The sequence below is a fragment of the Eutrigla gurnardus genome (genome assembly GCF_963514095.1).
Source record: "Eutrigla gurnardus genome assembly, chromosome: 5".
NCBI classification, from domain to species: domain Eukaryota; kingdom Metazoa; phylum Chordata; class Actinopteri; order Perciformes; family Triglidae; genus Eutrigla; species Eutrigla gurnardus.
Window position 1 is genome coordinate 11,670,889 of NC_139919.1, and position 239,142 is coordinate 11,910,030.

The window sequence follows — 239,142 nt, forward strand, 5'->3', positions numbered from 1 at the left end:
TTCATGGGATGACAGCATTCAGCTGGATTGTACAAAAGTTCATAATATTGTGTCCACCCCACGTATGCACACATTTGGGGCACGCTGGTAAGATTGGTCAGGCGTTTCAGATGCTGTTCAACAATCTGACAAACACTTCATTTAAAGCACACTGGCACTTTATTAAGTCGACGTACCTCCTGTTGCGAAACAAATCAGACTAATTTTGGCTGAATGTTGGCGCGCTCAGCTGTATTCTGGCACCTGAGGACCAGAATCGGCTCTGGTCCATCTGTGGCTGCCAGATTTGGGAAGCTGCCGCGGGATCGGACTCAGCCTCGGGTTAGCAGCACTCGGGCCAGATTGGGCTGGAGTGGGAATCAGCCCATGATGTAAATGGAATTGTACAATGTTCATGGTATAAAACCGTCGTCACTCTTTCAGTTGTGTCCTGACTACCAAAGTGATTTTAGTTCCCTGGCAAAAAAAAACGAAATCTCACCCAAAAGTCAGGAGGTGTTTTTACCTCTTTGACGACAAAAACAAATGCTTGTATGATATATTAAAGTATGGATTTCTACCTTATTATTGTTTTTATCTTTATTTCAAGTACAATAACCTTGAGTGTGAGTAAGGGGGGTGACACACACACACACACACACACACAAACACACACACACACACACACACACACACACACACACACACACACACACACACACACACACACACACACACACGCACACACGCACACAGCCCCTGGAGAAATTCCTCAGATTTTTCTTGGGATTTTTGAGAGTGATAACTAGAGAGCATAGCTGAAGAGTGTGGTGTGGTGAAGAATGCTAAACTCTGCAGCTCAAGTACTAACAGAATTACAGCACCTGAGATTTGAGACACTTTTTTTATGGTGCATATAAAACACAAGTTGTCTCAGCTATGTCTGCTATGCTGACGATGAAAAACAACACATTCAGAGCCGGATGGGAACTGGAAGGCTTCATTCGGTGACACTCCACTGCCTTTTTGGGGAAATCGTCTCCATGAAATTCATCAGTCAAACATGACGAGCAGCTATTGTAAGCTTTTTAAGAAGACTCATAACTTTAATACTCCTCTGCAGTCTGCTAGACTTGAACACCAGACAGCATTTGTAAGTGAAGGGATTGAGCTTAACATTTAAACCCCTAAATGGACATTTACATCATCTCACAAATTCCACATCATGAATTTTAACTGCATTATGTAAAACATTTCATTTCCCGTCTTTGACCTCAACTTCAACACTTTGAGGCGAAAAATCTCCAAATCTCTTCTAAGCTGTCTGAACACAGTTAAGTTAATTTTATATATCTTTCATTTCAAACATTGTACTGATTGCTGCAGCAGTTATTCTAATTCATTGATTATTGAAGTCAGATAGTTAAAGCATCACTGGACACGTCTTTGCATGACTGGATCGATTGTTAGGAGGCCTGACGCCAAACTTTTATGCCTCCAAGTGCCCATTAATTACAGAGCCCATTATTTTGTTTTTGATTGCTACTAACTATTTTAGCAACAACAAACAATAAGAAAAGACAATCCCGATGGAGCAAATGGCACCAACATGAATTTAATGTGAAATTAAAGTATATTCCTGATGGAGGGCATTCAAAGTGAGACTTGGCTTCACATAATGAGTCCGAATGTTGGTTTTCATTCAATAAATCAAAGCTTTAGTTAGAAATATGCACCATGTGGGCAAAATCTAAACTAAAAGATTAAAGATAGTGAAACTAGATTAAAGTGATGGTTCGGAGTGAAATGCACCCTAGGTCATTTCCACCATGACATCCAGCCAAATACCCCCTCGGAAGCATTTTTAGTGATGGTCAGCATTGGTCAAGATAGGGCGATCAGCCGAATGGCTTAGTACTAGCGCTATGGTGCATAGTGTACATCTCGTAAATTACCCCACTAATAATGCATGGAATGTTACCAACCTTCTGCAGTAGTACACATAGGGTCTGTACTCACAAAACGAGGCATTTTAAAGTTTGTAAGTACATCAGGAGTTTATTTAAAAGAACACTTGCCTGATAGCTTCTATCCTCTGCTGCTAAATGCTGCCGCAGCGTAGACGCCATTTCCTATTCATAAACCAGGGCCACAAAATGCATCATCTATTATATTATCTATGATATTGCGTTGTAGTGATCCAAATCCCCTATCAAATTAGTAATTAATTGAACAAAAGTTGATAGACTTTGTGTCTGGACTTTTGGACGCTTAAGCACTAAACTTGGTTTGTTTTGTTGACATGGAGTTAATGAATCTGTTACATCTCTACGCATTGAAGCGCTTAACGAGTGCGCTAATATTTAATATATAAGTCTTGCTAAGGAAGTATTCCATAGTTTTACTGCTTTAAATAAGCTGCTTTCAAGGATTTCCCAAGAAGAAATAGAAACTACAGAATCTAAGATTTTTCTCATCATCATTATGGTCAGAAAAAGTTAAAAATGAATGACAGAGTATATCAGCTACCGTCATCTTTAATCCAAACCTTTGTAATAACATTTTTCATATGTGTCCCCAAAGAAGAGGTGGATCTGGTTTGCAGGACTTTTCTCAGCTGCACATGCGATGTCAGCGAGCTCCAGCAGAGGCCAGTATGGTGACAGTAAATGAAAAAGGCAGGGAGACCTCACATGTGCTCATTGATACACGTGATCAACATTTGTACAACACATTTCTGTTTAGAACAGTGAGAGTCAACAATCCACCGAGTGAGTTATGTAGAAAACAAAGGTGCTTTGTGTTTAGGATTGAATAGCTTTACCAGCTCAATTAAATGAATCCGATACAGTAATGGAGTTAGTTACTTTCATAAGTTGTTACATAAGTTCTCATTTGTTTGGGGATCAATACACAGGAAATGTATTATGTCAGTTATGGAATGTAAACACATGGTTGGAAATCATATTTGCTTTTAGGAAATATAATGTAAACACAAAGATTTACACCTTGTCTCATTTGGCGTAAATGAAATAAATGTGCATCATCAGCCTCTGACCACCTCTTAGCAAACGTTTCGCCATTCTGTCGGACACACGAGAATAAAGGGCGCGTAATGAGAGACGGCCCCCGTACCTTGGAGCATTGTTCTTTTTCAACCTTGACATCAAAGCGCCCGAGCTTCGACAGGAGATGCGTTTTCCTTCCTTCAGCTGTGTTATCGTTTATGATCGATATCAAACAGACACGCTGCATAAATCAAACACAAGCAGGCCCAAATCTCTTTCAAGTACCAACAATCTCCGCCGTTCTAAAACAATACACAAACTGTGGCTGTCTGTCTGTTTGCCAAGAGCAAGGAAGTCAGGAAGTATTGGCCAAACATACCCGTTCTGTAAATAGATAGGACTTAATGCCCGACACACACACACACACACACACACACACACACACAATACAGACACAAAACACAACCAGCTGCACACACACACACACACACACACACACACAGATGGAGTCACTTGTGTCCACATGCACCGACAGGCAGCACATTTTCCCCCCAAGAAAGATTCACACAAACACAAATGAGTTCGTTCCTGCACGCAAATGTGCGGCTACTCACTCACATTCACACACAAACAGGGCAAAGAAAGAAAACATTCGGCAAACAAACAGGCTGACACTATCCCACCGATTAACATCATTACTGTAGGTCAGCTCACACAGGAAGCACGTCTGAGGCGCCCCCTCATGGTGTTTTTACGAAACTACAAGCAGGAGGGGAAAAGCTGAGAGAGAAGAAGTCTGGAAGGTTTCACCGGCAACACTTTGAACTTTTATGGACTGATACTTTTGTCTAAGTTATTTATTTGAATGCAAGTTGTTTTTGTTATTGGACGTAATCGCTCCCTGCAAGGCTTTTGTCTTATTATAGTTATTATAGTAAGAGTTGTTGCATGGCAGTTAAGCTCTTCATTTTGTCTGAAAAACGAGTTGTATAACAATATCCACAAGGCATTATGAATGTTCTTGTTTGAAATTTCAGATAGAAACATTTTTCAGCACAGTATGTTGAAAGAGACTTATTCTTAGAACGACAGATTTTTTGACAACTGTATTTTACAACTGTCGGGTGTTTTCCCCTTTTGAAAGATATTGCATTTGAAATGATGGGATATTTCCAGATGTGATGTTTTTATCTCCTCTGTGCTAGATTATAAAGGGGAGAGGAGTGTATGTAGAAAATAGAATGTAGAATAAGGAGTATGAAAGAAGTGGTTATGAAGAAATAATCAGTTTAAAACAGAATTAACTTTCAAATGCTTCAAAAGACACTCACCTGACTGCTGAAATGGAAACAATTAAGTTAGTGACAATTTTCTATCTGAAAAATAGGTTATTTATTTTAATCAGTAGTGAAAGGTTGTTTTACGTAAAAGCCCTAAATTGCAGTTAACAGACTTGCATGCAAAATGACTAAAAGTACACACACAAGTAGCCTATTATAACATTGATATGGGGGTAACTTAAGGTCCAGTGTGGGGCTTTTTATTATTCTACATCCCCCCCCCCCCTAGTTCCTGTCATTCCTCTACAGGGTATTTCTAATATACTTTATAAAAGATTCTGCGGACCGCTTTGTGCGTCCCGTCATGTAGCAACGACGCCATTACTGTGGTGGCAAGTCGCAGTCAATGACTGCTGACTTTCAACCAAATTCATGCCTGGTCACCCGTTGTTACTTACCAAAGTGGTTGGTGGAGATAATAAATACTGATAGGTATATAAATCCGATCAAACTGAATTGCTATCGTGAGCAACCCTGACGCATTCAGGCCACCAGTTAAACAAAAAACACCAATGGTTTTCTGTGCGTGATGCTGAGTGAATGATGTTACTATGTGGTCATGAGCTATAATAACATTATATTTCACCATAGTTAATTAAATGTATTTACTCTTTTCTTGGATCACCATAGCCCTCCACACTTTCTTAGCCCACTGACGTTAGCTTGCTAAGCTAGCAAGTTGAGGTTAACTCTTGGAGCAGCTGAGAACTCTGAGACATCGTTGTCAAAATTAACTTTACATCGAAAGTAGGTTAACGTAGAGAATTATACACTACTTAGGAGAGATTGTATTCAAACATGCATGCCTTGTAGGGCGACAATACCGCAGCAATAGCAACGAAGTTATCGACCTTGGAAACAGTCATTTAGCAAAAACCCCACTTCAACTGGAGGTCAATTTAGTAGCTTTTCCATAACTTCGTTAGCGTATGACGTTTGTTACAATGGAGACTATCCACTGAGGTGCACAATCAGAAGCAGTTTAAGTTAACACAGTACAATGGTTCCCTCTAAAATAGAATGGAGCTAAAGTACTTTATATTGAAGCATAAAGGAAATAGTTCTTCAGTGCAGTACTTGAGCTGCTTTTAATCCAGTGGAAGGAGTTATTTCAAGGCAATGGCTTTCACTCCAAATAGATGTACTGCAGACTTTAAAGAGTCTCATCCACCCCGTCTGTGAAGGGATGCAAGGCCACACAGTGTGTCCTCCTCTGTATTTCCAGCAGCGTGTGTTCTTTCCTTGTATTGTAAACTCCGGCTCGGGCGGCCCACTGATGGAACGCTGCCGGAGCTGTTCCCAGCGAAAAGGAAATGGCATTTCCTCAGGACATCTCTCCGGATCTTTTCAAGGACACGCCGGTGGAGAGGATTGTTTTGTTTCACGGAGTTCTCTCAGATAACCCAAAATTGTCTGTTTTGTTTATCTCCACTTCCCAGCAGTGTTTGGTCACAACGCTCCTCCACACACACCAACCGCCATCCCGTGCCGCAAGGACTGTTTTTTTTTTTAAGCGCTTTTGTTGGTTGTGGATTTTCTTTTGCAGACAATGCTTAGCAGGGAAATTTCTTCGGTTTGTAGCTACTAAAGTATGTTTGAGAGAGTCGGCTCTTATCTCTTGTTCTCCTGAGGGCAGGAAGTGAGTGGCTGGGAGGAAAAGCTACGACTAATGTGATCTAATAGACATCAAAAAAAAAAAAAAAAAAAAAGTGCAGGAGCTTGTGAAGTTCAGAAGAGTTGGGATCAAGAGGAAGTGAAGTTTAACCCAGGATGTGTCGGGAACACAGACAAAATTAGCAACAGGTCAAAACCAGCATCTTGCAGGATATTTATATGCAGTAGCCTATAATTATAACAATTATTTAACAAAGACGCTACAATATCGTGTTCATATTAGACTTTCGGGCATGTCCATGTTGCTTGTCTAGGCTCGTACTGGATCTTGGCCTCTGGATCCAGATCCACATATCTTGGGCTTTAGAGAAGAAGAAAAAAAGAAATGTTGATGAAATGATTTCTTTAATTCATTAATGATGAATTCATCATTTTCTGAGCAAAAATATGAATTTGCTGCAATTCTCAGCCAAAACTATTTTTTAATGGAATATTTATCTTTTGCACAAAAGATACATGAGATCATCTTGCAAGGGCTTGAAGATGGTTGACATTTCCACTACTTTCTAACATTTTATTGATCAAGATTATAATCACCATTTTACTGTATGCCGTTCTTATTAGTAGTGCCTTATGCACACTGTTTCATGTTGAGAACTCCAAAGCATGACCTTCTGTACATGGCAACAGTTGCTAAGCTATGAATGGGCAATTGTTCAGGGTAGCGGTTTAGTGAGCGGTCAGTTGGTGAAATCTAGGACATGGCAACATTGCTATGACTACAGAGTCTAACAGGGCAATGGACACAATCAGTCAGACAACCACACAGGTTGTAAACTAATGTAATGGGAACACAACTAATTAAATGATCATGGTCAGTCAAAGTTGAAACAGGAAATCGATACAAAATAAGGACACTCACAGAGAACAGCTTGCATACTAGTTCGTTTTTGCCTTCATTTTCTCCTCCTTATAATAAGACCTTGAGAAAATGAATGACACAACAGGAGTGAGAAACAAGCACAAAACTCTCTGAAAGGAATAGTTTGCCTACTGAGCTTGTTGATCAATACCACTCTCCTGTACAGTCAATCTGTGGCTCGGGCCAGCAGTCAGCTTGCTTAGCTTAGCATAAAGACTTGAAACAGGGGGGGAACCTAGTCTGGCTTTAAACTCTAAAGCTCACAAATTATGTCTTACTCAGTATGAAAACAATAAGTATGTACAAAAACCAAAGTGTAAAACTGACAATGATGTGATTTATGAGCCAGGATGAATAACTGTATGGATTCTCCGGCTGTATTCAAAACTGCATAGCCTAACAACACGTACTGATTTGGCCAAAATGTAGCATGAAGCATACAGTAGGCTACGGACAACAAAATCAATATCTACAGCATGCCAAGTCTTACTGATTTGGAAAAGAAAACTGCAAAATTATGCATTGGACTCCAATATCCCACAATGCAAAAATTACACATTTTAACAATTGACACTGCATTCACTTCTGAGAGTTTTTTTTTAGAGACGGGAAATCAACTGTTCAGGTTTTGAATAATGGCAGTGTTACGAAAATGCATGTATAATTAAAATTTTCTCCAACTAACAATTTCTCAGTTGAGTTGCTGGGGCGGCTAGCTAGCTAGTCACGCTCACAGACCCCGCCGTGAGCTGGCTGGAGCTCTCCCAAGCAGCCGGTCTGGTAGAAAAGAGGCTTCTACATCCCTGCTGATGGATGGCTTGTTTAATATAACACATCATAAATTCAGAACCTTTGGTTATCTGGTGTATTTTTAAACAACAGAGCCATGAGAGTTCCCCCCTATTTCCAGTATTTATGCTAAGCCAAGCTAACCAGCTGCTGCCACTAGCCAGATACTTACTCTACAAACATGAGAGAGGTTTCAATCTGCTCATCCGACTCCCAGCAAGAATAAATAACAACCACGGCCATAAAAGCTGGTAGTGGAATTATTCACCTGCTCCACAGCCCTCAGTGTGCTGCTGGCTGCTTCTGCTACACAGAGGTGTGTTTGTGCCACCTGAAAAGCCGCCCCTCGGCGGCCTTTGATTGATAGTGACAGCTCTAATCCAGTGTCAATCCCCACCAGTCCGCTGCTAACCCCACCATCAACCCATCAACATCACCACCACCATCAGCATCCTGCTCGGATTATGCTACTGCTCCCCTCCATTTCTCAGTTCTCAACCACTCCATTTTTCTCTCTCAGCAACCTTCATTTTCTGGGCCTCTCGTCTCTCGGATCACCCTCCATCTCTTGCAACAGAGTTGAGTTAGTTGGTTTGTTTGTGTACGTGTTTGTATTTAAAAACAGGCAGGAAACGTCTCTGTGTGAAGCTGGAAGTCATTTGTTGAGGTCCCTGTTGGCTGGGCTGCAGGAGCACATTCCTATGCTTTTCGAACAATGAAATCAGGAAATCACACCAGTGTCTCTCAGATTTTAGTATGTGTTGGTTGTTTTTGCTTATGCAGGTTTTTTCACATTGTCATTTCCATTTAGAGCAATCGAGGATCTGTTATATAAAAGTGGTGACTTACTACATCACTGATTTTGCAATCTCAAATTTAGAGACAAAAATGTCTCGATGGTTAACATTCCTTCATTTTTGCCCTGGAGGTCTGCACCGTCTGACAATTTATACTCTCTTTTTTTTTTTTTTTTTTTTGCAAAAGGCAACTCACCACAGAGACAAGTGTTTGTTTGAAAAGTTGTATAAGAGCATGGCACTGGCGCACACACACAAAAAAAACTTTGTTTGCCTAACCACAATTTCTATTCAACCACAATGGCAATTACGGCAATTTGTTACATGACTAGAAGCAGCGATGCAGGGGATTTTCTCCCTCTCTGCTTGCAAATAATTACACTGAGTCACTACAATACAGTATATTCAAACGACATAGAGTGGACTGAAGTGAGTATTTTGGGCTGCTGGTGTGCTGTCTGTTAGTGGACAGTTAATCATTGAATTCCCATTAAATATAGAATAGATAAAACTTTTGGAAAACCAGTCATAAACAGAGAGGCTATGCCCCGCCCATTCCAGTGGACCACTGGGACCTTTTTTGGATTTTTTTTTGCTTTGTGCCATTAATTACATGTCATGTTTGTCCATGTAGAATGTAGACAATTTTGCATGTCGTCTAACCATTGAAGTGTAAGATTACGGAAATACTTAATTAGGAAGACAACACATCACGTAACTGACACTTGTTTCATGTTATGTGACATGTTTCACAACAGCATGTCACACTATTTGAGCTAAACGAGCGCTGTCGTGTCTCGTAAGGACCCAACCTGTGTTGCATAGGTCTTGGAATTATTTTCTGAGGCCCAGAATAGCAGATAAAACTTGCCCCTATGGGTTAGCATTGGAGCGAGTCTGGAAGGCTGCCAGGCAGGTACAGATCTCGGGCTAGGTCAAGTCAATTTTTGTCAAGTTTTTTGCTTCTGAAAAGTCGGGATGACCCTGGGGACAATGAAAATGGGGTCAAAAATTACTGGATTTCTCCTTTAAGATTTGTATAGCTAATGCTTTACTGCTCTTTGCAACCATGTCAAAAGTGTTATGAATAAAATGGTTTATCATACTGATTATAATTATTAAAATAGTAATCTTTTATATAATACATAATCTTTCAATTTCCAACAATAATACAAGTACTACAGATAAATAATTAAACTGAGAGGGTGTAGGCTAAGCACTGTCGCCTCACAGCGAGAGGTTCCCGTGTTCGATTACCGGGTCGGGTCCGGGTTCCTTCTGTGTGGAGTTTGCATGTTCTCCCCGTGTAAGCGTGGGTTCTCTCCGGGTTCTCCGGCTTCCTCCCACAGTCCAAAGACATGCAGGATGGGGATAGGTTCATTGATGACTCTAAATTGCCCGTAGGTGTGAATGTGAGTGTGAATGGTTGTTTGTCTCTATATGTTGGCCCTGCGATAGACTGGCGTCCTATCCAGGGTGTACTCCGCCTTTGCCCGGCTCAAGCCCCCCCGCGACCCTGAATACAGGATAAGCAGTAGACAGTGGATGGATGGATGGGTGTAGGCTGAATGCTTGTATCTACAAATGTTTAATAACAATGAAAACATCAGCAATATAGACAACACAACGCATCCATTCTAGCCTCGTGAGACTGTTGCACGGTTGCATCTCATCAGAGATTTTCTCACTTGTCAAGGCAAATATGTTAAAGCTGTTTTGTTTTGAAACATTGTTTTGGCAGCTTTCTGCTAACGTATTTGGCCGTCAGAAAGGAGCATCTGGGAAATTACAAACCTGTATGAGATCACTGTGCTCTCTGTCAGACATCCAGCATTCAACATATGGGTTTTCTAAGCACATTTAAAGAACATTTTGCCAAGGTAAAATAGAATTGTGCAGACATTCCCATGTGTAGGAATGCACATGTCGTAAGTCTGTTTAATTCAAAGGTCCCATATTGTGAAAAGTGAGATTTACATGTCTTTTTTTAATTATAAAGCAGGTCAATGTGTTATACGAACACTATGAAAGTATCAAAACGCTTAATCAATGGAGAAATACATACGGTCCCTGTTCAAAAACGGTGTCTTGAAAAGAACAGCTAGGATTTCCGTAAGGTTGTGATGTAACTATAATATATAGAATGTGTAGTGGTGCATGGATGATGTATATATTTACCCTGGAAGGCACTATCGTGTTGTGTGGTGTTCAAGTGTGAATGCAATCGAATAACATAACAACAACATAGGTGTGAAGGCGGTATAGTTGGTGTGATGTGTGAAAAAACCTTAACTTTCATCCCCACCCTGCTACAGGACAAGCTCTCCCAACTGCACGTGTCCAACTCAACCTGCCGGTGGATCACCGACTTCCCGTCAGATAGGAAGCAGCATGTGAAGCTGCTCCATCTGCCTGACCATCACCAACGGTTCCCCTCAAGGCTGCATACTTTCCCACTTCTCTTCTCCCTGTACAGCAACTGCTGCACCTCCAATCACCAGCCCATCAAGCTCCGGAAGTTTGCAGATGACACCATCTTCGTGGGGATGATCTCTGGTGGAGATGAGACTGCCTACTGGTGGGAGATTGACCACCAGGTGACTTGATAAGGTCAAAACAACTTAGAGCTCAATGCTCTAAGGGCAGTGGATGTTTGTGGATTTCAGATGGAACCGACGCCACCCACCACCATCACCCTGTGTCACTCCCCAGTCGACACTGTGGAGTCCTTCCACTTGGCCACAAGTGGAAGCAGAACATCAGCTGCATCACCAAGAAGGCACAGCAGAGTATGTACTTCATGCAGCAGCTGACAAAGTTCAACCTGCCAAAGGCAATGATGACGCACTTCTACACCTCCATCATTGAGTCCATCCTCACCTCCTCCATCACCATTGGGTACTGCCGAAAAAAGCTACCGGACCTGTATGCCTCTAGAACATGGAGGCGAGCATGGAAGATCTTGGACGACCCCTCGCACCCTGGACATAAACTGCCCTCTGTCAAGAGTTTGAGGTCTGTCAAGAACTCGTGCCACAAAAACAGTTTCTTCCCATCTGCAACTGGCCTCATCAACAATAAGGCCGCAGGCCCTCCACTGACAAGCACTATGATTCTGATTCTGATTCTGATTCTAAACAACGTCATTTCACATCATCACAGACAGCTGTAGAGACAAAAACAGTGAGCTTTGCATCAATAAAATGTGGAGCACGGTGCGATCCAGATGCCAGACAAAATGCTGGCATTGTACGTTTCCACAGACCATGGGATCTGTTTAATGTGGATGCTTCTGAAAGGCTGATTTATGTGCCACTCTGTAAAGGACAGAAACCCCAGGAAAACCCATTGTTTTTCATGAACTTGTTGGGCTATTTTGCTTCTATAGTCTTATTTTAGACTAGTGTAAAGAAAACAATCAAAACAAAGCCTACACTTAACATAAGCCATGTCTTCTTGGATGTTCTACCATGATAAACCGCAAAGTCTGCATTTGCTAATTTGCTTTAATTGCATAAATGATAACTAATAAGAACTTTGCTATGGCTGATCATAAAAGTAGGTGTGAGGTCTTGTGTGTGTGTTTCAATGTAGCGGCTGGCTAATCAAGGAGATCTTTATTGTCCCATGGTCAGAAGGACAAGACTTTGTGCAGCCAAAAGCCTCTTGGCCCTGCGTACCGCGGTCCAATGGATGAAGAATCCTGGGAGTTCCGCTGCGATCGGGAATCATTGTTGCGGTTCAAAGCGGGTGCCGAAGCCAAACCTTAAACAAGGACTTAAAAGGACAGCGGGGGGTGAGTCTGTTGGGCGGCTGTCATGGTCATTATCCTGGTGGCTCTGACCCCCCCCCCCCCCCCCCCCCCCCCGCCCCAACACACACATGAACCAACCCTTCAAACACATACACACATCTGCAGCTAGCCCACCCAGTCCTCCCCGTGCACACGGCTTTTTGAAGCTGAATTTGGAAATCTCCCCAATACACACAAGTGGGTGTATCATGCCAACTTTGTAGCACGGGGGGGATCTATTTGTGGAGGGAGAAATGACACAAAAAAGTGGCGAGGGATGGCGAGAGCGAGGTGGTGGATTAAAAGGTGAGAGAGAAAAGCGTAGAGGCTCTTTAATTCAAGAAATCCTTGATCCCCCCCCCTCCCCCTCCCTCTGCCCAGAGTGATACTTCATGAAACACACAGACAATGGCTCAGTGGAAGAAGTCACCCTTAATTCTCCTTTTGATCACCCAGAAGCCTTTGTGTCCCTGGGCTCTTTACACATTCTTTCCTTTTTGTGCCGATGCTCTAAGTTGGGAATGATTAGTGTCTGTGGATAAATCCCCTTATTTCATTCTCCCTCTTCAGGGATGCTGCTTCTCGGGCAGTCAGCTTACCATAATACTCCCTTACAATAAATCCAAGTTACTTTTGATGGTGCATGCCCACAGCTTTTGCCCTTTTATCAATCACTGATCATTTGTCAGCATGCTTAATCTAATTACTTGAACTTGAGGAGATTTTGAGAAATAAAGAATATATTTTTTTTAAATACATTTCTATGGTGGTGGTGGTGGTGGGGGGCATTAATTGTGTAATTGGTCATGTGTGATTGCTTAGTAGATTTTCCAAGGACAAAGGGGGAGAAACACCCTTTTAATGAGAGAGAAACTTTGCAAACAGGCGATAAAAGTTTGAATGCATCACTGTGAAATATGAGGCTATATAGACTCTATCCTTTTACATTTGTAAATACACCAAATTTTATCTGCAAATCACTTGCAAACTCAGACAAAGTCTTGTCCTTTAAGATAACAAAATGCAATCTTTGTTTTCATGTACACTAATTGTCCCTTTTTTGTGTCGTTGAGCATAAATACCAATGGAAAGTCATTTAGGATTTTTTTTCTTGGTGGACACACAAATTAAACACATCCATGTGACTATGCAACATCCAGAGTGACGTATTGTTAAATTTTGAGAAAGACTATTGGAAGATGGAAAGGAGGACGGGTCAAGCAAACACAGAGGCCGGCGTTTTTGTTTTGTTTTAGAAACCTAACTACATACTTCTTTAAAGCCCAACTATGATGTTTTCCTAAACCTAAATAAGCAGTGTTCTTGTCTAAACCTAACGTTCATTTTGTTTGAGTTACAGTTTTCATTTAGGACCATAAAGGCAGAGTAGGTCATTTGGAACAACCACAGAGACTTTGACTTTGAACACATCGCCGAACCAGAAAAGTCCCGCCACCTTCATTCAGACCTCTGTTCAAAGGGGACCTCTGTCCCTTAAGGCTCGGTTATGCTTCCGCGTCGTGATCACGCAATGGCCACGCAGTTGCTGGGAGACCGTGATGGTTCTGCGTTGGGTTTACGTGTCGAAATGCAATTCAATGCCACACCGGGAAAGGGCGCTATGTTTTTTGTAAAGACTGACCGACCGACCGAGACTCTTGACGTATATCGTCGTTAGCCTTGTTATAGTCTATTTGTTTACTTTCCGGCTTTAAACATCCACAATTTTTCAGAACTTGGTGTTTTATTACTTTCTGCAAAAGCGACAAGGTGCAAACAATAAAACGAGGTGAAAACAATAAAAGTAGCCTATTCAAAGTTTAAATGGCGGTGTTTATGAGTGGAAACCGGAAAGCGGTCTCCAGCGGATGTAGTTAGCGGACCAATCACAGCCAATGCCGCTGCGTTGGTGTTGCGTTGGTGTTGCGTCGCCTCGACGCGCGTCTAGGATTTTTGGGAGGTGCACGTCAGGCCCTTGCGTTGGACGTAAGGGGGGTCCGCAAGGACGTAAGGGGTCCGCAAGCCCCCTTGCGTTGTGTCGACGCGGAAGCATAACTTGGGCTTTAGAATGCCAAACGGGTGCTCCAGATCAGCAGAGTGCACGCAATCAGGAAGTAAGCACTGACTGACAGGCAGGCCGTCCAATTATGTTCTCAGGCCCAACTTTTTTGATTGGACAGGGTTTTTACAGTCCTGCCACAGGCACAGATGGCATTTAGAGTGTTTAATTAATTGATGGCTATCGGTATGTTACGAGGATTTCAAGTAATGTAACAGAAAGTGTTTCTGAATAGAATCACCTACTCAACCTTTAAGTAGTTTTTATGTTGGGGATACAAACTAAGATGATCACAGGTTTCTATGGAAGCCGAAGTTCACCAAGACAAGAAAAACATGAAATATTAATGGACAATTTGCCTTTTTTTTTTTACATTTGCCATTATTTAATAAAGTTGAGCATTTTTATTTTTAATCATGAACAACTTTTCATTTATATTGAAAGAATATCCTGGTAGTAATGGCCTCCATACATTTCCAATCAAGACTTGCTGAATCACAAAATCTATAGCTATAGTTTTGCATTAAAACATCTTAAAAACATTACTTTAGACTTTTTTGATAAAGCAGGTTTAGGTCTGCCAACATCATATTCTGTACATTCTGCTTAATTTAATTGTGCTCTGATCTTTACATTTATTTGGTTTTGTGTTTTTCGTTTAAATACTTTTTAAAATGTGCTTTATTATTAAAATGATCATTATTCTTACTTTTTCCTCTCCAAATTTCCCCTTAACCTTTCAAAATCTTGCAAGTATTGTTATTGTCTGTGATGGAAGATGATACACATCCACCACATCCACCTCCAGCAGATCATGCGGGCGGAAGCAGGTGGCCTTTGTCAGCGAGAAGAAATCAGGCTGCAGATCTTTGCATTCGCAAGAAACCGAGCAGCAAATCAGCGTATTGTTCACTATCAGTGTGTCGACCCCCATGTTCTAAAGATAGACCATCAGAAAGAGCAGGAGAGGTGAGCGTGCATGCTTGTCTTTACACGCACATACCAGCCTATGCGTGCACCTGTGCCCTGAACTGTGTGTGGTGGATTTCGAAGAAGGAACTCAGTCGTCTTGGACCACTTTAACCACTTCCTCCCTTATCTACGACAGCTCCTCGCTGAGGTCGAGATAACAGCCTGGCTCTGATGCTTTGATGCATTTCCCTTTCTGACAGCACTAAACACGGGGGGAAACCCACATGTAGTGCCCCCGAGCCTTCCGTCTCCAAACTTATCTTCAGCCGTGTGATGTGGGACCATCACTGAGATCAAATCATTAATTAACATGCTTTTGTTCACAGAGTACGCCTGGAGAATTTACACTCTGTGGTTCGGCGAGAAAAGGCGCCTCCGCGGCGTTGATAAGAACTGAGGAATTATGCACTGGGAACACTCAGACGACACACATTTGGGTTTCATCAAAAGCTGTGGAAGGAAGTCAATATCCTTCACTTTGTTTGGAACTCTTGCATAATGCACATAGAAAGTTCATGGGACACATACATGCCAAAGCATGTCCAGGCCTGTGGGGTGTTACTCGGAGTGCTATCGAGTTCATGTCCAAAAAGCCACTGACAGGAAAAAACTCGGCGAGGGGCTCGCTACAAGGCCCCCAGTTTAAAAGATGAAGTAATGCTTTATTGTAATTAAAGGATAAGAAGACATCAAAGCAAAGGTGTTCCAGTCAAAAAGAAGGATATCCATTAACTGTAGGACTTAATCCCCCCTAAAAAGGAATAATCTCAAGTATCATGAATGACATGACTGAGAAAATGATCATCCTTTTCCATGAATGGTGAACTTCAGGCGTTTTCTTTCTTGGAATTGATATGTGATTATGTTTAGGAAACTAACTGTTAAATTGTGTGCAGTGTATCCATTGTTGCGAGCGTCAGAGAGAAAATGGAAGAAATCGGGACAGCACGAGGACCTTGCTCACTACCACCTCCTCCTCTCTGACTTCACCTCAACTGTTTCGGCAGCTAAATCTGCCTTCTACCTGGCAAAGATCAACTCTTCTGCCTCCAACCCCAGGAAACTCTTCTCCATGTTCTCTTCCCTCCTCACCCCTCCTACCCCTCCGCCCCCTTCCTTCCTTACTGCCGATGACTTTGCAACTTACTTTACCAAGAAAGTAAATGACATCAGCTCATCATTCACGCCTATTCCCTCCCAGAAGACATCTCCCCCAACTCTCAACTCGGATGGTCTTACCAGCTTTAGCCCCCTCACCTCTGAAGACGTTCACGCACTTGTTACATCTAACCGTGCCACCACCTGCTCCCTTGACCCGATTCCCTCCTCTCTTCTCCAGGACATCTCACACGACATCTTGCCATTCCTCACCACCCTGATCAACTCCTCCCTCACCTCAGGTGTCATTCCAGCAGATTTTAAGACCGCTATCGTGAAGCCTCTCCTGAAAAAACCCACCCTTGACGCTACTGACATCCAAAGCTACAGACCTGTATCTCTTCTTTCATTCCTCTCTAAAACCTTGGAACGTGCTGCCTACAACCAACTGTCATCCTATCTCTTGCGGAAGAACCTCCTAGACCCTAACCAATCAGGATTCAGGACTGCCCACTCCACTGAGACGGCCCTCCTCACTGTGACCGAGTCCCTGCGAGACGCCAAAACATCATCCAACTCCTCCGTTCTCATTCTCCTTGACCTATCTGCTGCATTCGACACAGTCAACCACCAAATTCTCCTCTCCACTCTGGCTGAACTTGGCATAACCGACTCTGCTCTCACCTGGTTTACATCATACCTGACAAACCGCACCTTTCAGGTCACATGGAATGGCTCTATGTCCAAACCCTGCTCTCTGGACACGGGTGTCCCTCAAGGCTCAGTATTAGGGACCGCTTCTGTTCTCACTATACACCAGATCACTAGGTTCTGTTATCACATCGCATGGATTCTCCTACCATTGCTACGCTGATGACACCCAGCTGTTCCTCTCTTTTCCCCCGTCCTCTGACGCTCACATTGCAACTCGCATCTCGGACTGTCTGGCTGACATCTCTGTCTGGACAACTGCACATCACCTCAAGCTTAACCTGAATAAAACCGAACTCCTCTTCATCCCAGGGAAAGACTGCCCTCACATGGACCTGTCGGTCACTGTTGAGGGCATCACAGTATTTCCTTCCTCAACTGCGAGGAACCTGGGTGTAATCCTCGATGACCAACTATCCTGCACCCCCAACATCACTGCTGTGGCCCGATCCTGCAGATTTGCCCTCTACAATATCCGCAGGATTCGGACCTTCCTCACAAAGGATGCAACGCAGCTCTTGGTCCAAGCACTGGTCATCTCCCGCCTTGACTACTGCAACTCTCTCCTGGCCGGACTCCCGGCCTATGCGATTAAACCATTGCAGCGTATCCAGAACGCTGCAGCACGCCTTATCTTCAATCTACCCAAATTCTCCCACGTGACCCCCCTCCTCCGTGACCTCCACTGGCTCCCTGTTGCAGCACGCATCCAATTCAAGACGATGACACTGGCCTTCAGGGCCATCAATGGAACGGCACCTGCCTACCTTCAAACACTGGTCAAACCTCATGCCCCGAAGCGAGCACTCCGCTCCTCTACTTCAGCTGGCCGGCTGGTACCACCATCGCTGAAATCAAACAAATGTCGCTCAGCAAAGTCCAGACTCTTCTCTGTTCTGGCGCCTCAGTGGTGGAACGAACTCCCGACCAATGTCAGGACAGCAGAGTCATTTGCCATCTTCCGAAAAAGGCTCAAGACTCACCTGTTCAGACTTCACCTCGACTCTACATAGCATGACCCACTAACACCCTCCCTCGACCCCCCCCCCCCCCCCCCCCCCGCAAAAAAAAAAAAAAAAAAAACTCGGATCGTAGCACTGTTACTCTTGAAGTACTACTTTACTCAGATGAGGACCTAGCACTTGTTCTATTTTTAGCTCTTACTGCATCGGCAATGATACGTCGTGGTTTCTTTGTTTCCTTCTTTTGACAAATGTACTTATTGTAAGTCGCTTTGGACAAAAGCGTCTGCTAAATGACCTAAATGTAAATGTAAATGTAAATCCCTGAGGGTAGTAGTCATTATGTTTCCTCTGTTTCTATTAGCTGTGATATATATATCTATATATATATATAGATATATATATATTCATACGACGGAGAGAAAAACAGAAGAATTACAGAGCAGTGTGAAAAAATATATGTATTACATATTTATACATGTTCATAAATGCAAACAGGAATCATGTGAAAAAATGGATTCATTATTCATTTCAGTACCTTTGCCATGATCAGAGCCCATCCATCAGAGAGAATCATTGAGAGAAACAACAATTTAATGATCTGATAATAAATGTACAACAGGTCAAACAAGATGATAGTGCATAAGTACAATGCATACCAATGTCAGCATCATGTTCAGAAAATAACAGAGAAAAACATAAAAGAAAACACGTATCTATCTTTCAGGAAATTTGCTTCGCTCAGAGGCCATTTCCCCCATAAGAACACTACTTTAAAGCTCTAGTCTACGATTTTCACTTGAGCCAAACTTTAGCCAATATTAGCCATCCGATCCGCATGGCTACTATTGGCTAACTGTTCCGATCCAATCCTCGCTCACTCTCCTGCTCGCGTCTCGTCCCGAATCACTTCCGCGTTTGAAACTACGAGCGGACAAGACGCTTGTTGCCCTGAGCAGTTCAGGTACGGAGCAGGGCTCTCACGTGATTTTGGCTGAGGCTGCGGTGTCGGGGGGGGGGGGCTGCATTCACACCCATAATGTTTCATCATTCATGGCCGTAATAAACACTATTACTGCTTTGTACATGTTGTGGAAGTCCCGGACACACCGGGAAACTAAACGGCGTCCTGCCTGAGTTCATAGTGGAGGGAACGTTCCCATTCATTGTCTATGTAAGAAGCCATGCATGTCGTCGCAGAGCGGCGAGTTTCAAGAGACGGCGCCGCCGCCAGCAAACTCTTCAAACTGAACGTTGTCGATCTAAATTAAAGACAGATTCAGCAACTGCATAGCTTATTGCTCGCCTAAAATGTTTTCAGAAACACATTTCGCTGAACTATTTTCGTAAAATAAGAGGGAGGTGGGAGGCTGCAAGGGGAGAACAATACGAGTTCGGAGGAGCACAGAGGGGAGGGGTGTGTGGGGGGGGGGGGGGTGGGATGCTTTTTTGAAACCTTTCAAATCGTAGAATAGAGCTTTAAGTACTAAAACTATAAAACTTTTTCTTGCAAATGTATAACTTCTATTCTCTTTGCTCAAAGTATTGTGGGTCAAAAAAATATGATATCAGAGAATATTGTGTTTTTTGTCTCAAAACATTTTTTGAAGAGTTTTTGTAAATTTTACACTTTAATCTGACAAAATATCAGATTTTTTAGTAAATTTAAATTCTGTTTTTTAAATGTATTCCTCTAAATATTTCCCTTTTACCCAGCTACATATTTTTTGTTTGTTTGTTTGTTTACCTATCGTCCTAACAAGCCATTTTATGTTGACTACAAAATAAACAATAACATGTATGTATTTTCTAGGTGCTTCAGAAATATTCATAAATATATGTATATATCAGTGTTTGAGTGTCAGTAGAGGGCTGCAGGAATGGCCCGGAAATTATTTAGCATTTTTACCCTTTCTGTTCCCTTGCCACAAAGTCAATGTTTTATTATACTTAAGATGATTACGTGTTGTGCTATGTAATAAAATAAATCAGTAAATACCACAGAATTTTGAAGCTTTTATGTGTTCTATAAAAGCCGGTTGCTAACAAGTAACTGACAATTTAGCAATAATCCCAAAAAATCCAGTGGAAAAATTCCATTGTCTTTTTGTCAGACGGTCGTACAAAAAATCTGTCATCACTGCAGCACTCCATTATTATTTCAATGAGTCTCATTTTTCTTTCTTTTATCTTTTGTCATTTTAAATGTAGACGGCTGTAAGTTACAGTGTTGCTGTGGGTCTTCATAAAGCAATCAGTCATGTCCTGAGGAGAGACAGTCGGTTGGTGAATGAACAGAATGACAGACAGAAGCAGCGCGAGTCAAATAAACATTTCAAGTCAGAGAGAGAGAGAAAGACTGACAGTCAAGAGACAGACGGAGGGAGAGCAGCTGGGAGGCTGGGTGGGACAGCTGTGTTCTTCTGGAATGTTCTGTTATTTCCAGATCAGGAGTTCCCTTTTGACCTAAACCAAACTCTGTACATTCATGGAGAGCTGCCTGCAGGCCTTCCTACCTCCAAAGCAGGCTTTTGTGTGTGCCTGCCGTCCCTTGACCCTATTATAGTCTTGCAATATTGGTTTAGGAACAAAAGCGGCTGGTTAATTCACTAGAGCACCTTTCCCAATAAACTGGCTGGGCGCTTGCTGTGTGTGGCAGGCTGCACTGCATGAAGTCGTTTTCATCGTGTCACCACCGCTGATGATAAATTAGAAGTTGAATATATAAGTGTAGTGAATACAGGAAAATATTACATTTCACAGGCTGGAATTGCCGTACTAATGGTGAATGACATCACAACTAGAATAGTGTCCAATTTGATTTGAGATGCAAATGAAAATGGAAACATACAGTTGATATAAACTTGCATTTCAGGTCATTTTTTTGATATGTTGTTTCATACTTAAATGTCACAAAATTTGGAACACAGTTACATCTATTCTTCGTCTTCCTCTCTTTTATTGGACAAACAAAGACATGAATGACGCCAAACAAGACCAAACAAAATCATGTGTATAAACCAGAGACATGGTAGAGTCTATGGTATAGACGAACATGTTATTTGAAGTGTTTATGGAGCAGCTACAGTGTTAGCATAGCCTACCTCCGATCGATCCGAACTCCATTCAGAAAACAAGCATTTTAAAAGTGATTTGCTTATTGCCTTGCGGACAGACCTAACAAACCATGTCTTCAGACTTTTTTACAAATTGTCGTCATTATGTAGTTATTTCGACATCCTTATTATCCGTTTATTGAAATTAAATCACAAGAAAATGTTTATTCTGAGTTCATACCACTCTAGTAAACCAGCTGACATGTGGCTTGCTATTCATAGAAGCTCAGGGAAATTCACAGAGCACCTCTGGATGAGGTTATGAAATCAGACAGCAATAATGGGTATTTCAGCCAGGCTGGAGGAACCTTCTCAGTGTCTACATTGAATTAATGAAACTAAGGTTTCAGACTTAATAGATGTCACCGAGTGTTGTGTTGACTAAAAATCATTTTGGTGAGGAGTTCAGGCGCAGCCAGTGGCTGAGTGTTAGCTAATGCTATTAAAAATGCTAAGCCAACCAAGACAGTTATCAAAGGCCCAATTATCTCCAACAACAATGTATCCAACAAGCCAATTCATCACCTTAACATGTTGATGAAGTTTGTGATGCTTCAATTAGAGTTATGCTGTCTATTAGGGATGAAGTTAGATTGTTTAGGCGCTGGCCGCAGGTATGCTAACATTAGCCTTTCAGGGTCTGATAACTTTTGACAACTAGTACATAACTAAGACTTTTGTCAGTGAGTTTGTGCCCGTGTGTGTGTGTGTGTGTGTGTGTGTGTGTGTGTGTGTGTGTGTGTGTGTGTGTATTACTTGGTGTCACTGAGGTCATCAGCAGTGTGACAGTATTGGGACGACAGGCTGGTGAAAGCTGTGTCTCACTGAACTGTCAACAGCAGTTAGTTACCGGAGCTGTTGACTCGCTCTTTTCAGTCGGCATCGCAAACGATATGTACAGATGTTGAGGGATAATTTTTCTGCACCACACCATTTGCTTTGCGATTTTTAATGAGCACTTTTGCTTGATGCATTTTGCAAATTGAAATGAGGGAATTCCCTTTAATCAAAGCTCTGATGCTTGTGGAAGCACAAAACTGACAAACTGGGAAACACTGTTGAAATGATCAATGAATGTACAATCTAATAGGGACATCCAGCCTGATCATTAAATTGCAGAATGCTTTAACAAGCGAGGATTATGTTTGCCCAATTAATTCAACGCGACTATGCTCTCCAGGCGTGTGCAAAATTGATACAGCATAGTATCGCCATTTTTTGTGCAACATTTGTATTGTCGATACAATATTATTCAGTATCTATCTTTTATTTTATATGAGCTATCAATATTGAAAATACAAATGAAACCTTGTGGTTACAATTTCTTTTTTCAGGGGCAAGAATAACAAAGAGCTACACCACGGGGCCCCTGGGCTAATCAAGTTGCTCTTGGACTGACCAGAAAGGTACCTTAGCAGTGCAATTGCAGTGGTGCTATTAAATCAGGGAGAAAGAAAGTGACGACAAAATATAACAAAAATACTATGGAGGCTTCCTATGAGGACATGTCTTTGTAGAGCAAAGATGTAACCCTTAAATGCATACCTTGGTTTGAGGCTATTGATGATGAGGAATTTGTTGTTGTACCATGTCTGTATCAGATGATTTAAAAGCAGATCTGGACCGTGTGAATGACAAAGCTAGCTCAGACGTCATCTGCTCTGAATGGGTCAAGATGCCAAGACATTTCGGACTGATGAGGGAAACCTCAACTGCCTCAACCTCACTTCTACAACCAGGCAAGACCAAATGTCAAACTTTGGAAGCCAGAAGATCTCACAACAGCAGCACGCTTTGCTGAAAAAACAGAGCTCTTCAGCTGTTGTGGCCAAGATGTATTTTTGTAACAATTTGTATTGTTTGTTAGTGTTAACATTAGAGGCACACTTGACCACGTTTTCATTTTTTTTTTTTGTCTTTCTCTTGGTGTGGAGACAAATTGGATATAAAATACCGTTTGTACCCAATTTCTTTTTCAGTCGAGTAGTTGTTTTATTATTAAAGCTGTTGTATTGAAACCTAACTGCACACTTAATACTTGTATATGTGTATTTGATGCACATTAAGTATAAGTGTGTGTTGGGGACACAGGCATCTCTCCTCGGGCCTCCACCTTCCTTCCTCTGCTAAACTTGTTACATAGCTCCGAGGTAACACATGTCATCGATGGGAGCCAGTTTGACGGGCCCTGACACTTGCAGTGCTTTGAGGATCAAGATGACAGTTTCCCAACGAGCTTTTTACTGGCATGGGGAGCCAAAACATGAAAAAGAAAAAAAGAAAAAAGAGCTGCTGGCTGTCAGAGGCTGTAAATGCTGATTTTGTTTCACTTCCCCAAGTTTTTTCCTCCAGAATCAAAGCCTTATTGAACCTCGTCCAAAACCAGCATGTTTGGCCCTGCCATGAGGAAAGACAGCCATGTTATTTATTTCTTAGCTAGAGGTTGTACTTAGGGAGGTGTTGATAGTGCTTCAAATGCCACATTGTGGCTTTTCTGCAGCGACTGGCTCCACTGTTGTGCATGGCTCTCAGCCTCTGTTGCAACGGTAATTAATGCAGTTGGAATGTAACGAGTGTTGCTTGTCAGCCAAGCGCATGCCCGCTGGTGCTTTATCAGCTTGTCACATTAATGAAATACGGTGCATGTCGAGATTGCTCAATTTCCATTTCAACTTTTAAACTTTGTCTGGCTCCATTTAATGATGTAAGAGTTAAATCGAGCGTTAAAGTCATCGAGAGGATGCAACAGAAACCACCAACAGACTCCACTCGGATCCTGTTTTGATGTTTGTGTCTGCACTTATAAGGTTACGAGATATTGATTGCAAGGCAGGGATTATCGCAAACAATTGTCTTATAAAAGCTGTTTTGAAGGAAGTATTGTGTTTTCTGTGTGATAACAAATGAGGTCATAGAGTGATGAAAGCCTGATTTATGTTTTCTTCTCAAACCCATCATTTAATCAGTCAAACACTAAGACAAAACTTTCTTTGTGTCACCAAAACACTCTATTTAGTTCCAATGAAGTGGTCAGCAGTCTATAGATATTCATTTTCAAGGGTTCAGGTTTAGGCTAAGGTTATGGGCATAGTTACATATAATTAGTTTGTTGTTTTTTTGACAAAATGCTGTGGTTCCAGTAACTTAGAAGCCCCATGATGTAGTCATATGGATCACATCATGACATAAAAATCTATTTTGCATATTTCTGTTGGCTTTTTCTTCACTTTTAAAAGAACTGCAATGCTTAGGTTGTTTGAGTTGCAAATTTTGCATGTCATGTTTGAATATCGAAAGAAAATGGAAATGGAGATGGAAAACACCAGATGAATGCCCGTCGACAGGCTACTGGCAATCTGCTTTTATGTTATTTCTATGCTTGAGTACATTGAAACATTTAGCAAATAAATAGATTTTACTTTATCTTTCCTTCTGCCAGTTTCACACTTTTTTATACACATAACTTAATTTGAACATCAATAACGTGCTTATATAATATTGATACTAGTGATATGTTACGAATGCTGTACACAAGTGTTAACTGGTATGAGGGTTTGTTCTTGAGAATTAAGTGAAATACAGTCCTGCAGACTCCACCCTGGTTGGCTCAGGGACCAAAAACTGGAACCGGGTTTATCTGGTTCAGATTGCATGTAAAGTCCCAGAGTTCCTAAAAAATGTCCCGGGTGCCTCCAACATTACAAAAGAGCAGAGCATTATAAACGCACAAAACTCAACAAAGGACATGTGTCAGTCATGAATGCGAGTGCATTTATTTGTTCCCAAGGAAGTGTAGGCGACAACACTCGACACAAGCGATAACTGTAATAATGATTATTCATATGCAGCACTTTTCACAACAGAATTACAAAATGGAACAGAGCACAAGCTGCTTCTTTCTTCTCTGACCTGTGATGTTTGGATCTAAATTAAAGCTTGTTCTCTCTCTCTCGCTCTCGCTCTCTCTCTCTCTCTCTCTCTCTCTCTCTCTCTCTCTCTCTCTCTCTCTCTCTCTCTCACATGGACAAGTCACGTCATGCCACTCGTCCCATTATTACTCCTAAATAAAGAAGCCTATCGTGGGTCGCCTCTGTGGAGCTGCTCGGTATTCCGTTTCTTCCTCCAGGCTCTGCAGTCGTCAGAAGCATTTCCTACTGTGGAGAGACAAACTCATTTTGCAGAGAAGACACACGAGGACTGCACTCCTCTCCATAACAACAACAACAAAAAGATTCCCTCCAACATGCCTCATCAGATTTATCTGCTGTCATCGCCATTGGGAATCCGAAGATGAATACACCCCTAAGCACACACAACACACTGGAAGAATTAAAAAGGACAGGCATGCTAATGTGTACTGTATGCTTAGACTTTCTCAAGATAATCGTGTATACCCACTCTCACACATGGGTGTATGAATGACACGACATGAGGTGAGTCATTTTGTGTGGATATAAGAACGCCGTTCTTGTCATTTGAACACCATGAAGTCCGTACTGACTGCAATGTAAATGCATCTGCATGAATATGTCACTCTGAACAAGTGATGGAGTATAAAATATGAGAGAGACCGCTTGGTTGGACGGGACAGGAGGTGGGTCAACAAACACAGGACTTGCAACCAGGCGCGGCGCTACTATTGGGCCTGGTGGGCCTGGGCCCACCCATTTTAGGCCTGGGCCCGCCCATTTTGACTCATGCCTACTGATTAGTGAGTGATTTTCTTTCTAGCTGTTCATCCAATAAGCAGCCTGAGGAAAGCTTTGAGTGAAAGCTTCTCAGCCAATCAGCGGCTTCTACCCCGTGTGGACTACTAAGCCCGCCCACAGGCTGCATCGTCACCAGCAAGTGATCCAATAAAATGAATGACTTTGGCACGCAAGCTTTGAGATGAGAAATCAGACAGAACAGACAGACCATGATCCATGAGATAGACACAGACGGTAGCTATTAGCTTATATGAAACTTAGCATGGCGAAGCAAAGCAGCTTGTTTTCATTTCAATTTTCCAAGAAACGCTCCGAGGAGCAGGAGAAGAAAACTACCATTTTAAGTAACGTTAGTGATCAATTACCATCCAGCTCAGCCGGCCTCTCCACGTCAAGTCCTCCCCTAGCCACTCCCTCAAACCAGCAAGGCAAGTAACGGTTAGGCTAACGTTAACGTTATAGTTTAACGTTAACGTTATACCCCGTTTTTTTTTTTTTTTTTTTTGGCTTATTTTAATTGGCCCATCCACTTTTCTTGTGGCCCACCCACAATCAAAATCCTGGCGCCGCTAGTGCTTGCAACTAGGAGACTGGTGTTCAAGTGTTTTTGGTGGGTTTGTGTTGTGACACTAGCTGCATGTTTTCTGTATGTGTTTTATTAAGTTTGCATGCTTATTTTAAGCTCAATCATGATGTATTTCCTAAACCTAAAGATGGCTATTACCATAGTTTGTTGCCTAAATATAACCACAACTGTTTCATGGTAACAATGTTGCGTTAAATTACAAATGAAAAGCCAATGCGTAATGATGACATTGATATGTCGGAAATTTTGTGATATTTATAAACCTTCTACTGAGATCAGGTTGATATTCCTTGACCACATACACACAGACCCATTTCAACACATTCTCACTCTAAAGTGTTAAAAGCTTAAAACTATGATGCTCCATCTGCCTCTAGTGCAGATATCTCCAACTCCAAGTTACTGCTGGTGGTCCCCGAAATTATTTGACTTTTTTCAATAAATATTGAAATAATAATCTATATGTATAATATGATGTTGTAAAATTGTGTAGAAATGCCAAAATAGAATAAAAATCAACAATTATTATTTGAATGGCTTAGCATTGTATACACATCATTATGCACTACACATTATTATCGGCCTGTTTAATAAGGAACACAGTTTTTATGATATGTAATATGGGGTCCCTCCACCGGGTCACTATAGGCCTTGGGACGTTGAAGACTTCTGCTCTAGTGTCATTGCACGTGTCAGTGACAGCATGTTAATACGCTCATTACATGCACAGTGTCTTTCCAAAATAAACTTCCGTCTTCACAGGAATTTTAGACAACAAAACCACTTAGTTAGCTTGACTGACTGAGGACTTGGGTGACTCGCCAGTGACAAACAACCCACGCTTCACGTGAGTCACATGCACTATTGACACTAACAACTCACATCAACAGTGGTCTCCTGGACAAAAGTCTTGTGTTTGTTTGACCCATCCACCTACTCTTTCACCCACTCTGTGTGGACGATCTTGCTCTTGTCCCTACCTCGGTCTCTTATGTAGCAGGTGGGTGAATCACATACAAACATTCACACACTAGTGAGCGTCGGTGTCAGACGCCAAAGAGCACTGACCAAGCTGCCTTATGTGCCGCCTTGTAGGACTACCCATTTACACTGTATTGTGACTTATTTTCAAACAATCTAAAAGAAACTACAAAAAAAAAAAAAAAAAAAAACGGAGATAGTTTCTGACTTTTTGGAATAATTCCTACATTCCTATGACATAAAACCTCTTTGTCTGTTATTTGTTGCTGATAGTTTTGTTTCCAGTTTCAGGGAGACTCCCTCATAGTTCAACAAGGTTCAGTGACAAGCACAGCTCGGAAAAAAACAGTTCTGGTTACAAAAACAAGTAGCGAGAAAAACAAGGGGAGTGTCTTTATCGCAAGATTTTGGAAAGCAGAAGGTGTTAAAGTGACGAATGGATCTGAGCCAGCTGTACAATGTGCACAAGCTCAAACAATGAAGAACATGACAGCTTCTTTCTGATTCAGCGGGGCACAAATGTAATTCATCACTGTGGATTGTTTGGATGCCACGGAGGAACACCTGAATGAAAAGACACCCGTGGTAAAATGTTTCTGCAAACGGCCTCATATGGCCGAAAGCGGTTGCTATGTAAAGCATGTTCAGCGTGTTTCCAAAGCGAGAGGCCATTTTTCAGTCTGCCATCAGTCGAGTTTTAAACAGAAAACAAAATAAATGTTTAGTTGCAAATATAGAAAAAAAAAAACTGTTCCAGTGCACTCCGGCCTTTATTTTGCGTCTTATATGCTCTGCATTCCTTTTACAAAGGAAAATGTTTACATTTTTTTTCAGCTGTCAGATGCATGAACTTGTCCAGTGACTTGATGGTTGAGAGAATCTAATTTGCAGCAGACATCGAATTTGACTATAACTTACTAGAAATGACTAGACCAATGCAGGATGATGATCGTGCATGCCAAGTCCAATAATCACACATTCCTTGTCAGGGAGCAGATATGGTATTTATTATAATATCATGATATAGTAGGGATAGTTTGGATTATTTGAAGTGGGCTTGTATGAGGTAGGCTACTTATTTATAGTCAGTATTACCTACAGTAGACAGCACCGCCAGTTTCAAGAGACAGACAGCGAGGGGCCAAGCCACAAAATGTTGAATATTTTCCAATGGGGGACTAAACTAAAAAGGAAACTCAGCCGTCTTTTTATGGAAAACTGTCCGACCTGTGCCTGTAACACCTCCTGCTGACCCGACGGAAACCTTTGGTTCTAAAGTGTGAAGCCATAGCTGAAGTGCCTTAAACTGCGTTCTCCCTACTGGCCATTAGGGGGCGACTCCTCTGGTTGCAAAAAGAAGTCAAATTGAGGTTATGAGAAAATGACCCTAGTTCTCACTTGATTTTTCTCTATTATCTCAGTAAACATTGTCCCCTTTAGAGTTAAATAGCTGATGAAGTAGGCTATGCTTCAGGGCGTGGCTAAGGTTGTGATTGACAGGTCAATACCATGGCAGCTGGACCATATTGGATTATTTAGCTTTGAAGAGAGCATAGATAAGTTTCACTTTCAGTTCACTTCCCCATCAGAGAGGGCTTTCTGACGGAAGGTAAAATGGTAAAAACATTCCAAATACAATTTTTTTTAAGGTATCTAAAATATGTTTTGCATTGTTCCTATCAGCACAGTGCCTCGTACATACCCCACTTCAAATAATACAAACTATCGCTTAAAGAAGAAAAAAACTAACTAATATGCCTGGTAAGACCACTGACCTTACACATAAAGGCACATAAAAATATTACCAGAGCAAATTGCCTTTAAGATAAGCATATCCCCCAAAAATCCTAAATATTGTTTTTGACTCCAGAATCTTACTGTAAAAAGGTCATTTAATATAGAATCAATTATTCATACAGACTCAGAAGAATCCATGTCCTCCTGTTGTTAACACTGAAGGCCAAAGTAGGATCTTTCTGACTTTGTTGGGGATTTTTTCCCCTTCGGCCATTGAAAGTATTTTCAAAATAAAGTATTATTTTCTTCTTTCCTTAAAAGCTGACTTTTATCCACAGTTCATTCTTCAATGGTGATTTATTCTCTTTGCCAGAGTTTTGTCAATCACAACCAGTGCCACAAGTGCACTTGCAGCTCCCATGATGCCTCTGGCTTTTCTCTGGCCCGTCAACAGCTGAGAGTCAATGGCTGGGCGAAGGCGAGGAGGCTGAGGGCTGAAGACACAATGGGGCTCTGACAGGCTCCTTTTCTGATGGCCTCATGTGCCTTGTCGGTTGTGATAAGTTGCATGAATAAAGAAAAACAGAGGCACAGCTGAGCATGCTAATAGAGTAATTGTGGCGGGATTTCAGTCGGGGGGCCGGAAGCCCGCCAGCTCTTTCGGAAAAGTCTTTGCAGCCCCTGCCACCTCACAGCATACCCACCTCTCCATCCAGCCTTCCCCTCCACTGACCAGCCTTCCCCATTAGCTTTGCCAAGGACTTGCAGAGTTATTTCAGCCGGTTGATTTCCCAACAGAACGACCAACACACCCCCTCCAGCTCCCCTTTGCTTAATAACCCCTCACCAATATGAAGAAAAGAGAAGGGAAAAACGCCTTTGTGTTAACAAGTCCAAAAGTGCAGACAAAACACGTCTGTGAACGCAGCGCAGCTTTCACACATTAAGAAATCTGTCCTCGGTCGGGAGGCATTTGATAGTTTCATTTCGGCATGGATCCCAGAGGGGCCCGGGTGCAGCTGCGTCCATTCTGCTCGTCTATTTTGGAGAGAGAAAGGCAGGCAGGCCTGTCATGGCAGCCATATGAAGTCTGTTGCTTAAAAACAAGAAGGGGTTTAAAGGTTACGTCTCCAGCACTGACCATGACCACTTTCTGCTAACCTCCACATTTCACCCCGAATCTAACACGAAGACAAAGCGATTTAATCCCATAGTTCATCCATAGTGTATCATGTACACATTTATATACATTTGTACAAAATATACACTGTTACATGCTGCAGTTGTGTACATGTTTTTACCACCACTCTTTTGGCCTGCATTCGGTCGCAATGTATGTAAATATCAGTGTAATTTTCTCAATAAAACATGATCATCCACTCAACCCCACTGATTCTGTGTGGATTTCTTTATTTTGTTTGTTTAATTTGTTGTCAAGGTAACTTCAGATGGAGTTTCAAATTAATTTTAGACAATAAACACTTTTCATGCTGTAGTTATGATGACATATTTTTCTGGGTCCCAGCGTGTCACATGACCTGCAGGTCCAACTGTCCAACCCAGTTCCTATCTCTGGGGATTGGATGTGTAGGCTCAAAACAATGAAACCTGATCAGGGAAGGTGATTTAAATATCCTTCGACTCCAAAGACAAAGTTATTACATTTTCACACTCCAGCCTATCACACTAAGAGGTCTGGATCAAGAGTATATGAGATCAAACATATTCTGTCAATTAAATCATTATTTTGAAAATTTTTTGTCATTTCTGATCAATTTTCTGATATTGTCTGATTTGGGATGAGACATCTTGAAAATAAAATTTTCCGTGGACTGTACTTAATTAAAATGTTGACAGAATTGTTGCATGGAGAAGTGACAGGTGTTACCTTTTTCTCTTTGATGCTGATCAGCAAATCAAACAAGTAGGAGTTCAGTGGCAGGAATCTATTATAGGTCGAACCTCTGACTTTGTGATCCTGGGTCTGCTGAATTGTAGGCCTCCCTGGCATCCGCAGTCTGCTGGTTTCATTTACCCGTTTGGCTTTAAACTTGATTAATGTAATAACAGTTGGCGGGGCCTTTTAGGAAATGCTTGCTTTTCAGTTTAACTTGAGGCTTAAAACAGTTGGCAGCCCTGATTGGCTGGATTAAACAGGTTTACAATGTGCTCGCATGGTGCATGTCTATATGGATCTGTGTAGTTTAAAGTTATAGTATAAATACATGATGCACAGAGAGAGAGAGGTGATGGGAGGTGCCAGTAGGGGCCCACAGCTTGCTTTTGCCTAAGGGCCATCCTTAATTGCCAGAATATTAGGATGCATAGACATACGACACAAATATGATTTAGTGTCATCCATCCCTGAGGCAATACATGTGGATAGACAGAACCAAGCCTCTCACTATGCTATTCCTATTTCCTTTTCAAGTTGTTCTAGCAGACTTGACGTGCTGCTTAAATGCATGAATGTATGTGTTGAGTTTGCTGTTTTCAGCACATGCTTCCCCGTGTTGTAAGAGTAACCCGAGCCTGACATTTTTCTTTACGTGAGCAAACAAGCATCTCTAAAATGCCGATGGTGGAGGGGGACAGGAAGTCACATGTGCAGCCTCAGTCCCAAACTGTTGACACAATCTGCGCTCTGTGCCACCTAATTCCCGGATGTCGGATCATCCTGTCCTCCAAATCTCCCCAAATCCCACGGACAGTGGTCCCTGAGAGGCCCTGTTTACCCTGAGCCCGCCGGCCACGGCAGCCTCTGACCCCCTCCCCGTTCTCTCCCGCACGACACAGTCACGCACTCATCAGTTAATGCTGAACATCTGGAGGGATTAGCAATGTCAGGCCAATCAGAGTTGAGCTGACAGATCCGAATGAAATGCCATTCTGCAGCTGCGCTCGGCATTCAAGTGCTTTCGGATTCCCATTTCTCCTCCTCGCTTTCCTCTTCTACCTCCCTTCTTCTCCTCTACTATTCCTTCTTCTGTTCTTCTGATGATCAAATTATTGTGCATGAAGTAGAAACTCAGCTTTCATCATAACAGAAAGCAGAGTATAAAAGAAAATCAGGATATTGATGAACGACTCATCTCTCTGAGAGTTACATCATCTCACTATAATGACACAGAAAAGTTATCAAAAGAACGATAAAATAGACACAGATTTGAGAATGTAACTTCAAGCTGTGTGTGTCACTTCCTATCAGATATTCTATACTGCCATTTGTGTATCTGGCCTGATTACGGTTGAATACGTTGGAAGTTACAGAAAGTTGTGAGGACAACAAGTGAGAACGGGAGACATGCAGAAAAACAGAGGCGTGGGGAAGTGGGGCCGAGGCACCACCTGCTCCAAATGTTTGCAGCTATAAATCTTCTGCGCTCTAGTTGCACCATGCATGCTGCTACGCAGATGGATTAGACACCAAGTCAAAAGTGCAAAAGGAACTTGCTTGCAGTACCTCAGTGAGGCATACGAGTATGAATCGTTGAACGTTTGGATTGTTAAGTATATGATTTCATTCTTGACCTTGCAAAAGCTTGACATAATGATGTTACCTCAAGGTAAACTCATGGTTACCTCATGGTTTTCATGAAGATACTAAGCAAAATCATCTGAGGATTGTGAGATATATTAGCTGATGTTTAACTCTGGACATCGCTTTGATATTATTTAACCAATAACATGTTTTCTTCTTTCAACAAATCTGGTTTGGTTTGTTTTTTTTAAGTTGGGCTGTATTCTTTCTCCCAATAACACAAACTAAACGAGCGAGGGGGCAGTAGACCAGCAACTCCCGTGTTCTGCCAGGTAAAATGACTGTTTTTGTCAAAGGAGTCCGGTGACTTTGAGAGTGATATAACAGCTTTAGCTAGTCATCGTAAACGGCTGTCTGGCATGAAGGTAAAGCAGCTGTGGAACAGCAGCAAAACGCATTTTAGCCACCTAATAAAATCAATATCAGTGTAACTTTATGCTATATTTAGATTATTTTCACTGCTTGTTGTTGCTGTCAAACAGCACTTTCCATCAGGAAATTGAAGCAGTTATATCACTCCCTTCAAAACCACAAGAGTCCTTTAGTTATATTAAGCAGCAGAACACTGGAGTTGCTGGTCTATGGCTGCCTTGATTGGTTAGTGAGCATTTTGATATTAATACATATGTAGTTATATTCATATTCAAGGAAAAACTCAGTTCAGAAATATATTAAAACCTCCCTTTAAAAAAGGACTCGAGTTACCTTCTTATTTCATAGAAGTGATCTAATTCATTGTAAATGAATGCTTAAAGCTTAGTTTAGTCTTTGTTTACGTCTTCCGTCAGTTATTACATTACCTAATGCAGAACAATAAGTCCTACTCGAGGGCCTTTTCCGGTCGGTCCATTACATCTGCAGTTGGGAAGTTCACTTCCCAATTTTAAGGCAAATGCTAAGGCGGATAAACAATTATATTTTTCCAGATGAGAACCCTCTGACGTCCGTCTACCCCCGCTGGTGATGAAATCGCATGAGATCAAGTTGCTGGAATGCACCAGCGGTCTCGGTTCTACTGGGACTAATCGCTGGGGTTTGCTGAGCCTCGCATGGACACACGGGGCTCGCATCTGATCCCAAACAGCTGCTTAGCAGACAGGGCCTGCAACTGAGAATGCCCAATCCGAGCCCGCTTGCACCGGTCCAGGCAGGCACATTTGAAAAACATTGCTCTGACCCTCGGAGGGTCACGACCCCGCAGTAAATGTATTTTGGCATATTTGGTTGGGAAAAGCACCTGTCTGCTCGTTGAGTGCTTTCGGAGTGAGTTATTCTCAGCAAACGGGCATTCGTGTGTGTTTGCGGCAGACAAAATGCTGCAGCTTCTGATGAATGTCTGAGGAACATTTTAATATTTTCTGTCTTATCCATCGTAACTCACCTTAAAAAAAGGTGCAGGTGCTCAGTGCATTTGCCGCATTGTGAGCTAATGCATCGAATACACTAAAATCCCACTAAAGAAAGTCAGGATCAGAATCCCAGACCTGATGTATCATGCTATGCTAAAGTTCTGATCTCAGCCGCTTGCTATCCAAGTTGTGAAACTCTATACGTTGAAGTGATAATACTGTCGTAAGAGTGTTGATTTCCTGTTGTTGTCATCTGGCAGCCATTTCACGTGAAGATAATTAGAGAAATTAGCCACCATGTGGAATGTTTTCTCTCGACAGAGTGAGAGGAAAGCCTTCCAGGAGTGCTCTCAGTTCCTGATTCATAGTCCCTGACCGGGCCCTCGACACACGCACACACACACACACACACACACACACACTTAATCCCTCAGTTTTACAACCACTATCTTTCCCTCTTTGCTTCTCTTTTTTTCCCTCTTCCAGATCACACACCATGTATGCACATGCACGCTAAAAGACACAAAAGCCAGAGCTCCCTCCAAACTGAACCAGATGTTTTGCATTTAAAAAGTAGGAAGGCTCTTTTCTGAGAGCCTCCACTGAAGTGTACAATCAATCTCATTACTTGACCGTATTTTACTTCTATCTAGCTCTTTTTTCTTCACACTGCCTCTGCATTGTAATGGAAGTCACTTGCTTCTGTATCTGACAGAGCAACTTTGAATATCGATGTTCCTTTCATGGATGGCAGCTTTAAGCGCGTTATTAGCCCTGCCCTCCTAGTTTTCAGCCATGACACCTGTCACTCGTGAATTTCAAACAGTATGCAGCCTCAGGCTGACATCAATGTAAACCTCATCAGTCCCTGAATAGATGAGAACAAACACGGTTCATCTGCAGATAAAAAAGTGTGATATGTGTCCATATATCTTCTGTAAATTAAGATGTTCCTGTATTTACCCATTTCCACTGTATTTTTACATTAGCGGGTGCTAATAATAAAGTGGTGCTTTAATATGTTATAATGGGATGATTTGCAACGGAGGTGTTTCGATGTTATGATGAATTAGCAACAGGCAATCACCAACCACAATAACGACATATGGGTCATGTACATGGCATATTCCCTTCACTTTAAGGCCTTATTCTGAGTATTTTACGATTAAGACATGTGGGATGTGCCAATATTAGTTGGCTTTTAGTAGCATTTTGTATACAGCACAGTGGGAATAGGCTTCTTGCCTATTTACGGACAGCTCCGTGAGTTGTACACAAACCAACTAGCCAACTGTTTGCAAGGCAGGAGTAGAGATTAATGCCCAAGAGAAAAGCCCATATTTCTGTCTGGAAGGAAAAACACACCTACAGCAGGTTTTTGCTAGTGAAGGCAGTGTTAATCTGACTATGCACAGCTGCATGTAAACACCAATATTCAATTTCATTAGCCATGTAAATAGATTGGAATATTTATAATAATAATAATATTCAGTGATGGGAGTCCTAAACATTGATTTGATGTGAAAAGTAAGTTGGTGCCGTCCGTCCTAAGCACTGCGAGGTGAAGCTGATACAGGAAGCGTTCCTAAATTAGTGCCGTCTCTTCTCGAAACCCTCCTGCACCTCCCTCCTGACTGCTGCTGCTCTCCCCACAACCCTTCACTCCCACTTCCTGAAGATGACAGCCAGGTTCCCCTCTTGACATTCCAACTCTGCCTCCTGCTCACCACCACCACCACTTCCCGTATCCCATCCCTCTCCTCCCAGCATACCTTTCATTTCTGTGTTTTGACAGAGCTTTATTTCAAATGCTAATAGGATTCCTCCTCACAGGAATCCTGCCGGTTGATGTTCACTGGCGGGCCTGGAGAAGCGTGTACCAAGGGGTTCCAAGATGAAGCACAGTGGTGAGATCCACATGTCTTTTCTTTTCTCCAGAGTCTTTTACTCTTACAGTTTGAAAGTTGAAAGAATAATAGTTTCATGGTTTGGCTTTTGAGGAAGTCAACATTTTTGTAATAGAATCTATTAATAAAGAATGTGGCACAGTCTGACACCAGTGTGTGTCCCAAAAGCATTTTCTGTGAAATAAAAATGATAGAAATGTATGTAGAAGGGTAACGTGTTGTGAATATTTCGAGCAGTCTGCATTTTGTGTGTCATTTAACGCCTCATCGTTACTGTGAAATGGTCACGGTTAGGTTTAGGCAACAAAACCACTTAGTTACTAGGTCTAGCAAATAACATCATGGTTAAACTTAAAACAAGTAAGTAAACTAAGTAAAGTATTGAAACAACAAGAGGAATACATTTCACAAATGTAGCTAACATTACAAACAATTACACTTTGGGACACCAACAGTGATCCTGTCATTCATACACCAATTGGCTTATTGCTGTGTTTGGACTGACTGCTGTAGTGTTGCAGGTTTTTGCTTAAAGGGGAAGCCACCCAAATGAATAATTCTAATATGATTGCGGAGGTGGGCGTAGTGCAGCATCTGGCTGAGGGAGAGAGAGTGGTGTGTGTGAATAAGACTTTAAATTTTGAATAAGTCCATGATCTATAATGTGCACAAGGATGAGAATAACTGGAATAGGTGGCTCTATCCTCTGTTGTTTGACAGACACAAATAACTGTCTTAGACCATAAGAATACCACGTATGTAGGCCTGAACCCATACCAATATTGGAAATCGTTCCAATGCTGTGCTCATGTACACCTGCTCATATAACTACTAAGATAAAAGATAAAACCGCACCGACACCACTGCAGCAACGTGACAACCTCTCACCATTGAGCCTAATAAGCCACCCAGCCACAACAATAAGAGAGAGAGATAAAAGATAAAACCGCACCGACACCACTGCAGCAACGTGACAACCTCTCACCATTGAGCCTAATAAGCCACCCAGCCACAACAATAAGAGAGAGAGAGAGAGGGAGAGAGAGAGAGAGCAGTAACATTACAGTGTTTATGTAGCAGTGCAGTGTTGGTACGGTTTATCTTACAAGTACAAGCTAAGTTGTCTTGCTTGTCGAAAGTACAGGGTGTTAGCCTAAAGTTAGCAACTCTGCTCCGCCTCAGAAACACTTAAGGTGGACTGACCTTTAAGGTGGACTAGCACTATTTCCCTTTAAGTGACAAGCTGCTCCTCTACGGAAGCGCATTGCATTCACTGGATAAAAAAAAAATTAGACGCCTTATCTCGTAATTACGAGAAAAGATCTCGTAATTATGAGATCAGGATCTCATAATTATGAGAAAAGATCTCGTAATTATGAGATCAGGAATCCCAACGTCTTGAGATGCCTGCGCAGTGTTGACATACTGATATTGATACCATCCTCATTTTCCAGAAACCTCAAAATTTCCCACTGTCTCAAGCCGAGAAGGTGGTAATAGCAGATTAACTGCGATAGCGCCATCATTGCCACTAGAGGACTTCTCTGACAGACGTTTCTTTTTCCTTAACTTTTCTCATAATTACGAGATCCTGATCTCGTAATTACGAGATCTTTTCTCATAATTTCGAGATCCTGATCTCATAATTACGAGATCTTTTCTCGTAATTACGAGATAAGGCATCTATTTATTTTTTTTATCCAGTGAATGCAATGCGCTTCCGTACTCCTCTGAGTCTTGCTTAGCTTTCTTTCTTTTTATGTTTTTAACCGTTTAACTGATAGCACGTTTAAGCGGTTAATTATTAACATCAATGCAAACTCTGCTATGTTTTTATCAGATGTTTGTTAAACTACATGTACTGTTACTGTGCAGGGACATTAACCATACCACAAGCATATAATAATGCTATTAATTACATGTACTGGTTTGGTGATCAGGGAATGAATCCCCCTCCTATTGTTGCACATACTGCAAGTCCTTGTGGATAGAAGTGTTCCCTAAATCGCTGAAAAGTAAATGATTGTGATCACAATTCCAACAGAAGGCTTGGTCTTTGGTGATTGGACACAGAGGTGGAGGTTAATAGGAGTCAGGACATGGTTATGGTTAGAAATAGAAGGAGAGCGCTTTATGAGGCTTTCAGCCTCTGTACGTTACGGCAATGTCACTTTTGCTCTAAAGACAAATTGCACTGGAAATATATGGCCCATAAAGTCTGTCAGACCTCGGTGCATGTGTGGCAAAGCATGAAAACGTGCCATAAAAGGAAACTCAAAAGAAGAAAGAACAGAAAATTTGGTTGATGTCTGGTTGTGTGCGAGAAGGAGACAGAGAGGGTTGAGGCGGCACCGTTTGTGCATTTATAATGCTTATTTGTGGTTTAACAGGTATCACAATGTGGCAGCAGTTCACCACCAGCTCGTAGCCATTTAAACAGCTTGCTGCTGTTGTAGAAAAACTTTAAAGCATTTCTTCAAACATTAATTTAGCCTTTTTTTTTTCTTTTTTGTGATGTTTTATGACCCGTGGTCCTGCACTGAAACTTCTAACAAAGCTAATTCATTCAAGCATAATGTGTCTGCTACCAAGCAAATAAGCCTAACTTTCTTCATCATGAAAAATTTAATTTTGTGGACACACTCAGTAACGGAGATATGCTCCGTAGCGTTTTAATAACATTGGCATAGGGAAGCTATTCCCATGTAATATCGCAGGTGTTCTCTTTCCCTCAGTCTCTGCAAAGTACAAATGTGAAGCCAACCGTGATGCTGCGCCCTATGACCTCTCTACATTGTCCCATTGAGACACCTGCAGACGTAACTGTGGCTCCATGCTTAAGTCTCAACATCCATCTAAGATCATATTCTGTATTTATTGTGATGAATTCTAAAACATAACATTTGTACGTATGGTAATGAAGTCTTTCATTTCATTAGTGGCTGCACCATCCTAAAAGCATACATTCATTTTAAATTACCACGACCACATTCAGAAAGATAACCAGCACCTATCCCAGTTGACATGCTTGTTATACGTATTAATATAATGAAGGTACTTTTACTGCTGTTTCTGGACCACGCTGACATACTTGACATTGTTTTGTCCTGACTTTCTCTTTGTTTATGTAGCTTCTTAAGGAAGTGACCTGGAAGAATTGACTTAAAAGCAACAAGACTTAAGACAGATACTTGGAAGGGCTTTGCAAAGAGGCCTGGAGAGAAAATGCTTTGAGGAATTATTTCTGCCCGTTAGCTGATTTCACCTGAATTTGTTAGAGACAGAATGTTCAATAATAGAACAATCTCATAAAAACAGAGTGTTCATATAGCTAAAGATTATAAAAAAGGCAGTGTAGTGGCTGCAAAATCATAAAATATTGTATGTAATATTCAATCCAATTCATCAGTCTTAAATATATTTCTTATCATCCAAAATAAATATATGGAGGTTACACTGGACTCTGAAAGTCTTAATGATATGTGTTTTTTATGGGATCAGTGGATTAGTGAGCACCAAGGGAGGGGAGGAAGGTTATAGAAAGGACATGAATGCAAAGTGTGAAAATTGTATCGAAAGGATGCCGGTGTTGGGTTTCCCATCAGCCCAGCTAGCTAGCGTAAGCCTCTCACTTTCCCGAACAGGGTTCAGAGTTCATGCAGCAGGCCCCGGGGCCCCTGAAATGAGCTGGCTGGAGACAGAGGTGAGGGGGACAACCTCGGCAAAAAGTGCACGAAAAGGTCACAGAGGAAGTATATTGTAATAATGTGTTATTTAAAAATTATAACTTATTTTCTAGTGGTTGATCTGGATGGTGACTAAAACCATCACATCTTATCGTCACACTTAGAAAAATGACTTTAGGGTAATTCTAACCTCTAAATGGCGATCACATGCGTACAGCTGTTTGTATGTCCGTCATACAGGAGAGAGCGTAGGGAGTAGAGACTAGATAAGACGCCGCTGCCTTCCCGCTACACCACCATGTGGATGACTCAAGGCTGGCGTCAGAGGGGTATGTAACCTCTGGTGAAGGGGTTAACAAGGCATTATGGTCATTACTGGTGGGGAAGGAGCGGCAGTCCCCTTCCTCGAAAACTACCTTTAAATTATAGAGCTGATGCATATCAATTTTCAGGGCTAGGCTAAGTACCACCTAAAGGCAGGCTAATCTGTGGCGCTGGGAGGCTGAACACGGGCTCCGGGTTCTGGGCGTTATCGCACTGAGATAAGGAGAGACACGTTCTGTCCATGATCATGTGACAAGAGCAGGGGTCAATAGTTTCCACAACATACAATGGAAGTGACTGCACAGGTTTGTTAGACTTTCAGATAAAGTATAAGTATACAGTGTGGGTAGTTACGCCTGCCTGGAGAAAAAAAGAAAGAAATTACGTAAATTGAAGTTTTTGCTTTTGGGTTCGTTTTAGGCAAAATATACTATGAGCAACCCTGTCTCTTCTAAAATTACTTTCCCATAAACTCATTTGAAACTAATTTGTGATATGTCAAATGCAAATCCATGGCAAAATAGGTTTCCCTTGAAACGTAAATCACAATGCAGTTCCGTTGTTTGGGAACGTAGTCGGAGAGGCTGTTCTGAGATGTTGCTACTACTTGTACTTCGTACACTCCAACCAACCAACCAACCAACCACACACAATCTATTTGATGTTCCCTGACTGACCCAAACTTCCACAGCCACTGACACAGGCAGCTCCTCTTCTCTCTTCCACGCAAATGTACATCTCAACAAGTCCTTTGATCTTTAATTCACTCTTAAAATTATTTTTTCGTCTTAATCTTGTTAAGGTCTTTCAAAAACCGGCATTTGGGATGAATTACTTTGATTTGTTTTAAATGAGTCACATCTTTCCACTTATCTCAGAATAATGACGTCAATGCTTACAGTATTTGCTGCAGTCACGCCAAATGGACTGGTGGGGGTGGGGTGGGGGGGGGGTCCTTTGAAGCAGATAACCACAGCATGTAGTAAGATTCCAACAATCTAAATCAGTATATATTCAATTAGACTGAACACCATCAATGGCTTCAAGCCCATATTACACCTTGAAACATACACATCAAGATTTCACTTCTTACTTTTTATTTTAACCAAAGTGCATCTCAAACAAGTTTGTTGCTCTTCCTCCGTCCACCCCATTTCATTCACGACACCCCCCATCAACAAACCCCCTGAGCAATTGGGAATGGGTCATATAAAGGAAGCTGAGACTCTTTTTATATCCGTTTACTGTTAGTGTTAGCAGCAATTTATGACTCCACTGGCTCCAGTGACGTGGGATACGGGGCAAAGGGAGAGCAGCCCGTCTCCTCCAAAGCCATTCAGCGTCTCGTAACCTTGAAGCCTTTTCCTTTTTCTGCCATTAAACTGCGTCTGGGAGTCACCCCTACACCCCCCCGTGTGGGCCTCGGCGGTAATGAGGCTCCTTCTCCACAACTTCAAATGATCCTGGGTGTCAGGGTGCGCTTTTTTTGGAGAAAAAAAAAGTTCTAACGCACTTCCTGGCTGGTTCATTTAACTGATGCTGACGCTCTGTGCTGACTGTATCAGTAATTATGCCACTTGAAAGAGAATTGTTTATACTGTATTGCAGTGCAAATTAACTGTCTGATAGTCCGTCAAATTATCCACGAGCCACATAAGAGTATTCACCGAAAAAAGCACATTTTGGTGTAGACAGCATGATGTTGCCTCAAGTGGGCAGTGTGGGTAAAATATACAGTTTTTGTAATATATATATTATATAGCAATATACAGTACATTCTAGTCCATTTTCGGGCAGTTTACGGGAAAGACGGGAATTAGCACTTACTGATAGTGATAAACTCAAATATTGTATGACTATAAAATATATACCTCACAAGTTCATGCAGGGATCAATTTCGGAGCATTAACGAACATTCTCAGAATAATTTTGACGAAACGAGCAGAGTGATTCTCTGTTGTTTTAAAGCCAAAACACCAGATAACTATAAAAATGTATAACATTTAATATATGTATCTCAACATTACAGTATATCCCAGACAATATTATATATACAATATTAATTATTATTATTATTAAACTCCATGAATGATCTCATTTTCTGCATACATGATGTATAGTTTATATATCCTTCAACAAAAAAAGACCCCTGCACCAATCTAACACAAACTATAAGGCAAAATCCTATCATATGAAAAATGTTGCTGAAAAGTGGTTCAACGTGGGCTAATCATCAACAAACAGCCTCCACACCTCATCTTCTCTTACACTGTAAAACATGAATTTACGACGTTCCACATGTTCCAGGATGCAGTGCGGTAATTCACTTTTCTGGTGTGTCAACCTTTCTACGCGCTGCCCCACCTACTTCTGCATCAATCAGTTATGTCCTAGACGCCGTGTCAACAGCTCCAAGAGAAAATGAATGTACCGTTTTAAATCAAAGATAGGTGTATGGGCATGTATGATGTTATATGTATGATGTGATATGTGAACATCACACCTCCCCTCTTACTCCAAGATCAACATATCTTGATGGAACTGGATTATACTGGAATTGCTTTCTTTCGGGATCAAGTTAAGTTCTTGATTGAATGTGGGGTGGTTTGCCAAGTAGTCATTTTAACCCAAACCACTGTGTTTGCCTGACATTAACAAGTACTTATTTCAACCAAAACCCAGGCGGCAACCTCCGCTTCTGCAAAGTGAAGCAACCTAAAGCATCTTCAACTTGCATTCTCTCTGCTGGCCACCATGGGGCGACTCCTCTGGTTACTAGGAAATGACAGGACGCTACCATGCGACGCTACCGCAGCCTTGCTATTGTCGGTACCACGCAAACAATGCTAACATTGTTGGCTACTAAGATATGTTTTGTTGACCTTGAGTTATTAAGCTAACTTTTTTAACAGCTTCATACCAGAAGCAAGATAGATCCAGATCCAGTAAGGGTGCTGTTGGCGTGCCCTTCTGACAAAACAAAAACAACAAAAGGCTTAGGTTTTGTAAAAAAAAACCCCATCATGGTTAGGCTGAAAATAAGTACGTAAACTGAGTAAAACGTAAAGAATGGAACATAGGTACGTGACAAACACCAATGTAACTTCAAAACCCAAATCAACAACACTTTGGGACACAGACACTTTTTTCTTTCAGTCATTATTCTATGTCATAACACTGCCGGGGCATTTTCTCCAATAATGATACAGATGGGTTTACATTGTAGCTACTTGACCAGTTTACCGCATACGGACGCTAAACGGTGCCTTGTAGGGCTGTGAATCACCAGAGACCCCACCATATGATATCATCACAATCGTTAAGTCACGATATGATCTTATCAAGATTTTTAACTTTTGGGATATGCTAATATTGAGATTATATTGGGCTCCACTGCGATTAATTTGCTTTTTTTCAACTGCAGATTGTCAGCATCTGTTTTATCTAATGGTTTATGCTCTACGTTATGTGTTTGCTTCACACTCTGTGTCCGTTATGAAACCATCTGGCCATGACAACATAATCTCCTGTATGTGTCGTCAGTCACTCACACCATACCAAGAACAAGAAAACATCGTGTGAAAAGGGAGCACGCTATCTAACTGGGGCACAACAACAGCCATAACTTCTAAGTGTCTTTTTTTAGCCTCTAGGCCCTCACATAACCCCAATCCTCGTTTCCCTGTCAGTCTGACCCTCTGTGAATTTGTGACCCCTCACCGTGCCCTCTAAACATCAGCATGACACTAACCCCCCTGCCATGACAGGCAGGATTCCCAGCTAAATCAGGTTTATACCCGGACACTCTCCCCCTTTTTACCTCGAGGAAGCTTTAGACGGCCACCGCTGAGTCACAGGGGAACCCCCCTGGGAGAAGGGGGACCTTCACTAAATAGATCAGTGGTGGTGTTTCCACAATGACAACACAACACACAGGGCTGGTGAAATCCATGAAAGGAATATACGTTTTCCACATTTCCCCTCAGGTGTCAATAGACATATAGTAGAAGGCAGCAGTTCCAAGAAAAATGCCTGACAAAAACTGAGATTAGAAACCAGAACTAACAATTCACTCCGACCTAATACTGTGTACTTTGGAGAACTTGTACATTCAAAATCTGTCTCAGAAAGTGAGGTTAAATTAAAGAGTCAGACAGCTTGAGTGCACTCTTAATGCATAAGCAAGCAATAAAGTACAATACCCAACTCTAGGTTTGACACACACTAAATCACTCTTGCACAAACTTTTCCGTAATGCATCTTTGAAATGCTCTCTAACTCAGTTGTTGTCTCATTCAGGCCTCGTCAATCTGACTGGAGAGCGTGAAATGTGTTTCTGTTAAACAAACACTCCCCTGAACAAAAAAGATGAAAAGATTATGACCCAAATGACCCAAAGTGCAATAAGCATTTATTTAAAGTACCTCTAGCAAATGGCCGTTAAATTGATTGAACTCAGCATCTTCCCGTTTGCTTTTACTTCATCTCGGCTGAACTCGCTGTCTTCAACCTGATTTCACAGCACAAACAATACGAGCCACCTGTACAGACTTCCTGTGTGCTGACTCGCCCGGCTGCTCATGACTACCTTAAAACTGTACTATCACAGGAGTAATGTTTAACCAGCGTGTGGCAATTTTGAACTGACAAAGAGGCCAGATAGGGAGTTGTTCATTAAAAGCACCAAATTGATTATTTCCTTCCTGTTGTTTGCTTGTCACACAGGGCTTTCAGGTTTACTTCCGAACCTTAGCTGACACAATGACCATATCTAGCGAAGGGAGCTGATTGTGTAACCATTGCCCGGCAGTTATCGCTGTAGCATGGCCAAAGTTAATAGCCGCTTCATCCTTTTATTTTTTTCCTGGAACAAGCTGCGGGGCATTTGTCAGAGAGCATTGGAACCGGCGGCGTGTTTGTGAAATGAGATATTGATTCAAAGGAGCAGGTATACCTCCGAGAAAGTTATGGCAGAAGTAACTCCGAATGACTTGTTTGGACACGAATGTAAGCCGAACATGCTAGATGCTAAAACTAATTTAACATTTGGAGGAAGGAAAAGGGAGAAAAACTCCGGGGAATTTGGTGGCAAAGACTGAACAAACTGAACATTGCGGTAAAATGGACTTAAGCTGACTTTTCTATTTGCTTTTCTTTTCTACTTCCTATGAAGGAAACCTTTGTAGCAGTGGAGACAGGTGTATTGTATAGCTCCCCATACATTGCTGCTGGGAGTATCAAAGCAAACAACCACACCTTTTGTGCAGGTCATTTAGCTGCGTTAATCATACATAGAACACACTCAGGAGTAACCGTTCACCTGTCTTGCAGCTGTGGTGGTGTGTGTGTGTGTGTGTGTGTGTGTGTGTGTGTGTTACCCCGATCCTTTCCTCCGTCTGTAAAAAGCAGCAGATTAAAGGCTAGTGTGTCGTATCTGGCAGGTCCTCAGAGTACTGTGCAGGTAACGTGCTGAAGCATTCAGAAGAGGTGAAATCACCCGTGGTAGGCATTCCGTAGTGTTTCATATGCCAAAGGGTGATTAATATCTGTCACATTCTTAGGTTTCACAGGTAGCTTTTGTGAGTATGTGTGTGTGTGTGTTGGTGGGATTCAATGCTGTTAAAACTAACAATATCTAAATTTGTAAGGATAGGAAGAAAAAAGAGAATTATCTGGAGAAGAAAGTAAGCCCTGGAAGGTAAAGGTGCGGTATGAAAAATGTTTCTGTACTAAAACATTTTAGCACACTACAGCAACGTCTGAAGATGTCATATCAAAAAGATCAGGTAAAGTTTTTGACAGATCACCAGAAACATCACTAACTGCTCTGATTTCTGTAGTATGGAACAATAAAGTGGATGCTTTTGGCAGCATACAAGGTCACTTGACTTTTGTGAATCAGTAACATGAACAATATTCACATTGTATTTTATTTGGCAAACTTCAGCTTCATGTGTGAGATCTGCCCCATTTAAACGTAAGGAGCTGTCGGGTCGAGGGTTTGTGTTACTCACACATCCACAGTGTTCTGCGGCAGTTACTTCATGACTCATCTGAATTCGGTTCGACCATGGGTGAGAAAAAATAATTTAAAGTCTCTGCAAAAAAAAAAAAGAAGCATTGAGGTGCAAACTTTCAGCACTTATTTCCAAGTGTCCTAGTGAGTAACGCCAGTGCCAAGCAACACTGAGTCAACTTCCTTTGGCAACTTGAGCAGGTCCCAAAACGAGTGAGTGTGAAAGTGTTTAATTGTTTACATGCTCTTTTAGTCATGAGAAATCCTGACCTCATTCTTAAATGTTTTGTGCGTGACTCAAGCTGGAAATACGCTGACTCGTTTCATTTGACCATCAAAATTACTTAAACCCGGTATTTCGACTACTTATTTTCTTTTGTTTTAGATGTTTTCCACTTTTTTCCAACCATACATGATTATTTTAAAGCTACAGAAATATATGTTATGTATTGTGGAGGCTCTTGTTTCTTACAGTTGATTACTTGTATTGCTTGTAATACAGCAGCTGTAGTTTATCTCTTGTTCTAGCTGCCTGTGATGAATATGAATAGAATTTATATGCACATGTTCACCATTTGAAGTATGTACAAAGTAATCATGGACACCTTGTCAGGGTTATTTTGTTTGTGTGCCAAAGGATGACTAATTTCGGGCGTCAGGCAAACGAGTGCCTCATTAATGTCGGTCACATGTGTCTCAAAGAAATTGTGTCAGCACATCTTGAGTGCAAATGCATGGGTGCTTGTAAATCTCATGCCTTTAGAGACTAATAATAACAAATTTATCTCTGGGGAATGCGTTTCATGGGTCTGTGTGATGTAACCACACCAAAAGCTGTCATTAATGTTGATTTTTCGTGGCAGATACAAAGTGGAGGGCATGAAAGCGGCTCATTATTCAATATTTACACATGGCGCTTTGTAGTGCACTCCACAGAAGCTTTCCATTTAAACTTGAAATTCATCAGAACGTTCCCCCGCGTCTCTCGTCTTGTGGGAACTGCCGTAGTAATGAATCTCGCACCATTGGTAATGGCTCAGTGATTGGTAGTTTCTTTTGAAACGCTGGGCGGGATGGAAGCATTCTTGGTCATTAACGCATTGCAAGGTCTACATACCAAATCTCCAAACATGTTTTCACTTCGGTTGATGTCGGAAAATGATGCTGAATTTGCGCAATTTACTGCAGATTAGGACCTCTGGTGGCTTTGACAATGTGGAATTACTCATGAGATTAAATCAATATGTGACCTTTCTGGCCACACAATGTGGTGGAGCTCGATGTCGGTCTTTGGTCCAGACTGAAATATTTCACTTTGGTGACCATCTTACTTCAACTAGTGACATCACGTGGTTGATATTATTGTTTTTTAGTGTTTTTTATTAAATACTTTGACAGGTTTCAAATGGAATGCCATGAAATGACACTTCTTGTTCCCCTCAGTATGTATTGTAACAACTGCCAATCTTGGAGGCCATTGCCGATCGGTTTAACAATGATGTAGCTTCTGGGGGCAACGGCGAATATTTGGGTGGTTCTGTTGTTGCCAGCGGATAGACAGATAACTTTGTTTAGGACTAATTCGCAAATAACAGTAGGATGCTAACACACAATAGCCTCACGCTAGCATGGCTGCAGTCTACTTAGGATTCTGTTGGCGATTTTGCCTCGGTGCAAACATACCTCTCTACGTTTGAACGCAAGAGGAAAAGTCAAAGGCCATGGGTGAGCTAACATGTACAGAAGATTAAAACAAACACCCCGACACTGACAACACCTAATAGTTGTTTTCCTGTCCATAAAACCGCTTTTCAGCCCGGTCTGTCGCAAACGTTAAAAATAATGAGCGCTTTCAATCCTATAAATGCGCTCAAAATATTTTGCATGCTGAGTGCACGTCCTGTGAAAAAGAATATTATGTCTGGTGCTAAATTTTCATTAGCACAATAGTAACTGGCAGCACAGCACCAATATAATAACACAGTAAGGGGGCAACATAAACCTGTCACACCAGCTGAAATGGATGGGCACTGGCCAGAGGGGGCTAAACGGGACCTAAATCAATTTGAGTGAGGAGGCGAGAGGAGCGGAGGAGGGCTCGCAGGGGGATGTACTTGTGTGTACCCTCGGACTTGAGGAGGGAGGGGAGGAAGGAGTGTTTGTGTCTGTCTGTTGAGGTTCAGTGTGTGGTTCAGGGTGTCAGTGAGGCCCGGGGAAGGCTCCAGGCTCAGCCTCCCTCCCTCTCCCTCCCGCCTTCCACGGATCCTCTTCTGGCTCCAGTCGGGCTCTGGCTCTGATTAATAGCCACCGGAGGTGTCCAACGATGGCTGATAAGGGACCCCTCCCCCCCACCCTCCTGTGGAACAGAAGGGCTCGTAACAAGCTAGCTCTCTCCCTTTCCCCTCCTCAGGCACTCAGGGAAGCCAATTAAGCACGTCTTAAAACTCAGGAGCGGTGACAACTGGTCTGGGCCTCTGGCTGAGGGCCACGATGTGACAGTAGTGTTCCCTCAGAGGACACTGCAGCACATTTAACCTTGAATCTAAAGCCTCGGGCCAAAGGTCACAACCGCTTATGTGTCGCTCTCTGAGACACGGCGCTGCATTTCTAAGCTAATTAGTTAATCAATTTGTTTACCGTGAGGGCTCCTCATTAATGCAGCCAAAGCATAATCATTTCCCAAACAATTCAACAACCGCAACGGCCCCCCCGCCTTGCTGAGATTTAGTTCCCAGGCTCATCGAGAGAGCAGAGACAAGAAAAAAGGAATTGCTGAAAAGAAGAAGGGGGGTTCCTCTGTTCCAGACAAGAACACAAGCTTATCCCAGCAGCCCATTTCTCTATTTTTTAACTTGATGGCCAACGTTACAGGTGATCAAAGGACTGAGCCCTAGGAAGGGGCTTAGGGCACAGCAGTGCGGCCAAAGGGATTGCTTCCCGGTGATTTGTAAGCAGGAAAAGACTTTTGACATGAAAGACAGCTTAAACAGCAGAGGAATAACAATAAACCAGCTGTAAAATGCTTCTTGTTGCAGCTGAATTGATGCAGAGGGTGGCTCCCACAACTATTTTTCTCCTGCTTTTTTTTGTGGGTGTCTGGCATTTCCTACCGAGCCATTTCTACAGTCACATGCACACAACAAAAGGCTACATCTGAGGGGGTGGGGTGCCTGGGGTCTTAGGGGTAAAGAGATGCTTTGTGCTGGGGATATTGTGAAATCAGACGACTCCCATTTCTTTTCACCCAAGCTATGTTCGAAATTTGGTCGTATTCTTTGCCGTTACAAAAGTGCATTTTTCCTATTGAAGGATTAGTCCCAAAATGCATTTTTAATGAATCAGTTGATTATAAGTGAAAAAAAGAGATGCCTTAAATGTAACAGATGTGGTCCATGTGGGCCTTGTCTTTTATCAAAGAGCGTAGCTATTTCTGGTAAGATAAAACAGCATAAACATGAAAGCACAGTAAGACGAAGTAAAGCACTCGTTTTCCTTCATAAGCTGTATTTACTGCATGCAGGCAGCATATTATATTATGACTTTATATACTATATTATATTAAATATTAACTGTTTAGGTTTATTTGTTGTTTATTTTGTCTGCACTAATGTAGTACAGTATGAAACAACATCTGACAAGTGGTTTTTGGTGTAGGTACAAAATAGATTAAAAAGTTCAGATTCAGCTCTTCATCTTCTGTTCAACCATATCATTGTTCATCTATACCTGTAGGGAGAATCACCAGGGGGCGCTATGATGTGTGCAGGCTTCCTCTCGTTAGTCTGCTAGTTTGGCTACTTGTTTTGTAAAAGGATAATACTTGGAGAAGAAGCAACCCAGTCAAAATGCAGTTTATAGTTTTACCGGGACAAGAATTATAATTTTTTTGTGTGTTCCTCAGATCATAAACAATGCCAATGGAAAGTCAGTTGGGATCCTTTTTTTAGTTGGATACACAAACTAAATGCATCCACATTTAACCAATGGCCAGAGCTAGTGACGTAGTATTAAATACTGAACGTCTACTTTCTGCAGCACTGTCCAGAGTTATTTTAAAATACATTTTCACGCTTTTGCTTTCGTGGCCCCAATTCCCTTTTCCCCATTGTAGAGACACAAATAGCTGTTTTTAGGCACCTTCCTCTGCTAATTTGAGTAAACAATTCATAAATTCAAAATATACTTAATGTTCTGGTAGTGCTACATTTTTATTCTATTGCTCTGATTAATAAATGGATTCTTTGATTTTTAAACTTTAGGGCCTGTGTCCCTATAGCAAGAAAATAAAGGAGAAGCTTGGCTGATAGTGTCACACTATCATAACAGCCAAGCTTCTCAGAATGTTGCTGGTGAGTGTATACTTTTATCAGCACACACATGCTCTCCGATGGATCGTCCTGCTTGCTCTAATGTTTCGACTTTCAACTTGAGGTGACAAGCTCAATGCAAAGTATAGAGCAAGTATCCTCGGTTGGTGGGAAAAAGAAGAAACTCCTCTCCTCGGATTGGCCAGCAAATTTGGATAGTCCAACTTCGTCTACATAGTGGTTTGTTCACACACACTATGGAGAATCATTGAAAGTGATTAAAATCAGATATGGAATGATCCGTTGTTTTATAACCACATTTCTTCTGCCACTGCCACAATTCAACTGTAAGATTGGCAGTCAAACCAGGCCCCTTAGATTGAACAGTCAACTATTTGGGGTCATCCCGATTAAAGCCTGTTCAAAATGTCTTTGCATTTTTCTCTTGTGGTGACAAAGCTTTCATCAAATCTGTTAAGTCATAGTAGATAGTATCCTCCAGTACTCTAATTAAAAACCCAAATACATAGGGTAATCTGTCAAATTCCTCCCATCATCATAACTAACCAGTTACTATTTTGTTTCTTTTCATTGCTGCAAACACATAGTGCACCACTTCCTGTACGCTAAATGATTTTAAATGAACTGTCTGAAGCAAAGGATGGAAATGTTGTATATCATTAATCAAAAGAAAATAATCAGATGGGAATGATATGTGGAGGACAGATCTGGAAAGATTTGACTTTGTGTACGACAGCTGTTGAAAGTAAATCGTTAGCCCTGGAAAGCCTCTCGCCCGGCTGCGGTGACACATGTGACATGTTAGTGTATTTCATGATAGAGATTTAGGCTGATGCCTAAACCACTGGCCGTGTTCAAAAGCACTGCCAGGACAGAGAGGAGGCGGAAAAAAGAAAAAGAGTAAGGATAAACTTCCTGTGGGAGGAATGTGGCTGCTACCCATCACAGCTGGAATCTGCGGGGTCACATACCAGGGGATGGTAAATATTTAACATTTAATTTCCTTGCTGTAAGGTAGACCAGACACAGAGAGCAGCCAGAGACTCCATATTATAGAGGGCCCGAAACACGTAGGTGCAGACTCGTGGGGGGAAAGAGGTATAAATTGAAGAGAGGTTGTTAAAATATTTAGGAAAAAGCCCCAGCCTCTCTGGACTATAAGCCTACAGTGTCAATATTGATGGTATTTTTAATAATGCGTGGTGAGAAACGGTTGTGGAAAGCATGTTTTTTTTCCCCCCTTTTCTACAGCCTGTTAATACAGAAACTGTGGTTTGAATTCATATTGAAGTTGTCATTAACCTGCCTTCCCAGCTTACTTTGCTGGGATTTAATTGATTCAACTTGAAATGGATCTTACTAAGGGGATTTTTAAATCACAGAGCAGAGAGCAAAACAAACTGAGCCCTCATCCAATGTTTCCTCAGACTTGAATTCCAAGATGGCCGCCGTGCATGTGTTCTCTCCTGCTTTACTACCTGGCCCGGCCTTACTTTATGAAGAGCCTATTGTGCTCTAACCTAGTTTCCTAACAGATGATTCATAGTCTGTCAGGCCTAGATCTGAAGTGTACACAGCAGAGGGAGACGGTCAAATGACAGACTTGTCCATATCTTCGTTCAGACAAAAGGAAAACTAAGAACCCTGCCCTGAAGGCACAGCAGAGCAAGAGCAACTTGACAAGTTTCTTTTTTTTTTCTTCTTTTCAGTCATCTGGCAGGGATCCTTTTAATATCAGGTACTGCAGTGATGGGATATCGATATCAGCGAAGGCTGGCTTCAAAGATTTGGCTTTGTGCGTATTTACATTAACCCATTCCAATGAGGAATGTCTGTGTTTAGTCTTTGCAGGAGGAATACAAATGTGGACAGGATCTTTTTCGCTTCATGTATCAGATTTAATGTTTAAATGTGAGTCACATTTAGCATTGGGATCTAAATGGGACTTTCCCTCGACACCATTAAAAATAATAATTTGTCTTTTAGGAAAGTGTTTTATAAATTCTCTATATCAGATTGCAAATTGCTTCTCAGTTCTTCCAGCTACCACGGAAGCTTTTTTTCAGACATTTCTGGAAGGGTACTTTCTGTTTTGTCCACCTCACTGGAACACGAGTGCACAGGAAGTGATGCGTTTTCATGTTGTGGCTGCTGAAAAATACCATGAATGAAACCTAATTATTGAAGACAGAAAAATGAGAAGGCTAAAAGCAGTGTCTTATCAGTACCTTGGGTGGCAGAAACATGTTTTATTCACCACTTGTTTAATTTCAGGTCAGTGAGAGTCTTTACTGCGTTTCTCCCAACATTTAGCGTGCTACTAGTTTCTCTCCTTTGATCTCTGTGTAGCACCGATGGGTGGACTGCAGGCAGTGAGACGGCGTTCTAACACTCTCGCTAACCGATATTAGCTGCTCTGCTTCAACGATGTAAGGCTGCAAAAATGCGCATGCAGATGGAAATTCAACCGTGGTGTTCTGTAGGGGAATTAAATGAAGAGTAGAAGAGCTAATAAAGTCTGCTAGCCGCTAGGCTAATTTATGCGTCCCAATGAGGAGAGAGCATATGTGGCCGCTCCGCTAAAAAACGCTGCACCCAATGTCGTTTGTGCGGCTGCTCCAAGTGATTGGAAAAAATGGAGGAGGAGTTTGTTTTGGCCGAGACAGACACAATCACTACTAAGACCGAAAAGCCCATTTCAGGGAGCAGATCAGCTGATTGAGCGGTGACAAGCTGATGCATAAAAGAAAAAGTTAAACAAATAGATCATCAAAAGCAAAGGAACAATGTCTATAATACAACACTGTTGTCATAGAAAAGTGGTTGTCATAAAAAAAAAAATGATCGGAGCACATTTCCGATGAAGCGCTTCCTAGTTGTTTCTGCTGGACAAAGGCACTACATGGACATAAAACGCCACAGCTTTGTGCTGCATTCACATGGTGCCAGAATATAAAAATAAGGAGTTAAATAAATAATGTTGATGCCCCTCAAACTCAAATCTGCACCAAATTTGATGGCAGTCCATCCAATAGTTGTTATAATAGACGTTTCACTCAAAATGCCAACCTCACGATGACGCTCGTCACCAAAATCATGAGGCTTCATCTTCTGGAGAACATGAACGAATCAACAAAATTTCACAACACAGCTTTCGAGAATTTTCAGTGAGGACCAAACTGGTGGACCCAATGACAGACATGTTACTATCTAACAAGAACTTAATATTTTAATCACTTCTGTCAAGTGTATCACTTTTTAAACCAATTTCCTCTAAACAAAAAGACCCACTATCTCAACGACAACTATCACGATCAGTTTAAACCATGTCTTCTCAAAAAGAAAGTAAAAGCGGGTTTTGATCTGACTGACTGCACAAATATTAAGTGAATCAGTGATATTCCGCTATAGTGCTCCAGACCGTGGGAGTACTCTGTTTATGTGACAAATCCAGTAACATGGTGAGAAAGAGCTTTAATATGGAGTGTAAATGCTTCTGGACCGAGTGTACTGCAAGTGAGCAAATTGAACAGTCATGAAAAGAAAGAGAAAGGAGGAATGACTGTGTCTGGACTCTCTCACAGATATCCCTCCAGACTGTTTAGTTGACTCACTGGATGACGCAGGCTCCGGCATACTTTTGCTTCTACTTCCTGAAAGTGGAGCGCCGGGGTTGCCTTGAAATTACTAAGACGACCATCATCGTGCTCCCAGTCATGGAAATGGTGAAAACAGGCGCTGACTCCTCAAAGCTGTTGACATCGTGCACCAAAAAAAAAAAAACGTGAAACATCTGGACCTTATATTCAAAGACAGGCTTGTTTAGAATGTGGTGGGTTACTTTTGGCAGCGTGACTTTTTTATAAATATTTAGCTGTTCTGAGCATTCAGAGAAAGACGTTTCAAGAAGGACGGGTTTTTGAGCGTTCCAACGTTGCAGGTGCTTTGAAACTGGATCCAAATAGTAAAACTAACTGATGGCAGATTAGGAGGTGGATATTGCCAGAACTACTCAAAAAGCTGCAGAAAATTACGCTGCGTCTGTTGTGAAAATCATACTTCGATAAATATCTTAATTGCTAAAAGAAAAGAAAATGCCCTTGAGATATTTGGAAACGGTGCTGGATTCACTTTCTAGTCTTCATCACATGCAAAAAGATGTAGCATGTGAGCTCCCCTCCTAGAATGCCTGTAAAATTGCACAAGTGAGTTTTTGTTATCGTGTTTCCCCTTCACTTAGCACATAATGACACGCAGCTTGCTTTGCATCTGGTCCGTCCGACTGCTCATCCCAAACTGTGTCAACAAGTTTGTCAGAAGCGCAGAGAAGTCAAGTGAATGCCACATGCACGCGAAACCCACTGCATGACTTGATTTCCTTGTTTTTCTCCACAGCGCAGGACTCTGGGATGACAGCGTGGGGCCTGCCAGGACGTTTCGTAGACTCGCGGTTCTCAATGACGATGAAGCCTACTTACTCTGAATGTTCCTCTAGTGGCACCATGAGGTTGACCCCCTACATGCTAAACTAATGGTTAACGTTGCACCTGCTAACTATTAGCATGTTAGTTTTATTCTCTTTTATATTTTACTACATTTGATTCTATTCTGTTGGTGTTTGTATTTAATTGGATCTCATATTGTTGAACTAAACTTTATCAACTTGTCACTCATCTGTACTGCAACATGTATGAAAGATGCTTCATGAGCCACCTTCATGGTGACCGCAGGTGCCAACTTTATTATTATGTTTTATTATTAAGATGATTTTGCTGATTATTGTTAGTATTATTATCATTATCATTTTTATTTTCATAATTATTAGCTCAGACTTCTCTCTCTAATGTGTCTATCCTATAACAGTAACAGAAAACACGTGTGCCCTACATAACCACCCTTAGAAACAACAACTGGTCTGAAAAATTATAATAATAGTGTGTGTGTGTATATATATGGTATAGTATGCAGTATACACATATAAATACAGTTCACACACACACACACATTTTTAAAATAATAAAGTTTGATTGATTTATTGTGAGCATGCATACATTAGCATTCAGCTGAAAGCACCACCTAATTAAAATGAATAATTCTATGTTTGAAAGCCAATCTTTTTCTAATAGTTATGTATGCATAAATGATAAATGATGATAAAATGCATTTTGGGTCAGTGTATGTTTGGTGAAGCTGCACTACTGAGTGCACTCAGCGGTACACATGCTCAGGGAAAGCTTGGTTGTGGCTTTCGTTGCCGAGGGAAAATAAATGAAGAAAGTATTTTAACATCTAGCGCTCTTAAAGGAGAAATCCGGTCATTTTTTACCCCATTTTCATTGTTCCCAGGGTCATCCCGACTTATTCGAAGCAAAAAACCCGACAAAAATTGACGTTTCCTAGCCCGAGATCTGTACCTGCCTGGCAGCCTTCCAGACTCGCTCCAATGCTAACCCATTGGGGCAACTTTTATCTGCTTTCCTGGGCCTCAGAAAACAATTCCAAGACCTATGCAACACAGGTTGGGTCCATACGAGACACCACGGCGCTCGTTTAGCTCAAATAGTGTGGCAAAAGGACATAAATATGTGTGTTTTTGCATGGAGTTACTCACCTCAAATCACCCTGTAGACATTAGCAGTAGATAGCCGAGCGCCTGTCGTCCCTCCCAGTCACCGCAGAAACGAAAACGTTTTCCTCGTAGTTTTGATTTTGTATCCATAAAGAAACAACCGAGCTGTGCAGTCGTCATGTCCGTAATAAATCCATGAAGCTGTTATGTCCATATGTATGAATATGTTACAACATAGCAACGATAGCTTCAGCTAGTAACGTGCCGGGCACTCATCCTTCCCAATCACCGCAGAAACGAAAACGTTTTCCTCGTAGATTTTGTATCCATAAAGAAACGATCGAGCAGTGCAGTCGTCATGTCCGTAATAAATCCATGAAGCTGTTACGTCCATATGTATGACTATGTTACAACATAGCAACGATAGCTTCAGCTAGTAACGTGCCGGGCACTCGTCCGTCCCAGTCACCGCAGAAATGAAAACGTTTTCCTTGTCGATTTTGTATCCATAAAGAAACGACGAGCAGTGCAGTCGTCATGTCCGTAATAAAACCATGAAGCCGTTATGTCCATATGTATGACTATGTTACAACATAGCAACGACTGCTTACAGCTAAACAGTAGCCGGGAGCCAAAACAATGCAAGTCTCGCGCAAGTTCCCGTCTGCCATCCCAACTCTGGAGCTGTTTTCAAGCCAGCACAGTGAAAAATCTTGGACAGTCGCGCGAGGGTCACTTTGATCTCACTCTGTTGATGAGAGACTGCAGTCTGCACACGCGACACGCGACTCCCACTCGTGCTGTCAACACAACTAGCCTACTGAGACTGCGCGAGATTTGTTGTCGCTGTAGCAGGTTCAACTGTCACACAGGCTAAGCAATCTTACTATGTAGGCTAGCGCTAGTTACACTGTCATATGGACATGACGGCACTGCTCGATGGAAAGAAGTTTGTCACTGTATTGGCTTGAAAACAGCTCCAGAGTGAGGACGTCAGGAGACGGGAACTTGCGCGAGACTTTTGGCTCCCGGCTACTGTTTAGCTGTAAGCAGTCGTTGCTATGTTGTAACATAGTCATACATATGGACATAACAGCTTCATGGATTTATTACGGACAGGACAACTGCACAGCTCAGTCGTTTCTTTATGGATACAAAATCAAAACTACGAGGAAAACGTTTTTGTTTCTGCGGTGACTGGGAGGGACGACAGGCGCTCGGCTATCTACTGCTAATGTCTACGGAGTGATTTGAGGTGAGTAACTTCATGCTAAAACACACATTTATGTCGTTTTGCAACACTATTTGAGCTAAACGAGCGCCGTGGTGTCTCGTACGGACCCAACCTGTGTTGCATAGGTCTTGGAATTGTTTTCTGAGGCCCAGGAAAGCAGATAAAAGTTGCCCCAATGGGTTAGCATTGGAGCAAGTCTGGAAGGCTGCCAGGCAGGTACAGATCTCGGGCTAGGCAACGTCAATTTTTGTCAGGTTTTTTGCTTCGAATAAGTCGGGATGACCCTGGGGACAATGAAAATGGGGTAAAAAATGACTGGATTTCTCCTTTAACTGCACACATGACATCGAACCTTCCTCTTGTTTCAGAAAATAAACAGATGAACACTGAACAGGGATTTGTCTCCCACACATGCAATTGTGCATCGGAGGCATCCTGTTTATGTGGCCGTAGTCGCTCCGGGGGGGATTGGTTCAGGCCGCATCACGATGCTGCAGCCCAACAGCTGGGAATGGCCTCTCAGTCTGACAAGACATGCCGTTCCTATGACAAATACCCATATAGCAACAGTAACATGTGTCTCCCACTCCTGCGAGTCAACCCCCCCAGCCCTCCCCTCCATCCCATGTCTCCCCCCCACACAAAGCTGCACAGTGTACTTAATGAATAGCACACTTGGGGCTGCAGGGGCTTTTGCCGGAACAGTGAGGGGGGGGAAACGGCCCCCTGTGACCTTTGAGGGCCATCTGAGATAATAAATCCATGACCCTGAGTTCCGGAGTGCTTTGGGCAAGGTCAGGGTGGCAAATTTCCCACTTCCACAATATCAGATGTTAACGGTAATTCCTTTTAGCCGATGTGTAATGGTGCAGGAATGTCTTCTCCCCAGCCTCATCTAGGGCTGGTGGAATCTGTTGAAAATGTGTGACAGCTGTGAAAGTTGGCCAGCCCCAGCCTGTGAATGTATAAGATTTGGACGCGATTCAGGACCGAAGGGTGAGGTGAAGTGGGGGAAGTGAGGTGAGGGCGGTTGGGGGTGTTGTTGTGGTGAAGTTTGCTTGCATGCTCCTCTTCTCTCAGTGGTCTGCTCCTCCTCTGCTTCTGCCGCCCTCTGCTCCGGTGTGACCCTGCTCTCGACGTTCTCTCCTCGTCTTTTTCCTAAGCAGGAGGAGGAGGGGCCAAACCGACTCTCCCATTCAGTAAAGAGGAGGAGGAGGAATTGAAAGAAGTCACTTTGGGAATATTTAATCTAGCGGAACTACATAATGTTAGTATATCCTAAATCGTTTTTTCTAACGTATTAAATGTTCCATTCCGACTTAATTGATGACTTCTGTAACTGAGGAAGAAGAATCTGTATTTGTCAGAATACATTCATTTGTGGGTTTATATTTTAAGACGGCCTATTGGAAACTCAAAAACCCAATCATTCACAGGTTGCAGAGGCCCCACAGGAGGGAGCTGCATGGCTCTTTTTAGTCTAATTGTACACACGTCAACCTGTCAAAGCTGAGAGACGATTTTGGCCTAGTGGCCACACTCAGTAGTGCAGTTTTGCAAAACATTCACTGGCACAAAATGCATTTTTCCCCATAAATAATTATTAGAAAAAAAGTGGCTTTCAAACGTAGAATTATTTTGTTTTTTCTGAGCAAGAAAAATGTCCCAAAATGACTATATGTATTATCAGAATTTGACCAGGCAGAGAAAATGTTTAGGGCTCGAGCTCTCAACTCAACTTTGCCAGACGAGTACTCGAGTGCACATGCTCTGGCACCGAAGACGTGAGGAACCGCGAGGAAGCCTGCAGAGGCTTTTAAACCGTATGAAGTCATGGTGCGGTGATGCTGTGGGCAGAGATCATCATGCTGAATGGAAGTTTGAAATATGCCGATGCGCTCAAAGGCTTAATTTGAACCCAATATCAAAACAACTATAATAATATAGGTCTAGAATTGATTTGGAGGTTCGCGTGTCTTTTATCCCGTAGATTGACTTTACTGAGAGGCCCTGGACAACACATCAGACGTCACCTAACATAGCAGAAATTAAAATGCTTTTCCAGTTGCTGCAATATCTCAAGCTCCTCAACAGACAGCTGTTACCATCTGCACATTTGGAAAAAAGGAAAAGCTCTCTGAGGAAAAAGGGGGAGGAGATGTTTTGCTGGATCTTCGCAGATTCCACGGCGATTAGGAGCACCTTCTCTTCTCTTCAGGCCTTTGAAAGCAAGGTTGAGTATTACTAATTGGATTAAATGGAGCCAGTGACAGATATTGCAATTCTCACCAGTACAGAGCGTGTAATCTGGTCATTTACGGAGCTATTTTCTTTCTAAAATGTCCCAAAAGAACTTCAGAGTCGACACCGATAAGTTGAACACCTCAGACTGCTCTTCCTATGGATCAGCTGCAGACACCAACACCGATATGACCTCAAATCTTAAACATATAATTGAATTAAGAGTGTAAACAAAACATTATGACATCATGCATCATAAACTTGATCGTAGCACAGTTGTATTGTATACTGCATTAGCTTGTGCAGGTGTACAAAGTGGCCACCCAGTGTATTTACCTTATTTTATACAATATATGTTTTACTCTTTGTATTCGACACAGTCTCATGGCAGTTGGTGATATGTGTATATGAACACGAAACCATTTGTTTATGTCATTCACCATGACATTCAAACTACTATATGTCAACTGGAAGTATCGTTCATGCCTGTGCCACATTTCTTTGTTTTATTCTGTTAGCCAGAACATCCATCCATCCATCCATTTTCTACCGCTTATCCTGTATTTAGGGTCACGGGGGGGCTGGAGCCGATCCCAGCTGTCATTGGGCGAAGGCAGGGTACACCTGGACAGGACGCCAGTCTATCACAGGGAGACATGTAGAGACAAACAACCATTCGCACTCACATTCACACCTACGGGCAATTTAGAGTCACCAATCAACCTATCCCCATCCTGCATGTCTTTGGACTGTGGGAGGAAGCCGGAGAACCCGGAGAGAACCCACGCTTACACGGGGAGAACATGCAAACTCCACACAGAAGGAACCCGGGCCGACCCGGGAATCGAACCCAGGACCCTCTTGCTGTGAGGCGAGAGTGCTACCCACTACACCACCGTGCAGCCCTAGCCAGAACATTACGCAACAAAATGAAAGTCAGGTTTAGGCAACAAAACCACTTGTATGGTTTAGGAAAATCATCATTGTGCTTTAAAAAACTATATACAGTTATGTTTAGGAAACAAAATGTAGTTAGTGTGAAGAAAACATGAACGAACGAATGAATTATTTTACATCACTTTGGGACACGTGGAGTCGAACACCAGTCTCGTGGTTTAAAGTGGATAGTTGGACCAATCTCTCTCCCCACCCACCAACCATAAATAGTGTTTTTTTATATCTAATACTACGCCTCCTCAATATGCCATGTGTTTTAATATGCGTCCACCAAGAAAATGGATACTAAATGACATTCCATTGGCATTGAATTCGTGCTGACAGGAAAAGATTTGTGTCCCAGTACATTAAACTAATAAAATGTGTTTTGTGATGCCATTGGGTTGGTTTATTGTTTCTTTCTTTCTGTACTTATGACCCAAGTCAAAGACAAATTTTCATCACCTTATTCTTAACTAAGTTTTTTTTTTTTATTCTAGAAATGCTGCAGAATATAATGAGCACTGGCTAAGATGTATTGGACAGTGTTGGTTCATGGTTCACGAATGGACACAAAGTTTTGAATAACAGCTAGGTTTGTTCCTTCCCTCATCCGCCGCATGCAAATGGAAGAAGCCAACCGCAACAATTGTCAATGGGGCTGTGGGACGTGGCACTGGCGCGGCACTCTGCCCACCCTGCCCCGTTGTCGTAATCAGCCCGAGAGGCAGGATGGGGGGGCGACGTGGCAGCAGATAGTATTTCTCCTTGGCCAAAAGGCGCTGCCCAGACAGAGAGCTCTTTGTTGCCCCCCTCTAAGAACAGCTTTCACTTTGCAATTGTGGAGGTAATTCCAGAGCTGTGCCCCATGAGGTTTCTCTCTGCCCCCCCACCAAAATCGTGACCTGCAATCGGAAAGACCTTTCAGCCATGGTCGCCTGGTCGCCAGCTCTCAGTGAGCGCACAGGGCAATGATAGCATTGCATACCAAACAAAGGGAATGACATTTCAATGTACAGGGAAGGGGGTGGAAAGACTTGTTAAAATGCAGGTCCAGTTGCCAGATTAATCACCAGACACCTGTTTGATTACTCAATGGGAGATTAGATTCATTTATTTAACTGTAAACTGGGTTAAAGTCTCAGAAAATTATCACAAACATGCAGGAAGACGTCAAAACGTCAATTATCCAGCACAAAATTAAATAATAAACACGTCATTATTTCCTGTGATTTGGGTACAACAAGGGATGTCTCCTCTCCACTGCATGAGGAGTCATACATTCTGTTTACATATGTGAGGATTTATAGACTGATAATCTCCTTGTAGAATAAGAAGCAGCAACCCATCAGGAGAAGATTAAACTCAGTAACTATGGTTGAAGCCCTACACCACATCAACCTGCAACATAGAACAAGACAGAATTTATGCCTGAAGGGTTCTGAAAAAAAGAAAAGGCTCACAAATGTACAGGGAAATAAGTGGGGTTCTATTCCTGCCTTCCTTCCGTCCTTATCTGTGGTGGGGGGGTTAGGAGCGGCAGCGTATTCCAGATGTCCCTCTCACAGCAAAGTTCAACACAAGATGTACTGGATGTGGAAGCGTACAAAATATAGTAAGTGGAAGTTGATATATTTAATGTTCTTAGATACTGTATATGTGTTTATACAACCCAGTCTGACCACACATCGTGAAATAGTGACACAATTCTAGTCTATCTAGTGATTTGTGTAGATGGACACGAATTTTCCTTTTTTTGTGTGTCAATTAGGATGCTTTTTCCCAGTTGACACAAATTAAACTCACCCATGCGATTATACAATGGTCAGAGCTAATGACGTAGGATAAAATATTGAAGAAGGTGGTGGTATGGGGGGTCAAACAACCACGGGACAAACAATATCACAGGCAGACTGCTTGTCCCAAAGTGTTGCTGTTAAGTGATGCTTTCGTGATGTTTTTCCTAAATCTAACAAAGTGGGTTTGTTGCCTAATGTCGCCCCGAATGGCTGCCTCAAAAGAAATGTGGTGCACAGCCAACACTTCCAATTAAACTACATTTGTTTTAAAGTCCTGCTGAATGAAACAAAAACAATAATGTCCATGCAACAAATCAATAGATACAAATGTTGTGACTATTTGATGAACTGCCATGAGGCTGTGTTGGATTACACTGCCAAACTATGCAAAACCGTTACACACTGTCGACATACAAACGTGAGGGTGCAATGAGGAACTCATCAAGCAAACTTCCCTTCCTAACAGTCAATGGAGTTAGACACAACTGTACATTCAAATAGGAATGAAATCACGGAGAAAGGGAGATGAGACAAGGGATTGGACTAGGAAGAAATGCGACACACCAAGCCCGCCACTCCCTCACACTTCACCCCGGTATATTCCTCTCCTTCCCATTGAGGATGCATTCCTGGCACACCACACCCAAGATCATTGTAACGAAAATTCCTGTGCCTTTGCCAAAAGGATCCAGTTGCCGCTAATCCTTTTTGCGGAGCATCACCTGATCCCGAGGCCGGCGGAGGTTAGGGACTGCGGCCTTGCCAATAGTTGGAGGTTGAAACATGGACACGGTGTGTTGGTGGGGGGTTAGTCAATAGTGGATCACAACGCATCTGTTGAGCAAATACTTCATGATACTCTTATCCCCTTGATTCACATCCACCTTCTGCTTCCTCCAATATGCTTTTCTCTCCACGCTCCTGTTACTTTTCGCTGGCATGGTGTGGGATCTATAAGCCTAACGCTCCGTAGCCTACCATCAGACTGTGTCTGACTGTAATGTCAGAATTTAAGTGTACTCCGCTGTCAGACTCGTGGTTAGTCACACTGATTAACATTCGGAAAATATAACATCTCAGAATGTCACCAACTCGGCGGACACTAAGACACCCTGAGACTTTGAGAAATGCATCTCATTGTTTTCCACAAGACTCAAATGGCCAAATCTAAAACAAACACACCACAAAATAGAGTTTAATCACTTCCTCTGGCGAAGCCTGCATTGTCTTGGAGCATTATCATCAAACCGCAAGGGAAAGATATGTTCCATATGATTTCAGGTCCAACCCGCAAAGAGAGCAGAAGAACGTTGTGTATGTTTGTATCTGCAACACTAAGCGGCTCCTATTACAAGACGCCTTTTGAGTGGCAACTTGGAGAGGGAACCGGATCCGGTTATGCAGACCCAACATTGAACAGAGTCGACTGATATAAGGATCCGTGTGGGAGTGGAAAGAAAAAATAAAGATGACACTGCTTTTATATATATATTTACAGTTTTTCCAACTAATATTTGCTTAATTTCATCCATGGGGAATTCCCAAAGCCATGCCATGGTTTTACTTCGGGCCATTAGAACAGGGAGTTAATGCCTTGCTCAAGGGCATCTGAGTGTTCGTAGTTAACAGAATGAAGAGTCTTACTCATCCAGGGTATATGCTTCAGTTTTCCCATCTATTATAGAGGCTGGAACAGGCTAACATTTACTGGCTGCTTGCTGGGAAGTATCAAAATCAGGTTTAAATGAGAGTTATGTAGTTGACATTTTTAAAAGAGTCTAAAAGAGGAGAATGAGAGTGATTGAAGAAAAAATAATGAACTCAACTTTATTTGGTAATTGTCTCAATGAGGTAATGTACTAAAGCAGAAAACTAAACAGAAAGTTTACTAGATTGTTGCTACTTTCTGGCATTATCAGGGGACTTTCTTCCAACATGCAATATTGGAAACCAAATATAAATATGCTGAAGAAAACCTTTTGTCCCTGAGTTGGCTCCCAAGTTTTGGACACCTGGGGTGGGGGGGTCCTGTTGTTTCACACAAGTACCAGTGTGAAGGTGAATTACAATTTAGGAATGCCCAGTTAAGTTTAAATGATACAAGGAATATCAGATGCCAGAACACTGCACAGCATCCTATAAAATTATGAGGCAGGTTTCTACAACTCTGGGAAGATATTATGGTGACGATCATGAAGTAAACAATAGATTTATTGTTTGGCATTCCTGCTGTGTAAAGCAGTTTATTTATTGAAATGAATTAGGGGAATGCGTTTTGTCATGCCGTGCTGTTGTTGGACTTTAATTTGCTACAGATTTCAGTAAAAAGATTGAATGCAATCCAGGAGTGTATTTTGAGGACTTACGAAATACCAAAATACTGCACAGCATTTTAGAGTACTGTGAGACAGGACTGTACAACTCTGGAAACAATATTCTTATTATCGGCCTCAACAATAAAAATGGCATAGTTCACATTACAAAGAATTCTACCAAGATCTTTGCCAAAACAGTGCATTAGTGAATGATGTTGCATTGCATTGCAACAAAGGTTGAACATGTTGATGTTTTTTTGCATTTTTCTTGGCGACCCGGCATTTTAATGTTCTCTTGGTTCCACGCGTTCTCACTGCCAACTCGTCATTTACCACCACCTGGTCAGTGACCCTACTATGATGATGATGATGCTCTAGCTAACCCTTTAGCACCAGTCTTCGACGTGTCTTTTCAAAATAATCTTCCGTGTTCAAAGGTAAGCCCTAAGGTTACCCCTAGTTACAATCATGAAGTTTCTTTTCAAGATAAACTCGTAAGTTTACTTAGTTTTTAGGTTTACTTACGCAACAACACTACTTGGTTAGGTTTTGGCAACAAACGTACTTGGTCTGGCTGAGGAAGAGATTGTGGTTTGGATTAAATTAAGGTTGTTGGTTCTGTTATGAAACTGGCGTTTAGTGCTTAATGTTACAAAACTACAGGATGTAGTTATGAAGATAAACTACAATAAAATAAATAAATTGACTTGGTTTCACACGGGACACAAACAGTGGTCTCCTGGGTGAGAGTCCTGTGTGTGTTGGTCCAACTGTGTGGTTATGACGCAGAAGGGTTTACATTACAGTTCGTTGAAAGGCTGGTGCATCACATACAGGCACTAAAGGGTGCCTCAGTGCCAAGATGTACCAACGAAGTGGCTTTTTTTGAGGCATTGGGAGTGAGAACGGGTTGCTTGCTTGTGCCTCACAGGCTGCAATCACCAACTGTTCATGGTTGCCATGAATACTTCAACAGATGCTTCTTTGTGGTATACCATCAGTCAATAAACACCTAATTATTTGCTTTTCTGTGGATAATCGGTCAAACATGACGGCATCACCTCACATCAACAGAGTTTTAATTGCAAAGAAATCTATTATAAAAATCAGCTTTGACAGTGAATAACAATCAGACTACAGAGATAACAATTCCTCCATCCACAGTAGCCTCAACAGACCAGAATGCACTGCAGCCACAACACAGGTTGCGGTTAAGCTGTGAGTAACTCACAGCTGGATACAACAAGTTCAGGCCTGTTCTCTGGGAGATGTCAAAGCCATTCTGGAAAATGTAGGAGCAGATGATATCAGTATATACAGTATACGGTGAGACTGAGGGGGTGGCCTTTAACCGCCACAGATATTTGTTAGATAAACACACAACTTTAACGTTTCTCTTTCCCCGTAATGCACCAACACACATTTCCTCATCGTCTTTCTTCCCCTTGTCGGAGAGGGTTAAAGAAAGGATGCTTTCATCTCCTTCAGCGGAGTACGGCATTGAATATTCCTGCTTGGAAATACAGCATATCCGATTTCTGCTTACAGATCCTGATGAGCCAAAACGCATGTTCCAAATCTTGATTCAAACCAAGCGTGCTGCTAAAAGCATGGTGGAAATCACTAATGAAAACTTGGCAGAAGCCAACCACCTATATATCACCCTCGCATGGATGTTACACGAGCTTTTAATTTACAGCATTAAACATGCTACGGCTGCATTACTATTTACCTTTCCATATCCGATAGCCCCGGCCGGTTGCCATGGGGTTTCAGTCATATCCAATCCCGGCCCCTTTGGCACACACTCTTATCTCTGTTTAAATATCCGGTTACTTCCCCCTCTGGTCCAGGCACACAGAGACATGTCATTAAGAGCAGTATCTCTCCCCAGCCCAGGCTTCCTTCCTGTGCGCGTGGTGACGGATTGATTTTCTCCGGTAGGTATCCACTGCAAGAAATATTCATCTAAACAGGTTATTTAATCTAGTGTTGAGTCTTAAAATGGCCCTTTTTTCTTCTTCTTAGAGGAAGAAAAACAGGAAAGAGAGATGATTTCACTTTTCTGCAATTGTTTCCAGAAAATCCTTCAGCCAACATGACATCACCTTGAAATAAGTGGAATGATCGAAACTTGTTATCACTCTTTCCAATAATTTAGTATTTCTTTAATAAGTGAAGTTGCACTGGAAAGAAATTAAATCACGGCACGCTCCCAAACTTCTTCATTCAATGAAAATGATTTAAAAGTGGAATTAAGTCATCTATAACTTTTATTGTCCTGAAATGATGACCACGAAATTGCAAAACTAATTTAAAGTTGGAATCAGCGTTGTACCGTTGTTGTTTTTCTCCTTAAATATATATTATCATAACCATGTGGAGTGTGGTGAAACACTAATAAAGGTCACATTCACTCTCTTTATTCCATATATTGACATATATAATCATCTTCACTAGTTTAATCACGTTAAAGTTTTAAAGCTTTAAAACCGAACCAAAGCTTCAGAGGAGCTGCTAAATACAATTGCTACAAGTCTGGCTTCTAAGGTCAAGAGTTAACTTTCATGCCTTAGAGACATTTTTTAGGTGGGAAGTCATTAACGACACATTATGTGGTGATGGCACATGTTGCAATGATATCGGCACCATGAACAGTGATGTAAACACTTTGATGATGCAATCATTATAAAAAAAAAACTGCATAGTTAGTGTATACGAATCCTTTCACGTTAGATAACTATATAATATGAATTATATTATTTTAATATTTACAATAATCAGTTTCAGTGACAATCTCTTTTTCGGTCTTTGCACTTTTCGGGAGAAAAAGCAAAATTAAGCGATTGTTAAAATGGACATTTTTTACAGTGTATGGGTCTGTGGCTTGGCGTCTGCTCTCCGGAGCAGCCCTTGGTACCCACAGGGGTCAAATCTCCCTCCTCTGTTTTCTGGAAGAACAGAGGCTGTTAAGAGAGGCCTACACTCCAGTATCATTACAAATCAATGGAAGCACTTCCTCTCCCCCTTGTCCTCCACATTCACCAAGGATGTATCGATTACATCAATATACAGTACGCAGTACATTCCCGCCTTTCTCGGCTGCTTGTAAATACCCAGCCTGACCAGAGATTTCGGGTCTAGCGTTAAGAGGCGAGATCTTGCCTGCGGGGGTCGAAAGCTCATTTTAAACAGTTAATTTTCTTGCTTTACCGAAACCCTTGGTCATGGCTATGGAGCGATTTAAGCTGTGTCGGGATAAATGCACAAGGGTTGCCCTTAAAGCCATCCACTGTATAGCTGTGTGGAGTCTTGTCTTGAGGTATAAAATTTGCTTTCAGCACCCCTGCTCTCCCACAGGTTTCATCACGATCGTGTTACACGTCCGAGGCGTAAGAGCTCAGGGAGGGGGTGCCTTTTTTTTTTTTTTTGCACGTCTTTATCGTAAAAAATGTTTGTCCATTGTACAGATGCCCTGGAGTTGAACTCTTTGGGAGAGTAAACAGAGGGGGGGTTGGAACGGCTACGCAGGCCTTTCCGTCTCTTTCAGCTGCACTAATGATGTTGTGCCGGACCACAGCTGTTTCTCCGTGGCAGGTGTGCAAGTGGGAGCCACAGCAGACTGCACTTGGCCCCGGATCGGAGGAATGCCAAAAACAAGACGGAAGGAAAGGAGACGGGGCGCATAGCGAGGCGGAGAAACGAATATCCACACAAGATACAGCTCCCCAAGCTCCCAGAAAGCTGGATACAATATTCAATTGAGAATTTCCCCTCAACACCTGGCCACCGGCATGAGTAGGATATTGATGTGGGTCCCGCGCCAGAACCCCACAGCTTGACTCATTTCATGCGGTATTTAGCCCAAATGCTTGGACAAGAACTTGTCTGGAGTTCTTTCCTGAGACGGGGGACATAGCCAGTATGTCTTGAATATGCACTCCGCTGGTCTGGGCCGTGAGGATAGAAATGGCCCCGGGATCATTTCCTGTTTGGAACTCGGAGCAGGAGAGGGGGAAATATGCACAGAACATTTGGATTGAAAATCACTGTGGAGATTACGACAAGGCTAATGTAAAGCCGTATGTATGAGGGTTTTTTTGATCGTTTGTTTAAACCACCAATTAAAGCTCAAACTGATATATTAGAATTAGATTACATTATTTGTGATGATTATTGAAATTCAATTCAACATCCTTGGTGTCCACGCAGACAGCTTTGATGCTGCTACTGCACTATAATGTTTAGAATGGTTCATGTCATCGTAAATGTCATTTATATTAAGTTACCAAATTTTCCACAACACTGTCCGGCAAATATTTCAAAATAAAAGTCATGTCATCCGATTAAGGGATTCAGAGAAAAAAGGCTTCCAAAGGCAGAGACAAGGCTAGACAATGGAAGTGAATTAAAACAATGAAATACTTTTTTCATGTCAGTCACATATTGTACAGATAGACATTGAAACGGTAGTAATGTGGTATGATTTCAGATACTGTCTGAAAGATCATTATCACTGCCTTTTCTTTTGTTGTGGCCAATAGACCTCAAGCCTCTGGAAGATTTCTCAGACATGCAGCCTAGCCTCACATTCACGCCGGCTGTGTGGCCGTTCTGGCCTGTTAACATGGGCTGCGAAATAAAAGCAAGAAGTTGCTTGTGCAGGTAATGTGGCCTAGACATCAGCGTTGCCAACAACTAGCAATTTTGTCTCTAGATTCAGTGACTTTTGGCAACACTGGTTTCTTAGTTGGATTTTTTTTAATTTTGCAAATCAAGATTACCAACCCTAGCTTTCAGAGATTTATAGCAATGGCTCCCACCTACTGTTTAATTTAAACTGAGCAAGTTGACATTAAATTGACAAATATAATAGTATAAAAAGCGTGGTACAGGAACCTCAATGCAAGGAAGCAGAAGTTCCTGGTTGCAGCAGACTACAGTGCACATAATGCTGCGGGTCTGATTCCAACTCATGACATTTGTTACTCGTCACCATTTCATCCCAACATGCTGCTGTCCACTCTATCGTGTCTAATGAAGCAATAAAGGCTTAATGAACACATTTTGGGATATTACCTGCAGGCAGGAAGTGAGACCAGAGTGAGACCTCTGTTCTTCCTCGACTAGCGCATCTGGCTAATATTAAAGCCGAGGCCATACGTGGTAAATATTAGCTTTTCTCTCCCGTGTTGACAGTGTGTGCTTTTCCACACACACGCGGAACAAAGGTCTGCCATATTGTACACCCACCTGGGAACTGAGATGGGACAGAGTGGAGGTAGGTGTTCAGTGCTCAACAGTGGTGGCTTTTCATTGTGTGACTTCTGATTATGCAGTTGAAAGGGCCCCTTCAGACCGGATGTGTAATGTTGATAATGGGAACAGGAGGCCTATTCTGTAGCTGCTGGTGGATGCAACAGCCAGATAGATGCCTTAAAGGGCAAATCAGCAAGACTCTCATTTTCGAATACAGTCTGCATCTTTGATGTACAGCTCAGCAGTGTGGTCTTTGAGTTTCACAAGAACAGTGAGTCACTTCTGTGATGTGCCTGTGCTTTCATTCTCAGCTTATCAGTTGTAAGTGGTAGCCTACTAGTAAGAGGTTGGAAACACTATTATGTTTGTTTTTACAAACATTTATTTTTTCCTAATTGATAATAATCTTTAGGAAGCAACACCAAAAGTCACTTAAACCCAAAATGCCAGAGATATTGATTCATGATGGGAAACTGCAATATGTAATATTTTAAGTCAAGTGTGTAAATTTAAGCAAAAGTTAAGCAAAACGCACCCCGAATGTGCAGGGCAAGTATTCGTCGCTCAGGTGTTAGCAAACAAACTCTCCCAGCATGCTTCTTGGCTCGGAGCACACGGAAGGTCACAAGTCAGTTCCTAAAAAGAGCCAAATACCAGCAGCAGAGGCCCATCACACTGGCAGCGCTTCCCCTCTCCTCCACCTCCCCCTAACCCCCTCACTTCCTCCCCATCTCCTTCTCTTCCCTCCTTGGCCTGCCAGTGTGGTTTGCCTTGGCTGACTGATAATAAGAGACACAAAAATCCTCTTATCCCCCCCTCCCTCCCTTTCTCTCCTCTGAAATGAGTCACTTCCTTGCCAGGGCCTTGGTTGCCGGACCGCCGCCAGAAGATACCCTGCTATTTATTGCCCGTTTCCACCCCAGAAGAGGGGAGTCTGGGAAGGCGTTTTTTAGAGGAGTACACACACACACACACACGCACAAATCCACAAAACACATCCACACAAAGACACACACACAGAGGGAGAAAAGCCAAGCACACACACACTTCCTGGCCTGGTCTTGAGCATCCGACAGGACCCAGAACACGTTCTCCTTGGATTCCACGATTGATGTTTGCGTTCCTCCCCCAAACTGCTAGCCTGCCTGCCTTTAAGGTCTCCGTTTTCCGTGACGTCCCACCGGGAGCCGGGGAGATTTATGTCCCTTTCCCAGCATTTTTCAGGAGGAAACGGCCCCGCTTTTTTTCTGACCACACATGCAACGCACAAACACAAGCTTGTGAGGAGGCACACACACAGTCTCTCATGATAAAAACAGATATGGCTAGAACTATAGTAGGCTGAAAGTATGCCTTATTATTTATTTATTTTAAACTTATCTTTCACGACTATCAGCTACGCATAAAGTGGATGACACCACGGTGGATGCGATCTGCAGCTGTGCATGCTCGATTTTAGTTTTGTTGACTTTTGCAAAGTGTTGAATTCCTGCATCTACATGGAACATGTTAACCTGGGGTCAATTCATCTATTCATGCAGAGCTTTACAGCACACGCACTCACGCACTCAGACACACATGCACTTAAACCTCATAGTCACATACAACCTAACACACACACACACACACACACACACACACACACACACACACACACACACACACACACACACACACAGGATCCTTGTGAATCCAAAACATTCCTTTCAGCTCAAGTTCAGGCACATCCCCCTAATAGAGGGGTTTGCACTTTTATTCATGGGCCCTCCTTTGGAATATGGCTGCTTTATAACTATCAGCCTAGTACTTGTTGGGCCTTTTTTTTCTCCACTACACTACATTGTCCTTCCAGCATTTCTGTGGAACGCAGAGGATTGTGATTTAAATGGCTTTTGAGTACTCCTAATCCACCGGAGGCACATAAGTCACACAAAGGTAGCTCCGAAAGGCCGGGCGAATTCCACCGAGCAAAGAGGAAGTCTTAAATCCCAAGCTTCACTTAAATACCATGGAGGTGACTTATTAATGGAATCATTTTGACTTGTGTGTATAGACGGCCCTTGATGGAGTGTGATGGGCTCAGGTGGCTGGAAATAACACTAATACAGCGTGACAAAGGAAGTGGACAAATAGAAATTCTTTGGTTCTACTTGCTATTGTCCAGGGTGAAAGAGGAGGAAAGGTGTTTCCAGTCTACAGGCAGAAAAGGCCACTGGGAAGGACAAAGACAGACAGACATGTGTGCACACATCCCGGCCTGATGTGTGGATACGCATGTAAAAATTAATCAAATGCTGTGTTTTCATTTTGCTAACTGAAATGTTGTAGTTTTAAACAACCCGGTTGTCAGAGACATTGTGCATGTCTTCAAACCAAGGATATGTTAACTGGAACCAAAAAAAGTTTCATAAATAAGTTTCATATCAGCCCTGTATCACACTTGCAGAAATGCACAGTGCCATGTGATTAACGTTGGGCCACAAAACTACTTTAAGAAAAAAGATCATGATTTGGCTCAAAATAATCACGTAAAAACCATAACAACGTAAACAAAAAAAAGTGAATTTATAACAACAGCCCATATCGGTCTGTAATGTTACATTACGTAACAAGTATCACAATGTGTTGTAAGAAGCATTAAGTCAATGGTGACTTGGTTTTGGGACATTGACAGTGGTGTCTTGGGTGAAAGTCGTGTGTTTGTTGATCTTAACATTACAAATCTCTGTATTGGTCAACTGCTGCATAATATACAATCCTTTCATTCTGTAGGCTTTGATGTAACTTTTGTGAGATTGGGCAACACTTTGTGATACTTTTCCTTGTATTGAAACACCTTCATAGGCCCAACATGCTCACCGAGAATACTAGCATGCATACAAACACTTCCAGCTTCAGACAGTTGGTAACTGTATATTAAGGTCCTAGTAATAAGCATAAGTTAAATAAAACTATATGTGTCATGAACATGGTTATTGTTACATTATAAGACAAGCACTTATAAGCAGTTTAAAGGTGTAATGTTAGTACTGTTAATAAAAGCATTATGAGTTTCTAATCTTTCTTAATTTAGCTTTCATGTAATTGTTACAACTTTGCTAATGTGTTGATTTATCAAGATAAATGCATATTTTGTTATGCATCTATTAGCAGTTAGCTATGCACATATTAACAGCTTACAATGCTTTTTGCAGGTCCTGGATCTAAGCATTATGAAGGATTATAAATCCTTTATTACACACTTATTAGAAGGTGTCTTTCTAGCATGATGTTGCTTCCAACTACTTGTCATTGAGATCTTTGTGCTGCACTGCACAGACCTGTTTCAGATAGAAACCTTTTATTACATGTGGCTTGTTTTAGCCAAATGGGAGGGGTTTGCCTCAAACAGCAGGACAATGTACCGACTGTCTTTCGCAATGAGGCAAAAGCATGTGACACTTAACGACTGATTTATGAGACTGACATTTTATCTGAACAGTCCTCCAGTATAAACCACATCCAGAGAAGACATGGTTTGATGCTGTACTGTAAACAAGCAGCTCCAACACGTTGGGTTGTATCATTCCATACTACTGCTCTGTTGATGTTTCCTCTCGTTTACGGGGAAGTTGGTCCAGGGTTTAGCTATTTAGCTAGCGGTCATCGTGTAGCTAGCATTGTGTATGTGCACACTGTCGGAAATGATCTATTTTTATTGTTCAGGGGGACTACTCTGCAAAGTTTCCGGAAATTCAGCTGTTTTGGTTGTCTCGATGCAGTCTGAACACAAATCAAACCAAGGTCCTTGTGCAAAATATATAAATATTTCTCCCTGAATCGTGAAAGTGATTAACTACAGGTCTGAATATGCCTGGAACATTTTGAACCCTAAAAAGCAGGCTTAGCTTTTGTGTCCTCCCATGTGAGAGACTTTTTTAGGTATTATTGTTTTTCAAATGTTTTTTTTCACAAATCAAACAAACCAGTCAAATCAATAATATAGTTAAACATCCAACCCCAAAATCCCTCAGCTCTATTACTTGACCAATTACAGGCTCAAATAATATATTTTTTTCAAATTATACATATTTGTTTTAATAATCTGCCTAAATTTATGAATGAGACCTGTTGCCATGTTGTCATCATACATGAATTTGTTCTGTACAATGTTACGGCTGAGAGCAAGCAGGAGGAGGAGGAGGGACGGGTCAGCAGGGATGGTGGAGGTGGAGGTTGGGGCTTAAAGAGAAAGAACATGGAATTTATTCTTCACTTTCTTTCACTTATGGAAGTCATCAAAGCCTATTTCCTTTTCTGGTTAGATAAGATCAGTCAAATGAAAGCGTCTCAGGGGGGAGGAGGGGGTTAATATAGTAGAGAGTAACTCAGGCACTAACAGCAGCAGGCTTTTTTTTTTCTTTACCTTGTCCTGAGGCCCAGGGTGATCCACTGCTGAAAAGAGCAGAGAGCAGCTCCATGGTAACCGAGGGAGGCCTGAGACCTCTAAGGACGAGCTCAGAAATGCATGAATACATTACATGAGGATCACCTGTATATTTCCTTGCACTCAAAACAACAACAAAAATAAAGCTTATAAGTTGAATGTATACATCTTTTTTACAATATTTCGGACTACTTTGTGCTTTTATTTAGCGGAACACATCCGGCTGCTGTCACATATAAAGTGCAACATCAGCTGGTGCAGGACAAGTCGGTCCCCCTGTAGGGACCTCAGAGACGGAGCGGAAAGCATAAACACTCACTGAGCCTCTGTGATGTTTTTCAAGTGCTTAACAGCTCAATCTCTCTTAAAATAATTACACCTGAAAGGCAGAGATCCATCACAACTGCCCCGGTCTGGAAATTGCCCTCAGATGGGCACACACAGAGAGAGAGAGAGAGAGAGAGAGAGAGAGAGAGAGAGAGAGAGAGACCATGTCTCTCTTCTACTTCTCTTCTCCTTCCTGCTCTGCCTCTTCTTTATGAACCGTTGCTCTGTGTATGATGATGCAGGATGTGGTTGGAAGACGTATGAATCACTGAACACAGTACGGACTGTGTTTTGCACAGTGAGAATGCAAAAAAAACAAGGATGTCAGTTGAACTTAGTATTAGCCTTGCTATCAATATTTAGCTGTAATATTATCAATGAAGTAGTCCGTGGTTTTGGTATCTGAATTAACATCAGCATTAACAACAGTTTTATTAGTGTTAAGCTGGCAACCGGGTTTTTTAAACTTGCATTCTCTGTACAACTGACTCCTCTGGTTGCAAAAAGAAGTCCAAAATGCATAGGCATCAATGAGAAAATGACCCAAATGACTTGATTCATTACCTAGGGCTTGTCTACTTTGTGATTGACAGGTCACTACCATGGCATAGGCTTCCAATGCAATTAACTACTAGGATTATTTGATCATTTAGCTGTAAAGTTTACTTGGAATTATGGAAGCTAACTTTGTCACCAGTGTCGCACCAGAAGCCAGATGGAGCCAGATGCATTAAGGTTCATCTCGGGGTGCCTCTGTCACTTCCACCCGTCAGATCCACCTGTCACTCCTTCACAGTGCAAATATGGTCATTTCCATTCACTGGTTGCGAAGAACCCAAGATGGCAATAGGCTAAAATCCAGGATGGCGAAAAAAGCAGGAACACAAGGCTTCAAAACCAATTGGTGACATTCACCTCTTCTATCCAGTCTATGGTATAGTAGGCAAAGTAGTGGGCAAGTGTGAGGAACTTTAAACTGGTTATGACCTGATATGGTCTTAATGATGCTTCTTTATGACCTACAAAGAAGACCTAAATGAGACCATCAACATTCATTTGGGCTATTTTGTATATATACAAAATAGCCCAAATGAATGTATATAATTATTCTAAATGCTCGTCATCAGCTTCAAAAAAGACCTCAGTGGGGCCTCTGGGCAGCGACCTGCCCATCACAGACAGAACAGGCTCTGGCTTTACTGCCAGCTGTGAGCTGCAGTTGGACTTCATGGACTGGCAGCAGCCACTCCTTGTCTGGCGAGGAACAGAGCTTAACCCTGCAACTCCACTGGCCCACTGGGACTACCAATGCTGATAGGATGCTGCTGGAGGTCTAGGCCATATTTGCTGGCCCGCTGGAGGGAAGGGAGGCACAGGAGAACCAGAAACAGGAATGAGGCAGACTGTAAGACCCTGCTGCAATAAAATCTGCTGCTTGGAAACACTGCTATGTTTGTCCACAGGGATCACCCACATCAACAAAAAATGAAAGTCCCTCACAGTAGCTTTAAATTATTGGCAGTTGGATCACGTCCAAGGCTTGGATGGACATTAAACCCACCTGATTGAATCTTCAGTACATAATATGAACAACTGCTTAAAAAAATCTGCTTTTGTAATACGATCAAAGGTATAAGCTTGTCTCCATATACACGTACAGAGAACTACCATTCCGAGAGTTTAAACCAAGTTTAACATTATGTTGCAGTGTGCCACTAACCGTCATCGGAAAAATATGATTTCTTACAACTTGGGTTTGAATTTTCCACCATCAGTCCCATCAGGGACTAGAAGTCAGACTAGTTATAAATAAACCCCCAGTTTAATCAAACTGAACAATCTTAGTTAGAGGGACAAACAAAAGCAAATGGTAAAATTACAGCCCAAACTGTCCATGTAAACATCCATCTCAGTTCACAGCTTGACATCCTGGTTCAACCTTGATCTAGGGCAATAGATCCTCAGAGCAAGCACCCTGAAGACCGGTGATGTAGCATAAAGAGCAAGAAAGTCTGTGCAGGGGGGAGGACAGGGTGAACAAGTGGGTCAACAAACACATGACTTTCACCCAGGAGGCCTCTGTTGTGGCGTCAGGAGGACTGCATCATGTGAATGTGTGGAAGATGAGTGTGTGCTTTAGTACGATCAAGGCTTGAGTGAGTTCATTCATTTAGATCCTGGATCAATGTTAGATATTTAGCTGGTGCTTTGCTGCTACTGCATCGTAATATTCACCATAGCAACTTCACCATAGCAACAGCCACTGTGGTATTGTGGTTTTTGGGAGACATTCACCATACCACACTGACAGAAAAAACACAGACTTCTCAAAAATTCAGTTGGATAATTAATGACTAATGGCCATAACATAAAGGCTACAGTATCATTAAATTACCCAGGAGTCTACTATCATTAAACTAAATCCTTAAAATACAAATTTACAGTATTTTTAGCAGTATTTTAATGCTGTCCTTTAATTCCATGAGGTTTTCTGTGTTACAACAGTCTCCACTGGAAACTACCAGCATTGGATTAATAGTTTGCTAAAATAAAGCAAACTGTTGTGCTCAGCCCAATTCGTGGCAACCCTTCTAGTAAAAGTGAATCATACAAGTACACACTCTGTGCCTGAGCATGCTACGGTCCAAGCTGCCTTGTTGTGAAGGCCTGCAATACAGAGCTAGTTAATGTTTACCCAGAAAATATGTAATTGCAGACTTCCCCCTAATAAACTGTTCCAGAATGCAGACCACAGTCCTTCTCCTGTAACATTATTATTATCTATAGGCCTCTGGGATTGCCTCCCACACACACACACACACACCTACACACACACACACACACACACACACACACACACACACACACACACACACACACACACACACACACACACACACACACACACACACAGACCTTTAAATATAGAGATGATACAACCAAACTAAAAACATGTTTAACCAAGTTTTTCGTAGCCAGTCCAGCTCGATGCAGAGCTGTTTTGTGATTAAACATCTTCAATATTTCTGACCAACCCATGCACACAAAACCACACCTGTGGATTAAGTCATTTTAAGCACCACAACTTTCATATGGAGTTAAAACAGATTTGGGGCAATGAACTGAGCAATGTCTTGCCTTTGCTTCGCAAAGGGGATTGACAGAGAAACAGAACAGCAGCAACTGTATTATGTGAGCATTTCATTCAGACCTTGCATACTGCCTGTTTTATGACTGAAATCTAATCTTAAACTCATTAATGAGTAAAACATATATAATACTCGTTGAACTTTGCCTAAAGAAACAATACAACAGCAGTGTGGAGAGTCTTGTTGCAGGGCAAACAACATTTCCTTGCATTGCTTCCACGTAAAGTTCCTTGACACAAAAAAGAAGCAACGTAAAATACATTTTCCACGAGTACAGATTACTCTCCTTTCCTTTTAGACAATAACTAATGCACAAAAGTCTGCAGAGGCCTATAAATATATATATTTTTTGTTTTCTGGTTTTATTTTGCTTTAAAGTGTGCCATTTCTTTTTTAGATAATACAAGATTGATATATAGGAAATGTAATGTAAAACCACAACAGGTGAATGTGGCCTCCAAAGTCAACAGGCAGTGTGTGTATAGAGGAATGAATCAGGCCCGTTTCGTGTTTTCAAACATGAAAATCATCAGGCCGACATGCTTTAGTTTGTGTTGGAGAAGGTAAATTCGTGCTGCCTGGAGAAAATCCCATTATGTGATGAGGAGAAATACAATAATGAGCATTCTTTTCTTCATTCCTGAAAAAAAAAACACATTTTGAAGATATATGGGTTTTCCATGACAGCAGTGATGTTTCTTAAACACAGGTTTATGGTTTCTCCCGGCAGCTCCGGAAGAATGTTAATATTCAGGTCAGATAAAAAAGTAACTCCCCGTTTCCGGCCACGGCTGTAATTTTTACACCACAGTGTAACGCTGGATGCCCCAATTGAGGCTGAGGTTGGCTGACGTCGCTTACATTCATGATTACCGTCTGTAACATGTCTTTAAAAGACCATTTGGGATGGAATTGTTTTATGCTGGATTATTTTTACATTCTACTTGGACTTTTTGTCATGTTGGAGCGCTAACTGTAGCTGGCTCCTTCATTTTCCTTTTCACAAAGACTCATTGGTTTCTGCTCTGCTTTTGCCGTAATAAGAGTGGGCATCTGCCACCAAGTCTGCCCAGTTTAATATATAGAGACAAATTGCATTACCTCAGAACTGAGAACTGTGTAAACAGCCAGGATGGCCATTAAATCATTACTGGGACTTTCCTTTGTAAAAGGTAGTGCACTGTTGGTAACTTGTAGTGCAATCTTAAAATGTTTAACAACGTTAACAACGTTAACAACGTGGTTTGAAAAGTAGGAATGCAATGTCCCCTTAGAGATCAAATCAATTAAAACCAATTGATTTCATCCTCCCACACAAACAAACATGTCTTTCTACTTTTAATGTCAGGAAGATGGGAAACCACACATGATGTTAATATACAACACATCCAGCATTGATGAATGAAAAACAGTCATGTATAATGGTCTAAATGCCCATTTGGCTTCCCTGTACTGATTCCATCATCATCATTAATGAAAGCGTTTCCTGGGGCTACATGCCTACACACAAATACTATGAATGCATTAGTTCCCACACAGCAACCAGTATCTTCATAAGAAGTAAGTGACGTGTCACCGGTTTTATTGGATAGAAAAAGAAGAAAACGCTGCAAAATTAGATGAATCAGAAAAAAGTGTGACTCGCATTTAAAAACAACAAGCACCTACATTATTAGGATCCCAACAATAAGCACTAAATAGAAGAAACCATTAACACTGACCAACACAACAGTGTCTCGACACCCACAGACAGATAGAGCATGCTAAATGACTTGAAAAAACGTTGTGTCATTCCGCAATTTGGTGAGACCAGACAGTCTCAATAAATATATATACCAAGAAATGCGATCGCCGTGCCATTGGTTAGTCTGGAGTGTGACATAATTTATGATTCTTTGTTGGGTTTTTACGCAGTGAATGACAATGGAGCAGATTTGCTGTCAAAGCGCTTTGCTGGAGCACAAAAAGGTTTGGTATTACACGACTAGGAGCCTGAAGCTATGCTAGCGGGCCTGTGAGGTGATGATCATTGTCAAGAAAACCTGTTTGAAAGTTGAAACAAAGCATCGAAGACATGCACATATTGAACATTTTACCTGATGATTGTGCTAGAATTTGCACCAATTTGCATCGTAATCCATTGTCACTGAAATCTTTAAGCACGATTCCAGTTGAGTATAATTTGTGTCTTGTTTTTGTAGGGAGTTTATGATAACCCTGAGCTCAACCAAAAAATGCTGAGATCTGGAAAGATGGCAACATTGAGACAACAACGTCTGACAAGACAAGGAACACGCCGTGTTGTAAACAAGCAAGCAGTTAAACCAGATTAACTAAACCCATCTGGAGGTTGAACCAAGTTCAAAGTGAGCACACTGCAGGTGAGTACAATGCCTTTAATCCAATACAGATGATGGCCAAAATGATGGATGTAAGACCATAGTTGTAATAAACTGGAATTATCCTTTAATGAAAGGAGCATTCGTGGCATATACAAGCCTGGGCACCCATCTGTGTCAAGCAGTGGAGCGAAGCAGGTGAGCATAATAATATATCGCAACAAGTCCAACCAAATTGCTTCCGATGCCAAAGTCAAATTCAGTCAGCGAAGCGCGGAGAAGGGAGGAGGGGTCTGTGGGGAGGAGTGTTTTTTTCTGCTTCTCTCACTGTGGGAAAAAAAAAACGGGGCTCAGGACATGCTGGCATCCCACGACACAGTGAAAGGGGGCGGATGGTGGCGGAGGTGGAGGTGGTGGTGGTGGGGTGCCTTTTCTTTCTTTTTTTCTCCCCCCTTCCTCTAACTCCACACTGCCTCGCTGCCCTCAACTCCGCCCCTTCCGTGAGCTGGGAGGTGGTCGAGAAGTGTGTGTGTCTATGTGTGTGTGTGGAAAGGGTTGGGGGGGAGGCTCTTATTGAAGCTGAGCAGAGTGGAACCTCTTGCATTGTCTCCCCTCCTGCACCCCACCCCCTTACTGCCTCACCCCCGTCTCCCTCCTCCTTTCTCCAGGGACAAAGAATGCCCTGAATGCCTGGCGTCTCCTGCAGTGTCAAATAACTAAAGGATAGGTGGAATGGTGGCAAGGGCCCAGGAAGAAGAGGAGGAGGAGGAGGAGGAGGAGGAGGAGGAGGAGGAGGAGGAGGAGGAGGAGGAATCTGGTAGTCATAGTTGACTTGAATATTTATGCTTGTCTTTATATAAATTTATGGAAACTGTCCATCCATCTGACCTTCCCAACAAGTCCTCATTCCAAGAGGACCCATTAGAGCATTTTATTTTAAAATCTAACACCTCGAAGGTTGTTTTTTGGTAGAGTAGTTTATCACTCTAAGTTTAGGGTTCGGTCATGTTTATGGTTTAAAGAAATCATTGGGAGTGTTGCTAGGATGATGCAAAGAGGAGTCAAAGCTGTCAAAGTCACAAACCTTTTCTACCCACAGCATCCGTCCTGACATCTTTTCTTGGAGGCTAAGCAGCGATATAAGAACACGTCTTAGAGACACCAGTCATCATTCTCGCAACCAACCAGAGACTGCTTGTCAAAAAAACATAAACACTGATTTATTTTGTCATTCAAGGTCTGAGATGACAAATATCAGAATTTTTAAAAGTACTGAAACAGCATTTTGGCCACACAAGTCCAGAGAAAACTCTAAACGAGAAAAATGAACTCTCAGTGCTTTCCAGAATCAATTTCATGTTTAGACAACTACAGGAATACTCAAACAACACCAAGAGTCCGCTAGCGGCTCTGTGAGGCTTTACTCAGGCACAGCGGAGCTTTGAGCTAACATGCCCACAATAGCATGCTAACATGCTAATGCTGAACAGGTTCTAAATAAGTACACTTCCATGTAGTACACTTTTACCTACTTGGGTAGCGTGTGAATTTCAACAGAGTAGTCATCACGATTATCGCCCGGCAAAATGCCGGCTCCTTATCTCACTTGAAAGTTGTATTAAAGGAGCAGTGTGTAGGATTTACTGACCTCTAGTGGTGAGGCTGCAGATTCGAACCAACTGAATATTCCTTCAGCCTTCTTCAGGTTTTCAGTTAACACGAAAAATGTGAGAGGCTCTCTCTAGAACCAGTGTTTGGTCTGTCCATTCAGGACTACAGGTATGATGGAGTTCAGCAAAACAACGGCTATGGCTTTTTCCTTTGCATTATAAAAAAGTTCCATGCTGAGACGATCCACATGCACTCGGATCTGCAAAATCTAACCTAAAGCGCTGTAATATGCATGCCAGGCCAGTAGTTGGCAGTGAAACATTACAACAGGTAGCCCTTCCGGTGCATGCAAGTAATCCGTCTCCGCTGATCACAGTAATGGTGCATCATGACTGTTTGGCTGCACACGTAATATGCATTTGTGAAGTGGAGTCGTAACGTCAGCGTTTCCACAGGAGCCGTTCTGCTCACATACACTGGATTTCACTCTGGACCCTGGTTTTTAAAGGTTTTCATTGGCAGCCCCTGATTCTGCAGGTTATTGACCTGATGATGGCACCCAAGGAAAACCCCCTAAAGTAAGGTCAGTTGATCGCCAAAGTCAGAAAGAGGCAACAATAAGAAACCATGAATGTCACGGATAAGTGAAAGATATTTTAGTCCTATTCTTGCCCATCCATCCAGCCTGACTGTACACAGAGGTATACAACCTCACTCTACAGCTTCCTGCTTGGTTACTGAATGTAGGTAGATTGAATAAGTTGGATTGGATAAGCACTGCCAGGTCACCCGAGAGGATAGCCTCTTCTTGGTTTTTGCTAGGAGGTTAGTACATATACATGACGACCCACATACTTTATTATTTCTCTTTCTCCCACAGTTTAGATCTGAATGAGTCAAACTGCAGTAATCCTCTTGATAGTTTGATTGATGATGGGAGCGGACGATTCCCTTTATTAATGTCATGCATCCAAATTAAATCCAATCATTCATGGGACGCTGCCTCGTGCACTGAGCAGCTCTGAATCGTTTAGTGGCAAAGGCCTGCATGTGTATTTTACTTGTCACTGCAAACATTTTTGCCAAAGCAGTGTTATGAAAGTGTGGTTTTAAAATGATGTCTCGAGAGTTTTGACAGTCACACACACACACACACACACACACACACACACGCTCTCCCTTTCACATGTACACACCCACTTGGTCATGCTGCAGCCCTATCATACAGCGAATGTAATGGGTGACTGTGCTAATTGCTGCAACGCTCCGAAGCAACAAGAACAGGGTGGCCTCGCAACCACATGAAATCATCCTATTCCACAAGCAGTGTGTACAAAGAAAAGACCATCCATCAAGCTGTCATGCTAACCTCATAGTCTTCCAAAGGTAGGAAGTGAGACTCTCTCACACAGACGCTGAGCAGCATGACTTCATCCGCACAGCACACCATCCATTACAGGCCACAGTTCAAGATGACACGGAGTCATTCATTCTTATACATCGGGATAACTCCAGTGGTTCCAAGTCTGCTGTCAGCCACAGGGGAGAGCAATGATTTGATGTTCAAACTGGCCAAAGTTGCCAGTACGCTCCTCGTGTGCCAATGTGGAAATACTCACTCCATCTGGTGCCGCACACCGATCAAACGAAAGAGGCAGGGATTACTTGGAAGTACCTTCTGAACCTTTTCATTTAAGTAGTCAGATATATCAGAGGTTATCCCAGAGATGAGGTTTTGACTGTTTTGACAGCATCTGTATATTAACCGCATCAAATCAAAAGGACTTCATTACATCCAAACCATCGGCGCTGCATGAAAACGCTGCATCTTTAAGAAATTAGCCCGAAGGCAAGTATGTTAAGTAGTGTAATTAAATCAAGAAACCACAAAATTGAGTTGTGAATAGAATTTGGATATGTTTTCTAGATGCATCCGTTTCCTCCTTCGGTAGGTCCAGATCAGTCAGAGTGCATTTTAGTTTTTAGAGGGTGAAGAGTTTTGTACCACATTTTTTTGGCAGGAGCGCCCTGAACGCCTTGAATTTATATATTAAAACACTTCTTCTATTGCAGAGTTCGCATTTTTTCTCATTGTGGTGGTTTTTGCTGGATACATGGGGCGACAAGACTTTACCGACTGTAGTTACCAAGATCTGAACAGAAAACAGCAGGAGTTTTAGTAACTACTGTATCATGGTTGATGGTTTGTGTTTAGCAAAGTAATGCACTCATTTGGTGGCTGCCGAGCAAAAAAAACAATGCAGCAAACTAAAAAACTTGCTATGTCTGACCAGGGTTGTCTTTAATGGCATCACTGATAAATGGCTGATATGCGGTGTCATGTATTCTACAAAAAAAAAAGACTCTTGTTTTGCCTTTTGAAAGCAACTTAACACTTTTGAGCTGATTTCCGTCATTTGTGTACATTATTTGCTTATAATATCATTTCTGTCCACATTTTATAATTATGTTTGAAAATAAAGTTGAATAAAATGTTATCTAACATGCACACAAGGCATTCAAAAATGATCAGATGTGATACTTGCGCAAAAAGCACCATTTTTTGTGTGCTTCATGGAACAAAAATGAGTAAAGGTGTGTCCAAAACAAACACAAACATGAGGAAAACATTTTCTAAACATATGATGTAGTGCCATTTCCTTGGCAAACACTGCTTTTGAATTCATTATTGCTTTAATTCTTGCTTTTGGTGAATGAAGGTCATTTTATTCAAGTTCTTGCCAGAGCATCAAACCAGTCATGGACCACCAGGTGGCGTCATGCAGATTCCCCAAGCTTTGGTGCCATTTGGCAGAACACCATCGCTGCTTACCAGCAGAGATAGGATGAAAGTTTGGCTTTGTGCTGATAGCTGGCAAGATATGCAACTAAACTTAGCAAATGGCCCGTTCTACAGAGGAAAACTACAGTAACTATGCCACAGCGTGAAGCAGTAAAAACCAAATGTCTTACATCTGTTGATCAAAACCACGCTGGGCTTGTGATATGAGAAAGCTGTGTAAAAAGAAAACACGTGGTTTGGTTTCAAAGGGTTTTTGTGGATAAAGTTGGACTTCTGTGCAAAGTTGCTCTCTAAACAAGGGAGGTTGAGGTTGCTGAATGGAGACTGTTGATATCAAAGTTCACAACCAACACAAAATGACTCTTAAAGAAGGGTAAAGGAATCAGATTGCTGAAGCTAAATGCCTCATTATATGGAATTGTTATCATACAAAATGTTGCCAAAAGGGGAACAAATTTCAGGAAAATTGAAGTAAAAGCAGCTGCAGCAAGAGACACAATGACAGACATATGGATGCAGCAGACACACGGTGTTTGTATTGAGAAATAATCAGGCTGCGCCTTTTTTTCTGCTCGCACTGACATGAGATATGATCTGCAGGATGGAGAGGAAAAGCAGAGGGAAGGCTTGAGAGCCAGAAATTAAATGGTTGTGTGTGTGTGTGTGTGTGTGTGTGTGTGTGTGTGTGTGTGTGTGTGTGTGTGTGTGTGTGTGTGTGTGTGTGTGCGTGTGTGTGTGTGTGTGTGTGTGTGCACAAAGAGACAGAGTCCCACAGTTTTACGAGATTTTCTCCCGTTTCCCCCTCAGACTGAAAAAAAAAATGAAAATCCGGGAATATTACTTCAGGTCCTATCAAAAACACAAAGTAGTTAAATCAGATGACTGGAAAGTGCACTTTGAACTCAGCCTCTGGCAGAGGTCCCCATTCAAGCAGAAATGTAAAAGTTCCTGTCCTTGGTGGGGGCCCCTGTTCGGGGTGTCCCCATAAAAAGACTTATAGCTGGTTACAGCAGCTTGGAAAGAAGCCCATAGATGGCCCAACAAGCCTCGACCAGCATTATTTCCTATCGGCCTCTTTGTTTGGTGAAGCCTTTTTTCTGGCAGGGTTCCTATTGCAGCGCTCGACTTCCCATTGAGAAAACAAGCCACCCCCCCACCCCCTTCACCCACCCAACGCCGCCCTGCAACCGCCACCGAGCATGGCACTCGCAATGCATCCCTCTGTTGCAAAACCCCAGGCTTTTGGCTTCCATGTTTCTATTCTAACAAATGAGCTCAAAGCTTGTTTATTCAGGTTGTATTTGTTTTTGTTAAAGCATCACATGAAACCTCGCTGCAGACAAACCGCATATTTATCATTGATTATTACAGGGCATGCCCCTCTCCAGGAGTCGTCGGTGTAAATGAAGTAGCACCTCCTGGTTATTGTTTTCGCTGCTTTTTATGAATGGGCCACACAATCAAAGTTCACTATTGTTTTATTATGGGGGTAATTTATCAGTGTTCCCAGAGTTAATGGTTTCCTTGCCTGTCTCAACAGCTTGTAAAAAACTGGCGCTCTTAATGAAGTTTGAGCTCGATTTCTAGTGAGCTGATAATATAACGTTACACTCCATTACCATACAAATTGTCTCTGTAAACAATTATTTTCAATCAGCTTTATTCATCCCCCATGAACATTTGGGGAGCAGAAATGGCTCTTGGACGTTGGACCAGGCTATTTAAAGTAAATGAGCCGCGGGGTTAAAACAGGTTGGCATGGTTCGGCATGTCAGTCACAGTCCAAAAGCAGAGCACAGTAGCACCTTTCCATGTTGCCCGGCCGCCTGTCAGCAGCTACATTAAGCCATTACACAAGTGTGGAAACCGCCCCTGTGGCTGGCCCACACCAGCACACATCCGCTCAGGGATACATACCATAATTATCCCCCCACTTCATACTCATCTCCCCTGGCAACTGCAATCATACAGCCCAAATAGCTCGGGCTAATTCATTACTTTGGTGGAGGGAAGTTGGCTGCCTGTAATGACACCAATTGCCCTGACCTAAATGCTGTAATAGGACCTCTCAGTACACTGGCGAGGAAATGGCTGCAATTGAAGCTCTTCCACTTCCTAGCAACCAAGGCCGGGGCCTACAATTTGAAGGGGGAAATGCTTTGCATTACCAGTGCCCCGCAGCTTGAAATGCACCCTAATGAAGGTAAAATTGTATGAATTAAGCAGACTTCAGGGGGGGGGGGGGGGGGGGCAACAAACAGAAAAGTGGAAGCATGTGTGTCAAATGGGTTTTCTCATTAATTCGGTGGCTGTCTAACGGCTAGATTAGAGCTGACCGGAATTTGCCTGGTCGCGCAATCAGGAAAGACCAGAGGGGAAACAAACACAGGCCGTCTGTTCGCTCCCTGCTGGACACAGAGGGAGAGAGAGGGGGGGAGAGAGGGAGAGAGGAGGAAGGGAAAGGTGGTGGAGGTGGTGAAGGGACACGGGGGGGTTCTCACTACAGTTCCAAAGAGTAGAGTCCAACATTTAACAGCAAACTGCAAGGGTTAGTGTTACGCAAGACTGACCTGGGTCAAATAATATTAGCAAATACTTTTTATGATGTGTTATATACTGCCTAGGTGCCAGATGGAGAGATTGCACCGGGCTGGACAAGACAGGGAGTGAAAGAAAGTTCAGACTGGCACAAGAAAGTGAATGTTTCTAAATGTGTCAAGATAAAACTCACTGTCTGAAGTCTGCTCCCACTGGAGACTCCAAACAGACTCAAATCAATACATTTGCAAATATAGGGTCGACTGCAAGGAGAGTGCAATGTGGATGAGCGTGTTTTAAAAGGTCACTTCTTCTAAATCACAAAAGAAAAATACATTTCTCACTGGCCTGTGGTGGGATTTAGCCTTTCAGTCATTTCTAAACTATCACCAATCCATCACTACTTCCCATACAACAGAAGTCTATGCATTCTGTTTGCTCTCTGCATCCACAGTACTGAAGTCATCTCGGGATCCAAACGCACGCTGAACACCGCCTCAACATTACCTCAACAAACACCACGGAACACAGGTGGCCCCGTTTTAGTGTTGGATGCCGTCCCCACGCTCCCATTGGTTGGCTCTCAATAAAAGCAACACTCTTTCTATCGGATCGTCTGTTGGAAAGCCTACCTGTGGGATGTGATGCGGATCCAGGCGTCTGATTGGTCGGGAGGCATAATAGTATCTGGCTGATCATCAGTCGGGAAGGATGAGGCCAAGAGCTCAACGGGACCAGCAGAGCATTCCAAAGGTGGACTGGTGAGCAGATGGAGACCAGGAGGGTTCATCTCCATGCAGACCAGGTGGAGGTCCAGGTGAACTGCCTCACCCTCCCAAAAACCTGCAAAGGAAAGAGTCAGAGTGGATATGACTGGATGTTATTTATTGGTTGTTTCTTTTGTTTTGGGAGTTTTTCAGAAACAGAAGGAACACAGTTTAGTTTAGTTAAGCGTGTTACTTTAAAGTAAAGTGTCAATGTAGATTTATGTGTCCAGTCCCCCACATGTGCACAAATCACACATAAACAACCGATCCAGACAAAACCGAACCAAATGTTCTTCTCATGAAGGTACTTTATTCACAATGAGTAGCGAGACAGTACAAAATCAGCAGCACTTACTTAAAAAATAAACTCAATCAGAAGCGTCACACATCTCTATGACTTTTAGAGCTTACTTGATATTCCACAGGTGACATCATTCTCCAAACTGTCGGAGAGATTTTCAACGTTGCAAAGAACATGAAAGATTTCAATGTCTGGAATCAATTTCTTGTCCAATTTGAAACCGTCAACAGGTTAGTCAAAACATTAACTATCACTGGGAAAACTCAATTTCCAGTGGAGTGCCAGTTTTGAAACAATCTTACTTCCTGGATGTGATGTATCTCCTGTTTAAACAGGATGTTGGGGGCGGGACATAATGCAGCAGGGGATCAATATGAACCAATTATATCACTTTGGGAAAGAGAAGCTAGAGTTAAAAATGTGTGATGCTTTATTGTTTAGGCCGATGTGTGCAGCATGATGAACTTTTCAAGAAGTTGTCTGTGAGTGAAGCTTAATAAAGTCCAATTCACCTAAATTTATCTTATGAAAAAGATATTAGACTACAGTATATGTATCTGTAGTCTAAAGCCAACCAACTACTTTGACATTTTGTGGGAGATTTCCGAGGTGAGCTTGCAATGTCAAATCATGACATGCTGCAAGACATTTATTATTTCCCAAACCTGTAAATGTCTCAGCAGCCCTGACCATAACCACACCTTGGACATAGGACGTGGTCTTGATTTATATTGTTTATGTTGTTATTGTTTTATACCGATTGATTTATTTGAGGTGTGTATGAACATTAGGGCATAATGTTGAAATGTGTCATTTTAAATTTGTTGATAGAATATTAAAGGGGGGGGGGGGGTATGTATTCACTATTTTATTTGTTTATTTTTTTTATTTAGTTTGAATGTAGTCTAAACCACAAGTCATGCAAAGTTACTGGAAAATGTATTTACCATTCAAAAAATATTTAAACTTTTTTTTAATTGGACTTTTTAAAAAATGTTAGTCAGCAAGCAATTGTTTAGAAAAAAAAATTCAGTTACAAAATATTTCTGAGTGGTGTGGACCAACACACCATGAGGTAGAGTACATGTGAACATATAACGTTGGAAACAGCTTCTATGTTCTTCTCAACTCAACGTGGTGAATTTGCCCAACTCATCAGGATTAGACCTGAGTTTGTATTGAACTATATGAGAAGTGAAATGTGTGCCTCTATTGTATTTTCCATCTGTGCGTGTGCTGTGCCGCGCTGAGAAGTGAGTCAGAGCAGCCGAGGAGCCGAGGAGCCCACCACCAGTCACTTCTGGCTGCTTCAAGTCACGTCACATAAACAATGGCACTTCATGGGGAGAGGCTCGTCTTCCTTCCTGCCTGGCTTCCTGTCGATCGTTCTGCCTGACTTGGCAAACTCAATGTGTCTTACCCCCGCTCTCCTCCTCCTCCTCCACCACCTCCTCCTCCCCTCCACCCCGGCACCCACTCCCCTACCAGCAGACCTCCCTCTCTCCTCAATCAGACAGCCAAGTTAGTCAAAACTGTGGAAGGGAAGGAAAAAGCAGGATGACAAAGAAGAAATGATAAATGACAACGACGCCACAATGGGCTCCTGTGGAAGTGGAACATACCAAGTCAACACGTAGGGTCCATTGACATGTAGATAGTGGTGGCGGCGGGGTGTGAAAGGATTGAATGTACTGTTTGGCACCTACAGTGCACTAAACTTTTAACCCCGCCCACGACCTCCAGCTCCTTTCTCATGCAGGCCCTTGTGACCAGATTGATGATAGCGGTGCACTTCCTCTGCAGGGAGCGCGACCTCTGCTTGAATAATAGCTGACCGTTGATTAGCCCGTCCCCATTAACATTCAAGGCTAGTTTTCTTTCCTGTTTCACTGTGTTTCCAGTCGGGAAAATGATGAATGGCTAAATTATTAAATTGGGCATTCAAGAGGAAATCATCCTCTTTAAAAGGAAATGGGTCTCTTCTCTTACAGTTACTATGAGTCAGTCCATCTGTCACCACATTTTTATTTGCATTTAATTCCATTATATTTCACTGTATTTTTTCATTCCCTTTTTTTAGTATTTATTTATATTTTATATTTTTGGTATGAAGGCGTAACTATTCCATCTGGTTGTTTATTATGTTATGCGTTTTTTAAAAGAGAAATTCATGCTCTGGTTAAAAACTCCACTCTTAAACACCACAGATTTGTCAGTCCATTCATTCATTAAGACCTGAAGTTAATTTTTTCATTCATTCAAAAAATGTAAGAATATAAGAAAGAAGTCATTTTAAATGGGAAAAGAAAATGTCATCATCCACAAAGCCTTAATAATGCAACTCCATGCACTCGGATGTGGATGGTTTGAATGAAAACGCCTTTAAATCATATGTGTAAGCACATAAAATACACTTTGCTACGCTTCCAGGAAGTCCTCCTTTTGGATCAAATAACACAAATAATAGCAGATGTGAAAGACAGACTCATCAATATAGGTCAATCCATGATCAATTGTCTGCAAGGTTGTTATTCACTTTTAGGGGCTATAAGCTCTTGCAGTGTTTATGGGGTGTACTTCCTGAGGACCCTTATCTGTTTTATAGACCTATGGGTCAATTCAAGATCAACTTGTCTGGTACAGGGTCGGAGAGAAAAGCTGCAACCTTTAGCATGATGGGTTACAATAACCACTAATCAGAGGGGGGATTTATTGCCGTTTTAATTGCATCCTGACAACCTTGTTTCCGTTTGGATTGTAGATAGTGGATGGAAAGTCACAAAGTCCAAAGAATACCTGACTGACTTCGCCGGCATACACGGGAGGCTGGGAAACGCTCGCAGGGAGGAAGACCAGTGGCAATTTCTATCTCTTTTTTGAGCTTGAAGCCTTCAGGGTCTTCATCTGGAGCTGAAGTTCATTCATGAAAAGCCTTTTGTGAAGCAAAATGTTCTCTGTCTGCCCATCTGTGTCTGTCTTTGTCTCTCGTTCACTTTGTCTGAGGCTCTCTGTTCTCATCTTAACTTCAGGACAATGTGTCTGTTGATGTTTATGATATTTTATGACATTTTTAGGCATTTTTGAAATCATGTTGGATCGTTCCTAAAGCAACATGTCCAGGAGTTTATATTCACTCGCTGCATATTTTTGTATTGTCTCCTTGATCAGTGTAATCGGGAGAAGCATTCCAGAGTCATGGTTTGATAGACACCCATTGCCGCACTTCTACGAGAATTTCCTGTTGGAACAAAGAAATCCTGTACACTTTGATCAATCATTTCTGTTTTTATTCTCTCTTCACATTCAACCTGCTTTCTCCTTCAGAGTTAGAGCTCCAGCTTCATTCCTCAATCATCATCATGACATGCAGCCGATGGTACGGAGTGCAAAGGTCAAATTCATAGAGCGTTGGCATCAGATGCAACAAAATAAAAAATCCCCCGACCTTAAAGTGATCACATGAGAACGAGTGCTGGGAAAGAAATGGAAAGAAACAGGAGGGAGAGACGTGGAAGGGCTTTTTGTTTTAAACTGCAGGCGCCCTGCCCGCCTTGAACGAGGGCTCTTTTAAGGTTGCACCTGTAAAGCATGGTGGGGGTTAGTCTGGAGGCTTGATGTGGGCGCAGTGTGTGCTCTAACCCCTCAGGAAAGGAAAGCATTAGAGGGGGCCCTTTGTTGTCTGCACTAGCTACACCTCATATATCTATTTTAAAGGCACAAATACAAGAGGGCAGCCTGACCTATCCCCTTAAAAAAACGGACCTTGGCAGAACATCTCCGATATTCCTGTAAAGGCAAATTGGGCGTTTGATTGTGGCCAAACGTGAACTGTGAATGTGCACCGTTGTAAAGAAGGCACTTCCAGACAGCTGGTTTCACTTTTTCGTTCACTCTCTCTTCCTCTCCCGCTTTCCTTTTGTTCGACCAAAGTGTTCCTCTTTTGATTCATCCTGAGTAATGGTGTGAGATTCGCAGGGCAGCTGAAGTTTCCTTTCAACTTCTCACACGGCCTCCACAGCTGGCCGTCTCTGGAGCCGGACCCTGGAACAGATGCAGACGAACAGCTATAGGCCCCTGCGTGACAGCTCGTTTTTTTTTGTGTTTTTCCATCTGCTTTGCAGTGCTGTTTGGCCTGCTGGAGCTGAAGCTATGAACAGGAACCAACATCATTTTAGATTCAGGTATTAACAACAGTTTAAGCAAATTGATCCACATCACTGCATCCATTTGCAGCATCTCGTCGACGGTCCGATATCGCCACCCACCAGGAACCAAGTGCTGCTAATGTTTGTGGCAAGAGAGTACAGTCAGGCTCTTTCTGCCTCCGAGTACCTGGTATCGTTTCCATGCTTCTAACGTGTCACTCTCAATGACGTTTCCAGGGGAAAGTGTTTTCTCTTGAACCCAAAGGTCACAGTTTCAAACAGATTTCCACACAACAAAACTGCATTGTGAATTACATTTTGAAGGAAATACTCTTTTTCGTGGAGTAGATTTGCCCTTGACCTATCACACAATTGTTTCAAATGAGTCTGTGGAAGTCCATGTAGGGAAGATGTTGGGGTGATGGGTGGGTCAAATACCATTGGGCTTTGACTCAGGAGACTGATGTTTGTGTCCCATGGGAAGCAAGTACTTTGGCTGCGTTTTTGTTTTGTTATTTATTATTTGTTTGTCATTTTAAGCCAAACCATGGTGTTTTGACCAACTAGATTTGTAGCCTCATTTTAAAAAGACAAATTTCCCTCAAAATGTAATTGAGAGTATAGTTTAGTTGTAGGGAAACGTAATTTTGTAGAAGACGGGGTTTAGTAAATCTCAGTTTCTCTGCTGCTTGTATATATGCATATAACATGCATTGTAAAAAATGTTTATATACGGTATATATTGCAGTATATTCATCAAAAATCACTAAACAAAATATGCATGTTGATCAAATATATCAGTATGGCAGGAATACATTTTAGTTTTTATGTACTATATATATATTTTTTTTTATTCAGAAATGCAAAATTAAAATAATATTATGTATGCCCATATATGGACTATGTACTGTATTTACTTTCCATATGTATTTACTTTCCATATATTGAGACTGCACACATTGATATGTGAGCCTTTACACAAGCCAGTCATCCATATACCATGCGTTCCCCAATCCAATTATTAGACATAATAGAAACTGTTAACTTGCTAAAGGTAAGACGGCCAAACACACTTTGGAAATAAATTATCAAATATTTCAAAAGTAATTTAAAGACTTATGTGTGGGCCAGATCCTAAAGAAATGTTGGAAGATACACAAGATTGTGAATTAAAAGGAAAATAAAACATTTAAATTGCTCTCATTATGCTGCCAAACTTTCCTGAGGTCATGCTCTGTCAGGAAGGCCAAATGATTGTTATACTTTTAAACCTGGAATATCCGACCGGCCTGCACAGTAGTCTACAACAACACTTTTGGGTTGCAAGGAAAATTACTTTGGAAATTTGGGCCCTCTGAGAGTTTGGAAAGCACTGAAGCGTTGTTTCTGTTCCACAGGATGGTGTGCAGGATTGCGTATCTGCATACTACAACTCCAAATATATAATGGTGAACATCCAGCCTCGCTTCTCTTCACTGAAAACAGCTTTGTGTGGCCAAACAGCAGCCGTCAGACCTCCGACAACTTGACAAACGCACACATGCCCCGGCTGAGCAGTGACGTAGAAAATATTTTCTCCCGGTGGTACAGCAGCATTTCTCTATACTCCCCCAGAGCTCACATCCTACGAGGTGTCGATCATGCCATAGTTGACCATGTCAGAGCCCTGCCAGGAGCTGTGATTGACAGGCCTGTTTCTGTGAAGGGGTGTGGGCTCGCAGAGTCAAGCTGGGTTGTATTATGGAGGGACGTACTTAATAAGATCTACAGCAGGGAAAGTGCCTGCCCTTAAGGTCCAATTTCCCCTTTGGCATAATACTGCCATTGAAGGTGATGGAGATAGAATCGTACCTCTTGCTGAGTTCGAAATTGAAATGTAAAAGACCAAGCAGAGAGGGAAGGGAAATTATTGAAATCTACTGGGGCTTTTTTTTTATATATATATATATATAAGAGCGAGGAGTCCTGATTGTCAGTTTTGGAAACAAATGACTATTTCTTCTGCGTCACATTCTGTTTGTTTGTTTACTTAACACCCTTGTTCTCTCTCACACACATTTTTTTCGATTATCTGCTCTTATTATTTTGCTTTCACTTTCAAAGCACCCCTCAAATTTGTACAGAACACCCCCAGCTCCAAAAACCTGGAGGGACAAATGCATTAAAACTGGATGAAAAGAGGGAGATTCGATGATCCAACCCTGTAATTCCTTAACACATTTCTAGAACCCTGTGCTTGAGCGTAAGCCTAAAATCAACAACAGATAAGCCTTTTCTGCGTTCTTTCTCTTTGATCTACAGCCCCCCCATCCCCTCCCTGCTGTAAGGGGAGGGGGGGCTTCTAAGCTTCCTGTTCAGGACACCCCTGCTTTGGATTTGGGGCTGGACACCCTGGAGGGAGGGAGGAGTGCAGGGTGCAGAAGGCCTGATTCAGTCACTGTAATAGGCTGACTGTAAACAGCCAGTAACGTGATTATTAAAAACATTTTGGAGGAACTTGATACAAAGCTGCCGTCATCTGTTCTGAAAGGCATTTCATTATTTGAAAAGTCGGACATGACTTGAATCTGTTTTGCTATGATGGTCCTCAGGCAGCTTGTATTTGGACTAAAAGTCTTGTCTTGACAAAACCCTTGAATATATGGATTTGCAACATGATTTATTGAGGTTAATAGCTGTCATCTTTATTTTATGTTGATGCTCTTTAGTAAGAAAACATGCTTCGTATGCCTAAATATGGTACAGCTTAACATTATACGTTAATACGTTTATACAAGCTACATGTGTAACGTGGAAAAAGCGGTTGCTGTTTTGCAAAAGGTGGAGAGGGAGAAGAAGTAGAAGAGGGAGCGACATGAGGTCAGCGGCTTTATGGAGGTAATCAGAGTTGTCTTCCTGTCTATTCTCCCCCTATTCACACAGCCTGGCCTTCATTCCCAAAGCGAAACTGGACACCGAGGGTTTTGTTATGGGTTTACAGCTCCGGAGGACAAGGAGGCAAACAAGACGCTGCAGAAAAAAAAATGGCTCCTTTTCCCCTGGAGTAGTTCCACTGCTGTTAAACTGACACTAAAGTTAGAAAAATAGTTTACGCAAAAAGTAAGACGTGACATCATGTTGTCTCTTTGATGGAGATAGTGGTTTGATTGTTGAGTCTTCCTGTTAAAACTAACTGAATAGTTTGTGAGGTTATACGATTGAGGAACATAACCACAGTGCAATAAGAGCCAAAGTTGTGGGTTGATGTCATGTCTCCAATTCCAAAGACTCAATTTGTACCCAGGGGGTGTCTGAAATGGTCTATGGACTTTCCCAACCAGCCAGTGAAATATTACCGATATGATTTGTTTGACACATTCTTCTGATTGTAAATCTACTAGAATGTGGTATTCGGCTAAATGTGGGAATTACTGAGTACCGCAAATAAGGGCAGACTTAAGATCAGGAATGAACTGCATGGTAGGCTATGCTAGAGGGCAACTGCCTAAACTGGTCCTTAAAAGTGAAGCCAAGGCTCAAGTGCCTTAAACCTGCAAACTCTCTGCTGGCCATCAGGAGGCGACTCCTCTGGTTGCTAAAAAAGTCTGATTGCATTGTCTATGAAAACATTAGTCTACGTCATCGTACACGGGCAGATTGAAATGGTATTTTTCTTAAACGTATTATCCTTATGTTGGCTGCAAACCAGGTAGAAAACGAAGGCCAAGTAATCCCCCAGGCCCTCCTGTCGGCCGACCACACAGCAGACTCAAAGGTCCACTGATAGTGGAGACTATCTGTGTCTGGGGAGGCTCTTAAAGGTGGGGGGTGGTCATCGGGACAGGAAGGAGGAGGAGGCTTTGGAGGGTCGAAGGGTGAGCAAACCGGCAACTGGCAGGTTAACCGTCGTACTGGAGATGGGATGGAGGCTTTCGGGGGAAGGTCATGGAGGGAGGGAGGGAGGGTTGCAACTTGCAGCCGGTGACTGGCTGACTGATGGAAAAAAAAGAAAGTCCCTCATGACCCCCACCCTGTTGCCCCCCAGCCGAGAAGAGCCGGACGGGACTAAAGCCCCCTATTGTTGTCCCCTCACACAGGATCACCAAGGCCCCGGCAGTGAGAGAGGGACGGGGGGTTGGAAAAAGGATGGGGCTGGTGTGTGTGTGTGTGTGTGTGGGGGGGGGGGGGGGGGGGTTCGGTCCGCCAGCTCAAACACAATCGTGTGATAGGACTTGGCCCTATCTAATCAAGGGCAGGAGGTCACTTCCGAACAACTGGGCAATAAAAGATTATTTCTGGCCACATAACAGAGGAGCCGTTGGAGGGGGAGAGAGAGAGAGAGAGAGAGAGAGAGAGAGAGAGAGAGAGAGAGAGAGAGAGGAGGAAGGGAGGGAGGGAGAGAGACAGCAGAGGGGGGAAGGGTGGCTGTCTGTGAGGAGAGGAAGTGAATTGAAAAAAGCCAGCAGACGGGAACCATCTGTCTGGATGCATAGTCTAATCTCAAAAAGAGAGGGAATGAAGGGGGAGGAAACGGTGGATGAAGAAAGAGCAAGCTTCTTCTCCTTCCTCGCTAACAAACACACTAATCTATCAATCCATCTCTCTACCGTTCTCGCTACTTATTTAATGTGCATATGAGTTTTTTTCTTGTTGTCCTTGGTTGAGATATCAAAGGGAAAAAGAGAACAGAAATGGTTGTAGGGGGCCTGGAATGCAGCAGCAAACACACAAAACTGTCCCCTGAGGCTGTTAAGAGAGGAACAAGGACGTGATCTTGTCAGAGTTACGCTATGTGAGAAAAAGTTTAAGCAGCCAGCAACTATCAGGCTCCTTGTGGACTTTTTCTGAAAAGTTGTTTTTTTTTTATTTGAGGAGGTGATTTATTTATTTTTTGGAAGGCATTAGTCATTCTCTGATCTTATTGCCATTTTGGAAATATCCCCTACTATAAGCTTTCTGAGCATATTTGGAGATCAAATCTAACGACTCCTGACAACGGACTGTTTCCAGCAACAGTCTCCAGTAAGAGCAACACTGAGACAAACACCCTGCTGATTTAATTAGCAAGCGGAATACAAAATCACAGGCCGGCCTATTGGGGCCTGAGAGAGCTGCCAAAGGCCTTTGCGCTAACTTTGCAGGAAGGAAGTGTCACTTTGAATACTGATGAGTCAATCGCGCTGATGAAATAGAAGCCATTGATCAAGAGCAAATCTCGTCCACAGCTGGAATAACGCCTGGCCATTAATTACAAAAGGGAACTGAATGATCGCCAAGGGTTGTGTGTTGTATTGATCAAGGGGCCTCCTCCTTCCTCCTCGCCGCCATCATCATCCCCTCCAACTGGCCTTTGTCCATAAAAATGGCAGACAAAGACAAGAGACAGGAAGGGGGCTCGGAGAAGAATGTGGTATCACAGAGGTAGTAACGCTGCATAGACACATAGCAGGTTAGGACGGGGGGGTGTGAAGGTTTTACACCACTGTTCCTGTGGGTGGGCGTGTGTACCCAGGAGCAAATGAGAGGCTCAAGCCCCAATGAAACACCTCCATCCTGAATGGCCCTCGACACCTGATAAAACACCAGGTCGTCCCTACAGGCACTTTATGGCTCCTGAGAAGGAAAGAGGCTGCTTAATGACTGTCAAAAGAAACGCCGCTCGTCTGACAAACAGGAAGCAGCCAGAAGCATTGAAATGTTTTCTCCAGCATGAGTTCGTCCCAAATGACCAGATTTTATTTGGTTTGGAGATTTTGGCCACTCCTATTTCATACTTCCCTCAAGTACAAGGAGAAAAATGTTTTTTGTGCTGCTCAAAACTATGAAAATTACATTTCAAATCTCAACAACATGTGTTTCCAGAAATCTTCCAGTTATTTGAATAATCGGCAGCTTCAAAAAGTAGTTCCACGTGATAATTGTTGATAGTGAGGTTTGTGGATTATCCATAGCAGACAGGACCGTTTTCTGGAAAGACACTTTTAAAAAAAATATTTAGTTTTTCAATGCAGCGAGCACCAAAAACAATAAAAAATCACATTCTCTTCCATTGTCTTTGGTGTCGAGGCCGAAATCTCACTGGAAACAAAATCTTAGTGAGCCTACCATTGATAATGAAGTTTGTATGGGTTTATATGATCTAATCTTTCAACACATCCTTCCATGAGAATTTCTAGATCTATTTTCTGCACATAAACCAGTCATACCACTGTAGAAGTCAACCACGAGGAACTGCAGCTACAATCATGTGTAAGTTCTTCAAATGTTGACCGCTTGGACCTCTCAGAGCCGCAAAATGCATTGGACTTTTCTGTTGTCAAGCCAAAAACAGCCTTTATAATATCATCTCTGTTGGGTGAAAATATCCCATCTCCAAGTTGGGGGTATTTCTTACGTTTTAAGTTCAGTTGAAGGATTACATGTTCCTCTGTGGGTTGAGAAAATTCTCCAAACCAAACCTTTTCTAAACCTGTTATATAAACTCTGAAACACATGGTGGTCGAGGCAAACACAAGTCTGCTTTTCTTATTTACAAAGGCGTTTACATTTTGGATATACATGTTTTTTTTTACCCAACAACAGCAGTGCACTGTTTGTGTAGTTTTTAGGACATAGTGAGTTATAGCAGTGACTTTATCAGGACCTGCACTCAAATGTTTTATGGCTATCTGATATTTTTTTTCAATGTCATTCTAATCCTGTGGAGGCCAACTGTGGATGTTGGAGCGGTTTCCAAACACATCAACTCTCCCCATGTCCCTCCAGCATGCCGAGATCATCCAAAAAGCAAATATCTGAGGAGATAACTTCCATAAACTTTGGTCATTAAGCTGAAGTCCTTCCTCTCCAAAAATCCACCGCCCCCACGTTTCCCCTGATTGCTAATTTCTAATTATATGCCATGAGGGGAAATAATGGAAACCAGATGAGGAGGCGGAGGAAAGCAGGACTTTTGGTGATGAATGCTGTGGAGGAGGACGACTGTTTATAGAGTATCCTGCTGCATTGCGGCTGTGCCGGCAGCGGTGCCCTGGCTAAGAAAAGGACTGCCCCGGTAGGATGTGTGGGTTGGAGGTTCCACCATGACTCACTTGGTAGTCATGCGTGTTTGCACTCGTATGGCCTCAAAAAAACCTGAAAGCTGCAGCGAGGGACCCGCCAAGCCTGACAACTCTAAATAGCATTACGTGGGTGTGTGGAGCGGCTAAATTTACTCTGAAACAAGTGCAAAGAGAAAGAGGAGGGGGGCGTTATGACCATTTTTGTCGCTGAATTACTTAATACTGACTCATATTTCACTTCTTTTTTTATTGACAGTGGAGTGGTAGCCCTGTGATGCGGTTGCAGAGTAGTTCACGTGGCAGGGTGACGGAAAAGGGAAAGAAACTATGCGCAGGCCGTAAAATGTTATTTTAGACACCTCCGCCGATTATATCACAGATTTAGGAGACATGTTAAGGACTGGACGGAGCCAACATGTGGAAATGGTGGGAGTAGGATCTGTTTCCTTATTTGGCTTAGGCTGGAAAATATCAAGTAAACACTGTCTTCCTGTTCACCACCTCCTGAATACAGTTTAGATCTCTTCCACCCCTCCTCATCCGTACAGGGGAACTATAATGAAACCTGAAAAAAGCCTCCTATTGTTTGCTATCATCCAGGAGCCAGGAGCAAATGGGGCTCGAATTGCAGCTCTGAAAGGTAACAGGAAATTGACAAATCGCTAATCCACTCTTAACTATTCAGAGCAACAAAAGGTACATTCCACCAAAAAAAGGGGGAAAGAAAGGCACATTAAGTACAGAAGGGCCCATTCGGAGGGATGGTTCATTTAATGCAAACTGCTGACAAACTGGAATAAGACTGCGTGCGAGTCAGTCTGAGTGAAAGCCTGCTCAGCTAAATGACAAAAGCAACAAGATACTTCCTTTGTGCTCATGTTTACCGTTTAGCTACTCATCTGTGAAGTATTTAAACCTTCTCCTCCAAAGGACCGCTGCAGCTTTCACTGCGAAGGGGGTTTCAAGCTCATGTTAAATCAAGAGGTTCATATTCCTGTTTTAGCCCAACTCTGAATCCAAAGATCCCAGGCCTGTTGCACGGACCACCTGAGGGCACGGTCGTCACATGTAGCTGATTACAGATTGTTGCTTCCTTGCCAACCCTGCAGTTTTTTCCAAAGCTAAGCAGCAGTATATGTATTTTTGTTATTTGTCCCGGAGAAATTCCTGGTCACAGTTTGTGTTTCCCCAACTGTTGGCATTTCTGGCTGACCAACCAACTTTCAAAGTGATGATCTCATCCCCTGGGGGCCCGGAGGTGGGAGGGTGGGTGTCAGTGGGGGTGGGGGTCAGCGGACTTCCCAAGTGATAAATTCACTGACAAAAAGAGGCGGCCAAATGAGGCGAGGGGGGGTGGGGGGGTGCATGGGTCGAGGTGGGGGCTGGATTTGCCCCTGTCGTTGCCTTTAGTGCAGGAACCACGCCATAAAAGCCCAGCATTGATAGCCCCGGTTTATTATCTTTGAACAGGTGGCCCGGCTACTCGTAATGGTCGCTCTCATTTCTGAAGGCACACACTGTCGGGCTCCAACAATATGGAGACCATTTGGGAGTTTGGGAACATCCCGATCTAGCGGCGTTAAAGCCCGGGGAGTAAACTACAGCGCATAGTTTGGCGGTGACTTGTGGTGAGTGGAGTTGAGGGGGGTTTAGAAGGAGAGTTGCTTCCTGTGAGCATAACTCGTGGAAACGTGGAGACTCTGTTGATGCTAGCAGCTTCGGGGCTAATCGTGTCAATGACCTGTATTGTTTAGCTTTCAAGGTTACCGAGGAGAATAGCAGCAAAGAAGCCCTCCAAGAATGTAAACAGTCACATTTTGAGCTACAAGCTGTTTCTACTCACTGCTGATTTTTTTTTTTTACCAGGAATTCCACACCCAGCGTGAGCATACACTCACACACACACTCACACACAAACTCACACACTCACACACACACATGCATCCACAGAGAAAACACTGATTTACTGTTCGCCATTGAACTCAAACTGGTTAAAATAGACCCACAAACCCTTAAAATCAGTGAGATCTTTCATTCCACATGCAGGTCACCGTTTCCAAGAAGTTCAATCAAGACACCAGACAGGGCAGTTTTCATTAATTAATATATTTTCTGCATTAAAGTTAACATAGTTTTCTTTTGTGCCACCCTTTAATTTTTTCAGTAAGTATTTGATATTTTGTTATATTCAGACATGAGTAAATTTAAGACTGTCTCTTGCAATAAATATCATAAAATAATAGAGCTTCACATAATAAATATTTTTTACAACAAAAAAATGTTTTAACAGACATTTTTTCTTTTTAAAAAATAGCCAGAATTCCTCTTATGGATTTTGAGCATACAATTTACACAAAAATAAAGAAAAACAAAACGAAACATGGGAGAATGCCACAGAATGTGTTTGACGAGTTCAGATGGGTGGAAGGAGAGAAACATATCCAAGTGGAGAAAAGGAAAATAAAAAAATACTATGAGATGGATGTGCTTTCGTTAATGCAACATGAGCATAGGAACCACGGTTTTAGTGTGGTAGCAACCAATAAATTCAAACATACCTGCTTGCTATGAATACCAGGTAACAGCTACATAATTGCCCTATAGTAGACCGTCCTTCACAGATCTGGTGAGAGGCAGCTGCCACTAGGCACACAGGCCCAGAGGAAACTGCCTACCTAAAACGGAAGTAAAACTTATATATATAAAAAAATAGTGTTAATGAGGAGCTGAGGATAGACATAGAAACAGTTAAGGCAAACACTGGTCTGTAAAAACATGGTCCTGATCCAGAGAAAATAAAAATAATTGAGTGGTTTTCGTTACTCCTTTGCTTTAGCTCCTTAGGGTTCCCGCAGCGAGGAGGGGGAGGCTGGTGGGAGGTGCTTAGAATGTTTGATAAACATTAATTTGTGACTATCATCATCATTATCATTGTCATCATAAGATCCACATCAAGAGTCTCCCGCGCACACGCAATCACAAACACACAGGGGCGATCAGGAAGGCTTTTCCTGGGTCTGTGGGGCCCAGCTCTCCAGTTTGCAATAGACAGTGTTGGAGTTCTTGCAGCGACAGCCGGGCCTGTTCACCCGGTCGTAGCAGCCCTGGCATGCCTTCAGACACCCCTTGACAGGTGGGTAGCATAGCAGACAGGGGAAGAGTACCGACATTAATCCCATGCACAGGAAGCGAGAGCAGCAGTGGGAGCGTGACAGCGAGCAGGGCTGGTCAGCGCACGAGTCCCCCTCATCGTCATTGGAGCAGTGGTAGAAGATGCCCTTGACCAGGCACATGCACGTGCCGTGCTCCAGCGCGCTCTCGGCCGAGCAGAGGCACTGGCCGTTGCACGCCAGACATGACGGCAGGCTCCTGGGAGCCGTACAGTCACTGCACTTGCACTTCCCACAGCGCTCGCAGATGAACTGGTGGCCGGCGGCAGCCACCACCCCGTTGCCAGGGCCGGAAAAGTCTGATTTACCTTTGCCCTGCGGCTTGAGTGGAGCCTCTAGTGGAGGCTGATGGAAGTGAGGTCCCTGCTGGGGCTGTGAAAGGGCCTTTGGCTTGGGCTGAGTCCGAACAGGCCGCTCCGCTCTGTGGTGGTGCTGTAAGCTCATGCCGGGCCTGGTGGGGGGCGAGCGTGCCAAGAGTCCCTGTTCAGAGGAGGCACTGCTGTTGCTCCCTGAACTGGCAGCACTTCCTGTGCTAGTGGAGCGGCTGAGCCCCGGAGCCCGGGACCCGCCGTACTGCTGCTGTCCCCCAGCCACGACCACCACGCCGCCCCCGATGTGGTGGTGGTGACCCGACGGCCGGTGCTCATAATTGTTGTTCACATTAACGAGGATGACCTCGTGAGTCCTCTCCTGCTTGTCCTGGGGCCTGGGGGCCATGCGGGGTGCAGGGGGCCTCCGTACCACTGAGGGCCCCTCGGTGTACTCGTTGTTGGAACGGATGGCCTTGATTTGGTCCAGGGAGAGAATGGCGGCATGCTGGAGCTCCCGCTCGTAATCCGACCTCTGCCGGCTCTCTAGGGAAGGCTGCTGGATCACCACTAATGAACCGCCGGGGCCATGTTGACTTTGGAGCTCCATCTGGGGGGATCACCACTTCCGACATTCACCGTGGACTTGGCATGCATCGGAAAACCTGCCAGAGGGGGGAAGAGAGGCCGGGGAGAGACAAAGGAGAGGCAGGGAGGGAGGGGACATCATCAGACAGAGCCAAAACATGGCATAACTGGCAACACACACACACTGTCCTGATAGAAGAGGGATTAACATGGCTGTTTCAAATTCAAAGCCAAGTGGAAACCAATCAGCCTTCTATCATTATTCCTGAACAACAACAGAACTATTATGCAGCAGCAAAAAATAGCAAGTCTCAACCTGCAGCGTTGTTTAAAGTGAAATAAGCAATATTTGAGTCTTTAAAGTTGACCCAGACTGTTTTCATCCTGTCAACATGACAATATGTCACATTTGATCCCGCTAAGTGCGGCAACACGAGGGGGGGTAAAAAGTTGACTATTAACAAGCCTTTTTTGTACCTTCCTGCCCAATACGCACACATCTAAACTTCAGTAGGCCCTACAAATACTTTCCCTCCTCATTTACATGTGTATGACTAGTTAACATTTAAATGCAGCGCGGCGACGAAATGAGGACACGATCCAAGGGAACTAAATGAGCTGCCTCACTTAGTATTCTATTACTCCACCGAAAAGGACTTCAGGGAAACGGGGGGGACAAAAGTAGAGCAAAAAAAAAGAAAAAAAAAAAACCTAAGGTCAGAGCGAGTTCCGAGTAAATACAAACTTTGGTTGAAGAAACGATCCGAGACGCTCGAAAGTTGTCGGGTTGAAAACGTCACCTTCCAGCGAGACGCGATATCTCGAGGTTTATTCCAAGCAAATATTGTGTCCAATAACCGCGTTTGTGCCGCGAACAGCAGCAGGAATGTGCGTTCGAGCCTTCGTGGATGTTATGAAGCAACGCCGACCTGCACGAGGCCAAAACCTCCCCGCGACACGCGCATTAAACCTCGCGGGGAGGTTTTCTCCTTTTAACAATCTCATTTTGCGCTCTGCAAATAAACAAACTCGTATTATTATTTTGAATAGTGAACGCGTCAGGGCTCAAGCGCGTTCAAAGGAGAAGACGTCGTGCGCACGCAGTAATAAAAAGCAGGATCCTATAAAACAGAGAGCCGGAGATCAAGAGACATTAGAGGACGCGTACAAATAGACGGGGGAAAAAAAACTTATGAATGAAAACAACCGCCGTGGGGGGAAGGGTGTTTGTTACAGCAGAGCCACGGAAGGACACGGGCATGGAAACCCATCAACTTCATCAGCTCATCGAGATTCATTTGTGTTTTTTTAATTTTTTTATTTCGTTTCTGTGCCAAACACGTAGAAAATAACACAGACAGCGTTGGGCTCTGTGCACCAGTGTAGCAAACGCATTTACACCACCACATCGGCGCAGACTAGGTGGCTGCCTGCGCTTACTATCGGATAATAAACACCGTAAACGCAACACAACACGCGTAAAACAACGGTGTAATAGTCCGGATGATACGTACCTATGTGCAACCATCCATAACGTGGAATCCATTAACGGAGCAGCCTAGCAAAACTCCATCCGAAAGGAAGGGGCAATGTCCAAACGGAGACTATGAGGTCTGATGCATAACATTCACCGCCTGTTAATCCAAGTGCGAGTGTATCCCTTTGCGTTATTCCCTTTTTTTCTCCTCTCTCTCTCTCTCTCGGTTTAGTTCAGCAGGGAAGTTCAGCGCGGGTTACGCGTGCATTTGGTCCCAGGATAAAACCCAGTAAATCCACGGAGCTCTGATGGAGGAGGGAGGGAAGGAAGGCAGGCAGGCACCCGGAGAGCTGCTGCGCACTTGGGGAGGCCGATCTGTAGGCAAGCTAGTGATAGAAGTCCCGCAGGAATTGTTGTAAATTTAAGAAAAATTAAAAAAAAGGAAGAAACGCGTCGGAGCGATTGGAATTCAAACACGAGCGAGGTTATATCCAGAGACTTTCTCCTCTTCGGGTCTGTGGCGGAGCGTTGCGTTCGAGTCCCGGCTGTTACTTTGTTGTTGAGGAGTGTGCGCTCGCAGGAAGCGTCGTCTGGTCGCAGACGGCGGCGCGCTCTCTCCAGCTCGGCGGGCCTGTTCAGCACTGAATGAATGGGAACGCAGGGCTCAGTGTTTGCTCGACAAGCCAACTCCCATTGGCCATTCACTCCACTGAAAAAGGATACATCGCATCCGCTCCTGATTCATTGGGCAGATGTGGAAGGCCGGCCGATAGAGATGTGTGCACTAGTTAAGGTGGAACGGCTTTTTATGTGGCGCTGGCTCGGCGAGGGGGCTCAGGGAAGAAGAAGAAGAAACAACTAGTTGTTTCCGTTCTTGTGGGTTATGAATAATGATGTGAATAGGGTTAATGTGACTAATAGTGGTGTAACAAACGCACCATTTACTTGTGAGCTTTCGGATTTGTCATTTGTTTGGTGCACAGACATGGAATAAAAAGTCAAGTAAAAGCCCCTTTTATACATTTATTTTGACTTTTTTTTTCTTTAGCTCTGCTTCTAAAATAAACTGAAACACCACGTTGGTCCCTCAAAGATAGAAGTTATTATAAGCATAAGGGCATATTATTAATCTACAACATAAACTGATTTTAACTGAAATAAAGGCTTAAACTTACAGATAATTATATTTAAATGAGATGCTCACATACTTTTTAAAACACAGGACCAAAGCCTAGCTGTTTGTTTCATAGGAGAACATGTGATCAGAACAGTTCATACACAGGGGACCATGACAAGATAAGGCATTTGAAAGCAAAGTTATAATCTTGGTGGGATTTAGCAGTTTATAACTGACACCCACACGATATGACTCAAAGTGAAGCTGGACCCCATTAAAAGAGCCCCGCTGGTTTGGGAACCACTCTAAGCTGATAGATGATTATTCTGGGGGAACATCAACAGGATGTCTTGAATGTTCCCATTACGTGTGTCTTCATCAGGGGAAACCAAATGTGTCACGATGAGTGTGCAGCTTACACAACTCTGATATGGACATCTTCCCATCGTTTGGAGAGTTTCATGGCTCGATCTTTGAATGGCTGTAGTGGAGGGGGGGTGGTTGGTTGGTGGGTTTAAAGCGGGACCACCTTAAGAAAAAAGCAGCCCTGCAGACAGGGGGAGAGACGCCCCCCTCCCCCTCCCCCTCCCTGCTGCCGCCCCCTCCTCTCTGTTCCTGACTGTCTGGTTTGATTGGTGTCGCGGATGCGCTACATCCGGATCCATGAGAAAAGGAAGTTCAATACAAAGTCAATTTATCCCATTCAAATGGAAAAATCAATAGCTGAATGACCTCCAGAGGCATTTCGGGTCAGCAAATGCTTGAAACGGAGTCAGCGGACTGTTAAAGCGACTGTGTGGCGCAGGAACGACGCCTCACACGGCAGTTTTAAAGGCTGGATGGTAAAATGCAGCTTCTTGGTGATAAAGCAAACCCTGGTAGACCGACAGATGGCCGCCTGGATCCCTGCTCTTAGTGGTCGGAAGTGCGGACGGAAATCTCACGATTACAGCAATTAGCTGATTTTCCACGGATGGATGTGATGAATGTACCAGCCGTGGCTGCAGCAGCTCCCCAAACCGGGTTTTTAAGAACCATCCGGGATTATTGAAGGGGGTCCAGAAGGTCCCCAGATAAAGTCTAATCCCACTATTTAATTCCGTGTATGTTAGTGAAGGGGGGGGGGGGGGCACATGGAGGCTGATTAGGGGGGCCATGCTCTCAAAACGGTTTAGCAACTTTATTGCAATCTTGTCAAATATGGGCATTAGTGTATTTAATGTTAACATTTCTAAATGTTTTTGTTCTGAAAAGATACAAATAATAAACTAACAGAACAAAAACATTTTGTTGTGGACTACAGTTTTGGGAAAACACTCAAAACCTGGTCCCAGCTAAAATGTGTAAAAAAAAAAAAAGATAATTAATCTGACATAATTCAAAAGTTTGTGTATTTTTACAGAATTTTTTGTGCAGTATAATTCTGCTGCGAACTCTGCATTACACTCTTCTAAATATCAGCGTTTATGAGCTTATTACTTCTTGCTGTATCTGTTATACACATTTAATGCGTGTAATAAATTATTCATATGCTGAAAAATGACACTTAAGCTCATTTTTCTGAGCTGAGCTAACAAACAGGTAGTGTGTAAACCTACAATAATAATAATAATGATAATAATAATAATAATAATAATAATAATAATAATAATAATAATAATAATAATAATACAAAAGATTTCCACACACACTTTGGGGACTTTTTTTATTTGGCATAACAGCAGACCGGGGCAGTTGAAAGCCTTTTCTTTTAAAAGTAGCTGCTTGGTTTAGTCCGCAGCAGCGTGGTCAGAAGAAGCACAGGCCGCTGTGCTGCTGCTGATAGCTGATATACGACTGGATGAGAGAGTCGGGGATCCGGGGCTTCACAGTGTTCAGGGCACTTTCAAAGTGTCTGGCCTCGACGTGCTGAGCTTTGATGTCCTCTTGTAGGGCCAGGAGGGCGGCCTCTCTGCATACTGCCGTTATCTGGGACAGGAAACAGACACAGATATTCCACTGTCAGGCAGAGCGCTCCATCTAGAACAGCATCGAGTCACATGAGCACAGTTAGAGGCTGATCGACTTCCCCCGCAGGCTGTGGAGGGGAGATGTGTTACTGTGCTGCCACGACACTTCAGTCATCTGCCTTCAAACATCAAAACCAAACACAAATCTAACCGTGTCTCTGTACTAAACAGACCAGCGAGATGACTTTAGCGCAGCATGTAATTATTGGAATTTTAGAATAGTTTCAGATGAGTCATGTAAAAATAGGTGCAACAAGAGTCGTCGTCATGCAACCCTGAAATCAGTCTACAGGTTGGAAGGAGCGGACAAGAAACAAACTGAAACTTTTAATCCATTTTGGAAAAGAGCAAGTGGAAATTTAATTGGAGGTCCTGGAGACAAACATATAACCTGATTAGATGTCCAAAGAACATGAGCTAACTCACAAACGAACAATGAATTTGAATGAAAAGACAAATAATCAACTAGACTGCATTATACTGTTACTGCCATGTAGCAAAGGTAGAAAACAGGGTTCTGCCCTTTGAGATTTAATTGAGCTAACAGGGTTTACTTCAATGAAAGCTGTACTTCTGCTGTAGCCTCTCCAGCAGCACTGATGGAATTATGCAACGGCTGTCACAGAGGAGTGCTGCAGGCAGTGTGGCTGACCTTTGGGAGAGATTCTGCACACGGCAGAGCAGTGACTCACTTCCGAATCGGTGGCTACGGCTGATGAAGGCCAGGCACCTTTCCCAGCAGTGCCACCCTCCTCTCTTTCTAGAAGCACGGCTTTGTTCTGAGCCGAGGCAGCTCACGCAGCTCCCTCCAACGAAAGCCGCGCAGGAAACTATTCGCCTGCAACAACCTCTGATAACGTCCGCCGGGAGGGTAGTGGGACAGGCGGTCATGTGATGCGGCGGAGCCGTGGAATATTGAACAGTGAAAGCATGCATGTAGAGCAATGTGGCTCCACTGAAATTGTTCAGTGGACCGAAGCGGCTCTGGTCGCCGCTCTTCCCTCTGCTGCTGCACTGCGTGACATGCAAGCTGATGGTGAATGGACCAGGGGCGATCCAAGGATCAGACCTTTAGGGGGGCTCAGACCTGTAGGGGGGCTCAGACCTTTAGGGGGGCTCAGACCTTTAGGGGGGCTCAGCCTGCAGGCCTTTCCACGGGGATAATGAGGAGCAAGCCAGCGGGAAAAAGTAGCAGTGGGGGCATGTAACATTTTGGCTGAAACAGCTCAATTTGTTGGCCTCTGGCACGGTTCTATCATACACACTGATCTTAATTATTGCATATTTTTTGATGAGTTTGCCGCCCTGATAGTTTACAAGTAGTGGAGAGTTACTCCTCGTGCATTGTAGGCCAGACAGGCTATAAATAGCTATTCATATTTAAACAAATATGAATAGCTATTCATATTTAAACCCCGCTGAAACCTGCCTGATCAGAACTTTCATAACTACGAATCATTAGACTTTATTTATTTAGCGGTATGGTTTAACAAAGAACGTTCAACAAAGAACGTTCACTCTCTTACACACAAAGCAGAAAAGAATGACTTAATGAAGGGAATGTAAACCGGAGATAAAAGGTCAACCCCCTGCTAAATCAGGATACATTTCACAGGCTAATAATACATTCATATTTTCCATATATTATATTTCAATTCACAACAATACAACGTATTATGAATGCCTTTATGAATAATACTGGATATTACACCCATTTAAATAAAGCCATTTGGACGTGGAATTGCTCCTTTATTTAAAAATAAAATAATAGGCATAATAATCAATAAAAGCATATTCAGCTGGAATATCTGTATTGGAAACAAGTACTTGGAGTATTGTAATATTCTTCACTATGCAGTAAAATGCACAACATTAAAGTCAAGCTCATAAATCACCACGTTGAAGGAATGAACGGAAAGATGCGATGCACAGAGCTGGTGGAGACAGGAAAAGGTTGTCAAGTGTTAAAGCACATGACGGTCATGGTGTTCTTCAAGGCCAGAGAGCAGAATGAGGGGAGATAACCGTTTGAATGTGCTCTGACCCGCTAGCATGCACAGCACAGGACAGGTGCTTTGCAGATGTCAGGATATGAGCCCCCCCACCCCCCACCCCCCCAACCCTTCTTCTGTTTCAAGCCAACGAGCAACATGATTTAGGCAGGGTAAACACACAGCGCCAGGGTAATTTTGTATGAGGGTTTCCCATCATTCAAGTCATTAAGGCCTGTCAGTAATAATGATGCAAAACAATGAGGCCATGCATCCTTGTTCTCTGTTTACAAACGGAATGAGGGCGAGCGAGCAAGGAGAGCAGTCGGCGAGAGAGAGGTGCCACATGTTGAACAATGTGATTGAGTGTTGTTTCCAAGCAACACCCGTAAACAGGAACAGACAAACGTTGCAGCACAATCAAACTCTAATTTCTTATTTACGTTGAAAGGTTGAGACATGTTAGCCTCCCCGCGCTTCAATGTCATGACTCAGCATTTAATAATTATTTGGTTGTTTACTTCCACAACACCCCTCGGTTTTAATAAAAAAAAAAGGGGTGGGGGGTGTGTCCGGAGCTGCTCTGAACCACACACACACACACACACACACAGGCCCCCACATTCATGGTCGCTGGGTTTATGAGCTGGTCTGTGAAGGCGATCAACAAGCCAGTGTTTCCCGCTGTGTGTTTGCCCGTACAGGCCTTGAAAAAAAATAAAAGCCACAAAGGCAAACAGGGCAAGCGAAAGAGCCAGTTTGTTTGTAAACGTGAAGGCATTCCTAGACCGGAGCCAAAAGACCAGCGCCGACCCCCCTCCGGCACCACCTTGATACCCCTGCCCCACACCCCACCCCCCCAAAAAAGCAACCCCTTAAAGATGGCCCCCCGCGCTCCTGAGAGGGAAAACGAGGAGGAAGGAGAAAACTGCAAATGCACAGAAGAAAGATGTGTGTGTGTGTGTGTGTGTGTGTGTGTGTGTGTGGTGGTGGTGGGGGGGTGGGGGGGGGGGGTGGGGGCGTCGGTGGCCAAGAGTGCTGACTTGTGGCAGGCCAAATAAATTATAGATCTCTCTTTTTTTTAAATAATTTTTATTGCAATGCAGACATTATTTTTCATTCCCTTCATAAATTATGTCAGCAATCACTTAAATATATGGCGAGGGCTACGCTGATGCATTGCAGCGGCTGCTCTCTGGTGATGTGGGCGAGCTAAGAGTTCCTGGAGGTGGCACGTAGCCAGTCGTACAGGCAAAGCAAACAACAACGAAGAGAGAAAAAAAAAAAGCAATCATCAAGAGCCTCTCAGTTTGGAGACGGGCTAAAAAGCTGCTGACTCAAGATGACCCGAAAGATAGTGACTCAAAGAGAGAGGTTTTGATGACGAAGCAAAAGCAGTTTGTACAGTGAGCCTCCACTGCGAATGCATCGGGTTAAACAGTAATGCCTGTGACTCGCTCCGAAATATTCCACCAGTCATTCTCTTTTTGTTCAGTGGATGTTTGGTGATGATGCGAACGTTCTCTGTGCGACGTCCAATTTTATAGGAGTCTGCTGCATCTTTTTTGGGGGGCAATTATTTATGAAAATGACAGAATCAGTCATTTGTGATTATGGCTAAAATCAGTTTATGCTTAACTGACAAAGACCTCTAGTGACTCTTGACTCTAACTTTGACACAGGAGACCCGTGTTCCTCACCCATTTCATTACGGCCAATAGCTGCGTTCCCTTTGAATTCCCAACCAAGTTTTAAGCAAACCTTTGAAATGCAATTTCGGAGCATTTCCATCAACTGGTTTGGAGCAAATAAACTAGGCTGCGTAGTTTTTTTGGCGGTATAGACTACGCTCTCCACATGGCTATACTACGCCAGTAAACACAACAGAAGAAGAAGTCGAACCACATACGACCAACAAGTCGCCTTGGCCGATCAAAGAGAGATCAGGAATTTGTTCCAGATGGAAACATTTTAATTGTTGTTGAATTAAATGTTCGCTATTGGCAGAATTAGATTCGGCAAAGACATTTCCATGTCCCATTTAGAGCATCAACTCAACAAAAAACCACCTCAAGCTAGCGTAAACACAATTTTTTGTGCAATTGAGGAACTTTTTTTTCCTAATGCAACAGTTAAAAATGTGCATAAAAATAAACCATGGCTGATGTTGGTTTCTTTCTAACACGCTGACAAATAATGCCAACGTTAAAGAAAGGTTTTTGTACTTCAAGTTCCTATGGAGTAGACAGAAGTAGCAGGAGCAGCAAAAACATGAAGGCACATAAGCCTTATATTGGGTAAATACGAAGCATAATAGTATAATATAAAGCTACTAAAGTATAATATTCATTTCATCACCCCTTGTCCTGACCAGAAGCATAAAACTTTAAGCTGCTTCCTCCACCACCAGCAGAAATGTCCGGAATCCTTGTGTCAGTCATTCCACCTTAATAAAATGTCAGCCTCTGGAACCGCAGAGCTTTTAAATGGGTCGCTGGAAATGTGATAGATACCCAATTGGAGTGCCCACCACATCCTTGTTTCCACATATTCCTCTAATGACAAGTTTCCCCTGGTGGTTCTCAAATCCCCCTGAAAACCAAGACTCGCATGCACAAAATGCACACACATATTATTAAACACTAAAATGTATGCGAGGACATGTAGAAGTCGTGCTGAAAACGATTACTCTTCAGAAGTGCTGTCAATAAGAGTGAAATGCATGTGGTGAGAGGGAGGGAGACAGACCACCATAATGACTGGTGGTCATTGCATGGGGAGAGGGAAAAGTCATCCAGATCTGCTTTTGATCTTCAAGCGGGCTTAAGGTTCGTCTCTCCGGAAAGAAGGAAGGAGCGACACAGACGGGCAGAAAGCGATCCTATGTAGAACTCATTATGAAATTACATTTTTTTCCCGAAAATACTATTTTCATTTCCAAATTCACCTTCGGGGGGCAGACATGTGCCGAGTGGAATGGGCGGGAGTAGGAGAAGAAGAAGTACAACAGACGTCAAAGCGCTATCATATAGAAGAATCATATAGTCCATCAGGACCTGGATCCTGCTTCAGTGAGGTGTTGGATTAAATGGACAGAAATATGGAACGATTCCACTGGAAGGGAAGAAACATGGACTCCAACCAACATGGAAACTACTGATTTATGTTCTATACTGTTTCAGTAAAGAGAATGGGAAAGTGGAGGGGAGATATCAGGTCAACAGTAGACACCACTTAGAGGTGGAGCTCAGCAGTGTGTCAAGTTGTTGTAGTTATGAATCAAAATGAATCAATTAAGGAATTATTGAATTGACTAACATTAATTGTGAAAGTGTAAATGGTTTTAGAACATTATGATTGAGGTATACGATGACCATCATGCTCACTAACTTGTTGTTTGGGCTGATGCCATTAATGACACAAATATCCCTCCAAAATACCACATTAAGACACCAAGACCCTGAGGAACACCACAGAAGAAGCCATGCTGTGATTTAGTGTCTCAAACCTTTGACATTTTGGAGATTTCTGCAAGAATTGTATTGTTTGATGATTGGATGGCGAGCTCATCTGTTCCTTAAAAAGTGTTTCATTGTCAACATGAAGAATGAATCCTGCTACAGCCTCTCATGTCGAGGTTCTTGGAGGGTTAAAGTGTTTCAACGTTGTAACTAAAGGCTTCATAAATTCCTTATCAATAATGTATGTATTGGTAATGCAGGGCATCAGGACATGACATTACTGCCATTCATGACTCCTCCATCACTTCCTGATATCTGCTAACGTGTTATTAGGAAGTGAGAAACCTGTCATTATCAATGGGTTTTATATACACTTGAAGCTACAAAATGGATGAATTATTAGACAGCTGGACCCAATAACCTTTATTAATCATTTACATAATATTTAATGGTAAGCTTTATGGCTGATTAGAAAGTGAGAAGCACATGGGTATTTATTAGTGGATTATTAACTGCAGACTTGACATTTCAATTTCTATTATAAGCCATCAAGGCAATTCTTAGTAAATAATTGATAAAGGGCAATGGGTTTAGCTTTCTAATAAGCTATCAATATAGATTTCTGATACAAAAGTGACTATAAATGGCCTTAATACAGATTTTTTATGATTTATCAGTAAAGCCATGCTTCTTTAGAAAGCTGTAACAGTGTTCTGTATTCGTATCTGACTTTGATTTCTAGTATGGTGATAAAACAAGGCAGAGGTCCTGTAACGGGGCTATGACATTAGGACGGGCACGTGCAGGGCTCCTCTTGCTCAGGGCTGCAGGCCCTCGCTCGCCTCCCGTGCTTCCAGCCATTAGGGTGCCACAACACGTCACCCTGGATACAACAGCAGCCTTTATGCTCTAGTGGTCACTGCCCTGCACTTTCCTCTGAAGCCACAACTACACCCTACATCATGCTGCTTGAATGCACACAAAGCGATACCACGTTGGATGCATACTCCGAATGATATAGTGCAGCACATCCAGCCCTGTATCTGAGGTCCTGTTGTCCTTGTAAGATAAGACAACACCAAACTTTAATGACCCCTCCGAGAGGGAATTAGGCCGTCGTAGCAGCAAACGGTAACGAGATACAGCGAAGAATAACAGAATATAAATAAGAACATAGCAAAGTGGGGGGTTACACAAACACACCTCACACTTTTTAGCACGAGAACGTACAAAGTATCAACATCTACATGGGAGTTCAAAATAGCAGCCATTTGGAGGTCATGAAAAAATATAAGAATATAATAATAATAATAAAAAGATACATGTGCAGCATGAAAACGGGAAAAATAGAATTAATGTGTCAGAATAATTGAAAATATATAAGAAATAAAGCAAAGATTTGCAACAGCATTCCATATCTGTGGACTATATTCATACCACAAACACACAAACATGCACTTCAACAAACGTACATGCCTCCTACACATTCGCAGTAAATTATGTGTGCAAATCTATATTTTTCCCTGCAGTATTTCCCTGGAGGAAGTGAGAAGTGGCGCGTGCCATGAGACAACCTGTTCAGCATGACGAAAATAAACTCTTCTCGAAAGGTGGAGGGGGTGAAGAAGAAAAAAAAAAAGAAAAAGGCTTGCGACTGCTGGCAGCGCATACCAACGTTCTCGGGTCAAATCTGTCTGGTGTACTTTTCGCTTCCTACTTCAACAAAGGCGCTCAGTGAGTGTATCAGACGGCCTTAATGAAGGGCTTGTTAGCCGGGCTACCGGCAGCAGATCCACTAGACCCGGAGTGTGTGTTTACTATCAATCCGCCCTTGTGTCTACAGCAGGCTACATCCAGTACTCCCCTCCTCCCTCACCCCCTCCCATCACACACAAACGGCCACATTTACAGGAGCGAGCCCCCTCCCCTCCACCCAACTCTCCCTCCCCACCTCCCACAAAACCTCTCCTCCATCACAAGTCCTGCACACATACTCTACAGTGCACCTCCACACACACACACACACACACACACACACACACACACACACACACACACACACACACACACACACTGCACTTGCTCGGTTCATGATGCACATGTGCGAACACGCTCATATGCAACACACTGCACTTCCAGGACCACACAGAGGTTAATGGAAAAAACAGCAACTGATATTGCTGACATTTTAACCATAAATCAGGTCTGTGTGTAAAATCTCAGCAAAAACAAAACAGGAACAGGCTAATATGTTTAAGATAAATAGCCCATTCTATCCATCCATCCATCCATCCATCCATCCATCCATCCATCCATCCAACGTTATAGACTCCAGAACACAGGGAGGCAAATCACAGAATCCCATACTTAAATTGTTTGCTAGCTGACCTCCAATCCCAAAGATTATATTGGCTCTAAGAGGTGCTCTTACACAATTAAAAAATATAAACTCCCTCCCGTAAAATCGCCCCGACCGCACCACAGTATCGCCACTGTTACGAGCCATGCATCCAATTTTCGGAGAGGAAATGAAATAATATATAAATCAAACGACGTTGGGGGTGTGGAGCCCAAACTCTCGACCAGAAATAAAATGTTCCATCCTTCGAAGAGGCAAAGAGGAAGTGTCTGCAGTGACATGCCTCCGCCATGAGAAACAAGGCCTGACCACAGCTCCATGCGAAACCTATTTAAGATTACAAGGCGAGAGAGAGAGGGGGTGGGGGTGGGGGGGTTAAAGAGAGGGAGGTGAGGTTAAGCATGGAGGGAGGAGAGTCACGTGAGGGGAAAGGGGGAGAACGGAAACATGGCACATGACCATAAATAGCAGTGTGTGTGTGTGTGTGTGTGTGTGGATGAACGTGCACATGCTTGTACTCTCAGTAGAGGAATTCAGATTCCATAGAAACTGTGATGATGAAAGTGTGATGGTGTGGGCTTTTCCTCGCCATATGTTCCAGCTGAGACAATAGAGACGGGTGGAGATATTACACACACGTATTCCAGCAGACAGAAACTCTTTGTAAGCTCGCGTACGAGCAGCCCCGTGATATAACAGCTAAAATGTTCCTTTAAATTCTCAGTCTTGACTGATTAAGGCTCATGGCAGCGCGACATCTATCTGAGACGTGCTTTCTTGCCACGCAGGAAATGTCTGTGACTCACCGATAATACGACAGGGGGGTCGGTTTCGGATGGAAACCTCCTACAAAAGCTACCAAAAAGCTTCCATGTCAGGCACTGGGGTGTTATCGTCTCAGGCCCCTACCCACCTTGTGTTTTGGAAAGACCTATGTGGGATAGCACCTGTGTTGGGGCTACACAGTGTTAAGGTTGTCTGTGGGTGGGTGGGGGTGAGGGTGGGGGTAGGGGGGTATAGCTGGGCCTTGCCTTTAAGGGCATATTTGTCCTCGCCCCTTAATCAGACGAATGAAAGCTCGACATTCTCCCTGGACTTGGGGAAGGCAGGGATGGCATATTTACCAAACACACCCACGCTGAAGTGACCTGGAGACTCAGCTCTGTGTGTGTGTGTGTGTGTGTGTGTGTGTGTGTGTGTGTGTGCGTGGTAATGTCAAGGTAGGTAAAACTCCACCTGTGTGATGTGCTCCACTGAAATGCTCTGTTTCCTGTTGGCTCCATCGTCCGTACATGTTCATATATTAAGATACAGTTTACCTGAACACACACGTCGACTGTTCACACGTAAGAGTGACTTATGCTGCTTTTCAGCTGTCGCACTTTAATTTAAATGGAATAAAACACATCTCATACTGCAATATGTAATAAATACACACCTTATTAAACATGTGTAACATAATATACACATACTACTTAGAAATTCCCTTTTATATCATATGACTGGCGTGGCCTCTGTATTTCCCTCCGCTCCACACTCCACTGTAAGCTCCTTTCAGATCGCATCTCCTTTCACACTTTGGCATCCATCTTCCCTCTCACTTCCTCTGTCCTTTCCTACCTTTCCACTCTTCCTTTCTTGTTCCATTTGTCACTTCTTTGGCTTTTTCTACCCACATTCTGTCTTCCCTCCCGGCCAAGAGAAACAGAACCACTAGTACGCTTGAGGGCTCATATTTCCCAGGAAAAATTCAATTTGTGCTCACCATGTACTCGCACATAAACCACAGCGAAGGATTTATATATAAAATGTAAAATTGGGGCCGATCAGAGGCATTTCCATTTCGGGCCCTCGCCGGCCTTTTGCAAGCCACAGCGGCAGCCACGCTGGCTGAAGCCATGCGGGGGGAAATGTTTTCTTTTTTAACCTTTATTTAACCTGCAGTGTCAACTGAGAGCAACGCATTCACAATGACATGAGGCAAAAGGCGAGCTGGAGAGGAAGTGAGGCGAGGTGTTTCACAGTCACGCAGAGTTACGGAGGTGTGAATGGCTTTTTTTCCCCCCTCGCTGCCTTTGTCAAGCTGTTTTTCCATGTCGACTGTGTTTTTGTGAGTGACGGCGTGACCGCTTCTGTGGTCAGCCACATTGAAAATAAAACACACACACACACACACACACACACACACACACACACACACACAGACTAGAGGTTACCATATTTTGGAAACTCACTGCCAAGTTCAGACACCGTCCGACACGCATTCCACCAAAGCTGACATGTTTATTCGATGATGATTAGAGATCGTTCTCTTTTCATAGAAAGCCCGGGATTGATGGCGTACATCGGCCGCGTGCGTTGTGTAATGTCGCTGTTGTTCAAACAGCAACACGCTGTGTTGATGCACTTCTCCTGCGCCCTGTGTCCTTGGTGATAAAAATCTTTGCAACAACAAATACCATGTCATAAATCAGAGAAACGACGCGCGGAGCCAGAGAAGGAACAGCCGCAACCACAACAGGTGTTAAGAGGAAACCATTTGTCTTCCTGTGAGGGAGGCTTCGCACTGCGTGTGTCTTCATGGTGCGTGTGCGAGCTCATTTGCAGATTTATTTTAATGGCTTTTAATTGTTGCAAACAAGCTTCGGCAAATCCAGGCTATTTTAAAACGAGTGGGTTGACAAAAAAAAAATCCTAATCATCATTCCAAAACTGCTTTTATGTTCTTTAACTGAAAAATAAAAATGCCGCTTCATCAAGTTCCAACTCAACACCTACTTTGTTCACAGGGAACTGCAGAGCTGCTCAGTAATCTAGGAAAGGGGGATATTAAGCATCACAGGCGGCGCATTGACGTCAAGGCACACTGTTGATCTGCCTGATTTGTCCATCCTGCATTGGAACAGACTTGTGTGAAAAAAGAAAAAAAGAAAAAGTTAAGAAAACAATTGCGCCAGTGAGTTTGAATGGCTGTCAGCCAAGCGTCTCAGACACCTGGGCTTCGGACCAAACAGCTCCCCCCCTGTTGGAGGGAAAAGACCCACCGCTATGGAGGTCGCGGTCGGTCAAAGGCATCTGTGACTGAACACAAAGATATTCTGATAGCGCTGAATGCAGCTTGAGGTTTTATTAAAATGCCTCAACAACCCCCCCCCCCCCCCCCCCCCCCCCCCCCCCCCCCCCCACCTCCTCTTCCAGGGGGATGGATGTTTCGACGGTGTGAGGGCTGGAGGGAGGGAGGGCAGGCGGGGGTTGGCATTGCCTGATGGTCGGACGTCACCTCGACGTGCTCCGGATCCATACAGCGACTTCCAGTTGCGTTCTTACTGGGTTCATGTAGATGTAGGGGGGGTACTGATTTCTTTTGTCAACAACTTGTCAACATCTGCTAAATGCTCATTGCTGCGGTGTTTTTGCACTTCACCTCCTGGAGGTCACCTGCCAATCACACAGCCGAGGGAGGTCTGTGGCGGACTCGGTTTAAAGCTTGAGTTTTGGAGAGTCGCTCCACTCGAGTCCCTCGGTTCCTTTCCTGTTTATCCCCGACAAAAACAAGAAAAAAACCTCAACCGCACATGTGCTCAACCATCGGCAAGGAGAGCAGTTTTTATCTGCGCGTTGGCATCACATCTGCCACCGACGTCACCGTGGGGGAGTTGCTCGGGGCAGTTAATGTTTTTCATGTGGTTTCAAAAAAACGATTTCACAGGCGAGGAAAGACGATGTCCCCATTGTCTCTCTCAGCCTGCAATAATACGACACTAGACCCGATTTGAAAAACCTGTCTCCCTCCATTACACTAACATTACACAGGTGTGTGTGTGTGTTTTCTGTGTGTGTGTGCATGTGCGTGCTGTTTTGGCATGCACTATTTGAACTCTTTTGATCCTTTGTTACATAACTTCTCCTAAGAAAAACAACATATTGATTCATTCCTACATTATAGTATCGAGCCTTACACTTTTAATCAACCCCATCTGACCAAGTGAGTGGACTAAGCTAACAAGGCAGCACGTTGGAAAGTCGAAGAGACGTCCTACTGAGTGCAATTTGCACGGAGCCGTAACAATGTCCACAGAGGGAGCATTAACCAAATGGGTTTGCAATACTGAAAGGCTTCTACAGGATCAGTGCTTTGCTCTTTCTTTACTTTCTTTTCAGCTACAGCTCCTGCATAGACACAATCTTTATGGAGCTAAAGACTACATGAAGTAGGATTCACAAGCACATCATGACATAATGTGCAATTTGCTACTGATTTAGAACTCTTCAGAGTCTGTGTAAGAAATGAGTTAATGCGTACATGCACTTGTTGGCAATATATAAGTTCAAGTTCAAGGTTTTTGTTGACTAAATTAGTATAAGTGTGCTCTCATTTCTACAGAAATGTAAAATGTTTTAACTATAGTAAGAATATTCAGTCCAGAATTTGTATACAGATAAAAAAAGAAAAGAAAACAGTGCATCACTATTGCTTTGAAAAAGGTTTCTGACCGAAAGCTTGCTTTATAAAATACACAGATTCTGCATCGAAAACGAGGTTACAAACAAGGCCTGGAACTGACTGCATGTGACAGGGTGCAATAAATCCTCCAGGTCTTTTCCTGTCAGGGCTTGATCATAAATAGAAGAGAGAGAGAGAGAGAGAGAGAGAGAGAGAGAGAGAGAGAGAGAGAGAGAGAGAGAGAGAGAGAGAGAGAGAGAGAGACAGAGAGAGAGAGAGAGAGAAGTGGAGGAGCATCACACCTTCCTTTAGGTTAAGCCCTTCCTCGTCTTCCTCTTAGAGGCAACACTGTGATTACAGTATCAAATGTTGCTTCTGTTTAGGAGAGTGATGGCAGAGGTGAGGAAGGAGAGCCGGCAGCAATTTTCTGTGAGTGTGAGTTAAAGGTGTGTGTGTGTGTGTGTGTGTGTGTGTGTGTGTGTGCGTGCGTGTGTTGGGAAACCAGATGTCACTCCAGCAGATAGGAAGACAGGTGATTTTAACAAGCGTCTAGCTCCGAGCTGACAACAACTCTGTCCTACTGCATGACCCCCCCCCCCCCCCCCCACTCCCATCGACCCTTCCTCCCTCGCCTCTCAAACAAGTCTGAAATCTCAGGAATGTAATTAAAGTCAAAGCTTCAGGTAGACAGTCAGACTGCCAACACTGAGGTGCTCAGTGCGCCTCACCTCCACAATGATGTACGTGTCGTAGGAACACACTCGAGTAATCAACCCCCCTCATTGAGTTTTAAAGGGAGAGTTGTCTAATCTATGTAATGATAAACATTGTAACAAACTCCCTGAAAATGTTGGGGCAGAGGTGACCCAATGGTTGAAGAAGTGGGCTGTTAAACCGGGTGATTAGATTGACCCCTGGACCAACAGAGTATGTGGGCAGGGCAGCGGTTTTTAATCCAACAAGTTTACATCAGTCAGTGACCAACAGATAAGGCTGATTGTACGGGCAACTTGTGAATGTGTGTGAATGTGAGAGCATGAAGTAGGGGGTGGAATAGTGTCACCAATTATATCCCCAAAAACATCCTCACCAACCTCACCAAAATACCATATAAAATAGCTAGAAAAAATGATTTAAAATAAATACAGTGCAAATAACAAAAAAATCAGAAATGGACTCTCACTGTCAGTCCCCATGGTCATGTCACAATAGAGATTACACCGTGTAACACTGCACACCTATCTAGAGCCTGTGTTTGGCTCATCCTAAGCATTTATATCTGAACACACATAATGCTGCTTCTTTCTAGTGTTGAGTCTTTTGGTTGTTGCATGATGGCTGGATGGATGGATGGATGGATGGATGGCTGGATGGATGGATGGATGGATGGATGGATGGATGGATGATGGATGGATGGATGGATGATGGATGGATGGATGGATGGATGGATGGATGGATGGATGGATGGATGGCCAATTTCATGTGACTAGTTTCAGGCCATAAAGCAATGAGGTTGGTTTAGACCTAACAGAGGAAAACGAGCCATGGTTGCAACAAATACAATAAAAAATACAGTAAAACCTTAATATGATTTATTGCTCAAACAGTGATCAATGCAGCATGCTGAATTTGAACTAAGCAAGTTGTTTCTAGGGAAGTGAGGATTTCAACCAAATCACTGGCAATCGCTGTTGACAGAAGATTTGTCACATGACTGCAAAGCCTCCATGGGACAAGTTGACAGATTGAAGTGTCGGTGAGAACAAGAGAGGGAGTGTCGGAGTCGACAGTGTTCATGGTATGAAAACTGAAACTGCTTGGTGGCCTCCAGTTTCAATAAGCATCTTGCTGTTGATTTACGACACCCCTCATCCAGCTCGCTCCCTGGCAGCACGGAGCTTGACGCACGGCTGACCGATGCTCGTCGGCTGCGGCTCACCCAGCTGCCTACTGCATTCACAGTTAGCATGCCAAGTCAAACATAAAGGCTCAGTGCTCTGTCACACAGAGATGGAGACATGCAGCTCCTCTCAATGTCCACATTGACGCAATATCACTCATTCCTCCCAGTTAAATAGGTATTGAAGTTTGCCTGAAGATGCGTGGTACAGGAGATTATCCTGACACTGAACGATAGTGTAAAAACATACAGTATATATATTTCTTTTATACAAACATATTGATGTATAACACTGCATGTTACATCATAACTGTTACTTTGAGACCATTGTTTGGCATCCTTATTTGCATTAACCGCATTGATTCTAACAGTTCCCTTTTTCCAACATGAACTCAAAACATTATTATTATGTTACAGGCAAGAAAAGCTAACATGGTAATAACATCTTCCTATACTTGATAGTCTCATTTTCACATCATTATTGTTATACTGTATATTATATCTTAACTGTATATTTTATCTCAACAGTCATGTGTTAATATCCAGGATGTGTATATACTGTATATTTATATGTACATACATTCCTGGTTTGATTCCACGTTTTTGGCCACATCTAAAAATCCACATAGGCAAGAACCTTGCTGATGCTATCTGCCTACCTCAGGCATGAGTGAAACCAATATGCGACTCATACCGGCCAGGACATCGCCCAGATCAACAAGGTCCGAGTCTGGGAACAAGGGCTACTGGAAAACGACATGGACATGAACTAGAGAACAGATTGTGGAACGGTCCACTGAGAGGGGGTATATGAAGAGGATGTGGGATCGATGGTTGCTTTGAAACCCAGCATCTTAGCTAACTAAGAAACAACTACTAGCACAGTGCGCCGATGTGCGCAAAGAGAAACTGCTATCACAACTCGAGATTGAGAAGGTGCAACAATGCGCAAGGGGGGCCCAGGATGGCAGATTTGGCTCCAAGCCTTGGTAATCATGCTTGTCAATTACCAAGGGACAAAGTGATGTGAAAGCAGTACTAAATGCTATCCCTACCCATACATGAGAACAATGAGCTGATACCTAGTACAGGAGCTTGGCTATAATATGAACAGCATAAGGCATAAGGAGCGTTAAGCCTTAAGGAGCAGTATCCGCCATGGAAAAGGAGGCTGGTGGCCAACACGTAAGCCAGCTAGCAGAGCTACAGAAAGGTGCTATGAAATAACTACACTATATTGCCAGAAGTATTCGTTCACCTGCCTTGACTAGCATATGAACTTAAGTGACATCCGATTCTTAATCCATAGAGTTTAATATGATGTTGGTCCACCCTTTGCAGCTATAACAGCTTCAACTCTTCTGGAAGGCTTTTCACAAGGCTTAGGAGTGTGTTTATGTTTAAGTATGTTTATGTTTATTCCAGAAGCAAATTTGTGAGGTCACACACTGAAGTACTGTTCTCCTGGAAACCGCCAAATCCAGACTCAGGTTGCCAGATGGAGAAGCGCGATACGTCACTCCAGAGAACACGTCTCCACTGCTCTAGAGTCCAGTGGCGGCATGCTTTACACCAATGCATCCAACGCTTTGCATTGCACTTACTGATGTATGGCTTGGATGTAGCTGCTCGCCATGGAAACCCATTCCATGAAGCTCTCTACACTGTTCTTGTGCTAATCTGAAGGCGACATGAAGTTTGGAGGTCTGTAGCGATTGACTCTGAAAGTTGGTGAGCTCTGCGCACTATGCGCATCAGCATCCGCTGACCCCACTCCGTCATTTTACGTGGCCTACCACTTCTTGGCTGAGTTGCTGTCGTTCCCAATATCTTCCACTTTGTGATAATCCCTCTGACAGTTGACTGTGGAATATTTAGGAGCGAGGAAGGTGGCATCCTATCACAGTACCACGCTGGAATTCACTGAGCTCCTTTCACAAATGTTTGTAGAAACTGTCTGCATGCCTAGGTGCTTGCTTTTATACACCTGTGGCCATGGAAGTGATTGGAACACCTGATTTCAATTATTTGGATGGGTGAGTGAATACTTTTGGCAATAAAGTGTATCTAGGAATTACACCAAACTCTCCATACCAAAGGCACTGGAGCAAAAATAAACCTCACAGCTCGCCTGAAGAGGTACACTAGAGAGGAGAATAAACAGGATGTTCTCCACAGAACCATCCAGTGTACTCCCAGTGGCAGGGTAATAGCATGAGAACAGACCCACCCAGGGCTGAGACTGAACAATACTATATGCATATGGGAGAAGGAGGCACTACATAACACCAATTCTCAGTGGATCTGAGAGCAGCACCAGGCCCTGGTATAATCCACTTCTACTGGCTAAAGAAACAAACTGCATTCCATTAACACCTGGCAGCACAAATGAACCAGCTGCTGATGGATGGGACCCACCCAGAGTGGTTAACCCAAGGCTGGACAGTCCCGATCATGAAGGACCCCCAGAATGGAGCAACTCCTTCCAACTACCGGCCAAGTAATCACCTGCTAAGTGAATATATGAGACAGCAGAAACCCGGTGATGAGGAGGAGGAGGAAGAGGGGGAACCATCATGGAAGGACAATCCCCTGCAAGGCATGTACCACCGACAGATGGAAGTCGCACAGGATAGCACAGAGGCACGAATCATGGCAGCACGAATCATGGCAGCACAAGAACAGGCCCTGAGCACAAGGGTCAATGGAGACTTGGGTCTACCACATCGGACCCCCAGGTGCAGGCTGTGCAAAGATGCCCCTGAGACAGTCCACCAAACACTAGCAGGATGTAAGATGCAGGCAGGTACATTGTACATGGAGTGTCATAACCAAGTGGCTGACATAGTATACAGGAACATCTGTGCAGAGTATGGGTTGGAAGTTCCAAGGTCAAAATGGTAGGTACCACCAGAGGTGTTTGGGAATGACCAAGCTAAGATCCTTTGGGACTTCCAGATATAGACTGATATACTGGAGATGTCTAACCAACGTGGTTGTGGACAAACAACAGCAATAGTGATAGATGTAGCTATCCTAAGCTACAACAATATCAAGAAGGAGGGACAATTAGCGTTAAAAAATAAGGGCTTAAAGAGGAGCTAGAAAAGATGTGGAGAGTAAATGCACCATGGGTTCCAGTGGTAAGTGGAGCACTCAAGACTGTAACCCCCAAACTAAGACGGTGGCTCCAGCAAATTCCAGGAACCACGTCCGAGATCTGTCGAGAAGGGCGCAGTCCTAGGAACAGCTAAGCTAATCCTCAGTCTCCCAGGCCTCTGGTAGAGGACCTGAGCTTGAAGGAGGAAACACAAGACATACATATACATACTATACTGTATAAGTCAAAACTCTATTTGCACCTTCTTCTATTAATACTATTTAGAACAAGGAACTCATCAGCAGCTGAACTTTGCAGTTTCTTTTCAACACATTACCAGCAATATTTTCTAGAGTGGTAAACTACTGTATTTAGTGCAATCTCATTTACAGTAAGTGGATGATCTTGCTGCACAAACAAACATTCTTTGGAATTGGGGGGCGGTAACATCCTCCAAAATGTTTCTCATCCAAATTGGTTAAAAAAAGGAAAATGATGAGCCCGTAAAGATGCGACCAATCACAGTCAGTGTGTTTGCACATTTACTTGTTTATTTACTTGCTGCATTTGTCCCTTGGTGCTCTTTTCCTTGTAAACACAGCATTATCTTTAGTACTGTGTTGCTCTGTTTCACTCAAACTTCCCCTCAGTGATCATGGAAAGTTAAAGTTTCATCTCATCTCATCTGATCTATAGCGTTGGTATGTAAAATATAATCCATACACAGGTGAGACCCGGCTTTTTTTCCCCCACCTATGAACTCTTATCAGCTTCACTGTGGCATTTCTTTGAATATTTGTGGGGTTTCAAGAACTCAATGGCAAGTGACTGCAAACCTCCATTCCACAGATGAGACAGTACACCAGAATGCCCGATGTCAAACACAACACCTGATAGCGGGGGATTGGTTTCTTACTGCATACCTCCTCCAGGTGTACGCCTGCTTTAGGCTGCTTTTTGGGTGGGGGCTGCCGAGTCAGGATCAGGGATATGAGGAGGCCCTATAGATAACCTCAGACTGCCCTCGAGAGGATCATAATGTCAAGAGAAAAGACGGAAACAGCTCAACACCTCGCTGTCCTGATCAGACTTGATTTTAGAACTGATAAAACGTTTTTCTGAGCTTGCTGAAAGAAAGGTTGGAATGCACACATGCATGTGTGTTTAAGGGTGCTTTCACAAGCTATCTTTCGTTTGGCTAATCCGAATCAAGGTGAAATTGATACATTTGGTTTGTTTTCAATTTAGTCTTGTAGTGCACAAATTAAAGCAGAACATCTAAAAAATAATAATTTGCTGAGGGACATGTACGAGGGATCAAATGTATCTTTTGGGGCTAGAGAGATGTCAATGTTTTTTTTACTTTGACTCGACACTGATCCACTGTGTGCAGAAAAATCCATTCTCCTCAACTTTATCTTGAATGACTTTATACATGTCACTTTTTTGGAGGGACTTCAGTACAGTCCTTTCGGCCCAGATGTCAAGGGAACATCGACAACAGTTGGCTCTCAGACTCAAGTTAACCTGTCGTTTATCTGTTGACCATCTCAGAATGCCCGAGCAGGCAACCCTTAATCCCCAGTGTTTTGGTTCAGATTCTTAATTAAGATGAATGTTACAAAGAAAATCCTTAGTTATGAATCAGTGAAAGGTTTATTCTGAAAAGTTCAACTCAGGTATCTTATTTTGAAAACGAATGTATGCATGTGGGGTTCAGGTAGAGTTCACATGGATCCCGTTTTGGAATGGAACAAAAACCAAATAAAGAAATCTCTGATGTCAAAATAACAAAACATTTTGAAAATTGGTGGATAATGCTGAATTGTTTCAAGATCCAAACACTTCCTCCTGCACTATTTCAAGCAATCAAATGAAAGAAACAACTCATCGCAGATTCTTCTCTACACGGCAGCGCTCACAAACATGCCACACAGAAAGCATGACTGGGACAACAAAGAAATCTGTGTTTTCAAAGCTTGCCAAGGAATGGTAGTGTTGGAATCGTTTAAAAATGGTTGTTTTCTGAGCCTGTCAGAAGACCAGCATGACATTTCTATTATGTCCATAACCCTTGAAGTCTAAATATACAGCTGGGATTTGCATTCAGGGGGAAAGATATACTGTACATCTTATGGGAATGTTTTTCTTTTCTTCTGTCGCTTGGTGTATGAACTATGAGTCACGTTGAAGGCCAAAGACAAACATGATTTCTCTGACAAAGAACAAGACAGATATAGAGAGAACCAGACCCTGTAGAGAAAACTCCCTCGAGCATTTCATCCCGCAGTAAATAACGTACACAGGGTAAAACCTACTAAACCTTGGTAAATGAGATTATTTGGCCAAACAGTAACACAAACTTTTGAAAATTTCGCCATTTTCCCTCACAGTTTCTTAGTCATTTGTGTCGTGGAGGACGGTAGCAGTTGCTCTGCCCACGACAATGTGAATCACACGGCAGACGAATGCACAGAGACGAATCTGTCACACAAAGGAGTGTTTGTACGATTACTCCCAGCGTGCGGAGAGATCACGAGGGCGCTCTGTGACACAGTACAGACACGACACACACATCATGGAAAACATCTCGCTGCAATGTAGTTTCTTATTTGGAGGTCAGCGGCAGTCAAAAGATAAAGAAGTAGGCTTGTGAAGGCACAGTTGCCAGATTGGATCCTTGTGCGCAGCGCCATATGCATTAGGTTATAAAACTTGATCTTTTGTAAGATAGGACAATGGTTTTTCAGCTTGAGCTGACAAGAAAAGTTGATTGCATGGTTGCAAAAATAATATTCAAAATCTGGCAAGAGAAAACCACAGTAGATGGCTTTGATTATTTCAACAATCAGATCACATGTTGAAACAAAAGCAAGAGTGCAAGTCTGTTTTTCCCCAAAGGCGAAGGTTAGATAGATAGATCAAACTGGGACTTGGGTTGGACTGCATGTGATAAGAAATAAATGATACTCGTTTATTGGTTTGTGTTTTGTAGTGGTGTGATTGATGTCATTTTGTAATTTTTTGGTTCTCTCAGGACAAAAGTTGGATGAAGATAGATTTCCTGTTGCACTCATTATAAATCAATCAAAGCAAAAGTTACTCACCTCCGCTCCAGAATACTTGTTGGTCCGAGTCACCAGGTCATCGAGAGACACATTCTGGGCCACGGGCATGTTGCAGAACTGGAGAGAAAATATCTCCTGTCGGGTCGGAGCATCTGGAAGAGGCACAAAGACGATTCGGTCAAGCCGACCTGGACGCATCAGAGCCTGTGGGATGGAAAACAAACAAAAAAAAAGACTGTCAGCCTCTGGTTTACCATCATTTATCAAAAACTGTCACACGGCAGTATTTCAAGTTAAGGCTTTCACATCAATACTGAGCTTCAGTGGAATCTTCTTTGGCTCGCTGAGAGTAACACATGTTGAATTCAACTGGAATATAATTATTTTATTCCAGCACATCTTTTGTGCATGATCATGGTCACAGAAATACTGCCAGGACACTACGGCTCTGAACTTTGAGCATGGTTTATGGTGGAGGATCTAGGAACTCGAGCTTCCTCTACTCCTGCATTGACCATATCCCTCTTTAGACAAGACCACGAAACGAATGCCTCAAATACAAACTGTCAAATGGAAGTTTACCACTGCCGGCAGTCAGTGTGGAGACAATGTTGACGCTATCTGATAAACCCTCCACTTCCTATAGATCACATCTCTGTGACCCCAAAACAGTCCTTGAGTACCCAAAGCCGCCGCTGTCTCGCTTGTCAGACGTCATTAAGTGGCAGGCGCCTCTCAAACACAGACAGGCAGACGGACGGACCAATATGCTGTGTCTCCGTTTGGTTTCCTCAGCCAGCCAGTGACGAGCTGTGGTATGGCTTGGTATTGTTTGATTTGGGTCGTGCAGCCGTTTGACCAGCCTGCTAGCCGGGGAGCGGCGGGGATTTGAAAATAGCAAAATGCTGTTGACTCGCCGTGAATAAGCATTTAATTTCAACCCCGGAATAAGGAATCAACAGAAAAAACAAACATCAACTGGAACTGACAGTTTCATTGTTGCCCCCCCCCCCCCCCCAAGTCTCGAGGAGGCCTCGTTGTAAAGACAGTGGAGCCCCTGGCTTCGGGCCAGACAGGCCACAGCGGGGCTAAACCCCGGCCAGCGGAGACGAGGCAGGAGACACACGCAGACGCAAGCCATGCAGGAGGTCACGTCAGGAGTGATCAGTGAAGGTTGGAGGGACCGGACCAGCAGCCTTTGAACTCTTGTTTACATAGACATCACACTGCTATTCCTGCTTCTCTGCATTCATTACACATCTGCCAGCCTCCCTGTGTCTTTTAAATACACAGTCTATGAACAGTTATAGTTTATCAACCCGTTTGCTCGATTGGTAAAGCAGGACAATCTGCAAAGGGTTGAGAATTTTAGGAAAAGTTCAAAGTTATAGTGAATTACTAACTTGGAATTATTATTTATTTATAATTATGTTATTTCTTGAGCAAAAATGTTTCAGCTTCTCAAATGTGCTGGTTTTCTGCTCCTCATGAATGGTATGTTGGACTGTTGGTCAGACTCAACAAGAAATCTAGGGATGTCCACTTGGGCTAAATGCTTAATTGATTAGTCTGAAAAATACAGTGCCAGTTGAAACAATAATGATTAAGTTAAATTAATGATTGCATTTCTAACTGCCGTTTCCATGATCAGGAAAACACTTTTAATCCATCATGGACAGGAAGTACGTCAAAGAAAGAAATAATGGGAATTTGAACATCCCCACTGGACCTTGTGATGCTATTGTTTTGTCACCTGCTGCTTCCATGGTCAACAATCAACCTTAATGATAGAGAAAAACATTACCAGTTGCAGCTTTACTCAAGGTACTATGACAGAAACCATCAAACAGCGTTTTGCCATTTTGCATATTAAGTCCATCTGCTTGCAAAGTGTGCCGGATGCAATTTTAAGAGTCTTGTTTTATGGTTTTCTTTATTTCCCCTCTAGATAACCAATTCCCGTTCGCTTGGGCGATGGACAGTTTTCCTGCCTTTTATCTGTTGATTTTTTGTGTTCCTGTGTGTGGAACATGAGAGGATGGAAACTGGAGACAAACATTAGTAGCTACCCTTAGGTAACCACAACAGAGCCATGGCTGACAAAAGAGCAATGGATCATGAGAGGAAATGATCTGTTTTTCAGGTCTCTGGATTCTTCCACCCCTTTGAGGAGAGAGGGTCTGGCTGTGGGTGACGAACAATCGGTATGAAACGCATGGAGAGTAATATTGTCAGTGTGGTTCAAAGCGGGGAACAGGATGGCTGTTGGAAAGGCCTGCTGGAAGATGGATGGATAGCAGGTTTCAGGGCTGCAGCGTTAAATTAAACTCATAAGGGCTTGAGACTTAGGGAACTTGTTATGATGCGTATGGCAAAACAACTATTAAAAAAACATGTGAAAATGGATTTCGATGTTACGGTTCTTCCCACAAGCTAGGTTTGTGTGTGTGTGCGGGTGGCGACACAGGTGCAGTGGGGATTGTTGTCTGTGGTTGTCACAGCAGGTCGAGCCAGTCGTGGCAGTGCGTATTGCACTATGCAGAGGACGTGCCAGGGACACTTCCTGAGTTGCTCTCCCTGGAAGAATCTGTCGGCTGAACGCCAACACAAACCTGCTGACCCCCGGCTAAATCACTCAGACACTCCCATGCACGCTGATAAACAAATACATGTAGCATGCATGATTCCGGTAAACATCCTTCGGCCATTTTTCCCCCTCTCGTGTAAAGAAGCCGACTGCTACTATCAGCCGTTAGTACTCTCCACACACATAATGGAGAAGTGCCCGTGGCTTCCAGGCGCTCAGGCTCCAAGGGTTCCAAGGTGCTCCCAAAAAGCAGAGCCGACCCTCAGCTTTGAGACTGCTAAACTCATCTGACTGCCCTGGAGGGAAAGAAAGGTTTTTTTCCCCCTTTCCTCTCAGCAAGAGCAGGGGGCCCATCCATCACTTAACAAGATACACTTCCTGTTCTCAAGGATCCGGGGGTGGGGGTAGGAGAGGGGAGGGGAGGAGAGAGAGGAGGAGGTAAGGGGGGACCCCGAGAGACAAATACTTGGCTTGGCATGTGGGGCAAGCGTTGACGGGCTCTTTTCATAACGGCATCATTCCACCTGAAGTCTTGGCTTGACTGGCAGAGGGCAAGGGGAAGGAGAAAAAAGGAGAGGACAAAAACCAGCCAGACCAACAGACCCAGACAACCCTCTTGAAAGGACTAAAGGACCAAAACCCTACAAACAAACAGAGATAAGTGGCGTGGGAGACAGAAAAGCACTATCAACAAAATGCAGTCTTTTTCTTACTCTGTCTGCATGACGGATCGTATCCACCTTGTTACACCGCTGACATGATAGGCATCATTACACATGAGCCATTAGTAATTAGAAATGCCCTTAGGTAAGAAATACCAACTAGCTTTAAGTCAATATTGAAGCATTTATACGCCACTCAATCTGGGCAAGTGCACAGCAAAGTCTGATGGTGAGAAAGTTGTGAAAAACAAGTGGGGCCTACGCAGTCAAGCTGATCAAAACACGCGGAGAGAAAACGGAGAGAGAAAAAATAAATAAACCTCATCCGCTCTCTCCGTGGTAAGTTTCACTGCCGATAACAACAGTAATCATTCCAGGCATTGCGATCCTCCTCAAGAAGTGATTACCCCCTAATGACAGACGACTTCCTATCTGCGAAGGCCAGTGCCTCTCCCTAACCATCAAGGAATGCTGGGAATCTTCTGCTTGGAGCGTTGTTGCCGAGCACATTCTTGGCCGGCTTCAATCTGACCTGCTCTGAGCTACGTCTACAAACTGTTTACAAACGGACGCCCCCGCAATTCAGGTGTCTTATTGGGAGATGGAAGTTTAGACACGGCACGGCTGAATCAAGATCAGATCTGCCTCGATGCTCGCCTCCCTTTCAGATCAAACTAAAGAAATGATAGGCAACGCTGGGTCCGTGACACGAAACATGATGACTAAGATCATCCCTTCACATGTGGTGAAGTCCTTTCTTTCAGAACTCTTTGTTGTTGGTGCTTTTTTTCCCAGTGTGCAGGATGATAACAGGCCATCCAGCTGAAGAAGTGGCTTGCCTGAGGAGACATGAGTTGACTTTGTTCCCTGCCTGAAGGCATTTGCTGTATGTGGTTTCCTAACCTGTCAGTCCGCAATCCTCAGAGGCCTCGGTGAGTCATACCGGCTCGGAGATGGGCCACCCTGGATTTATGCAGAACACACACCAAACAAAAAATGCAGAGAGCGCGATGGGAACCAAACACTCACAGAAAGGTCAGGGAGGTCTACTTCTGGAGTTCAGATTTGGGAAATGAATACAGGTTACTGACTAAATACCAGTAACAGTTGTTCATTATCAGGTTAAAAAACAAATCGCTTAGGTATTAAAGTTACTTTCTATTCCTCAATGACAGTCTAATTAGCTGTTAAATCAGTTAAAGTAGCTGCTAAAATGTCGGATATGGCAGAACATGTTGTGCCTTGATGGATTTCCCATTCTCTTCGGGGAGAAGCTCTATTTCAACGACGATTTCAGACTTGTCCACACACTTGAAGACAGATCCAGGTTTGTTTCTTGCATCGTTCAGAGGGAATATATTTTCATAAGATACATTTCAAATGTGCTATTTCTGCATATTCCATGACAAGAAAAATTACTCATGAAAGTTTTTTGTACTTTGATCTCTGTGCTCAACTTCACAACATTGACCTGAAGTTATAAGCAATGATTTGTCCAATATGAGTATAGGTTCATTGAATTGTCGAACAGCTTCTGGTACATGAATCTGTTGGTTGTTGGTGCGGACCTTTTGGGGCTTTTTGGAGGCAAACAGTTGTACCATATTTCATGGTCGACCAGAACTGGATTTTTGGTTTTCCAATTCCTTCAAATCCCACATATAGCTAAAGCAGATTTACACTACCTGCTGAAGAGTTTTGCACACAACATCTTTCTCAAAAGATGACATAACTTTGGATGAGGCCATGCTGTGTCCAGAGGGACACTGGAGCTGCTTTATGTCAGCCCTGATTTTGATGTGGTAAAGGATTAGCGTAGGAACAGAGTAGGGAGAGAGAGAGAGAGAGAGAGAGAGAGAAGCAGCGTTGGCAACCAGTCAAAAACATGAGAGGCTTTCACTCTGGATTTTGCCCTTGAGTCAAACTTGCATCCGGCAGGCGAGGCCACCGTACGTAACCCCATACTGTCCCACATACTCTGCAGTGCAAGGAGGAAGTCAAGATTTGTAGTTTCTAAATGGTACAAACCATTTGAACAGGTGATATTTGTTCTTAGAACATTACATGGTAGAGCGACCCATTTGGAAAAAAAGCTACAAAATGCAGTCAGCATGAGAGTTGCACAACATGTAGTTGTGGAGGAACATCGTTAAACTGCGGTTCCTCTTTTAATACTTTTAATTGAAATTTTTACTATAAAACATTTAACTAAAAGGCTTTACAGCAACATTAATGAATACATTTCAATTTAATTTTCAAGATCATAGGAATCCCTATATAAGAGCATAGAGTGCTGCAGGGATGACATTTTTGTAGACCAGGAAATTAGTATAATACTTCCCTCAACAAATAGTCAACGGCACTTTTCCCTTGAATTTGGGATTATTGCAGAAAATAAACTCTGTGGCAAGAACACTTTTATGCTACTTACTTACTTACTTACTTACTTACCGGTACTTACCCTTGTTCACCAAGATAAGCTTCATAAATGAACACCACTTTTATGAGTTTTGAAGCGTGAATCCAACTTTTGGCAGAATTTAAAAGCAAACGTTGGAAGCAGACCAAATTAAATGATGTGAAAAGAAAGAAGGTGACTGCACAACAAAGATGCCGAATAGGGACGGTTTTTAGACAAACCCCTAGCAGGATTATCTAAACCACTGTATTTGCATGTAAAACTGAACTGTCGGTAGTCACCCCACATTGCTAAAACAAGGGAGTAGACTGTCATAAACTGACTGAGTAGACATAAACTGCAATGACGTTGCAAATCATTTTGGCTAATCTGGGGCGTTGTTTGAAACCTGCATGGTCTTTTGACTGCTTGTGTTTCTTGACCCGTTTAGCTACGTCACTGTGATCTTAGCAACAAACTAAGTACAGTGTTATTATTACTGATTGCGAAAATGGTTGCGAAAATAACATCTAAGCCGTAATAAACCTGAAGTTTTCCTTTAACACATGCAACGTTTGGTGTTTGTTTCCATCCTACAGTGTCATGAATTTACACATTTTCATTTTTAGCATGTGTGGCCCCAGCAGGAGTCAAACTCTTATCCTGGCAGGGCCACAGAGTTGTGTGTGTGTGTGTGTGTCAGAGGGCGGGTGTTGCTGAGCATAGGGTCATTACAGAATTAGATGTCACACCTCTTTTACCTTTTATGGTGTGTGTGTGTGTGTGTGTGTGTTTGAGGGTCACAATCATATGGAGACCAGGTGAAGAAGCTGAGATGAGGGGAGGTAGGGGGAGAAGAAGTAGCAGCAGCTGTGTTGCTCTCCTTTTGGGTCTGGGGTGGCGGTGGTGGGGGGCCCTCACACCCCTACAGCTGCCCTGGGGGCCGCAATAAAGTCCCTGAATCTGTCAAAACAACCCCGACTGGCTGGTCCTCGCACCTCCACGAAAATAAAAATAGCCACGGCGAAAAGAGCAGCCTTATTTTGATAGGAATCGGTAGGCAGAGTGTGTGTATGTGTGGCGAGTGTCGACCCCACCAGACAAAAAAATAAAAAAGGTGAAGAAAAGCAGAGGAAATTAGAATGAGGCCATGTTGAAAAGTCAACTCATTGGAGCCTAAAATAAAAAAGCAGTAAAGCGGCTGCCATAAAATATATGTATGTTTGCTTTACAAAGAGGCATTTCCTGTGAGCTGTCCGCAGTTCGCAGTTTAATTCTATGGGCCTTGCGTTCGGTGTAAACCCGCCAGGTCTGGTTTCCATAATCCACCCCAGAGCCTGTGGGCAACCTCCAAACTCCCCGGTCGAGTCACTCGCTGCCTCAGACAAATCGCCAGAAACAACCAGCGGCCGGAATTTTTGCATCAAGTACGTATTCGCATTATTTATTTTGCCAGATGATCGTTTTGGTGACACCGACATCGCAATATTAAAGTAAAAAGTACAAATTAAATTTTTACATCATCGCATAATCTTTCTCAATCAATTAGTTAATAATTTGATCGATAAAACACCATAACTATAGTTCCGTATTCAAATGTATTATTCTTGTCCAAAACGCAGATATTCAATAAGCTAAGACAAATAAGAGAAAACCTAGACGTAATCATTATAATTTTATGATTTACTTTTGTGCAATAGTCATATTTGCTGAACAGAGCACGGACTCAATGGAATCTCCGTTAGCGTTAGCCATTAGCTCTGTGCAGCCCAGAAGCAGAGAAGACATTAGCAGTAGTCTTGTGTTAATAAATGTACAGTCTCTCACACACACACACACACACACACACACACACACACACACACACACACACACACACACACACACACACACACACACACAGTTGAACTTGGGATCACTTTGAATCTGGCAACACTGCTTGGCGGTGCATTCAGAGGAGCAGCTCCCAGCATGTTTTTGATTCAGGTTTGCTAGTCCGTTTAAAGCTTCATGCATCCACATGAAAAGGCGGATGCATCTTTGGATTTCATGAATCAATGTTGGATCGTTCAAATAAAGATCGATCTGAGCCAGAAAATGCCCTTTTTTTTTACCAAGCCCGAGTAAATGTAGAGAAATACTTAACTATAACAGCAAAATATCACTTTAAATTTGCTCACGCATAGACTCAAGATTGGCATTTTTACATGAACCTCCCACTCCCTTCCTACACACACCCTCCCACACAGAGCCCCCACTTCCCCCCAGACGCAGACTGCAGGTGCCAGGCCCACCTCGGGGTCCCTGCCGGGCTCTCGTTAGGCCTGGTGCCATTCAGGCGGCTCCTAACACGCAATCCGGAGTGCTTTGTATTTCTCTGACAGCCCTTGTCATCCTCTTCATGTAGTGGTGGAAAAAAAGAAAGAAAAGAGGAGGACTTCAGGGATTATTACTGAGAAGAATTTGACAGAGCCACAAGGCTGAGATGCACCTTGCACCTATGGCAATTTTTAAAGGACTACCAGTGGTTTTGCTTATTTTACTTGTTCAAAATGGCACAATCATTAGTGCTGTCTATTTACCAAGGCAGTAATTGCATTTTTGCCTTGTAGAGACTTCTTTCAATCAATAATATCATGTATTAACAGTAAATAAATGGTTTGGTTTTTTTCTTGTTTTACTATCAAAGAAGCAACGGTTATGGCTTCATAGCGATGAAGGCCAGAGAGCCAAATACATGTTATCCTGTGTAAATAAAGTTAATACATTTCTTGTTACAGAGAGTGACCCTCCAAATAATTATTCATTTGTTTGCTAATTGTTTTTTTTAGAATATGATGAAAGATAAAAGAAAGGTTCAAAATTATTTCAAGGCGAAAAACGCTTACCAAAGCGTTTTGAGGACAGCATCTTGGTTTCAATTTCTATGTTCAATCCTTTCAAAATGTTATTGACAACTATACTTTTGCACCATCTATTTATTGTAAATGCTATTTGGTATTTCAATTTTGCTTCACATTTTTTGAAAGGCTGTACCACGGTGGAAGAAAAAGGGGTAACATATGCCAATGTCCTAACGACCGAAAGCCCAATAGCCTGAAAAAAAAAAACACCCCCAAAACAAATGCTTTTTATTCCCCATGCAACAAACACGGCTAATTTTTATGCAAAATTACTTAATTGGACATTCCCCCTCGCAATATTTTTGTTCCTACCACGTTGATGGCATGGCCCAACCAACTCTGCCTCTGTTACGGTTACCCTGATATTCCTACCTTATTACAACTTATATCACTCCCTATGTCTAAACCTAATTAACCCAATCAACGAAGGCATTAAGTAATAAGTGTCAGAGTGGTGAGTCAGTAGGAAAAACTACATCGGAAAGGTTCGATGATCTCTTTCTGCGTAATAATTAGCCATGTGTTTCTGTTTGTTGCAAAGAGAGCGTGTATTTTCGGTGCAATGAGTGTTTGCTTTTGTTACCACGAGCTGTCAGAAAAATGGACGTTTTTGGTCCAATGGGATGCCTTTTTCTGACTAGTGGGGTTTCCCAATAATTGGCCGTGGAACAACTGTTAGCCCTGAGAAAGGGTTGATAGAAAAATATCAGTTCAAGTACTGATTTTGGCTCTCTTGACTGCAGCAGGGTACATTACAGCACTATGGAGCCTTATAACAACATCAACACCAGCATTATCACCTGTACTATAAACACCTCCATCATTCCTACAACCATAATCATCGCGAGGCCCTGCTCAATGTCTACAGAGGCCACCAACAACCTGTTTGCAACTCCCCTGTGCATATACACAAAGGCTTCATATTAAGGAATGTGTGCAACACACACATGCACGTGCACACACACACACACATACACATACACACCAACAAAGAAACACACACAGAGACTTGAATGCTCACATATGCCGCCACTCACAGATACTTACCAAAGAGACAAACATAAACAGGCACATTGCTGAGTGACAGAGCCAACTCCACCAGATAAGTTTCCACTTCCGTGAAATCTAAACATTAGCTTGTTTACCCTCGTCCTGAGCCGAGACTGGGCCGGCCTGAGAGCCGTGTGTCTCTACATGTAGATGTGTATGTGTGTGTCCAAAACACGGGACATGTTAATAGAGTCAATACCTCAAGAAGACATAGAGGCTAAAAGACAGGGCAAGATGTCTCGCTCGCCTGCCTCATCTCCTCATCACGATGTCAGCCATGACACCTTTAACACGGCTGTCAACAGTAGGAAGCTTTTATTTGCAAAGCACTTAAACTTTAGAATGAAGTTGATTAAAGTTACAAACACAGCTGTTGCCGGGACAATAAAACCTGACACGTAGTCCAATGACGGACAGACAACTAACTGTGTCATTCTAGAGTAGAATGGACATTGGACGTTTGTTTCGGTCACTTGACCGGTTCGGAAGAAAATGGAGCTCGGCACCACATTGACCACAGAAACACAATAAGTAAGCCAATGGCATCAGGACACATAAAGATGGCTGCCCGTCCGACCATCCTGCAATGTTGGTTTGAGTGTGAATGTCCTTTCTACTCTCATTCTATCTCTAGGTTCCACACTTTGGCAGCCATTTAGGCAGTAACACAACCAAACGTTGGCCTGAGCAGATGATCGCGGCTTCAAATGAACATTAATATGAGTTGCTAAGCCCCATTAGCTTGTTGGCTCTTAAGCAAACATGGCTCACCCTTCCCAATTTCAGCTACAAGCAATAATGCCTTAAATAAGAGGGTAGAACTAGTTAGTACAAGTTTTAAGGGAAAGTTATAATTATTTCAAAATTGGAAAAGTGGGGTGGTTTTAGACTGGAAAGCTCTGTCAACAGGGTCATGGGACACACTCGCTGAAGGAACCCATTGTGTTGAGTGGTGTTCATGCTTTTGTGGCTAGTTGTTAATATTTTTGAAATGTCGTGTCTGACTCTAGAAACTCTGAATATGGTTCAACCATATGCACTTTCACGTCTGACTGCACTGCACACTAAAAATAAAGAGCTACGTGTTAAATGTAATCTACAACATCAGAGCAATTAGCCACCTACTGTAGGAGATAACAAGACGGAGAAAGGGAGAGGGAGGGAGGAAGCGGGAGAAAAAAATCCCCCACCCAGCATGTGAAAACCTGTGTCAGATTTCGCCACAGACAAGGTCACCCTCTCTTGGTCTCGCCTCAATGCCCCGGCTTGGTAACCGGATCTGGTGCAGGACGGCGACAAACCAGTTTTTGTCACAGCAGAGGTGCCCACTTGGTTTACATGCCCATTGTGTTTATGACACCTCTGCATTTTTATTTCTTTCCTTGTTTTCTTACACCAAGGGCCTTCAATTTACCTGTGAAGGGATTCGAGGAGTTGGTAACTATGCACAGCTGTGAACACCGCTTCAAACACACACACACATGTGAGCGCACAAACACCAAAAAAACAAAACAAAAGGTTTGTCCTGATTCCAGAGCCAAAGCATCATCATTGGTGTTATGCTGCACAGCCAAGTTAACACTTGGTATGTTTGTAATTGTGCTGCCTATGAAACTGCACAGTAATCCCTTCCAGCTGCCTCCCTCACTCACCCATCCACCCTCCTCTTCCTCCTCCTCCTCTCTCCCCTTTCAGAGAAACTGTAGCTGCAGCTCTGAGTATGTTTTCCATGGGCCCTGGTGGATTCATCCTGTTGACAGCGCCAAGCCTTTTATGCATCGAAAACACAGTATTCCCTTTCAGGTGGAGAGACGATGGAAGGGAGAAGGGGAGCTGGATTGTGGATGGTGGCGGTGGTGGGGGGGGAGCCAAGGACGGTCCCCGCAACAGACTTCAAAACTTCAAAATCTTGGTCCTCATCTCTTCATACACAAAAAAAAAAAATCTAGTGAGAGACAGACAGTGAGAAGGGAGGGGATGAGGGATCAAGCGAAGTAGAAGAGGAGGCCGGGAGGAGGAGGGAAGGAGGGAAAAAAACAACTACGGCACAAAGGAGTGCGTAATTAAGACAGGAAATGGGAGAAGAGAGGAGGGCTCTGGGGGCTTTCAGAAAGAGGCTGGCCAGGGTCGCTTTTCCAGAGAGCGGAGGAGTGGGGCCGATACCCGAGCCGTCTGAATGGGAATCAGATAATCTGTTAACACAAGGCATGGCCCAGATCCTGCCTGCAGACTGACATGGATAGGCCAGTTCCTGTTCCAATCCGCTGTGGTGGCACAAAGTGTTGCCAAGGCAACCAGCTGTTCCAGCCAAACTTTGCCTCTCGCTCCGAGCCGACGGCAAAAAAACGACAGGTGGGGCTGCGAGGCGGGTGGAAGCAGCACTGAGGCACTTGTGAACACACACAAAGCTAGCTCAACGCTGACACGACACGACACAGGGGTAGGAACCTAACACCAGCCGCCATTCAAACCAAATGCCGCTGAATTCTGGAAGTGACCAATAAGGTGGTCTCTTCTTTCAACCGGTTATTCGAGTAAGAAAAAAAACCGTTACCGGACACACCTGTCTTGGACAAGTGAAGCATGGAGTCATATCTATTTGTGTAGCCTTAATTGTTCTTGCCCAGGTTTTGAAATCGGAGGTATTTATTTCCATCCATTATCTGTATCCGCTTATCCTATTTAGGTTGTGGGGGGGCTGGACCCGATCACATCTGAAGACAGGGTACAGCCTGGACAGGTCACCAGGCTGACATACAGAGACAGATGCTCACATTCACACCAATTTAGATAATCAATTCACCTATCAAGCATGTCTTTGGACTGTGAAGGGAAGCCGGAGAACCCGGAGAAAACCCACACTGACACGGAGAGAACGTGCAAACTCCACACAGAAGGAACCCAAACTCCGGCCCCTCTCGCTGTGAGTGCTAACCACTACGCCACCGTGCCATCCCGGGCATTTATCTTCTCTTCAACTAGCTATTCAGCATTCGTGCCAACCTTATCAAGTGGATATACTGTATATTGTAATTTTATTATGTTTATCTATTCTGTACACATGGCATCTATTGCATGTCCGTCCTGGAGTTGCATCCCTCCTCCAGAGGATTCTTCTGTTTTTTCCTGTGGATGTTTTTTTGGCGGGATGGCGGGGGTCGAGGAGGGTGTTGTTAACTGTACAGAAGTCCCCTGTTGCACAATTTGTGATATTTGGCTATATAAATAAAATTGGATGTGGTATTGGCCACAATGTGACTGCTCCTCAAATGTATAGTTTCTGCCACTAGTTACATTTATTCAGGCACGACATACTGCCAACTCAGTTTTTAGTGCTGCAGCAGTTCTTGTCAGCCTCATGTTGGCATACATAAAAATAATTTCACTGAGCAAAAGTGAAGTATACAGATTTGAAATGTGGAAAAAAAAAGGAGATCACTGGCATTGAGAAGGTGCTCGGTATCAGGGAACACTCTGAGTTAAGGTATTAAAATCAGTGTAAAAGTTGGATTGGTGCACATCTTTGACCGCTTACATGTGGAAATCAAGTTGACTACCTGCCTCTCAATATGATAAACTGCTACTCTGATCAATACGGCTGCTAACTAGCAGCATTATCACATCTGGCTAAGCGATCATATTTTTAGTAGGCCTTCTACGATAAAACACGTTCTACGTTTACACAGGCTGGAACTCTAAAAACAGAGCCCTCAGCCAAATTCAACAGGTTCCCTTTTCCACACTTCCCCAAATGGTAGATTTTACAACTTTATGCTCATTTACATTTTTGTGTGATTTGTCAGAGTATCATTTGGTGCTGCTGCTCTAAAAAAAAGGGGTGGGCCAAAACCGACTGATCTACCTGACAGTGGTGTTGGTGTCAATGAGGTGTTAGGATCAAACTCTCCCCACAGCACCATAAAAGTGTTATTTACAATGGCCTGAACAACTTTATAGATTCCCCTGGAGGTGAAAAGCAGGCCACAGCTTTAAATCAAGGGTGGTTAAAGGTTGCCATTTCACCCTTTTTCAATTTAAGCTGCGTTCATATTTTAAGAGTGGTGACTTAACAACAAGAAGGAACAAATCTCCGGCAATAAAATCCCACCATGTTGACCCATGTTGTTTCCAAGCCTACTCTTTGATTACTGAATATCTGAGCGGGAGGAGATAAGGGAGAAAAAAAAGAATGAAAATTTAAAAAAAATACACCTCCAACAGGACCTCCACCTCTGCTCCCACTTCAAGAGCAAGGTGGTGCGACATGCAGCGGTGTACCGCAGCTCAAACTTCCCCTTCCTCTTGAGGGGAAGCCATTTTATTGTGTTCCACTGAGATAATTGCCAATCCTTTAAATGAAAGGGTTTTCTCAGTGCTCTGGTAATTACTAGATACGCAGCAAGGGTCTGGTGAAGGAGGGGGGGAGGTAGAGAAAAAAAAGAGAAGAAAACATGACAGGCAGGTATTAAAATTCAATGGGTGGGGCAGGAAGGAAGTCGAGAGAGGGATGTGTTGAAACAGAGAGAATGAGGGAGGGCTGGAGGGAGGGAGGCACACTGTGCTGCTGTAGCCTACGTTTGGGGTTGAGGAAGGACATGTTTATGGTCTGAGGGTTGGGCTTTTTATTTTTTTTTATCCGGTAGAGCAATCCTGTGGCAAGTGCCAAAGACACATCTGCTCCTGGGCAATCCTTTGCCGCGGTAAGGTGATTTATGTGGTGCTTGCTGACCTCTTTTCTGAAATCACTGGTCTTTTTTAGGAACTTCCCATCAGATTTGGAGCAGCTGAGCTGAGTTGAATAATTCTTTCAGACAGCGCAAATTACATACTGCGCTTCCTACTCAGTATGTTGAGGAATGTCTCTCAGTGATGATGGAGAGATTGAAAACCAAAGCAAACTGTAAGTGCACATGCGAGTTATACACCTCAAAGGTTTCGGGATACACTGGCACAGTTTCACAGCGCCGCTCTGTGAATCACCTCAGGTAAACACACACAGGCCAACAGAATAATTGTGGGGTGCCGTCGGTAGGATTACACACTCATTAACTATTGCCGCTCTGCCGTTTGTTGAGAATACGCCAAACTTCAATGTCTAAGTTGACATGGTAGCGCAGATTAACAACAAACACAGATTAAAAAAAAAAGAGGTTGGTTGTGCAGCAATCTAAAAAAAGGAATCAGCATCTTAAAAGGTGCATCCAGTAGCACGCCTTTTCCTGTTAAGGCCTGTTTCTGATGTGATGTACTGCATGTTCTGAAAATGAAGTTTGGGAAGCGGCTTTTGCCGCAGAATGGATAGAAAACGGTGTACGAAAATGCAACCATATTGGCAGATGATTGGATGATTCTGCAAAACCCTGGAGTATAGTCTGGAAAAATATTTGTATAATTATTCATTTCTACTAAAGACTGTGAGAAATGGACCTAGTCACTGTGATGTCACTAATTGGTTGGCTTTTTACAAACAGAAGTGACACGAGAGTATGGAGCTAATTAAGACTGAACATTGAATGAGACATTTTAGTAAAGGTGCTACAATTGATCGGCCAACAATAAATAGTTTGATACGTGTCTCTATTAAGGCTCATTGGAAGACTCGATGATTCTCAATTGAACCAATCCGCTACTCATTTGTCTGCTTTCTTGCCTGCTCTTTGAGCCAGCCACCTGCAGTGGTAGGTTCTGTAGTCGTTCTGATGAATGTTTTCCATGAAAACACACTGATAATCAAAAACACATAAATTATATATTTTGTATGATATAAATTAATCTGATTCTGATAAATGATTAACATGCATTCCATGCTTGCCAACCCTATTGATTTTCCCTGCAACGAGTGAGGACATATCAGTAATAATGTCTGGTGAAAATAATTCCCTTTAAACACAATTTGAATTGTATTAAAATTCAACATTCACATTTCCTTCTATAAATGATTTTTTTTTTTTTTAATATCTATGTGAGCCTCCCTTTTTGTCAGCGTAGCAAACCATTTGTTCTCCAAACTGTTCTTTGATCACAGTGAAAATGCTGTTTCGAAGAGTAAATTCCAACAAATATGGATTGTAGCAGAATATTGTGCGATCTACAACTATATGTTGTGAATTTTGAAAATGATTATTATTATCAATCTTTTTTACAAAGTAAGATCAAAACACAGAAACTCTTGAGACCAGACGACGCCTTGGTAGGGACCTGTCAATCAGAGGATAGCCCTAAAGCATACCCTGCTTCATCATCTATTTGCTGCTAAATGGACCAAAATCTACTAAATTAAAATCCTACTGTATTGAAGAAGACTTGAAACTAGAGATTGAGACCATAAACTAATGTGTACAATGTTTACTAAGGTAATAAATCAAGTATGAAGTAGGGTCATTTTCTCATAGACATCCATGCACTCACACTTAATTTTGCACCACAAGGAGTTGCCCCCTGATGGCCAGTAGATAAAATGCACGTTTAGAGCATTTCAGATTTAGCTTCACCTTTCAGAGCCAGATGTCGCCGCCTGATTTCTACAACATCTGTACAGTGGAACTATGTTATTTTTAGTGATACTCACTCTTCTAAACCTAGAAGCAAGAAACTGTCCCACAAGTCTCCCAAACGTTTGGAAACTTACATATCGAAGAAGGCAGGTCATACATTGTACGCTTGCGGTGTGTCTTGTAGAAAGGAACTTTACAAGGTGTACATTAGTAAGGTTTACAGTATAGCAGACACACGTGGTCCCACAGTTTAAGTAAATGTAGCTCCAATCGGGCAGTTGCAATTGTCCTCTAGTGTTAACAGGTAAGTCTCTCTATCTAGACTATATCAAATTATCTTTTTACATGCCATCAGGTATCATTTACACACTTTCCCCTGTGGTCCCTGACCCTGGAGAATGGCCCTTCAGATGCCCAAAAGAGGCCCCGGGCTTGTCAAAGGATTGCCTGTTGAGGGCCTGTTGGCCTGGTGGAAAAAGGTGTGCTCTTAGCTTGTTATGTGACACGGAGGGGAGATAGGCCAGTGGAAGGTGAGGGGAGGAGTGTGGGGTGGAGGGTCAAGGCGCAACAACAATGGCCCCTCTCAAGTCGGGAGGGCCCATCAGTTAAGTGTGTTTTACTGCAATTTGAGAAAGTGGAATTTGGTCAAATTGGTGTCCTCTTGAGTTCCGATTGCATGAGTTATGTGACCTAGGAAGGGGGGGTGGCAGGTTGGGGGTGTGTATAAGGTGGCTGGTACTAGCTTAATTGATACTTTCAGCTCTTCCGAAAGAGGAGTGCGACCCTCAGTAGTGTTGAACAGCGGCATTCCAGGTCAGACTGGCTGTCTCCATGGCGACGGCCAGGGGGAGGGTGAGCTCTGCCATTCGTGGACAAGACTGGATGCTGGAAATGGATATGGAGTGACAGGTCAGTGCCATGGGCCACATAACACTGTGCAGCCACAAGGCTTAGGCATCCTTCACTTGGGCAAAGAGATTTGATAGGGGGGTTTATCCAGAGGGTCAGAGGCCATCACAGCATCACAGTACTGAAAGCCAACACGGTGGACAGTTATAGATAATCAATGCTGTACCGCTTGCAGTTAGTTGAGAAAACCGATGGCCTCACTCAATTAAATATTCTTTACAATTATGTTGGGCAAAAATAGCCCCTAATTTGGTGAAATCTTAATCTGACCCATCAGGAGGAACATCCATCCAAGGAATAATGCAAAATAACTTGATTACTTGAAGAGAAGTTACTGTTGGGTATTCTTGGTATTAAGGTTGGCATAGAGAATTAAAAATGATGAATATTGTCCAAAGTTGGCGCAGAATGGCAGCTCAGATTTGTAGTTGTTAAGTTATTCTTTAACCAGATGCATTTTATATTGGCAAAATATTGTAAACATGCATCTATTTAGACAACATTTAATATTTGAGAAGTTTGGCTTATTTTTGGTCCTGTTATCACAAGACCATCCCGAGCTCCCAAAAATGAAATTCTCACAATGAGACTGCATTGGGAATTATGTTCCAAGAGCAACATATTTTGTCATGCATTACATAGCTCTTGATGTATCTCAAATTAGTTTCAAACGAGTCTGTGTAAGCCTGCTTATGGAGGAGGTTGGGGTGGTTAACAGGTCCGAAAGCACAGGGCTTTCACCCAGGAGACCGCTGTCCATGTCCAAGTGCTTTTTGTGGCATTTTTTGTTTTGTTTTATTTCTTAAACATGTTTTTGAATCAGTTTAACACTGCGACCACTGGAAAAGAGTGTGTTGAGAGTTTCATTGTATAGGAATGTCATTTTGTAGGAGATAGGTTGCAGAAAACATATTGGTCTCAAACCCAGTAAAATTTACGACTAAAAAAAGTTTTGTACTGAGAAATAGGGCCAACATTTCACATCCTATCGATAACACACTATCGTGGAATTACAACAGCATACTTTGTGTCGTACCAGAGCGAGTTCAGCAATATTGCAACATGATGTGGGCTTATGTGGGCGGGGCTCCTCAAGCGCATGACGCCGACATAAAATCAATTAATCAAACAGAGCTGACCCATCGACAGGACACAGAGATCTCAAAGTAATAATTGTGATAAGCAGTCATATGTATTCAGTCAACTCAGCAACGCCCTGTTTGCAGAGACATACATCCTTCCTTTTACAAGGGGATATTATTTTACAGTCTCCTGACCTTGGGTACGCTGAGTGAAACACAACACCGCCCACCAGTCTATTTCTGTATTTGTCTTACAGTAAGCTGCCGGTAATTGAATCATGCTCTCCAGGACTACTAGACATGAATGGTGCTGTGGACACATTCAGACTTAGTCACAGTGGTTTAGTAGAAGGCCTAATCTTGCGGCTACTGCGTGTTGGTTGACTCCAATTATGTTTGTTTTTTTATCGCCTTGTTTTTATCACTTTGCATGCCAAGTTGACTTCTAATCCGTATTAAAACTTTGCCTTTAGACAGTTTTGCGCCTCATTCCTTAATAAGCTCTTTGAATTTGGCTCTTTAGACTCATAATCCTAAAAGATAAACCACGTATAGAAGTTTAGTGGCGACAGCAGTGTGTCACGTCTTTAGAAACGGCACAGAAATAATACAGAGAAAGTCCAAGTGTTTTTGGCACCAGGGTTAATTTTTCATGACTCATATGTTCAGTACGCGGTGTCTTTTGACAGATAACTCCCAAGAGGTGCGAAGTGAAAGAAGAGACACCGCCAAAAAAGTGGACTATCAAATGCAGAGAGCAAAGCTTCTAAGCTCATCTCTGCATGGAACTGATGCAAAAGAAGTTTGGCGGATAAAGAAAAAGTGCCTCGACTTCTGTCATGTCTGCTCTGTAAGAAATCCACAAAGCAAACCGCACCTCTGGTTGTGTAACAACTCCGGATCTAGGTGATTCCCTTTGGCAAGGAAACAACAACCCTTAGTTTCTAAAGATAGATAAACTGGTCTTTTCGCATGCTGTCAACTGCTTAATCTCAAAACTAACAAACCGCAAACTGAAAGTCACTGGCTTTCCAACAACAAGCCTCCGCTCCTCCACCTAAGGTCAGGTTTGGAACTGCTCATTCACCTTAGTCGTGTTCATTCAAAATAACTTAATGAACAGAGCAGCTGTACTACAATGGCATGAAGGTGCTCATTCAATTATAATAATGAATGATAATAGTCCAATGGAAAAGGATATGAGACATTATTGTCACCTGGGTAATTTATGCCAACTGTTTTTCTACTTGCCTATTTTCACATTTCCTTGAAATTTGTTAGGGGGAAAAGTAATAACTGGTTTTAAATTTTGGTTTCGGAAAAGTAGGCCATCAGAGAGGATATCAAAATATAGTCTGCAAATGAAAAACTTTCCTCAGTCAAGGGAGCTTTCAGCGCCAAGTGGACGGCCACATGAGAGCCCCCAGTTTGGACAATACATTTCCCCTTATTTCTGCAAATACCCAGAATTACTGCTTCAAGATTACACAAACAACTCCTCTTAAGGCGGTTGAGAACAGTGCTGCAGCATTGCATCGATCACAAAAAAAGTAGTACTTCTCTGCAGGCCGCCATCTGCTTGCAATTATGTGTAAAAATCCTTTCTAAGAGCAAAAGTCTCCAGAGATAAGCATCTTTTGGGCAAAACTTTCTCAGATGAGGGTCCTAGCTCTAATTTACGCCCATTATCTATATTAATGTCCTCAGTAGTGCAGTTAGGACGTTTGTGAAAAGGCCGTTTGGTAATAGCAGTTACAGTAATACAAAGTTGGAGCTGCCTTCACTTGGGGGGTCCTCAGGATGTGGAGGGCTGGAAAAGCTGCGTTATCACGTAGTCAGTGTGCGTTCAGGTTTAGCAGGCTGTTGCAGTCTGGGCTGTGATTAGGGCTTTGATAAGGCATTGTTGATGGGCTGTAGAAAAGCGTTTTATCACTGGAGCATAATAGCGTGCATAAAAGCCATGAACCTGTGCTGAATAAATATGAGGTGGCACACACCCACAGAAAGACAAATGCGTGTGTGCACATATGCACCTTCTGTTCGCGGCACCTTTCCTGCAGATTATCTCTGTGAAAGAATGGCGGGATGTAGGGGCTTTTCCCCCTCCCTGCCTCTCTTTCTGTGTGTGTGTGTGTCGTATCTCCGTGCCTCCCCCTCCACACACACACTCTTTTGGTCTCTCTCTCTCCCTCCCCATCTCTCTCCACCTTTCTCTTGGTATATTCCTTCCTCTCTGTCTCTCCCCTCCATGCCTGAGTGCAAGGTGAGGATCACAAAAGGAACACCTGGCAAACACGGATGTGGTCCTCCTCGTCTCATTGTCACCCCCCTCCCCCCACACACGCACACACTGCTCCTCCTACTCCTCCCCCGTTCCTCCCCCCGTTGACTCCCTTTTCAGAGAGGTGCTCGGAAGAATCGCAAACAAGGCTTTCAGCGGTAGGAGGAAGAAGAGGATGAGGAGGAGGAGGAGAGGTGATTGGGGCCCACCACCACCACCACCTCCACCTCCTCCACCACTCGCTCCCTTCATCCCTCCCCTCCCTCCTCAGCTCGCCTTTCACACGCCAGGAAGTGCTATTCAGACCAGGAGCTGCATGTACATGTCCCTCTCAACCAGTAACACCTCACTTCTTTCTCTTTCTCAGTGCTTTCATATGTGTGTGTGTGCATGTGTGTGTGTGCGAGTCTATGATTAAGAGAAGAAAAGGAGGAATCTGATAAGACAAAAGCAAAACAATATGGGAGAAAGAAAATAGAGAAAAGGTAGTTTTATCTGATAAACGCAAATGTGACCCGTGTACCATTCCCTTATGTTCAACTTTTACAAACATGAACAAACTTCATGTGCTCAACATGCTCAACACGCGGAGGCTGGAAAACTTTCCACTGAGATCGATTCCAATGAAACGCAAACTCAAAATAATTTTATTATGGCACATTCGCTTTATCTCTGCTCCAGCAGCTGACAGTATAATGGCTCCACAAACAGAGTAACCATATACAGCCATCTAGCTGAGCTTCTATATATCTTATTATGACTGTCATATATATGACATAAGAAGCCCAAGAATAAACTTCACACTTAACAATCTGAAAATACTTCTTTGTTTGGGCTGGATTCCACATAACCTTGGCATTCACCACATACTGTGCAGGGTCATGCAAACCTTGTGTTAAATAAAATGAGGTGAAACAGTAGATGGTGCTTATACGCTGGGTTTTTCTGATCTTGTACATAGAGGAATAGAGGAAAACCATCTAGGTTTCAGTATTCGGGCCTATATCAGTGATTGTTTGATTTTCAAACAAGTTTCACTAAAACATTTGTAAAAGCAATCTAAATCAATGAAGATGCAATAAAACATTAATCCGGCTGCTGATGTTTGCAAATGGGATTTTTTATTTTTTTTGACACCAAAGACAGATTTTTAGCAAGGCCAGAAACATATATATATATTTTTTTAGTTCATACGTTCGTTCATACTTTTGCTTTTAATCAACCCAATGTTTTTTTAGAGCAGATCCATCAACAACAACAGCGGCTGGAAGTCGACTGCTACAGCCAAAGAGTTGGCCAAGTAGTAATTTCTCGCCCATAATAAACAGGAAATAAGAGTCTTGAATATAAAGGATGTCCTATTTGTCTTTTTACCCATTCTCTTTTGTAAACAGCAGGCTGTACTTTTGGAAAGAGAAAACAGATGTGCTTCTGCACGCATGTGATTGATTACGCAGTTTTACCAACATAGTGTTAAATAAAGTTTTAATGCGGTTGTTGTCGGAAAAAAATCTGTAAAAATATCAGGGGTTCAGCATGATTACTATGTGAACACTAAATCCATGTTGTAATTAGCAGGATGAGTGCTAGTAACGAGCTAACAGCTAACGTATGGAGGCTCAACTGTGTTACATCAGGATGCGTTCATGCTTTATTTTGACAACATTTATATGCATTCACATACAAGCTGGACGAAAGGTAAAGAATGGGCAGGACTGTTATGTACACAAGTAATGAACAATAGATAAATTAGATAAAATAAGAAATGAAATATAGATAAGGATATTATAATACATCATTAAAATGACCAATGCCAACATTTCTTTTCACTAAAAATACAATGTGTTCTTTCTTAATCATTTGAATTATGTGGGTTTCATGCAAATGGACAATAGATGAATATAAAAAAGTAAAAAGACAAAATGTGTAACTTTGGACAGTCAACACTCACTTCGGGAGGTTGAAATTATTTTTCAGGATGATGGTGAAAAGACTTGCAGCTGCTCCAAGAAAACACCAAAAACTATCTATATCAGCCCATATGGCTCATCGGTGATCGGCGGTAAAAAAGTGTGATCAGAGCATATTGAAAAGTTTCAAACCTGAGTTTAGCCATCTGTGGCATCCATATTAGAGTTCTCAACGGGCCTGAAAATTACAGCCCGACCCGACCCGGCCCGCGGGTTTTTAAACCCGAACCCGACGCAGCCCAACACACCAGCATGAATTGTCGGCCCGAACCCGACCCGAAACCGACCTCCCGCGCGCCTGCATTGTTTTCCTCATACACTTGTTATCACGATAACATGAGTGGATGGACTGAGGCGCGTCCTCCTCTCCTCAATGGTACGGCCAGCCACACTGAACAGTCTCTCGCTGCTGCTGCTGCTGCTGCTGGCTGGCACACTGAGCACCTGCCGCGCCAACTGAGCCAGTTTAGGATAGACACTGCTGTTGGTCTTCCACCAGCCCAGCAGGTCCTGGTCGTCACTCATTGTTGGCCTTTGACGGACGTATCTGTCCACCTCATCCTCGTCTGTTACCGTCTCACCCAATATATTCTCCCACTGGTCGAAGCGCGGTGTCTTCTTTGCAGCGGGAGCGGGTGCTGCTGCTGATGTTGACGCATCATCTGTCTCCTGGCTCGCGTCACCTGGGCCTTTTTTATTTTTTATTTTTTAATGAAATGTGTTTTATAAAAAAAAGGAAGCCCGAGGCCCGACCCGACCCGGCTCATTTGCGTATTTTTTCGGCCCGGACCCGGCCCGAAACTTCGGGTCCCGTCGGGTTTGTCGGGCTGGACCGACCCGTTGAGAACTCTAATCCATATTAATAATGAGGGTGAGACAACATGAACTGAACAAATGGGGATGAAGGTTTACACCTTTGGACAATCTCTCCTCAGAGGCGTTCATAGTGCTGCACTCAGTTGCACAATGATGGAAGCAGCTTGAGAGAAACGCCTGTTACCTTTTCACCTCGGCTCACCGGGCCTAGTGCATCAAGTTGGGATGCTTGATGGTTGAAGAAAGTTATACAAGTTGCCGATTCCAGCTCTGACATTGGAAAGAGGCGGGGGAAGGGGGTCAGATGCTGTTCACTGATCACAGGGAAACATACTGAGGCCTTAAGGTTTATTAAAATGTTAATCGATTCATCAATCAGAAGAAAATAACAAATTAAGTTTTGATAATCGAGTAATCATTTTATATTGTTAAATTACAAGGTAATACTTATAAATATTACTATAGGAGATTTGGTCAGTTGGTCAGACAACAAGTTAATTACATAGAGAATACATTCAGTAATTGCAGTGTAAGCTGCACCATCGAGAACTCAAACAGGGAGTCATATTAATGTCTCCTACAGTGACTCACATTAGTCATATTAATGTCTCCTACAGTGACTCACATTAGTCATATTAATGTCTCCTACAGTGAAAACTGCTGCGAAAACCTACAAGGTCATAGGTTAATGTCAGTAAGTCCTCTACATGTACTATTACTTATACTACTTTATACATGATTTATTTTTGGGTGATTAATTGTCAAACTAGCTGTTCAGTGTCTTCAAGTGTTCAATAAATATAACGCCAAACTGAGACTCCCTGTCCGTTTCCTTTCATGGGAACCTCACACTGTGAGGGAGAGGACAATTCTCAGGAGGGCGCTCCCTAGTCAAAGCCTTTCTCCTGTCCTACCACCTTTTGTAAAAGCATAATAATACAAGAACAGAAGAAGAGAAACCATGACAAAACACCGGAGAGAAAAGGCCCGTTGTTCCTGAGCTTTCAAAGAGGAGGGAATCAGGGCCTTGACGCCAGCAGCCCAGTTAGCAGCGCTCGACGTGATTAAGCGTCATTCACACTTCAATGCAGGTACTGGTATGTTTAAAAAATTTAAACAGGCCTGTTCCTTCCTTCCCCCGAGAGTCTTTGTTGGGGTCGGGATGTTGTTGTAAGTCCACCTCTTCCCTCCAACAACAGATATTAAAGTTATCACTGTTGAGCATCAGCAACAGCCGACCTGCATGTGCTGGGTGGAGGGTCATGCAGGTGTGTGTCAGGTAAGGGGAGTGGTCTGTGTGTCATGAAGTGTGTGTGTGTGTGTGTGTGTGTACTGCTGCTTTGTACATGTGGTGGAAGTCCCAGACACATCAGAAAAAACAAATCCTGTCATGTCTGTCATTGTTTATATCATCATCCGGAGGTGAATTTCACCCTGCTGTTTACACGGTAACTGGATGAACACAAAATAAACTATTATGCTGTGATTTCATTGCAATAAGCAGACGAAACGGATGCAAAATAACCAAATAATGTTGATAATTTATAAAAAGTCTGAAATCATGCATTGCCAGGTTTTTCCGTTGAACATGCTTGGGTTCGGATTGATCAGAGCTAGGCTATGCTAACATTGTAGCTGCCCCATCAACACTCAAAATAATGACACCTAGGCATAAATATGGCTTCAACATGGTTGCTGTTGTACCAAAGATGGTCTCTGTACAGATACGAGGTATCGTAGAGCTCTGGGTGACCACAGCCGGATACAATATGATTCAACAACGTCAGACAATAGCAGAGTCTCAACACTTAGAGGCTTTTGCGACACAGCATCCAGCTAATTTCTCACTGGAGTTCAAATATTTCCACTGGAAAGTACACGAATGAGGAATGACTTTGTGTCTTTGCATTGTGACCGAGCGCCACCAAAAACGTTCTCTCTGCCATCCGACTTCCTGTTTACACAGGAAGTAAAGTGCCTCTTGGAAAGTCAGCAAATAGGGAGGGATACAAAGAAGAGAATGGGTTGTGTGTGTGTGTGTGTGTGTGTGTGTGTGTGTGTGTGTGTGTGTGTGTGTGTGTGTGTATCCGCCAGTGCCTATTCATATGAGTGCATGCTTGCTCCAGGAAGACTGTGACAGCTTTACTGCGCTGTCAAATATTTATAACCTACAACCTTTTTCAGAGCCTCTAACCCAGGGTCCCGGCCTGCCTCCCTCCGACTGAGGCCCTCACCACAGCGGGCCCCCACTGTACTGTAACTCGACTGCACTTCAGGCCCCGTAAATCTCTGGTGAGGGGACGGCAGTGTGCGTGTACGAGGCTCCGACTCCTGCTATGACAACAGATGAGCCATCACGGTCTTAAGAGCGGCTATTTGCCTGTCAAACTTAATCTTGGCTCGCAGTTCGACTGGAGGTGGCTTTTACTGTCTGTCAAGAAAGAGAGAGAGAGGGAAAAGGAGCAGAGCGGATATTTCAGGGGTGGAAAGTGGTGCATACCATAAATAGCTCCACTTTCACAGCTAGGAATCCCATTTTCAGTGGGAGGCATGATTTTTTTTTTCTTTTCTTGTTGGACTGACTGCGGAAATTACTATTTATGTACCAAACACTGTGATGTGTAATTTGGGAGATCTCGTTTCAAGCCTCGCGTTCTTGCAATTTAGATAATATAATACATACTGTATTGTATCCTGTAATTGTTTGGCATCGACACCCTCAAACGCACCGTCGCCCTCCCTCCTTGTGTCCCCGAAGGCCACGAGGTGCCATAAGTGCCTCGGATATCTTCATCTAACAAATTACTCGCGTTCATGAAAGCATTTCCACCGTGTGGTGTCGGAGTTGTGAACATATTTCATGCAAACACCTTAAAGTGCCTGTTTGATTATAATGTCTCCATTTACACTGACTGTGCACTTTCTTGAAAGAAACTGTATTTCTTCCGCAGAATATCCTGACTAAGAATATTCCATTCAAAATGACTTCTATGTGCTGTTGAAGGCATTTTCTCCTGCATCTATGATTTGAAGTAGATTTTTTCCTCACGTGGTCCCAGAGCAAAATAACTTATTACTTTTTTTGTCATTCTACGCCAAAGAAAAGTCCTCAGTCAAAGGTGCGCGCTGTGTAAAGAGGCAACTGCTTTTCCAGTTATCTTCTGCATCTCAGCACTTCTCAGAGGAACTGCTCACAGTAATTCATCCGCATTGACAGCCATATGGTATACTGCTCTGCTCCGCAAACACTCTTTAAACGCTGAGCCACCGACCAGGGAAAGAGTAGAAAAAAGAAAACTCATATCCTGACAGGGCCTCTTTCCTGCTATCTCAATAAGAATGCAAACGTTTTCAGACACACTGCCAACGACACACATCAAAAAAAAAAAAAAAAACTGAAAGAAGTCCATGCATCTATAATTTGACCATACATCTATAATTTGTACCTATCGGATAACATTTGTTTATCTAACCATCGGTTCCAACTGTGTTTGGGCATAAAGGGACGTTAATTGCACTGTTGGTTTAGTGACCGTTTCAGGGAAACGGAGCGGCATGTGCCGCCGCTGACGGAGCTGGAATGTGGAGAAGTATTTACCAGTTGAAATAACTGCATTATGGCAGAGGGAACAGACAGGAGACATTGATTATTTAATTTCATTTGGATGGCATGCTGTCTCAGTCGGTTGTATGGCAACAAACTTCTACACATGATCCTGGAATGCTTGTGAGATTTCACAGTGAAAACTTCAGCTTAACTTACATCTTTTAACCAAGTAGGAGTGCCCTGCTGAGCATCCATCCACACTAATGGGGATTTTTGTTTTGCTTAAACCAATTTTATTTTGTGTGTACTGCAAAAACTAAACTCATCAAGTTATTATAGTCTATAAATGACTCCTACACATCTTTTTGGAAAAATTGCCACCTAATTTAAACAGAAATGATTTCAAGAATTTTCTATGGGCAAAATGAGATAAGCATAAGTCAAAGTATGAAAGTTTATGAATCGCAAAAATAGACATTATTGTTTATAATTGAGAGAAAGTGAAAAACACCAAGGTGGTATGAATATCCCTTTCTCATGCAAATATTTTGGAAACCCAAATACACCTTTTTTCCTTCTCTCTTAATCCTGTCTTGTTTTCTGAAACTCATATTCAGAAAGAACATTCAAGTTGATTGTATTGAAACCAGCATGAGTTTCCCCATGTTAAGCAGATTCAACGTTTTTTACCTTGGGGTCATGGGAGTGTCATATGTCAAACTAAGTGCTTCCTGAGGTTAGCCATGTGCACACACCGAGTCAGTGTCACCTTTAAATCACAGTTCACTAAATGCCAAAAAGCATTCCACTGCAATTTGAGGGCAGGAGAAGTGAATGCAGATATAAACCTGATGCGATTACATTACTGTACATTTGAGTCTCTTACCCAGCGGCGTATTGTACCCAGAAACCGTACGATCACAAACAGCCGTGAGATTTTGTTCCACTAAAATGTGACAGAAGCAACAACCAACTTCTTGTGCATCTCTATGGTGATCATACATGATGTCGAGCAGCTGAAAGGGAGCAAATGCTTGAAACACAAAGATTATCCAAACTCAGGGAACCTCCTGTTAAAAGGAAACTACTACAGCAAAACCTGACAGGAAAACAACTATAAAATATGCGGTTCGAGTTGATCATAAACATGCCTAATTAAGAGTGCTATTTGCGGATCAAGATTTCCTGTCCTGAGGCTACGATGTCGACAGTCTGCATTAGTCAATCCAGGGTAAGTTTGCACCGCAAGTACGCGTACCATGTCTGTTGAGGCAAACCCAACCAATAATGGCATAATCAAAACAGAAAGGCAAATTCCACCAGGGAAATCCACTTTGACATAAAGGGATAGCTATTTTCATCTATTATCCATGTCATTTTTCCAGCAGATCATATTTTGGCAGCAGCATGACCCAATGCAGGAAGTGGAGGGAAGTACCATAAACAGCTGTACGTGTAGAAACATGGTCTGGCAATTAATTCCCGGATTCCTTGACTCAACGTTAAAAGATGCACAATTGTGTAAAAACATGATATAATCACAAATAAACAATATTGTTTGCATAGTTCCAAATGAATGCTGAAAACATTTTTAAACATTTGTTTAAAATATATCTTGTACTTATTTACTTTTCCAATAAAAGTAAAACAGCGCGCTCCAATAAAATATCTTGGCCATGCAAAAAGAAAAAAAAATTATGTCAAATCCTGCCTCATTTTCCTGGAAGTAATCAAACAATTACAATTACTACTTATTTAGTCCTTACTGATTTGTTTGTTGAAACAAATTAAGAGTGACTTTTAAATTGCTGAGCATTGTGTGCGTCGTCATTTTCATTTTTCATTGTGGATATTTTAATTATACATTTATTTGCTGGCCTTCATCCCCATTCCCCCGTCACAAATCCCCAGCTCCTCTCCATCCTTTTGCCGGCAGAGTAGTGGCATAGACGCGGGGGGGCGGGAGTTGCCCAACCCCTCCTCCCCATCTCCTCCATGGTGTTTATCCACTAATTGGGCCACTTCCTGAGACAGAGGCCAAACAGGGAAGGGAGGAATGCATGGCAAAAGGCCACTCAGACAAGCTAGCGTCAGGGTTGGGGGGGGGGGGGGGTGGGGGTGGGGGGGGGGGGGGTGGGGGGTGATGGGAAAGGGAAAGAGGGGTGGGAGGGCTGTACGGAGATAAACGGGGCAAAAGATAGAGAATAAAACAGATAGACAGATGTTTTCTTTATCTTTTCTTTTTTTTGGGGGGAGGGGGCAAGCCTCTGTTCATGACATAACATATCATATTCCGCATGAGCACCTCCTGGCACGGCAGATCAGCGACTCATGCAGCCTGCGACGTGTGCCGGCGGCGCTCACTATTAATACATGCTAACGTTTCGCCTGCCACCCTGGCTCTCCCTTGACAAAACGGTAGTTTTAATGGGAAGAAAAAGCGTATAAGTCTTTGGGCTGACAAATGGGAGGGTTCGTGCTCGTTTTTATCCCGGGTGACCATCTATGCGCTCGGTTTCGTTTGATGTGCTGGCCCTTTGAAGTTGGCCTACAGGGTCTATTGGTGTTTTCCTGGGGTTAGAAGTTGAGCCCCCACAGCATTTAGGACTTTTCAGGCCAGTTAAGGGATGCCAGATGAGGATCCCACACCGCTGCATTGGTTTGCGTACTATATATGAGAGAGTGTGCCAGAGTGTCCTTCATTTTTCACAATAATAATAATAATAATAATAATAAAAAAAAAAACATGAAAATATATCTGGGGTAAACTTTGTGTATGATATTTGGGGTAGTGAAAAAATTATTATGAATTGTCAGTGGACATAAAGAAAAAAGCTCCATTATACAGGATTGATTGATCTAGCTGAAATGAAAGATTCCTTTTACATCACGTCTCTGGTCACACTGCACTAATTTAACAAAAGAATAACTTAAAATAATGTTTGAATATTTTTATATTAAAAAAATATATATTTTCTCAACCAATGCTATCATGACATCCATTAATCATTCCGCAACTTTTAGCAGCACATAGCTAGAGAAGGTTGTGGGCTAATCTTTTTAACAATAAAATCAAAACTCCAAAAATACATCACCATAGGGAAGATAAATACTCTTGAAATACCAATTCAGCTTGACTTTAACTCAAGTATGACTTCAGTTGGAGTCCTGATGGGTCCGCCTCTTGCTTTGACCAATGAGCAAATGCCTACATCTTTCATGGAACTGTACACTGAAAAGTCACAGTTCTAACATGAAACTGATTATGGTACATGTGTTAGTCACGTGAAAAATGCATTGCTATGCATTCTTTTCTGGGAATGATTGTGATCACAGACTTCTAAAAATCTGATCAGAGTTGAAAGAAAAAAAGAACATGGAGGCCATAGGGGTAGGGAAGACTAAAACGCAGCTGGACTGGTGAGAATGACTCTGAATAAACAGACCAGACCAATCAAGGAAGGGGGGGGGGGGGGGGGGGGCAGACACAAACCTCTTTCCTGTTGTCCTAAATAGCAACAACCACGGGAGCTCTATCTCCACCACACTTCCTGCCCCATCGGCTCCTGGGGACTCTGAGAACAGGGGGAGTCGGGCTGCTCAGAGAGAGGACACTGTGTCGCAGCATTGGAAATCACCGATGTACAGACAGCCGGCATGGTGGAATGTTTGAGATGTCTTGATGACGTGTTATTTGTGCAACCACCGGGAACATTTCAATAAAGGCTAGCAGCAGTTAGGAGGCCTGGGGGCACCTTACCCTCCAAGATCAGCTGGCATACAACAGTATGGTATATGTCACACTGGACACCGATGCTGCTGGCCGTTGGCTGGCGTGTTATCAGAAATCACACACTGGGGCGGCATTATGTCACCGTTGTTTGGTTCAGTGTGAAAAAGCAAAGCCAGCATAACAGCAGAGCTTCTTTTATCTCTGTGAAAAGGGGCTAATGACATTGTCACGCAAACTCATGAGTGAATCACACGCACTGAATTTCTCACAGTATAAAGTACTTCATATGTTATGGTTGATATTTCAGCTCTTCTCTTCCATGCACACTCATTTTAAGGACCAACTTCAAAGACACATTCCTCCAACATGATATAATGTTCCTCCAAGAGAAATGGAAAGCCAGTCCAAGATTGGCGAAATAAGGTAGAGGGGAAACAAAAGAGGTATATAAAGGAAGGTGTTAATGAGAATTTGGAATTAATTTTTGGGTTGTTTTTAAGTTTATCTAGAGGCTACTTGATTTAAAAATGGGGTTGCATGTTTGAAAAGCGGATGGTAGATGGCGAGACAAAGAAAAATCATTATAGGCTACACCGCAGGAGTTGCGTGACGTTCGACTGCTGTCCCCAGTCTAATGGCAGATGTGATGCGAGTCTGCAGGTGGCGTGCAACAGCCCGGGTCCTGGCCAATGGCACTCCAAAACAGGATGTCTGAAACTCCCCAGGCTTGGGACTTCCTTTCCCGGAGCGCCACGGCGCAGAGTTCAGCCAGCTCCCAGCCCGGAGGAACACATTACAGATCTGGCACGTGAAACAGTCTGCAGCTCACAACTGAACACCAGCCCCCCCTTCCTTTCTCTGGCCCAATCCCCTCTTTAACAATTTAAAACTACAGAAATAGTCCCCCTGGTGCTTTTCCAGAGGAAAGAGCTCTTTTTCTACATGCTTGGTTTTGCGTCAGCGAGGGCATTGAGAGTGTACCCTCCGCACTGTTAATGAAACTGGGCCTCGGCAGCCAATGTGCCAAATTAAATCCGATGTGCCTTTCCAAAATAGAAAAAAAAAAAGAGTTGCAACCTTGACATGAACCACAAACGACCGTAAAGAGGATGTGCGTATCTTTTATGGCAGGACAGAACGGACAGAGCTCCCCAGACACAAAGCCATAGATGATTCACATTGATCTGCATCACAAAGTTTTTTTCAGCCACAAAATGATACACTGAAGCATAGTGTTTTATGATCCTGCACTCACAACTTCCTGTTTGTTAAAAGATAACCCGTACCTTGCAATATCGCTAGGCTTGTAAACTGCAAATATTTGGCATAGGTTTGAAAGACATAAATACCCCTCCCTGTTCCTCCACACACACACACACATACACACACTGCACAGTTCTGCTAGCACTTCTTCTCTGAAGCTGTTTAAGGTCTTGCAGCTGTGGAGGCTGTGTTCACAAGCATGAGCTGCATTAATACCATTAGCAAAGATAGATGAAAGATAAATTTGCCTTTGAAGGAGTGGATAAAGTGGGGAGGAGGGGATTCAAGAATAAAAGTGGCCACATTAGAGAGAAACAGCAGTCTGCTGGGGGCTAAAGGCCAGGCTGGGAGGGTGAGCAGTATCCTCTGGCCCTTTACAGGCAGGCACAGCTTCTCCAATTATCCCCCTCCGTACCACCCACCCACCCGTTCGGATCGCAGTGACTTCATTAAGATGGCACGCCGTTTGGCCAATGTGGTTCCAATCGGGGCCCAAACTGTACATAAACCCCGCAGGAAATGCAGCTGGGTGACAGACTGTCCAAAAATAAAGAGGGAGGCAGAGAAGCGAGGAGGCCGGGTGTGTACGTGGGGCGAGGGCTGAGGAAAATAAAACACATGTGAGGCGACGCAGGAGGGGTGGGGGCATGATTAACGATGCCGACACTTTGAAGACAGGAAGACACCTGGCGACCATCTTGTCTCCGTGGGCCCTGGACAGACGGTAATGCTTTAGTGTGTAGGAATTAGGCCCTACGCATCTCCCAGCTTTAGCACGGAACCGCTGGCCAGATGGGGACTAAGCCGGGGGGATTGCAGAGGACTCAAGGAATGAGACACGACTGCCGACGCGACCGACTGCAGCGGAGTCTCCGTTGACTTGGCAGCGTGCTTCAAGAATGATGGATAGCATGCTAGTCCATGCGCTAGTTCACTTCCCTTATTGACTATGAGTGTGTTAAATCCCTCCCATACGGCCGCGCTCTGGGAAGACTAATGAAGTGACGGGGCTATGTGTATTTTCCAGAAAGGATACTGTACATTTCCTGCCTCTGCCGATCCATAAACAGCCATTGTTGTATCGTGCCTTGCAAACAAACAACAGGCGCCTAAAAAAGTCTTGTGTCTGCGTCACCTTAAATATACAGCATAAAAACCCAGCCTGGCATGACATATTGACTGCAAATATGAGTTTTGTTGTAAACATCCTTGTTTAAACGTCCCTATCGTTTTACGAAAAACCTAAATAGGATGTTTAAGTATCAGTAATGGTAACAATTTCACATCTGTGAACTACAGCCTTCCCTTGAGCTTTTGAGTTCAAACTTTACAGGATACATACAATGATTTCCTCCCATTTTCCCCCATGAAAAAAAGACCCTGAAAACTGTATCCCCCCCCCACCAATAAACACATTGTAAAATGTTAGCTTCCCAAGCCAAAGATGGCAATAACAACTTCTTGACAGGAAAAGTGGCGACACAAAGCTAGAAGTAGAGCTGAGAATGGCCTGAGGGCTGCAGCCAACAGTGGATCAGGCTTTAAGTTAGAGCTATTAGACCAAACGGGCGGGAGGACGTTGGGGAGCTGGGATTGTTTCTGTGGCAGCAGCGTCGAGTGTCTCTTCCTAAGGTCGTCTTTGTAAGTAATTGGTCTGGTAGTTAGCCACAGTTAAGCATCTCCACAGCGGACCCTGAGGGCTAAATCGCTAGCAACGTTGTCATTACCAGGCTCCCTTTGAAGACGCCTAAGATTCAGTCTGACCATTCGTTATGCTCTTTATGCCGTTTCTGGAGAAGCCCAGTACTGCTGTTGGTCAAAAATCTTTCATAATGAATACTCTGGTGTGTTTTGACGGATGCCTGGGGTGTTGGACTTTGACGTGCAGCAGTTTTGGACAACGTGCACGCCTTATTTCTTTGGTCTCACTGAAACACATAATAATTTTGCTAAGAACAAATCCCTTACAAATGAATACATAAAAACAGAAGCCTAACCTAATATTTCTGAAAAGATTGTGAAGTTATGGTGCTTAATTTAAACAGGATCCATCAGTATGACTGTTTAGCTGTTAAATATATGATTTAATCATTATTTTATTGGGTCTGTTCGGGAACTGTGAGGCAATTGTCCAGTGTTCCAGTTGTCCGTGGTCTAAATAATCATGCACTTGCAGTAAATGTCAAGCATTTATGGTTAAAGGTCTAAAGTTGGGTGTGTGATATTGGCCCTGTACAAACAGGATTTCTGTACAGGGTTCCCGAAAAATATTATTGAAACAAATACATATTCAACATCCTGAAAATGAATTATGTTACAATAAAACGTCTACACTCGCACTCAACACACAAAAAAAGAAGCAAGCATTGGAAAGTGACTGCCTCATGTCCTTAAGAAAGAACATGTAGTCCGTGTGCATGTGTCATGACCCGGTCTCTATAAATATACACATGGTGGGCCAATACCCACAAAACATGCCACAAGAAAGAATGGTCCTTTGCAGCGGGTGCAGTGGGGAAGGCAGCAGCCCTGGAGCGCCGCTTCAAGCAGGTCTCAAATCAGCACTTGGGGAGAGCAAAACACATGTTAGCTGTGTTATGGTTAGAATTAGCATCCCTGGTTTTCAACGGATGTGGGTTTGATCCCTTTGGCCTCCAGGCTCAATCAAGTCAATCTAAAATTAGTGGGCTGCCTCTTTTTTTCCGGAAGACAGATAATTCCCCCTTGATTGTGGAGAGGGAAAAGTATTGGGAAAAGCAAACATGGTAAGGAACTGGGAGTGTGGGTGAGTCGGCAAGTCCGGAGCGTGGGCGCAACACAGTTATGGTGTCACCGAAAATAGCAACAGGTGCAGTGACCAGCAGTTTCCAATAAACACATTCATACTAAAAATACACTGAGGACAGCAATGGGAAAGTTTTGTGTCAGCTTTTTAAGTTATAAGTATCGCTGTGGCCGTGCGGTTTATGAAGCCCAGGAACTAAATTCAGGCAAATAAAAAAAGGGGGGGGGGGGGGGGGGGGGGGAATGTTTGTAACAAGAACATATAATAAAAAAAAAGCTTAAGTTTTCATTTGAAATCCATAACTCAAGAACATGGTGGGACTCTTCCAGAGACATAAGATAATATACTGCAAGTAATGCTGGTGTAATTGCCATCGGGCTGGGTGGTGCAGGGTGGAAACCGCCAAAAATTAATCGTGACCTGGGCAACTCGTCAATGGGCTTCTGTGACTATGACCAAGGGAAAAAGACACAGTCATCTGTGTGTATAGCTTTCAAAGCCACCCCTACTCAACAACGTACTAGCCTCAAAGGCTAATAAGGGCATCTGCCTACCAATTTCAGAGGGGTTTAGGGGTCGTTAGCCCCAAGTGCAAATCCGAATTTGGGCGAGTTGGCTCACTTTGGATACGGCTCTAATAGAAGACCTGTTTGCTTGCTTTGTATTCCTTGTTCTTCTGAAAATTGGGCAAGGGTCAGTACTCAACAGTTGTCATAAACAATTCAGTAAAATAAATGCAAAATATTTTGTGATTTGCAGGTTAAAAGATTTGGTTGAATGGTCTAGGATGCATATAACTGCTTTTCAATGACTATTTTCTAAAATGTTAGGATATATTTTAAACTGAAATATAGTTATCGGGGCAGTCGGTGAGTAAGGTTTGGGTATTGCTGAACAATCACATTATGAAGAGCCAGACTTAGACCTGAATACAATTAACCAGACTACAGTAGGGAGGAAATCACAAAGGAAAAACATTGCAGCCTTGGTTGCTGATGTCACTGGATTCAAGTGTTTTGTCTTTAAAAAAGAAAAAAAGGAAAACTGACACAAGAAATATGTTGTGCTATGCTATCCTGTTTTGTACATTTCCTGAAATCCAAGGTGTAGGATACAGGAAAAATCCAGTTCAAGAGGGAAGGTCAGCCTTCAACATTTCGAGGTCTGGAAAAACCATTAGGTGGAATGGAAGGGAAGAGACAAGGTCTAAGTTATTTCCTCTCTTTTTTCTTTTCTCTCCATCATTCAAGAAAAGGGTTGGGGCTTTATCACAGCAGTCACTGCTGGGAAGGAAGCAATGACAGGAGGACTCAGGACGCACTTGTGTATTGCGAGAAATTGGGGCAACTGCTGCGTGTGGTGCGACCAGGTCACGGGGTCATGCAAAAAGTTGAGGGACGAAGGTTCATGGCAGTACACTGGTAACACAACAGCTCGAGGTGAAAAGTTGCCTGGAGGCTTGTTCGGTAATCATCCATAAAACAATGAGCAAGAAATAGAATCAGGAAGTTGGGCTTTATATAAAACAAGATGGGCCCTGTTTTTTTCCAAAGTCTCGCCTGATAAGATTAAATGTCACGCTTACTAAATTTGTGTTCTTCTTCATGTGGAAACAATGTCCGCGGAGTTGCTTTAATGCCATAACAACACTGCCAGGGAAATATTTAAATAGTTTTCTGATTCTCAGACTTACTTTGGTTACCTATTTCTGGGAGATCTGCCCGTCTGCTTCAACCACAAAAAAAGGAAATGAAAAAAAAGAACATGCCTTGTTTCTCCTCATTTTATAATAAGAGTACAAAGACAAGTGCTCTGGGTCACTCTGCCAAATGAACGCCATTACTCTAGAAGCGTTTTTTTTTAAATACAGGCCAGGGCCTTTTGTGAGCCCAGTGTTCAGAGCAGCCCTGTGGCTTTCCTCAGGTGCTCAACGTTTCCCTGCCGCTTTCCAAAGCAAGCGTATTGGTTAACCACCCAAACCACTCGAGCATAATGCAATCTCCGATTCACAACACACAAAATGTATTGGCAGCAATCCACGGAACCCAATCCAGGAAGGGGAAACATTTCTGCAAACAGACGCTTGTTGAAAAGGTATAATGAATGGTTTCTCGTCTATTCTGAATGATGTGGAGACTCGGACATTTATCCAAATTCCCCCAGTTTGTGCTTTTTTTGTCTTCCTCATACCAAACTACCGACAAGAGAGCGAGCGGAATACAGACACTGCTGCCTCTGTGCAAAAGCCGTCCTGGAATGTGCACTGGCGAACAAGCGAGCGCTGAAATTATGGCCCTGGCCATTGCTAAAGAAAATAAAATTGATGCAATCTGTAGAGCATGCAGCTTTTAATTAGTGGCTTCCGTCTCCTAATTGGTTTCTCTCTGTTTCCCTCCGCCTTAATTCAGGATTGGACCAATTGGCCGCGCTGCATTTAGTGTGCTTTGTTTGTCTTGAGTGAAACCGTACACCGTAATCAAGGCACAAAATTAACGTTGTCGAGGGCAGCACAGGAAAATCGGTGCGGAGAACAGTCAACCTTGTTCTGTTTTTAGTTTTCCACATTTTTCTTAAGGAAACAAATCCATACGTATTGCGGGAGCAAGCCAGAGGGAAGGCCCTGTGTCGTGTAGTAAAGATACGTTGCTCTGAGAATGTAGACGAATGAGGAAATAATTTGGGTTCAGGCCATACAAGCTGTACTTACATTCTTCTTTCGTTTTTCAAACAGCGTGACAGTGGAACAAGCTTAAATTTCTTGCTTACCAAAAATACTAGCAACCACTACTGTGGGGTCATAGGTCAGATGCATAAACCTAAAAAATAATAGGAGACAGATACCTTTTTGGTTTCTTTAGCATGGAACACCGCATATAAACAACTAATTACTTTAGTACTTCCTGCCTCTACTTTAATGGTGTCCTTAGAAAACTTTGCACATAAGCAGAACATGCATTTATCTCCACATATAATGGCCCATTCATGCTGAAGCGGAGATTTGCCTATGCAATAAGCCCTCTTCATAATGGCTTGTGGAAAGTGCATTATCTGAACGCAAATGTTTACCCATGACCTAACAACTGAGTCATGTTTATTGCACGCAACAAAAGCTAACTGTGAGTGAAAACACACAGGAGATCACAAAGCTAAAGCTTACTGTGGTATGTTTATAGCCGAGTATGTGGTCTTTTAGTGGTTTTGTGTCAGAGCGCAGACGAGTAAACACTCCCATGTAGCTTTCCATTCAAGGTGTGCGAGCACGGTACGGGGTGCAGCTAAGCCAATGATGGACATCTCCCAGTTGTTCTATGCATCGACTCGGCTTTGGGTGAAAAAAAAAAGTAGAGACAAAACAGCTGGAAAGCAGCAACATTTGTTGATGCTGATGAGAGGGGATGCACTGCTGGTTGCAAAACATGCTTGGTTTGATAACGCCAATGAAATCTTTTCCCAAACAACTTCTGCAGGAATCTGAGTACACTGGAGAGATAAGTGTGGGAAAGGAAGAGAAAGAAAATACAGAATCAGAAAATGAAGACGGGGGGAAAAGGAGATAAAAGAGAGGGAGAGAGACTGGCTGGCTGCTGACGGCTTGCAGCGCGGCCTTTAAGGAGCAATCAACTGAGGTCAGGGACAGGTCTGGTTGCCCGGCACGACAGGATTCTTACTCACACACACACACATTCCCTGTGTCATCCTCACTGATGTTTACTGTTTCCACCAGCCAACAAACACATTGCCTTGTTACTGGGGCAACTCGAACAAATGGACTCCTGCATCAAAATCACAGCGGCAGAGAGACCGGGCCTGAGGGGCAAGCAGCATTAAAACTTACGACACATAACGTCAAGTTGCTCAAACAACTGTGATGTAATCTGTGGGTTCTGGACTTTTTATTACTTAAAGTAGAGCTTTACAGAACTGCTCAATTCAGATGAGAATATTTTAACTTCGTTGTGAGAGTTTTGTAGTTTGATCTGGTACCATTTTTTACTACTGATTATTGATAAACTAGGTTTCTGGAAACATCCATCTATTCTGCTGTTGCAATGTGGTGCCCAAGATGTTCTCCGGTAAAACTTAAAATATTAGCTCATTGCATGAAATGCAACTTGTATGAATGCCCTGAAAACCAAAATTACATCGCTTTTACAATAGCTTATGCTTACATGCATTATTTCACCAACATAGCCTACTCAAAGGACCTTCTAGCTAAATCCAGCATAATTACATAAAGTGATGTAATTGCACCAAGTGTTCATTAATATGCATTGTCCTCCCCAGATAAACAAATGAATGAAAAGAAAACGAAAGGAGTGGTGTGGAGGATTTAGTGGCCTCTAGCGGAACCAGCTGAATACCGCTCTAATCACCCCTCCCTTTCCAAGCGTGTCAGAGAACTACGGTGGCCTTCAGGTAACATAAAACATGTGAAAGGCTCTCTCTAGAGCTAGTGTTTTGTTCTGGGACTAGATACGAAGGACTCATTCAACGAAAACACAATGATTTTTAGTTTCAGGTGATTGCACACTAATAACAGTTATGTGTATTAAATTCCATTTCAGCCAATAAGTCGCCCTAAATGCTGCCCCCTGGACCTTTAACACTTACTCATTACTCAACATTTACTACAGACTTACTGGAAATGTCACTTGGAAGTAAGTCCAGTGGGTTTGCCAAAAACTGTTAAGACAATATTCAGTCTAGTTTATTCATTTGTCCACTTACACCAACTAAAAGGATCTCCATTCTGTCTCAATGGGTCCATTACTTTCAGTGGTGACTCAGGAAATCTGTATTTGCTTTATTGCATGATTGTGTGCACGTATCTCCCTGGAGCTGGAACAGACACAAAATGCAGACTCCATTTCTGGAAAGCAAAACAACACAGCGAGCGTGTAGCTGGGCTCTATTAAGCATGAGAGGGTGTAACATAATTCCATGCAACATTTGGCAGCGGAGCGGGACACAGATCGCCCGTGGATGTAACTATTGCCTGAATTATGAGGGGCAGAATATTAGGGAGGTGGAGAAAGGGTTTTGTGGGGGGAGATGATGGAGATATGGGATAGAGAGAGGGGGGGGGGAGAGAGAGTAAGAGATAGAGAGTAAGAGAGAGAGAGAGGGGGGGGGGGGGTGACGGTGAAGAAGGAGTCCAAGAAAGAGACAGAGTTGAGAGCTCCACCATTCTGCGTTTTGCCTGCGACCAGTAGGTTTAATGTCCCTCTCTCTCTCTCGCTCTCTCTCTCTCTCTCTCTCTCGGCCTGTTTACAATTACCGTGCCGCGAATGAATCTTCCACGAATGACCGCTCAACTGGCAGCCCTGACTAGTCAGGAACAAGGGAGCTATTAGTGGAGGAACTGAGGAAGGAAGGAAGAGGGGAAAGCCAAAGGGAAGGCAGTCCAGCTCAGAGGCCCAGGGAGGGGGAGGAGGGGAGGCTTAGTGGAGAGGGAGGGAGGGAGGGAGGTGGGGAAGCAGTGCAGAGGGATCAGTGGAGTTATACAGCAAAGAGGGAAGGGCGATAGAAGAGGAGGGCTCAGCCACATCTCCCTGAGGCGATCTGCTCGACAGAAGCAAAGATCCCAGAGGAAGAGGAGGAGGAGGAGACCATAGCACCCCCCCCCCCCCCCCCATCCCTTCCCTCCACCAGCAAGAAGAGGAGATGAAAGAGATTAGTTCTGGGGTCTGGCCCGGAGGACAGTGGACCAGGCAGCGTCTGAAATTCTTTCATTTCTCAGGCAACAGGATTTAGGATGGGACCTCCCCATGGCCCTTTGACACCACACATGAGAGTATTTCGTGGGTGTGACACTCTCTCAAGCCCCTTCATCCCCCATCCGACCCAAGTCAAGGTTTTTTCAAGCATGAGAGCGCTTCTGGGGACTTCCTGACAGCCATAAATTACTCTGACTTCAGAGATGACATGCACAGGGGGGAGAAAAATAAGCGCAAGTACCCGTTTCAGCAACACACACACACACACACACACACACAGAGAGACACAGTTCCAAAACCTATGAAACAGCGCCTTTCACACGGTCATTCATCAAGCGGAGCCTGCGAAAGAGGAAATGAAGTGACACTGCCCCGTCATCCTCTTTCCGATGCATCTGCCAAGTCCTTGCAGCAAGGCGGCAGGCAGGCCGACGGGGCCTCAAAGACCTCAGACATGTTTCTGTCTCACTTTATTGTTGTGTCTCCACCTGACCTCAGAGGTCAAAGGCCAGGGTGCTCATCTTTTAATGCTGCATTTTGAAAGGATGGATGCAAAGACGGTGGGGCAGTTGAGACACAAGCCAGAGAGAACACACACACACACACTTTTGGCTTCCATGAAAGATAATTTTGGAACAAGGGCGGAGGTGCATCGAAACCTACAGTATACGCTATGTATACATTGACAATACATCAAAGCAGGATTTGGGTTGAGCGAGGTAACTTCCGGTTACTCTTTGTTTTCAGTCCTACGATTCGGTTCGAGATAACAAATCAACTCATATAGATGTTTTGCCTACTGACCAATCCACCAAATTGAAGGATTTCAAAATACGCTAAAAGTGCTTGAGCTGTGCCCCAAAATCCCCCTCATGCTCCCACGTCATTATGAAGCTCATGCAACGTCTTTGTGGACAAATTATACAAGGCATCCGCCGTTGCCCTCATCACAGACGGGTGGACCTGCAGGGCATCCGAGAGCTACTTGCGATTCGGGCACACACACCCGATAACATTGTAAGCAGCAATACGGCTATTTGTATTCCACTATTTTAGAATGAAATGGTAAAATAGTAAAGACATTAGTCTATAATCATTAGCTGCAGACCTATTCCTAATGTTAATTATTCCTCTTCCATGCCAAATAAAGCAGCTTGAGGCCTCGTAGTGTCCATAAGAATCTACTTAACCACATGCTTAACCAACACTGATGTATACGTTGGGCTTGGCTACATGGAAACACAACTCCTGCTCCTGACAGCCAAATGGTCCTCCTCACAGAATGGCCTGGTGGGATTCATTTCATTTCAGCTACAATGGGTAACTTAAATCTTGATGAAGACGACAGAGGCCGGCAGAGGATATACATTGGGATAGCGTTACTCCCCCAGCCTGTCCAGTGCACCTCTGAAATTACTGCAGCAAATAATAGACCATTTGTTTAGCCATTTTCCAAACATGGCTCCGGAATTGTTGAAGCGAACAAAAAAAAGGAGCACAAACCTGCTTTTTATCACAGGAAAAAAAAGGAGACACACTGTAGCTCCCCCTCCTCCAACTCCCATTTCAAATCCCCCCAAAACTTACACCTTATCCACTTGTAAGCAGCTCTTAATGTGGTGTTGGGATCCCCTGAGCAGAGAGCCAGGCTCAGGGAGCTTCAGCAGGGGATATTTGGAACATACAAAGGGGGTATTATTTGTTGCAACCCCCCCAGTTGGCCCCCTACCAGCTTGTATTCTGTATGTGGGTCTGACTGTATCCTGATGGTGACGAAGGATGACTCCTTCTTACTGCCTTTTTGAATTACACAGACTAGAGAAAGAACAAGCCAGCTATCTAATGTCCCCTCATCTTATCTCAAGCAGCAGCACCACACACAAATAATTACCATTGACGACTGATTGGCAAATGTTTTCAGTTACTGGCAGAATGTTAGTGTTAAATTACTTTTTCTCAAGCTGACATTGATACAGCCACAACTGTAATGTCATTAAAGGAAAAACAAACTAATATTTTTCACAAAGCTGTGAAGAAATTTGTGTTTTCTCTGTTTTTGCGAATTAATAGAAAGTTTTGCTACATTACTTACCAATTTGTCTCGCTTGCCAAAAGGTAGCCATCTTGAATTTTTGGGAAAATTGGTAGTTTATCGTCTAATTATATAACTGGTTTTGATTGCTGTATCCATAACTCTTATGACTTAGTAGTTGTACTGTAATCAGGAATGTCTAGGTTGCATATCTGCGGCATGATGTGTTTCAAAGGTGACATCATATTGATGTCAGCATATTCTATAACAACATTAAGGCAACCGAGTTACTGAAGCATTTTTCTCCAAATATGGACAACATTTCCATTTTTTTCAAACCTCACTTGTCTCTGCTCTGTATTTTATCTGTGTTTAGGTGGGGGCATGTTGTTTCAGGTACCGGTGAGACATGAAATACTATCCAGGAGGCCGGTTTGAATAATAGATTCATGAGCTCGAAGGCTTATCAGATGCCAAAACACTGCACTGTGGTTTACAATACTCAGAGACAGGATTTTACAACTCCAGAAAGTTATTACGGTGGCAATTATTCCATTTTTCATCACAAGACAAACAGAAGAAAAAGTGTTCGTGTTACAGTTTTGACAGCTTTATAGCTAGCTAACCATGTAGCTGGATGATTAGCTAGGTGTCAACCAAGCATCACTGCAAATTACCACACAAGGGAACACATCCATCAGACGCTAGAATCTATTTACCTGCTAGTAGGTATCAATGCTCAGTGTGTTGAGGTGTGAGGTGGGATGTGGTGGCCTAAAGGTTAGAGAAGAAAGAGTTTCAATCCCCAGGACTCGCAGGATAAGACTGGGTAGGGAAGGCCCTTAACCCCAACAGATCCAGTGGAACTGCTCAACGGCAGCAGATCAGACCAGTTTAACTAGAAAGTACTCGATACCTTTAAGGTATTGACCAAAATAACTCAGCAACAAGTTGTATTAACACTTCTGCCATTAAAGGATATCTGCAATTGATCCTTTTTGTCTGAGGATGTCTTTGGATGGGTATTCAGCTTCTGCTACAAAGTGGTCCCACCACCCTGGGTTGGTGGACGGTGTTATCAGCATTAACCGCTGTGTGAACTCTGTGCAGTGCGGCGATTAGCTAAATCAAATGAAGTACTCTATGGTATCGGGATGACTTCAAGGGTACTGGTATTGGTACTAGCATTGTAATGTTTTAAGCAATACCCAGCCCTAGTTTCCAGGTGTGATTGTGTTATTGTGTGTATGTCATTTAAGTATTCCTGAAAAAGAGAACAATTCTCCAAGTGAAACCCCCCCTGAATGAACAAAAAAAAACCCCACTAAAGACACTGCAGTTCACTGTGTCTGCAACATATATGTTGTTAAAATATTTTATTTCAGCTCACACACATAACTGGTACAGTACTGTGTGAATGCCAAACGCTGCTGCTTTGCAACTAAGCATCTGGAAGTGGAATAGACTGATTTACACAGTATGTGCATGCTAGTAAGTGATTGGATGGTAGCCACAATGTACAAGAGACCACTGTGCACTAATTGTGCCCATTAGGGGTGATAAAATCTGCTATCATGCTAAATTCAATTTTATGTAACAACATTCATGCTCATTGATTGGTAACGTTGCCCACAATAACAAGTATGCCTTGTTAAAAGGATAACTGCCTCAGAATGAAGAGCACAGAAGAAGCCGACAAAGAGACAAATAGAAAGAAGACAAAAGAAATACAGCGAAAGGCAATAAAAAAGAGTGCAATAAAGACAGAGGGACTGAGACGTTAAGAAAGAAGAAAATATAGTAGCTCTGCAGCGGTGTTGCAGGAGGGGGGTTTGGAGTAGCATTTGTGAGAATAAACGAGATTTCCTGAACTGAGAGCATTCCAAGGGCGCCGGTGGTCTCGGTTTGCCAAGAGGCAAGACGACACATGCTGGAGATGTCTGCCAGGTAGCAGAGCACAAAGAGCCCTCATTTCCTCCCTATCCCTCCCTCCCTCCCCTCCACCACCCTCACCCCCACCCAACACACACACACACACACACACACACACACACACACACACACACACACACACACACACACACCATCCTCATGTCTTTCTCTCTGCAGCTCACCAAAACAGAGGAGTAGCTGACGGAAATGCAGTGTCTTTTGATTTATAAATGGCAAGTTGCACACGCCTTCAACATTGAGAGCTCTTTGCCAAGAAACTGAGAAAACAAACATGCATGCACCACCAGCTACAAGCACAAAGCAATTTCTTATATCTTCACTTTTTTACCTCCGCCAAGATTACATTTCAGTTTGGTTTGTTTGACAGGAGGATTACAGAAAAACTACAGGTCTGATTTTCATGAAACTTGGTGGAAGGGTGTAGCATGAGCCGGGGAAGAAGCCATTAATCTTTGGAGCGGATCTGCATCACAGGGTGGATACGGGCATTATTTTTCACTTACGATTACGACTTACGATTTTTCACTTACTGATATGTTATATCAGAATAATGATTCCTTTAATACCATCAACAACTTTCATTTCATCAAGTTTCATTCCACTTCCGACTACACTTTCTCCCACTGAGTCAAAGCTTTTTTCGTTAGTTTGGTCTTGCAGGGTTTTTTTTCTGCGTCTGGTCGGATTGGAGGCTTTTTGTGGTGGTATTCTTGGATGCACACATGTGTAAGCTGATACTAATACAGCCCTTGAAGTTTGATACTTGCCTGGGGATCCTACTCCCCCAATGCTCACAAACACACATGCACACAGCTTCCCAGAGCTCATCCATCCCTAGGTGGTATCCCATTACTTGCTTGCAAAGACACACACACACACACACACACACACACACACACACACACACACACACACACACACACACACACACACACACACACACACACACACACACACACACACACACACACACTTTTGTTTTCTTTTGCCACTGTAGCTTCTGAGCCACAAGCCAAAACTCTTACTCTGCCTTCTAATTACTGCATCTTAGAAATACAACCGAGGCAGGAAATACTTTAAATACTCTCAAAACAGGACGGTGAGAGAACAGTGTTTAAGCAAAGAGAATAAGCTATTGGTTAATATTGAGAACTGAACCCTGGGTGAAAACTGTTAAAAAAAAGAAAAAGTACACAGCATTTCAGCTGATAGATGACTAATAATAGTGTGGATAATATTGAGAGCCCGGCTTCAGCTGGACTCCCTGTACTGTGGCAGAGGGGCCCTTTTTAGAACCATGCAGTCAGGAAAAAAACAGTGAATAAGCTCTAATCCTTTAAGACAGCACCAATAGAGATTCCATCATGCTTGGCTCGTCACGAGAAGAGGGCAAAGCTTGGGAGATGATAACGTCAGTCCAACACAAAATAAAATATGGTCTGTTTTGACTGGCTGGCTTATAGCTGCTCTTTTAGCGAAGGGCTGTTTCCTGTTGAGTGGAGGCATGACTCAGGTGGAGGTTTCTGGCGAAACAAAAGGTGCTCACGGAGCCAAACTTTGAGGATCCTCCGATGCCCTCGTGTGAGGCCCAATAACAAAGGCTGAAATGTTTTGAGTGTTCATGGGAGGCTTTCTTCACTCAGGTCTTAATGTTGAGTTGTTACGGGGGGAGGAATTAAGAGGTATTCATATGTGCCAACACACACAAAACAAAAGCACGTGTTTTAGATACACACACACATTGTAGGTAACTCAGATGAAGTTCCCACTCGCAAAAAAGCAGCCGTCTTTCACCTTTTTTACTGACATTTAATAGATGAAATGATGATTCCATACAATAGAATCAACCTTGACATGATAGTTGTGACACGAGTTAACGCTCAACAATGACTTCCAATCACAACTCGTGTACGAGAGTCAATGTAATTTTCTTTTCTGTGGGTAGCACTGTCGCCTCACAGCGAGAGGGTCCCGGATTCGATTCCCGGTTAATTGATGACTCTAAATTGCCCGTAGGTGTGAATGTGAGCGTGAATGGTTGTCTGTCTCTACATGTCTGATCAGTGTACCCCGCCTTCGTCCAATGTCGGCGGGGATCGGCTCCAGCCCCCACCCCCGGATGGATGGATGGATGGATGATTTATAATTTATTTGTCACTTTCTCAATAGCTACGAGGTGGGAAAACCCACCATTCTGGTTCACCGTGACAAAAGCATAAATCATTCGCAAAACACTGCTGATTAAGATCTGGAACACCAGCATGCAAGCGTACATGAATGGGAACACACACACACACACACACACACACACACACACACAGGCACTGATGTGAGCTCTAAATGCAAGCGAGATAGAGAGAGAGAGAGAGAGAGAGAGAGAGAGAGAGAGAGAGAGAGAGAGAGAGAGAGAGAAGAAGAAAAAAATCAAAGCTCCACTTAGCTAATGCCTGAATATTTACCAAGTGGCCCACTAATTACAGTCTGGTGGAATTCGACTGTGATTACAATTAGCAACGTCCAGACTGGCTAGGAAAACACTGGCAGATGTTCAGGCTGCTCAAACTGGCCTGATGTCGGGTATTTACTTTCTATGACTCCCGTTAAAGACCAGCAGGGCACAGAGGGACTTTATGAATTAATGTAACTTTACCACCACGGACCTGTTGGTTAGGAAGAAGACACAGAGCCAGATGCTCTGCAGTCATGTGCATGGAATTACAAATGACAGCAGGAGAGGTCCGGTTGATAGATACGCATTGTGAATTATAGCGGGTCTTGAGATTAGAAAATGACCACTAACACTGTAAAAACAAGCATGACTTAAAAATAAGAAAGTAGTGACAGCAAATTGGTCAAATGTTGCACCAATACGACGCTGGCATGTGTTACTGGAAGCATGTGTTGGGACACAAGACCACAAGACCATGACGGCTCATCAAGTATCTCACAGGGCCTCATGTTTCAGTGCCGTACATCGCGCTGCAGAGCTACAATTGAGTGAATGAACAAAACAAAGTGGAAATCAAGAACGAATTGCTGCCAAATTTAGAGAAACGGCATACAAAATGTGGAGCTGCTATGAAGTGAAAGCTGCACAAATACAATAATCCGATACAACAGGATATTAAATACGACACAGTTCCAGTCTGCTTTTTTATGTGGTAAAACTTAAGTGAGATATGTTTCCTGCTGTCGCCTCAGCCACAAAGAACGTTGGCATCTGACATTTAGACGTCACTTCTATCTAAAATCCTTTATATCACTTTGAGTACATAGTGAGGTTTCTCACATTATCCATTGAGGGACCTTTTTTCAAGCATTTCTATTCATTCTGGGAAGTGTTTAATCCATAGGAATTGTCAGTATTGATGATCATTGTGCAAAGAACTAACACATGTCAGGTTTGGCACCATCTCCTGTTCAGAAGCCACACTACAGTACACGGAGCTGATTTTCAGAGGGAGAAGCATGAGGACGAGACAAGGGGAGAAGACCTAATGCAGAGTGAGTGGACAGAAGGGACAAGATATTCTGCAGTGACAGAAGATGAGATAACAAAACCAAAAACTTTATAATGGAGACATGATGCCTCTTTTTACATCGCTAAAACAGAAATGGATTTTTTTGCACCACTTGCCCCATTAAGTTCCTCTATCCTCTGTGTTACACTGGATTTTACAATGTCACCATAATCAAAACCAACTGTTTTATCCGGCAAATCTGTCAAATAGGAGGAAGGAAAGGAAGACATTGCAACCGTGTATTTGTTGTGATGGTTGCAGCATGGTAACACACCTGTGAGAGAGCTGTTAGGTGATTCAAACGGCATTTTGGCACAATTTCACCCCCGACACAGCCAGTGAGATGTGAAGGTAGGTAACACTGGGAAAAAGGAAATAGGTAAGTGGGTGTGTGACTGCTCGTACCAGCCAGGACATGATTTGTCATTATAATTATAGTTTAATAGCTATAATGTCTATATTTATGAAATATAAACACTGAAAGCATTTTCTCAGTAGCTGAGAGAGATTGTGACCTCTTGTGTCCTCGAGATAGTCGCAGGATAGGTGTGCATCCCAGCTGAATGCATTTATCTGACTATCTGCTGGATGAGACAGGTTTGCTGGATTACATTTAAAATAATGATCTCAACGATTTTCATTCACAAATGGTGATTTAACAAAAGAAAAATGAAGCTGTTTGGATCAGAGCAGTGAAGTCCACAAACGCACCTGCAATTACCACGTATCGCCAAAGGTGCCGCCAAAGAGATCTTTGAGATTGTAACTTTAACCAGCAAATGGGGGTTGGAACCAAAAACTGAGAAAGAAGCTGCGCTGACAAGATCAGCAGATTGACGAGTCAGATAACTGACAACAATTTAGCCAAGATGAGGTTGACAGTTTATAATGGTTTTCAGATTGGATTGGCATCTGCAACAGCTTTTAAACAATTGTTTAAGACATTTATTCAGCAACATGATTAAGAGTCGACAGCTATGCTAGCATAGGCTGCACTTTAAGGCACATCGGTACTTTAAGCTAAATGCTAAAACTGTGCCTTAAGTTCAGTGACAAGGCGAGCCCACTGATGGTATTTTCATGTGGGATTGTATCAGGTACATATCCATAGCTACAGTTGATGGCAGTTGGCACAGTTTGGAGAAACAAGAGTACCAACACAGGAGCAAAGCGATACAGCAACACATTTTTACCACTGAAATAAATATATATTTATATATTTAAATATATATTTCTAATATTTAACCCCATTACTTTGCCGTCAGACAGCCCTTGAAACAGGGAAAGAAGCCATTATCTATGCTGTCTTCAACAAAACTGAGTTGCTGGTCTGCTGCTGCCTCCGTCGGTTAGTTTGTTTGAGTTACTGCGTAACTTTAGCGAAACCGAACTCACCCATTAAAACACTAAAAACTCACACAACCCCACTTCAAAAAATCTTAACCACCCATTTAAAAGGATACACTGTTGTTAAAAGTGTTAGCATGCTAACATTTGCTATTTAGCCATTCCTAGATTTGTGCCCCTATAGCATGGCTTCTCTATGTTTTATAACCTTGCAAAAACATTTTTGGACTGTCTGTCAGACAAACCAAGTCATGTCAAGATGTCACCCTGTAATTGCAACCCTCCACACAGCTTGCGTTTTTTCCTCGTTGGAAATGTATATTGACACGTTCCAAAGCCCTGGGGTCTCATCATTCTTTGACAACTGTGAAATGCCGCCATGTTAATTGTTCCTATAGAGTATCAGGATAGACATACTGTCTTTTCAACTCTCATTCTATTGCCTCTGTTTTTGTTTTCACCCCTTCATCTGATAAGAGCCCAGTTGGGAATCTCTGGTCCTAAACAAAGACCCATCTGCTAGTAATCTTCCCCACTGTAAGCACTCCTGCCTCCTGATAGCATGGACGAAGCCCCGGCACACATTAGGGTAAACAAATGGGCTGTTCCGTGAAACAACAAACCAACACGATCTTTCCTGAGGAATACGCCACCAACAGCAACAAACTGAAAGAGGAAAACATTGGGTCAAAATGTGGTTTTAAACAAACTTTGGAATTGTAAAAAGGGACATCAACGACCTACTAGACGGACAGCTGCTTGACAAACAGAAGGACAGGGGGTTCTTCCTTCTAAACAGGCTGGATAGTTATTCCTGATGGTGCTAATCAATCACCAAGCGTGGTCACGCAGGGTCAGAGGTGGGCTTGGGTGACTGGCGCAATACAAAGGAAAGAGGAAGTGTAGGACGTTATTTTAAGGTGGGGGCAGTAGAAGGTGCAAAAAGGGGGGGGGGGGGGGGGTACTTGGTGACATGTCATCATGTAGAGGAATGGACTAACCTACTTACATTTGCAACTGCACCTTCGACACATCTTACACTACTTATGCAATGATATAAATACGGTAGCGCATATATATATATATATATGTGTGTGTGTGTGTGTGTTTGGCACAAGAATAGTAAGACTGCAGCCATGCATAACCTTTATCTTTTTAAATATCAAAGTGAAACGAATGAGGGGGGGAAGCCATGGGACCTGTATTTCTCTTCTTTTGTGATTACGTTTGTCTCGTGACATTAGTCACGTTATGTCTGTATGTTGTTGCATAGCTGCTCATTAATGCCACTGATGAAAAACAAAGGCCAGAAGACGTTCTAGGTCTTCGTGCAAATGCAGGACAAGATGTCTTGTTTAAATAAAGTCAGGCTTCAGTTCATCAATACTAAGGTCCCCTATAGTTTATATTCAAAAGGTGCTGCAGAGTGGAAATCAGACAAGAAGCAACCTCATTTAAACTGGATAAGAAGAGGAAGTGCACACTGTCCCGTAGCTGGGTTGAAAGATGGACATCAGGTCTGCTTCTTTCAAACTAAAGTTAACGCCACCTTCTTCCCTCTCCTCCTCTCCCCATCCCTCCCACTCTGTCCATCAAACAGCTGAGGCCCCCAGCAGCCTCCTCTGCTACACCAACAGTTGACAATGACTTCACTGACACCCCGGCGTCGCATTAATCTTCATTTGCCCCATCATATCCTGCCATTGGTATGGAAATGCCGCCCTCTCCGGTGTGAACTGACAGTCAGTGTCGGCGGTGGCAAAGGGAGGCGGGTAGGGTGCTCAAACCTTGGGGGGCCAGGGGGGAGGGGGGCCTATCCGTCCATTTGGCAGCTTCCGCTCCCGATGTATGTCATAGGTTCCTCATTCAAATGACTTGAACCTTGCTAAACAGCCAGGCACACAGACTCGGTGGGGGGGTGCAGGCAGGAGGATCTGATTTCTCAGCTGCCCGGGAGACCACTTCCTGAGAGACAGGCTTGTGGAAGGACGCCTGGGGTTTCCCCATCTGTCCACCCAGGGGCTTGACCCCCTCCCGTCTCTTTCTCACTCTCTCGAAAGGAGACGGCAACCAGTTGCAGAGGTGGAGGAAGTCGCTGTCATTTCCCCACCACAGCGATGGATCGATACTCCACAAGTGGACTAGTAACGGTTGGGGTTGGTGGAGTGTTTGGGGCTTTACACCAAATTTGTATGTGGAGGATATCTTCACTGATAAGTCGCAGTGCTGATAGATTTGCAGTGAGAAAGCAACAGTTTACATAAAACAACTTCTAACAAACACAATCTGCTTTCTGCCGTCACAAACATCATGTAAATGAGAAACGCTGGTTCTGAAATGCTTTTAATTTTGGGAAAGGAGCATATAAGCGTTCTCAAAACCTCTAGTGCAACACAGACAGTAGTCGCCTGGAAGGCAACTTTATTCTTGCCAGAACTAGTGTTTTCCAAATCTCTATTATTGAGGGGATGCATAACATGTTTTAATGACGGACAGTCATGATGGACACAAATATCACCAAGAGAATTGATCATTAAATAAAATTGTTCAGAAAATTACTTAAAGCAACAACTCCATGACTTTGGGTAAATGTATCATTATTATTACTTAGAAATGTTTAGAATATTTCAGAATAAAACACATCCTTACAGCATCGGCGATATGAAAGTATTTAAAGTTGAAGAGGAAGAAAGACAGAGACAGACGGCTGTCTGTGAACAGGAGCTTCAGAAGCACTGCGACATTCTCCTTTCCTGTGTCCTTTCTGACAAGGCACAGACTCCGGCTTTGATCAGCACTCAGGAAATTTCATTAGGACGGAGATGGGTGGATAAGAGACCAAAGAAAGCTTTCGTGGATGGGAAGAGGAAGAGAAGGAGATAAAAAGGATAGAAAATAGAAAATGGAGGGGGGGGGGGGGGGTAGACTGTCATGGAGGGGAAGAAGAAAGAAAGATGAGCTTAATGTTTTACTCATTTTGTGCATTTTAAATTGACTATCAGAAGTGAAGTTGTTACTCTGTTGTAGTTGTTTATTGGCTGGAAGTGTTCACTCTATGCTTTGGGCTAAATGCTACAGTCAACATGCTGCGATTCTCACAATGAGTCTAGCATCCTGATGTTTAGCAGCAATATGTTCATTATCTTGCTTTAGCATGTTAGCGACAGATGCTAACATTTGTTAATAGCAGCTCACACAAAGTGCAGTTGAGACTGAAGGGAAAGACATTGGTTTTGCAGGTATTTGCTCATAACATTTTGACCAAGTTAATTAATTTTGATCAGATGATGAAGAAAAAGTCAGGCTAATTTATACCTAACTTATTCGGGACTAAAATGTCAGCAAATGTCATGAAAAATCCGAAGAAGAGTTGTAGAGTGACTTCACTCAAAGTGATGAATGTGGAAGAAAAGTCAGGGGATCACCAGGGTTTACATTAAACTATCCAAACACTGCTCCTGAAAACCAAAACCAAACAACGTGTACAAACGCTTGAGCGTCGACATCAACGGCGCCAAGACAATGCAGTGACAGCGTCCAAAGAGAGAGTCGAGGGAGACAGACCGGAGCAGGCGACCTTTGACCTTATCAATCATGTACAACAGAGGAAGGGAGGGCAAGGAGGAGACAAGAGAGACAAACACACAACATCTCCTCGACCTTATCCATCAGGGACCAAAGGGGAGGAAGGGGAGATAAAGACAGCGAGCCGGCATCTGTTTACCTTATCGATCATGTCGGGCCGGTTGGTGGCGGCCAGCACAGTGACGTCTCGGAGCTGCTCGATGCCGTCCATCTCTGTCAGGAGCTGAGCCAGGACCCGGTCGCCTACACCGCCGGAGCCCGAGGAGCTGGAGAGGTGGACGAGGACACAAGATGGATGAGTGGACACGATGGAAAGAGAGGAAAACAGTGATGAGATTGATGTGTGGATGGACCATTGTATGGAAGGATGGATGACAGAGAGGGAAAGGGTCGTATGTAAATTGGTGAGATACTGGGGGAAAAAAGGACATAATGGATGGCGTGAAGGGATGAATTATGATGTACGAAGGATGAATAAATGGATAAACTAGGGTGGGAAGAAGGCAGCTGCATGGATGATACACATATGTAGCAGCATGTGATGCTCTCAGACATCCAATTCAACACGTACAGATAGATGTTACTCATTGGTCAATGATGGTTGCTGTATTACATACTGATGAACATTTTGCCAGTTCTTGGATACTTGCAGGGACCTTCTGAATAGTTTCACTGACACTCTGATGGCAGGTTCTTTCATTAGCACAATTCGTCTTCAAGAAAGAAAAGGCTTTGGCAGCCCAAGTGAGCTTTTCCTGCCAATGACGTCCTGCTGAGCTGCAAGCTGCAACTGAAAACACGTCACCCCACTCAAATAAAGCAGCCTTCTTTTAGACAAAGTTCGCAAATATCTCACCTTGTTTGGACTTGCAAACGTAGTGTCTCTGTTCTGCCAATTTACCAAAGTGTGGAAATGCTGGAGTTTATCCCAAGCAGGTGTCCATATTCTTTAACACCAGCGCGAGGTGTTATGTGTGTAATATTTAAAGTTATTTTCATTTTCATTGATTTAATAATTTCTGTAAGATCTCCCCGATATTGTTTGCAGTTGCTGCCTCACAAACAAGCTAACGAGTAGCTTCAGATTGGTTGTCATGGTAACGCTATGTAAGGTGCTGATCAGAGAGAGCTTATTTTAACAACCTGGGTTACTTTTTACAATTGTTTTCAATGAGAGTCAAGGAATTTGCACGTTGCTTTTGCGTTGCTATGCACCTTGCAGGGTTTTTTTTTAGAGCCCTGAACCGTTCCAGTTGAATAAACAGAAAAATGTCTGATGTCATTAGCGGGTTTTGATATTATGGTGACTGTTATTATTTTTAACTTTACTTTTTCCATGTCAAAAACGTGCTCAGCCTGATCAGGCCCAAAGGGTGGTGACAGTGCAGTTTTAGGAACGCCCCCTACAGGAGGACAAGGCACCGTTCATACACTAACATTTGTATTCAGTCACAGTCATTACAGACATGTTACTGAATTTCTGTGATGTTCAGATGATAGTCGTAATAATAATAAACAGCCTTTCATCTTCATCCTGGGATTCAAATTATGCCATGAACTCAATACAACTCAACCCAAGTGACCCTTCATTAGTGCGCCAGAGATTTGGAGTAAAAGAATAAAAGATGGAACGTGAATGCAGAAGATCCCCTATTGTTTTAAAATAACTGTGGCACTTTCTTTTAGGAAACAGGAAGATATTTTCAGTGGGGGATAAATATGTGAGTATTTGGGGCAGCAGGACAGTGTCCTCAGCATAAACTACAGCGTTTGTTCGATGTTATGGATGGGTCATCCAGTGCAACAGCGTGTCTCATTGATTTGTGCTCTAAATATTTTGTGGAGCAACGGCGCTCTATGGCGTGAAGGAATAACACACAAGGCTTTGGCTGCACCAATATTACTTTCAGTCGGATTTGTAGTCAGCAAGAAAAATCTAACTTGGAATAAAAGCCGCCTTAACCTTTAAGAAACGCATCAGTGTGTTAGTCACTGCATTACGAGGCGGTTATTTTCCATAACGCAGTGCAGACAGTCACCCTTCTCAGCTCAAACACGCACACACGGCCTCTGTTGACAGGGCCAGCGGAAGTGCCAGACGTCATTAGCAGAGACAAGGCTGCAGAGGAGCACAAAGGGGCTCTGTCACTGAGATATGAAGGGGGAGAGAGGGGAGAAACTTTGGGTGAGGGGAGATAGTGGGGAGGAAAGGAAGGTGGGATGATTAGGAGGGATAGAGAGCAATAGAGGGAGAGAGAAAAAGGACAGAGGATGTCAGAAAAACAGGTAGAGAGAGGGGGAAGAGGATGATGATGAGGGTGGCAGAAAAAGAGTGGAGGGAGTGAGACAATAAGGGTGGTGGGAGGGGAATAATAGATGAATGGAGAGAGAGAGAGAAAGCGCTTCAGACTTTCATTGAAACACTCTTTTGTTCATTGTTCTTTTCTCATAATTATCTTCTGTTTTCTAGGATCTCTGTCACGAATGCAGTCAGTTTGCTTTCTTTCTTTCCTTTTCGTTAATCTCTGCTTCTTACGTTCACTCTCTTTTTTTGTTGTCTCCCCTACTTTGCGTCCTGTCCTGTGCTCTTCCCGTCTTCTTCCTGTCTTTTTATTTCGTTCCACCAGTTTAGACTCGTGGCAGGTAGGATGACAGATTTACAGGTGCTTCTCATCTCCTGCCTTGACAGGGAAAAAAACGACACACGTACGCCATACAGCAAAGGCTGGTCTGGTCTGGTTGTGTCAACAGTTTTGAATTCTTGCTGGCGTGCGTGGGCCACTTCATTGATTAAACATGGCAGGAAGAGAAGACCAATAAATATCCGTTCTAGATCCGCGCTAAGTGCACTTTTTAACGTAGCGAGTAGCCTCGAGGGGCGGCTCCAGCCCCACGTAGACCACAGCCGGGCTGCACTGCAGACCCTCACGCTGCGTTGCATTATCGGCGGAAAGCTGGCTCGCGAAAAAAAAAAATTGATTGATGAAGTTGCAATAGAGTCGTATCCTGCACACTGGGAGTGAGTCAAAGCTGAACTCAGCAGCACAGAACAAAAAAAACGTATCCCAGGTTTGCTTCGGGGAAAAAAAACTGAAAGGAAACAGAAATGACTAGTGGCTTTGTCCTATTAGAAAACATCCTGTCATTGACGTACCATCGATTTAAATGTCGTGCTGAAAATAAGCTGTTCGTTTCAAGAGCAAATCTTTCTTTCTCAATTTGTCTCTGGAAATGTTGTTGACTGTCAACTGTTAACTTGAGAGGAACATTCATTAAAGAAAGGTATGTGGAATGTCAAGGTTTCCTTATTCTGCTATAAGTGAAAAATACACATACAAAACTTGCTTGACAGATTTATCTAAAATAAGAAAAATAGATAGAAAAATAAATAAATAAATAAAAATAGATTATTTTGCTAAATATTATACAATTATGTAAAATTTTAGACTTTAAGTTAGTAGTTTAAAAAAAAAAAAAAAAAATCTCACTCTCAGCTGTAGTAATTATAAGCATTATAGTAATTATTTCCAGCACAAGCGTACTGAATCGTCATCATTTATAATAAATACGTCATTGAATCCAATTATTTTATTTATATTTATATTGGTAAAATACCCTCTACTGGATATTGGGATTGAGTTATTGGCATAAAATCGTATTTTCTTAGAAGAGAAAACAAATATTGAGAACTTTGATGAATGGTGGTGATTCTGATCAGAAAAACAAATAATTTTGTTTGGCTGTTAATATATCTTTCTCATGATCAGAGGGACTTTACCAGAAACAAAGATGTGAAAAATGTGATGTGTTAGACGTTGCTTAGTTGTTTCAATCTGACCGAGGGCCCCGGCAGAGAAGCTCTGGCCGTTGGCCTTTCTGCTTCCACCTACAACATTTAGTTTCATCGACTGGTTTACCAGGAGGCATGCTGCATATTTGGCCTTCCCCATCTGCCGTGGCCGGGCACAATGAAGTGTCTGTGTGCCTCCGGTCTGTGTCCTCTGTCCGCTCCCCGTCCTCTTTCCTTTAAGCCACAGATGTTCCCAGTGCCATCCCACTAAAGCGCCTCCAGACAAGACTGTTCTGTGTTCGCCCGGCGGCGAAAAAGCCACAAACGTCTAAGAGGACACCATGGGAACTGAGTGGCTGGCTTTGATAGTGCAGTCATGCAGACTTTTTGGGATGTTTACTCCATCCATTCATAAGTGAATCTTTGTGAAACAAGCTGGTAAATTAAAGCTGGCCCGCAGCGATGACTGTGCATTTGTCATCGCTGGACAATGACTGACCACAGTGCTGTAAATAGTAAACTGTAAAACACTACCGGTGGTCAACAGTGAACTTTCAGAGAGGAAGTGAAAACCCACCAAGTGGGCAGGGACTGTGTTTTTGCCATTAATGCGGCGGTCTCTTGGCATGGTTTCTTCTAATTGTAAACTGAGGAACAGTGCGTACCTTCCTCTTTCGCTGGCGAGAGCGTCGATCTCATCAAAGAAGACGATGGAGGGTGCGACGGCCCTCGCCTTCCTAAACACCTGCAAGCAGAGTCCGCAACAATAGAGAGGAGGAAATCTTTAACAGGACCGATGAATCATTCTCGGCACAAACATACACAGGAAATGTGGTGCTCGTTAATGTCATAAAATACATATCAGGTCATCCGCCCATTACATCAGCGACTACAAATAGTTTGGATGGGTCGACGGGTTCCGGGAAACAACGTCCGCTCGCATAACTTCACATGAACCACTGGAAACGTGTCATGGTAATAATAAGGTAACAGGAGGTAAATGTACTTACTTCTCTCACGGCTCTTTCAGACTCTCCAACATACTTGCTCAGTAACTCTGGACCCTAAAAAAAAAGTTTAAACATGATTTAATAGAGTTTCTCATTTGACATGTGGCCACAATAAACGTCTAGTTACTGCATTGTTTTAATTATGATCAAGCTGGACTGCTATGTTTCGTTTCCTTCACGACTTAAAGGAAAACGGGTCGCTAGAACAATGACCGAGGTCGAGTTTAAAGTATCTGACTTCCAACCAGCTGTAAATAACTGCTATGTCCTTCAGGACACTCGTGACTAATCGTGGTTACGTCTGGTATCACCTGGACGGTTTAAACGGAGAGCTAACATTCAGAGGAGCAGCAGCTGCTCTGTGGCGTCTTTTGGAGATGAAATAGAGGAACACAGTGACACAGTGATAACGCAGTGTGAGAATGTGGTGAAGGACAGCAGGCTGTATGCGCTAATACATCACTAATACACTGTGTGCTGCTTCATGTCTGCGTGGAGCATCTGTGGCTCAGCTGGCAAATTAAGAACTGTCCCACTGTGTGAACACTACAGTACCAGGTTTCCTCACATAGTGCCACTAGTACCGCTGCTATGCTGATGATATTAATATGCATCTAATAGAATATGACTTTCTGGCCAAAACAAAGCACCACATTTAGTTTAGAGCAGCAATGTGAGTGAGATGCACAGCTGGATTTAATGTGTTATTATTGCTGGTTATCTAACTCCTGAAGCGATTACTCTGTGTGATATCACTGCTACCAAGACCACGCCCACACTGAAATATGAAAACTTACAAAAACAAATATATATCACACTTTTTCACCAAAACAACAACAATCTGAGCTATTTGACAATGATTGCAGACGTGGATTTGCTTAAAAACAACCATTATTTCTGCCCATATTTGACGAGCTGGGAGTGAATATCACTCATGTTTTAGTGTGGACAGTAAAAATGGAGCTTTTCAAAAACTTGAAGCACACTGCATACATTTTATCAGATGTTATTTCTGTGGATGTTAAATGTCAGAGTAAATTCAGTTTATTTTGCCAGATGCACTCATGAGCATAAAGGAGGATGCTGTTCTAATGGCAAAGAGGTGGAATTTATGAGCCTCAATCAAATCATGTCATGTGTTTGGAGATAACAAACATGTAAATGACAACAACTAAATATTGAATTCAGATTTATTGAAACACAACATCAGCGATGACCCGATTATATTTTTTGTTTTTTTGACAAAGGAAGAAGAGATTTAGCCAATTTTCCAATACTTTCAGCATTTCAGTGTGGACGGGATACGTTTCAGAAATGTCACAAAGGCATGTGTTCATAGACCAAGTGCATTTTTCTTACAGAGCCAGGCTAGTGTGGACATCGTCTAAAAATACAGCCACAAAAACCTCTGCTTCTTCCGTTTGCACTTCTACAACCACTAATCTAACTTTATTGCTACTACTAACTGAACCTCCTATATCCTCCCGCTCTCTCGTCCCTCTCCTTCAGCCCATTCCTCCCTCTCCTCTCCTTTACTCTGAGGCAGATAAACATCCACTCAGCCCCTAAGAAGAACTTCCTCCCCTGCAATCCACCCTTTCAACACCTCTGGGCTGACGGAGGAGACGACACTTAACTCCCAGCCCTTTTGTCTCCTGCAGTAAGTGTGGAGGTTGACTCATTAATCCCAGGTTCCTCTCTCCGAGGCAGAGCCAAAGGCTGGACACGGTGAGTTTAAAACCATTGACAGTGCAGAGATACGAGCTGTGTCTGTGTGTGTGTGTGTGTGTGTGTGTGTGTCTGTGTGTGTGTGTGTGTGTGTGTGTGTGTGTGTGTGTGTGTGTGTGTGTGTGTGTGTGTGTGTGTGTGTGTGTGTGAGTGTGTGTTTGAGCGGCTGCAGTGGGAGGAAACTGAAATTGACAAGATGATAATAGGGCTTTTTCACGGAGAGGAAACAGGCTGAGACTTAAAGTATCCACATTTAAATCTGGATAACGTATCTATGTCAAAGCCACCGCTGCACTGGAAAAACCTGATACTGTTATTGCAGATGCTGGAGAGCGGCTTTCAGCGGAAGGGACAGGATGTTTTTTAATCCTTTCATAAAGACTTAAAAAACTGCTGTACACGATTAGAGTACAAATCTCTTTTTCTTTATCACCTTTTTAATCAAACACAAAAATATATGTCAACAGCAATGATTCTGTCACTGACATCGGAGTGATGGAGAGAATATTTTGTATTCCAGCTTGTTCATTTATGACAATAACATACTTTTTTCATTATTTAAAGTATTTCAATTACACATTCAATTTGTTTCCCTTTAAATTCAAGGTCAGTCTGAAGTTGGTCTGGATAAGAATAAAGTCCAGATGAAAATGGAGGATGAGGAAAAACTGTGTTTCAAGAAAACCCAAAGAAGTTGTCCCTACATATACCACAACCTCATAGAGCAAAATACAACACAAGCCCGCAAATCACACCCGCATCTGCACACGGCGACCCTTGTCGAGAGATTCTGTCAAAGCGCTCCGTCTCGCATGGCAACAGCTTTGGAAATGATCAAAAATTCAACGGGCTGATCAATCAATCTCTGTCAGCCCGGCCTGAATGGGAAGAGGTGCAGATGACAGAGGGGGTAGCAGAGACGATGGGGGTGATGAATGAGAAGGGACAAACACAGGGTCAAAGGTCAGACAGGGAAGCTTTGTGCAGAGGAAGTTGGGCAGTCAGACCACCTCCAGGTCATCGGGGAAACATCTCCACTACGACTTAGGCGGATTCGATATGCTGTGCATATAATATGTGGATGAGGTCATTTTGTGTGAGTCCCATTGACTCACCGGTCAGACACTCATTGCATTGTAGTGGTTTCCAACTATTCCAAATGTGTGAGTTGGAGAAATGAGAATACAATTACGCTCCTTTACCTTTGATGGAATGGTGCAGCTATAAAAAAAAACATGAGTTGGGTTAGAAGCGGATCAACCGGACGCTAAATGTTGCTGGTGAGGGTTGTACTTGTATCACCGTATCTCTGATGGATCGTCCATCAGCTTAAGCAGTGACTAGCTCATCCATAAAGTATGAAGCAATCATCCTCTGTTACTCATGGTGGAAAAAAAGATAAACAAATAGATAGCAGTCCAAATATACTGAGTCACCTAATCCATGTAATGCAATTACAAATCAGTTGGCTTTATAGCTATCCTGCTAACACCAGCTACCTAAACTATCAAATAAAATATGATTTAGGTAGCTAACGTTTGATTGATTTAATCGAACTTGGGACATTGCTAGCAAACGGCTACGACTACAGTAAGTTTTGACAATTATTAGCTTGCTAGCTATCCTGCTAATGCTAGCTAACTAAAACCTCAAGTAAAATATGCTTTAGATAGCTTAAGTTTCATGGTTTAAATTGAATGCTTGGAACATTGCTAGCAAACAGCTACGACTACAGTACGTTTTGACAATTATTAGCTTGCTAGCTATCCTGCTAATGCTAGCTAACTAAAACATCAAGTAAAATATGCTTTAGATAGCTTAAGTTTTATGGTTCAAATTGAATGCTTGGAACATTGCTAGTAAATGCCTATGACTACAGTGTGTCTCTTTTGAAGAACATGTATTCTTTGGAAAACCTGCACCCTGTCATCTCACTTTTACAATGCTGTGTGGGAGGTCACTTTTTAAACGGGGGCCGGCCCGACAGTTTCAAAGGTGAGAAACTCACATATTCTAACATGCACATGCATGACAAAGCAGAGACGCTGAAACAGAGTGAGTGTGACTTCATTCTCTGCTCAGGATACAATTACTCCACTACAGATTTGCATAGCTACTATATCATCAAACCTTCATTTATACTCGTAAGTCATTGAGGTTTCCCTCATTTTCAATGACGAGGAGTTATTTACTATATTACATAAACTAAAATAAGGGAAAACTGCTGTTATGGGGATTTAACAATTCAAGCTTTCTGCTTTCTGAATTACACTTTCATGAACTGTACATGCTTCCTGCTTCTTTTCAGGACACATGAGGTGTGTTTTACTGCAAATCACGATCATGTCAACAAGATTCCTTTGGTTACATGGTTGTTAGTAAAGGCTATAGAAACGGAAAAGCAATTTTCACTGATTTTGTTGAGTTGTATACAAATGTCGAGGCCTCAAAAGGCCTTGATTGTGAGATGAGACTGAATCAACTTCATCTGTCATCACTTTTGAAAACTTGCTCAGAACATGTTGGCTATCCTAGAAGTGCATTGAGTAAGTTTTTGGAATAGTGCTATTCCCTTGTTTCCCACTGGGTCATAATGAAGTGTTTTGGCGGATCACTCAACCAGAATATTACATGAAGAGACACCTGTGATGCATTATTTGATCATATTTACATATAAGAAATGGGAGAAAACAACATTTAACCCAGCATCATCATACACCGCACGCCAAAAGAATAAAGCAATAAATAAAGTACTTTTGTCGAGACCATTCTTATAAAAGAGAGTTATGACTCACTTTAATAGCCAGGAAGTTGAGCCCACTTTCATTAGCCAGAGCCTTGGCTATCATGGTCTTAGAGCAGCCTGGGGGCCCATACAGCAGGACTCCTTTAGGTGGCTGGATCCCCATGCGGGTGAAGGCCCCAGGGTGTCTGAGAGGCCACTCCACGGCCTGCTTCAGTTTCAGCTTCACCTCTTCCATCCCGCCTACATCCGACCAGCGGACCTGGAAGGAGGAAACCAGGTTAAGTCAGCAAACTTTCTTGAAATGTTCTTTATATATATATATATATATATATATATATATATATATATATATATAGTGTATATACACATACATTTACATTTGCATCGCCATGCTCTGGTAAGCTACACGCTTCACATGCCTCATAAAAACCCTTTGATCTTTATTCCCAAATACGTATCAAATCAATATCTCATAAAACTTAACATTTAATGTAACATCATGGTTACATGACTGCAGCATAAGGGTTTGGCATCCAGTGTTTAAGGCATCAGGCCAATTAAATACCAGGAGGAGAAGAAGAAGAAGAAGCAGAATGAGGAGGAGGAAAAATAAGGAGAGGAAAAAGAGGCAGTAGGAGAAGGAGAAGAAGATGAGGTCGATGAAGAAGAAGAAGTAGAAAAATAAGGAAGGGAATACCAAGAAAAAGAAGAAGGAGAAGAAAATGGGGAGAAAAAGAAAGAAGAATGAGGAGGAGGAGAAGAAGAATGACAAGAAGATATAATGCAATCAATGAAAGGTGACGTATAAGGCCTAGTAGAAGAAGAAGTAGTGAAGATGAGGAAGAACAACATAACAAGGCATTATATTACAAGACGTAGAAGAAGAGTGTAAATCCATCTGGAATCCAGTCAAATGCTGAATAAGATTGGGTCGGGTTCAGTGGTATTAATCATGCAATCAAACAAAAGGCAACACATGGAGGCCAGGTAATGCTGGTCTAATATACCGCTCCAAGCGCCTCGCTCCGGATCTTCTGGAGTATCATACACGTCTAAATCTGTGGCAGCTCAAACACAAACACATCGCCAACAATAAATGCAGCAGACCAAACAGACTGTGATTGCACGCTGATGTCAATGGCGTCCTCGTGTAACCGACGGAGGACCTTTTCAAACTTTCTGACCGCCCGAGTACATCGCGGAGAACTGGACGTTCTTCCAGGCGGGTGACGGGGTCGGGATGGGGGAGGAGTGGAATATAAAAGCATATTTGGAAGGACATGGAGGAGCTGAGGGAGACTCTGGACGGAGCGAACAACAACAGACGGAGTCGGCCAACAGCTGTCTGTCTGACAGATGGAAGGAGGGAGGGAGGGAGGGAGGGAGGGAGGGAGGGAGGCAGTGAACAACCAGAGGAGATAAAGCAGATAAGAAGAGAAGCCCTCATCCAAAACCCTCTCAGACCTCTCTCTCCGTCATACTTCCTGTCTCTGTCTTCATTACCAATCCATTATTCCTTCCCTTCTCCCCCACCTTTCTCTCTCCTCTACCTCCATGTCCTCTCCTTCTCTCTCTCTCTCTCTTTGTTATGCATCTTATCTCTCACCCTCACTGGGCTCGCTCGCTCTCTCTCCCTCTCTGAATACATTTACATTCACGGAAAAAACATTCCGGGAGAAATCCAGTTAAGCAGGAAGCCGTACACTGTGTTTACAGGCACTGTAGTAGCTCGCTAATCAGATGTCTCTCCAAACCCCTGACCTGATTCTGAACAATGCCTTATTTTAAAGGAGCACTCCGCTGATTTTACACATCTGTTCTGGTCGGTTTCCTCGTCGTAGAGTACTAATAGACAGCATGTTAAAACAGCTGTATGATATCTTCAGTGGTCCATCAGGAAGCTTTGAGAAAATAACTCCAATGATGTCATCAGGGTTATTTCAAGTTGGAGGTTGGAGACTTGTGTTTTGCCAGAAAGCCTGTGGGAGTGTGGATTTTGAAAGATGAGGGCATTTCCCAGGCAGGGGATGTTTGGGAGAGGATGCTGCTCAGTTGCATTATGGGAATTGTAGAATCCAGTGTTTTTAAAAGCTTTTAAAAGAGTCATAACATTAAAAGTCACATAAAAATCACAGCCATTTTTTTTTGTAACTGCTGTAGTGTAGATGGTGGGAACTTTGTAATGATCTTTCCTCTCATCCTCTCTGCTGTCACCAGCCTGGGCTCCTAAAAGCTCTGTTCCCACACAACATAACTGCATTGTGATTTCCTTTTTGAATGAAACTTATTTCGTTGTCGATTACGTTTGCTCACAAATTTGCTTGAAACGACTGGCTTTTTTTTCTAAAGCCAAGTCATGATGTTGTTTACTAAACTTAACTATGTCGTTTTGTAGTGTGTTTGGTTTTGTTCTTTGACCACATGTTTCAATAAACTGTTTAAAACAGCAACAGTTCGGTCTGGAAAATAATACGTTTCCCTTTGAGAGTGCAGTTTAGTTGTATGGGAAGGTCATTTTGTAGGAAACATGGTTGGTTGTCATATGTGCATGTGTGAAGTACCGATGAGATGCCAAGTTACGGGATTATATGGTCAAGAAATCATAGAAATACGGTTTCTCTAATTCCTACCCCGATTACTGAAGCCGGGTTTATTATAAATGTGACACCAAAGAAATTATGTTTGATGCTAGAATGAAAAAAATGCTAAACCGTTTAAATAATCAACAGAATAATCAATAATGAAAATAATCCTTGGTTGCAGTCCTAATCAGATAAGCACAGAGAGCCAACAGTGCATGTAAATGCAGTGTTCCTCTACCTCCCTCTCTTATCCGGCTCATCTGAACGCCCATCGTTCTTTCTTCCCTCACTTGACCCTCACTATCACACCATCTCTCGCTCTCTCTCCCTTACATACTGCTGCTTGCCTCTCTCTCTCTTCCCCTCTTTTTCACTTCTTCCTGTCTCTCTCTCTCATATGCACAGACTCCCCCTCAGCCGCCTCCTGCTCTCCATCCAGAGGTAACACATCCCAGGCCACCGGCGCCGTCTCCGGGGAACGAAGCACCTAATGGAAACCTGGCGTCTGGCCACATACTGTAAATACCGAACAATTTATGGACAGCGCAGAGCGAGAGAGCGGAAAGGACGGATGCAGGGGAGGGGAGGAAGGGAGCGAGGGAGGGGGAGGGAGAGAGAGAGAGAGAGAGAGAGAGAGAGAGAGAGAGAGAGAGAGAGGGGAGTGTTGCAGAGAGATGAGGAGATAGGCCGGAAGCAGGCGAGCGAACCAGAACACTCATTTGAAAGCCAAGGGAGGAATGAAATGAAATCAAAAGTGCAGTGAGATGAAAGCAACAGTAAAACAGGCTTATAGAGAGAGAGAGAGATGGAGGGGAAAGTGAGCAGAGAGAGACGGGTAAAGTGAAGGATGAGGAATGAAGAAAAGCAAAGAAGACAGACGGGAAATGAAAATCAGTTCTGTGGCTGTACGTCTTCTAGCAGGAAGCATTTCATAGATAGTGATATGCTAGAGGCTGAATTCAGAGTGTCCTCATACTTTCATTTCACTGCAGAATGAATATCCGTGTGGCTGGTGCTTTCAAGGAGCAAATGTACAGCGTTCATTAATTCCCAACCTATTTGGTGATGTACTCCTGTCCCCGGAGCACCAACACAGTCTCACTCCCAACTCGCCAAATACCGACGGATGGCCAGTGCCGCTCTGCGTCTGATCGATGCACCGGGCTTTCAACCAACTCCAATGTAAACTCACCCCATATTCAATATTAAAAAGGTCAGAGCAACTGACGTGGCGTAAAGAGCAGGATAGGAGGGGGGCTTTCTGTTTGTGTCCATTGCAAACTAAAAGTCAACGTTGACATGTTGACATGTTGCCACGTCAGCTGTGAGTAGCTAGTCGGTAGTGACATGAGTTGTTTCCTAAACCCGGTAAGGATGGTAAGAACTCAGCAGTCCTGTTCAATGAGGAACTTTGGAGTCTCATCAGAAGTAAACATCATAGCTTGATATAACAGATGATAAAGTGAACTGAATGTTAACGTAGGCGTCACAGTTTGATCTTCATAGATGTGTATTATGATCAATAAGCTGAATCAACAAGACAACTGATCATGTAAAAAAAAGAGAGAAGTTGTCACACTTCCATCAACATTGTTTCTGATTTGTGACATGACGGCGTTCCCAGTATTATATGAAGTGTCTTTATGTGGCAAGTAGTGGTGGATGATGTGGCAGACAAATTCATATAATTTGCAGCCAAACTGTAGTGAGGAAACTCCACCCATTAGGTATAGGCATTTATACTTAAATACTAAGAATGACCTTCAATCTGCACCAGATTTAGTGTTTTGAGGGCTTTAAAAAGATTTGATCCTCTAAGTTTACCGACAACATCCTGAGAGCTGCCGATCATCACCTCTCCCCACCACGGAAGCAGATGTGCAGCACAACACGGTAAAATCACATCTTCCTTTTTACCCCTTTTTTTTGGGTTAAGCCTCTGCAGACTTAAAGGAGTCATTGTAAGAAAGAACAATATAAAGAAACATTAATTGCAAGGTGCTTTTTGTCACGAATGAAGCGTCTGTGGAATTAGAAGGCAATGTTTTGACTCACACCTCGCTGTGCTGCGTTTTTCCCCCTTCTTCCCTCTCTTCCTTTTTGTACGAGACCCAGTTATTATCTTTTACTGTTGTTTTCTGAACTTTACAAGGGGCCTCTCATGCTCTGGCCCTTTGATGGGGTTGAAAGGAGGGTGTGGGGGACTTTTCAGACAAAAAAAAAGAAAGAGACGAGGAGTACGTTTTAAAAGGAGAAATAAATGGGCTTGTTATACAGCTGCCAAAAGAAAAAAAAAATATTAAAGCCAGACTGCAAAGTGAATGATGATTATTAAAGAAAAAGCAATGTTTGTAAATTAGAAAGATGTCAAAAAGAGGAAGAGCGCCTTGTCACAAAACAAACAAAGGATTAAGAATGAACTTTCCATGTATTTACATGTAAATATAACATAAATCCAGAGGCGTAATCTGCAGAGCTCAACCCTCTAGATACGTGATCTGAGAAGGTTTCGGAGGAACTTGAGGCGTGTATTCATCCGGCACCACTGGAAGTTTCTTATATAAAATGGATTAGAAACAAATGTTTGCACTCATGTGGATATAATCAAGTCCGGGGCTCTGTGGCTGGCCTTTCAGCTGAGCTGCGCTGGGGGAGAGAAAGAAAAAAAAAAAAAAAAAAAAAAGATTTCCAAACTCAAACTCACTCCTCTCTCTTGTTTCCAGGAACCGGCCGCAAGGACTGAACGTCTCTGGGTGAGCTCAGTGCAGAGTGTTGCAGAGAGAAGAGGGGAGGCGGGTGGGGGTGAAGGGATAGGAAGGACATTTCTTCTTCTTCTCCTCTTTCTCTCTCTCTCTTTTTTTTTTGGTTGCTGGCAGGAACCGTCAGCGACCTGATCTGCTTTCAATTACCGGTGGAGGATGATGTTAGCCCTCTTCCTGTCCGTTATGTCTTGCACATGCAAACTCCAAAACATCCTGGAGTCTCACCACTGTCCTCTCATCCCTCCTTCCCCCCCCTCCCTCGCTCTCCCCTTCTCCCTCTCCATCCGCTGAGAGCAAAGCGATTCATCTTCATCACAGCGGAGGATAAAATGTCCGCGGGGTCGTTTCCACTCTTGCTCGGTCTGACCCCAACTTTTAAGTGCTGGAGATTCAGTGGTCAGTGGTCCACAGAGCAGTTAGGGGGTTTTCTGAATGCACATTAAATGGGAAAAGGCAGCCGCTGTCGATGAGCTTTTACGTTTTCTTGTGGTGATAAGTGATGCCGTTTGGGTTGGAAATTTGTTTTGTGCGTTAAATGAAGCAAAGACTTGAGTGATGGAAAGCAGGCCGCTTCCTTCGCGGGGCCACTGCAAGGTCGAATGCAACGGAGACGCATCTAATCCTGATAACAAACAAGGCATCCAACAGAGATTGTGTCATTAAGGATGATGTCATAAACTAGACAGGCAGGCCTCTTAATGATTATTTTTTTCCTTGCATGATTTTCCCTGTAGCACTCTTGAAGTTGAACCAAATTCTTTTTTTCTCTAAGATAGTTTCCTCTTGTTTTTTTTTTTATTTTCTACATCTGTGGAATATTTCTAAATGTTACTGTGTCTCCATTAGAGCACATCTATTGATCCATCGCTCTCTACACTATCATCCATCCATCTAGTATTATTGTGTTTGTTGCTTTTGTTTTCGGCTGTGATTTTGCTATAAAAAGGTGCTAATAAACTTTAATTACTTTTTTTGAATGGCCACATTTCTTTAATGCCTTTTGGCTAACTTAACAAAAAACAGACACGCATTTTGGCAAGATTTAGGTACTTTATCTGTCAGACCTCACTTTTTCAATTGTATGCCTTTTCTTTTAATCCCGACTACAATAACCACAGACAGCCCTTCATTCACACTTCCAGGGGACCAGGAACCATTTGAGGAACATGTCCTGTGTATAGACCAGTGGAAACAGGGACTAAACTTAGCTCCTCTGCTAGTTCCTGGTGCAGAAAGTCCCTGCTCTGATTGTGGTACTTTCTGATGGCCTTTGAACTATTGGGGCAGTGTTTGCAGCGTGCATGCTGGTTGGTCAAACAAACCAAGCAAAGAAGTTGCGACTGCTACAATTTGGGTGCAGCTTAACTCGTGCAGACAGGACACAGAAGTCCCATTAGCATCAATATTAGGATGAAGGAAAAACATTTCTGTCGTTTGTTGCGTTTAAAAACCAAAGCTATGTAAAAACGGAAAGACGGTGTGTTTATGAGAGAAAGGGAGTGGTGATCGAGAAAGGCAACTGTACCTTAGGGACATCGATAGCAACCTCCCTCATGGCGCTTGGCTTTACCACAGACATGGCCCACTGGAGGTCCTGCACAGTGACCATCACCGTCCCCATCAACTGCTGGTCTGATGGTTGGTGGGAACTTCCCAGCGCTCGCCTCAATGCATGCAAACCTGTACAAAAAGGGTTAAAACACATCACTTAAGACTCTGAAATGCAAGATAATAACGCCATGGATTAAGGACAGTAAAAGGTCCTGAAAAAAAGTTGATAAAAAACAGGTTTCAGTTGTGTTTTAAAGAAATGCAGGTCCACATATTACAACAATCATTTGGAAAAATAAAAGCCTGTCATTTGAGGCATAAAACGGGATATGAAACTGCTGTTTGTTTGCCTAAAGAAGCAAAGCGAGTGTTGTTGTGGCTTTAGGGTTTTCATTCCAAAGCCACATGAAACCAGTCCAACATTTTACTGAAAACATTCAGGCTCCTACATGCTGCGATAATACACGCCTAGCAAATGTAAATCTCAAAATGAACACTAATTCCCCTTTTGACCGCGGAAATAATTGGGCCCGCATTATTGGGGGAAGGGAAGTGTAATTGAAGCGCTTAAGGTTTGAATACCCTCAGCATCCGAACAAAAACAAGAAGACAACTAAGCAAACACTGATGCGTGCAAAAAAGGTCAAAACAGATTGTTGTGAAGGAAAAACATCGGGCACAGATATCTCTGCAAAATGGGGTGATGATTGAGTAAAGACATATGTTTAAAGTCACAAATATTATGGTATTCACAGGATGGGTCATTAAATGTGTATGCTCTTCCTGCTTTGTGCTAATAGTGTTAAAGTGTATTTCAGGTAATCGGGGCTCCAAAAGTAAAAGTCCTACGTCCTGCATAGATAATGTTGGGTGACTGGCAGTTGGAGCACTTCCAAGGCTTTGATAGACATGAGACTCTCTTGGTTGAAACATCTGTACAAAGGATATATCCAGCTGTGGTTCTTTGATAGAAAGTCACAAGCATGTGTACATAAAAAAAAGTCAACAACAAAACATTCAGTCGCTAAGCTTAAAATGACATTGCGTGCAATGATAACGCGAGCTAACGCTAAAGGCTATGCTTTGTGAACACTGTCAGCTGTTCAGTGATTTTGGATTCTTGGTAAATATTTGGATGAATATATTCCCGATTGCAGAGTGTTGTGCATTAAGCTCCAGCCCGGAGTTGCTTCACTGGTTTCTTCTCCATTGCAATGGTCGTTAGGATAAGCAATGTTCACACAACATGTGTGCTCCTCTGCTCTTCACACTACAGAACTCGCTGTCTTGTAATCTGGAGCCTTGAAGTCGTTGTGGTTTTCGTACCACATGACGTACCGGCGTCAGGGGTCGCCCCAGTCAACGCGTCTGCTCTCCAAACTACGTTGTAGTGACGTGGTAATGCACCATGCAGTAGTCATGCTGCTTGATGTTGTCCTTGACACACATGTCCACAAATAGCCCGTTTCCATGCAGTGACGGAACATAATTGGGAGTTTGGTTTCACTTCAGGTCAGCGTGAGTCTGTCTCTCCTCTGATGTCCGTGTTTTACCAAGGGTGGAGCTTTGTACACACTCTGACGCCAGCCGGCAGTCCGCTAACATGTTGTTCTTATAGCTTGTTCTACCAGTATTAGCTTGTTCTCTACCAATATTAGCTTCATGCAGTATAAAATGGCACAGGCATTCAGGAAGTACTCTGTCATAGAGCTATGTAAAAAACCAGCACACTTTTAATGGAATGAAGAAGCGACTATGTTTCAGTAACATTTATGTACTGACAGATAGAAAAGGTGCAGCTGTATTATAGCCATGTGCAGTAATATAGAAAATCGAGGATGTGACACGTTGAGATACATTGATGATGCAATCAGTTTGACTTGTTAACAAGTGAATTGAAAAAGAATCATCAAACAGTGAAGTTTCACACGTATACAAGTGAACCCTCCGCCAGGTTTTACTTGACCCGAGTCTTGCCCTCTCATTGGCTGTATTTCCAGACAAACTCTCAAGACAAAGGTCCTATATTTACCCTGCTAGATATCTAGATAATATATAGGATGTGTCGGCGATGCCTCATCGGGCCTCTGGGCTCATGTCTCTGCACAGTTCACAAACTGCTTTTGTGAACCAACGCCAATTTGCGTCTGATCTGTGGCCTTTGTCGAGAAGCTCCAAAATCTGTCTGCGATTAGTCGTGTAGTGTAAACCAGGCATTAGGTTTATAGATATTGTTGTATCCAGAGCCATCCATCATGCCAATTTGATGACAGTGAGTTGGAACAAACAAAACTCACAGAAATCAAGTTAAACTAATTAGGTCATGGCGGTATCCAACGCTATGCTGGGGAACATTCAGGATATCATTTAAAGTAAATGAGCGGCTCCTTTTCTTCCAGCTACCAGTTCACCCTAGGTCACTAGGGATCTGCCCGGAAACCTTTCTTGGTCGTCTGTTATTGGACAACAAGCAGATGTGGTCAAGTGCCTTGCTCAAAGGAAGCTATGTAAGCATCACTGCAGTAACTTCCTCTTCTCCCTCCAGTGTTTCCCAGTCAGTCAGAGGATTTAAACCAATGACCTTCCGTTGCAACACGTGAGTTGTTATCTCTGTCAGAGAGGAAATTAAGTTTGATTAAGGATCTACATTCAGTTTGCCATCAGCATCGGATGTTATTCAGAGTTTAGTTGAGGATCGCTTGTGACGTTCCCCCAAAAAAAAGAGTTTCCAAAAACCATCAGAGCACAAACCTGATATGCTGGTAATGATAGAAGTCTGCAACGGCACACAAACATTTCCAAGTGCAGAGGGAATCTTTTTTGTTTTGCTTGTAATTTAGCTCAAGCAGAAAAAGTTCCAACTCCCATTACAGAAAAAACAGGGTCTGCTGGTTGCAATATTGCATGCAATCATTACTAAATAGCAGAGAAGAATGTGTGAGAACGGTAGAACGACAACAAGGCAGAAAACGCCATGTGTGCGTCAGCTTGCATCCAGCTGTGCAGATTTAACCCCTACAGGTGGGAGGACAGGTCTTCTCGGAGTGAATTACACGCTAAATGTGGACAATGATTAGTAGTTACAAAACCAGCCCACAACCACGTTTCCAACCCCAGTGTTGGGTAACAGTATATTAGACACACAACAACCACATCACACAGAGACTTTTGGCTTCCATTTCAGAGCTGAAGAGGGGGGGGGGGGGGGGGTCTGGGCGGGAGTTGGGGTGGCGAGGGCTGGAGGGGAGCGGACGTGGTCCAGGGCTAGGGGCCAGGGAGCAGACGAGAGGGGATTTACGATCAGACAAGACTGCATCCTGTTTATATTTTCTAGGACCCGTCCGACTGGGCGACGGACGGAGAGACAGAGGAGAAGCAGAAACACAATAAATGCAAGCAGGTTTGTCTTCCTGCAAGCACGCCAAGCCGAGGTCAATGTGTTCCCCAGTCCCAGCCGCCTGCTGTATGATGTCTTTTTCAAGCCCTTTTCACTCTCCCGTCCCCGTCCGCCGAGCCTCCTTCTCACTCTCAATCCCCAGAGGTCTAAACATCCCATCATTCCACCTGGCTGCCGCTTCAGCTCTTCATCTGCTTTAAAGCTTCAGACCGGCGCTGCTTAGACTGCACAAAAACATCTGGTCCAAGACAAGACAGGATGTGGAAGGAAACCGGGGCGAGGAGGGAGATGAGGAGCACCAGCCGCAACACCATATGCACCAACCCAAAACCGTCGGCCCTGTGAAGGTGGAGGGCCTCAGCCTCCTTCAGGGCCGAGGGGGAGGAAACCTGAGAGACGGCTGCGTTCTGATCACGAAGGCCAACAAACCTTCGGCGTGATTATGCAGTATTAAGCTTTTATACATCATGACTCATTTATGACAAAAGTGCACATTGTGAAGGGCAATGTTTATGGTCTGTTAAAGGGAATTCATATGTGCTGTAGAAAGACAAACACTTATTTAATTATTTTGAGGAAAAAAAAAGGGTCAAAATCTAAACCTACTCATTAACAACACACAACTCAATAAGGAAAAGTTTTAGCAATTATAGGTCTTTTGCAGGGTCGAGATTTGATGCTTTATTAGATTAAAAGCTTTTTCTCCCCAATAAGACCTGAAGACTCTACATTTCTGCAAAAGTGTTATTTCTAGATTTAAATCCTCAACCAGCACCTAAAGTAAGACGATCATTTATAGCTGTAAGTGCAGTCTGACAGCTCGTTTAAAGGTCTAGTCTATAGTACTGCTGCTCACAAGCCCTGTGGACTGAAAAATGCAGCTGACAAATGTTTAATAAATGTTTCACCCAGAATCATCTGAATCTTTTCCAGCAGAGGAACAGTCCGACCGGAGGGGAAATAGGGTTCATAAGCCGGCGAGCTCCGAGTCCAGTCTGGATGCCCGGGGGGGGCAGCGGAAACCTGATTCAACGATGTGACTTTAACATTTCGCTTTAGGGATTCTCTCTCTCCTGACTGCTCTTGGCCGACTCCGAGGACACATTTGGTTTAGTTATGAAAACATCCGACGGGAAGGGAGGAGGGGAAAGAAAGAGGCAACACAACACAATTTAATCTGAACCTTATGTGGACGCATTTTCTTCTTCTACTTTCTTGCACTCCTTCTTTTCAGAATTCTTCAAATTCGCTAGCGATCTAGAGGGGATTGAGAGAAAAAGGGGCCCCCTAAATGTACAAGAATGCACATTTGCAAAACATCACACCAGGGCCTAAACTAGGTATGGAAGAGAGGAATTAACTCATTTCAGAGAGCCGAAGCTGGCCAGGAAGAAGAGAGGAGAATGGTAATTTGTTGTTTTTCAACAGGGATGGTAGTAATTATGTGGGTCCAAAAACACCAGAAATCAAGGCCTTCTCTTTGGGGGTCACCTCCACTGACCCTCGCACTCAAGTGGCCCTCCCTGCTAAAGAACCAAAGCCCTGAATACAAAAGAACATTTTTTATTCTACCCAGAGATGATGAATACAAGACAACTTCTATTAGTGAATGACTGGGAGCTGTGTGTTTGTTTGGTCAAAGTTCTGCACACCTTTACCTCTAAGGCATGTGCACTCATTGAAAACAGGCAGAACATACTGTACAAATCCATCCAATACAACAGCCCTGAACACTAGGGATGTGTCGAGCTCAAAATAGCAGAAACATAATGATCAAACACTGATATCGGCCTTAAAAATCCAGTATCAGGCAGGTTACATATCAGAATCATGTTTGAGTTAACATACAGGGAATATGACTGCATCTCTCACAATTAATAGAAATAGCTAAGCTAAGATAATATAAATAACAAGGAAAAGTAAGAAATCAAACGCCTATATACAAGTGCAATGTTCTGTAAACTGTATACAAATAAATACTGAATGGATACACATAGACTGGATGAGTGTGTAGGAATTACATTGACAGTGACAGATGATATGTATTAGATGTCAAAGTGTGTATTCAAAATTGTAAAGTTATAATCTACAATCTTGTTTAACCCACAATAAATCATCTCTTATACCAAACAGCATCAGGCCCTGCAGCGTGTGATGTGCACCGTGCAGCTGCATCACGTCGTTTCATTCATGCGACCGCACGTCAACTCGTTACGTCTGAGACTCGCCCTGAACTTCCAGGCAGGAAGAAAAAAACAAAACGAGGTAGGAAGTGTACACGGAGGTTAAGCTCCAGCACTTCAAAAAGGGAAATCTCACAGAGCTCCATTGTCACAGATAGCACATCATCACCCCCAAAAAAGCCCAGGAAGGTGTCAAAGTCAAGTCCATCTGCACGTCAACAGCGCATTCCACATTTCAACAGGCCTGTGTTTGGCTTTCTGGTGTGCGGCGCCGCATCCAACGCGCACCGGCGCGAGCCGCGAGCTCTCCTGCGACGCTGTCCTCAGATGAATTGTGAAATACTTTGGGCATTACAACATTACAAAACCGCAGGAACGTTTTCATTACTCGCCGGGGCTTCCGGAACACTCTGCACCTGTATTTACAATACCCAACATCTGTTCCCGGAGCTGACACACACACACACACACACACACACACACACACACACACACACACACACACACACACACACACACACACACACACACACACACACACACACACACACACACACACACACACACACACACACACACACACACACACACACAGCTGTCACTGGGTAAAAGGTAAGTGCCGGGGTTAAGGAGTACAAGCAGCACATTTCCGGATTTTATAAACAGAGGCCTCAAATAAACTTCACATGCTGATCCGACTGATATTTATGTGACTTGTCCTGAAATTCCTGAAGTGTCTTTAAAAGGACAGACGAGCAGGGAAAAGCGCTTTATAAGGCAAGGCCTCCGCTGTAAACACCAGCGAGCATCCAGCGGTGTTTGGCCCATTTCGTCCCCTACTGCACAATTTATGGCAAACACACGGAACTCGGCTCACTTTTGTTGCCGCTCTCTCTCTTCCCCGTCTCCGCTCGGCGTAGTAAGTATTTAGCTTCAGACGATGGAAGTGTGTTCGCCAAATCACTTTAGACAATTACCGAGTAAATCATTCAGGCCGTTTAGTCTAAGTCTGAGGATGTTATATATTCAGTCCGATCATTCAGCTGACAAAGTGCAGAGTTGTGTGTTTGTTATTCCTCATAATCAATTTTACTAGGCCTTTTTTTTTTGTTCCAGTGGGCTTCCCCTGTTTAGAGAGGCTTGTAAACAGTGTGTCCGGATGTGGCACAAACCAAACAAGCAAGCACACGCATACACACTGGAAGAGACGCGCGCCCTCACACACACGGTTTGCACTGTTTAGACTGTGGAAATGAGTCGTCCGCCAGCAACAAGATCAGTCGAACGCCAACGGGACGACAGAGAGACGCCCAGAGTCTGCGCGGCTCCACCAGACCACATGATAGCTCCCAATGCCACACAAAAACACCGAAAGGGATTCATTATGAAGAGCCGTTTTGTGTAATCCGTGTTGAGCTGGGAACACGGTCAATGTGAAACAGGGGAAATGAGATCTGATGAAATAAGTGTCTGTGTGGTTATATCAGGGAATCTCCTTCTGTTGGCTTTAATATTTGAATCAGCGCATCACCTCATTTGCCCGTTTCTTCTTCTTCTTCTATAAAAACATGTATACAACAGATTTAAATGGTTCGTAAACAGGCAACTCAGTCATCTAAAACTTCTGTTCATCAGTAGTTGGCAGAGCTTTAGCTGTTAGCAAAGTTAGCTTCAGAATTCAAATGAAACCTTAACAAATAAGAAGCTAGCTACATTGGTAGCAACGCTGCGGTAGCGACCTGTCAATCACAAAGTAGCCCCGCCCTACAGCATACGCTGCTCTGTGGTCTAGTTGACTCTAAATGGAGCATCATTTACTAAATGAACATCATGCTGTATTGAAGAAGCCTTGAAACTAGAGATTGAGACCATAAAGACTCATGTTTACTGAAATAAGAAATCAAGAGAGAAGTTGGGTCATTTTATCCCATTTAGCCAATCAACTCTTTTCAGACAAACGCAACAACCACGACGAGTGAGTGTAAAAACTTTTACACAACTGAGAAAGTTTCATCACATGCTCCCGTGTCCATACAGATGTTCTAATGTGCATTAAAATACTACTACTGTTAATACTACTACCACTACACTAAATGCAGATGGAACCCAAGAACCTGGTCTGCTCCAGATTTCTGCCTAAAGTTAAAGCCTTTAAGACAAGTCGTGAGCGTGTTCATTCTCTATGTGTAAAGTGTCCTTTAGTTATTATATGACACTATAAATACAATTCAAAATGTTATTGGAATTTAATATGTAAATGAGAATGCACATAGTGTGAACATGAGCTGTTGTTAGTTCCACTAAAAAGTGATTTTTCTTTAGAGTAGAAAAAAATAACATAAATATGTTCCGTCCCTCTTGTATCTCTTTAAAAGTCTCATATTTCTGTTGGGACTTCCAGTCTGGGAACCACAGTTCTGACTCACAACTCCAGCGATCTGCTGCCGCCTTTTACTTTTCATAGGAAATCACCATTCTTATTAAACCGTTGTATTACTGAGCAAGGATTTCCTTGATTGTAGTCTGGTTTATTGTACCGACATGTCGTCTTTTTAAAGGCCGTATAAAGATATAAAGCACACACACAGGTTCAGTTTAATAGTGGCACCAAGTGATTCTGCTTCATTTTGTATAAAAGGTAAAACATTGTTGTATGTCAGTTAGCTTTGTTGAGCCGCAGCAGACCGTCCAGTCTGGATTAAGTAAAGTCATTTAGATTTAAATTTATATCAAAGTGCTTTACAATATTTTGCTGTTATTAGACTTTGAATTTGGATGATTAAAAACACCCCAAAAAGACTCTAAAGTATATTAGTAATATGTTAGTAATGGACCAAATATGAAACATGTCAACCTTTCTTTGCACCTTCTAATAGCTCGATTCCTCCAATGAGACGCGGAACAAACAATAAAACATGGAGACGTGACCTGCGGCCCGGTCAGAAAGACGTGACGAGGAGCTACATCAGATACAACAGAACCGCTGTCAGGAGGGTTTATAAATAGTCGGTGGCGTGCATGGGCTGCACATTTTTCTGCTGTGACTAACACAGTCCAGCAGATCATCTTAATGTGTACGTAAATCTGTCAACCTGGAAGAAAGCATGATGAAAGCCACGTCCACTTCAGACACAGTAACCGAGCGGGATGAAGTTCAGACGAGCTGGAGGAGTCTGACAGAAGGTCGGCGTCCACAACCCAAAGGACACGCATGTTGTTTAACTCGAGATGGACATAAAAATGAAGAAATAACGATGCTCAAACACTGAATCTCCATGACGAGCAGCTGAAAGAGGCCACGAGTTGCTGTTAAACTGCAGCAGGATGCAGATGAGTGGATCTGAATGGAGGTCAGATACGCTGACATTTACATTCACTGCTTACATCTGAGCCTGGCTGTTTACCTCCCCAGCAATATCACATCTGCCCACTAGAGGTCCTCACTTAAGGTTACTACAGTTCAGCTGGAGTGTGTCTTTCCTCCGGATTAATTATGCACGGTGAATTGAGTTTTGGAAATCATTGGACTGGGATTCAGCTGGTTCTTAACTGTGTTGCTGTAAACATGCACCTCCATCAAACCCTCCCTTTGCATTGTCAATGCAAATGTCTTTACATATTTTATTTTACTTATACTACATGTATCTTAATTGTATGGGTATTGTATTAGACACAGGTGTTAGTATTACCTCGTATACACTTTATATTTTTACTCTCCATATTGTTGCAGTTTGAGTTTACTTCTTTTACTAAATGTATATTCATAGTCCACTCATGTTAGTATTACTTCTTATGCACTCTAGATGTATTATTCCATTCTTTGTGTTTGTATTGTTACTCTAATGCTTTTTCTTATTTCTTCTGTTGCAGTTTGGGATCAGTCTCTGGCACAAGAAATTCCTTCCGCATTAATAAAGCTCTTTTCTTATCTTAAAGATCATCAGACCATCACATGTTTAATTATCAGGGTATCTGGTGCAGTGGGTCCTGGGGCCGACAATTCATTACATGGTTAAGAAGAATAACAACCGTTTCTGCTCCAAAAATTACTTCGCATTTTAAAACTTTTCAAAAACAGTGTCAAACACTGCAGATAATAAACCTCTAAGGGATTAAAACACTAAAACAGTGGGACATGTAAATCAAATGAGAAAGGGAGGACATGAGAGGAGGGATGTGGAGGAAATTAAGAAACAAAAGTAGCTTTAACTCATTAGACCACTCTGAATTTCTCATGACTTTTAGACAGCTTTATATTATTAGTTTGAATAATTTTAGATGGTAAATATGATTCACTATTATGAATATTAAATTGTGTCAGTGACGGGCAGAGACAAGTGACATATTAAAGGAATAATCAGCATGAACGAGTGAGGAAAAACAAATGGGGTCACTGTTGCTTCAGCCTCAACACATTTGAACGCCTGTGGAAGGTTTTTGGCTTTATGACAATATTCTCCACCCAAATGAAGGAATACTTTTATTGACTTGACTTTATGGTCGGCTTCCCTTTAATTTGTCAACCATCTGTTTGTGTTTTAGGGGGAATAAATTTAGTTGATGGACAAAGTCCTCTAACCTTAATATGGCTTTGTTATTTTAATCAGATCAGAATTATAGTGTTTTTAATTTCACAGCAACACAGTAATGCATTTTTAAAGACAATGAAATGCATTCCTGGTTTTTTCTCTCCAAGTTTAAAAAATCCTACCTTTCATTAAAGGATCACGGCGTTCAACCTGGATTCCCTCGGTCCGTGCACATGGTGTAAAGCGCAGATTTTCTTCATAATTTGTGTACTCAGTGGAGGCTTAAAGGGGATTTGAGGTGACCTGAATGAGACAGACTTGAATAGATCTGGTATGAGGGTGCATTGCGTTACATTCGTTAACTGGACGATGCGTGATCAACTGTAATTAAATGCTGATTATATAACACATCTGTCAACAAGACGTTGTTTCTGGGGCTCGGCACAACTTGGACTGGACAAATGAGAAACTTCCCGAATGACATCAAGTTTCCATCCATTCTTATGCACACAAACACAAAGAAAATAAGAAGAAAAAACACACACACAGAGAAAAGCAGGCAACCTGGCCTGGCCATACTTCCCCCTGCCTTTCTCCAGAGATGAAGAATTGATTTAAATAGTCTTACTCTTTGATCTATAAGCAGGTTGGTATTGTACAAAAGGCAGGATATGACACCCCCCCACCACCACCACAAGGGGCTCCATAAGTGTGTATGTGCATATGCTTCTCTGCAGCTGTGCAAGGTGGGGATCTTGTGCGTGACCCGAGCGTGTCGCAGCCGTCGCAATATCGTCTCCCCATTTTTATTTTTCAGGAAGTGCCGCGTCCGAGCGTACGTTCCCCCAGCAGCTCATTGTTACCTGAGCACAAGAAGGAAACAACTGCAGTTCCTTCTTGATGTGTTTTCGTGCCTCTCTGGCTTTTCTTCCTTTCAATGAAAGCGAAGAAGGAAAAAACAGATATCAAGGTGTGTGTGTGTGAGTGTGTGTGTGTGTGTTGATTCAAGCAGTTTGCCAAAAAGAAATACATCCAAACTGTACACATGGTAAACAACTGGGCCAGAAGACCAGCTGCAACTAGCTGCAGATTGCAACACTAAATGATGTCCCCATTCAACCTGCATTCTCAACTATTGTTCAAGACAAACACATTTTCTCCTGATTAACTAAATGAAAAAATGCACCAAAAGGTTAGGTTAAGTATACCATTATAGTTTGGCTTAAGTTAACGCAACTGTTGGTTTCACACGGTACACAAACGCCGGCCTCCTGGGTGAAAGTCCCGTGTTTGTCAACCACACCTCATCTTTCTGCGTCAAGGGTTCACTGGGATATTCCCCTGGAGCTACTTTATTATATTAGCTCCATTAGTCTATTTTGGTGCTTTGTAATACACTTAACTCACATTAATGGTAAAAGAAAACTCACTTTGTGATTGATTTAACTCTCATCGATAATGAGTAAATGGTTCATGCGCCACCCAGCACGGGAAGTGGAGTATCCCTGCTCAAAGGGCCTTACATGTGGATGCCACAGAACTCTGAAGCCCTTATAGCTGTATTACGTTTCATCTCAGTTTGTAGTTTATTTCCAGATTGAATGGGCTGACAGAAAATAAATAAAGCTTTAAATGCATTCTGAATCTGTTGGTTCTACAGCAGCATGCTTGTGAGGGCCTGTGTTTGTTTAGTGATTTGGGTTTGGAGACGTTTGAGGGAAGTGAGCAGAGTCAAACGGGGTTGGGGAAGGTTGTTGTCTCCCTCCGGGATGTGAGGAGGTTTCTCAGAAAACACTGCCAGTCACGTCTGGCCCTTTGCGGACAATAAATCACGCTCTTCGCCGGAGTGCTTCCGGGCAGCAGCCCCAACTCCCTCCTCAGCTGGAAATGCAATATGCCACGTACCCCAAGCGCCGGGACCACCCAGGAGGCATACGGGGTCACACACACAAAAACAAATGTGCCTGTGCTTGAACGACCCCCACCCCACACACACACCATCAAGCACATTCACATACACACATACTTTATAAAAGCCAATATGCTTGTCCTCAGGATGTGAGGTGGATTGGTTTGTGGCATCAGGGGTGAGAGGGCAAAGGAATTTCACAACAAGTGGTGGTTTCCGTGGTTTCTCTGACTGGGATCTGAACGCCACAGAAACTCTCAACTTCCTCTTTGGCAAATATCAAAGGATGGTTGACCCTCGGTGTTCAAAGGGGCTGCAGACATGTCAGAATCCAAGAACACAGCTCAGAAAATTGTTAAAAACTAATTTAGGAAGGAATAAGTCACGGGGAACTGTGGTTTTGGTTTGGGTCTATTACAAGCAGAGGTGGAGCCAAATGGACCTAAATCTCAACAACAAACTATTGTTTGTATGTTATTTGTTTGTTGGTAAGATGCCTGAGCCCATGAGGCAAAACAGACTTCAACAGTCGGATAGCATATTTGGGCCAGCTGGCATGTGTGACTTTGTTTTGGTTTTTCCCATATTTTGTTGGTTTCGGTAAGATGGAAACAATGCAAAGAACAGCACGACTGTTCGGAGTAGTTGTGGATGTTCTTGGTTTCAGTGGCATTTTTATGATATAGATTTATGACTTTGTCACAACAGAAATGTTTGCCAACATTTTGAGCATCATGTGGCCCAGAAGAGAGCGAGGAAGGGGAAGCGTTTTAAATCTCAACATGACAGTAGGACTTTGTTTACTTGCCTGCTTCTTTGCAAACAGCTGCCAGGTCGGCTCCCACGTATCCATGGGCGGCGTCGGCCAGCTGCGTCACCTCCTCGGCGGTGGCGTTGCACGGTACGAAGTTCAGCTGCTTCTGCAAAATATCTGCACGCTCCGCGGCGCTCGGAACGCCCACCTGCCATCACGAAATCAATAGAACTATGAAGGGGAAGAACTGAACATTTCATTTACACTCAAAGTAAATGTGGTGGAACCCAAGACGGAACCTTGAGGAACCCCAAACCATAAACAGAAGGGGTGCTTCATGGAACATTGCAGGGTAACAGTATGTCATACGCACCTCCAGCTCCTTGTCAAAGCGCCCTGGTCGGCGCAGGGCCGGGTCGAGGGCATGGGGCCGGTTTGTGGCCCCCAGGACCAACAGCTGACCTGAGTGACCCTCCTGGAAGGACAGGGAAGAGAGCAGAGATCAGTCTTGTCCTGGTTATCGTGCGTTAATGCTTTCCTTGAAACAAAGACCAAAAGATCACATTGTGAAGCATCAAAATGGACGTTATCTGGTACATACGTGTCTTAAAGCTACAGTATAAAAAATAACTTTTTTGGCATATTTGCTCAAATGCACTTTGAGCAAATGCACTTTATCATGACAGTAGAACATGAGACAGAAGAGATCTGGTTCATCTGCCTCCGGTTAGTCTCCTAAAGGCGTTTGAAAGATTCCATCGAGCCCCAAGAAATACAACCAATCAGAGTCGAGGAATCTCTAACATAGCCGTCAATCACGGCTCATGAAGCTCGTGAACTCCAATCAAATTGTCAAACCAGGCAGTGTTGATCAAAAAGTGTTTAGCTTAGAAATGAGAATGTGTGCTCCAGCTGGTGGGCGTTGCTTGGTTTTAGCTCGACGATTATTATTTATTTTTATTTATTTTTTTAAAACAGGCCACTAAAATATGTGGCCTAAACTGCCTAGTTTAACTGTTTGATCAGAGTTAACCAGCAGCGATGGTTAGAGACTCACATTCGGAGCGCTAATAGGAGGCAGATATTTTCATTTGAGTGCCAGTTTGAGCAAACATGACAAAATTATTAAAGTTACCAACTGTAGCTTTAACGACTCGGCCATCTTGACGCAGCTCACATGTTAACATATTATGTTAATGCTCCAGTCGTGCTAATGTTACAACACAGTCTGGTTTGAAGCTGTAGTTACACAGCTATGTGGTAACTACGAGGCTGCTTTTCAAAACCATCAGAAGTCATGATGGATGACGCCTGGTACATTTCAAGCTACCACTGGTAGATCTGCGGTGCTGGTGTAGATTTACACCAGGAATTACATGCAAATTGTTGCTTTGAGTCATCAATATCAACTTTCTGGGAGCTGAGTAAAACAGACTTCTATTTAACTTTTCATAATCAGAGCCTCGGAGAGAGGACTCGACCCCAGCATGATGCTAAACTTGTGTCGGTCTTGTGTTACTCGGGGTGGTCTGACTGCAAGATGAGAGATTTTTTTTCCACCCTTCAAAACCGCAGGCAGATTTGAAACACAAATAAATTACAGTGCGAGCAAAAATGCTGAGGAGCAGGAAGTGTTTTATCCACATTCCACACACAACCAATCAGCACTGATGACCTTGGATCATCTGGAAAACAGACAGGAGCGGGGAGCCGGCAGGGCGTAGGTGTATCTGTGTAATATCACCGATCCCAGTGAAGGCTGCCGGGGCTCATGGAGATGTACTTTGCTGACAAAGTGGTGCCAAATTGGCAGGTCATGGCAACCTGAGGTGATTTGTTTCCCAGGCTCCCATTGGGTGTGTGTGTGTGTGTGTGTGTGTCCATCTTTTTTCTCATCATACACTGACTGAGCGCTGGGAGGACAAACAACGCCCCGGAGACACAGCCCACAGTGTCTGAAGGGCATCCAGCCTGCAGAGATGGTTTCTGCATGACAATCTGCATTTCCAATGAGGATATTTCCTGACGGAGACACGTGCTGCAGCAGAAAGCCACTTTCTTCATCCATGTGTATGACGAACAAGTGTTGGTCAATGTAAAGCACACTTCCTTGGAATAATGATGCTGACGGTGGATGGAAGAAGGAGAAGAATGTACCATTTCATGCTCTAAGAACTGAGGAAATCGTGGGAAAAGGACACAGAGAGAAGTGGCCATCATGGTCCAGTGTTTAACAAGATGACACATTTCTGTCTTCTTAATAGCAAACTGAATATCTGGGTTTAGGACAGTTATGGCTGCTTTCACACCGTCAGTGCTGTTCCTTTGGGCTGGTCTGGAAGCTGAACCCAGGTGTGGACCAAAGAACTGACCCAAGACCGCCTGAGAAGGTCCGTCTCTGGTGTGCTTTGTTTGTGGTGTGGAAGCATATGAAGAAAATGTGATTTCCACATGACTTGAAAAGCTATTATTACATGAATCTGCTGATCATGAGATCTGCTCAGGAAGTGACCTATGGACAAGTTCATACAAGTTCATGTTTTCTGCTCTTGGTTCGTTCATTTTAAAATGTTGCCACTCATAAAAGTGGTCAATCGCAAGTCCTATGAAAGGTGTTAACCTAACCATCATGTTTTTATGGTAGAGGAGTAAAAAGGACACTTACTGAACCGATCCCATCCATCAGGGTCAGGAGAGAAGCAACCACTCGTTTCTCCACCTCATTCTGCGCGTCCTCCCGCTTCGGGCACAAAGCGTCCAGCTCATCGATGAAGATGATGGCAGGTTGTCTTTGGATCAAATTAAAACGTGAGACAAGTTATCCACCAGCACTCTACATGACGTTTATAAAAACGTCTGTGGGATCCAAAACCAGTACGACGGCTTCATGTGTACCATCAGGTGAGCGCTTTCTTAAAATATAATATAATAAATGAAATTTATTACAAAATATATAACAAAATGGGTAATGGATTTGCATTTTAAATAGCACCTTTCTGGTCTCCAGTCTCTGGACCACTCACACATTCATTCATTCATTCATTGATGGAAGAGGCTGTGATGCAACCTGCCAATCCAAACACTCATTCACACACACACACACACTGATGGCACCGATTTGGGGTTCAGTCCCTGAGGAGCTGGGGATCGAACCACCGATCTGCTGATTAGTGGACGACTAACTTACTGCCCAGATGAAAACATTCTGAGATTTGCGTGAACAGAAAAGGATATTTACGATGAACGTTTACCTCCGAGACGCCTCGGTGAATATCTGCCTGAGTTTGGCTTCCGTTTCACCGTAGAATCTGAAAATGGAATGAAAAATGTCACTTTTTCAACATTGTACAATACCCCATTTCAATATCATGTGCAATATAACTTTTTTTTATTATCATGGGAAATATTGTTTATTGTTTTATTATTATTCCACTAAAGGCATTTTACTTATAGTTACTGTAGTACTGGTGTTATTATTACATCATACACTTTATATTTTTATTCTTGTTTTCAGTCTTCTGTTGTTGCAGTTTACTTCTATTTAGTTTACTTATTTCACTAAATTCACATATATCATACTGCATTAGCTGGAAGCAATTTGAACGTACTTGCTCACGATCTCGGGGCCATTGATCACCGTCATGTGAGCTCCAACCTCATTGGCTATGGCTCGTCCAATCATAGTCTTTCCTGTGCCGGGGGGGCCATACAGAAGTACTCCTCTGGGAGGTGGGATCCCTTCATAGAAAACAGTCATTTTATATTTGATGTGAAATATGGTCTCCACTACACTTATGTGGGACAACATGGCGCTGTGTGACCTACCATAGTTAGAGAACAACTCAGGGTGTTTCAGAGGAAGCTCGATGGTCTCTCTGATGACATCCAACTGGCTGCTGAGCCCGCCAATCATGCTGTATGTGATCTTTGACCTTTTAGCTTCTGCATCTGGATCCTCCCGCCCAGCTCTGTCTCCAAAACTGATTTTAGTGGAGGAGGACAGGCAGTAGAAGGTGTCAGTACTCTGTGCACCACCAGGGGGGGCTGTGGGGATTTTCTCCACCTGCTCTGAGCAAAGTGAGCTCTCCAGACTGACAGCATCCTCTGCTGGCCCTGCAGGAGGATTCTGGGAGTTGTAGGACAAGTTGCAGGAAGCAGGGGGTGAGGAGAGAGAAGGGAGCTGGGCTGGGCGCCGTGGGGTGCTGGCTGCAGGGCCCGGCTCTCCAGGCGTGCTCGGTGCAACGTCAGCGCCGTTGTCATCCACAGTGAGCAAGCTGAGCTGCATGGAGAGGTCGGCTGAGGTGGAGTCCAGTAAGGAGTTCATCACGGAGGACTCCTCCGTGTCAGGACCCAGTCCCGGGGGAGGAGCTGGTCTGTGGAGGGTGACGCCATCCTCCCCTCTTATGGTCTCGATCCGGAGGCTGCATGACCGGCCGAAGTAGGTCAGGGAGACGACATTTCCTGGCAAAATGATGTTCCCAACTGGCCCAAGACAGACAAACCAGTAGTTATTCCACCAAAGGAAACAGGCCAGTCTGGACGACAACTTAACATAAACAGCAATTCAAAACAAGGACACAGTATTCTCAGTCCTGGAGTCTGAGGTGCATGGATGACCCGTGATAATGGAAAAAAGGAAGAAAAAAAATTCACATTTACTGCAAGATAACAGTACAAACCAAAACAGCAGCATATAGTGTTCATATACATTCTAAAAGTACTGTTTTTTATTCAGAATACTATGGCAAATTAAATAAAACTTTCCATTATTATCATACAGGAAGAAGTTCCAAATTATTATTATTATTATTATTATTATTATTATTATTATTATTATTATTATTATTATAATTAATAAAAGGTGCATTCTCGTACTTTTCTTTGTATTTTTGGTCAGTTTGATCATAAGAGGAGGGAAATAGTTCCCATCTTTTTACTTGGTCTATTGAGAATCTATTGAGGTTTTGAATGAAATATCCGTTCTGAATCGAATCACCAAGAATCAGAATTGAATCTTAGGATCCCCTACGAGTCCAGAAGGGCTTTCTCCTGACATACGACCAACATGTGACAGTGTGAAGGAGAGGATGACTTACCCAGAGACCTCAGAAAGAAGTTCTTGAACTCGTCCGTCTCTAGTGTGTCATCTTTTGACCTGAGCGAAAGTTATACTTTTGTGAGAATTAACTGAAATAACTAGACATTTTTCATATAACCGGGAAGAGCACCCCACAGAAATGAAAATCTCTATGATAGAAGTAGCATCACATAGAACACAAAATATGGGTTACAAAACATTAACATATAATTATAAGCAAGGATCATAAAATAAATGTGAAAAATTAATATTAAAACAAATGTGTGTAGATATACATTATAACAAATAGATGCATAAGATTGATAAATGAAATCTAGACAAACTAATTGGTAGTTGCATTTGAACTGCAGTTATAAGGCGCCACCAGCAGATGGCAGCATATACCTGAGCAACACAACATAAGGTTGTGTCGTACAATCAAAATGCTTTGTCAGAGCAGAGGGCTGTCTGTCTGTCTGTCTGTCTGTCTGTCTGTCTGTCTGTCTGTCTATTTACAATTCCATTGGTAGATATTCATGAATACATGAATAAAGTTCATGCAGTTTTATGATTTCAAACAGTGTTTATGTGATAAATGCATATTTAGTCTGCCATCATTGATAATAGATGTGGGAAAATATTAGAAAAACATTGGCATATATCAATTAAATCCAACAGCACCACAAACTACAGCCTCCGAAATAAAGTTGAATCAACACGTCTAAACAAAAGTTTCAACACAAACCGATCTTAACAACCTTGATGATGTATTGCTGTTTTATTAGACTGCTACTGCTGCAGCTGGGTGTGCCTGATGAACTAGCAACTTTGTGTACAATGACTATAAAGTAGTATAACATGATTAAAAAGTGACTATGATATGTTAACATGTATTACGTCAATGAGAACCAGATGACTGTTACCTGTTGGAGAGAACCACCTCCTGAGCCTGAAGCAGAGGACCCGTTAGTGGATGCAGCATCACCAGGTCACCCGTCTTCACTCCAAGGTTCTTCTGAGCACATTTCTGAAGACCTACTTTCCCCCCAGGGAAGGTGGCAACCGGCCAACCTAAACACACCTGTAGGACAGAGGAACCAGTGAATACAAGCAAGTCAATGTGAGGAAGGACAGTAACACAAACCAAAATGACTATGTTATTATTCAGTGGAGATTTAAAATGGCTTTTTAAAGAAAAGCAGAAGAGAGAACACCTCTTGTTGACCCGCCGGACTGGTCAGCAGGACTGGTCTCCCGATGCAAACGCCGGCTGACTTCATCGAGTTGAGGCTCAGTTGGGCTAAAGTTGATCTGCAACTTTTGGGTGTCTTGTCATCAGCTGTGAGGAACATTTGACAGGAAATCACATAATTAATAAATGTCCCGCATGCAGACACTTAAATACAAGTAAAGCAGTATTTGCCTAAATGTTGTTGGTGTCAAAATTGGTCCAACTATTGAGCAGCTCATACAACAGTATACAACTTGTTACCATCTCATCACACCTTTTGAATAGAAACTGACAAACTGCTTTCTTCATTTTGCAAACCAACTACATTAAAAGTTAAAGGCAATCCAACCCCTGCTCTGATAATGGCAGAGAATGCAACATTTTACAAGATTGGTGGTTGATGGTAATCTTGCACACTGACACTACAACGCAGTGATTATCTCATTCTGAGTGTAATCTGCACTCTAGTACTGAGATAAAACGGTGTCTGTGTCGTTTCCTGCAGAAGAGGAAACAAGTGGAAACGGTTAGCTGGAAAAGCATGTCAGCATCACTGAGTGAACCGGGGCCAGGCGGGTTACACACTCCACACTGTTGATGCTGCAGGTTGGTTCGTTTGCTTAACGTATTTACAAACGCGACACGCGTCAAAGCCTGATAAACGTGTGTTTATGCCCCCAAGTCTTACCTTTATCAATGAAATCGATGACAGTGAACGTGTTGCTGTTTAAACCTTTGCAGCTTCCTCCTTCGTGGCCGGGCGTCTGCGGGCTGGAGGAGTCATTAGAGCCGTCCTTCGACAGGAGCGAGCTGTCCCCTTCACTCCCTCTTTTCGGTTTGCTTTTATTTTTCTTTGAGGACATTTTAATTGTGAAAATCTACTCCACGTGAACGCGCAAACATGTGTAAACATGGAGCGGCGTTGTAAACTTCCTGGTTAAAGTTTAGTCCCGCCCCTTTTACCGTAAAACCTCGCATAGTTTACGGCAGATATCCTTCTGTATTTATTCCGCTGTAAAACATGTCTTTCTCCTTTCTTCAAATAGATTGGGTAACAAATACTACGACAAACAATTGAAAAATTGGGGAAATGAACTATAAGAGCCTGTAAAAGGCTAATCAGGACTTTAATAAAGTTATGCAAAACTTGGTTGAAAAGTCATATCATTTTATGATTTATCTGTATCCAGCATATGGAAACATATCCTTCAATATGGTTAAAGGTATGAGTAAACATTATTCAGAAGCAGTCTTTGATTCGGCATACATACGATATGTCTAGCTGTGTTTTATCATCGTTTTTAATGGTTAGCTTCTTTGTACAAGATGACAGCAAACTATTAACATTGTTAAAGTTAATATTTAATCGGATTAAATGTCTCGTTGTTTACATTGCTATTTCCCATTTTTTACATGTAAATCGCGTCGCATTCCTTGTTAGCATGAATAATAAAGTTATATGAATATAATATCTAAATAATGAAATATACAATTAATTCTGTAAAACGTGTGTGCACTTTTGCAATACATTGCACACATATTGAACCTGTTTCCTGACTCCTCAGACAATTTCAAATAATATTTTCTATAAAAAAAATTAAAAAAAAATGGAATTTGACAACATACATTAGTGACTATTGTGTAGCTGTAAATTAGCGTGTACTAAAGTGTAAAGTGTCTAAATAGAGTTTGTGACAGTACCACAAGAGACCATATTGTTTTGTGGCGAGCTAGTCCCCGAGCTGTTTTCTCCAACCATTACGGTATTATGCAACTTCCAGGGCGGATGTAGACGTAACCGCACTGTTGTCGTGTTGCCGGTTGAACCCGACTAGTTAGTAAATAGCGAGCATTGTCTTTAACAGCTGCTTGCGTTAGAATAGTAACATGGCAGCTTGTGCCTTCGCTTTAAAGCTCGTCCCGCTGTTGGTGAGAGGAAGGCTTGGCGGCGGAGCGACTTGTCCCGCGCGCTCAGCTGTCCGTTCGCTCTCGTGCACCGGACCTCGGTCTCAACTACAGCAAGTAACGGGGACCGGCGCTCTGACGGGCAAAGTGGACCGATTCGGTGGAGTGACAGTGGACCTGGCGGAGGTCGGTTTACCGGCGGACATCAGCGAAGGCTCATTCAGCAGTTTGCTTCAAGGTCGGTTGTCTGGGAGTCTGTTATGAAACGCACGGGTCACGTCTCCTCGTCAACAACAACCACCAAGTAGGGCAGGGGTCTGCAGTGTTTACATTAGGGAGAATGCAAACATAGTCGACATGCTCGTTACAAGTCCCCAGAGCCAAAGGAGATATATTTAAATCGATTGTTGCCCTTGACTGGCAGTTCAAAACGTACAAAGATTTATTTTAGGAATGAAAGAGAAAACGCTGCAGTAGGAGTCAACACAATGGCTGGTATTTTAAATGCATTACTGAAACATTAAGTTAATTATCCTTATTTAAAAAAAAAAATTACTTTATGTGCTACCAACATTCTTTCAATTAGTCTGAGATTCAAACCAGCAACCTTCCACTTTGAAAGATCTGCTTTATTACCCTTCAGGCTAGTTCCACCAAATCTATTCTGCTTCTCATCATCTTCTCTTGACATTGCTAATCCATTTGCCTCCAAAAATCAGATTAAGTACTCAAAAAAATGTCCTATTTCCTGCAATTTATTGTTTAATGAAACGACAACATCATGTTTCAACATTTTGCATCCTGTTTTAACATTTCACTTGTGTACTCTGCAGATTCTCTGGCCCAGTGGAAAGAAGAGGGGAAAGTTGCAGTGTGGCTCCGAGTGCCCATCTCACTGAGTCGATGTGCCGCCGCCGCCTCCGCTCACGGCTTCACCTTCCACCACGCCAAGCACGACCATGCTGTGTTGGCACTCTGGCTGGGAGAAACGGCAAGTAGGCTGCCGGGGTTCGCAACCCATCAAATCGGAGTGGCAGGTAGATACTTGTTATTGTGAAAGTTCATATGTACTTTGGAGGTTGAGACCATCTTGTCAGACCAATGTCATTGAGGATTGAGTTATATGCTGCAAACATTCACAGTTGCCTGAAGTTATTACTGAAGATGATTTAAAGGTCCCCTATTATAGTGATTTTCATCAATTTCACACAGCTGTCAGAGGTCCAACAACACTGTATTCGATATGCATTGCCCCAAACCCATCCGTGGTCCTGAATTTCAGCTGTCTAAAAGTTGCTCAAATGAGCTCTGCTGAGAACAGGCTGTTTCTGTGTCTGCAACTTTAAATGCTAATGAGCTCCGTCCGTCATCGCCTACTTGAGAGCCACGGAGACGATGCTGCTAGCTGTCTGGTTGGGACAGATCCTTTTACGAGGGTCAGTGTCGAGGCAAAGCCAGCTTTGTACTGACCCTCGTTACTGAAGCAGTCCGATGTGAAGTGGTTAGCGCACACATACAAGCTAACACTGACCGTAGCCGGCACATTGTCATTATAAATGAAACGCAACCACCGTCTCTTCTGTTCTTCTGTAGCTGGGACCGAATATAAGCACTTATGTTGATTTGTACAACCAACAACAGAGCAATCTGCATGTCTAGCTGTGAGCCTGTAGGAGCGCCGTTGTACCAGTGGGTGGACTGCAGAGACCATGCAGGAGTCGCTTGTTTTCCTCATTCTGGGAGTTGACAGGCTCAGGGGGGGCTGGAGCCAATCCCAGCTGACATTGGGCGAAGGCGGGGTACACCCTGGACAGGAGGCCAGTCTATCACAGGGCTGACATGTAGAGACAAACAACCAGTCACACTCATATTCACACCTACGGGCAATTTAGAGTCATCAATCAACCTATCCCCATCCTGCATGTCTTTGGACTGTTGGAGGAACCCGGAGAACCCAAGCTTACACGGGGAGAACATGAAAACTCCACACAGAAGGAACCCGAACCCGACCTGGGAATCAAACCCGGGACCCTCTTGCTGTGAGGTGACAGTACCCACTACACCACCATGCAGCCCCAGAGAGAGACCCAGTTTTTCATAATATGGGACCTTTAATGCACAGTACTGATTTGGCTCTGGCAGCCCTCCTGTTATTAATACAGATCATCACCAGATTTAGATGGTGTATTATACATGTCCTCCACATTTAAAAGATACAGTGTAATGAAGAAACACTTCACTTCAGAGCCTGGTAAACAACATCGCTGTTAACACTCAAAAATGTCTTTTTAATAAACAAGCTTTTGGTCAGCGACCTATAAGAGCAAGAGCAGCTTGTAAGTGAATGCAGCAGTGCCAAATGTTCAAATGTGATGCAGAACACTTGTGTCAATCAGTTGAGCTCCGTGTGGCTAAACATTGAGGGGATTGTAGTCCAGAGTACAAGTTCAAGAAACAGTCAAGAAAGAACATTAGATAAACACAACATAGAAAACATGACCTTGGAGATAAATGCTATGTAAACATCAGGCTTCATCACACAACGAGCACATCAGAGTTTAGTCACAAGAAAAATGGTGTTAAAGGGTAGACACAGTGGGGACAACGCTCCTAAGGAGGGGATCCATGACAGCTCTGTCTGGCATAAACTACAGTCAAACATCACAAAACAATAGAGCTGAAATTATAAACAGATCAATTGGTTGCACAACTGACACAAAATGTATGAGTAATAATGCGAATGAGTTAGTCGCTGCCCCTAAAAAACATCTCTCACTTCACTGTCACACAGTTTTTGAGTATCAAATTCTACATTCTTATGGTATGAATCTAGTGTTATGCTTACTTGAGGCATTTCTCTAACCGACCCCTCACAGTGAAGTCTTGAGGCTGCGAGCAGAGGAGCTCTGTCTGGTGTTGCATTACTTCTGATTGACCGAGACGACCGCAAGCTCCCGGGAGCCACGAGCCCAGAGCATTACTGATATGAGAGTAAAGCTTACATCATTCCCAGCGGGGATGAGAGCTGGCGTCAGGCTGAGCCAGCCACGCGGCAGTTATTATTTCATATTTTTAATTTTAGTTACACTACAGAGACCGAGGTAGATGATATGGAGGTGTGATTTATGAGGATAAATCCATTCTGATAAAACACATTCAAAGCTGGGTTGATATATGACTTGAATCACACATAAAACCATGTTGTTGTTTTTTTAACTGGATACGATATTGTTTGTCTTTTGGCCTGTTAGGCATTTTTAAACTTTGGCCCCTTTCACTTCATCAGGATTGTGAATGTGGGGAGAAGAGCAATGGAGGGAGGAGCTGCCGTCTGAAGTGTCCTCAGTTTCTGATCGTCCAGCAGAGGGCAGAGTGTTGTTTATAGCTTTTCAGAGAGGATGCACTTGAATCATGTCAGAACATGTCCAGAGCATCCCTCCGTATGGAAGAGGGTCCAGAAATTCCCTTTTTTTGTTGCCAGAATATGGTGGTACAAACAAAGTGATGAAACTTAGGAAAGGAATCTGAAACACGCAGCTGTTTAGATGATCTAATACTCGTTTGCCCGGGTGCTTGCAGCTTATCATTTTAAACTTTAACTACTACACCATTGTTGGTGTTAAAAGACTTTCCTGTTATTCAAAACACCTACAATCACTACTATCATTTTAGAGGCAGATTTACAATGTTGTGGAGTGAGGCAAAGGAATCCTGAGCCCCCCGGGAGGCGTTTAACTGTCCAGCCTGAACGTCAAAAGTGTGACATTGACTGTTTCACACTTAGAATTAAAAGTTAGGCCAATAACATTTTAAACTATCACACTGTTGAGCCAAATCCTTGACTTGTGCTGCTTTTTCTACAGTGGGTGATAAAACGGTAAGTTATTTAATATGTCTAATATGAAGCGGAGGAATATTCTGTCTGAAACTTTTCCACAGAAGCAAGATCCAGGTTGTAAAATACGAGACTTTTCCTTTAAATCACAGTAGGTGAGTACAAGTCGAGAACACAAGGAGGAGTAGCAGTAGTATGCGTGACAAGCTTAGAGTGAAGTGTGGATGTAGTCACTGTGATGTCACCCAGTGGTTTCTGGACTACGCCCGTCGCCATCTTGGTTTTTGGAACCAGAAGTGACATGACAGGATGGAGCTAAGCACGACTGAACAATGACATTTAACTTTCATGAAAGGGTTAAAGTTGTAAGGCGACAGAAGAGAAGTTGGGTCACTTTCTAACAGACTTCCATGTAATCAGAAGCCCCTTTCAGACAGATGATTCGGCTGAAATGGCGGGAAGGCGAGTCAAAATATGCTGCGAACCGGAGCGTTTAGATAGAACATAGCTTGCGGCATTACGCCCCAACAGTGTCTTCGTTTAGATAGCATCCCGGCGTTGCTGACGAGTGATGTAAGACAGCGCGGCCGCCGTCTCGTCTATGGACTCGTCGGGCATGTGACATGTTCAATAAGCGTCGGAAATCTGATTAGCTCAATGCATCAAAACAATTACGAAAGGTGAACATTTGCTCGTCTCGCATATTTACACGACTCTTCAACAAGTAAAGTTGCTGCATCATAAACATGCGTAGATGCGTATAACGGCGGCCTCGTACGAGCAACCACCGCCGTTTATCTGCTTCGGATCTACACTCTGAACTTGTTAAATCCGGCGTAATTCCATTAAATTATAGACTCCATGTTAATTCTATTTACATATCACACACTATAACTAACAGTATTTACATATTTTTTAATTGTTGTGATATAGATGGTATTCTGAGTACAAAGCATAGAGAACCAGAGTAAATGTGTAAAATGTATCAACGTCTTCCACATGCTCACACAGCGTAGGAAAGCACACTGCTATCAGATGGCTGACAACTTTTCTGCAACCACTGTAGCATTGAAGCATGGCGGAATTAGCAAGCTAGCTAGCTAGCTAACTTGCCAGCCATTAGTCTCCAGAGCTCATGTTTAATATCACACGTCCACCCAAGGTTGAGAGCCTCCCTTAAACGGGTGAAATAAATTAGTACATTTTGGCTGAGATACAAAAAAAAAATCATGTAAATCATGAGGAGTGTTTCATGGTAGTTTCCCACTGAAATTATAATAATTATATTTTTGGACAGTGTTCAGTATTTTCAATGTCAGCGCTCTATCTTAATGACAGTATGTGTAAAAACTCAATCAGCCGTTGTGTACTAGACGCAATCCTGAATGGATACAATGTTGCATGGAAACCATAGTAAACCAGATCCTAGACATCAAAATACTAGTCCAGATAGTATACTGCAATGTAATTCAGCTCAAGTTGTTGAGTAGATGTTCTCATCTAGAGCGACGCTCAGTCAGATTTCTACATCCGACCTCAGCGTGACCTCATAGTATATAATTACTGTAAAAACCAAATAGTAGTAGAAGAAGCCTACGTGATATATGAATTAAGAGAAGACATCAAACTCCGTTGTGGCTCAGCAGCCAACTGTAACCTCAAGAGATCAGAACCCACAGTTCCCCTCAACAGTCTCATAATTCCTGTGCTCTTTTTTATCTTGTTTCCTAGACCGAAGGCTACATAATGATAGCCTCCCTTAGCAGCAGCCAGGCCTCCTCCCGCGAAGCGCCATATGGCACGCGGATCCACGATGACATCAGTTTCCACTTGGAAGTCCAATTCAGGACTTTCAGGCGACCCATCCCTCTTTTACACATCTGTGACATTCATTTAAGGAGGCCCGTCACAGTCGATCAGACGGAGCAACCGGAAAAGAAAGTGGCCCGTTTTCCCTCCTCCTCCGGAGCTGTCAGCGGCACATAGCTGCTCCTCTTAGTCACAAGCTGCTGAAAAAAAAGCTCCTCAAACAAGAGGAAAGGACGTAATTGGTGAAGTGGGATTTCCACATCTTTCACAAGTACAGCTGAGTCACTCGGACTTTGCTTAGACTCGAGAAAGTAAAGAATTTTATTTTCCGTCAACCCCCTATTTTCAGACGTCAATGAATCTGTTCTTTACTATGTCAATATAGCAGCAACAGTCCATATCTTTGTATTGCCAGTGGATCACATGACTATTGTGAGTGAAAGCTGTCGCTACGTAGTGACGAACCCACAACGAATATTCTCCCAAATCTGGAGTCGTTATCAGCTACGCTACATGTAGCATTTTAGCAGCTTCCAGCTCATTGTTTTGGTGTTTCTGCCCACAACCTTACTGGTACTATTTTGGTTCACTCTCACGGCTCTCATCAGCACCGTTTCCAGCTGCAGCAGCTAGACATAGTCCGACATGTCGCACAGCAACCTCGTGTGAAACTAATCGAGGCAATACAGAGAGAATACTTCAAACCAACACACTTCGGGGATTGTACAGAAGTGTACTGGATAAAAGTCAGGTGATGCTTTTATTTTTGGTACAGCAGTTTGAGAAGTGGAATAAACTTAAATTCTCATTTCTTCCAAAGTCCATGTTGTTTTATTTGACTGGTTTGTCTGTGGACTCGATATATGTTCAACAGCAGAGACGTGTTGGGAAATCTAAAATGGACAAGGCAGCTGTTGTGTCGTCTGAGGCCTGACGGAGGCTCGGCTGCAGGACTTTCATCCACATGGTTCATGTTGTGTCCAACCTAATAATTAACTTTGACCGAGACTGCCAACAGGTTTCTTTTTTTGGTTTAATTGTTCTTACGGGAACTACTTCAGGGCTATGTGGACCAGCTGATTACTGGGGACGCAAGTACGAAATATGTGAAGTGAATGTCTGATTGATTGTTTTGTTTTCCAGGTGCAGTTGTTGATGAATCAAATGGAAAAGTTATTGTGGTCCAAGACAGAAACAAGGTATATGTGACATTTTATTGTTTCCTATTGCTGCCCATTCCATTAAATCTAATAATAAATATTATACTGTTGCCATATTAATTGAATTAGATTAAAACAGATATTTGACTTATGTTTTCAGCAAATGCATGCATGTGTTGGCTGGAGATCTAGAAAATGATGATTTGTATATACAAATAGGTGCAGTTGGCAGCATGATATGTTTTTTAAATAGAAAAGGGGAAAAAAAGGGCCATGATGCAGCAGATCTCAGTGCTGCAACCAGTTTTGTTTATTCAGCGAGTTGTGTGTCGCCTCTGTTGAACCGAACGTGGGTGGAAATCCTCTCCGCTCACACTTAACATAGCTGCACACAACATTAGTTGACCTCAAGCAAACATGGTGTTTACACGAGCTGAATGCACTCAAACAACGTCGTGAGTGCGTGCCACTGTCGGCTCTCACAGAGGACCGCTGTAGTGCTCAAGTTGTTGTGAGGTCGACTTACAGCACGGCTCTTTTAAAACAAGATCGTAACGCGATGCTGCAGCTTTGAAAGCAATTAGGTTTTAAGATCTACCAGATATGTAAATACTTGACAGGAATGAGTAAAAGTGTTCAGGTAAAGGCAGCAGCTGCTGTCCTTAAGACAGATATCATATTTTATGTGACCACACGTCACCAACACTACTGCTAAAGCTGGCTGGAATTCCAAGCATGAAACGCCAGAAAGTCCTGGCATTGCGTGTACCCATGTAACACAAGAAACACCAGGATACAGTAGGTCTGTTTAACAGCGATGACCTAACTGGAGCTCCCTCAACAACAAGCCACCATCAAACACTGAAATGAGAAACATGTTAAGAGTACAAAACACAAGCAATGGAATACAAGGGTCCCAAAAGTCAGAGCAATATGATATCACAACATTTTAACACAGTAACAATGATATTTGCACTGGATAAATGACCATATGGCTTGATACGGTGTAGCTTCTCTTATTAAAGAGAGTACAAAGTATAAATGACCATTGTCAGGGCATGAAAGCAGTAAACTGTTGATCGTAGAAAATCAAGATGTCATTGTCTGACACTGGCGTAGCTATCAGTGCTGAAAAAAAGGTTTAAATTGAATCAAATTGTGGCCTTAAAATTGAAATTTGGGTTGATTTGTGGATTTGGAGACTTGTGACACACCTACTGCACAGACAATATATAGTATCAAGAATATCATCTCAATATCTAACTGAAGATGTAAATTAAAGTGTAGAATGATTAGTAAATTATTGATTAGTCAAGAGACAAAAACATCTGTAGACTAAAATGTAAGTTTGATCAAGTGTTTAGATCATCTATCAGGCCAAAATGACAAGTTTCTCTGCTTAGAGCCTAAAGAGAATATATTTTCTGTTGATTGAACAAAACAATTGATATGAAGATTAAATCATTCAATCGTCTCATCCATAATGAAAACTAGAGTCGATCTTGTGATGGGATCACAGCATCTGTAATGCCAAATCAGCCAGAGGCGAACAGTGAGGGGGCCAGTTGCCTCTTCCCCACTTCCTACCACCTCGCGAGGATCACACTCATCTTTACCTTCATTTTAATCTCACCTACTCACCTGTAAAGTTTCATGATTGCGTCTTGTAATCCAGGACCACATTCTGCCACGATGACACACGAGGTCTGTTGCTGTCGCAGCCGGTAGTAATCCTTAGCAGCAACACTGTGTATCAAAGAACAGTCTGAACCGGTCCAACACACATGAACGGCAACATGGACATGTGTCAAAGAGCCATAATGGCTGAATCTCAAGCAGGAATCATGAATGAGTTCAGATTCCTGCTGCAATTACAACAAATATTGAAACATTATGATTCTGCTCTTTTGAGCCCCGTATATCATGATTCATCACAACATCAATTATTTGTCCCCAATCTATTGTTGGTCAGATCTTATACCGTAGTCCCCAAAATATAATTTCAATCATTTAAATTCCTCCATGGCATTAAATATGTAGTCTATGCGTCTCTATTTAATCTCTCAGCAGTTTCAGTGTAAAGAATCAAAGAGGGGACACGTGGCTACTGTACAATCTGGATCATATGACAAATATAGCTCAATAAAGTAGAATAAAAATGGGCCTGTTTCATGACAACACGTGTCATAGACTCAAGAGCATATAATGCATTTTAATGGCTTCTGTCCAGAAGCAGAGGGAAACAGTTAGTGGCCTTGATGTGTGGGAAGAGTTTTATCTCCTTCTCCTCCTCCTCCTCCTCCTCCTCCTCCTCCGCACCATCGAGCTGTTTACTGGAAACGGTCTTTATGCAGTAACAGTCTGGCCCTTGGCAGCAGAGTCTCTGGCAGACCGAGCCAGTTCAGAGCTCACGAAGGGTTACGGACTTCCTGAAAGGAAACCAGGACATTATCACTCTCACATCAGTACAAAAGACAGATCCCCTATGCCCGAGGGTCATTCCATCCAGCGGGTGAATGATGTCATGGGTGTTTCATTTAACCCTCGTCCAATCATTTCCCAGTTAATTTGGCAAGAACAGTTGGCATCGCCGTGCGAAGGGTTCTCGGTATTATTATTTTCACATTAAGCTCCGACAGATCTTGTGGGGAGGATTTTCCTTTGAAAAACCACACTGATTAGAGTTACACAAAATACCTTTATTTCTTCATTTCCAGCACATTTTTGAAAACCGCTCCAAAAATATAGCATTCTGACATGAAATACATGAAAAATAAATGCTGTGCATTCATGTTCCTCACAAAGAGAGCAAAACAAGGAAAATCTTAGATGAAATAACATTTCTTGGGGAAAAAAAGCACTGCATACAAAATTCTTTAAGTAACTACAAAAATATATATAAACAACACTGACGTCATAATTTAACCAGCAGCATACTGTTATTAAATATCAAGTGGTGAAACAGTTTTGGAAGACACACTTCACCGCATCAAATGTAAATATAAAACATGAAATGAAAGGAGGATTAAACATCTCTCTGCCTGTATGATTATTAGTTCAGATACATAAGATGACCCCTTTAAGAACACAATCTACTACTTGCTGTGATTTTCTAAAAACACAATGAACACAACCCACTGTAAGGTAGTGCCACCGATTTAAAGAACTTGCAAGACACAAGTGACTTTAAACTGGTTGACTGGAAGATTGTATGATTGAAAGAAGGTGAAATAAAATGTAGTTTTCATTAAGTATACAAGATATTACGCTAAGATACATTTACAGCAGTGCCATCTGTCACAATGGATGTTCAATGTTAACTTTTTCAGACAACGAATGCTTGGAAGTTCCCCGGTGGCTTGTCGGATCCAGGAGAAAATATTGGTGAGTGTCTAAAAACTAATACAGTACATCTAGCTAAATCCTTCAGTTTGAGTGTTTTGTTAAAGATAATACATTCATTTGAACTGTACAAAATAAGGCACATGATATACGCAAAGAATTATATCCATTTCTCCATATTCACCTTTTTTTGGTTTTACATTTTGAAAGCAGCTTTAATATTCTATATGTGACCCAACCCCCAAAGCAGCGTTTGTCTTTACTAAAAATATATGTATTTCCCCCACATCTTGATATTAGTCTGCAAGGTGACTGACATGGAAGGATGAATATATTCCCTTTTCATCCGGGTCTTTAAATGCATTCATATTTCCATGAATCTATCCCAGGAGCCACTGCTGTTCGGGAAGTCTTTGAGGAAACCGGCGTTCACTCCGAGTTCAGGTCTCTGCTCAGCATCCGGCAGCAGCACAACCACCCCGGCGCCTTCGGCATGTCGGACATGTACATCATCTGCCGACTCAGCCCTCTCAGCTACCACATCAACTTCTGCACTCAGGAGTGTCTGCGCTGCGAGTGGCTGGACCTGGCCGAGCTGGCCAAGACCGACCACACCACGCCCATCACCTCTCGCATCGCCCGGCTGCTGCTCCGCGGCCTGGAGCGGGGCTTCGGCAGCATCGACCTCGCCATGGAGGAGCTGCCCGCCGTGTACTCTGGGAAGTTTTACCAGCTGTACCACAGGCAGCTTCCACCGGCACTGAAGTCCTAGCAAGTCATCATGAACCGGATGGCTAGCTGCGTTGACACATGGTCCTCAGTATTTCTAATATTTAAAGTGGATTCATAATCACTATGTTTGCAGTGTGTGTGTTTTTAATAACACTGTTATTGTTGAGAAATATGGTGCAAAAGGCGGTGAACTACAAAACCTCACTTTTATGCCTCTGCGGCGTCTGCAAAACCGCAGAGTTTTATACTGTTAATTTATTGGCGGCCATGTTGGAAGTCCACATCTGTTGGACAACAGTGGCTGCCAGCATCTGATTTTAATTATTTAAAAGGTACTGTTTTTAATTTGGTGGTATTTTTAAAAGGGAACTTGTTAATGAGCTGACCACTGTCAGCTAACCTTATACTGGCAGAAGCCAACGTTAGTGGCTAGAATTGCAATATTAATATTGGCTGACTGACCAAGACTGGTCCAAACTTAACTGCCTTTCTGTCGTTGAACTCATTTACAACGATTATCTCATGCTAATACATGTACGAGTTATGCTCCAGCGCCATGCAAGGTGGACTTTTTGCACAAATCTCAACTTCTACACTTCCAAAAAGGATGAATGCAGTTTTATCAGAAAGAAATATGAGCTCAGGTAGCCTGCTGAATTTCCATTAAGTGTGTCAAGATACTTTGTAGTACAATAGTATGGAAAATAATGAGAGGGAAACTATAAGTAGTGCTTCAGTTATGATTGTAGGGTTTAGTGAGGGTTTAGTGTGCTTAGTTTATTTTAGAAATTTGTATAAAAATCCATTCAGTTCAAGCCCTATTATCTTATTAAGTTCTAATAATGGAGGATTTGAGTGTATTTTCTCAGGAGGAGACATAAAGTCAGAAGCTGTCTTGTTAAGAAAAGGTCGCTGCTTTAAATCTCAAGCAGAGAGGGAAGTTCTGTCTCGGTAAAATGAAGACTGCCAGACTTAGGATGCAAGTCTCCTGACTCCCGTCGCACTAGTGTAGCACTTGGCTGGTCTGCAGTAAAACTCTGGCTTTACAGGGAAGCAGTCAGGTGTGAATGTGAGCCACTGTTTGAAAGTAAAAAGCTGAATGAGAGCAGACGTGTTCAGGATTATAAAGCATCACAGCTATTTTGGGCAATGTTGATGGAACACTTTGTCTTCATTGCCGTCACATCTTCTTCTTTGTTGCTGCCACTAAGACGTTAACATCTCTCAACCAGATCCCCGATTAGCACTTGGCAGACATTGGAAGAAAAAGAATGGCCTTTTGACCCGGTCCAGTTTTGCTTCCAGACTTGTACTGGCCAGTCCGCTTCAGTGCCACGTACATGTTGGGGTACTTCCTGGAGCGGTAGGTGTTGTAGTTGTTGCTCTCGAGCCGCTCCAAGAAGTAGCATTCATCTGTCGCTCGTCTCTGCAGAGAAACAGAGTCACATGAAACATGTTTAATGTGACGTTCAGTGCACTGACTTTCTATCTGCTGTTCAGGGAGGAACAGTAGAGGTTCAGCAGAGGATTCAATCTTACAGGACAACTACTGGGACACCCTCCCATCCCAATACACTGCAAACTGAGGAACTGTAAGCAAATGTGAAACCAGTCTTTTTCTATTTTAACAAATGGAAACTGAAGTTAGGTCATTCCTTCTGTACGATTAATACAAATGATACTGTGTTTCTTTCCAAGCTGCTAATAATCCTCGGCTAATGTACATCATTTCTGTTATTTTGTTTGGATGATATTTGATTAATATATGTTGTTGGAAGTGGAGAAAGTTTGTAATGCCGACATTTTATGACATTAAATTACCACATAAAACATGAAGAACTAAATGCCACCTTTATTTTGAAGGAGACTGTTTATAATAAATCCTGCTCAGTATTTTAATGCTTATGCAGGAAAGTCACATTTTAAAAAGGAAGCCATGCCTGATGAGGGAAATTATTACACGTCGTTTCAGCTTCCTTGAATGGTGATTAAGCATCCAACATGGAGGGGAGCGGGCTGACATGTTAAGCAGGATAAATGTGAGGAAATTAGCAATAATACAAAAACTAAACTAATTAAGATGTTTTGTACAAACTTGGAGGTTTAAAATGGGAGCAGAAATGATGATCAGTGTAAAATACAAAACTAAATCTGCTTCTTGTTATCCTGTTATCTGTTTTAGGGCTCATAGCATTCCCTCTTTTGAGGAAAACCTGAAGACGAGATTAATTACTGAACGTCTGCCAAAACATTGCCGTCTTGCTGGGCGTTAACTGCTCTACACCCTTTCCAACAAGAGGCTTTTGTTTTACTTCTTCTATAACTTAACTGCACAGCTGTGGAGCGATTAGTCAGAACACACTTTCAAATGCAACAAGTCATTCTACAAAAGCAGCAGCTTCCAACAAACAATACCCGAGTGTCCAAGACCACTGAACCATTGATCAGCCATCTATTACACACCGAAACATATCTAGGACATACATTCATTGTTGTAACTAGTCTTACTAGATGACTGCATTTTTTTTATTTTATTTTTGTAAATGCACAGGAAATTTGTATTTTAACTAAATAAAATGTTTAGTTTTTTAAGTTTTAAGGTGGAATACATATTTTAAATAATTCCAATCTTGCACAGATCTTATCAACAGAACAAATCGCTGCATTGCATTATGGGTAACTGCTAATACATGCTTTCTGCTTCTAGATAAACGTAACAAATGGTTAATAAGAAGAGAGTTAATTTCTTGCGGGGTTTTTTTTAATGATTTTCGCCACACAAGTCAGAACAGAGAACAACACCTTGGGTGGCAGCCGCTCTAGCTTCTCATTATGGAGGAAATGCTTCTAGCCAATTACTCAGACTGTGGACAAGCCTTCACAACCACCAAACCACATCAGTCACCGACACTTCACACTTCCACTGTCGCTGGAAGCAACTTCATTGTGGCAACGGACCAGCGGCGGTGCCAAACTGGCGTTGGCAACTCCTCATGAGCGCTCAGATCAGTTTTAATTTGACTGTGCGTCAGTGTCTAAACCTAGCTCTGAAACTCACACATGGCCACCTTATATAATCTGATCACTGAACATTAAAAACAGCACACGCTATTTAGTGAGTTTATCTGCTGTCAATTCCTAAAAGCATTTCACTTTAAAAAAAAAAACTAACTAACTAAACAAACTAAAAAAAAAAACGACCCATAATGCCAGGGAGATCTTCCAGCAGACACCAATGTGCATCTACTGACTGCAGAACAGCGCTCTCTTCCTACTTCAGTCTTCATTCAGAAATGTCAAGCATCTCCATTATGTCTGTTTTCCCAGGCTCTCAAAACCGCCTTATATTATATGAACAATCAGTTGTCAGATGTGGCTTGTGAAACATTTGTTTGGCCTCTCACGTACTGTCCATGACTGTCAGGTTGTCCCTGGAGACCCAAAGTCACAATAAAAGCCTGCAAATACTAGACATCCCACCATTCACCCATTCGCTATTCTCCACCAGCAGCATCTAGACTATATGTCTATATGGTTTACAAAGATGCTACGGTACACATTAATGAAGGATAATTAAAGCATGTACTGATCCTAATGTAATTGGAAATGGGAATATAGCTTATTGTATTACTTTTTGCAGAGCCAAAGAATCGGTCTGAACTTTATGGGTAGAAATGAAAAGCCCTAAGTCATAACACAAAGTTATTTGGATTTAAACTCAGTCCCAAACTTGCTAGCATTGCTATGACGAGTGTCATGATTGTATTGACCTAGGCAGTGTTGATGCTGAGGACTCAAGTGGAGAATGGAAAGACAAATGGTGATTGGATTCGGTTGATAGTCACAGTAAAAAAAAACAGGAGATGCAGATCTCTCCATTGGCCTATTTCAAGTTGTGGCAAACCCTTTTCATTCTCAGTGCTGACTATGACAAACGTGTGTCAACCTAATTACTTCCCTGCGAGGGAGGATTCCTTGTCAAGTGGCTGGTAAATATTTGGTCTCCAAAACACAGCGGTCTAAATGCTGCTCGTGACAAAGGCTGAACACATTTCGATTCAGGCGATTAATATAGATTTGTGAAAAGCACTGTTGGTAAAAAGCTCTTTAAACCTTTCAGGAAATGCTACTTGATGATTGCTCAACTTTTGTTAAGAGGAAGATGATGATGCAGCTCACTCACCGCTCCAAACAGTCGTCCGTCTCGGTTCATTGCCAGATAGCGATTAGCACAGACTCCTTTGATAACGACCTCTCCTACTGAGGTCGACTGGAATTGAAGTTTTACTGAGGGAAAAGACAAAAAAGCAGGCATCATTAGAAGAAAAAGATTAATAGCTGTGTTTAATACTTAAAAAGATAAAGAAGGCATAAACATCCTGGGTTCTGGATATTTACATGGACTCCCAATGAACTAGCAGTCTCTCTAATGGTTCCATGTAACTCTAAACTATTTAACTCAAGTTTTGTTATAATTGTTTGAAAACCACCCGTTGACGCAAGCCGGGAAACAAATCCCAGCAATGATGTTATGTGAGGCGTTTCATGATGAAATCTGTACTCCAGCAGTAAACATGTGTAACAAGTGAGACTCTGTGCAGCTACTCGCTCGCTAAGGACATTTAATATCGTATGCTAAGTAGTTTTGGAGGGAAGATTGGCGATAGGCTTGATAGACAAAATACAACATGTTAATAGTTGAAGCTGCATTAGTCACTGTAAGTCGGTGTTGCAGGTACAAGTACATTATCACACCATATCACCCATTTATAAAGCTGTTAATGTGGTAACAAATAAATCGCCCACTAACACATCCAGCAGACATAAGGCTCCAATTGTCCCATCAGTGTCCATCTAATAAATGTATGTCTAATATTCACTCTCACTTCAGCTCTGTTTATGTCTCTAAATGCTGAGAATGACGTCTGGCTCTGAGACAGATGCTTGACCTTTTACTTCCTAGCTGCTAGCCTTGTCTGCCGCGGTGCCGGGCAGGTAGCGTGCACTGGGATAATCAGAGCTTGTTGGTTGGAAACAGCTGCTTGCTGCGACAACGAAGCAACACCGACGAGAGTGAATCAAACTGTAAATATGCTGTAAGACCATAACAATGACCTCAAATAGAGTCTGGGGGAAATGTGATCATTGTGGCAGAAAATGTGCATACATATCTTATTTATTATTATTGTATCTGTTAATTACTGTTGCATAAACAGCACCTCATTTGCAACTTCTACCAGATGCCTCTTGTAACTCACGCCAGCCAACTGTATGGCAGTGTGTCTGACAGCAGTCTGAGCATACCTGCTGGCTGTGTGACAGCCTCCACGCAGATATATCAAAACCCTCTCCACATCTTTTTCTAAGAGGCTGCTTGCCAACAAAGCATACTTTGAATCAAACCAAACCACCAAAAGAGAAGCAAAGGACCCCCCTTAAGATGAAGTAGGAAATCTGTCCAGAATGATCCACATAAAGGCTTCAAATAGACCCACATTTGTCTACAGATGAGCATGCTGCCTGGATTATTCATGTCTGGGATCAAAGAGAAAGACTATCATTGGTCTGTTGAGTGTTTTACTGGGAATATTATGTCCCAGCTATTGTGAACAGAGTAAAACCCTCCCTGGGCCGTGCTCGTCCCTGTACAGCGTGGTCCTATCTGTAATTGTCCTGAGGTTGGTGACACAAGGGCAACAATTTGTGGCAACGGACTGTATATGACCACGTTGTCCTCACAAAGCTTTGGCCCAGGAGGTTACAGAGAACACACATGTGATGGAGTGGATTCCCATCTGCATTATTACAGAAATCCCACTGGAGGACCCTTGGATAGATTTCTCACTGATGCTTCCAATTCCAACTGGCAGGTGTGTTAGGTTGTTTGAATAGTTGGCAGGGCAATCACAACCTTAATAAAAGGACCATTGATGAATCACACCACTGGCTGCATTAAGAAACCATAATGGTTAAAAAAAGCTAAATGATTAATACCAATTCCTGACTCATGTTGCTGAAGCGGTCAACAACAGGAAGTGTTTTAATAATTAATTGAATCGTTTTAAAAATAGCTCCTTTAACTGTTTCCATATCAGGCATTTGTTTGGGTGCACCTGCCTGAAATATGACACGGTATCTCGGGCAATTGACGTGTATTCCTTGGAATAATGCCAGTGTTTTCACATCTCCCCTTCCTCTCCTCCCACTGACTGATGCAACTGTGGACACACTTAAAAGTAATCAGTGATATATCAGCGGCACCGAGGGGTAACGTTGTCCTGGCCAAACAAGCAAGCCATTGTTTCCACTTTAATAGTTGAAGAAAATAGTCTAAATTGTCTCTCACTCGCTAAATAAATACTGATTGACTGCTGGTACAGAGTACATTTCATAATATGTTGTAGCAATAGTATACTTTTTATAGATATATGCCAGGGACCTGTAGATCAGGAACTCACTTATTGTGTTTTTTTACTCGTGTTGTGCTGTTTGGTGTGACGTAAACCACACAGTAAGCAGTGTGAATGAGTGTGACTCAGCGTGGGGATCTACATTCACTAAAAACATCACACACATTCCATCAAAGCCCCCATTAATTAAGAACATTAAGTGGTGTTTGTCTCCTGAACTGCACTTATTATACTTTCCAGAAGTAGGCCGACACACATTTTGGTGTTTACAATGTGGAGAATTGAACCTCAGTGAGCTGGAAAGTTCCCATCGTTCCTCCATGATGTCTTTGCTTCGCTCTAACTTCCCTGTTACACATTTAAAAAGAAACATAAAGAGGCTTTGTGTGCTGTGCAAAGTAAAGACGAAGGGGGCTGGAAGTACTCACTGTGGGGGTCGTTCTTCTCCCGGATTCCATCAACACCCCCGTCGGACCTTATCCTCAAGAAGAAGCCCCCGTTTTTACAGTACAGCCTTTTGGGATCCTTGAAGGCCCCGGGAGGAAAGCTGCCGCTGCCGCCGGCTTCAGGTGTGGAGGGAAGAGTTGTGATTTCTCCCGTGGCCATATCCTCCTCTTTCCCCGCTTCCCGGCGTCTGCTTCGTCTCCTTCTTCAGCAGTGCAGGAGCCCCACTGTGGCCTCCCACCTCCCACTAACTGCTGCCTGTTCCCTCCTCCCCTCCTCCACAGAGCTTCACACAAACTGATCCTGGTTAACCCCAGAGGTCAGTTTGCTTGAACACCTACCCCCCCAGCCCCACCCCCCTCTCAGGGCAGCATGTGCCCTTTGAGTCCTGAGAGTCCGAGGCAGAAGGACTCCTGAACGCCTCTACCGAACAGCAAAATCTACCATTCGTAGCTGCTCCTCTGTGGTTGGTGGAGCGGGCAGCTGCTCTGCCAGCGTACTTTGAGCACACTGGTAAAGGGGATGCATGCAGACTCCCCCTCGCTTCCACTCTCCTTGCAATGAAGTGTTTAAATCTCGGCAGCTGGCTTAGATCTGTAGGGAAGGCTTTCCCCTTTGGGCCTCAGTTCGCATGCGCCCTAGGAGTACACACACACACACACACACACACACACACACACGCCCACTAATGCTCGCTGACTTAACCAACCAACCAAGCAGAAAGGAGGAAGGAGTGCAAGGAGGGGGGACGTGCAACTTGGACTCACTGAGACCTTTCAGAGCGCCAAGAGCAGCAGCAAGCATGTGAACCGAAGCAGTGTTTTCATTCATCCAGTCTCTCCGAGAGCAAGACAAGAGAGACGTGAAAAGAAAAGCAGCACAGTCGGCTTTTTAGGGAACCATTCGGTGCTGTTCATAAGTGAAAGTGAAGTAGAGATGGCGGCAGACTTGAAATGGAAAAAAAGTCTGTGTCATGAATGAGTGATTTTAATTGCTATTCTAGAACTTCTTCGGAAGCAGCTGGGTGGAAGGTTAGTGATGGGACTTATTCATGCAGGATTTGGCCATGCAGTTGCCAAAATAGGCAGTCGCTGGTCTGGGTTTCTGGCTAAAGTTCACCACATCTGAAACTCGTGCTGGATCAGTAAAAAGTCAGCTGTGCTCTCGGTTGACGTCATGTTGGTGACCCCCCTCGACACTGGTCAGTGAAACATCTGACATCCAGCCAGGCCCCTCGAGTGACTCAGGCCGGAGACTTGCACAGTTGTGAGACTGTATGGTCAAAACAGGAGCTCAACAGAAAGGGTTTCTGGAGCTCCTTAGGATGCATTTGCTGGGACCGTATCAATCCAGAACTCTCCATAAAGACAGGTCGGTTTAACCAATACTGAATGCACGTATTCTTTTTGGTCATGTTTTTCATCACAGAGAAAGTGTGCCAAGTTCCATTGACACCTGTACCGTCCAATACAAATGTAAGGATTCTCCTTACCAGAGGTCATTGTCACAAATTAATAATGATACACCTTCCACAGCCATGCATTTCCTCAAACTAGCCACCTTTCCAATCACAGACCTTATCCTACATTTTGTTAACACACCAAAATTTAAGAGGAGAAATTCCAAAAAGACAAAACAGCCAGTGGACTATGAATACGATATTGACCCATCACACTCAACACGAGTATGGATGAATAAATCCATACTTGTCTCCTTTAGAGGTCTCTTCACCCTGATGAAAGTGACAATCTGAAATAATTCTGAAACAGCAGATCAAAAAAAAAAAGAAAAGAAAATATTCATAAATAGATTCACTGCCTTGAAATTGGCAAACACAAAGGGAATGCATTCCCAATAAACAACATGGCAGCCATAATCAGACCAGTCGCTTTTGCATACTTTTTCTAATATGGGTCGGCAACATGGAGTATGCAGCTTTGCCTGAGGAAACTAAAACACGATTTTCTGTGACATATTCTAGTATCAACATGGCACCTGTTCACAAACAGCTTGATTTTAAAACCGGACATAGCTACCTTTGAGTTTCAATGACAATCTGCTGTAAAACCTCAATCTAAAATAGTAATTTGGTAAATATATTTACATAAACAAGAGGTATACCTCAATATGCAAACATGTTATATATCCAATGTAAATTAATTAAAAGCAAAATTTGAAATGCCATCAGTAGCTTTTTCCCTTTGTGAATAAGAAAAAACATTGATTTGTTAGTTACTGAGATCTTAATGAAAATATATGGTGACATTGCCAAAAGTAAATTAGCAACCCAGGCTGAAATAAAACTCTTTAGCTTTTACATTATGAAGGTAATCTAAGAATGTGTGCGTGCATCAGTCCAGGGTTTTCAGTGTGGTGATGAAGCGTGGGGCAGACATTAAAGCGTGGACTTGGCTTGAACTCTCAGATGTGTCACCCACTTTGCCATTCAAATTTCCTCCTCGATGTTTTCTATGTTATGTCACACCCCACCCTCTCACGGCCGCATCACCACTGAGTCAAGGCTGTCACGGCCCAATCGTAAAGCCTTTGTTACGTTTTTATTTCACTGAGCTATTTTTAACAAGACGCACACTTTCTCTGATCTCAGAGGAAATGGAAGGTGTGCCATGAGTCGCTTCAACTGTCGGCTTTGAAATACAATGTGCACACAATAGGAAAAAAAGTGCTAAAGATAACAAAGTGTGGTATTGTTTTCGCCTTATTTGGGATTTTTTTTCAATTAGTAGACATTGCTCATCGGAATAACACCTTTTCAGTGGAATTAAGTTTTTTATCTGCCGTTCTTTGCAGTTATTTTTGCACTTGTTACAAAGTATTGTAGCCTAAATTCCTGGATGAACCAACCTGAGGCATCTAATGAGTGCAAGGGTCATAGATTTGTGTCTACTATCCCTGTGACCTTTCAAAGATCGTATAGGAAATGCTAGCTAACCAAAGGTTTCTAGAATTTAATCAACAAATATAACCTCTGGGAGTTGCAATCCATTTTAGTTCCCCCAATGAAAGGATGTGGCCTCATGATACATTAACTTTGTCTGGAGGTATAACTTCTCATCAAACATGCCCATTATGACAGAGCAGGTCATAAAACCACCAGTTATGAACAGTGTTAGCCAAGCAGACACATAATGAAGCGTAGGTATATATCATAAAGTAAGTGTACTGAGACAAAAAAAACATACTGGCAAAAGGCATTTGTTTTTCCTGGCTGAACTGAAGATGAGGTGCGTTCAAGGTCACGTACAGGTAGTGTCAGCTAAGTCACGCTCGGCTAATAAAGACAAATAAACTGAATCTTAGGTTATTTCCTCTGAGAACAGTATGAGGCACCTTCAAGATAGAAAATATAACCAAGACGACAAGTTCAATAAAAATAAGCAAATATATGACCGTACTACATGTCATGGAAAACGTTGAAGAGGCAATCAGATATATCACTTTAAACTGTGAAGGAAAACTAAATAGTGGTCACTTGACTGTCACAT

General features: G+C 42.9%; 4 protein-coding genes across 4 annotated transcripts; 1 reads left to right on the top strand and 3 right to left on the bottom strand.

Annotated features, from left to right (window-relative positions):
- Nucleotides 1–101,213: 101,213 nt before the first annotated feature.
- spry1 (sprouty homolog 1, antagonist of FGF signaling) lies at nt 101,214–105,439 on the bottom strand. Its single transcript, XM_084010211.1, has 2 exons — nt 104,704–105,439; nt 101,214–103,266 (listed from the first exon to the last, which is right to left on the bottom strand). The coding sequence occupies exon 2, from the start codon at nt 103,209–103,211 to the stop codon at nt 102,120–102,122; it is 1,092 nt and encodes a 363-aa protein (XP_083866337.1). The 5' UTR covers nt 103,212–103,266; nt 104,704–105,439; the 3' UTR covers nt 101,214–102,119.
- A 2,043-nt stretch (nt 105,440–107,482) lies between these two features.
- Nucleotides 107,483–216,938, bottom strand: afg2a (AFG2 AAA ATPase homolog A). The gene is made up of 17 exons (XM_084010367.1): nt 216,688–216,938; nt 215,983–216,107; nt 215,692–215,849; nt 214,788–214,846; nt 213,517–214,173; nt 213,300–213,429; nt 212,943–212,999; nt 212,357–212,480; nt 210,065–210,166; nt 209,746–209,899; nt 196,894–197,048; nt 190,074–190,283; nt 185,551–185,604; nt 185,206–185,285; nt 180,890–181,016; nt 128,155–128,319; nt 107,483–107,751 (listed from the first exon to the last, which is right to left on the bottom strand). The coding sequence occupies exons 1-17, from the start codon at nt 216,860–216,862 to the stop codon at nt 107,572–107,574; spliced, it is 2,712 nt and encodes a 903-aa protein (XP_083866493.1). The 5' UTR covers nt 216,863–216,938; the 3' UTR covers nt 107,483–107,571.
- Nucleotides 216,939–217,807: 869 nt separating this feature from the next.
- Nucleotides 217,808–229,249, top strand: nudt6 (nudix (nucleoside diphosphate linked moiety X)-type motif 6). Its single transcript, XM_084010405.1, has 5 exons — nt 217,808–218,142; nt 218,738–218,941; nt 224,692–224,747; nt 228,038–228,092; nt 228,440–229,249. The coding sequence occupies exons 1-5, from the start codon at nt 217,887–217,889 to the stop codon at nt 228,820–228,822; spliced, it is 954 nt and encodes a 317-aa protein (XP_083866531.1). The 5' UTR covers nt 217,808–217,886; the 3' UTR covers nt 228,823–229,249.
- On the bottom strand, nt 228,869–235,961 carry fgf2 (fibroblast growth factor 2). The gene is made up of 3 exons (XM_084010406.1): nt 235,621–235,961; nt 232,966–233,069; nt 228,869–230,208 (listed from the first exon to the last, which is right to left on the bottom strand). Exons 1-3 carry the CDS (start codon nt 235,796–235,798, stop codon nt 230,023–230,025), a joined length of 468 nt encoding a protein of 155 aa, XP_083866532.1. The 5' UTR covers nt 235,799–235,961; the 3' UTR covers nt 228,869–230,022.
- Nucleotides 235,962–239,142: the final 3,181 nt, after the last annotated feature.

Coding starts and splice junctions, on each gene's coding strand:
- spry1 (XM_084010211.1), bottom strand. CDS start 103,211: ATGGAGCTCCAAAGTCAACATGGCCCCGGCGGTTCATTAGTGGTGATC.
- afg2a (XM_084010367.1), bottom strand. CDS start 216,862: ATGTCCTCAAAGAAAAATAAAAGCAAACCGAAAAGAGGGAGTGAAGGG. Junction 212,481..212,942: donor TTCACCGAGGCGTCTCGGAG/GTAAACGTTCAT, acceptor TTTGATCCAAAG/ACAACCTGCCATCATCTTCA. Junction 210,167..212,356: donor TGATGGATGGGATCGGTTCA/GTAAGTGTCCTT, acceptor CTGTCCTTCCAG/GAGGGTCACTCAGGTCAGCT.
- nudt6 (XM_084010405.1), top strand. CDS start 217,887: ATGGCAGCTTGTGCCTTCGCTTTAAAGCTCGTCCCGCTGTTGGTGAGA. Junction 218,942..224,691: donor CCATCAAATCGGAGTGGCAG/GTAGATACTTGT, acceptor TTTGTTTTCCAG/GTGCAGTTGTTGATGAATCA. Junction 228,093..228,439: donor GGATCCAGGAGAAAATATTG/GTGAGTGTCTAA, acceptor AATCTATCCCAG/GAGCCACTGCTGTTCGGGAA.
- fgf2 (XM_084010406.1), bottom strand. CDS start 235,798: ATGGCCACGGGAGAAATCACAACTCTTCCCTCCACACCTGAAGCCGGC. Junction 233,070..235,620: donor GGAGAAGAACGACCCCCACA/GTGAGTACTTCC, acceptor CTTTTCCCTCAG/TAAAACTTCAATTCCAGTCG. Junction 230,209..232,965: donor ACGGACGACTGTTTGGAGCG/GTGAGTGAGCTG, acceptor GTTTCTCTGCAG/AGACGAGCGACAGATGAATG.